Below are 220,435 nucleotides of genomic sequence, written 5' to 3'. Positions count from 1 at the left end.
GTCGCTTGTCGGACATGGTGCCTGGGTCTAAAGCGGCGACTGTTCCGTGGCAGATGGCCCGCTGGATTCGGCGGCAGAAGCTGCCAAAAACGGCGGCAAACTAGCCGTCTCTTAGTTTAAGGTAGTAAATAAAGGCTATACTAAATAAGTAATTCCTAGATATTTAGTAATAACTTTATATTTATTATATTAATTTTAATATTATACTTAGGGCTAAGTAAAAACAAATTAAGGACCGTAGTTATAATAATAATAATAATAAGTTTAATAACGAGGAATATTAGTTATTAATATAAGTAATAACTATACTAAGTAATAAGGATAAGGCTTATATTAATATGCTTATTAATAAGCCCCCTTTTTATATATATTATAGGGTCTTTATAATATAAAAGCTTATTATTTTCGTTAAGACTAAGTATATTTTTAAAAAAGCTTAGATTAAGCTTTATAAAGAGTTTAATAACTAATACCTAATCTTTTAGTACTTTTACGTAATATATTTATTTTTAAAAGTATAATAAGCCCGTTATTTTATTTAAAAATACTAAAACTTTAGTACTCGCGTTATTTTTAATACTAAGTTAAGTAATAATAATATTAAGGGTTATTTTTTAAATAGTTTTAGTTACTTATATTAGCTTATCGATGTTATATAAAATATAATTAGTAATTAAAAGCTACGCTTTTACTAAGCCTATATAAAAAACGAGGTATTTATAAGCCGGGAGTATATAAGTACTCGTTTTAAATACCTAAATAAACTTTAAATAATACTTTTTTTAAAGTATTTTACTTTAATTAAGACGTAAGGCCGGTTTATAAAAAAAGTAATATTATTTAGTAAGAGGCTATTTTTAGAACCCCTCGGATCTTATAATCTAGACTATATTATTTTAATTAAGCTAAGTATTTTATATTATTATAAAATTTATTTTAAAATATTAAATTTAGTTATTTTTAGTAAATAAGAAGTATACTTTTAGTAGCGTTTTTAAAAAACGTCTTTTTTAAATCTATATTACTAAATTTTTAACCTTAAGATTATTATATCCCTTTATAATAAGTTAAAGAATATAATATAGCCTATTTTATTATAATTAACCTTATTTAAAAAAAGCTAGTTAGTTAGTTAAACTTATATTATTTATAGTAACTAAGGTACTAATAATAAGAAATAAAGCTACTTATTTAAAAATAAAAATAAGTTAATACTAGCTAAGTTTATAAAAAAGATAAATTAGTTAAATTAAAACTAAATATCGAGCTTATTTTAATAATAAATAAGGAGCTAATTTAGCGTTTTTAATAAGGAGAGGATAACGGGGAATTATATAAATAGACGGCTAATATAGCTTAGTATTTAAAAAAAACGGAGCTAATAAAAAGTAGTTTATAATAATAATAAATTATTATAACTATATTAAAAAAAGTAATTAAATAAATATTATTATAATTTACTTTTTATATATTTTAAGTATATAATAAGAAAAAGCCTTACTTATTTAAGATTTATAAAAGCTTAGATTATTAGCTTATTTAAAATTTATAAATTTTAAATAAGTAATATAGCGGTTCTAAACGAGTACGTAGGTTATAATAGCATTTTTATTTTTAGAAATCTTAAACTAGAGCTTAGGTTAAAGAGGATAATAAGAATAGTTATATTAATATAGTTACCCTTATTACTTTTATAGGGAGGTATTATTTTTTTAAACTAATTAAAAAGTAGAATAGCGACGTCTATATAAGAGCGACGCCCGTATATTAATTTACGATGCCCGTATATTAATTCCCTTTTTTAAATATAATATTATTATTAGAATTTTTTTATTATAAATAGTATAATTAAACTCTGCGCTACTTATTATTTTTAAATAAAAAGCTACTAAGTATTATAACCTATTATCTTTTTATTATTATAATAGCGCCCTAGTATATACTAAGTTAAAAGCGTTTATTCTTAATTATATTAATAGTTTTAACTTAAAATAATAAAGGATAGGTACTAACGTTAATACTAGCTTTATAATTTTAAAAGCTATTTTATAGTTAATACTAAAGTTAAAAAAAACTCCCTTACTTATTAACTTTATAAGGGGCCTAGCTAAGTAACTATAATTTTTTATAAACTTTTTATAAAAGTTATAAAACCTAAAAAAGGACTAAATACCCTTAAGTAATATAAATAGTTTTTAATCTCTAACTATAAAAACTTTCTCTTTATCTAGCTATATACTTTTTATTAAAATTACAAAGCCTAAGTACTTTATAAAAGTAATACTAAATTTATACTTTTTAATATCTACTTATAAACCTACTTTTTATAAGTAGTTTAGTACTTTAATAACGTACTCTTAGTACTAGAGGGGGTTATTAAAAAAAATTAGGATATTATTTATATATATTATATAGAAATTATCTAAGTACTTTATTAATATCTCGTTTATATATTATTAATACGTAGTAAGCTTATTATAGAGCTTAAAAGGTATTATTTTATATTTATATACCCTATAATAGGTCCTAAACGTCGTTAAGTCCTTAAAAGCTAGATTAAGTTAAATATAATAAAAAGCCTATTTAATATTTAGCTTAGTAAATACTTTTATCCTATTTAGCTACGTAAAGGTTTTATTAATAAGTAGTAATAAGTAGCGGTCTTTTTTTATAACTTTATTAAATTTATAAAAATTAATATAAAAGCGTAGGTTATTATTATATTTTTTTATAAATAATATTAATAACGCGAAAAGAGTATTACTTAGTTCGATAAATCCTTTTTATAAGTACTTTAGTAAATAGGCTTTTATAACCTTTAGCTCGGGTACTAACTATTTATATAAAGGGTAATAAGTTAGCTTCTCCTTATTACTTTTTAAGAGCTCGATTTTATAGTTATATAGCTTATAAAGCGTTAGTATATTATTAATAACCTTATTAAAAACGTCGGTTTAGGGCCGTAAATATTTTAATAAGTTCGTTATTATAAAGTTATAAGTAACCTAGTTATTATTATATAAAGGGTCTATTTTTTTTTTTTTTTTATAATATAGTTAAGTTTATAAAGTAATATAGAGCTTATTTTAATATCGTTTCGTTTTAAGTTTTTTTTAAAAGCGGGAGCGTTAATAAAAATAATATTTATTTATACTATTATTAAGTATAGTTTTTATTACTTAGCCCTTTTTATAAGAGTAATACTAGTATTATTAAGGGCGCGTTCTATTTTTTTCTTATTTTTAACCTTATTTAACTATTATATTTAACGGGCTATTATTTTTAATAAGTATAGTAATATTTTAATCGGTATACCCTTTACTCGCTACTATTAAAGCTTTTAGTTATAGCGGGTTATATTTATTTTAAATAGGTCTTATTAATAATTAGTATTGATTTAGTATTATATATTAATAACTTCCGGAATATATAAGTTTTTAATATTTCTAATAATAATAGAGAGCGTTTTTTATAATAATAGGTCCTTAAGCTATATTAAATATTAATAGTAAATATTAGGGTTTACCTCGTAGTATTCGAACTACTTTTACCCTAGGATTAAGTTATAATAGCCCGTATTAAGCTAAAAGAGGGGTATTTTTAAAAGGACTTATTAATTAATATATAAGTTAGTAGTTTATACTACGCTAGTATTATTTAATTACTTTTTATTAAATCCGGTAGTAGGGATTAGGTATTATAATTTATAAAATAGGGCTATATAGAACCGTTATAATAAAAGGGTTATATAGTTATTTATAAATCCGTATTTATTAGCTCTTATATTAAGTAAGGTTTTTAAATAAATTTTATATTTATTAAATACTAATATAAGCTTTATTTTAAAGAGCTAGCCCCCTATAAGATCCTATAGGTTTACTAAATTAATTATTAATTCTTTATCCTTTTTATATATATCCCCTAATTAAGAGTTTACTTTTACTAAGGGTTCTAGTTTTCTAAACTTAACTCTATTTTAATAAGGCCCTTGGTAGTATTAATAATAATTATAATAATTTTTAGTTTTTTAAAATAGTCCTTAGAAATATATTTAGTATTATTATAAACGAAATAAGCGTTACTATTCTTAAGCTTTTAATATAGGGCTTTAGTGATTATTTTATAAGTAGAAGTACGACCTTAGTCTTATTTAGTACTTTTAGTACTTTTATTATTTTTATTATTTTTATTATTTTTATTTAAAGTTTAGTAAGTTTAATTAGAAGCCTTAGCTAAGTAGTCCTCTATAAAAAGGGGCTATATTATATTAATTAACTAGGTAATATACTTAATATATTTTTAAAAAATAGCTATATTATTTAAGTACTTTAATATAATTTAGTTATAAAAATATATAAGTAGCTTATTATAAAAATAGCGCTTTTATTAAGACTTTAAAAGCTTATTAATATACATAAGCTTAGTAAATATAGAGCGCTTTTAATAAACGTTTTTAAGTATAATTATAAGTATATTTAGTTTATAACTAGCGTTATTTATAATAATCGGGCTAGTATAAGCCGATTTAAGCTTATAAAGTAGCTATTTAACTATAATAATCTCGTTAAAAGTTAGTATTAAGTATATAAACTCCGTAGTACTATTTTTAATTTTATTAATAATATATTTTAAATAGTACTTATTCGTATTATAATTAGTATTTTTTAAGTACTTTATAATATGCTAGAGCTAGTAGTCGAACTTAAGGCTAGTATTATTACTTATAAAAATAAGTACGTTAAGTATTTTTTAAGAGCTATAAGTAACGGAATAGGACGAAGTTAAAGTAGTCTTATAGCTATTTTATATTTTTAAATATACTAGCTATTACTTTAATACGCTAAGGGTAGTAGTATTTTAAATAAAGCTAGCTTAAGAGCCGTTCTTTAATTACTTTAGTCTTTTAACTATAGCTATATTATTAATATAAGCTTAGGTAAGGGCTTTTTTTATAATATAGAGCTTTATAATAATAATATATATAAAATCGAGGTTTTTATAAGTTATTATATATAAGTACTTAGTACTATTACTTAGCTAGTTAATAATAAAAACTAGGACCTACTTTAATTAATACTAAATAATACGTATTTTTAGCTACTATTTAATTTACTTAAATAAGGTCTTTTTATTATTTTTAAAATATAGCTCTTAAATAAGGTCGAGGTTAATATATTACTTAGTATTTTTTTTTAAAAAAGATATTATTATAAATATAAATAAATAAAATAAGCTAATTAGCTACGTTACTAAAGTATACTAAGTAATTAGCCTAAGTAATAAAGGATAAAAAGCGCTTTACTAATTAGTTAAATAGCGCGACTTTAGAGTTAATAACTAAGAACTTAGCGCTTTTATTAGGGCTTATAACGCTTTATTAAGACTTATAAAAGCGGTAATTTTATTAAAAGCTATTAATACAAAGGGAGACCTAGCCTCTCTAACTATATTCTCTAACTATTATATTTAGTAAAGGGGGTATATATTTAAAAAATATCGATTATACTACTTATATATAATTAATTTAATTAGTTATTACTTAGCTCTTTTATACGCTTTTTTAGTAAGGGTAGTTAATTAGTATAATAAATAATTAATTAATTAAAATATTATCGTTCTATTTTTAAAAAAATAGTTAATTAAATAACGTTAAATAGTATTATAAAAGGGAATTCGAAGTAAGTTAAAACGCTACTATATTAACTTAATTAACTAAAAACTTAATATAAAGAGGGGAAAAATAGAATAGTAAATAAAAGCTAGCGAGCTAGCCCTTTAGACTTAGTAATTTAGCTCGTTATATAACTACTAAGAGCTTAGCCTCGTAGCTTAAGGCTAAGCTACGGGGCCCATAGGGGCCCTAATACCTACTGCCGTAATAATTAAATCTTTTCTAAAATATAATAAAATAAATCTTATTTATAGTAGATTATAAGGCGTTAAGAGTGCGAATAATACTATATTTATTAGTATATTTTAAAAAAATTCGGGTACTAGTTTTTTAACTACTAATTAAGTAATGGAGAAAATTACTGAAATTTTATAAAAATAATCTTTATATTATTTTAATAATAAAATATTTTTTAGAATTTTCTGAGATATACTTATTACTTAAATAGTAGAGATATTACTTATATTAGTATAATAAAGTTAGTGGGTTTACGCTGACGCACTGGGAGGTGTATTGAAACTAATGGGTCCTCACTGTATAACCCTTTACGGGTTGGTGATGTCTTGGATCGTTCAGCTCCGCCAGCCTATTGAGACATCAGCCCCAATGCATTCTCCATATGCTAGCGCATCTGTTCTCATAACTTTGTTGAAAGCAGGATATCACGCATAGATGCTGTCGATCGAACCGTGTCCTTGGCCTCTTAGATCTCTAGGTGCTTGTTCCGAGTTAGGCGTGTCTCGCTCCTGGGTCTCTTGTCTTACACTCTCAAACCCTCCGAATACCCGTCAGTTGGCCGCTATCCAACACATAATACATCGCGATTCCCTCAACAAATTCCGAGACACAATGCACAAATAAGTACGTCATGTCCTAAATAGAAGACGCCAGGTGAGGCTCCCACATGCCGCGACAGAGCGCCTTCATGACATCAACTTCAGTAGCTATTCACATGAAATAGACAGCTGGAGATTAGAATGGCAGAACAGTCAGTCAACACTAACACAAGGGCGTTCGCGCTTCGCTGAGACGTGGGTGCCTGACTTGGCTTTTCGCCCTTGTGCCTTGGAAAACCCATTTTTGGCCGACCTTTGTAACGTCTCAAGCCTGAGAATGGTCCATTTCACTCCTGCGGATATTATGTTGCATATCAACTACGCCAATGCAAGTTCTGCCGACCATTCATCCCACTGTAAGTACCTCATATGTGGCCTCAAGACGGGTCAACGAAGCGCGATGCTGGGTTTTGATGATTTCAGCTTCCTGTATGCCAGTAGTGGCTTGTTCGAAGTAGCTAATATTAGAAGCATTGTGAGAATACATGTGTACTTCATAATGCTTGAGGAGATCATTGAAGACTTCAACATCTGAGTAGGTGGGTTCAACAGCACCATCTGGATATCTTAGTGCGGACTAAATTGGGTACATCACGGTCCATCGCGGATGAACTTGCCAGGCTCTAGATCTCCACCGCTGCTCAATTTCTCGCTAGCCATCTCTCTCTCTCTACCCCCTGCCAACCTCCACCGCTTCCCGCCAGTATCCCAACAAGATAGCTTTCACGATGGCCTGTCCTATCATAGCACCTTGACCCCAAACAAACGCTACCAGTCTAAAGAAGCTGTGGTCCAATGCAATCTTAATTCATCTTGGTTGCCTTCAAGGGATCCAGCGAGCTGGTGAAGTCGGCCGCCTTGGTGGCCATATCAGTGGGAAAGCTCAAATGCTCGTGAATCCACTTCCACTGCCCCTCTGTGTTCTTCCGCGCGATTCCCGTCCTTCTAAAAGCTGTGTCAAATGGCACACCGCCAGCTGTTCCCCAGGTATGCTGTATCATGGTGGAGTAGGCATACTCTTTGGACAGAGCCGTGATTTCAATATCCTTGAACTCCATGTTGCCGTCATTCCAATACGGAAAGATGGAGTCAAAGTGCTCTTTGAAGCTGCCACGGATGGTGTTGCCGAACATGTCGTAGCTGAGCATGTCATCAAAATCATAGAATCGCCGAGCGCCCACCATTCCATTGTGGTAGTCTTCGCGCGACTCCTTGTTCCAGTAGTGCAACCAGCCACGGTAAAGCTGGTCCATAACTTCTTGCTCTTCTATCGCTAATTCTTCTTTGTGATACTTTAGTGTAAAGGTCAGCCTAGGCCTTGTCTATAGAATTACAATGATATGGTATCACTAACTTTGCTGGCTGGCATGTGGAGAAAGTCAATCTGCTTCCGAACGTCGGCATAATTGCTCTTTTACCAGTCAGATTCATCTGCTCGCATGGAAATTGTTGATACTGACAGCATCTTCGACAAAGCCCTTATCGTTCATGTTGAGTGTGCTTATAGAGTAATCAAGATATTGTGTCTATCCTGTGGACGGTTCAGCATTCAGTGGGAAAGAAAGTTACGGCAGAGAGCAGTGTCTCCATATTTAGACTTCGCTATGAGCCTGAAAATCGCCGCAGTTGGCCATGCGGCCCGCGCAGTCGCGGACAAATTCTAGCCATGAATTAGTCCGTCCGAACAATCATTCGCAAGTTTCGTAGCCCCTTGCGAACTTGAGGAATGCCGGAGCCAATTACACAATGATGGTCGAGAGAGCAGAGGTAAATGAACCAAATAGGCCCGCCAATCCAGAAAACCTGCGGAAGTTTGCCCGCACCTACGTGAGCTCGTGGGGCGATGAGCTCTCACATTCGGCGCCATGCTTCAACTGCATCATAAAGGTGCATGCGGTTCTTCCTCATATCTCTATTTTCAGTCAGTTGCATGATCATTGGTCTCATTAGCTAGACTTCCTACCCTACCTACCGAGTTCCTGCTTAAGTTTGTTTATAATTTCTTCCCAGCAAGATGGGCTCTCTGTCCTCTCCCGAATACGATGTTATCATCGTTGGTGGTGGCTTCGCCGGATGTTACACCCTTGACCAGCTCCGAAAGGCTGGATTCAAGACCCTTGTGATCGACGACGCAGCCGATCTTGGCGGTGTCTGGTACTGGAACTGCTACGCTGGAGCACGTGTCGATACACCCGTGCCTCTCTATGAGTTCTCTGAAGAAGAGATATGGAGGCCATGGACCTGGTCCGAGAAGTATCCCGGAAGAGAAGAGATCCGAAACTACTTCCAGCATGTCGAGTCCAAGCTACACCTCAAGAAGGACGTTATGTTCAACACCCGCGTTGTCAGTGCTGACTTCGACAAAATCGGTTTCCACTGGACCATCACCACTGGCGACAAGTCCATCTTGACCGCCCGATACTTCATTCTCTGTACTGGCTTCGCTGCGAAACCAAACATCCCAGACTTCAAGGGCCTTGATTGCTTTACTGGCGTCTCGTGTCACACCTCGAAGTGGCCTCAGGAGGGTATTGACTTCAAGGGAAAGCGAGTTGGTGTCGTCGGTAACGGCTCAAGCGGTCTTCAAGTCATACAGGAGATTGCCCCCGAAGTTGGACACCTGACAGTATTCCAACGCAGCCCAACCTACGCCCTGCCCATGCGACAAGTTCCCCTTTCTATTGAGGACCAGAAAAAAGAGACATACAAGGAGCTTTACGAGCTTCGTAAGAACACTTTTGCTGGCCTGGACTTCGAATTCAATCCTCAGGCTTGTGCCAAGACAACCGCAAAGGAGCGCCAGGCATTTTTTGAGGAGATTTGGGCAAAGGGCGGACTATCTTTCTGGTTGGGGACATATCAAGATGTCATCCGGAACAGAGAAGCCAACCAACACGCATACGAATTCTGGCGCAGCAAGGTCCTGGAGCGCGTCCATAAGCCCGCGATGCAGGAGCTTCTTGCCCCGGAGAAGCCGCCATACTACTTCGGAACCAAGCGAGCTACTCTCGAGCAGAGATACTACGAGGTCTACAACCGTGACAACGTGGCTCTGATTGACACCAAGGCCAATGCCATCGCGGAGGTTGTCCCCGACGGTGTCTTCACCGCCGATGGCGAGCTGCACAAGTTTGACGTTCTCATTCTTGCTACTGGCTTTGACTCAGTGACGGGAGGTATCTTGGCGATCGATATTAAAGGCGAGAATGGGCAGTCATTGAAAGAGAAGTGGGCGAAGGGCACAACGACGCACCTTGGAATGATGACTGCTGGGTTCCCCAATGCACTGTTCGTCTACGGGCCTCAAGGTCCGACATCGTTCTGCAACGGACCTACGTGTGCTGAGCTCCAGGGCGGTTGGATCCGCGACACACTTGTTCACTTGCGAAAGAACGGCAAACGCTACATTAACCCTCGTCCGGATGTTGAGCAACAGTGGCGAGAACTTGTCAACCGTATTGGAGACGAGACTCTGCTGCCCCAGACAAAGTCTGAGTACATGGGGACCAATATTCCAGGGAAGCCTAAAGGTAAGAAGTCATCCTACCGCCCCTTTTTGCTCAATACTCAAGGAAAATCGCTGACTTCATAGCAGAGATGCTCAACTTCCTTGGCGGCGTCGTCGAGTATACTCGACGCATCAATGACTCGCTCAACACGGGCCTCCAGGATTTCACCGTCCAGTAAGAAGGGATGGAAAGTGTTTATTAGGGGAAACTGTGCGGGGTTTTGCTTGCTCGTGAGTCGAACATAAAAATATACCATCTGTTCTTTCCTGTTGCGGAAGCTCGGCGCCGACCCGGCGTTGTTCCCGGTTTCACGGCGCGGCAGCGTGCATATTGTATTTCTCGGCGGTGCCACATCGGGTTCGCGGCCAAGAGCAAACCCCGATGCGGGGTGCGGTCTCCTCCATGCGAGCATCCATCAGCCACTTGCAGGCTACGGACCGTTCCGTAGTGTCTTCCAGCCCTGGTCCGGCAGCCGTTGAGCAAGGATGGGCACATCCGTTACGGGGGAGAGGCGGAATCAAACGTGACGTTGTGCAACGGAACAAATCATGCGATAACGTCGCTATCTTACCAAGCGACAGCTATATGCCAAGAAACTGAGTAATGGAGTGGAGTCATGATGTTACAGATGTGATGGCGGCTTTATGGGCGTCAGTCAAGAGGGCTTCTGCGGTAGCACCTTGCGGACATAAAGACGTTCAGTTCCAGCGTTGGACTTGGCGTCGATTGGGTCGTGGACTTAACCAAGACCGGCAGCTCAGTCCATATCATTACAATGGCTTTGAGCTCCTTTTTATTGTTGAGAACTCAGCCGCTGGCTCACATTGCTTTAGTGGCACTCGGTTCTTGCCTGCTCTTTTATCTAGCTCGAGGCATTTATCAAGCGTATTTCTCGCGGTTGAGTCACATTCCAGGCCCCAAGTCATGGACCATATTCCCATTCATTCCCAAATTCAAGATACTGTTCGGCACCATCGACCAAGATATCCGCGAGTTTCACAGGAAATACGGCAATGTTGTACGTTATTCGCCAGATGCGGTGACATTTACGACAAGCCAGGCCTGGAAGACTATCTACGGCCATGGGCACGGGCAGTTTCCAAAGTACAGTGCCTCCAAGCAACTCGACCCTGACTCCAACATCCTCGACGCCGATGATGTCAACCATGCTCGGATTCGCCGAGGAGTAGCCCACGCTTTTTCGCCACGGTCTCTGGCTGACCAAGAGCCGATCATTCACGACTATGTCGATAAGCTCGTACGAAGGTTATCAGATGTGGCTGAGTCCCGAATGCCGACAGAGATGGGGAGATGGTTCCATATCGCTTCCTTCGACATTATCGGCGACTTGACGTTCGGAGAGTCTTTGGGTGGTCTCGACAATAACGAGTTCCATCATGTGGTAAGCTCTGTCCTCATGTTTATCGAGCGAGCTAGAAAGCTCTTCGAACTTAACACACTACTTGGCCCGCTATCGTGGATCGTCTTGCCGATTTTAGCGCGGGATGTTCAGAAGGGCTTTATGGACCAGTTTGACTACACCAGAAAAGCCGTAAACAAGCGATTGGGGAATGACTCTGAAATCATCCGCAAAGACTTTATGCAAGGTTTGCTCCGTGGGAGAGACGAGAAGAGTATTAATTCCATCGAAGAGATTGTCACAAACTCGAATACCCTCTTCGTCGCCGGTAGTGATACCACGGCCACTTTGATGACGGCTTGCACTTTCTACCTCTTATCGACGCCTCATGCACACAGAAGAGCAGTTGAAGAAGTCAGAGCTGCTTTTAAGTCACCCGGCGAAATCAACTTTACGGATGCTACGGCACGTCTGCCTTACCTCCTCGCTGTGCTCAACGAGACCTTCAGACTCTATCCACCCGTGCCGACTTCGCTTGAGAGAATTGTTCCAGACACAAAAGAACCAGCGTACATTGAAGGAATGTTTCTCCCTCCAGGGGTAAGTGCTTCACAGTCTTTGACCCTCTCCTCGTCCAAGCTTGAAAATTTGCTAACAGAGACGTGTTAAAGACTCGTGTTGGGGTTCATCACTCCGCTGCCGGTCTATCAACTTCCAACTTCGCTGAGCCAGAGAGCTTTGCTCCTGAACGATGGCTTCCCAGTGTTGCTCAAGACCCTAAGTCTCCATTTTATGCGGACAAGCGGGACGCTATCCAGCCATTCTCGTATGGCCCTCGCAATTGCATCGGGAAACACTTGGCATACAATGAGATGCGCGTCATCATTTCGCGACTGCTATGGGAATACGATATGAAGCTCGATTCGTCTTCGACCAATTGGACACAGCCATATTCTAAGCACAAAGCCTGGTCCATCTGGAAGAAACCACCTCTGTTGGTGCACATCAAGAGACGTCCTCTGGCAATCTAGAACCTGACCGAAAGTGGGAATAAACAATCTTTCAACGCAGGCCACGAGGATCCTTGCATTTACAACAGTCTTAGCCGATTGGTATTCAAATGAAAAGCATGATGGGCTTCAATGCCATTACCTGCCAGAACAAATTTACCTTATGGACCCAGGCCTCCCATAATTTTCAAAATCTTGCTTATCGGGCTCTTGAGCTTGTCTGCCTTCTTCCAGTATCCTGCAGCCGCCAAACCGGTGACTACCACAAAGTCCATGTCCAGCGTTTGAGGGGGAACGAATAGTTCAAAAACCGGACTTGGATCGCCCCCTCGACCTTCGGGCTTTCCTGACCATCTTGCTAAAATTCGATTCCCATCGGTCTTCAGGTAAAGCGTGTTCGTCGACATGGTATTTTTGGACATAACCCATCGGTAGTTGCAGCCGTTGAAGTTGATTTCGTGTCCATGGCTGTAGTCCGTAAGCCCCAGACTGAGTTCTGATCTGCGTAGGGTGATTTGTGTTCTTGAGGACATGGTGTGGTATTTGATGATACCAACGGCATTGCCTGCGGGGACCTGTGCTCTGGGGTCGGCGGAGACAATCGCAAGTACGCCGCTTTCAATGTTCTCGTTGACAGTCCACACTGGAAACTGTCGTCCGCTCTGATCAACGCGGTATATGGTTCTTTGGGTTCCGCCGTAAACATCTCTGAGTTGGAGAGTTTCGCATACTGGGATGTTGATCTTCGAGTCTTTGATATAGTCGTCGGTGATTTCATACCAGCCCATACTGAAAATGGATCGCAGTGCGTGAGAAATTTGGATTTGTATTGCTCAAGTCTTTGTGCGTTAGATAGAGGTCAAGCGATATGTTATAGCACCAAATGAAAGCGGAGACTGATAGCTCTGTGGATGGCTTTGCAGCTATTTAAAGTCCGAGAATTGAGCAGGAGGATCCTCTTAGCATTGCCAGAAGACAAGACAGACCACATGATGTGTAAATGCACTTCGCCGCAAACCTATGCAGAAGAATGATATCATTGGATCTTTTCCGGCTCATTGAGACAAACTTGCCCGAACTGGGAAGTAAAAAGTCCTCTGTACGTGCAAGGCAGCAAGGTTGTTCCGCTAGGTCTTACTTCTCTGACCAGTGCCAAGGGTGGCTCATCATCGCAAGCGAGCTTAACAGGGGTTGACTAACCTGTCGCGACTCCCCAGGCTAAGGTAGGTAACGTTGTTAAAGAGCTCAAGATGGGAACGGAGACTCCAATTGTTTTAGTTTCTTCTTCGTGGTGACCTTATAAATTTACTTTATCTGGTCGTGTTCAACACCACTGGATGTAAATCCCATCTTCGCCAGACTTCATCATTTGGGTTTGCATTGACCTTATCTATTTCGGTGTTCCCATATTATTGCGTTACCTTTTCGGAATCGTTGAACTCGAAGGGAAAATGCTGTCAGCAGTGTATTCCAGAACCCATGTACCGGCTTCCCAGGTTTCCCAGTCCTCCTCCTTCGCCGCATCTCCAAGCATCTTCAGGGCCTTGACGCGCCAGATGTAAGTACCAGCCGGCACGGGAGCTTTGTTATCGTCGGATCCATCCCAATACCAAGTGGAACCGTTCCATGGGACCTCTGACGTACTCTGGTAGGAGTTGACCACTACATTTCCAGTCTTTGCGTCTACCATGTGAATGCTCATGTTGCGCGACTGCAAGAAGAGGAAGACCTCGATGCCGGGAAACTCATTGCCTGGGAACGAAGCTGGAACATCTGCGGTGATGTTCAACGTGCAGGTATAAACGCGGCCTGGTTCGGCATGCGATGCCTTGCCGGCAGTTACATTGTATGACGACAGATAAGATTTGTCCCGGTTGATGCTGTGTAAGGTAGTCAATGGCGCGCCGAAGCCGGTGTAGGGTAGCGAGAGTTTGTTGATGTCAGCTGCACCATTGGCTTCAATGTTGATGTAGCCTCCAAAATAGGACACACGAGTTGAAGCTTCCGACAAAGCAGGCTCTTTTGAGACCGAAACCGAAACAGTGGCTGTCTTCCCTGGCTCAACTGAGAGAGTTGTAGGGTTGATGCTGACTTCGGCGTACACTGGATACACCACGGCCTCAGTGAGTTGGTAGCTATCCACCTTCTCAAGCACATAGCCAGAGCTGGCTCCAACATGACTCAGATCGTAGGTGGTAGTCTTCAACCCGGTGTTCTTGATTGTGAAGGTTAACTCTTTGGGGCGGTTGGCCGTGTCATTGAATGAAAGGGCAGAGGCGCTGAGTAATGTGGTCGAGTGAACTGCTCCCCACGCGTCGACAAGGCCAGACCCTTGTTGGAAGACGGGTGCCAGGAAGTCTCCAGTGTTTCCTTTTCCATCGTACCACTTGACAGGCCGTGATGTGGCCGCGATGACATTCCGGATATCTTCAGAGCTGTAATCTGGATGCTGCTGTTTGACAAGCGCAGCGATGCCGGCGACAAACGGGGTGGCCTGGCTAGTGCCTAACGTAACACACCTATCAATGACAGTGCTCGCATAGCTCGCGGATAGAGGTTCAACTTACCACTGACCACTCCATAGCCTCCAAGCCATCCAGGGAAAGTACTCAAGATATTTCCTCCGGGGGCATGGAATGCGGGCATGGATCCTGCTCGAAGAGTTGGGCCCCAGCTGGTGAATACGGAGCTCATGAGACCAGAGCGGTTATTGGCCTTATAAGTGAGATTAACATCTGCAACAGAGACCTCGTTGGCAAGGAACACCTGAACGGAACCGTGCTTTGCCTTGGCATCCAGTAGTTGCTTTGCTGTTTCATAGTCAACCGTGACAGCCCCTTTCTGGTTTGCTGCGGAGACCTTGAGGAATAGCGGGCCTTCAGAGACCGTGTAATTGCTCCAGCTGTAGTACATGACATAAGGGATGCCAAACTCTTTCGTGAGTGAGACTGTAGAGTTATCGGCTGCCATCCAGCATTGGTCAAACTGGGAGAGGAAAATGACTTTGGACAAGTCGGCCGGCAAACTAGACTTATCAGGGAGCAGCTGGCAACCATTGGTGTTGGGTGTGTCTGAAGTCCAGACTGTCAGCCCTTCTTTTGATGGGAAGTCGAACGGCATGCCAGGGACAAAGCGAAGCGATCCACCTTCACCTCCCGCGGTCCAATTGCCTCCCCAGTTGTAGTAAGGAGTTTGCGAGTTGTCGGTAGACCCAACGGCGGCGACAGCATCTGCACCCCCAGGGCTGGCGCCTGTGAAGATGCCAGGGCCACCGTTTCCGGCTACAAGGGAGATATAGGTGCCGTTGTTAAACAGTCGTGTGGCTACGATAGACCAGGGGTCTTGAACCTGTCAGTACTTCCCCTTCTTTGAGTTTAGAACTTAGAATCGGGCCGAATTACCTTCAGGGAAAGTAAGTGCACCCCCATATGAACATGATATAACGTCGACGCCTCTTTCTGCAGCTTCGAGGAACGAGTTGATGATCGCGTCATCCGTAGTTCCTGAAGTACAACCTGTGATGCGGTAAAGCTCGTATGTGGCATCAGGGGCCACGCCAACGACACCAAACCTCCCCTCATCACCCTTGGCTCCTACAATACCCAGAACATGAGTGCCATGGAAGGAACAGTTGTCACGAACATCATTGTCGCCGTCTGTCATGTCGTGAGCATAGACAATGTTGGTCTTGCTGAGGCCCGGAGTATCGATGTCGAAACCGCTGTCAATGACTGCCACACGGATGCCTTTACCAGTGATATTGCTGGCGTGTAGCTTCGACACCCCAGTATCAACATGCGTCGGCAAGGTATCGGCTGCGATATTGTCTCTTGCTTGGAGAGCCAAGACCTGAGACAAGTCGCGCTTGGACGAACCATGAGTGCTGCTTCCCCAATCGCCGTCAGAAATACCTGGAATTCTCGGCATGTGGACGGCTGGTGCTGCTGAAGTTACAGGCCAGGCCTTCTGAATGCCATCAATCGACTGTATGGTCGACAGCACCGCCTTCTGAGAAACTCCATTGTTGGTGCAGTCGACGTTGAAAGATCCGCCTTGAAATACAGCGTGAGTGAAATGATATCGCGAAGATGCAGTGCAGTCTAAGCCAGAAACTGCCAAAGATGCCTGAGTCCGGCTGATGAGATCTGCTGGGCTCTGTTGCTAGGTTAGTGGCATCTACGCTACCGGGACACACTTGGGTGGCTTTACCAATTGCACTGATGAATCGAACTCAACAACAAACGCGTCATTGTAATCAGCCACAACCAAGCATGGGAGGCAAGCTGCGAAGGCAGCCTGCTTAATGAATGACTTCATGATGGTCCGGCGGACAGCTGAGTAAACCAGAATAATTTCAACCGTGATCCTTCGACCACGATCAATAATCGCCTCAATCCTTATAAAAGATCTGAAGTTCCTGGGAAAGACCCCTGACTCGCGCAGACCATCGCTTGGCCCCTACTGTAAAGTGCAATACGGGCTTTCGCTTTCGGTGCAAGCCGAATTGTCAGTGGCCGAACTCTAACAAATTGAGCGCAATTACCGACTTCTCCGTACACCTCACTGTACGATCCTCGACGAGCTTCTTGCGCCTTGCCGCAGAAATAGCATAAAGGGGTCGGCCCTGGATGTCCGTTCTGTCCACTCATCCTTTGGCCTAGTGACAGCTTGAACTCTGAGCGTGCAGTACGCACAGTGTCATTGTAGTTCTTAGATTCTTGCACCTGGACTGCACGTGGCAAGATCATGCTTCCAAGTCTCTTAACAAGGCATTGATTTGGGAAACTGAGCTTGAATTTCTGCTTGAGCAAACTTTCCGTGCGATGAGCTGACACCCACAAGATTCCAGAGAGTGATGCGACAAACTGATAATGACCCCCCCTAGTTGAGGTGAGAGTACCGTGCACGGCTCTAGCCTAATATAGTTAAAGTATATAGTTGAGATGAGAGTACCGTGCATAATCTAAGCCTATAACGGCTAGGGTTAGAGGTTAGGGTAGGGCTTAGGTTCGGGTCATTAGCTAGGATTAGGGTTATGGGTAGTCTTCGGGTCTATGGAGTATGTATTTTTCCGTTACGTTCAGGCAAAGTGCACGGGACTCCCACCTCAACTAGGGGGTCATTATCAGTTTATGTGTAGACTCGATTCCAGACTGGTTCCCACTTTGGAGACAGGCAACCAGACCATACATGCCCGTACCTGCTCCGGTTTGGCCGCGCCGAGACGTCCGTATTTGTTCGTTCGAACAGCCATAGGAGGGGAGCATCTCTCGTTGGCCCGCTAGACCGGGGGTCGAAAGTCAAACGGCTCATAGGCCAGCCCTCGTAGTCAAACGCCTTCGGCTAAAACCCTTTGGAGCACGCGCTTCTTCTGATACAAGTTTGGATACTCCGTACTGTTTAGACCTGATGCTGCACAATTGTGCTATCGTTTGCCGCGGTCATTAATGGTATTGGCTTATGCGCTATTCTCACGATCTGTGAATTTTGTTCATCACGCCCCCGTGCAGCAACCCAAAATTGATTTCGTGACTCCTATCGTCTGTCAGTGCACCAGGCACCTCATCAAGTGAATTGGTCGGAGATAGTCGAAGGTTGCGCAGTCTCGCTAGGCGAGCTTTTCTAATATCAGACTACCTTGGATACCTGAGAACTTACACGTAGTCAAGTGTCCAAGCCACATTCGTCGCCCGGCGCCATTAAGTATAGGCACTCCGGGATATGCAGGACGTACATTACGACCATAGAGTGCGTTTTCAACCTACATACATGCAATTTCAACGCCTCATGTAGTAATATCAATCTCTGCCAACAGCCCATTTGGTGGCATCCCTCAACCAAGAAAAGACCATGTCCGTTCCCTTTGACCCGTTTCTGGCAACAAGGCCCCTCTTTGGGTCGGGGTCTGGACCCGGCGCGTTGAAAGCTTCGACCAAGCGCGTGTTGTCTTTGCCAACTTCCAAAATTGATCCTCCGACAAGAGCTTCCTCCTCGACGCATCGTAGCATTGCCTCAGCAACCTCTCGCGGGGTGACCCAACCATCCTGCGCTTCGTCCAGATTGACCAGCTTCTCCGGATGCTCAGTCCAGAGCGGCGTCCGTACGACACCCGGTGCAACAGCGTTAACGCGGACCCCATTTGTCTCTTCCAAGCGAGCGAGACTGCGGACGAATCCAGTGATAGCGAATTTGGAAGCTGCGTAGAGAGGAGCATTGATGTTTGCAACCTGTCCAGCCACTGATGAAATGTGAACTATGCGCTTTGGGTTTTCGGGCGAAGCTTCGATAGAAGGTGGCAAGGCGGCGTTCGTGGCCTCCTTGGGATGAAGCCAGTACGAGATGGCCAGCTGCGTAGAACGGATGGGATGGGTGATGTTGATATCAAGCAGAGCATATTTCCCTCCTTCTACACTGTCCTTGCTCTCGGATGACCCAGGAGGGTGCCAGAAGTTGGACCAGTGCGGCTCATAGACACCCGCTCCGGGACAGAAGATGTCGAAGCTCCCAAATTCCTCCATGGCGACCTTGAACATGTTGGATAGTGCCGGCCATGATGTCACATCGGTCTTGACGAAGGCTGCGCGTGGCCTGGCGTTCGACTTGTCTTGGTAGCTCGAAACGAGCTGCTCCGCCTCCGGCCGAAGAGCCAGGTCAGCAATGACGACATTGCAACCACGCTGAAGGAGCAGCTCAGCAAAGGAAAAGTTGATACCTGGGATTAATGAAATTACTAAATATTTTCTAATGCGGTGGTGACAGGTCCGCTTGGTTGATACCTGAGCCAGCCCCTGTGATAATGGCCGTCTTTCCGACCACGCTATAAGGTGCGATTGATTTCTTGGTGGGGTCCGTCATCTCGCCGAATATGTTGGAAGTATGGAAAGACCAGCTGCTAATCGATAGAAACTTGATTGCCGGCGTTCGCAGTTCACGAAGGCAATACTTTGAAGTAATGTACCACGGTGTTATGAGGGTGCTACGGGAGACGATTTTGTGATCTGAATGATGTTAATCTTGGGGCAATTGAGTAGGGGTAAGTAGCACATCGAGAACTTTGGCGAGGGGTGAGAGCATGGATCGGCTTGTACACGCTCACGAGGCCGACGATCGGACCCTGAGCTATGTCGATTGAGACGAACTGGCAAAAGACAGGTCCACGCAGTCTGTAACGCCATGTATGGCTTCTCCACGGGGCGTGCTCCGTTTACCCCGCAGAGGAACTCGTTGAGACGAGTGGAGGCATGGCTAACCTCATCCAGGCGCTTAGACTTGCCTCAAGTAGGTACTGTGATGCCACTACATTTTTGCCCACCAATGCCGATTGGAAGAGAGCAAGATCAACGAGTGGCTGGTTCACTAGAGACAATAGAATCCTACAGAGTCGTAGAGCAAGTATCGGATGGAGGACTGCTGATATTCGAAATGTACCAGCATTCTGATATGCTATTCAAATGAAAGCATGTAAAAATCAATCGTCCGTAAATCTTTACTACAACTAGGTGACTGAAGGCCATCGGAATTTCAACACCTGCCCATCAGAAAGACGAGAAAGGGCATAAAAAGACGTACCATACCAAGACAAACTCGCCAGGGAACCTGAAGCTTAATCTATTGAAGGGTATTGAAATTGTAAATCAGAAACTACCTTAGTTAATAGCTTTTCAACCATCATTCTTGAGTACCTTTTGCACTGAGTCCACCACGGAGCTGAATTTCCCCAGAGTCATGAGTGGTGAATTGATTGTCATCCGAGCGAAGAAACCGAGCGTTGAAACCAGATATCTGAAGATCGTGGCCCGCTCATTCGCCCTTGAGATGAAAGTCGCAACGAGGCAGAACGAACTGACGGCAATGCGCACCAAATTCCTGGAAGAGTGTTAGGTTAGTGCTAAGAGCGAAGAAGACAACGCGACGGAGACATACTGATCTGTACCCGCCTTGGTGGGATCGACCTCGACGAGTAATTTCAAGATATCAATAGCAGACTCAAGAACCCTTTGTTCAATCTTATCAGTGCTTGAGTCACCCAAAGAACTAGCTGAAAAACGTCCACAGACGCACAACACTAGCTCGAAGTAGAGTAGGCTTGCTGAGATATCCCCCTCTGAAGGTGTCATACACGGACTATTCGGTGAGGCGATTCTCGGATCCCACGTCATAGCTAATGCGGGCTGATGCCGTGTCGTGAAGACGTCAACTTTCAACTGTTGAAGCTGTTCTAACCAGTTGTCTAGATTCTCTGATGTGAAGACCATAGACTGTGAAAGAGCTTCCTGACTGTCAAAGTCGCTTGCTATCCTGGCACAACATTGAGCTAGACGGTAATGAACCCCAAAGGTTTGCATCAACGGCTTTCTAGCTTCGATCCCGGAAGACATCGGCTCGTGGTCGATGTAGGCATCATTCAAAGCCTAGGCAAGAGTATATAGGTTAGTGTATGACTGATATGGCTAATGCATAGAGTCGGCAGGCTTACCGAAGCTTGTCCGTTTCGCAATCGATACGGCTTTTCGATGGTGTACAGCAGCCAGAACGCGTGCTTTAATGATTCGACCTCTTCGTTCGTTTGACAAACTGTCTTCAAGCATGCTAGATTGTTTAGTTTAAGGGATTGGGCGCAGGAGACTGCAACTCCTAGCAACCAATCCGTGTCCGCTGGTTTCCACAAGGCTGAGGCAACGAGCTTTGCGAATGGTGTCAGCTATAAATGAGAATTTCACATACTAGTCTTTAGAAGACTTTCAAATCGACTCCTATACTTACAAGTGTAATAAGCGCCTAAATAGTTCAGTCAGAATGGCTCGCTGTACTCAAGTAGCGTGGTGTGTAGAGGTACCTTAAAGCTCAGAGCTGTTGATGGGCACATGTGTATTTTCTCGATGTGCACCATTGCGTTGCTATATAAGCATCTCATGTGCGATTCTGTCTCTTGTGACACTCCGGATCGCCTCATCGAGGTCAAACAACCGATAGAAAGGGCCGCGTACACGATCGAACTATTGACATGGTCCGACATCCCCTTCATAACCACATCTTCGAAGAGTCGTGAAATCTCAGTCTCTCCTATGTATCTCGACCCACTACGAGAGATTGTTAGAGAACAATCGATCTGTCAGAATCGTATGCTATAATTTCGAATGACTCACAGATATGGTTCAGATGCGGTGAAAGCTAAGGGTCAAAGTTAGCCCCTATCTTCATATCTATCTAGACTGCTCTTGGAACTGATAGCAGTGTACCATGAAGAAACTCAACTAGTGTTTCAAGGCTGGGCTGAACCCTTTGATAAGTGTTCTCCGGAAGCTTCGGGCTGTAACAGCAGGTGGTAGATTCGTCTACAAGATCCATGAGGTTCTGTCCGAACTGTTTAGAATTGCAAGAACTTCGATCCCGTCCTATGAGGAGCTTCACCATATCGGTTGTTGAGTACGCAGAGGTTACTCATCATCTTGTCAGCTAAGCTCAGGTGTTCCAAAATCATGAAACGTAGTCATACCACGAACAGGATGGTCGACAGTGCTCTCGTCGTTGGCTGTCTGCAGATTTGAAAGATTCCAGCCGGCTGTTACCAGACCGTCAAAATCCTGTGGACCAGAAACGCTATGTCCATTGGACAAAAGCTGTGTGCTCCAACAATACTCCAATGCCGAAGAGACTGGACTGGCGATGATCTCCGTGCTTTGTGTTCCTAGAGCTTCAGGCGAGTTCAATAGACCACTTGACAACGGTCCCCAGTGTTCTTCGAGGGATTCAGTTGTCATAGCGGTCGGGAATTGCCCAAGATCCAAGAGTCTGTTCACTCCAGAGAGTGACGACTGAGTTGATGATGGCCCAAAGTAGCGTAAGTGGTCTGTTGGTGATGGGGGTGATGTGGACTGCTGTGACGCATAGCTGAAGTCTTCGAATGAAGCAATCTGTCTGGTTGTTGCGTTCAAGCCTGAGAGGTTGTGCTTAGTTGCTGTATGGCAATCAACGCAGTCTGTTTGGATCTCCCTACTGTTTTGGCTGGATCTTCCTCTCTTTTTCGGTGTGACATAGAAGCAGAAGGAGGCGGATGACTGCAGATCATGAGAATCTAGTGGTACTATCGAGGCACCAGTACACTTACGAGGCACTTATCACAGCTCGGCCTGCCACCATCGCCTAAAAATTGTCAGGTTGTCATTGTGAAGATTTGTTTGAGCATCCCAACCCACATTTTCGCTTTCGTACTTTGCAAGTCTCGCAAGCGCCAGGTCGACGTTTGTATACTCTCCCGCCAACGTCCGTGGTGTTTACTGAAGTCGGCGAAGACATCGCATGAAATAGCTTGGAATGGAATATGATGGATGGGATGGCAGAGGAAACAGACACAAGAGAGCTTATATCGTCGGGGTCAAGGTGTGTTGTGGGGGTCTTGGAATATGTAAACCATCCCCGCTTCATGTTCATCACAGCTGTGCGTAGTTCAAAGCACTGATAGACCCCGGGCCGTGATTTCCGAGTCGAGATGCAGGAGATCGTCCCACGAGGACCATCCAAGGTAAGGTAGGCTGGTAGCCCGATCCCTGTCCAATGAGTCCTGAAAGATCTAGCCGGCCATGGTTCTTGGCCTACATGTAACAAATATCATGTCTCTCGAGGACGCTACTGAACCTTGAACAGGCAATGCTTGAGTCTCGCAATCATCCAGACGCCTCGTGGAATGGATTCTGCTGGACTTCTGGCCGAACTTTGATGGCTTGACCCCCCTCCCCTCCCTACCTTTCAGCTCAGGTCCCCATTGTTTCTAGGCCCGTTCCTATTCCTTGGATAGTAGTAGCTTGGGTGCATATCGAGAGAGACACATGTCTGGAGGTCAAGGCCTCCGTTCCCCCTCTTTGGAGTCGGCCCCACCCGCCGCATCGTTCACTTCGTGTTCCTATCTAAAAGCTCAGTGCGACAGCCACGGAGTTCCATTGGAGAAAGAGTTGTGATGATCTGTTTCAGAAGATTCGTTTATCCGAAGAAGGCTTCCTTGACTATTCCAGATGGTGAGCATTACCCGCAGGTCTGAGAGAGACTTGTGGATCAACTTCGGATTTCCCTCTCAAACCTTGAGGTCATACAATCAAGAGCTTCGCTTTACTAGGTTGATATCTGTTCATCTTATAGTAGAGTAGCTTGCTGAATTCACAAGATGATCACCCACTCGTGTTTTATTTTGCGGCGGCCTGCTTCTTTTCGTCGCCTCTTTCTCTTTCTCACTCTGGTATAAATCATCACTTCATATGTACTCCTGGGTCTGGGCGTTGTTCCCCCCCGCTGCGTTGGACAGCTTTCTGGTCCGGAATGATGTCCGAACTAGTGGCTGAGGCGAGTGACTGACGACAGATATGTTCATTGTTATCATCGCCATCGCAACTTGCATCGATGATCGCCATGGGAAATGGTATCAGCGCTGCCAGCCGGATTACTTCACCAGGGCTAGGAACTCAAACGGTGCACAAATGGCCTGACTTTGACTTGCCGTGATGTTATCCGAATGAATGTTGGACAAGATTAGACCTCCCGCTAGGGTCACAACTCAGGTGTCGAGGAACATATGCATGCGTTGACTCGGGTGCAGGTGCGCGAACTCTACTTACGACCCAATTCGTGGTTTGAAAGCAGGCTAAACCCTTGCTCGTAGTCTCCTGGAGTCGAAACTAGCGAAGCTTGGTAAATCTTCGGTAATGTTAAACTCCTTCGATTGCATCGTTTGCCACAACCAACTACCATCGTGGCCTGATTCCAGACTAAGCCCATGCCAGCTAGAACGGGCTTGGCCCTGTTCTGCCCGCTTTCGTACTTGGTCGTATTGTCCTCAGCCCTATCCGACGGCCTGGGTGCTAGCCTCTCCAACCAGCAATCCCCAACCACATATGACTGGGCGTAGAAAGTTTATTGCAAACCCCAATTGGGCGAGCTGACGCAAACAAAAACTCAGTGCCTCACGACTTCGCCAAGGTCGCGCGGGGAACTGTCAGTCCCGCGGGGTACTGGTTCGCCTCATTAAAGTTCTAGGTGCAAGTGGCCGGCAGGCAAAAGTCCACGGTCCCCATCCATAGCCACCTTATCTTGCATTGGCTACCTTACATGAAGAATAGCTTATGCTGCTCCTAGCGTACTTACTGTGTGCCAGAGCTTCTCGTCTGAAGTCTGGGTGATATCAAGCATTCTGGAGTTGCCTACAGCAGCATAGCGTCAACGTTTCTAGTTCGAATGGGCACCTCCGAAAACGCTTCATATGCCATGAACATGGCCAATGGGACGTGGCTGAGTCCACTCAGATGAGCATAGTCATTACAATGAGGAATCAACTGGTTGCTCCATGTGTTTTCGCATACGTTTTTCTGTACTGCATATTTCACTAGCCTTGATATCCCATTTCGCCCAGAAAGGAATTCGAGGGCCTTGTCATGTCGGGTCGTTTCATATCTCCGACATTGACTATGTTGAGCCAATCCGTCATGTCATAATACTCACGCGTTCTTTGCAGGGAGAGGCCGAACCTGACCGGATATCCCGAGAGGACAAAACTCGCCGGGCTTACACACAACCGGGAGCAGCCGTGGCGTTATTCTCATGCTGGGGTCGGGTGTGCGGTGGGGGGCAGGAATCTCCAGTTTCACACAAAACCCCCATCGTTCTGTCGTCTGAAGCTTTACTCTTTTCTCAAGATGACTTTTACTGTAAATTGAGTTGATGGGAAAGTCCAACCAGTCGCAACCTCTGCCGCCCCACGCCTCCCAATGCCTCCCCACGGCTTATTACCCACCGCGGCTATCTGGGGACGCTGGCAGTTACGGCTATATTCTGACTTCGGGCCATTGGGAGTAGCGATGCTTTCTTTGATAGCCACATTTGGATGCAACTAGACCCCGTTGTTCTCGAAGAAGACTCATGATGGCGATCATTGTCGGGAGGTCGGGCCTTGCCCCGTTAGAAGTGTGAGTTTCCGACCGGTGTTCATTGCACGCTAGGTGAGGCTGTGCCTGTGCCGAGATCCGACCACGTCTCATGAACAGGTGAGGAAATAAGTCTAAATAAATCGCTCATGACGTTGGAGAATTCCTGATCAGCTATGACTGGGCAGATAAAAGTCGAAATGATGCTCCTGCCTCCCATCCTGCAGATATGGATAAGGCCGCCACAGCAGGCCGTGAGCGGCAGGATTTTTCTTTCCAATGGCATTTGCACTGCAGAACCACAGACCACTAGACTAGCCGTAGATAGATGAACAGAAAGGCACAGAGCAGCCCATCGTCGATGCATTCAGAGCTTATACCAGCTATGAATTTGACCCAATCAAAGGATCCCTCACACGATGAAAAGCGATGGCCACGCTTTGCCTGACTCAGGAATCCGTTGGCAGTAGTTTGGAGAGCCACACAGATGCACCGACATCTAACATTGACCACAGTTAGCAGCAGATTCCTCCACATGCTCTAGGACGTTGAGCGTTCAGCTGCATATATGATCTGGATGGAGCCATGCCAAGAATCACGGACCAGGAGTGTCCGAATCGAGTCACTCAGTAGCTTATCGTCATTCACTTTCGTCTTCTTCTGGGAAGAGATCGTTCACTCACTAAGTGGACTAGCTCGATTAGGCGACAACACCCGCAAGCCAGATGCCATGGTGCCTCCACCGCAGGAAAGCCCTGCTTCCTTGTCCTCACAGATCACTCTCGAAGTCTTCAGCACGGGGTCTATGAGAAACATTGAGTCGGACGTTGAGTAGATACTGCTTGATGTTGAGTCATTTCGCCGAGATTTGCGGCTGACATGATAATCGGCGCATCAAGAAAGTACCAGGGCAGTAGCGCTACCAGCTCGCCCAAGAAAATAAGGCGAAATTTGCTTTCCTCATAATCCTGTCACCGCTCACATATGCTGCACTTAGTCAAGCTTAGAGTCGGCTAAATGGACCTTTCCCGCGCGTTACACCGTAGAGCCATTGAACCTTTTCTGCTATATTATGACTCAGTGAGAACTCACTAGCGATAGTAATGTAGTAACTACATGTTGAATTGAGACAAGAGCCACGATGAGGTCCAGCTTCTGGAGGTCTTGTACTCGATAAGCAGACTTGACAGCCCTGACAGCCCTGACATCGGCTTTTCCGCGGCGCTTCGGCCCGAATTTGCCATGATCATGTACCTCAAGCACAATATGGATCATTGACCCATCTTGCGTAGAGAATACATGGAGACAGATCACTGGCAGTGATCAGATCCTACCAAACCCGGGACAATAGGAGTAAAGACCGATAGGAATAGCTGCACATACTAAAGCTGAGAAGTAGACAATTGAGCTTATTGGAGAAATGTCTATGATATAGGAAGTAGCAATTTCATGCAGTCTCAGAAATACAGCTCTTGTTTGAACTTCAGGATATTGCCATCAATGTTGGCTGCTCTCTTAAAACCTTGCTGAGATTTTCCACCCCACGGCAAACACCCTGACCGCGGCGTAGCAAATGAAAGCAAGAAAGTAAGAGACACCGGAAAACAAGATCAGGCCCTTCCAATTTTGACCTCCTTCCTTTGCCTCGAGGATGGCACCAGCAATTGGCAAACTGCTCAGAGTGCCGAAGCTGGCCATCATCATCGCCGTAGATAAATACCGCCCATATTGCCTCGCGTCACATAATTGGCCTAGACAGACCGGGACCAGGCCCAAGTTACTTCCGCTTGCGAAACCGAATATAGCCACAAAAGCTAAGAGCATTGGTTGAGAGTTGCCCGAGGGCAGCCAAAGACCGAGGACTGTGATGAAGCACAGGGCGATGGTGATGAGAATGACGTTGAATCTTCCGTACTTGTCTGCAGCTAAGCCCGGCAAAAACCTCCCCACTGCTGATGTTGCGTTGAGGATGGAGAGAATTGTATACGAATGAACGTTGCTGCCGGGCAGAGTCGCGGCATAGGAGATAATGTAGGTTATGGGAACGAAGAGACCCCATTCCATGAAGAAGATCCCGACTGCCGATAGGGTAAACTTGAGATTTTTGAAGACGGTGAAGTCAGGCCAGATGGATCCGGGTCCTTCCTTCTTTGGCAGCCGAGAACGAATAAAGAGAGTTGCTGGTACTGTGAGTCCTAGGAGAATGAAGCCAAGAATCCGTGCTGTCGGACCAAACCCCAGGGTCGGAAACAGGTTCTGAAGCAAGATGGGATACACTATTCCACCTATCGAACCAGCTGTGGCTGCTATGCCCGTGGCAAAGCCTCGGCGCGAGTCAAAGAAGTGAGCAATAGCGCCATAAGAGGGTGAGTTTAGCAGAGCACCACCCAAGCCACCTAGAATCGAGTACGCCAGAAGGATTTGATAGTACTCTGTGTGACATCCGTTAGGAAAAATGACGAGTTTAGCCGTGAGAAGGGGCAAACCTTTGCATAAGCTCAATAAGAGAAGGCTTGCAGACATGCAAAGGCCACCAGCGACAACGAGGCCGCGGGGACCATACTGGTCAAATAGGGGACCAACTTGAATGCCAATAAAGAAGACAATAAAAAGGTACAGGCTGAATATCCATCCAATTTCGGATGAAGAATGATCAGCGAGTTGGTTTTCAGAGAAGTATGACTCAAAGACGGCAGCCGAGTTGATGAGGCCGAAAACCGAAAGCATTGCACAAAATGATCCAAAGACCACCAGCCACGCCTGCCAGCCGCCCTCAGGAAAGGTCAATTCGTTGAGACTTGCGACATCACGTTCAACATAGCAGGATCTCTCTCTTGACCTTGATCTCTCTTCGTCGTCGTGAAAGTCTGTAGATGGTGAAGATGCTATAGGGCCGTGAATGTTTCTCAACTGTATGGACGATGTTTTTACAGCCGTTTGCGACATCTTCCGTGCAGGTCCTGTCAATTGCACGTAAAGGCGAATATTCAATGCACCACTTCTTTGCCTCGAGTTGGCTGGGCTTTTGTTAACGGAGCTGTTGAAGAAGGCCAGTCTCCTCTATTGCAGTGGTGGTGAGTAGACAAAGTTGAGGCACTGTTAATGAAAGAAGATATGTTTGACTCAAAATCCATTTTCGAGTTCTATGCCAGCAAGAAAATACTTGGATCCACATGCACGTGTTGCGCCCTTTTGGCCCCATCTGGTTACTGGGAAGTATCTTTCTCTGCTTTGAATTAACAGTTGAGCACTTTAGTACGTCGCCAATCTAGCACTAAGGCCGAAGATGGCTAATACCTCGCTCATCAGTGCTGTCGTAACGACGTACCTAGCTAGAACAAGGACGATACCCCGATACCATAGACCAACAGCGCATCTAATCAGGGCCCGACCCCATGGCCCCCTGCTCAACTTATGCTCACCTTTTTGAAAAACAATCCTTTGAATATTTCACAAGGCGAAGATTCCCATAGACATAAGAATAATTGAAAGCAACTCTGATCAAGTGTGAGTTTGCTCATTTAGAGATAGAAAAAAAAAAGACAAGAAAGGAAAAGACAACCAATGCGCAGCAGGGTTTAGCAGCTCAGCAGCCCTTGCTTGGAGGGATCGACCCTGGCGACCGTTCTCCGCCGCTCTCCACCGTTGACCGCTGTCTCTCTTCCCGGGTAATTATTACTCAATCTAGACACTTGACCTAATCACCTTATGAGAACTTCCCCGAATAGGCTCAGTTTATCGGGCTTAAGGTGAGAGTTTCCGAATGATTGACACCCGTAGGGTTTCAAGTGAAGCGACTCGGCCGATTGAGGTAGACAAACTATTCCATGCAATTTATGATTCTCCCAGAAATCAAGTACTGTCCTCACTAGGTAAACCGTGTAGGGCAAACTTGCATAAACACTTGAGGTAGAGACTCTCGGAATGAAAACGTGCCTCTTCCTTCCGATGACAAGGTTCGTTTACGCATTTTCGGTTAATTGTGGTGAAGCCGCCACATAGGTACAGCACCCTAAGACGTAGGTCGTGGTCTATCGGGTGCCTAACGCTGTAAGGCTTGGTGAGCCATCCTGTACCAGAGAACTGACACACAAACTATGTACTGAATGGCTGTAAATAACAAACACAGTGGAAATGAGCCCACCCCTTCACTCAACGCAACCAAGGTAAATCCGGCCTTCCAATTCCAAGACACTTCACCGCTATAGTTCGCATAAGGATCTGCGTTTTGAGTTCAAACGTAGGTTTGCATAGGTGATACATCCTGCAAAATCTTCGCAAGAGCTGTGTTCGGGCATGGAATGGGGATGGGCCCAATTATTTTTGACTTAAGTAAGGTAATTAATGTTGTAGTAGTAATACAAGAGTACCTAGTGAGAAAGAATACACAACTAAGGCCATTATCAGTTGCAACGAGGTCCAGGAATCAACCTAATAGTCTATAAGACGACTTTGGTTAGATGTAAGGGGTCTTCGCAGATTTAGAGGCAAAAACCACCTTCCCTCTCGTTGTCTTGGACGATTGTAGGTTTGATGATGAGGAAAAGTCGGCTATCAAGCGTACACAATAAAACTTGACCAAGCCGAACAAATACAACAAAATCTACTTGATCAAGCCTTCTGGTCTATAAGCCTCTGGAGAATCTGCTTGCTGGTCAGATAGTCGGAAGTGCCGTTCTCCGGATCAGCGTCCGTGGCGTTCTGAGCACCGCAGACAGATCCAGCACTGTATTTGCCTGCAGGACCATCTACACCGGCAAAATCCCTCTTTGAATTTGCAAGTAACATGTTCTCGGCAGCTTCAGGAAGCCATCCATTGATGAAGTCGCCGTGGGTGCAATAGGCGGGGCCGCAAGCCAGTTCCAGAGGGGCGGTTCCCTCCCAGCCGTCAGGCAAAGCCTTGCGAAGATCATAGCGGATGCTGAAGCGCAGTTGGGGCATCCTCTTCATATCAAGAGGGCAGCGGTTGGCAGGCTTGCTGGTGGCGGTCCAGTGTTGGGTTCCAGAGTATGTGGATTCGAGTGTCTCTTGGTTGACACAGTCGTGGAACAGGAGGATCGTCTGCAGATGGGTGTTGCAGGTCTTGGACGGAAAACCATTGACGTCCTTCCCTGCGCTGGGGCCACCCTCGCAGAACCATTGGATGCCTGCTAGAGGCTCGGTATCAGCTTCGGACTTTGCGGAGGCGTTGCCGACGACAGCCTTGTAGTCTTGTGGAATGGCGACTTCTGCCTTTTCGATTGCAACGTAGTAGGCACTGAATCGACTGATGGGAACTGGGGCAGTGGCGGTTTCGTTTTTGTAAAAAAGGGTAGGAACCCCTAATTTCGGATTAACAAGCAGACTTTCCTATCTTGATAGAGATTATCTCTTTGACAGAGCTTGACTTACAGTAAGACGAGTAGTCGTTGGGGTTGACCGCTGTGGCACAGCCCGCTTGCAACTCTTTGGAGGTGGTTGTGTTCAATGTCACAGCATCAGAACCGAAAAATGTGTGCATGTGGCTAGCATACTGGCCGGGTATAACCACAGGATCGATATTCTTGTACATGAATTTGTCAACGATGGTGACGGTGTAGGCACCAGCTGCACCGGCAACTGCCAAGATATTCGCGAACTTCATGTTGCTAAGGTAGAGGAGGATTGGCTCAAGTCGGTTCTCAAATGAGCGAGTAAGATGCAGGCAGGCTGGTATGAAAGGCGACGACACTGAAGAGTGTATGATCAAGAGCGAAAGCAAAAGGTGAAGACAATAATCAAGCTGGACTACTGGCTATTACCTCAAGGCTCAATATGTTTCCCTGGCAATTCTTAAGACTTCTCCGCTCGATATCCCTTTGATGCCCTCGTGCGGGTTTGACGGAGCAGTCCGCATGTTGAGATGTGGGCACGCTTCTTAACGCAGGGGTTTGAGTCTGATTAAGGTATAGCTATCTCCACGCCAAGAGCCCAGGTGGGAATCCGATGGATGACAGTCACGTTTTCAGAAGTTTAGCGTATTGGTGAAACCCATCAGAATGCAGTGGACAGGCGTTACGCCGATCCTGAAATTTTCATTCCTGCGCGCTTACACGCTGACAGTTGGAGCACGGGTGTAACTTTAGACTTGGTCCTAGCCTACTGCCACGAGGACGCCATGCTTTGATGATCGAACCTGATCTTTCTTTCATCCTTATTCGTGAAACCTCTTTACGGCAGATGCGTTCAATTAGATGTGGTTTTAGTTAAAATACGTCTTCATCGCTTCGTATCTGCCTTGGACCTACTCCATTGTTCATGTCCCCATGTGGAATAAAGGCCTAAGAACGTATGTTACCTCGACCTACCTACTCCTATGTCTTCTCCAGATGAGAAGATCATTGTAGTGAAGATTTTCCTGGCTTGAGTGAATCTGACTAGCCAGAAACGGATGAATCCCTCAAATGCTCCGTAGTTCACCTTTTCGCTTGCCGGCAGGGCGAAGCAGCAAAGCTCCATACCTTTACTATATCCACACTTCAGATTATTGACAGTCGTGTATTCCACGAAAAAGTTTCAATCTCATCTTTGTAATGTGGAATATCAGTTCATGGAGGTGGCTTTGTTGGGAGACAATCTTCCAGGCCAGGACCCTCGTCATGGATAAACTGCACGTATCGGACATCTCGTCCGGAATGTGAAATTTATTTTTCCAACCTGGTCCTGGAATCCGACAGACTTGCCCCGTCAGTCCGGCAGATCTGGACGCGCAGACGACGATCACTACGGCTCACCTGAAAACACCCACACTAGGTGGCTAGGAACCTGGTATGGTTGAACGGAGCGACCCGCATTAGCCCGAAGACAGCATCTACAGGGATGTAGTTCAATATATGTATGCTACTTCGGGGCAATGATTGTGCGGGTGTCTCTTCCAATCAGCGGGCAACTCCAATTTCTTACAAATGCTGCAATAAAGGGTTGGCACGAATGTTTTGCCCGGATATGCGTTGATCGTGGACGCCAAAGTTTCCTTTGCTCCGAGAAAAACGAAATATGCCGGCAAGTTCACCATGGGGCCCCGCGTCTACGCGCAATAATGTACATGAGATGGCATCAGTTCAGCTCGACATGTCGTCTCGGTCGAAAGGTTGAGACTCAACTGGTGGACTCAGCCATCATATGGTCCGTGACCATCATGGGAGTCCTCAAAGATGAGAGGTTGTATGCTCATGAGAGACGTATGAGGGGGCTATCAAAGCTATAAATATAGAAAGTCAGATCGAAGAACTCTCAGAATCCCGAGAGGTCATCAAGCTTGATGAACCAAGTGCATTCAGGCATCGTCAACAAAATCACAAACTAGCTTTCCAGCTTACAAACTTCGCGTAATGAGATCCACCGTCTTTACATCAATTCTCGCATTGGCGGCGACGATGGCCATGGGGTCGGCCGTGGCTCGAGCCAAGAAGCCGCCGTTTTTCTTTCTCATCGGCGATTCCACCGTGGCGGTCAATGGAGGTTGGGGTGACGGCTTCCTGTCTTACCTCAAAGACCCCGCAAAGGGCGAGAACAGGGGCAAAAGTGGTTCTACCACCGTCTCCTGGAAGTCAAACGGCCGCTGGGCTTCACTCTTGCAGGGTATCAACGACACTAGGGCAGACTACGAGCCAGTTGTCACTATCCAGTTTGGCCACAATGACCAGAAGAGTCTTACTTTGGATGAGTTCAGGGCCAATCTGGTTAATATCGCGACCGAGCTCAAGGACGCCGGGGCGACTCCGGTGGGTTCGCACTTCATTTGCAGTGTACCAAATCTGGCGACTAATACCATGCCTAGATCTTCATCACGTCTCTTACTCGCCGTCGCTTCGAAGATGGCGAAGTGGTTCGAGATCTTGCTGAATGGAGGGGCAAAACGATCGCAGCGGCAAAGGCCAGCAGCGTTAGGTGGCTTGATCTCAACCTTGCGAGTACCGACTATGTCAACGCCATAGGGGAGGAAAACGCCCAGTACTATAACCTGGCTAGCACCGATAGAACCCACTTGGGGGAAGCTGGCGAGATCGTTTTTGGCCGCATGGTAGTTGACCTCTTGTTAGAGAAACGCAGCGATCTAGACGTCTACTTCAGCGCTGACGAAGAGATCACTGACGCTATCGCGAACGGCGAATTCACTACAGGAGGCAAGTGAGGGAAGCTGGACAGACGACAACCTCCCAAAGTTCTCACAGAGCAGAAGGGACTTGGTACTCGATGATATCTGGTGCATGTGTACATACCTACCATCAATTGAGGGGTGACTGTGGTAGTTGAGAATCAACAAGGCCGTGGTTGAATTTTTTACTACGCACACATTTCTGGAGCTTGCACAATGATGCTTGAGTATCTAGCCGAGGCCAATGAGTGAAAAAACGATGAGAAAGAATTGCAAAGCACCACCCAAATCAAGTATTCTGGACACACATTGTAAGCTAGGAATAAGTGCATCGAGGACACGAGCGATCGTGTTTCTATGATGACAGATCCCAGGACCATGGCACTGGTGAGTGGGTCCGGATGAAGAAATATCGCCAGACGATGTGGCCCAAATTGGAAGGTCGTCATTGATCTGCAAAAAGGATGTTGAGATGGCAATCACCGAAATGAGGAGGCTGGTATACCACAAACCAACCCGAACCCCGCCTTGACAAGTATACGCACTTTAGGTACAGACCCAATTCTCTTGAACGATCCCCTCTTCTTACCCCTATCAAACTGATGAATCCCAACTCTATACTGCCATGATGAGGCGCCTTCTTGCACTCATCTCAACTCTTGTCGCGAGCGCGTCCCCTCTTGCAGTGACTCGAGGTGTCCATGGGCGGAACATGAACCTGACTCTAAAATGGGACATTCTACCGGTCAACAGTCAACAACAATTCCGAGGATTGTCACCTGTGTCGGACCAAATAGCCTGGGTGTCTGGTACAGGAGGAACGGTTCTTCGCACCACCGACGGCGGTGCTTCGTGGCAATCAGTTGGTCCCGAACTGTCGACCGAAGACGCCGACCTGCAGTTCCGTGACGTGCAGGCCTTCTCGGCCGAAAAGGCAATCATCCTATCTATTGGCGAAGGAGCGGACTCGCGCATTTACATCACGAAGAATGGAGGAGAGTCTTGGACGCAGAGTTTCGCCAATGAGGAGGCATCGGCGTTTTTCAACTGCGTCGACTTTGAAGACGATGAGAGGGGCATTGCCGTGAGCGACCCAGTCGATGGCAAGTTTCGATTGATTGAGACGCTCGATGGGGGTAACACCTGGACCATCGTGGACCCCAGCGGCATGCCCTCTACTTTAGAGGGCGAATTCGGATTCGCAGCCAGCGGGACTTGCATCTCTACCGCAGCGGGTCGTTGGTATCTTGCATCGGGTGGCATTGATCCCGGCAGGATCTTCCAGAGCGCAAACGGTTATGAGTGGGATGTCTCGAGCAGTACGATTGCGGGTGGTGCCTCGGCTGGGGTGTTCTCGGTACGATTCAGAGACGCGCAAAACGGAATTGCTACTGGAGGCGACTTCAACGTGGTCAATGGTTCACTCCATACATCAGCATGGTCCGAGGATGGCGGAGAGACCTGGACCGCGTCGGAGGTGTTTCCGGGCGGATACCGATCGGGCTCATCATGGGCCCCGGGGCTGTGTGGGGTGGCTGTTGCAGTTGGACCATCTGGCTCCGACATCACGCTTGATGCTGGAAAGACTTGGGTTACATTTGACACAGGCTCGTTTGACGCTGTCGAGTGCGTTTACGGCCGAGTCTGCTGGGCGTCCGGCTCAGCCGGAAGGGTGGGCAAGCTTTCATTGAGATGACAACGGATGGCCACATGCAGAAATGATGAAGGCCTTCACTGCTCTCAAGGAGAATCCATGGAGGGCTGGAAGTTTCCAACTCAATTCTTCAGAAGCTCACCAACGACTCCCCTGTGCTGCACGGGAGACAGGCATTGAGTAAAATAAACTCGTTTTCGTTCGATATTCAACAGCTCTCGGTTTGTGTGAAGGATGACCTTATGTCTTTTCCGCTTCTTTGCCCTTGAGAAACACGGCCAATACGAGTGGGATGGCGGAGACTACCCCGATACACCTAGCCTTTCTAAGCAAGGTTCGAGACAAGAGGAAGCGATACCCTGCATATGCTATTCCACCCCTCCACGAACCTGCACTAACATGATCTGCAAGTGAATCCGGTGCCATCGTGTTAGGTTACCTCGCGACCCAGAGCAAAGATGAGACGGCACGTACCTGAAACAGGTCACAGCGTGCCTCGCTTAAGCAGGCAGGATTCGACAGACATGCTCCCAAAGTTCCAATCAAGAGCTCTTGTGGGGAGCAAACGGTGCCCAGCGAGGGGCATAATTAGGAACTTTGGAGGGGATGTTGTTCGTTGTCAGAGACTATTGGAGGCAGCTGAAAAAGAAATGTAGCTACCTGATTAAAGTAGAGCTGTAGGTATCCGCCGGCAGCTCAAGTCCCGTCCAAATGACAGGCTCTAGCCTAGCCGCCAATGCAGCCAGCGCGTCATGACCTAAAGCCCAAACCGGCATTACCAATCGTCGACTCCTGAGCGGTCTGTTGTTAAGGTCCGAAATTCCACCTACACATCTCCGTCTCACTCCTACACTCTGGGTTGATCTCAGTCCCTTTTCTCTGCAAGCTAGAGACGACGATGCTCAGAGAACGATAGCTCTGCTGTACACTACGTCACCATGGCGGGCAGTCTTCACGCCCAAATCACCGAGTCGCTGACGCCTGGGCGCGTCTTCAGCTCCCTCTTTATCGTCTTTGTTGGTTTGCTCATCCTCGATCACACATGGAAGCCCACATACCCAGAGAACATTCCCGTTGTGGGCTATGGGAAGGGCACCGTCGCACGCTTCAAGAACTTCTACTACTACATGTTTCGCTACCGAGACTGGGTCATTGAGGGCTATAAGAAGGTATGCTATCATTCCCGGCGCGAGCGACTTGGTCAGGCCAGAAGAGACACTGACTTTGTATGCGACAATGTAGTACAACAAGCAGAACCGCGCATTCGTAGTCCCCGCTGCTGCTAGTAGAGCGCCCGACATCATCCTCCCGCAGTCCCTCACGAAATGGCTCCTCGAGTACCCTGACTCAGTCGTTTCCGCCCATGAAGCGCATAACGATGTCCTCTACAGCGACTACAACTTCCTTGGAAAGGTTTACGCCGATGATGTGTGGCATACTCTGGTAATCCACAAGAGTCTGGCCCGCCACCTGAGCACACTGATTCCCGCGATTGAAGAAGAGGTCTCCGTCGCTGTCGACGAGGCCTTTGGCACGAATACCGAGGACTGGAAGACTCTTAACCTCTGGGACGCCTGGCTGACGATCGTGCCGCCCGTGACGAATCGCATGCTCGTGGGAGAGGGCGTATGCCGCACCAAGGAGTTCTGCAAGGCCATGGTTTCGTTCGTCGACCAGGTCATTCTCAACTGTTTTGCGCTGCACATGGTTCCCCAGACCATCCTGCCCATCCTCGGACCCTTGATCGCATTACCCAATTGGTGGCTTTGGCGCAAAGCCTCGAAGCACAGCCTACCGGTAATTAGGAAACGACTCGACGATATGGCAAAGAAGGAGGCGGGGGATCCGGCCTACGAGAGCTGGGTTGCGCCCGAAGACTTCATCACCTGGGATATACGCATGGCAAAGGCTGAGAAGAAATTCTTCGAACTTGACCCCTACGTTATTTCGAAGCGACTGTTGCCGATCCAGTTCGCCGCGATCCACACGACCGTCATTACCGGCCACAGCATTGTCCTAGACTTGTTGAGCTCCGACCCAGCGAAGGGCTATATCGAGGGTATACGGGAAGAGGCAGAACGCGTTCTTCGCGAGGAGGGCGGCAGCTGGACAAAGAATGGACTATCGCGGCTGTATCGCCTTGACAGCGCAATCCGTGAAAGCCAAAGGCTCAGCAACTTTAGCTGTACCCTGATGGAGCGTAAGGTTATTGCCAAGGAGGGCATCACCAACGAGCAAGAGGGGTGGCATCTGCCAAGAGGCACGTTTCTCACCGTTAACCTCGAAGGCCTCCACCACGACGACGAACTGAACCCCAACGCGAGGGAGTACGACGCCTTCCGGACGAGCAGGAAGAGGGAGGAGTACGAGGCGAAACCGCAGTCTGACCGCAACTTGGACGAGGGGCTTAGGTTGAAGAACCTTGGGATGGTCACAACGAGTGATGCTCATCTGCCATTCGGCCACGGACGACACGCTTGGTAAGCCGTTCTCTCTCTCTCTCTCTCTCTCTTATATAGCCGCCATCGTCTAAGAACTAACGATATGCAGCCCTGGCCGCTTCTTCGTCGCCCACGAGCTGAAGATGGTAGTTGCCAACTTGTTCCTCAATTATGACGTTAAGCCGCTGGCCGAGAGGCCCAAACACCAGTGGGTCGGCGTCACTGTTGTCCCTCCTGTTGACGCAAAGATCGAGCTGAAGCGCAGGAAAGGCACTGTATAGATAGGATGGTGACAGCGATTTGATGGTAACGAATATCATGATTGACTGGCGTATTTGGACAGGAATGGATTACAGAACTCGACATACTTAATCGTGCACAAGATATCAATATAGCGTAGTTTTACCCTCATTGTCCCTGGTATCTAGCATTTTCTAAGCCGCGCCTTCCTGTTTTCTTACATGATCTATGGATGTGGCTCTCGTCCAACCACTCCGAATCTCAAACTAAGAAGTTCGCTAGATAATCTTGCTCTTTGTAGCGGACTAGTCATCGTCTTGGGTTGGATTCGGCCGCTTAGTGATGTGGATTGATGTTCCCTCACAGCGCTCGGCGATGCTCCCTCAGACGTGCGTAGACAGCTTCGCCTCCAACATTATCCCAGCTGGGCAACTCCGACTCTGTGGACGCCTGAGAGCGTCCACTTTCTTGTTCCTTGAATATCTGAACAGGCACCAACAGGGGAAGCTCAGCTCCTCCCGCCGTGACCTTGATCTCAAGAGTATACGTCCGCGAAATCAAGCAGGAGTGGAATGTAGGCGGAAAAACGTGGCTTGAGGTTGGCAGTCCGAAATCGACTTGCGTCGAACACGTATATGTAATTGGTACCCCGTCATCCTGGGTGCTGCTGTTGCGTATCACCGTGATGTCTCTCGATCCTCGATTACCTCCCTTAGTTCTTCCTGATTTCCCATCCTCCAGAATGTGAACATGTTGAACCCACGGTGTTATGTTTGTGGCGTTGACGATGGTAGGGGTAGATAGTGTTGTTGGCTCTCGATTTACGCCAACGTTGGGAAAGCTTTGTACCGGTCGCGTAGAAGCCCAATTTTGCGCCAATATACTCGTAGACTTGATCTTGACCTGCGGCGGTAGCATATCTGGCGCCGTGGGCCAGAAAGCAATGTCTATGTAGGCTGACGAACTGGATGCCGCGTGTCCATCAGAGCTCACCCGGATAGCTTGGGGTTGGGATGTCTTGGCCGTGATCTGGCCTGTAGGTACAGAGAATATGTTCTTTCTGACAGGTTTGGTACTCTCGAGAACGTAATGAAGGTCGTGCTTGTCGAGGACTAGGGGCGGATCTTCCGGGGATGGCGCGAGGATGCTAATCGGATGCTCAGACTCAAGAATCGGTGCCGGTAGTTGTGCGGTACTACCATCGTCGATATTGAAAACCCTGGCCCTCACACTGTATTGTATCTTTGCCATACTTGTTGCTAAATCATCCTTCTCAAATCCGGTCAATGAAGACGGCAGGCGGAGATGATGGTGCCGCACTGCTTCTGTTTGGACTTCGTATTGGCATACGTTGCTGGTGAGTTGATGCGGAATGATGAAGCTGAAGGGTATTGAGTAAGTGTGTCCACGTCTGAATAACCTCGTTGAAGGGTAAGCCGATTCGGGTACAGGCATGTACAGCTTTAAGAGTGTCTGTATCGTTTCGGTCATGACGTGGACATCTTCCCGTCGAACAATGGCTTTTCCCAGGAGATTAATCTCGACGAACCCGAAAGCTGTATCCTGTTGCGTGTTTACTTTGACGGTGCCGGAAACCTGGGATCCTGCGGAGTATATCTTCGACGTGTAATGATGGTCGACATGAACTTCCACGTCACTTCTCGTTGGCATGCCGATCAGTTTTGTCATCGACATCATTTTATTTCCGATTGCTCGCATGGTTCCCTTCTCATTGAAGATTCCGCCTGACAGTGCGGCAGAAGCACTGGACCTGAAAGCTGAAGCTGACGGCTTGGATCGGTGATTGGAGCCAGCTTGGTTGGCTGTCATGTTGAAGCACGAGATTCTGCAACATTTCGGAGTTCATGAAATTGGACAAAAACTGAAGCACATGGCCTTTTCAAAGTAATTATGAATACTGTGAGAATAAGACTTCTATTCTCGGATAGGTTAGCTAGTTCATGTTTACATGTGTGCAAGCCTACAAAGACTTCGCTACTTGCGTGCTTGACTCTACGCCGATTACGCCGACTACTCCGCAGCAATATCATAATCCATTCCGTTGGTGAGCTGAGAAAGTCCGAATTCTCAAATCCGCATGCTCACCCTACTTTTCTTACCAATCAGCGAAGAACAATTTAAATATTTCTCATGGATGGTAGTCATAGTTGACTCCCAACTCCAAGGCTATTGCTCACCCTGTTCCATACGTGGGCCACTTGGCGCCCCAGTCACCGAAACGCGTGCACTCTTGACAAGGTCCCCATATGACATTCTGCGCCCTTCACTAGTTCAAAACAGCCAGGTTTCTGTGCTGGCTAAGCTCCCTAAAGTTCGCAGATTCCGATGTCGGCATTTTGACCCGGCCAGTTTCCAACCTGCCGTCAATCTAGCCAAAGCCTCAAATTTTGGCCTTTTCGAACTTTCCATGCCTTCCCGCTCCCTTGGAAAATTCCGTTGCACCCCGAACACTCTCCATGTTGATCACTTTGATTCCCTGGTCGAATTCGTTGCTCAGAGCATCCTCGAATGAGCTAGCGTTGTAAGTCGAGTAGTAACAGCTCGTTCTGTCAGTGTTCATGCAGGCCTGTGGGAACGCCAGCAATTGTCGAGCAATACTTGTTGCTTCTGCCAGAGCCTGGCCCTTGGGCACAACCCGATTAGCCAGGCCCATCTGCAACGCTTCTTCTGCGGATACTCCGCGGCCGGTGAGTATCATATCGAGGGCTCGCCCGAGACCCACGATGGCTTGTAAGCGAACAGTGCCGCCGTCAATGAGAGGGACGCCGAACCGTCGGCAAAAGACTCCAAAGACCGCATCGTCTTCAGCAACACGGATGTCTCCGAGGAGAGAAAGTTCCAAACCTCCGGCAACAGCATACCCTGATACTGCACTGATGACTGGCTTCTTAATTTGCATTCGTGATGGGCCGATGGGCCCGATATTGCGGCTTTGAACTCGATGACTGTGTTCGATGATGGGCCCATTGTAGCCTCCTTTCTCAGACCCAGGCCCATACTTTGCGACCTCATGGAGGTCGAAGCCAGCACAGAAAGTGCCATTTGCTCCATTGAAGACACAAACCTTCTGGACAGGGTCGTTTTCGAAAGCTAAGAAGGCGTCGGTGAGTTTGTGAGCGGTCGGTCCATCGATTGCATTCCTTCGGTGCTCTCGGTTGATGGTTATGGTGGTAATACCATCGGATGACTTGGTCACTTGAACTGCTTGTGGTTCGTTCTGTGCCATCTTAAAGTAAGTTAATTGCGCTACAGTACTTATTGTTTGATGTCAGAGTGAAATTTTAATTTCTTCAAACCTGCAAAGAGAATGGTCAGGTTCATACATGATTACCGCTTCCACGGTTCCATCTACGTCATCTTGACCGGTCTTGCTGCAGCTTCCCCGCTATGATCATGGCCGAAAACCTTGAGCTGTCTTGTGACTATGCCGGTCTCCAAATATCCAGATTCATCCACTTGGGTATGTGGCATTCGGACTACTCCGTTGATAGCTGAGCCGACGGCAACCGAGTATCGTTCATTCTTGACATTCATCGCACGGGTTGATCCAGAGTTCATCGAAATGTAAATAGGTCCAGGAAAGTGACCTGCTTGTTAAGCTAGCTGCAAAATTCGTTTTCTCGCCGGAAGACCAGTTCGTAGATCTTCCCTGGGCACTCCGCCAAGCGTCAGCCACGAGAATGGCCCTCTCACCCAAGCTCGAGCTCTGGGATTTGGACCGCTGTCCAAGCCCCCGAATATGAAGGTTACACACCATAAGCAGTCTTAATCAACGCGGAATCCGACAGACGGTCTAGTTGGCTTATGGTTTTCTTCCATATACGATTGTCCTACAGAAATTTAGGCAGCTCATGGGGTTCAAGCCTGAATCACTAGACACTTAGACTTCGGACCAATGGCAGTTGGATTTCTTTCGGGACTCCTTACGCATCTCTGCTATCATATCAATGCGTCGACATCTTTGCGTGTCAATCTCAGAACTTGTGTAAGAAGATACATGCCAAAAATAGAAAGACTTCCCTGGAATGCAAGCTGGAATAAGTCCCTAGCTTCCTCTAGCTTTGGGTCGCTGGGCCACTCGTACGTAGGTGGTGCCTTCGTTTTTGGTTCCACAATGTGAACGACTCCAGTCTCTTGTAAGAGATTCTTGATGTTGCGTCCCTGGCAAGTAGTAAGTATTCGACCTATTTTCTCACCGGCCAAGTCCAATTCAAAGTGCAATCGTCAAGGATAAATTCGATGTTCGATAGTACTAAGCCAGGTTGGATTGACCTTGGACTTCGGGTACTGGTCCCCAAAGTCAATGGCCCAAATTCCGGTTCCCATTCCAACATCGAGGACTCATCCAGGCCCATCGTCTCCCTTAACGGGAATGAAAGATAAGCGGGTATCCAGAAGTATCAAAAGAGCAGGGTGAATAAGATCGAGTCCCTCATTCTGTTTCTGGTCGTTCGGAGCCCAGTACCCTCCGCTTTTGCTATTTTGATATGTTCTACCGTATAGTTGGCGGTGTTCCAGACTAGGTACTCGAGGAGACTGAGGTCGTAGATGAGTAGATTTTTGATGGGCTTGGTCTTCTCTATCAAGGACAGTCGCTGCCTTGCTATGTGTGTCCGACGTCATACTGGCGGTTTCTCGGTATTGTCCCCACCCGTTATTCGGGCTTCTCGAGGGTAGAGGCTCGTTCAAGAAGCTCCAGAATTTTGTGGGCTCCATAGACCGAGCAACGCTCCCTTTGTCTGAGCGATCTCAGGTATTCCTTGCATTTGTTCCTAGAGTGGGGTTGGCTGAAAGACTTTGTACACCGCAATCATATCCTCCTCGCCCAGGCCGGCATCGCTCGCCTGGCCGTAGATCGAACGACACAACTCTGCCAGAGGCGACTGTACGTTCGCCCGCGTCGTGGCTTCGGTGATGAGTTGCATGCTATTGTAGCAATCCTTCATAGATGCTTGTGGATCCCAATCCCCATTGACAACTTTGGCGACCTTGATCTTCGAATATGCGGAAGCCATGGGACCGGCGTCGAGTACCTGTCCGAAAGCATCGAGATCGAGGCCCTGCGCCCGAGCGAGACTGAACGACTCTGCAAGAGCGACCGTCATGGTGTTGAGGTAGAGATTGACCGCGTACTTGGTCTTTAGGCCTGAGCCGATGGGCCCGCAATATACGGCAGCGGTGGTAAGCGGCTCCACCACCGCCCGCATGCTCTCCGCCACGGCCGGATCGCCGGCCATGAGACCCACTAATTTACCCTGCTCCGCCGGGATTTTGCTGCCGCTGACCGGCATTTCGAGGAAGTTGCCTCCCGCTTTGTGAACATGATCCGCTACCTGTCTGCTGACTTCCAACGGAATCGAGCTCGTGTTTATCAAAGTTTTGCCGCGGAGTGCCGATTTAAAGTCGCTGTTGAAAATCGAGATTAACGCTGGGCCGTCGAAGAGCATAGTGAAGATCACATCAGCTTGATGGGCCACCGCCGCCGGTGTATCGCCGATCTTAGCACCAACTTTTGTGAGCGCTGGGTATTTGGAAGCAGTCCGGTTCCACACGGTCAGTGGAAATTTGTGAGCGAGGTTCAGGGCCATCGGGGTGCCCATGAACCCCAAACCCAGAAAACCAACACGCATTGTCCAAAGCCTGGTCTTCGAAGTTTTGTGAATGGTTGTCGAAAACGCGATAGGGAGGAATGAACACGTATGAAGATAAGCACCGGAACCTTCGAATCTTACACTACCCTGCGTGAGATGGATAACACGTTGGCTTTGAAAAATCGGGAAAACGTCTTCCCATTGAAAGATATTCATGGATACGGTAAAGACAAATGTTTCGCTTTAATACTACACACACGACTAGTACCTTTCGAAATCTCTAAATTTATTCGATGAGGGTGGATGAATCAGTGGTTTTAGCGAGATAGACTCACGCCCTAGGGCGGCAATTCTATCAATGGGACAGGTTACGGAGTAGTCCCTGCGGATAAGCCCCATAAAACCCATGTCAACTGCTCCCTACGCCCTACTTGTGATCCAAATGCGCAGGGCGCGTGTGGATTTGGCCGGTATCGCTGCGATGTGAGCGAGAACATTATTTGTACCAAGGTCTCTCGAGTCATCATCTCTAAGGACTTCAATGGTGGATTCCTGTTCTAGAATACAGAGATTGACAGGGTTAAATGCTACGCCTTTCGCGTGGAGTCTAACGCATGGGGGCTGAGAAGCTATGCACCTTGAACCATGGGCAGTCCAACGAATTGATAGCCCAGTCTCTTGCAGCCACATTGGAGGCAAAAAATCTTGTTCACGAAGGACTCAATCCTGGGTCATCGTCAAGAATGCCCATCTCCCGCTTGAAGTCTCGAAGCCAGTCTGGGTTGTCCGCTGGAGTCTGATTCCATGGATCGTCACTAAGCTATCGTTAGCTCTGAGTTATCATAGGTAATGTTCAAGAGGTATTACTCTTCGAAGGAAATCCACCTCGCCTGATGTTGTAGTTCGGCATCGGTGGGAATTCGCCTGTTCGGATTGCGTGGCGACGTCGTGATGGTCACGAAACGAGTGAGCTCTTTCATGAGCTTCCTATAGCAATTGTCGTCATTGACGAAGAACGAGGAGGTCGAGTACACCTTGCTGATGTCGCCCGTCTTACCGCCGCTAGCATTCACCTGTGTCGGATCAGGTGTACTACCTGAAGAAAGATTCGCCCCCGAAAACTCAAGGCCGGCCTCAGCTGCTATGGAGCCTAGAAGGCCTTCGGATACGCTGGAGGGAGGAACAGCATTCGAAGCCTCCGACGGCGAGAGTCCAGTCCGATGACGGAATGCGGCAAGCCAGTGAGGAGATCCATTGATGAGACTAAACAAAAAGTTTGTGAAGAATTCCGACGGATTGAGCGAAGAGGCCTCGATTCTTTCGACGATGTTGCAGGCCTCTCGTTGCAACTCGTCGTCGGAAATTTGTGGCTCAATCAACTTGGATATCTCCACGTAGCTCTGCAGTTGCTCTTCCAAACCGCAGGCCTCAAAGATGCACGCTTTACCGTTTATGCTAAGATACGTGAATCGTGACCTTGCGTTATTCTTCATCGGTCGGACCCGCGCCTGCTGTACGATGGATTCGGATGACATGAGCAGATCTCGCAGCCAGCTCTGGGTTGACGTTGCAGGTCTCTTGGAAAATGAAATTGAGTCGCATCCAAAAATGACGCAGCAGCTCTCGTATAAAAGTTCTGCATTCGTAGGCATCTCGTCCTTGGTGTTTTGGTGCTCGGCGGAAAAGTGTTCAAGCTCTAGCTTGATCAGCTCGTAGGCATTGGGCGGTGTCTCTGGAACACCTTGCTTCGTTGTAAAAGGCCATGGCGAGTTGCGTTCCATGTGAATCAAGTCTGGGCAGCACCGATTAGATCTTGCATGCTTGAGTTCTCTAACGACACAGCGGCACTTACAAGGCTGCACCGAGTTCTCGACCATGTTCAAGACATTGTCGTCGAATCCCCAATCACCGTGCCAATCTGCCATCGTCTTTCCGTCTTTGAAGTGCTCGGCCAGATGATCTATCCGGTCGGTCCACGAAGACATTGTGTGACCGCAAAAGCCGCACCGGGAACGTATAATCTCGCTTTCGTATTTCCAATCTCCCATAGGCCACCTCAAGAATTTGGCATCATGAACCAGCTTCAAGTGTTGCTGCAGGTGATCTTTCCGATAAAATGTCCGGTCCTCAGGCTGACGGTCCCTACATGCTTGATAATTATGCTTCTCTAAATGTTCCTTATTCGGGTTCGCTTCGCTGCAAAAGATGCAAACCGGCTGCCCGATGGCGTCAGGGACAGTCGCGCCGGTTGGAGCGCATTCCCAGCGCTCGAGAGAGAGATGCAACGACTTTTCGTGACGCTGCCAGTTGTGTTTGGTCTTGAACGTCTCTGTACAGAACGTGCACTGATATGTGTTGCTGGTCTGCCAAAGGGTTCCTGTGCCCTTGGCCTCAGGGCGTTTCGCCAGCGCTCGACGCCGCCTCCGCTTGACTGCACTTTTCCCAAGGGGTTCGAGAGACCTCAGAGACGTGTGAGAGTTGTGTGAATATGCTGAGTTGGCCGAGCTTCTACTGGAGTGAGACGTTCCTGCACTGCTTGCCGAAGACTGCCCGTACAAGGACCGCGTCGGAATGGTGTCTGTCAAGGATCGGTCGCCCAAGTCTTCCCCTTCTGACGAAAATCCAGACACAGCGTTGGCAATAGCCGATACGGACGCAGGTTCATGCTCTGGAGGTGAAACCTGCCATCTCTGGAGAGGGTTCAAATGTTGGAAGGTGTCGGAAAGGCTGGAGCCTGCAGGAATGTCGATGGGCATGGTTCTTGAAGAGGTAATCGCCGGAGAAGGCGGACGTTTTGGCGGCACTTTGAAGCGCGTCCGTCTGCGGGTGTTGGCCAGCCAATTGGTAATCTGCTGTCTGCTGAGGCCAGTCTGCCGCTGCAATATTTCCATGTCCTCGGTGGTTGGGTACGGGTGATGGTTATTGTTGGCCAGCCATGTCTTCAGAATGCGGAGGGACTTGGATGAGAAGCGAGTTCCGATCTTCGGCGGCGTTGTGGTATCTGAAGGCTGGAGTGATGGTATGATATTCCCTTCGTTGCCGAATAGGTGCCCCATAGGCTCTCCGTCGCCCAAGGCTTCTGAGAACATAAACACGCCAGGCTCGTCAAATTGATTGGCGTTGTTCACCGGTTGCCTCTCGACAAAGTCCATGCTGACATGTTGGCTACCAAGAGCGGTTGGGGCGGGGCCAATCGCAAATGCATCTTGTTGATGAGATGACTCAACACCAAGAACACTGAGAGGTTCAATAGAACCAATGCCCTGTAAATTCTGTGAAGTTTCGTCTTGTCCAGTTCCAAAGCTGGTAATGTCGAGTTGCTGATTGTTGACAAAGTTCGACGTAATGAAGTCCAACTCAAGCGCGGCGGTGAAGTCGTCGATGCTGAGAGCTTGCGTATCATTGGCTGCACCCGGTCCCTTGTCCATCGTTGTGCGAGTTGTGTAAATGCTTGAGGATGCAGCTTGTCAACGTCGGAGGAGTGGCATCTGTTAGTGCTGTCCAAGAGCAGATAGGATGAAAGTTTCCCCGAATAAACTCTCTGCTTCCAGATGGTCAGGGAGGGCAGTCATATTGTGCCCGCACCCCGCAGTGAATCTTGTTCCTTTGCTCGGGTCATCATCAGCCCGGCTATCGGCACACCTCTCAATTACTCTGTATCGCTCTTCGTCAATCTCCTCCCATAAGGTGAGAGTTGCGGGCTAACTTCCAAATCACAGCTCTGGAGAAGCTTAATTGACGTTGATGTGCTGTGGATGAACCCCGTAGAGCTCTTGTATTTGCGACAGGTTATGCGATATTTTTTCTCGCTTTTCTTTTTGGATATCTACACATGCGACTTTGAGGAATAGCAAGTGATCGGCTGCCTTCCACGCACCACTCTGCTACCACACTCCCTTTAAGTTTGCGGATACAGATGCGGCTCAACCACACAATGTCTTTCGTACCTCTGTTTCAAGATACGATTCCGTACCACTGGAGCCGAGTCCGGCACAGGACAACAGGTCGACAGGTCCGTTGACACCACGCGACACCAAATCCGGCTGAGCATTCGGCGACCGAGCCGTTTGTTCTGAGCCGGCCGATTTCGGAGCTCTGGGTACCACACAAAAGATCCGTAAGAACACAAACATTGCCGCGCTGGTTTCGATCTCGGTCAACCCCACCCATTTGGCCTCGATTGCTCGCCCCGGGGTGAGCCCGTCGGGAGATGTCCGTTGCGGCTAACCCCCGCGCCCCAACAATGCTACCTTGAATTCAGCAAGGCGGTGTCTGATTCGTGGGGACGCAGTGATGGCTTCTGTTTGAAGCAATTCATCTACCAATTTTGCGGGGACAACTGGGCTATTCCGAGGGATGATCTATCAGTCCAGTCACCGAGGTCGGAAAAGTCAGCCAGGTGCAATGTGGTAGACGTTTCCGCCGGGTGGATTCTTCGCAATGCCGTCGGTCAACGTCCTTTCTTTGCCGAGTTTTTCGGGCAGCTAGCTCTGAAAAACTTGGATTTCCCATTCATTTTGGCGCAATGGCAGTGCTATGTGGTCGCCAAGTCACGGTCTTTTCTCAGATTCATCCCCGCATGGTCGAACGGAGAAAGCCAAGCCAGGTCTCTAGTCCCACATCGGCAGCCCGCAAACATGTCCCATGACGAAGTCGAACAGTCTGAGAAGCCGGAGCCGAGCAGCGACGGCCGGCCCGAAACCCCGGACTTGGCACCGACAACTTCCAATGCGGAGAAGAGTGGCAGTATTGTGCCGGCCGTGGACGTGAACGATGCTAGTCTAAGCCGCCAAGACACCGAGGCTGTTTACAACAGGTTCGCGCCAGCCAAGAAGAGGCTCGTAACAGCCGTTGTAGCATGCGGCGGGATTGCGTCGACGGTCTCTTCCTTGTTGCTTCTAGCTGCCATCCCCGAAATCGCTGCCGATCTCAACACAACTGGAACTACCATCAACGTCAGCAACGCCATCTATGTTCTATTCATGGGCATATGCACCCTCTTCTGGGGCCCTATCAGTCAAGTTTACGGTCGAAAATGGGTAGGTTGACAAGTTTCGGTTCAATATCTCGGCACGAGCTCACAGAAAACACGCAGCCCTGCATTGTCTCGGCATGTACCTTCTTTGCCTTCAATGTAGGAACGGCCTTGTCGCCAAACCTTGCAGCCTTCTTCGTCTTCCGTATGTTTTCGGCGTTCACGGGAACAGCATATTTGGTGCTCGGCTCCAGTTGCATCGGCGACATCTACAAGCCCACGGAACGAGGCACCGCGCTTGCATTTTTCCTCAATGGCACTCTCATCGGTCAGAGCTTTGGCCCATTTATCGGTGGCGTTATGGTGAACTTCCATAGCTGGAGATCATTGTTTTGGTTCCAGTCTGCTCTCGCCGGGCTCACGGCAATCCTTGCGGTGGCATTCCTCCCAGAAACCAGCCACCGACTGCGCTCAGACGAGTTAAAGGGATTGAGCACCAAGGCAAAGGTAGCTCAGGTCTGGGACTGGGCAAACCCGTTCCGTGTACTGGCTCTCTTGCTGATACCTAAACTCTTCGTGGCTGTAAGCTACACTCGGAAGTTATTCTATATCATTCACCGTTCTAATCATGCGACTTAGGGAATGGCTGCCTCGGCCTTAGTGTGGAACATGCAAGCATTGCTCACCCCTATCCGATACGTCATTAACCCTAGGTTTCACTTGACGTCGCCTCTCGAATCAGGGCTCTTCTTCCTCGCACCAGGGTGTGGCTTCTTCTTTGGCACGTATGCCGGAGGACGCTGGGCCGACCGAACTGTCAAGCAATGGATCAAGATCAGGGGTCGTAGAGTCCCCGAGGACCGTCTGAGGAGCTCATTCGTGGCAATGGGAGCTGTGATCCCTATCTGCATCATTATTTACGGCTGGTCCATTGAGAAGGCGGTCGGCGGGATCCCACTTCCGGTGATCTGCATGTTTATCCAGGGCTTCGCCCAGGTAATCGCATTTCCCAGCATCAACACGTATTGCTTGGATGTGTTCAAAGGCCGGAGCGCCGAAGTCATAGGTTCGTCCCTCTTCTACACACTACAGCTTGCCTTATACATCAAAATAACAACAACTTTTGTGTTCATCCAGCGGGAAACTACTTCTTCCGATACGCTATCGCAGCTGTCGGTACTGCTTCATGTTTGCCTGCAATTCAAAGCATTGGCGTCGGCTGGTTCAGTACAATCACTGCCTTATTTGTGTTCTTCGCCGCGGTTGCTGTATACTGCGTCGTCATAATTGCCTCAAAGGAAGATGCCAAAGTCAATGAAGCGGTCTGAAGTAGAATCGCAGCTAGATCTAATGGTCCCACGTGGCTTTGGATGGGATGATAATTCTTGGCTCATCTTGTCTCAAGACTACCTCCGCATTGAGTTTCACTAAGCCGGCTCATCTTTATCCATTCACATACCGCTGTCGCGTAGCGCTATTGAATGCTCAATAGTCGATGATTCGGCTTCCGGGCCTGGAAGTGATTCCGAGTAAGTATTATGCATATAATGTCCAATCTGATACAGCGAAGCTCAGCTAAGGCGAGGAAAGGTTTGGCAATGATCGCCAAGTGAACCAAGCAGCTACTCAACAGCGAACCAAAACCCAATACTAGCAATCGCAGCGAACTTTGGGGGAGTATGATGAAACTTGACGTAAAAGGAAGCGAGAATCATGGCAGGATGGCATACTTGGCTTGATAGGGAGCGCGATTTCTCTCGCTCGGTCCCTTTATTATTGTCTGCACGGATAGCAAGACGAACTGAGACCTTTGTGAAGTGGCAGAGACCGAGAGTGCGATCCCGAGTGTACCTACAAGCTATCTTGGCAAAACGGTCAGATGTTTCAATGACTCGATCGGGCGAACCTTGCTATTGCGAGAAGGTCGGGGGCAGCCGAGTCTTCCCCCATGATAGCATTCCGTGAAACACATCAAAACCATCTCGGTCCGGCCACTAATCACGTCCTCTTTCTCGGACTTTATCGGCCCCGCTTGCTCCAGTTATCTCTATTGGGCTTACACCTAACTTCACGATATTACAGGGTCAAAACAAGAATCATTCATCGATCTGTGTACGAGCTTGAGCAAAGAAAGCGGCCTCTCTGGCCCCCTCGCCCCGAGATATGGCGCAGGTCAAGGGGGCGATAGGTCAGAACCTGTCAACTGAGGAGGCAATCGCGATTACGTGCCTAGCGACGGCTGGTATCTATAACGCCCTCGAGTTATACGTCCTAATCTTTGCGAGATTTCGCCGACGAAGCGGACGATACTTCTGGAGCATGCTAGTTGCCAACACCGGCATCCTGCTTCATGCGTGTGGCGGCCTGGGTCGGTTTATGCAGCCGACGAAAACGGTGATACCGGGGATATTCGCCCATATTGGCTGGTACTGCATGGTCACGGGCCAGTCCGTCGTATTGTGGTCACGATTGCATCTCGTCGTTTACAATCGCATCACTATCCGGTTGGTGTTAGCGTTGATAATAACGTCCTTCTTCTGCGTTCACATTCCGCAGACGGTCCTCTTCGCTGGAGTCTGGGCAGGCAATAGCCCAGTCTGGGACACCCGCTTCAAGATATTCGAAAAGGCATCTTTGATGGTGTTTACTCTGCAGGAAATGATCATCACCGGAATCTTCGTCAGGGCCGGATTTCGAAACTTCAAAAGCCTCTTCGAGTTCAAGGCGCAGGAGGCAAAGGTCCTGCTCAGCTTCCTCATCAGTATGTTCGTGTTGGTGTTCCTCCTCGACACCGGGCTCGTCATTCTGGAGTACACGGGCTATTTCGTCTTTCAGACAACTAGCAAACCCATCGTCTACAGCATCAAGTTGAAAGTTGAATTCGCGGTTCTGGAAAAGCTTCTGGCATTCACACGGATGAAGCAGTGCGACTGCCATCAGCTGGAGGACATCCCGAAGGATGCAACCAAGTCTTTCGCCAACAATGCTACACTCGCTACCACGATGAACACGATACCTTGAGGGCAACGCACTAAATACAGAACATCAACATCAAGTCTTGGGCCGAGAAGAATATGGTATGACAGCCAGGTGCCATCGCGACGCTTAGACAGAAACCAGTGGAGAAGCCAGGGCCGTCCGACGTCTTGGGTTGCCACCAAGGAGAATGACTATAACCATCAAGACTCTCTAGGCGCCGATCCATCGTTAGTGAAGCCCCTAGCTAATAGAATAGACATTCGGAAAGCTACCATGGGTGAGTGCAGAAACATTCTGCAACTGATTTGGGTCTCAATGCGGTGTATCATTACTGATTCCGAGTCACAGAGTTTCAAAGAGTCTCTTGACTAAACTGTGGAACCAACATCGACTCTGCACCTAGTTGACTCGTCCCAAGGTTTCACCTGTGCAACAATTCGAAGACAATGACAGCATCTTAATGTAACTACAGACAGTGGAAGAGGTCTGGTAAGCTGCGAGACGAGATTGTATATGAAAAGAAACATGTGTCCCAAGGGACGTACTATTAGGCGGCGAAGATACATTCGTCAATAATGTTCAGCTTATAACTCATATCTAAACTCTTTATTCTCGAGATCCGTCAAATCCCAGAACTCGTGGTTCTCCTCCACTTTATAAGCATCTCCTAAAGCCGCCTTTTCAGCATCACGCTTTTGGTTCCTTCTCTCCAACACCCAGCGCATCAAGAATAAGTCGACTGTAACCAAGAAGTAAATAATGCAGATGGATATCTTTGCAGGGAGATACCTAGGCGCATCCCGGGCCTGGAAGGTCTGAGGAGATATGATGTTACCAATGGTGTATGCGATGGTCCCAATGCATGCGACGGTGACTTTCTTGGTGGAACCTGCAACATTGGTGCTCTGCAGTCCCAGAATCGTCGTCCATCCGATTGGGATACCTCCTGAAGTGTAGTACCCGATCAAGGCTGGGACCTTCGAAGTTGTAGCCATGAGAATAGCACCGATAATGGCAGGAATGTGACCGGCAATGCACCAGTAGAGTCGTTGTCTCGTCTTCATTGCTAGCCAAGTCAGGCCGACCAACGCCACGATCTCGTAAGCCCCGAGCGGCGTGACGAGAAGAAGAGACTCCTCACTCGTGTATCCCATGCCTCGCACTAAGATGTTGCCAAAGCTGGTTGCAATAGAGTTGGGGATGTTGGCCGCGAAGATCCAAAAAGCATAAAGCCAAGTCATAACGTCGAGCAATGCCTCCTTGACGTGCTTCCATTTGAACTCCTGCGAGCCAATACCTTGCTCATTATCCCGGATTCGCTCAAGGTGAGTCGCCTTTTCTTCCTGAGAAAGAAATCTGGCAGTGGCCGGCGAGTCAGGCATGATGAAGAAGAACGCGATACCAACGAGTGCGGTCAGCAGACCAAGGAACAAGAAGATCACTTGCCAACCCCTCAAAGCTGCGTTGGGGTCTTTTCCAACGTGTGTTGCGACGCCATATGCGAAGAAGCCACCAAACATTTGAGCTGCACCACAGACAGAGAACCATATTCCGACGCGGAATGCCTGTTCCTGCTTGGTGTACCACTGCGAGGTGAAGAGAACCCATGCAGGCACTACAGCCGCTTCGAACGCACCAAGGAGAAAACGGCAGACAAGCAGGGCAGCGTAGTTCTTGCATGCGGCGAGGCAAGCCAGGACGACGCCCCATAGAATGATATTGATGGAGGTGTATTTCGCAAGAGGAAACATTTGGATGAGTCGGATGGTTGGGAACTCGAAAGCGAGCTGACCAAAGAAGAAGATGGAAGCAACCCAGTTGAATTGGTTCCCGTGGAGACCAGTGGATTGCTGAATGCCCGTGACGCTGGCATACGAGATGGCTGTCTTGTCGATATATTGCAAGAAGTATACGATGCAGATCAGCGGCATGATGTGAGTATCGATGCGGTGCTTGAGCCTTCTATTCAGCTCTGGGTCAATAGTGCGGGCTAGAGGGCCAGTTTCGTTGAGAAGTTGGAGGGCAGCATCAGCGCCAGTCTTCGGAAGGCTCTTGGCAGCTTGCTCCGGGCTCTTTGCTCCCGTCGCCGCCGAGTTCGACGCCACGGATGCGGAGCGCTCGTCTGAATTGGAAATATCATCTGTAGCAGATGGCTCTGCCACTCCCTTGATGTCGTGGTCGGCCATAGTCTGTACTGTCGAGTTACGAGACGACAATGCAACTAGTCTTTGTCAATCAGTGATCAGGCAGCATTAAGTTTGACAAAGAATGTCCGCAAGAAGTAATCCGTAGTAAAGTTGCAAGGAAAGATGCTTGCTCTTATCACTTGCATCTGCAGCATCACAGCAGCGTTTAGAGCACACCATCAGCAACGCCTCGTTACTCATGGCTGGGCAAATCCATACGCAAGGTGCAAATACCAAAAGTTTTCACTGACGACATCCACATAATTCCGATAAGAGACGACGCATCCACCAGAAACCGACGTATCAAGACAAATGTCAGACGACTTTTGATCATTCGTGTTACTCTGACAAGCACGTCATCGCGAACCCGATGGTGCAAGCCTTCAAAAGTTGCCTATTGAAGATTTTGTACCCCACCTGCTCGGCTCACCAGCGTGATGGCTCGACTCGGAGAATCACGCCACGGCCAACCAGAGCGGTGAAAACCATGAAATGGCGGCTTGAGTCGGTTCTGGAAGCTATACTCCGTAAAAGTGACTTCAATACTCTGCTGACGCTTTCAATAGTATATCTCTCTCAGTGGGCTCTTATCTGAGTACATCCCTGGGTTCTCTGGGTTCCGCCATTATGGTTTAGCTCAACCCTCGAGGTCCCGTCATGCGGGCAAGACGATGGACTCGCATGAACGCCTTTCCCAATTGATGAGACTAGCAAGGCAACTTCCAGAAACATGCAATGGCGTAGACACGTGAAATGCGTAGTCATTTCATGAGAACGTGAATCTCATAAGATTGGGACAGCTTCGATGGTGGATTCTGTCTTTTGCGACCCTTCCTGCAATTGGTTAATATTCCTTATCGTTCCAGTCGCGGTATTGATGAGATTTTCAAAAGCGCTCAAATGATTGTATTCCGCTATTCTGAGAAGGGATCCCGGGGGGGCGTAGGTTTTCCCGTCTAGTTTCTGAATCTACTTCGTCCAAGCTGGACCGCTGAAGAGCATCGCAGGTCATTGAAAGATGACGACATAGGATAACAAGCCAATCGGCAGTCTGTAAGTTACCAGCTTGGTATAATTATAGTTTATCATTGCTATTAAATGCTGCTGCAGCCTTCAAGTTTGGTAATCGTTTTACCTCCCTCCAGGTTCCTCTCAAGTCCAGTATGGTGTAACTACATAATGGGACGGCCCACGTGTGTGCGCGATGGAAGAACCCGTACGCTTTTCAGGTGGCGTGTTTGCCCAGTCTTCAAGCTGTACCAAATATTAGGAGATGTTCTTGGCTGCGACTAGTGCAATTCACATTCGAACAGTCTCGTCGCACGAGTGAGCCACAGTCATGCCCCAAAGGCTGCGGCGAACAGACTTGGAGTACTGAGCAATCTTGAACTCAACACCCCACCTCCTAGCTATTGACGCTGTTGCCAAAGGTTTCCAGCCCTTAGCCGGCGTTATCGGGCGCAAGTACGGAGTCTCTGGATAATTACCGCTCAGTAAATCTGTCAACGATGACGATTCTGGGAGAACATGGCTGTCGTGCGATACTCCGCGCATCTGGCATCAGACCCGCGGAGAATCAACCAGTCAGATGACAACGCATGGCTCACTAAAGAGGCTTCCCGATATTCCGCACCCAAATCGCGGTTGGCTGTAAACGCGCCTTACAGACGCCCTAGATCGACGCAGGCCCCCGGCGACTGCGGGGTCGATATTCGCCGACACTTTGAAGACTCTCCGCTTTCGGGGTGGTTGATCGGGATCCGGCTGGCCGTGCCGTTATCAAATGCTGCAAGCTGATGCGGGGAATCTGCTGACAGCTTATCCAAGCTTGAACCATTCATTACACGTACGATGTCAAGGTCGTGGAGTAGAGATCGTTCATCATATAAATCACTCGCCTGCTGCAGCTTGCAGCATAATTACTTCCAAGTCTTTGACGTTAAAGAAAGCCATTATGTCACCCAATACATTCAACATCTCCTGCCTTTGCGGCGGCGTCTCGCAGCAGGTTCAGTCTGTCGTTGCTCACGGAGAGACTCTCAAGTTGTCCATCAACCATGGCGACGTTGATCGACACGCCACAGGCATTCTCTGCGCCTCTTACTACCCCATTCATGAACCTCATCAAACGGATGATACGACTGCGTTTCATGGCGTTGACGGGTGGACAAGATACTTTTGCAGCACGTGCGGATGCCATGTCCTGAGACGCAGAGATATTGATGGAGTGACTGTGTGGGAAGCAGCCACTGGCGTCCTACTGCATAACACGGCCGACGACGTTGGCGCGGACGCGCGTTTTGCAAGGCACACCGGCGTTTCCGATACCAAAGACGGCGGGATCTCGATATGGCTGTCCGAGATTGATGGACAGCGGCTAGAATCGACCACAACGCCGGTCACTCCATCATCACAGTCCACGACGAAGCTTCCTCCCACGCCAGCTGGCTTCTCAAAAGACTCTCTGCACGCCTCATGCGCCTGTGGCAGGGTGAGCTACCACATCACACGGCCAACCGAAGAAAGCTATCTACCGCACTCCGGCTTCCCCGACCTACAATATGCTCAAGTCGAACATTCCGCCGAGTTTATGAAGAACCCCGACACCGTCAAGTGGTGGATTCGAAGCAACGGCACAAAGTACTTGGCTGGAACCTGTGCTTGCCGGTCTTGCCGCCTCATCTCCGGATTTGAGGTTCAGACCTGGGCATTCGTCCCCCGATGCAACATCTTCTTTCACATCCCCGGACCAGACGACGGCCAGTCCGGAATCCTCCCTCTCAACTTCGCAGACTTGCCCGCCGGGGTCGTGAAGACATACGAATCCTCACCTGGTGTCTTTCGTGAATTCTGTGGTAACTGCGGTGCAACGATATTCTGGCGCGACAGTTGGCGACCAGATGTCATCGACGTCAGCGTAGGGCTTCTTCGGGCAGACGAGGGTGCGCGGGCCGAGACGTGGCTAGACTGGTGGACGGAGCGATGCAGCTTCGAGGAAGAGACGGAAAGGGGTCGATCAGGGGAGCCCGCGCGCATTGCCAGGAGGCTCATTGACGGCCTTGAACGAGGCTTGCGCTCAGGGGCCCAGTCAAAGTGATGCAGCTTGGTGCTACGGCAATAGTCATAGGTGATTCAATCAGAAACAAATCGTTCACCGTGAAGCTCTTTGCAGGTCGCTAGCAGGCCTATAATAGGCAATTTGCAGAATCACGTTCTTCTTGGCGAACAAGACAACAAATCATTTTTGCTACGGGCTATAGAAAGATGGATCGATCCGGCAATCTGAAATCTGGATTCTATTTTCTTACCCCTGAGATTAGCCAAGGATACCCGAGTCATCCCATGTCCGTTCCAAGTTTCGCAATGATTGCACTGCTTTCCAATTCGGATGAAACAAGCGGGTTTCTATATCAATCCAGAAAACATGAAAACAGTGCCCGTGAACTTATCAAGCATTGTTTAAGGGGCTATTTCGGCCGGCTTCCCAGTGGGATAGACTTGGCCTATGACTCGGGGATCCCTTTCGGGCCTGCCAAGCGCGCCGGGCCGGGCGGGGCCCCCTTAACGGACGGACACGGACTCTGTCAAAGGTCGGGCCCGCGGCGCCGGGTCATGTGGAGGGACACGTGGGATATTGGCAGTATACTGGATTCATGGGACCGGAGTTGGTGGGATACCGGGCAGGCTCATACTTACCGACTTCTCCAGGTCGTCAAGCTGAACTCACCGTTGTCTGACCGAGCGGTTAGTTTACTTGGCATGCTTATGTGCCTTGGTGACAGCTACTCGGATCGATTCCAAGCCCCGCAATCCTTTGGGTGCTGACAGCTTACTGCTGCGCCTCGGGGTAAGGGTAGCATCACAGAAACTCTCACTTGCAGGCCATCCTGTATCGTTGCACAGGGAACGTCTGTCCGTATCTTCACAAGAGGTCTAGTTTATTGATGCACATCGTTGTTCGGGATGAGTCTAAAGCGAGTATCGCGCCACTTCTCACTTTCAAAGGATGTAATACCGACTAGACCAAGGAGCGCTGACGAACCGAGCCTCCTTTATTGGTAGCTGAAAATAGAAGAGAGCATCACCCGCTTATGCAGTGTGATGGAGTTGGGCCCTCAAGCTTGGCATGCACAGCTCAACCTAGTCCGCATCGCGTCGTTGGTTTGAGTTGCGACATCAGGTCGACGACATGTCTGCTTTCTTTGAGTATCTTGGTGCTGTGAGCTATTTTCATCTTCGTCTGTACTGGCAGAGGAACGTGGGCATCTGATTTGTACGTCTTGTCTTACAATTTCCAGACAAGGCGGTAATCTTTCTGGTTTCTGACTTTGGAGTACAATTACAACGAATGTTAGTAAGGGCTCGCTCGATATGGGACACAAGTGTTCACGACTTGAAGAACATCTAGTCAATTGCTCTCGGATGTAAACATGTCCGCGACGGAGTTTCCCTCACGAAGCCAATGCCATTTGAATCCGATACAAGCCCATGATCAAACGCCGAGACGGGCATAGCTTCCTGAGCGGGAATCGGTTCACTTACACTTCCTTGAGCTTACAAACATTGTTGGATATCACTCGTGACTACGAAATCATGTTGCATGAACTCGGCAGTGAGGTAGTTGGATGCCAAATAGTAAACTTCTATGATGAATTATGCTGACCCTTGAAGTTGGTTCATCGCCGAAGAGGAATAATATTGAGTAGTATTAAGTCCGATGAAAATTGACTTAGTAGCTCAGGTCTGTGAGTTGGGAAACTTTTGACTTTGCATGCAACTCCAAGGGAAGCTGGCAGAATTGATCACATGGATCACGGGTTGCATTTGCCTGTCCTTCCCAAATGGAAATGTCGTCCGCCTCGGCATCCTAGAGCAAAGTCAATTGAAGACAATGGTAAGTTGAACGGAGTGAAGAACGTGTCTATTATCACTGTGATCCTTGACGGCTTTGACCGGCGTCCTATAGAATTGAGGCAGTTTATAATCACAATAGGGTGCAGCCGAGTCGATCAAGGTTTCCAAGTTTACTTTTGGTATAGTGGGAGGGGGAAAAGCGATATGATTCATCATTGGTAAGTTTGCGCGCGTGGAAGGGTGTGAGATGAACCCCGAAAAACAAATCTCCCAGTTCTTGAATTGCCCGTGCTCCCCTCCCCCCTATGCTATGTGGCGTTCCCCGAGATGATATCGCAAAAGTAAACTTTCCGTGCCCCCTCAATACTGCATCCTTCGTATAGGTAACTATAGCTGGTCGTGCACGTGTTGGGGTGGACATGGACAGTGGTCTGTGGAGGAAAAAGATTATAGCATGCCACGGACACCGCGGACGCATACTTGGTACGGCAGAGACGAAAGAGGGTAATGTTTCCGGCAACTAAGTGTGCAGTGCCCAGCCAATGTGGTTCGACACATTTCTAGTACAGGCTCATGACCCGTCGGCAAGTGGGTGTCGGCCGAGTAGCAAAACCAGTGTACAGGGATAAACGTGATTCAGAGAGTTGCACGCTACGGTAGTTGACAGGGCGGCAATCTCATTCTCATCTCAGCCACTCCCAGCGTCAGATTCTACCTCTGCTGTCGCCGTGCTTCCCAGTGCGGCTTACCCCATCAAACTCCCAAGGGCCTCCGGGTTCGCAGTTCCAAGCCAAGGGAATGGTGTTGCGTGTCCAAGGCCCAAGGGGACTCTGCATGTGATGAGAAGCCACCTCGCCAAGCATCTTGGCAGAACAGGTGGACGGGGTGACTGATGTGGCTATACAGTATTACTCGGGGGCAATCTTTTGGCACGGGCACAGCCGGGGTCGCAGGATTTTCGGCCGACAGCTCTCTTACTGTAAGGTGCATGCACGAATACTCGCGTACCTCAAATCTAGCCTTCCTGTTCAGGATGGTGGTGCTGGCTGGGTTGGCCCGGCCTGTCGAGGGTTTCTTTCGTGCTTGCAGCTGGCGTGCTGATCTGCCACGCCGCCTGGCTGCATCCCATCCCGCCCGCATGTCTGTGTGGGTGGTGTCACCTTGCAGTGTGTCTATGGACTGTGGTTCCGAGTGTTTCTGTGCCGTGCGTTCCAGTCGAGGCCGTTGAAGGCCGCCATCAACGGCCGGCCGGCGCGCGGGGATGGATCGTCGAGGAGGGTCGTCTAGGAGGGGGGAGGCGTTCGGGTTCCAGATCCTCCCCTCCAGAGGCTTGCTTTTGCTTCCTTCCACGCCCAAATACTTGCCCGCCGCCAGAGGGAGGTAGGGCTGAGTCAATGCACGATTGATGAAAAGCTTCCTTCATCCCATGTTGGGTGGTCGCGATTTGGGCCAAAACCTTGTGCGACTCTTTAGAGTCTAGACCTGTAATGGCAGGTTGTCTACAGCTAGGTTGTCTAGTCTCCCACCCGGCATTGCATTCGGGGGGTTTTGCTGGGACATGGATTCTCGAGACTCTCTAGGAGCTTCGCTAGGAACAAAGTCGCAAGTCCGCAGAAGCCAGATGAATGACGGAGGCATCAATTAGCCCGTTGCGCGCGGGCAGCTCCGTACATGCTAAGTGTATATGCAGTCCTAACTTCTAAGTGGTGTTTACAGACAGGGTACAGCAGGATATAGCAGGGAGAGGGCGGGTTGATATGATCCGATTTGTTGCTCTTCGGAGTTTAGGGGGCGAAGTCTATTAGATTCAAAAGTGGCTCCCGCAGCTTGGAAACTGTCATCGCACAATTGGTCGCGGTTGGTGTGAATTATTGCAGGCTTTACAGAAATACTACCTTACTCTTCCAGTCACCCAGTAACTTGGCACCGGCCCGCATCATACTGTTGACTGTTGACCATCGGAGCAGGGAGCACAGCTCGTCAGCTCCCCGGATTCCCTAGCTTATGCCTGGCTATGGATCAACATCTGAACTCATAATCCCGGCCACGCCAACTCCATCCTGGTGTGTTCTCCTCCTTGGGCCCCATGTCTTCTCCATACAAGTTGCCGTAAGTTTCACCCATATGGACATCGCTTAGGACACAATCCCCGCCCAAAAGTGTGAAAAGCGGACCAGACCACACCAAAGAGCCATCTGCCAATCTGCGTATGTTCACGCCCATCCTAATCAAACAAGATTGTTATTCCAGGCGCTTATTCTGGATCGCAAACCTTGCCATGGGGCATCTTAGTGCGCAATACCGACTCGACTGCCGTTGTAGGAAGCTTATTACCAAGGCCCCCGTCAGCGATGCCTTGCGCAGCATTGGGGACGCCGGGCTTGGAAGCGGCCTTCGCAGGTCTTGGTATTGTTACTAATCATGGAGTTCTGGAATCAAATTATTCCCACATGGAGATGCTCCATCGTGGCTCGTGGTACCTGCCCAGAAACCGTGTCATTGCTCGTGAGTCGTAGGTCGTCACAGTTTATTACTTATGTCCTGGGGTTCGTCCCATCTTGGGGTAAAGATCTGTTTCCTCTTCTTCAGGAACACACTCATCTCTCACCCGTTGAGTCTGCTACCCCCCGGTCTCACTCTCACCTAGTCATTCCTTCTTTGAACGTCCTCTGGATCAACCTGTCTTGTCAACATGCACGCCAAACTTTCAAGCTGCCTTTTGGCAGCTTCTGCTCTTCTGCCCGCCGTCACGGCTGAGGGTTGCCCTTTCGCCAAACGCGATGGTTCCGTCACCAGCGAGCTCCCCAAGAGAGACACGGCCGAGGGCTTCGGCCGATGCTCGAGAATCAGCAACCAGGCTGGCGGCGGCACCCGCAGCCACGACTGGTGGCCTTGCCAGCTTAGACTCGATACTCTTCGCCAATTCCAGCCCGCGACCAACCCGTACGGAGGCGATTTCGATTACACTGCGGCTTTCAACTCTCTGGATTGTGAGTAGATTCTATTGGGAGGGGGAAGAATAAACGATGTGTGGGAGGATCCTCACTAACACCCCACGACAGATGAGGCTCTGAAGAAGGACCTCCACGCCCTGATGACGGAGTCCCAGGAATGGTGGCCCGCCGACTTTGGCCACTATGGCGGTCTCTTCATCCGCATGGCCTGGCATAGCGCCGGCACTTATCGCGCCATTGACGGCCGAGGTGGCGGTGGAATGGTGAGCCGTTTTTTCTTCACTGCACCTCTTGGCTTATGTTTTACTCTCTTCTCTTTGGCTATGCTATCCCGAAAGTCCTCCCCCCCCCCCCCCCGCTCTCCCGGTCTTCCTAGTGCTTTCCCACTTGGCACGAGGTAGCTGGAAGAAACACCGCGTTGTAACCCCCCCTCCATTTTAGCATATTTCTTATTCCTTGCCTACCGTTGCACTTGATCATCTCTTCGCGGTCCTATTCGTCTCGCGTTGGAAGATCAATTGGTTAGACGGAGGTTTTTGTCCTATCCCGGATCAAAGCCAAGAGGTGCTAAAGCATCTCCGTCGGCTTTTTCTCCACTCGCACCGCGTCACGAAATATGGACCTGGGCTGTTTGCATCTTATCACATCTCTGCATCAGTTTGATTCTTCTTGAGGACTGGCGTTTACTAATATTGGACTGCTGCAGGGCCAACAACGTTTCGCTCCGCTTAACAGCTGGCCTGACAACCAGAACCTCGACAAGGCTCGCCGCCTGCTGTGTAAGATTTCCCATCCTTATGCGCTCTTTTGTGATTCGGCCCACCCATGTTCGACTTGCATCATCGACTCGGTAGCGATATCCACTTGGCTCGATGGCGCGAATAGAGCGATGTTGTGGGGCTCTTGAGAGATAGAGAGAGAGAAGAAACGTTTGCTAATCCTACCTCTTCCATGTTTTACAGGGCCTATCAAGCAAAAGTACGGCAACAAGATCTCATGGGCCGACTTGTACTTGCTCACTGGCAACGTCGCCCTCGAGTCCATGGGCTTCACCCCCCTTGGCTTCGCCGCTGGCCGTCCCGATACCTGGCAATCCGATGAGTCCGTCTACTGGGGTGGCGAGACGACTTTCGTCCCCAAGGGCAACGATGTCCGCTACAATGGCAGCACCGACATCAACGAGCGCGCCGACAAGCTTGAGAAGCCCCTGGGTGCTACCCACATGGGTCTCATCTACGTCAACCCGGAGGGCCCCGATGCCAGCTCCGACCCCGCCGCTTCGGCCAAGGACATCCGCGTCGCTTTCGATCGCATGGGAATGAACGATGAGGAGACTGTCGCTTTGATCGCCGGTGGACACGCCTTCGGCAAGACGCACGGTGCTGTGCCTGCAAGTGAGTTGCACCTCATTCACGCGTGCTCTCTTCACCATTTCGGTGCTAGTCGGACGAACGCGCAATAATAGAGCGTCTCCGGAGAGAGCTCCGGCTCACCCCCGGGAACACACGATTTTCACCGCCACTTTTGGAGCATGCAAATGCTAACCGGCGTCTCTCACAGGCAACATTGGAGGCGAGCCCGAGGCCGCTGACCTTGGCGAGATGGGTCTCGGATGGCACAACAGCGTTGGCGATGGCAACGGTGTCAACCAGATGACCAGTGGTCTTGAGGTTGTCTGGACCAAGACCCCTACCAAGTAAGTCATGATTGTGATGAGTCTATTTCCGTTTGCATATGATTTGCGCCCCTCAGGGTCTTGGCACTCCAGTCACTCCCATTTCCCCTCTTCTCACTCACTCTTGAGAGGTCTTGTATCTCTCATTTGCCGAATACTCGCCTTTGAGAGAAAGAGAAGGTCATGGGAGAAATGATGAGGCGACAAACGATGAGGCCAAGAAAAGCTATTTATACACCAACCACACCGGGTGATTATGCAGTGACACACCGACGCTAATCCTTGTACCTGCAGATGGAGCAACGGCTACTTGGAGTCTCTCATTCACAACAAATGGACCCTCGTCACCAGCCCTGCTGGCGCTCACCAGTGGGAGGCTGTCAACGGCACCCTCGACTACCCCGACCCCTTTGACAGCACCAAGTTCCGCAAGGCCACCATGCTCACCAGTGACTTGGCTCTCATCAACGACCCGTCCTACCTCAACATCACCACCCGCTGGCTCGACCACCCCCAGGAGCTCGCCGACGCCTTCGCCAAGGCTTGGTTCAAGCTTCTCCACCGTGACTTGGGTCCCGTCGCCCGCTACCTCGGTCCTGAGATCCCCAAGGAGACTTTCGGCTGGCAGGATCCCCTTCCCGCTAGGGAGGGTGAGCTTATTGACGATGCTGATGTGACCAAGCTCAAGTCTGACATTCTTGGCACCGCCGGTCTCGACGTCTCCAAGCTCGCCTCCGTCGCCTGGGCCTCCGCCTCGACCTTCCGTCACTCCGACAAGCGTGGTGGTGCCAACGGTGCCCGTATCGCCCTCGAGCCCCAGAACAAGTGGGTTTCCAACAACCCTACCGTCCTCGCCGAGGTTATCGACGCCCTGAAGAAGATCCAGACCAGCTTCAACACCGGTGCCAAGAAGGTCTCCCTCGCCGACTTGATCGTTCTTGGTGGTGCCGCCGCCGTCGAGAAGGCCGCTTCTGACGCTGGTGTCGCCGTCACCGTCCCCTTCACTGCCGGCCGTGTCGACGCCACCCAGGAGCAGACCGACGTCCGCGCCTTCAACTACCTCGAGCCCCAGGCCGACGGTTTCCGCAACTATGGCAAGGGCACCGCCCGCGCTCGCACTGAGGAGATCCTCGTCGACAAGGCCTCGCAGCTTACCCTCTCCGCCCCCGAGCTGACTGTTCTCGTCGGTGGTCTCCGCGCCCTCGGCGCCACTTTCGACCAATCCAACACTGGTGTTCTTACCGCCAAGAAGGGCCAGTTGACCAACGACTGGTTCATCAACTTGCTCGACATCTCCACCGTCTGGTCCAAGACCGACACCGAGGGCGAGACCTGGACCGGTGTCGACCGCAAGACCAAGGCCGAGAAGTGGACCGCCACCCGCGCCGATCTCGTGTTCGGATCCCACGCCGAGCTCCGTGCCATCTCTGAGGTCTACGCCAGCTCTGACGCTAACGAGAAGTTCGTCAAGGACTTCGTCGCTGCTTGGGACAAGGTCATGAACCTTGACCGCTTCGACTTGAAGAAGTACTAAAGTGCTATCCGCACTAACACAACTGTTTCTATGTTAAGGATTTAAGGTGTTGGCGGTTATTCTTGTATCTACTTTATACCTCATATATTCTTTCGCCTGTACTCTGTCTCCCCTAGAGCTCATGATCGCCGTGACTCATAATTCAGTTTGGTCGGTCGGCATAAGAAGTCAAGTACCTGCCCTTGAAACCATTTCCAATGCCGAGACACGCAACAGTACTCTGAAAGACTATTCAATTACTGGAATGTCTGGAGAAATTTCTATGAACTTGTATTGGGCTGACCTGACTTTCTCGGCTTCGGCTTGATGAATATCGCAGCTAGAAGCATGCAACCAGAAACGCCAGTAAAGAATGCCCACATCACACGCAAAGCAGACATGTAGATAGCCTTGCTAGCCCCTGAAGTTCCATCGTTCCCATTTTCAGAACCAAGCTTCCCTGCCGTCAGCTCTCCACCACCGAGGTTATGCTGCAACAACACTGTCCCGATAACAATGGACATCGAAGAAAAGAGAGACCTCACAAAATTGAAGGCCGACATAGCAGCCGCCATATCCTTTTGCTCCGTGTGAGTCTGAATTGAGATCATGGGACTTTGGAAGAGCACACCGGCACCGAACCCAGTGATCATTTGAAATGCCACAATCTTGGCCCATTCCGTGCTGATGCCAAAGCTGATGAACAGGCCATTCCCGAGAGTCATGAGCGCCGAACCAAAGAAGATGGGGATAATGTAGTTACCAGTCTTCCGGGTGAACAGCCCCCCGAGCATTGTCATGACCGTGAGCGGAATGAGTAGAGGAAACAGCGTAATTCCGGCGATGATCGGTTTGAAACCAAGGACAACTTGGAAGTACAGCGGGAGGAAATAGTCGTATGCAATGAATACGAAGCTGTGGATGCAAGCAAGGGTGAAAGAGGCAATATTGGTGACCTTTTGGAAGATTCGGAATGGAATAACGGGGTTCTTCGCGAAGCGAGCCTCCCATACAATGAAGAGCGCGAGAATGAGGCCCCCAAACAGGATGAGGCAGATGACCAAAGCAGAGTTCCAGGGTACGATGCCACCAGCACCTGTTTCGAGGCCGTAGAGGAAGCAGATTGTGCCACCTATGATTAGAAGGAACCCAATCCAATCGAGGTCCCGAAGACCGGCAATGAATGACTCTTTGGGGGTTTCAACCTTGAGGGTGAAGAATAACACCACCAGGGCAACGCCGTCGAACGGCAAGTTGATGAAGACTATCAAATGTCAGTTCCATGCCACTCCGTATTGTATTTGGGGGTTCCTTCTCACAACACCATCTCCATCCAATCGTCTGTGTAAAGACACCTCCAAGTACTGGGCCGACCGCACTCGCAATCCCATAGACGATGCCAGTCATGCCATAGTATTTGGCCCGATCCTCCAACTTGAAAATATCGCCAATCACAATCGTGACTAGGACCAACGATCCACCTCCTCCGAGCCCCTGTACAGTCCTCCCAGCGATGAGAGCTTGAATGTTCCCAGCCAAGGCCGCGATCAGGCTTCCCGCCATGAACGTTGCTGCCGCAGTCATAGTTGTGAGCTTCCGGCCGAATATGTCGGACATCTTAGCCCAGACCGGTGTGGATGCCGTGCTGGACAAGGTGTACGCGCTTCCCACCCACGCGTACTCCGATGCCGTGGCCTGAAGAGTTGCTGCGATGGTGGGTAAGGCCGTGGCGATGATGGTGATGTCCAGGGCGCTAAGTAGAAGAGTCAGGCAGAGGGCACACATGACGGCGCGGCGACGGATCGGGCTCATTTCAGGAGGAACATAAGATGCGGCTGTGATCACGCGATCCAGAGCACTCTGGGTGTTTCCATACTGCTCTGAGTTCGTCTCTTGGGGCTTTTCGGCCGATGTTGCTGCAGGTGAATCACCCATGATAATCCTGCTAAAGCGACTGACGCCCTGGTGGTCCTTTGTTCCAGGAATCGAATAGAATGAAACGATGCAGAGCGTCCATGGAACACACGATGACATTGCTGTTAGTATAATCATTGGCAAGCAGTTCCTTCGAGGATTCTTTTCGTTCCTTGCGATCACCATGTGGCTCGGTTCGGTTCGGTTCGGGGATCTGGGGTGATGCAGGTCGACGGGGTCAGACTAAACGATCACTTGCAGCCAATTGGCCGATCTTTGCATATCAAGTCTCTGGAATTCGCTTTTGATTCATTACTCAGGTTCATTGCATGTCTTTGAGCCCCAGACTGAAATGCAACAAGACTTTCCTCCACCCACCCAACCAAGTCGAATATGCTTGAATATCTCGCTCGGCCGGAACAATCGCCGGGTCCGGTGTTTCCTACCACTTGATGATATAGTACGCTACTTCGGTATACCAATCAGTCAATGGTTTCCACATGCCCCTTGAGTTCCTTTTGGATCCAACCGTAAATGCTCTCCTGAAGTTTGCGGTCCTGGCTGAGCTTCGAACCAGATTCCGCCTTAGCAGTAGGACCGTAGTATTGCCCGCTCTTGGCGTCAGGGCTCACAGCTGCCCAGATCTGCGATAAGGCACCCTTCTCCACAGGCGTGGCGAAGAAGATGGCTGCATACAGGAAAGGTTTGAGAAACATGCCGGTGGAAGCATGGTGAAGATTGGTCGCAACCATCCCCGGGTGGACAGGAACGATCTTGACTTGTTTCTCTCGCTTTGCCAAAGCCTTGGCGTAATGGAGGTCAGCAAGCTTCGACATGGTGTATCGTTGGGTAGTAGCTCGGTTAGGCATTGTTGTTCGGATTTCTTCGAACTTGTAGATATCATTCGGGGCTAGGGCGTGAGCACTCGAAGACAGCATGACGACACGCGTCTCGGGGTTCGTCTTGGCCGTTTCTCGTATGACCGGTAGCAGAAGCTGGGTAAACAGCGCTGGACCCATCACGTTGGTTCCGAACTGGATCTCATACCCTTCCTTGGTAAGGCCCTCGGGGGTCATCATGATGCCAGCGTTGTTGACGAGTATGTCCAATCTAGATTCTTTCTTGAGGAATTCGACCGCGGCAGCCTTGACGCTGTTAAAAGATGCTAGATCAAGTTCGAGGAAGATGATGTTTGTTGTTTTGGGGTTCTGTTGTTGGAGTTCTTGGATAGCCTTTTCGGCTTTGTCTCGGGACCTGGCTGCAAGATAAATTCGGGCTGGGTTGTGTTTGCTGAGCTGCCGTATCGTCTCGAAGCCAAGACCGACGTTTCCTCCAGTAACAATAATCACCTGATCGCGAAGATCGGGGATGTTATCGGCGGTGAAGGATGGCATCTTGGGGCGGAGCGTGCAAATGGCTCGACTATGGGGTTTGAACCGTGGCAGGTAGAGAGACTTCCTGATATTAGCAAACGTCAAGATGTTGATAAAAGGGGAAGAGGCGATTTAATACATTGGTCAGAAGTGAGCTTGAATGTGAAGAACAGGGGTCTGATGGGCGGCTGAAGGTGCCACGCGGGAACTTCGACGAGCCCGAGGGTACAATGCTTGATGAGCCAGTCCAACGAGCCGATCTGGGGCGTAAGCAAGCCATTGAAAGCGGAAGATTCGGAATCAAGGAGGACAACAGAACGGAGCTGGCTGGGATTTTCTTCGGGAACTTCCAGTCTCGGCGGCTCTCGATTGCCAGCCATAAATTCTATCAGAGGCTCCGGCATTCTCAATGAGCCAACTCGCGACTTCCTTGTTGCTTACACCCTTGTCGGGCAGGTCCGGCCTGGACTCTGAATTTGGTAACGCTCCTTCCCTTCAATGGGATAAAGTACCTAGATACCTGTACCGGGCCGTCATGGAAGGACGGGAGCTACGTAGCCGGGAGCTCGGCGTTTGTGTGGGCCGGGACAACGTGCCCGTACCACTCCTTAGATCTCGGTGACGTCCCGACGGTTCCCTGGGCATCTCGCAGCGGATGCTGTCGGCTCGAAACTCACGGAGTCATCCTCGGGGTGTCAATTCTGAGGCTTAGACAAGCATCTACGGACAGCAATTTCTTATCCAGAACGACTCGATCTTCATGGTGATTCGACTCCTACCATTACGCGGTGCATAGATACCCCGTTCTGTAGTGGAGCGCGCTGTGTGGTTGTCTCTAACAATCATGCGAGCCTTGCTTGATGTTTGGACATCAACTGACGACAGACTCGCTACTTCGGGGTTGCGTCAGACGCGTAGAGTTACCTATGGCTGGCGGGGTTTCTGTCGAGGAAATCACCACAGATTATTGTACGAGGTCGCCAGTTCGTAGTGCCCGGCGATCGACAGTATTGTCAAATATGGCGGCGAACCCCCGTTCCGTTGCATCCAGCTCGCGGTGGATGACTCGTGAGTTCTTTGGCTTTAAACAGAACATACGCAGTAAAGGCTCAAAGGAGTATTTCCGGTTCGTCATCGACCGAACAGACCAACCTCGAACCAGCCTAGAACAAGTCTGAAGATTCCTTTTTTGCCCCCAACACTCAAGATGGGCGAATGGCAAGCTGCCCATGCAAGCCCCATCGACAGGGGAGTAAGCAATCTATTTCTGCGACACAGCACGTCCCACTGGACCTTTGGGCGTAGTAGGTTCATCCCAGCCAACAAGGGAGTAAGCAACCTATTAATCCCCCATAGGAACACAATTCTGAAAGAACATCGCCCACAGCATGCTCGATAATCAACGCGGAAAGATATCGAAAACATCATTCTCGAGATGGAGCCGAAGCAAGTAGAGGCACTAGACGATGAAGACGATTGGACGGGCGTTGCGAGCGCCGCCGAAAGACGAAGACGGCAGAACAGGGTTCACCAAAGAGCCTACCGTAGGTCCATTCCACAACCCCGCTGTCAAACATGCTATCCCGTTGGCGAGGAAGGCTGATATTGCAATCCAACCAGGGCAGAAGAGACACCTGAAGCGTATTGCACTCAACAGTACTACAGCTTCAGCTTCAGCAGAGCCTCAAGCCGAGATGTGCCTGATCCCCGCTGCTGCGCCTAATGCACGTAGACCCATGACTTCGTCCCAAATGCAAGAGATGCTTGGGATTTACTATTTGCTCAGATGCGCCGGCATACGCAAAAATGTCGCCGAATTCCTGCAGAGAGCCTCTTCGAACTGGACCCTACAGCTCCCTACCCCGCGGGACCTTCCCGCTCTCACGAGACTCAACGCGTTCGACGCGCTAGCAAGAAATGCGCTGGTGTTAGGCATCCCGGTAGAATTGATCGAGAGCGACGATGGCAACTCTCTCTTCATACATCAAGGCCCCGAGCGGCCCGGATCCAGCGAGGTCCTGCCGCCTCATCTCTCACCAACGGCTCTACAGAGGACTGTCAAGCATCATCCATGGCTGGACCTATTCCCAATACCGAAGATGAGGGATAACATTCTTCGTGGTATTCAGTCAGGCGAGGTAGACGAAGATGAGCTGTGCAACGCTTTAGTCTGCGACCTCTTGGACTTGGACTCCCCCTCCAAATCATCGCTTGTCATATGGGGAGACGCCTGGGACTTGAATGGTTGGGAGCTGGGTCCTGAATTCTTCAGGAGATGGGGCGGGCTAGTGCAGGGCTGCCCCGAAGTGCTGACAGCTACCAACTACTGGCGACAAAAAAGAGGTGTAGGGAAAATAAGAGAGATCAACTCGGGCGGCTCGCTGGCATTAGATATCACATAGTGATTGAAAGTTGTGTTTTCGGCTATTTCAGTTGCAACTCCCAAGTCTCTCCCACTCGCTTCTCTCCCCAGGCTTGATGTTCTTCGGTGGCTTTCAACTCGAACCCGGACTTTGCATACAATCGCCGCGCCCCGATCAAGTGGTTATCAGTTGATAAACCAACGCTCTCGAATCCAACCTCCCTTGCAAACTCAACACAAAGTCGTATCAACTCCGTTCCCAAGCCGGACCCTCTTGCTTCCTTTTCTACAAGGAAGCATCTCAACTTCGCTCTGCCTGCTATTTCGCGGTCCTCGATGAGCATGATGGAGCCCAAAAACTTGTCTTCTCTCTCTGCGATCCAGCATCGTTCTTTGGCTGGGTCGAACTTGAGGAGGAAGTCTGCCGTGATTTGGCTGACCATGGCCTCGAATAGCGCACCGTAGTTGTATTCCTTGGAGTAGATTGCGCCGTGTCGGTGGGTGATGTAGCCCATGTCACCCGGGCGGTGGTTCCGGAATGTGATGGAATTGAGAGCATTGGAGCCGTTGGTTGACGCCATCTTGGCGAATCGACGATGTGCTGCAGGCTGGACGAGTACTTGTCCCTTGAGTTCTCAAAGACAATGCAGCGACTGGAAGACTGCAATAGCTAATGATCCGATTGCAAAACTTTGAACCGTCGCCAATCGGATTCTCTTATCACTTGTGGGAGGGGGCCTCTCTTGATCAGCGGTGAGCTTGTTCCTGGCCTCGGGCCTCTGGTGGGGAATGTCAAAGTCATGTCATCCAAGGGCGCACTGTACTTAAGCGCCACGCTGCATGTCATGTTTAGTGTCACTGGCAGACACCAGTGACCTCAGAGAGTCAGCTTGGAGGCTTCTAGAGGCTTCTGAATTGGCTCGCGCTCAGCAAAGATACCACTGGCTCATAAGATTTCAGTAGTGTCAAGCTATCATCAGAACTTGGGAATCGTAATGCAATCCTCTGACAGGAGAACCTAGAACTCGAAGCTCAGATACAGTCGCTTGACCGTATATCGAAAAGATTCTGAAAAGGGCATGACTCAGAGCAGTGTGACTAGTCAAGTCTGGTTCTTCGCAGCAAATGACTGACATTTAAGAAACGGGTGAAAGTTCTATACTGCAGCTTTTGTCACTCTCAAATCTAAGAAACCATACTGGGGTTGCTGTACAAGGATGGCCCGACAAGCCCGACTACTACAATGTCATCTCTAGACAGATAGGACTTCAGCGACATGTACCGGCGAAGCACTTGATGGCTGGCGTAACACGTCGTTCAACTCCTCCGAACTGCTAACCCCCTCCGCAAGACATCTCAGAACCTCAGTCAACTTCGCCAGGCTCACCCGCACGTATGGCATGTTAAATTTTATGATAGCCAGACGATGTTCCGGATTTAGATAAAGTCAGACTGCCAGCTCCCACGGCGATGCACCCAAAATGTCACCAAGCATTTCCCACCCCTCCAGTCCAACCATATCATGACACTGAAGGACACCAATAAACCAAACATGATGCACCCAAGAGCCGTAGATCCTTGGGATAACCAACAGACAAAATGCAGCCACCCTTCCTCATCAAACTTTGGTATGTCCATGACTCCACACGCCCATATCTGTGCCGCAAAGCGGTTTTTGTCGTATAATATCCCATCTGGAAACGGCAGAGAATTTGCGTAATCGAGATCGAAGTGCGAGGATTGTCCAAGACCGGCGAGCGTAAATGCCATGGACATCAATGCGAGAGAATGACGCTGATGATTAGCATGAGAAACAGGCTGAATCGCGCCCACTGCACCATCTAAGATAAATTGTCAGCAGGCGTTGTCGGCGGTAGCTGCGACCATGATCCCCCTGTTCCACACTCCTGGTTCCCAGATAAGCCTGAACAGAGAACTTCACGATTCGAGTCGAAGCTAGAATTTGCTGTCACTTGGTCCTACGGAGCTGAAATCTCTCGGATGTCCACCGCCCCATAGACATCACCGGTGTTGGTCTCAGTGCCGTGTTTTCACGACGCCATCGGAAACAGACCCCCCTCGCGAGCCGATTCGGCCAGCACAGATTCGCTGGGTTCCCGTATGGACACGTTCTCGTTGACTCAATGGATGAACAAGTATACGAGCGTTACCGAGCAGTCTACAAAAAGAGATCAGTGGACGCGTTCAAAAACATCTGTTCTTTTTTTGAGCATGAAGAGCATGGATATCATATGCTGAATGGTGTGATTCGGCCCCATTACGAATGGGGAAACCTGGAGATCGTCAAGCACCTACTTGAATCCAGCGGTGGACTGTCATCAACTAGATTCAACTTTTATGGCATCAATTCTTCGGGGGACAATTGTCTCACCGGGGCTGCCCGTAGATGGCGGGAGGACGTCCTTGACTATTTGCTCGAGTCCGGCATGGACCCCAAAGGGGTCATGGGCGACATTCCCCCCCTTGCCGCGGCAGCACGTGCTGGAAGTATTTTCATGGTACGGAAGCTTGTCAACCATGGCGCGAGTCCTCATGCTTGGCACGGAAGAAGCCTGTTTCAGTATGGCCTATGTCTTGAACATACAGCAATACTTGAGTTCCTCCTAGATAGAGATGTATCATACAGCGACGGTAGAAAGAGTGGAACGCGAAGGACGAGATGAATACATGTGCTACATAGTGGAGGTGTTCTTGCTGACACCTACGTCCGACCATTGTCAGATCAACCTATCATATTTTCCTTAGTCCGCAGCAAAAATGAACAACCAACCAGGTCTTGTTTCCAGCGGGCCATGGATGCTTGACACTGCAATCAACGCACAGGTCAAAGCTTGCATATAAAGGCCAGCATCATTGTTCCTCTTTGACTCTAAGCCAGCAAGACCTCTTCAACATTTTGCTGGTCTTTGGATTGGTAGCAATCCTTCGTGCAGAAGCAGATGCCTTTGGTGCTGAAAGATCCGGAGGGCGATGACAAGTTGGGCATTGACATCAATGATGCTTTTCTGCTGTGGTAAAGAAAAGCTCGACAGTCTCCTGTTCTGCCATGTGAAGATTAGGGAGCTCAAGGCATGGAATTAGAAGGCTGTCACAGATTCGAAAATGAACATCCAGAGTGCGTTTAATGATTATCACACAAGCCGTCAGGTGAAATCACGTGTCTCAGGAGTATATCTTCCGGGTATGGCCTCACCGAGCTGCCCTGGGCGCCTGAGGCGCAGCCCTCTCGGTGAGGTCTTCAGATCACCAAATCACGTGTTGAAGAGGCATCAACATACACGCTCCTTCCTCTCTTCTAGATGAGAAGAATTTTAAGCGAGGCACTAGTGAGGTTGTGTGCCTCACTGCTTCTTCGTCAGCCGCCCACACGACTTCTCCTCCTGTCAGCATCACGATCTCGACTTTCCCTTCCACCAACCTTCTCCCCCACAACAACCTCATCCAAACAAATCCACCCCGAGCGCACGTCGCCGCTAGATTCCCTTTTTCGCGCCAGTCACGGCGTGGAGTTGATGCCTTCTCCCTCACCTTCACTTGTTTTCCCCCTACAGGCTACATCTTACCCCTGATCGTACACCTCGATACAGCGGCCAAGATGGCGGCGCACAGCCAGCTGTCTCTTCGATCCTGTGCTTCTCTAGTCTTCTGGACTGCACTGGCTCTTGTTCAGGTTCCCCTTGCTTTGTGTGGTTCTGTCCACATTCACGATGCTTCGCCACGAGCTGCCTTTGTCTCGCTGGTCTCGGAGCAGCAAAAGGAGCAGATGGTAGCCTCTGTTGCTCAGCTCGAGCAGCGATTCAACCACAAGTACCGCTACGACTGGGTATTCTTCAGCCATGAGGAGCTTAGCGAAGAGTTCAAGGACGCTACCTCCAACGCTACTGCCTCGACTGTCACCTATAACCTGATCCCCCAGCAGCATTGGACTATCCCGAGCTCTGTTGACCCCGGTCGCTTCGAGGCTGGTCTGGTGCGCACTTAGGGAGTGAACGCCGACAAGGCCCTCATCAAGACTGCCCATCACAGACGTCGCTGGTCTGCTGGACTCTTTGCCCGAGAGAAGCGTCTTCAGGCCTACGATTGGTTTTGGATGGTCGAACCTGGCGTAAGTAGGCATCGTTCTTTCTTCCCTTTCCTCCTTTGCTTTGTCTTGGCTAACAAGGCTCTTGTTCTAGACCAAGTTCCTCTGTGATATTACAGTCGATGTCTTCCGTCTCATGCGAGACCGCGGAATTGCCTATGGAGTCAATGAGGTTTCTTTCGAGGGTGCCGCTGACTCTGAGCTCCTCTGGAAGAGTACCAAGTCCTTCATGGATACGCATCCCGACATGGTTCGACCCACTGCCGATATCACCTGGATCCTAGGCAACAGTGCCAAAGCCAACAAGCCTACTCGTTCATCAGACTACTATGTGGATGAGGCTGACGATATGGAGAGCTTCGACCTGGGCTTGGAGTACGAGGGCTGCAGGGCCATCGGACAGGGAACTGAGTGTGACATGCCCCCCGGTGTTTTCCTTAAAGCTGATCCTCAGCAGTGCGAGCCAAACACTGTTGCCGATGCCTTTACCACTCGGCTTGCTGCGAGCTACGACCAGTGTGACATGGACACCCCTATTGAGATTGGCAACCTCAACCACTTCCGCGGACCTGAGCACCGCTCCTACTTTGACTATCTCGACAATGCCGGCGAGTTTTACTACGGAAACACCAGCAACGTTCCTGTCCACTCTCTGAGTGCCAGCATGTTCCTCCCACGCGACAAGTTCTGGCTCCTCGGTGACATGGTTTGCGAGATGCATGGCCTCCACAGCTGCCCCCCGATGCCTCACCCGACCTACAACTCCAACCTGCAGACCAAGACTAGTCCCAACTATCTGGCCGATGTAGTAGAAGCTTCTTGGTTTGGCGCCTATAAGGACAACCAAGTCTTGCTCATCCACCTCGTCTGGGAGAGAATGGCGTCCGATATGGCCCGCCAGAGAGGTATCCCAGCAGCCCAGCTCGGACACACTGCCCTCGATGAGCGTAACTTCAAGCTCTACAAGCCCGAGAGATACCCAGTCGATGTCACGCTGACTTGGTACTCGCTGGAGGATAGCTGGCGTTCCTGGTCTTGCGATCGCCTCAAGTGGTTCCTTGGGGTGTTGGGATGGTAATCTTTTGACCTGGAAATCGGAATTAGCCCCTGGGGTTCGGGTGTGTATGGAGAGCCAAAGACGGCGCTTCCAAGCAGCAGGGCAAGGGGGTTCAGACTTGGGATTTCACTTGTTTCGCGGTACAATTTAACCTACACAGCTTCTATCAGCACCAGGTAGCCATCCTCAAAGAATGACTGATGATTCATACCTAACATTTCGCCTGACCTGCCTGGGGTACCCACTTCACCTAGGTTCAGTGAATCGTAGACTAGTCCGATCAATACGACTGTGAACATGGCGCCAGGCAAGACTGTGATTTCACCACACGGGCGTGTTTTGAGAATCATCCATGAATACAGTAAACTCATTGAGCTAATCAAACTTGTACATTGAATGCTACGGCAAAGTCAAACACGTTCCCTCGTACCTCAACCTCAGCATCGCATAACGAACCCATTTTGCCAGTAATAATGCCAATCTCCCCCGTACCCTTAGTGGTCGTGGTCGTCATTGCGATAAGGCCAATCCGAGTAGGCTTCATCATCTATGCTATCATCCGCGTCCTCTTCCATCTGTCTCTCTCGCCTCATGGAAGCCATGGCCCTACAAGCGACGCAATTGTCTACTGTCTCAATATAAGACGCCGGCCCTGCAACCGTATACTCGCTGATTTCCATGCTGAATAGTCTGTGGTAATCGTTGAAGTCCGCCGTGATGAGGAGCTGATGATCGCGAGGGCTGGAAAGGCCATGTTCATCGTCGAGTCTATACCATGCATGGCATGCCATGTGGCCTTGACCGTAGGTGCAAAGGAGTGGAACAAACTTCATACGGGGTTCAGCATTGTATTGGCTGGCGAAGTAGTCGCTGATTGCTTCTCTTCCTTCAAAGGTTGTTCCTTCGCAGCGTGGAAGATTGATGCTTGTCGTTAGAGTCGCGTCGTCGGTGAACCATTCCCAGCTGCTATGGAGACCTCCGGCGTTGATGTTGTCTATGAGGGGTTGGAGATGAGTATGTAGTATTTCTTCGAGCCAATATACGTTCTCGTCATTGCACCAGAAGTGGATGGCTTCCTGGACGGGGTCAATTTCGGGGGAACCATTCATGGTGAAGACCTGAAGTAATGTTTAGCAATGCAACAATGACCGCAAACTTTCTCTCCCTTGCAGCTTACGAAATCAATGGGGAGCCTCTGCCTGTATTCGGATAGATACCAGACAACGGAGAGACTCTGCGAGGTTATGGGATGATGGCAAAGAACCGCGAGCGCAGAGCGTAGATGGACGTCGTGTTGTTTTGGGTGGGGCGACAGAAGATCAGGAGGAATCATGGCAAGTGATGTTGACAGCCCCTTGGAGGCTCCTTCGCGTTCCCAGTGAGTAGGATAAGGAAGAGCGAGCTTGCCGGACATGCAGCTGGGGGATGTCGTTGAAGAAGTTGCGATGCCAAAACACCAGGAAGTCGTTCTTGAGAACGCTTGCCTGTCTGTGCAAAGCGGAGGCCACTTGCCGTTGAGTGCCTTCTAACGATGATAAGAAATGATTTTTTTTCCTTCTATTTTTTGTCAATCCATGCTAATGTCATATTCAAAAGTTAAGTTCCTCAATGTTTCCAATGACATATGATCGAGTTTGCGCCTTCCGAGTCCCGTCATTGCACCTTGTTTCTTGTGACAGCTGACTGCACAATGCCTCTGCTAATTATTACGCAGTTTCTTCGCTGACGCTTTCCAAGTGTAAATCAACTTTTTTAGCTCGTGTTGCCTCGACAAGCTGATTGAATGCACAGTCGAGCACCACAAATTCTGAGTACCTGAACTCCACTCTCTTGATCATGACATTTTTGTCGAGGCATATCACAAAGGCTGCCCCGAACTTGCCGACGTAGAAGTCCCCTTTCATATTTTCCTCCGCCCTAAGCGCCTCTATAGTCTTGCTCGCCTCCTTGGCCTTGTTCGCCCCCTTAGTCGTGCTATCCCGAATTAACCCTTCCCAGAAAGAGAAGATTTGTCCCTGTATGACAACTGTTGAGAGTGGGATAAATCTGTTGGTTCTGACTTGATATGCAGTTGGACTGTCGCTTTCAAGTGCTTTGATTATGTTGGACTTTCCATGGATGACGTAGTCTGAATGACTCTTTTTGTCGAGTGAAGGGTCGATCATGGTGCAGTCGTTGGCAAGCCATTCTAGGACACTTTTATCAACCGTCGCCAATCCGAGCATAAAATTTTCAGCTGCCTCTTCTAGCAAGCGGCGAACTTTCAAGTTGTTGTATTTGACCCCAGTGCCTTTCCCTTGCTCCTTCACTTCCTTGATAATGTCAAGGACAGGACGAACGGTTTTGCCAGAAGCAGCCACTACACACGATTTTAGATGGGTATCGCATCACGAAGGTATATCTTCCTTACTTTCTACAGATAAGTGGGCGAGCTTTTCTAGTGGTCGATGCAATGAAGCGTGTGATAAGGCTGTGTTCTCGGCGAGTCTTGGTCGATTGAATTCTGAAGATAATGTTCTGGTAGTCTTTTTTGTTGTCACGAAAATTCACTTGGCCACATTGGAAAGTTCAGATTGGCATTTAAGCATTATTTAGGAACATTTGATGTTGGGCCTCCTTAGTGGAGGATAGAACATGAGATACGATTACTTCCAGATTGGGAAAGCCGGGAGTCACGCCAAACAGGGTCGGTACATTGATGAACAGGACAACAAAGCGAGAACAAGGCCAAAAGCTGTGACGCCCGAGAGCGCAGATCATTTTGGCGGTAAAGTGATGAGTTGGGAGATGTGGCGGCGCAGGTAATCGGTAAAGGATGCAGCCCTCGCAAACCTACATTATCGCGTTAGCGGGTGTCGGGAAAGATGCCGGGACTGAACAGACGAGAGCTTGGTAGGTCGCACAAAGATTATGCTCCCTTCTTTGTATTATACCAGTCACTGTTCAGATTTGCGCCCTTCCTATTTACGATTTCAAGATCAGGATCGAGATGATGGACCTTACATCACGAAGGTTGAAATTGAGGCACAGGCACTGTGTGGCGTCACGACCTCGTGTTACCACTTCCCTTCAGGACTGAACAGAAAAATGGCAACTTCGCTTTGAGGGTGTGCTTCTAGGCTTGTTGAGGGACATTCAGAAGTCTGCTGACCATCAGGATGCCTCTGTTGGCCTCAGGTCTAGACCCCTTACAAGCTCAATCTTCTTCCTTCTGTCAATGTTCACAACCAGGACCCAAATCTATCTTCCTCGTACAACCACATGTGACCCAATTAGATGTAGCATGGTTAGTTTTCTAATCACGGTGCGAATGTTGGTGATGTGTCCGCGGTCGGAGATGTGTGGTTTCGATGCAGGTAGTGGTTCTGTTGAACTCGACAAACAGCCCCATCGCTACTTGCTTTAATACATGCCGGTTTCTGCCTTGTCTGTCTGCGTACGGCATGGCCATACACTCTCAACTCACCACTGATATAGCTTGATTTTTGGAGTATTCTCACACCATTTAAGGCCCAGATTTAAACAGGTAGCTCCGATAATATCGTGCCCTTGTGAGTTTAAGGGGGGTCAGCGGTGCGCTCGCGTCTATAGCTCTCGATATCTCCGTACTTCTGCATTAACAAAGGGAAGGAGTGCTTGGGTTGCCCTCACCAGACACTCGAGGTCGTCATGTATGGTGATCTCAGTGACTTTGATTTATTTGGATCTGGGGTATTTATATAGGTGAGATTCTTGATTTCCCGCGACTTCAAGGGATGATTGTACGAGACTCAGAGGCAAATATCGAATGATGCCATGATCCGGAAAAGTGAAGAGCAAAAGCATGAGCCGCTTGGCCTTCTGAGGAGGAGGCAACACATCAACATCCATCTGCTGCCTAATACCTGGCTCGCTCTCGTACTTCCTTCGCGATCTATCTAATTGGTCGATACCAGTGTCCCTCGGGACTCACCTACACAAAATCCAAGCATCTCAGCTAGCCGGCAAATCTCGCGACCAGTGTCACTAGCCTGCCATGTCAAACCTGATCCGAATCTTTTTCAAGGACTGCAACAAGCGCGGATGGCCCAATTTCGGAGTGGCGTTTGCTCAGGTTGCGACTCTTAACATGAGACTCAATGTTTCGGGTTGAATCTACAAGAATGATGACGAGATCGTCAAAGAACACAAGACCGACATTTCCGACATGGCGTCCAAGTACCGAGATTTGGAAGTCGCGCCCATACTCAATCTCTCCGGCCGCGGCCGCGTCACCTACCATGTGCACGAAGTAGCAGATGGAGTTTCTCGAGCAGGCTGGGTCATCATCAGTGAGTAGATTTTCATCCTCGATATCGACAACGCAACCCAAGTCCAAAAAGCGGAGTGTCGATCCATCGTAGGTGAAACACATCTGTTTATCAGCGATTACTTCAAGTTTCTCATGAGGGATGATGCATACACTGAATCCACCATCGAGCAATTCTATATGCCTAGGAAGGTGATGGCAGTCTTAGAGTCGAGGAAAGCATCTCACCTTGGGCGAGTGGCACTATGTTTTGATGCAATAGGATGAGACATTGAAGACTTTGGCGAGTTCAGTGCAAGAGTTTGGTTCACGCGACTGAATCTTGAATCGTCTCCCCACTGCTCCAACAGACCTGACACCAAGCTCGCTGTCAATGTGGAAAAAGGACGGCATTGTGAGTTGACTCTTATCAGTCCAGGTAGTCAGATTGCTGTAAATAACGAATGCCCACATGCTTGCTCGCAATGGCACGAAGATGACACGAAATCAAAACTAGAAAGAAAGCGTGCTTGGAAGCCTTTGCTGTGATTTACCGATGTTTTAATGTGCCTATCTGTTATCCTCAAGGATTTCGTGTAAGCTATGAGGCATGGCGCCCTCTCTGTGAAGCCCCTAGACCTTCTCTAAAACCCGAAATTCCCCTTCATGACCACGACGTCCTTCTTAGACTCCTTTGCAGCGTGTCTCAATCCTTTGAGGCCGCCGCCTGTGGTGATGGTCTCTTGATCTGTGTCTCGGAACTCGATACGTCTGATGAGGCACTTCTCGTCCACATCAAAGATGCAGACCATGCGTGCTCGCTCGAACTCCGATGCAGCCTTGGCTGCAACCTCATTTTCGCAAACTGTCTCAATCCAGAAAGCCTCCAGATAGCAAGTAGCTCTGCCCCTATCGACGACTAGGAGCTTGAAGACAGTGCTTTGGTATTCCTCTTGGTCATCCTGATAGTATTGGATGACCGAGTTCGCACCATTGTGGATAGCACCCGGGCTATCTAGACTCCATACGAGCTTGGCGTCCTCTCTCAGGTAACCCTTGGCCGCGACCCAGTCTCCTCTATCGATCGCGTTGTAGAAGCTTCGAATTCTGGTGTCAATGACACTACGCATGGGGCGATCTGACACCTCGTCATTCACCTCGGCGGTGAAATGCTCAAGGTCATCTCGGTCAGTGGACATCATGACGTTCTTGCCGTAAATTTGAAGTTAGCATCTGTCTAGGAAGGTGCAGAGAATATTCACGGGTATACCTGAGATTCCTAAGTCAAGAGTCTAGCCTGATTTTGAGTGGTTCGGAGGTGGCTTGGCCTGAAGGATAAGCGATGTTGAACAGCAGCGGTAGATGACTGTGTTTGCGCGGTGCCTCCAGCGATTCTCTCATGCCAAAGGAGATAAATAATTAGAGCAATGTTCTAATACGGTAAGGCGAAGCTGGGCATCAAATGCCCTGAGTTGTGGTTGTGGTGGTTGTGGCAACGTCCAGTGTGGGTGGAGGAGGGAGAAAGGGGAGATGGAGGGAGGGCTGGGAATTGTACGACCTTTTAATGGGGATTGAGATAGGCGGAGACCGGTAGAAGAAAGACGGAAGGTACGATTCTATTTCAAAGGGCAAGTACGTATTCAAGGCTTCTATTTTCTTCCGGCGTATTCGCGTTTACGAGGTCGTTCTATCGCAGGCAGCTGGATTCACGATTTTGACCCTAGCAACTGGGTAGGAGGAAGTCGCATACTTGAGTCGCTTGCTTTCTCTAAGACTCGGTCACTCTCTGAATCAAATTGGTTTTGAGAGCTAGGCCTCCCATTCATACTCAAGGTGATATCAAAGCCTACCCTCCTTCCTGAGAACAAAAGCTGAATGACTGTCCGCATCCTTGCTGATAGCCAGCAGAGCCCATCATGTCCTCGATCACTAGGATCTAGTCATCAAGCCCTGTAACGCTCTTGCAACTGCCAGCATTGTCACAATTTGGACCGACTTGCAACAATTATCGACAAGCTTCATTCTCTTCCCAGCCCTCGGGGCAGCAGCCCGAAACCCAAACAGTCTGCAGTACGATCTGCCTTTTGACCCGTATTCTCCGTGTGTCATTTGAGCTGTGTACTCGAATTTCATTCTTTTTTAGAGGCAATATCATGAGAATAAGAGAGTATGGAAGCATGAGGGCAGTAGTAATAGGGAAAGAGGTCACCGATGGGATGACCGGCATAGCAATGTACCCCACTTGAAGCCCGAAGGTCCCACAAAACTGCCCCCGCGACCGCGACGAGCAGCGGAGCGAAGGGACCCCACCCGGAGCGAGCTTACCGAGAGAGGTATAGCAGGGAACCCGGCAGATGGTCTAGGTACCCCACCTCACCGGCCCAAACTTGCATTCCCTTCACAGACGGGGGGTGGGTGGCTCGCAAAGTCCCAGTCCGGGCGGGCATGACGTGAGGTGACGGACATTTATTCGGAGGCGGGGGTTGAACTTCCCGCTCGATCCCCCTCTTCCGCATGCAGTCTCGAGCTCAACCCTCGTAGAGTTAGGTTTCGTACGGATCCGGGCACCACAGACCAAGGTGGGAGTTTCAAGTATCTTCCAACTACATCCTCTATTCATTCATTCATCTAGGCAGCGGGCTACGATGCCGAATCAGATATCTAAGCAGTGGTATAAGGACGAGTACCTCATCTCCACTGACCGGTCGCTAGTCGACCTCAACGCCGTGAACGATGCCTTTGATTCTGAGCTGCTGTGGTGGACGAAGCGCGTTCCGGAAGTAGCTCTGAAGAGGCTGATAGACAATTCGTTGTGTCTGGGGGTGTACAAACTCCCACAGTCTACCGCCGACATTGCAGGTATGTCGACAAGCCTTCCGTCGCCTTTTCCCTAGGTTCGTTGCCTAACCCTCTAGAAGGAAAGAAAGGCCCTGAACTGGTGGGCTTCGCCCGCATCGTGACGGATTACGCCACCATTGGGTATCTGGCGGACATCTACGTCCTCCCCACGCATCAAGGCAAGGGACTGGCGCCGTGGCTGATGCAGTGCTTGAACGAGATCTTGGACGAGTGGCCCGACTTGCGACGCTTTTTGCTTCTGACGTCCTCGCCGCAAGCGAGTAAGTTGTATGAGCAGGCCTTGGGGACAACGGAATGGGGCGTGTCACATTCAGGGAAGCTGTATCTGCTGGAGAAGCGCGGCCCTGCAATGCCCAACGGTCCGTCAGATGAGGAGGATGAGGATTGAGGGCGGACACCATGTTGGTATTGAAATGTTGTCGTAATCATCATGCCTTGATTGACGTCTTGCCGTATGCTCCGCCAGCGGCTTTTCTCAACTCAATTGCGCGCTTGTACGGGGGTGCCGTCGGTGGCTGGACGGGGTCCAAAGAGACGTGATCCTCGGGGAGTTGGTATGATGCGTCAGAGTCAAACGCCGACAGGTCACCACATGCGATGAAGGGTGCAATCCATCTAATGTGCTTATCATGATCCGTCGTCTCGTCCGTCTCGTCGTAGGCTTCCACCTCAACAACCTGGCCATCTCCCCTCGTCGCAGACGCCGTGGGAGCAGAGTCCCATTTCCCAGTCAGAGGGTTCTGCATAAGCGCATCAGCAATGACAGGCAGCTGGCTCCTCCTCTCCTCGACCATCTTGGGTAGCTCGTGGCCAACGCCAAGCGGGTTCTCAAGACTGGCCTGAAAACCAGCAGGGGGTTGGAAGTTGATGCAGACGATGAAGGCCTCCACACTGCTAGCACGAGAGGATCTCGGCTTCGCGACGATGACAGTCTCGAAGAAGATCTTGAGTTGCGCGTAGAGGAGATCGACATTGCGGCCGCGGAAGATCTTGGCGACGAACTTCCCACCGGGCTTCAGTACGCAAAGAGCGAGGTTGAGGGCGGCGAAGAGAAGCTGGGACTGGACGTAGATATCCAGGTCGTGGAGGCCCGTGACGTCCGGTGCACCGTCGCTGATGACGAGGTCGACGCGATGGCTGGCTTGCTGGCTCTTGGAGTTGGCGGCGTCATAGTCGGGATCCAAGGCCTTGAGGAGAAGGGGTACCGTGGCGGGGTGCGTGATGTCGGCACGCAGAGTAATGATGCCGGGGAGAGGGCTGATGGGTTGCAGGTCGATAGACACGATCTTGACATCCTTGCGAGGTTGTGTCTCTTCGGTAGCAGTCGCCATCTGTGTCTTCTGCCCTGCGACAACAGATTCAGGGGTAGCCGGGAAGACGCCCAGCATCTCCTGGCGGAACTTGGCCTCACGATCCTCCCATGCTGAACGACCGAACTTCTCTCCCTTGATGAGAACACGAGACAGCACCTGAGACCAACTACCAGGGGCGGCGCACAGGTCAACAACTCTTGTTACGTTGGCGAACAGGTCAAATTCTGGACCGTCGTTTAGCATTTATAGTCAAAATGTCACGGGATGGCGGGGTAGAATGAGTCACCTTCATCCAATTGCAGCAGCTTGAAGGCACTGCGTGCACGCCAGCCTTGCTCCTTTGCAAGACGGTAGTAAGCATCGCGCTTATCCTTGGAAGATTTGCCCATCTTGAAGTGATAGCGAGAGTCGGGAAGTGAACTATCGAGGGCTGATATGAGACGGAAATGGCGGGGGAGGGGAAAATTGCCAGCACTGTTTTTTTTGGAGGGGTCAACGCCCGCTATGGTCGCCAAAGAAAATTTGCTGCAGCGCTGTTCTCGTAGGGCTGAATTAAGGTGCGGTCTGTGCATTACCTGGCGCCTAGGAGCTGGTTCTTCCGGCTGAAGTATTTTCCGGGCCCGCCAAAAATTTCGAGCAGCGCAGCGGCGCCGGCGCTCAATTGCAGTGGACGAAATGCGCATCGACTTTTTTTTTTTTTTTTTTTTGGTTGATGTGAAGATTACTCGCGGGGCATTTTCTCATACCATTGCTTTTGCGCTCCTTGTATAGACAATACCAGTACCCTCGATATGCAACACAAGAGGAAGCAACAGCCTTCTGGGGCTGCCCAGAATCCCCAGAAGCGCCAAAAGTCTGCTGGCGGGAAGGCCGCGGCCCCGAAGAAACGCAAGGTCGCCGTCAGTGCGCTACCATGGAAGACGGTCGAGGTCCCCGAGATGTTCGACGATGCCGAGGGTTTCTACGGCTTGGAGGTTATCGAGGGTGTTGATGTCGTCAAACATGGGGATAACGTCGAGTTTGTATGTCTTCCAGCCTATGCTTCTCTTCCTCGCCCTCTCGAATACAATGCATGACTGACTACAATCTAGATCGCTGCTGTTCCCTCTGGCGACGAGAAGGAGAACGACGAAGACGAGTTCGAAGGCTTCAGCGACTCGGAGTCTGCCCCTACACAAACCGATACAATAATGGAGGAGGCGGAGGCAGCACCAAAGGCAGAGACCAAGAAGACCAAGAAGGAGAAGAAGGCTGCCGCCAAGGCAGAACACAAGGCACAACAAAAGGCACAAAAGGTGGAAAACACGAAGGGGGACAAGCCTGCAGACAAAGCCGATGAGACACACGCCGTTACACCTGCACCCGCAGCCGAACCCGAAGGCAAGAAGAAGAAGGAAAAGAAGCAAAAGAAAGCTCAGCCTAAGCCGGAGGACGCCAAGCTTGAGAGCAACGTTTTCAAGGCTCTCGAGGAAGCTGAAGAGGCCGAGGAGGATATCGACACGGCTCCCTGGGTGGACCTCGGTCTCTCCCCGGCGACTGTTGCGGCCATTGCTAAGCTCAAGTTCGCCAAGCCAACAAAGATCCAGAGCTCCTCGATACCCGAAATTCTCGCCGGTCACGACGTCATCGGCAAGGCCTCTACGGGTTCCGGTAAGACGCTTGCATTTTCGATTCCCATCGTGGAGGAATGGCTCGAGAAGTTTGAGGGAAAGGAGGACGAGAAGAAGCCGGATAATGCACCCTTTGCGCTCATTCTGTCGCCGACAAGAGAATTGGCACACCAAATCACCAACCACATCAAGAATCTTTGCGCCGGTCTGACCCACGCGCCCTTCGTTTGCTCGGTGACGGGAGGTCTGTCAGTCTTCAAACAGCAGAGACAACTAGCAAAGGCAGATATCGTTATTGGTACGCCAGGTCGTCTGTGGGAGGTCATCAGCTCCAGCACGGAGCTCCTAAAGGGGTTCCGGCAAATCAGGTACCTGGTTGTCGATGAGGCCGACAGGCTTCTGAGCGAGGGACACTTCAAGGAGGCGGGAGAGATCCTAGACGCCCTTGACCGTGAGGTTGTCGAAGAGGATGATGAGGATGAGAAGGAGCTCTCGGAGCGACAGACGCTGGTCTTCTCTGCGACGTTCCACCAGGGACTGCAGCAGAAGCTGGCTGGCAAGGGCAAATGGGGCCTCATGTCGGAGACGGAGAACATGGAGTATCTGCTGAAGAAGCTCAACTTCCGCGAGGAAAAGCCAAAGTTCATTGACGCCAACCCCGCCAAGCAGATGGCCGCCGGTCTCAAGGAGGGTCTCATCGAGTGCGGTGCCATGGAAAAGGTAAGAAAGAAGCGCTCGCCCAATCTATCATGATGATCTGATCTAACACGTTGCAGGATCTCTACCTCTACACAATCCTCCTGCTCAACCCGAACCGCCGAACTCTAGTCTTCACAAACTCCATCAGCGCCGTCCGTCGCCTGACCCCCATGCTCCAAAACCTCAACTTGAACGCCATGGGCCTCCACTCCCAAATGGCCCAAAAAGCCCGTCTCCGCTCCGTCGAAAAGTTCACGGCCACAAAAGCAAACACCACGTCCGTCCTCATCGCCACCGACGTCGCTGCCCGCGGTCTCGATATCCCCGGCATCGACCAGGTCGTCCACTACCATGTTCCCCGCGCCGCCGACATGTATGTCCACCGCTCCGGTCGTACCGCGCGTGCCGAGAAGACGGGTCTGAGTATCATCCTCTGCGGGCCGGAAGAGGTCGTGCCGACCCGCAGACTCGCGGCCAAGGTCCACGAGAAGCACTCGAGCAAGAAGAAGTACTTTATGCGCACCATCGATATAGATCGCCGCATCGCTTCCCGCCTCAAGCCGAGACTTGACCTGGCGAAGAAGCTCACTGACGCGACGCTCGCCAAGGAGAAGGGCAACAAGGACGAGGACTGGGTCAAGGCTGCTGCCGAGGAGCTCGGTGTAGAGTACGACAGCGACGAGCTGGAGAAGGCAGGGACGTGGACGGGTCGCGGAAGTCAGCGGAAGAAGAAGCAACAAGAGGACAAGAACATTAGCAAGGCGGAGATGGGAGCCATGAGGGCGCAGCTGCGCGAGTTGTTGTCGAAGCGCGTCAATGCCGGCGTCAGTGAAAAGTACATCACGTCGGGTAATCTCGACATCGAGGAGTTGTTACGAGGCGGCACGGGAGATTTCCTGGGCAAGGTTGACGGCTTGGACTTGGAAGATCTGTAGGATGGTAGCCTCACGCATTCACAAAAAGACAATACCATTTGATTTCAATCGTGCAATCAAAACTTTTCATTCCTGGTCCTCTTGAGCTACCCGTTCGGCTCGATACCACGACCAATTATTATATCCATAGCGGAATTCCGTAACTATAACCGTAACCGTAACCGTAACCGTAGACCATTTTCTTGATCGTGACCATCCTAGTATAAACGAAACCGAGCCGAAACCACGACCATGTCCGTATCCGTGTACTGGGCTCGCCGGCCCTCGTCACAGAAGTATAATACAACAAGAAAAAGATTTGGTCGCACTGAACAATAAAAAACCGAAGCTCGTGGCCTCGCTCATTCCTCCATCACCGACGAAGGACCCGCCTCACTCTTCGGAAGCTGTTCAGACCTTCTCTTATTCGGAAGTGGCTTCATCGGTCGCATCGTCTTCGCGCCTGAGCTTGACTGCGCGCGTTCAGGCTTCTTGTCCGGAGTTGAGGTGAGTGAGAGAAGGTGTTTGCCTTCTTCGATCTGCTGCAAGACCGTAGAAACACTTCCGGTCTGCAGGGCAGTGAGTCTGGGGCCGGACTTGGGGTTTTGAATCTGGTCCTCGAGATCTCTGACTCTCGAGGCCAAGAGTGTGAGGTCCTCGCGTCCCTTCTTCGTCTTGTCACGTAAGGTAAGCCTGCCCGTACAGCTCATGGAGTACTGAGACTCCAGCTTCGCAATTTTCTCGTCCTTCTTCGCAAGTTCGGCCTCCTTCTTCAAAAGTTCGTCCTCGTGGGTCTTCTTGATCAGGTCCAAGATTCCGTCTTTGTTGGACAACTCTTGCGTCTTGTTTCTTTTAGCCATGTTGGCCTTGAGGAGCTCTTCGTTGGCAAACTTCCTCATCCTCGCCGTCAGGTTGGTGTTTTCGTTGAGAAGGCGTTGCACCTCCACGTTCAGCCGTTCGGTTTCGGCGCAGAAATCATCATTGGCCACCTTCAGGTTGCCAATGGTGTGAATTGAAGCTCTCTCGGCCTCCAGTGATTTCCGAAGCTTCTCTTGCTCCTCTGCGAGCTCCTCAATGTATCCCTCGATCTCCTCCTCCGCCTTCTCCTTCTCGTCGCGGGCAGTGCGCAGGTCGATCTCCAACTTGGTGACTTGCAACGCCTTTACTTGCAAAATCTCCACTGCTTTTTGCTCTACCAGCTGGGCCTTTTGAATCGCAACGTCTCTCTCTTGCTGTAATGGAGCAATCTGGGTGGCCTGGTCCATCAATCGCTCCACTTGCTGCTGTAGGGTATCCCTTTCAACCCGTGTCTGCTCTGTCTCTTGTTGCAACATAGCAATCTGAGGGCTCAGGGCAACCATTTGCTCCATCTGCTGCTTGTAGCCATCTTTCTCGTCGCGCAGTTGCTCTGCTTCGCTTCGCAGATCAGCAACCACTCTCTCAGCTTCCGCTTTGAAGCTTGCGGCTTCTTGGATCTGGGCGCCTTGCGACTCAATGGTTGCCTTGGCTTCGGCCTTGACATTGGCTAACTCTGTCTGGAGCGCGAGAATATCTGCCGACGTTGATGCCTTGATATCTTGCTGAGTGACTTGCCACTCCGTGGCAGTAGTTGCTTGAGCTTGGGCCTTGGCCAATTCCCCGCGAAGGTCGACAATGACCTTCAACAAGTTGTGCTCTGTGTTCTGGCTATCAGCCTTGAGATCGTTCATCTGGGTCTTGCTGATGAAACGCCCGAACGTGGCCGAGGTCGCCAATGCCTGATTTACCGAAAGCCTGGCTTGGGTTATGGCGAGCTGTTCCTCGAGGTGCTGTTGGGCTGGCTTGGGAGCAGTCTCTACCGCCTCAGATTGGGTTCCTGTTGCCAACAGCTCTACCCGAGAGGGAGTGTCTTTCTGACGCTGCAGTGCCTTGATGTCGGTACGTAGCACGCCAATCTGGTCTTCCTTGCGCCGGGCATATTCTTGGAACTTCTCCTTCTGAGTGTCGATCTTCTTCTGGAGGTACTTCGCTTGTGAATTGGACGCCTCCCGACAGACATCGGCGTCGTGGGCCTGCGCTTTCTGGTACTCCAGCTCTGCCTCGAGTCTTGCGATGGTTGCTCCATCTGTCTCGTGTGCAAGGAGTCTCGCGTTTGCTTCCCGGAAACTGTGTTCGGCCTGTTGAGCACGGGATTGCTGCACATTGAAAGCGTGCTGAAGCTCCAACACCTTCGCCTCCATCTCGCTGACTTCCGATGCGTAGGAGTTGGACTGCCTCAAGGTCTTCGTCAGACGTTCCTCGGCATTGTCACACACCTCTCGTTGGCGGTAGCATCTTTCGAGGTCTTCTTGCGCGGGCGTAGGAACTGGTTGCTCAGTTGTTTGCTCCGGGAGCTGTCGGAGAGCAACTTGCTGCACGTCTGTATGCGAAGCCGGCTGGCGAGATGCAGAAGCTCGGCGAAGCGTATCAGACAGACTCATGACAGCAGTTTTGAGCCCCCGGATAGCCTCCAATATGACCGCGCCCACGCTGGATAAGACGCTAAGGGCGTGGTCTCCCGTCAGAGGATGAATAGAAGCCAGGATGAAGACGACGAAGATAAGACATCCGATGCTTTTGGGGTCGAGCAGGCCGTTCTCGCGAAAGAGCTGGTAGATCAGACTGCCCAGATAGCTGAGAGCCATCAAAATGGCAATTATGCCGGCAAAAGCGAGAGCGACGCTGAACGGGTCGATCATGATGTCGGTTCGGCGTTCGTTAGAGGGATGACACCGGTGGCGGATGAGACGAACCTAGGCGAGCGATGAATAGATGGATGAGAGAGGGATATGAGGCCTGGAGTGTATAAGGAAGAAATGCAATCTTCTGATGAAAATTGATTGTCTGAAGAAGGATCTCGTGGGCAAGCAGATGGAGGTTCTTGCGATAGTTGATTTCTTCGGCGTGAAGTTGAGAAGATGGCTCACGTAGGGGTTGAAGAAAAGAGAAAATTGGAGGGATGGACGAGTGAGATGAGGGTGTGAGTGAGAATCGAAGATGAAAATTCAGAGGGATGTAAAGATGAGGAAGGCGCTGTTGGGAAAAGCTGATGTTGAGGGAAGGTGCGTCGGGAGAAAGGCGCAAAGGTGAGGCAGGTGCGAACTGACAAAGCGACAGAATTTTTGCAGTGGGTAGGGCTTCTATGAGGTCCTCTTCATCTTTTACTCAATTATCTAAGGTGAGAAGTCGATCTCTTGGGTTTCACATGCTTCTTTATCGAGGGCAGCTGTCTTGTCCTGCATCTTCTCACCTATCCATACAATGAGTTGGGCATACAAAGGGGATGAGCTGAAAGAGAAATGAGCTCACTCTTTTCAAACCGAATTCCTTTAACACGAGCTGCTGTGTTTCAAAGCGGCTATCTTCTTTTGGCCTAAATTGATCAGAGGTAAAGACTTTCTAGGTCGAGGACGACGTTGATCGCGAAACCAACGCGATGTCATACAGTATAGAGTTCGTTGGCTCAGAACTTCCATCTCAAAGGTGTTAAAATGTATGGCTTAGCACATAAACCCGATTCTCTGATTCTCGATGTGAAAGATTCTCAAGATCGGTACATGTTGTGTGTGGTCGACCTTAGCTATTGTGGAACTCCGATCTCATGATGTTGGAAGTCACCTTGGCCTCACCGAGGTCCTACCTAGCTCTCACCGAGGTCCCTAATTTCAAATGCAAAGCGTCTATCTCCACGCTCCGCCAGGCTCGACAAGTATCAGGGTATTCCGGAATCATAAATAGGAATGATACATAGTGTCAAGTTTTCTGTTAGGCACCATATAGCGGCATGCAATTCTGGCTTTTGATTCCCACCGGTAGGCCAATAATGGAGAGCATTCGGTGAGCCGGTGACGGGTGACGAGTGACGACAAGGCCCCAAAGCCACAAGGCAGCATCGATTCTGGTAGCATCGATTCTGGCAGCATTCTGCAAATTCAGTGGCATCAGCGAAGTTAGAGAATATCATTCGCAGGTTTGCTCACACGATTGTTTCAAATCTCTCCCCAATCATTGTCGGCTCATCAGGCGCCCACGGGCATACGATTGCATGTTGACTACGAGTAGTTTATTTGATCGCCATATCCAATCAATCTCTATTCAAATCATTCATATCTGGTATCAAGTGGCGCTAACTTGTAATTATTATAGTGTAAACCTTCGTCCGAGTCCAGCCTGGGTGTTCATCAACTGTCGGTTTCATGATCTCATCTATGACCCTCCTTGAGCGAGTCGAGCTCAATTGAGCTTTCGCCTTCACTGAGTCCTGTTAATCTTTCATGCCGCACTCTCACTTCTTCGGTCTTGATGATCCCGTTCATGCCCGGGAGCGGCGATGCCTGGCCGCCCTCCGCCTCTTGGAGGGCTTCCTGCGATTCTTGCCATCCTCCGGTGGACATGACAACAACAGAATTCCGGCCGTATTGTGACCCCGGGCCATATCTCTTCGTTGATCTGACCTCCTTCCTCGTTCCTGTGTCGAGTGCATGCGATTGTGACTTGTTTCGTGCATAACTTCGTTGAGTTGACTTGAGCTCTCGGTACAACATTCTCCTACACGGTGTCAGAGGTGAAGAACCAATACGCTTGATGAGGGGGGAGACCACATACAAGACCGGGATAGACACTGCCATGATCGAGGCGGCAGGTTCTGTCAAAGTCCATATCGTAAGGTCAACGCGCTCGTAGGTGATGTCTGGACTCGTCATGTTGACCACCAGGACAGCTTTCACGATGCCGCATATTCCGGCACTGTCGTCGATGTTAGTTCACCGCAAAAGTGGCCAGGGTGGAATCCGAAAGTCTTACATAGCACCCAAGCTCATTGCTACGGCGACACCAAGCCTTTCGCGACGCCGCATCGTTGCGCCCATGAGAATTGGCCACGGCAGGAATGCCAAAACGAAATCGAGAATGGCGGAGTAATCTGCAAGCAAGTGAGCATGCAAGCCTCATGAGAACACCGTTTCGCGGCAGTCTTACAGGCAGCAAACAACTGGAATTTGACGAGCTTCTTCTTATCCCAGCAGCTCCCCGGCACGCTGCTGTCCCATACTCGTTGCAACGGTGTGCATTTGGCGAAGCCAAAGATCCATACCAAGTTCATCGAGATGTTGATGGAAACGATGATGAAGATGAGAAAGTATTTCAACCATTGGTTCGTGACGATGCGGTACAGTGTCAGGGCGAATGAGCTTTTGCTAGTCGTCGTTGCGATGATTCCGAACGTGGCGACGAGGATCGTATTGAGGTTGATGAGCTTGAGGTTATCGCTACTGATCGTATCGATATGGCGTCCAAATCCGAGAGAGACGATGTAGGAGTTTATCGAGATGGATATCACCAGTGACACCTGCAACTATGAGCTAGGGGGGGTAGGACAATGACGGCCATTCTTCACATACCATTGACGCAATCAAGAGATGGTCATCCCACCATAAACCACGTCCACGCCATAGCTTACAATAGATACGCAATGAAAGCAGCGTAGCGCTAGCGACACAGAGAGACCATGTTACGGCGAGGAGTCTGGTGCCTCTATCGTCGACCATCGTCAACCTCACGGCAGATGCACAGTGCCACGAGATATGATAGAAGACGTCGTAAGAAACAAGGACGGGAGTCAATCAGTGGATCCCCGGGAATTCTGCTCAAAGTCGGGCGAGGTCAGCGCACACGCGGAAAGTGCATCACTCCCTCATATTATACATTGGCATCGCACATGATGAAATCTAAGATCAGCGTCTTTAACAAGGGGGCCCCCAGGTACCAGAAAGCCTCCTACCCTCCATGAACAGTCCTTAGTTTCGGGGAGTGCAACCGACTTTTCACGCTATGTGCCCCCCCTCGAAACCGGCGAGAGTATTGCCTGTGTCGGCGATAGGATTCCCCCCCTCAAAGGGAGAAGCAGGGAGGGGAGGCGGAGTTCGGACGAAGTCCCGCCACCTGCCCCAAGGAACACCTCGTCACGGGCAGGCGAAAGACAGATCAGGCTTCGACCGGTGCACGACATATATCACGGCGGGCGGAAGCGGGAGATTTGGGTTCGTGGAAAAGTCGAGGCCGGCCGCCAACACGGCGGTGCTGGGACCAACGTATGATTTCTGCTACTACGGGCACTTACTTCAAACGGAACTGTTGGATCGCTGAGCCAAGTTTGTTTTGCGTCTGTAAATCCACCGGGAGGTACGGATGCAAGGGAACTAGCAGCCTCACAAGAGTCAACGGCTCACCACTGACGCTGTGGCTGTTTTGTTGCAACCACACTTGTCTTGGAATGATCTGATGGGAACAGGAAGTTGGTTACTTAAACAGTAAGGTAGGACTGGGACGTTCCCATGGGCTTTTGGCTCGGGGTCCATCTCAATCGGAGATCCAGCGCCATGCTCCAACAGCGTCTCCGCATACGGACCACGTTCTCCTCTACAGACGCATAAAGGGTCCACTGGCATCACGCAACTGTAATCAATGAGAATGTTAAGGTGTGTGTGGTCTCGTTAACGGATTCTGCTACCAAAGTTCCTTTAGCCCTGCCAGGCCGGCCCAACTATGCCGGGGCAGCTGAGGAATGTGGGAATGTGCCCACAAGATGGCTGGGGTACCGGTCTCTAGTGCCGAACTCTAATCCTGGGGCTTGAGCGGAGAGATCCCATTCGTGCGCCAGCGATTTTCCCCAGGATCATAGCCGATGGTCAATATTACATATCTCGTTTAAACAGTACCCATATGGAGTTTTCGGGGCTCTAGAAGACACTAAAAGAGTCTACTCACCAACACGAATATTGGCTGCGCCGTTACTGCGCAGTAGCGTGGTCTCACCATCGATTCTGCTAACCACAACGAGGTATGCTTCTCCGATGTTCTGCCAGGCCTTTGGGGGCAGCGGCAAAACGGACGGTTACCAACTACGGCACCAATCTGCGGGGGATGCTGGGCATCAGGCCACAACCCGTCGAACCCGTGATGGATGAATTCCTCGGCCGAGAGATCGATGGGGAAGCTTCGCCATGCTCTCGCCATGCGACACAAGGATGAACTTACGTAGTAGCATCTGATCGAGCCCCCTGAGCCGAAGCACGCAAATCGTGTTGGAGGGCTGCCAAGTGCCATCCGCAGGGGCAATGAGACGGTACGGACTTCTTGTATGTGTCATCGTAATCTAAGGTATGGACTAAGTCTGCTAGGGGTGATCGGCAGAGCCTTGGAAGAGCCGGTGATTATTTTCCAAAACGGCTCTTAGTCTAGAGTCGTCGTAACCCAATATTCCGGGCAGTGCAGGGACTAAGAGGCCGTCTTTACGGAAATTTCTTTTCACGGCAGCGGACGTTGAGGCAATTTCTAGACGATATGTCATGATTGGTTCCCGAGTAGCGTCGACGGGCTTGATCAAAATCTCCCTACCTGAACCTCTGTGCGACTGACATGAGACACACGCAGGTGTTAGCCTCCCTTTCCTTCTACACCGCATTCTAGAAGCTGCACTTCTTCGCCCGTTGAGCCTTGCCCACCATGCGTTCCCACGCGTTTAGAGTTCTTCTGGCGTTTTCGTCGTGCTTGGGCGTGTCCGAGTCCTCCTCGCCCGCCTATTGGGGTCCTCGTCCCAAGCCCACGCCGCCTGGACCTCCTGCGGTGCACCTCTCAGACGGGACCTACGTCGGAGTGCGGAACCAGCAGTATGCGCAGGACCTCTTCCTTGGTATCCCGTATGCACAACCCCCCGTTGGCCCTCTCCGGTTCGCTGCTCCTCAACCGCTCAACGAGACGTTCGAGGGGACTCGATCAGCTTCCGAATATGGCTGGATGTGCATAGGGTATGGCTCCGATACTGCCAACTTGGGAAACCCCGTTTCGGAGGACTGCTTGACCATCAACGTCGTGCGTCCGGCCGGTGTCCCGCCAGGAGATGATCTGCCTGTTGGCGTTTGGGTTCACGGCGGCGTAAGTTTCTGCCAAGTGTAAGACAACCTTTACGTGGTACTTTTGCTGACTTTGTCGAAACAGAGTTATGTAAACGGAGGCTCGCGCGACCCGAGGTACAACCTCAGCTACATTGTCGACCAATCCGTCAAGGAGGGAAAGCCTATTGTGGCTGCATCCATCAACTACCGTGTTTCGTATTGGGGCTTCCTCTTTAGCAACGAGCTGCAAAACGCCGGTGCTGGCAACATTGGTCTCCGCGACCAGCGCCTCTCGTTGGAATGGCTCCAGCAGAACATTGGCGCCTTTGGCGGTAGCCCTGACAAAGTCACCATCTGGGGAGAGTCTGCGGGTGCTCGTTCCTTGGGCATGCAGCTCGTCGCCTACGATGGTCAATACAACAGCCTGTTCCGCAGCGCCATCCTCGAGAGTGGCAGTCCCATCGCGAGGTTTGCCGACGCCGACGACTGGCAGCCGTGGTTCAATGCTCTCGTCGACAAGACGGGTTGTACCGATGCCGCTGACAAGCTGAGCTGCTTGCGAGGCCTTCCCTGGCAGACTATCAACGCCATCTACAACGGCACCAACCCCTTGAGCGTAACGCCGCCTACCATCAGCGCTGTGGTTGACGGCGACTTCATCACTGCCCAGGGATCCGAGCTCTTGGCTGCGGACAAGTTCGCACATGTTCCTCTTTTGCTCGGCAACAACTTCGATGAGGGCACCGCGTATGCAAAGCAGGGCATCAACACCACTGAGCAGTTCCAGGCCTGGCTTACTGCCCTTCAGCTGGACAGCGAACAGGTGGCCGCCATCTCGGAGCTTTACCCCGACGATCCCGATGTTGGAATCCCCGTCTCTCAGGTTGGCCGACCTGCGGCGTACCCATTCGGCCTTCAGTGGAAGCGGGCAGCTGCCTTTGCCGGCGACTACCAACAGCACAGCGGCCGCAGGCTCCTGGCCAGCACCTACGCTGGCGCCGGACTGTCCGTTTACTCTTACCTGTGGAACGTCTATGTCAACGGCATCGCGGCCGTCTACGGAGCGACCCATTTCCAAGAGGTCGCGTTCGTGTTCAACAACGTGAACGGAGTGGGATATGCTACCAACCCCTTTGCAGGAAAGCCAGAGACCTTTGTCGAGCTGGCGGACCTCATGAGTAAGATGTGGGTTGCGTTCATCCACGACACCGACCCCAATGTCTGCAGCGGCCCCAAGACAGGTCCTACGTGGCCATTGTACACGGTGGATGAGCCTAACAACATCGTCTTTGATGTAAACCGTACGGGTCTGGCCTTTGTTGAAGAGGACAACTACAGGGCGACAGAGATCGAGTATCTCTTGGAAAACGTCTTTGTGTAATGCTGACGCTTCAGCGCCCATCAAAGTCACCTCCAAATCATGTCTTGCCTCAATTGCCTAGATTAATAATACCTGATTAATCATTCTATCATAGCCTTTGTAATAGAAACACTTCATCCCGTTGAGCTTGCTTTCCACAGGCCATCCAGGCCTTCTCTAATAGCATCGTTTCAAGCTCGAAGCAACACCTAATTGAAGGATCTTCCACTCCTACTGAAGGGCCCGCTTGTACATAGAGGAGTAATCAAGAAAATGCTCGGGATAATTCGGAGAGTTTCTATAAGCGAGTCCAAACCGGTTGTGTTTGGCGGCAATTCAGAGTATTTAGAGTTCATCGATATTAATATCTGCCCTTTGATCAATGCAAACCCAGCCGTTGCTCTGCAGGCTGTGGGTTACTGAATGCTTGTGCCAAGACCTCAACCCGCTTCTCGTTACAATCCCGGTGTTGATCTCGCCGGCCTATCAGTTACCCCGATCGTGAACCAAAAAATGCCACAATACCAGCCACACCATCGCGGGGTGGCGGGGTAATGCAAACATATGCTCACAAGGAATCGCCAATGATGACTAGGCATCTCCACGAGATGGATGAGCTAGTTGCAGGATATATAGAACTCATGAACATCGTTATGAGATTGTTAAGCACTACTTACCGTGAGAACGGCACTCCTATCAACGGTAGCAACCCTGCGTCAACGACACATCAAGTTAATCGGGTCAAATGAGAGCAGTCGCCAAGCAGGTATTAGGGACGAGAATAGCTGCTGAGGCTACATTATCATCGCAATCCTCCAAGGACCCTGTTGACTCATTGATCTCTATAGCTATCTACTGGACTACCTTGTGTGGCGAGGGCTGATAGATCTAGCCGTCTTCTGCCGCAATCTTCATAAATGAAGTGTCTCTCTGGAACATCCGAGGAACGTGATCAAGGCCTCGAACAAGATGTTGCAAATCATCTGAGCACAAATCCCACAGCAGCTTCTCATTCTCACGTCTTGACCGACGTCGTTCATTTAGCGTCAAGGAGATGGAGGTCGGACCGGTCAAGGTCCTCACTTTGAATAAGAATAAGCCTTGCGCCTCATCAGCCTAGACCTAGTCGATGGCTCGCAAGGTTTCCTGCTTCCGTCGTCAGCCTCGACCATGAGGATATGGAGATCTAATATGACATGATCTAGTGGCGTGGTGACCCCGACAAACTCAAGTCTGATGTGAGCCGTTTGGAGACCTCTATGGGCGAGAAACTATAACACTGCTATGAGTATCTATGTATTTAAACCCAGACTCATGTGGTTTCGGGCAAGCCAAGTCGTCAAAGGAAGGAGCAAGCATAACAACTTTGAACATGTACGGCATTCAATCAACAGTCTTCGGGAGGTCGCGAGATTCTTCCCCAAGCAAGATTCCATTGGCGAGGAAATCGGTTGGGCTCGAGAGGAGAATGAGCTGCTTCTCCGCCAGCAATATCAGCAAAGCCGCCCCTTTTATGATGGCGTTGGATAAGCAGCTATACCAGCCCTACAGTCCACGAACGCCTCTGATCATGACGCCTATACAGAAAGACGAGGTGGCCAGCTCAGCTCGGCGACAGCACCATGGCGGCCCCTCCGACGAGTCTAGCGTCGACAATTACTTCGAAATCCCCTACGATGCTGACGAAACCCGAGCCGCGCAATCCCCAGAGACAGTGGAGGAAGAGAATATCGAACAGGAGATGACACAACACGAAAGGGACGTCGCAGAGGCATCCGCCTTTCTGGAAGGCTTTATCATGGAACGATGGGAAACGCAATTGCAGGCGGGATACATCAAGATTGTCTGCAACTTGACCTTGGACGAGATCAGAGAGCTTGGTAGACTACGTATGGCAGATGGCACAAGAGAATGTCGAAAGCTCATCACGGCTCCGGTACTTCACGATGCCATCGGCCATGCTCTCTGGCTTGAGATGGCAAATGAGATTGGCCGGCACAAGATGACCACACAGTTCGCCAACACGAGCCTGGCTGCAGTGGCCGAGAAGGAGGAGACACCAAGACCTTCTGTCGTCAAGTGGTCCGTCGAGAAAGAGGTGGCCGAACGCAGAGCAAGATCGATGAGGAGGCGGGCTACAGAGGGCGATGCCTTCACTGAACCAACGCCGTCCTTGAACCACTCGGCTCCGCCCACCGCAGATCGTACAAGGCGAAAGAGCGAGATGCCGACCCTTCGACCCAATCAGATCATGTGCACAACATGCGGAAGCCGTGCGATGCCCGACTACAAATCTGCCGAAGAGCAAAGCCAAACCGATGAGGACGAGAACTGCGATGTGGACATAAGCACCATGCGAGAGAATGGCGACGTTGAGGTACTGGAGGCGAGAGACAGCATGGAAAGGCAAGTGAAAAAGCGGAGCAGCATTTCGAGGCGGCTGTCCCTCAAGGTGAACCAGACTCTAACAAAGTTCGGTGAGGGTCTCGCGCCTGGCTACATGTACGGTGGTGGCGCGGGCGGCCGGGTGCTGAGTTGAGTGGCGAGCCGCAAGGGGAGGCTCTGCCATCCTGAGAGTGTTTGGCCGGGCCTCTCAATGTTCAATAGGGACCTCTCGTTCCGGAACAAGGTGGCAGAAGTCAGTTGACATGGATCGATGCCATCGATGAGTACCGTTTGTACAGATCATGGCTCGGGAAGTAATGTAGGTGGAGGAGGATGCCCAGAATGATACCATCATGGTGAGAATGAGAGACTCCTGTATTCAGGAACCTGGATAGTCTGTGGAAGGTTGATCCATTTGGTTGCAGTTCTGCACCACTGACTCCGTTGATCCTTAAGTTCTACTCTGAATACGGTGATTATTAGCGACATTTTGGTTATGCCACGGACAAACCGCGCCGAGCTCGGCCGGGTGATGACCCGGTTGCCGTCAGTTATTGACTTGCCTTCTGTAAGCTGAAATTGTCCTACTCTTGCCCTGGTGCCTGTGCTCCATCTTTGATAGACCCTCCTCTCAGTCAGCACCTAATTATGAACCCAGACACCCACGATACACAGTCAATCAAGGCTGCTGTGCTTCTTTCAACTTCACGCCAACAAATTATGTTGGCCTGCCACAATATTCAAGGCTAGCTCTGAACGGAATGTCTCATCTGGGCACGCCAATCGCGTCTACCGGTTTCTGTCGCCCCTGGATTGTGGCGCCTGCCGGCTCCTGAGTCATTTCTGCCGCCAGCAAAGGTCAAAGGCACGTAGGTTATCATCATATTACCATCCTGACGCCATCACGATGGGTCTGGAAAGTACCGACAGATCGAACAACCAGTGTTGTCTTCTTTTTTGGATCACTTTTCGACTTTCCGAAGCGATGTTTTCCCCGCCAGCGAGGCAAATGAGTTGTGACTTGCTGCGAGTGCGAGGTCCATGGCTGTACACTACCAAATCATCAACTTGGCTTGCCTAGCTTGCTTGGCCTGGGCTGAACCAGTGTTTGATTAAACAACGCCATCGCGGCTGCAGCTAAGCTGTCTTGTGGACACCTCCAACGTTGCTTTTATTTCCGCGAGGGAAGGATGTTAAGAGGCTCGTTGAAACGTGCGAAAGCTCTTCACCTGTTCATGCTGTTCAACTTGGGCATTGTCACAGAAAATGATGAGGCTTGATATCTCCAGGGTAGCGAAGACTCCGCCAGACTCCGCGATGAGTCGGCTTTTTCGTGTTTTTCCGGACAAATGACGCGGAACATGAAATCTCCACTGCGGAACCGCAGAGGCGATCACGTTGAAGCTATCCCTGGCTCAGCCCTTCAGCTGTCAAGGGGGTGGTGCAACTTTAGCGCCATAGTGACAGGGGTCAGTGACCGTCGTGGTGATGATTGACCATCAAAACACCAAGTCAGCCTAAGCCGAAGTAGAGAAACTGGGTAAGCTTTCACGCTTTTCACGGGTACACGGGCTCAACGGTGGACTTCATTACCCCTTGCAGCGAGTTAGAAACTGTCTCTCCCCCGCGCTTAGCTTCCCATGCCTAGCCAGTCACTCTAGGCAGAGACATTGCCATTTGGCCCCCTCGTCCTCTTCACATCATGCTTCGTGAAAGGCTCCTCCTGTCTTTTCTGACTCTGTTGACCGTTGTCGACGTTCCGTTCCTTGATATCCTTTGATTGCTGTTGTGGTTTGCCTGGGAGAGATGTCGCGGATATCAGCCCAGCTATGGCTGTCTCTCTTCCTCATCGGCCTTGGGAGAGCCGCAAGTATCGTTTATGTCACTGATCTTTCCATTTACACCTTGTTGGTATGTCCAAAACCTTTGCCAAAAAGGTGATTAAACGATACTGACCCATATCAGGCGCCGTGTGTTCAGACTGCCGTGTCGTACAATATCTTCTCCCAGACCTACTCGGCGTGCGGTGAAGCACCGACAGATTTGCAGTCATGCATATGCACAAAGAACAACAACCTCGCCGCCATCTCAACATCCATCGCCAGGTCAATCAGCTACAGCTGTGGCTCAACCGCATCCGATGACCAGACCAGCGCCGCGGCAGTCATCAGCCAGTACTGTAACCCCGATACGACAGTCAACTTTCCGACGCCTACGACCAACATCGTTACCAAGTATGCCACCGATATCGCCGAGTTCGCCAACATGGCTCCGTGTGCCCAGTCTGGCGTGTCGTACGCCATCAGCTCAATGTCAACGTATTGCCCTGAAGCCGCAAGTTTGATGGCGCCCTGCATCTGCTCGAAGAACGACAACTCAGCACGAGTCAGCCGGTCCATCGCATCGCTTGTACGGTACTCATGCTCCAACGCCGCCGACGTGACTTCGGGTCTCGCTTTCTACGATGCGTACTGTGCCATGAATAAGGGCACTACATCGTTCCCGCAGCCTTCGCCGCCTCCAGGAGATATGACCTACTACATGACGGCGCTCTCACAATACAGCTCGCTGGCCGCATGCGCACAGTCAGGGTTTTCGGATGCTATCTACTCGCTTACGAGATACCAGTGCCCGACGGGGCCTCAGGCCTTGGCATCTTGTATGTGCTTGAAAGATGGAGTGACTAACATCGTCATGAGCACGGTGACATCGGATATCAAGTGGTATTGCTCATCTACGGCTACGGATGATGTATCTTCTGCAGTTGCCGTGTTGGATTACTATTGCAAGGCAGCTAGAAACGAGGTGGTGGCCACTGTCGCTGAATCAAGTGAGTAGATCATGCGCCATGATCGCATCGGCTTTGACTAACCAAGCGATAGTTGCTCAGACTTATCCAACAGCACAGGCCGGCACGGGGTCAGGGACTTCGGGCGCCGAAGCTACTGCTACTGCTACTGGCTCTTCGGGTACTTCTGGCGACGGTACGAATACCAATGGCAAATCGAAGTCCAGCATTCCAAGCCTTGCAGCCATCATCGGAGGTGTTATTGCTGTCGTTGGTGCCTTGTCGATTGCCGCTCTCATCGCGTTCATCATCTACCGCCGTCGGAAGAAGAACGAGGCTGGGTTCCCGCTTCCAGGTGCCGCCGGCCCTCCTGAAATGGCGGGCAAACCTGAACTAGGCGGCACGATGCTGTCCGAGCTGCCACCCAAAAGCCCTCAGATGAGTGTCTCTTACACGACTGGTTCTCCACATCCGGACACCATATCGCCCGCGTCAAATGCTAGTGGTGTATGGGCCCAATCCCCCCCCGGCGTGGAACTCCACGGCCAGACGAGATTGCCGTCCGAGATGCCAGCCAACACCAACGGCCAGCTGCAGCCTGCCGGACAATATCTGCCTTCAGAGCTCCAGGGACAGCATGGCCAACCGGCATATCCGCAACAGCAACCATATGGCCAGAGCCTGCCTCTCCCACCCGAGCTTCAGAACAGCTACAACCAGCCACATGTGCAGAATACCTTAGCAGAGGCTCATGGGCAACCGATTCATCAGAGTCCGAGTGGGCCATCGGCGGTATATCAAGGGCAGGGACGAGACAGGGCGGAGCTTCAAGGGATGGGATGGCATGCAGGCCCAACACCAGGTTACTCTGAGATGGATGGGGGCCAGCAGCGACAACAATGATGGCACCGATAACGGCTGGGCTGGTGGTGGATTACTGGGAAGGGAGTTGAGGCCTAATGAAGACGACAGGAAGATACTTATGCTTGTTGAATCTTTAGCTTAGTTTAACGACGTAAGAAGAGATATACCCATTTTTACATACCAAGGGGACTAGAGTTTAAGCATCGGTGCGAGAAACTAGCTACATGCGCCTTTGAAGGAAAAAGAGTGTCGAGGGAGGGAAAAAGCTAAGAATCAAGAAGAGCCATAAGATAGAGGACAATATTGGAGCCTGTTTGAGGGTCAAAGTTGGGGATGCATCTGGTTAGTCTGGAGCTCACCCTTCGATAACTTGGGGTTTCGGTGAAGTCTTACCGAGCAAAGACAGAGGTGAAGATCGGCGTTCTCGGTCAGGAAGCTTTGACTTCATCAACTCACCGAGAGAGGGCCCCACCAGGATTGAGCGAAGCTGTTGATGACTCAGCCGGATGATCCTCGGGTGTCAATACAGCTTCCTTCTGCAAGGCCCTCTGATTGGCCTAACGAGTACCTTTGTCGCCCGTGGTTGCAGGCAGCTCCCCCCAGCCTTGTACCTGCACTGTGCGTTGGCCAGAAAACATTCGCCTGGTCGCGCTCTTCCCAAAATCTTGCGATCTGCCAATTAGCCGCCAAATCCCACCCAATTCCTTGTCGCTTGGAATCAACTCTTGACCGCCTCTACCAAAATTGGCGGCTCTCGAGAGACTTCTCATCTTCTTCCGTGGGGCTATCCTCCCTGCTTCTGTTTCCATCACAGCAACACCTACCTCAGCCTTCCCGACCGGTGGGGTGTTTGACGCGCGACGCAGCGAGCCCATCGCCAAACAAACCTACTTACATTCCGACCACAAACGACCTCGCAATCCTCTTTCGATGTCCATGACTAGACCCTGAGCTTACAACAACATGGCAGCGGCGGTGGATGTAGGCTATGTGGCCGGCCACCTAGGGCTGTCCGAGTCGACGGTCTCGACAGCCACAACCGACCCGACCCCCGAGCTCGTCGCGAGCCTCCTCGAAGCCGTCATTGCGAAGGCACGCGAGTACGATGAGTTATATGCTCAGAAGCTTCAGGTCGACATCGAGCTCGAAAGCGCACACCACAGCGCCGAATCAAGATGCCAGACATTCAAGGCGACAGCCGACAAGGCCCTGAAGGATGTCGAGGAGATTCGCCAGAAGCTCAAAGAAGAAGGTTTGTACAATGACGAGATTGTTCGATTGGGGTATCAATTTCTAGGTGACTAACTTGACCATGACAGAAACAAAGCGACAAACGGTCGAGAACGAGCTCCAGTCGCTCAAGTCCCGCGGATCCGATCACGACTCCGAGATCACTACTCTCCGCGACCGCGTCGAGTCCCTACAATCTTCCAATCGCGCGAATATGGCTTTGCTTGAGTCTCGAAACGCCCGCGATTCAGAGCTGTCTGAAGAGTTGGCGAAGCAGCACCAGAAGAACGTCCAGCTCCAAAAGGAGATCACGGCTCTGCAGCAGTCGGTCCAGGCTGCTCAGGCCGCTGTGAGTAGCGCAAAGTACCGAGAGGAGTCACTACAACAACAACTCGATCTTGCTCGACGCAATGGCGAATGGTTCGAGACCGAGCTCAAGACCAAGAGCGAAGAAGCTCTCAAGTACCGCCGCGAGAAGGGCGCTCGGATCGCCGAATTACAACGACAAAACGAAGACGCGAAATCTAGTATCGAATCCCTGAAGCGGGGTGAACAACAGCTCCGAGATCGCCTCGACGCAGCTCAAGCCAAGGCGGAAGAGGCCCTCACCAAGGTCCAGCAACAACAGGAAGCATTCGCCCGCAGCGAGGAGAGCTACAAGCACGAGATCGAGAGCAAGCAGCGCGTCGTTGATATGACCAACCAACTTGCCGACAGTCACAAGGCCCGTGTGCAGACCCTGGAGGGCGAGAAGGAAGCCTTGAAGGAGAAGCATGCAAACGAAGTCCGTCGCATACAGCACGAGCTCGAACGCGAGAGGGAGACTTGCCGTGCCCTGGAGGAACGGGTGACTCAGCTTGAGGGCGAGGTCGACGAGCTTCACGCCCGCATTGAACAAGGACCCCCACCGGGATCTGCACCTCAGACACCCCGTATGAATGGATCCCTTCTCGGAAGGCCTGCCTCGCCTTTTGCTACTCCTGCTTCTGCGCGAAACAAGTCCGCCATCACCGCAACACAGGCTATCGACGAATTGTACAAGGTCAAGGGGCAGCTGGCCGGAGAGAAGCGCCGTAATCAACAACTCGCCGAGGAGCTCGACAATATGATTGCTCTGTTGGAAGCCAAGACACCCGAGATCGAGGAGCTCCAGAATGAGGCCGATACCCTGAGGTCCGAAATTACTAGGATGTCCGAACTATCTCAGTCAAGCTTCGAAGAGCGCGACGCAGCAAAGAAGAGCGCGCGAAAGGCTGAGAGTGCCTTGGCCAACGCTCAGGCCGAGTCCAAGATCCTCCGCACACAACTTCGTGACCTCAGTACACAGATCCAGATGTTGGTCTTCAACATGCATGCCCGCGAAAAGGGCTTGGAGCAGCTGACTCGCGAGGAGACGGTCCGCCTGGAGCAACTTTCCCGTGGAGAAATCGCCGAGGGCGCTCTCAACGACATGTCGGATACCCACCAGTTCATTACCCAGAAGTTCGTCGTCTTCAAGGACATTCAGGAGCTGCAAGCCAAGAATCAAGAGCTTCTGAGGGTAACCCGCGAGCTGGCAGAGCAGATGGAGAGCGAAGAGGCTGTTGCCGCCAAGAGCCAGGCTGTGGAAGATCACCAATCGGTTGAGCGACTGCAACAAGAGCTCGCCAACATGATTGAAGAGACCAAGTCCCTGAGATCAACAATGGAGAGCTTCAAGTCCGAGCGTGACATGTTCAGACGTCTCCTTCAGCAAAAGGCCTCTGCCGGCGAGCTCGCTTCTATCCTTGGCTCCGACGACGGCCAGCGCCTCCCCCTCACTAGTATCGAGACTGAGGAAGGTGACGGCCTGTCCCCACAAGCTGCGCTGCGTAATCTGCAAGTCGAATTCGACACTTACCGAAACGACGAGGAATCCGTCCGTCGCTCCTTGCGGGAGCAGATTGACAGGCTTTCAAGCGAGAAGAATTCCCTCCAGGGCGAGGTTGCAAAGATCACCAGCCAGATTACCCTTGCCTCCGAGAGATACGAGATGCTCCACTCCAATTTTGTTGCGCTGCAGAGCGAGAACAAGGAGATTCAGAAGCGCAACCAGACGCTCTCAGAAGACTCCATCAAGCACGAAATCCGAACCCAGCAAGTTGCCGAAGAACTCATCGATGCCAAGGGCTTGCTCGAGAGCGTTCGGAACGAGGCGGCCAACCTCAAGGCAGAGAAGAAGTTATGGAAGGACATCCAGGATCGTCTCAATCAAGACAACGAGAGTCTTGTGCAGGAGAAGACGAGACTCAACAATCTTTTGGCAAGCCAGCAATCCATGCAGAACGAGCGAGACATTTCTGAGTCTGAGTACAGGCGGAAAGCTCAGTCCAAGATCGACAATCTTGAACAAGAGCTGAACAGCACGAAGCGCAAGCTGTCTGATGAAATGGAAGAAGGCAAGAAGCTTCAGCTCAGGAAGGAGTTCGATGCTCGCGAAGCCCAGAAGCGCATCGATGAGCTCTCTACCAGTCTGAGCCAGATTCGCGAGGAGCACGTCGCTGTTAAGACCAGCCGCGACCACCTGCAAGCTCGCGTTGATGAGCTCACCATCGAACTTCGCAATGCGGAAGACAGAGCTGGTCGCCTGGCGCCCCGGCCAACGCCAAGGCCCGGCACGATGGCACCTCCTACCCAGACTGACCAAGACAGCGAGGCCGAGGTTCGCGAGTTAATCAATGAGGTTTCCGACCTCAAGAGGGAGCTTGACATCGCCAAGTCTCAGCTCGAGAATGCCAGGGAACAGACAGAGCAATACAAGCAACTCAGCGAACAAAATGAAGAAGCTCTTACCGAATTCACAACCACCACAGAGCAATTCAGGGAGGAGATGGATGCTGCGTTCGCGGCCAAGGATGCCAAGATTAAGGAGTTGGAGCAGCGTGTTGAAGATCTGTCATCGGAACTCGCTAGCTCCAACAAGGAACTGTCCCACCTCCGCGACTCCCAAGCCGAAGTTGCCCGCAAGTACGAGGATGAGAAGACGATTCTGGACGAGGAAGTGAAGCGTTTGAAGGAAGAAGCGGACCGCCACTCAGAAGCCGCCAAGTTCCACCAACAGGACCTTCGTGCTCAGTCAGAGATCACCGCCAAGGCTCAACAGGACTACGAACACGAACTCGTCAAGCACGCCGAGGCTGCGAAGCTCGTCCAACAGTTGCGCACCGAGTACAACGAGCTCAAGAGCCAGACGGCGACTCTGAGAGCCGAGGCGGAGTCGGCCAAAGTTGCCCTGTCTCAAAGTGAAAGTTCCTGGGAAGAGAGGAAACAACGAATCGAGCAGGAAATGTCAGAAATCAAGGCTCGCCGCGATGATGTCAACGCACAGAACAAGCTTCTGCACGAGCAGCTGGAGAGCATCACGAAGCAATTCTCTGCGCTCAAGGAGGGTCGCAATGCGGCGGCCGGGGACGGCAACGATAGCGCGGAAACTAGCAGCGACGGTGCAGCCGACGGTCTTCGGGAACTCAACAATTATCTAAGACGGGAGAAGGAGATCTTGGAGGTGCAGTACGACCTCAAGGTGCAGGAATCCAAACGCCTGCAGCAACAGCTCGAGTACTCCCAATCCCAGCTCGATGAGGCTCGGTTGAAGCTCGACCAGGAGAGACGCTCACACGCTGAGAGCGGCCAAGCCTCCGTTGCCCACAAGGATCTGATGGATAAACTCAACGAGCTCAACCTTTACCGTGAGAGCAGTGCCACCCTCCGCAACGAGCTCGCCCACGCCCGGACGCAAATCTCCGAGAAGAACACCAGGATCGAGGAATTGGAAGGCAAGGTACAGCCTCTGGAGGCTAGGATCGAGGAGCTCCAGACTCAAAAGGGCTTCCTCGAGGAAGAAATCAAGCAAGTTCAGGAGGACCGCGACAGGTGGCAGAAGCGAACCGAGGGCATCCTTACAAAGTACGGCCGCGTTGATCCCGCCGAGATGGAGCAACTCAAGCAGACCATCAATGATCTGCAGGCCGAGCGCGACGCTCTCAAGGAGTCTGAAGGCCCTCTTCGAGCAGAGTTCGAGGAGATCAAGCAGACATTGGAGACGGAGAGGACCAATTGGGCGAACGCTCGCCAACGCATGACCGATCAGTTCAAAGAGCGGTCACGTAAGATCACTGGCGAGAAGAATGAGGCAATTGGTGCACGGAACGAGGCGGTCACGGAGAAGGACGCTGCGATTGCTGAGCGTGAACAACTGCAGCAGCAACTCAACTCTATGAACACCGAGCTCGAGACAACAAGACAGAATTTGCAGACGACAACACAGCAGCGTGCGGAGTTTGAGCAGCAAGTCAAGAACTTCCAGCAACAGGTACAAAGGCTACAGCAGGATGCTCAAGCCAACCAATCTAGCGCGCCACCTCCTGCCGCTCAACCCACGACAGACGGGTCTCCACCAGTATCTTCGGAAGTAGTCGCCCAGTTGGAGCAGCAACTCGCCGAGATGCGAACCCAATTGGAAGCCATCTCAGCCCAAAAGACGACCGCCGAGCAGGAGCTTGAGGCCCTGCGATCGCAACTGCAGACAGCCGTCTCCGAGAGAGACCAGGCTGTCGAGGCTGCACAGCAGGCTGCCCAGGCGCAGCTTCAGCCCGCCGCCCAGTCGACGGCGGAGCCTGTTGCCACAAACGGCGCGAGTGGCTTATCCGACACTGAGCGGAAGGCTTTGGAGGAGAAGATTGCTACCGCCGAAGCCAAGGCTACAGAGGCTGACCGCAAGGCGAAGGAGCTCGAAGAGAACATCACCCAGACCATCAAGGAGCGGTCTGATAAGATGCGCAACGCACTCAATGAGAAGCTACGCCAGTCTCGCGAGAAGATGGAAGCCGAGTTCGCCACGAGGGTAGAGCAAGAAAAGGTCATTTGGAAGGCTGAGCAGCAAGGCGCCGCACCTGCTAAGCCTGCGGGAGAACAACCGGCTGTGCCTGCGACGCCCATCAAGCAGCAAGACCCGGACGCAGCTCCGGCAACGCCAATGACCGGTACACCTGCTGGTGCTGCGGATCTATCTCAACTCCCCGATGCCGAGATTCGGAAGTTCCTTTCTACCAATGCTACCGTGCGGAACATTATGTCGGGAAATCTTAGAAAGAAACTCGAGGAACAGACTGCCAAGGTTAAGAACGAGACAGAGACGAGTATGAGAGCCGAGTTCGAGCAGAGAATCGCAAACGCTCGCGAGGAAGGTCAGCTGCTGGCACAGAAGAAGTCTGCGCTGCAGATCAACATGAAGGACAATCAGCTCAGAGGTGCCAACGCCAAGATCGAAGTCGTGTCCACGGCCGCAACAAAGACACCTCAAAGACCCGTTGGGGAAGTTTGGGAGGAAGCTAAAGTTGCCAAACCAGCTCCCGCCGCGCCGCAGCAAAGCCCGGCGAAGCTCGCTGGCAACGCACAACCCGCCGCACCCCGTCCTTCGATCTCGGCGCCCTCAGCTGCCACACCAGCCCAAGCTGCTGCCCCGACACCTGGTGAGTTTATCCAAATGAACGTGCAACACTCTACTCTTTCTAACCGTCCTCAAGCCCCACCAGCCTCAACCAACCAAGCACAACCATCAACCGGGGCTGCTACTAGCGGAATCCCTGCGCCGGGCAGTAGCATCCCTCAGAAGAGACAAATACCTACTCCTGGGGATACCAAGCCGGCAGGCAACAATGCTGCAGCGAACCCGTTCGCGGCCGGTGCTGCTAATGGCACTCCGGCCCAGGCCAACCCGTTCTCACAGAGTACACAAGGACAGCAGCAGCAGCAAACACCACAACAGCAACAGAACCCCTTCGCTTCCAGTACACAAGGGGCACCGGCGGGTCAGACCGCACCGCAAGGTCATGGGCTACCGCAACCACCGGCTCAGGCTGCTCCAGGCCAAAGGAGTGGCATCCCTCTTCCAGGACGAGGCGGTGCAGCTGGTCGTGGTCGGGGTGGCGCTTACGCTGCCGGAAATAGGGTGTCAAGCGGAGGTGCAGAGAGAGGTGGTCTAGCAGGACGTGGCGGACGTGGTGGTGGCCGAGGAGGACAAAATGCCGGCTCGTTGAACCCTGGTGCCAACGATTTCCAGCCTGGTAACAAGCGGCCTAGAGGAGATTCCGAGGCCGGCGGAAATGCTGGTGCGAAGCGAGCCAGAGGAGGTGGACACTGAGTCTCGACTGGAGACACGAGCTCATGGGCGATGTGGTAATAGCGGTGGTTATTGCTTTCCAGCTTTCAATCTGTATCGGTATGCAAAAGGGGTGCAAGGTGGTTCAAGGAATGGATGAAAACGGGCAGGCCACAACGGTCTGCGAGTGTGTATAACCAGCATATACTCTACAAAATGAATTTTCCTATGTTGAGCAGATGCGTTTTTGTTGCCAGTTGTGTGCTGCTGCAGTTTCACCCTCTTTCATTCTTACGTAAGGACGGCCAAATCCGAACAACACGGCGATATGCCTCATCGATTCGATCGGATACAATGAGCCATCGCATCTGTCGTGGTTCATCAAATTTCCAGAGCCCATGAGTTGAGATACTCCATCATCCCTACCTCACCTACCAGGTAAAAGCAACTTACTTCTACCCATGAGGCAACTCAAAGAGCTCTGGCACAACGAGCTACTCGAATGTATCCTACTCGGACGTATTTTCCTTGTTATTCCAGGATTTGTAATGTGTTCCGTCAGATAGTCATACAATCTGTCAGTCTGTCAGTCTGAAACGGAAAAGAAGGCTAAGCTGGCACGTTTTGCATACCGGACCGTCCACCAACCCCGGTTGAGAGCACATCGGCCTGGAAACTGACTACTCGACTCGCGCAAAGGTAAAAAGCTGGTGTCATGGCAGATCTCTTGATCCCGGGACTTCGTCCGGCCCCTCTCAAATAATCTCCAGGACCCGCACCGGAGTCCATAGCAAACAAGCCCTACCCTCCGGAAACGCGGTAACCCTGTCAAAAGACACAACACGTCTAGAGATGGGCCGTGAAAATTATATACACCACCCCGTCCGGTCCAATCCACCAAAGGCTCCATGGACTGATTCCGGCTTGCTCACGACAACACACCAAGCCATTGGATTCTATCCGCCCGGCTAGCTCAATCGGTAGAGCGTGAGACTCTTAATCTCAAGGTTGTGGGTTCGACCCGTAAGTTATAGCTGAATACCACATGATGATCATGGAACATCATCACTGACTCTGCCTAGCCACGTCGGGCTCAATTCCCGTCAGCGATTGACGCAATCTCTTTTTGCTTTTCTCGACACTTTTGTCCACCTTGTGGTTGAGTAAATTTTGAATCGTTTCTGCTCATTCATGTCTTGCTTCTCGTGTGTTGTCTCTCTCTCACAGCTCAATCTCTGGGGTCCTCGCCCTGCACCCAATAACCGTCCTGGGATCCGGCACAAAGCGACTGACGAACATGCTTGCCGGGGGCTTTCCTTCCACAATCCTCCAATCGTAGTTCATGATTAGATGCGCCAACACAATCTTCATCTCGTTGCTGGCAAAGAATCGTCCCGGGCACGCGTGCGTTCCATGGCCAAAGGCGAGGAACTCTGGACTCGTCGAGACAAACTGCCACCGGTTCTCCTGCCCCGGCTCTTCACGCATACGCAGGAACCTGTGGCCGTCGAACTTTTCGGGCTCGGGTCCCCAGAGTGCTGTATCGCGGGTGTTGTGTGTGGCTACGGTGATCAAGGTGCCCTTTGGGAGGTGGGTTCCGTCAGAGAGGGTCATGGCCTCTTCGACTCTGCGGTTCATGATATCTAGAGGGCGTGTTAGCAGGTCGTCGGCCCAAGATCCTCGCGGTAGGGCCCGAATGTGCTTACGAGGACCCAATATGTGCAATCGCTGGCTCTCTTTCATACAGCTGTCCATCAACTTCAACTTGAACAGACTGTTCTTGCTCCAACCCCTATCCTCGGTAAACACCTTGACAATCTCTTCTCTCAGCAGAGTGAAATACTCTGGATACGCCAGTAAATCATACAATATGGCGGTCACCACAGAAGACGTCGTGTGAATCGCCGCAAATGTGAGAAATAGCTGCCCAGCGACGACATCAAACTCTCGTCCGCGCCGAACATCGTCAATCCACGACAATGAATCCATAGGTCTTTCTTTCTTATCCCTCGCGAGCCTTCGCGCCGCAAGCTCCGGCTCCATAATCTTTCGTGCCTGCGTGATTTGACTTCGCAGGTAGTTCAGCGTCGGCACGAAGCGATGCACCAGTGGGCGGAGAAGAACAGGCCAGGCGCGCAGAGCTCGGCCTGCGCGGAGAATGACACCGGTGAAGTTGATGGAAACTGCTATCCACTCTTTGTCGCGACAGAGACGATCCCCGAGGAGGATCTTTGCAGATAAGCGTGCAGCAAGTTGAGTGGCCACGGGAAAGAATCTGACTTCTTGCCATTCTTTGCTTGACGGGAGTTGTTCTCTGAGGATGAGAGACGCCTCTTCGCGGAGTCGCTCCGTCAAGTACACTGAGATACCGATCAGCATTGGCGCTTTTGATGTCTTCGCCTGTCTCGCTGTTTCGAGGAGCTCACTTACTCAGTTCTTGGTTGAGGTTCTTCCGCATGGCTTCTTGTATGATTTCTCCCCTAAGCCCATCTTGCAGGATATCCAAGCCGGGATACCGCGTGAGCCATTGCTATGACCGCCGAGGTTAGAAGAATCTTGCTCATAGGCCCTGACCTTTGGTCATTTCAAAGTTCCCTATTCTACAGACTTACTCGGTCGATGAATCCGGTGAATGTTAAGCGTTTGTCATTCCGAACTTCGTCGCATAGACTCGGAGGCAGCATCACCAAGGGACCAAACGGGGATATCACCTGAAATGGCCGGCCGTGTGTCTACGAATTCAGGTCAATATCGTGAATTCTCAAAGATTGAAGTCAATTTCAGCATACTTCTTTGAATCCTGCCCGCAAGAGCTCGAAGGCGTTGTTGTTCCATCTTTCTCTCGCCTTCTCATATGACCATTCTCCTCGTTCTTTGCCGATCAATTTGAAGCCCGCGTACGGCTTATCTTCGCGGAAATGCCAAGCCAAAAGTCCTACAGCACCGAGAGAAGCGAGTAACAGTGTCGTCAAGGTTCCAAGCTGGTTCCATGGATGGTAGTCAACGAGAGGTTGTAGGAGGATGCCCATGTTGTTCCGGAGATTTGGAAGCCCTGCGATGGTGATCCTAGTCTTGACCGTCTTAGCGTAGCCTGGTAATGCGGGGAAGCTCGGCAGTTGTGCCTCGATGTCAATGAGGATCTTGTGGCTTCAGGTTGCTCTTAGTTCTCTGCCCAAAGTAACTAGTTGTCTGAAGTCAGAAATGGATGGGCGTGCAGCGTTTTTTCTTTCCTGCGTGCCGCTGGATGAAGAACACGATGGGGAGATATCAGACCTTGGGATGAAGTGGGATTTCTGTCCTTTATCCTGAATTGCATGCTACATTACTCGGTGTAACAGAATTTTGACTTTGCCATGGTTCGGCCTTTCGAATCCAGCGAGGCCGTGCTGATACACGCTGTGAACTCTATTTTAAGCTGCAGCGGGGGATGAAATCGGATCAGCTGCACGAAACCACAGACCCAGGCGTTCGTTGGAGACTGAAGCTCTTCACGGTGAGATATACCGAGAAGTGAACAAGGACTCCTGATTCACAATGAGTACTGACTAGGCCGGAAAGTGTGCCTCGAAAGAGATGTCTGATTACCAGTAACATGCTACGTAGTCCGGGTCTCTGAGTAGTTGATGCTAGATATTAAAGCAATATTGCGATTCCGGCTATATGGTACTCATTAGATACATCTCGCACATGCTTGACCAAAAACACCAACATGATGTATCAAACACTTGTATGAGCTACCTTACACACTGAAAGCCAACTACTAACAGAGATTGTCGCAAGTACTATCCTCATCAGCCAGCAGCCTGCAGACAAAAAGGAGGATAATTATCCAACGTAAGATAATGCACAATCAATGGGCGAAGCAAAAGATAATGTTGAAAGGGACGAGACTCGAACTCGCGCGGGTTGCCCCACCAGGAAACAGATGTTAAGCTGACCTTAACCTGGCGCCATAACCAACTCGGCCACCCTTCCAGGAGCCCAGATTCCACTGGAGCTGTTGTGGATGCGGATAAGTGGCAGGGAAAGCATCTATAATCTCGAGGCATGGGATATTTCTGCTTGTTGTGGAGCGTTGAGGAGTGCGGCAATCGAATGAGCTTCAATACGACTTAGTGCGGTGGAGTTGGGGTTGAGTGTGGTCTTTCGAGTGATCTAAGCCTATCACGACCCACAAGTAAAAACCGGGACTGGGCAAGAGGTTCCCGTGGAGTACTATAGATCATGATTAGGGATTCATCATGAATGGTGCTCACGAACGGGAGTCTTGAAATGCGAAGATCTAATTCTGGCTCTGGTCTGACAGCAGCAGAGAAGTTACAGCCCGTGACGGCAACTTTATCGCTCTAGGTTGGGTCCATATCATGCACGCCGCCTAGTCCTCTTGAACCCATATCCTCGATGTAAATGTTGACGTCCAAGGCACTCTAGTATGTGTTTTCCGAATAGATCACCTCGCAGCGCAATCGGTTGTAAAACCTGGGAAACCGTGCACTGGTTGCACTCGGTACAGTCAGGATCATTCTCTACCCATACCACAGATATATCAGGCCCTCATGCCAATCTCTTTGGGTTTCTTGGCTATCTTAACCTCCTCTCCAACCAGGTGGTTGTTCTGTCCCACCGGTCCGGCTGTGGAATAGCTCAGATGCAGTGGTAATTACCTCCCTGACGCTAACGGAGTTATCATCCTTGCTTCCAACCAACTTCCTCTCCACCATACTTCCGTCCCCGAATTCAGGCTCGCAAAGTACATGCATCAGGACAGCAGCGCATTGCTGTGGAGTGGGAGTCAGATCATCCGGACGCACTCCGTCACGGCAATACTCGGGATGAAAGATGAGACTCTGCGGACAGCCAGTTCGTTATCGGTATGAGTGAGGGGAAACGAGAGGAAATTGACGTGGTGTGATGTAGGCTCTGTTTTACTCACATAGACTGCTCTAGGACGAACCGCAGCGTTGCGGAAACCTGGCGCCTTTCTGAGGCCACCAAGGCTTATAACCATGCTTAAGATTGCAGCGTTGTAGCTTTGCTGGAAAAGCACATCGGCGTGTGCGTTGACTGCACATAATTCTGAGCTGAAACTCAATCTAAGGCTTTCTATCCTTTCTTTCTTCCTTCCTTCTATCTTTTTTAAAAAAAACTCAAAAAAAACTTGATACTGCAACGTAACTATATATACCTTGAGGTAAAGCAAGATCAAATTCAGTACTTACAGTGGATCAGTAATGAGCCAATGAAGAATAATAAGAATGAGGGGAAAAGTAGAGACTAAAGCCAGGGCTCAAGACAGGGACCACGTGAGAGAATGAGTTCTGAGGTGCTCAAGGAAGAGGGGAGAAATGAGGGAAGCCACGCAGCTGCCAAGAACGACGTCAAATTAACCAGACTCCTTAAAGTCGGCATCGGTGCCAGGATGGTACCGATCGGGTGTTTTGACCACCGCAACGGCGAGCTCCGATTTGCAAAACACAGCCTCACGGGCATCAAGTCAAGTAACTTGGCTCTGGGAGCATAAGTATATATATACGACTCTAATCAAAGGTTTGTAATGAAGACATATCACTCCACAGCAAACCTCTTCTTCTTCTCCGGTTACAACATGATCAACCTCTATTTTCTACTCCTTACTGGATTCTCATTTGCCCATTATCAGGCTCGAAATCTTGACATTTCCCGTTGCTCCCTCGAATCGATCACAGAGGTTTTACCTCCTGGTGTATCCATCAACTATGTCAACTTTGTCGCCGAGAATGGTACTTTTGGCGACAAAGCAGCCGTTGGAAATGCTACTGCGTTGCCACAAGGATGCGCAGTCGGTGTCAATCTCATCTCATCTGCTACTTCCTCCTACAACTTCGCCCTTTACATGCCCACCAATTGGAACTCACGATTCATGGCCACTGGTAACGGCGGCTTTGGCGGGTTTACCAACTGGGCATACATGGGAATGTTCTCTCAGTACGGGTTTGCATCCATGTCAACCGATACAGGACACATCTCTGGGTTCGGTGACACCTCTTGGGCCCTGAACAATCCAGAGGCCATGATCGACTGGGGATATCGTGCAATGCACGGCTCAGTTGTTGTGGCCAAGGCGGTCCTAACTGCGTACTATGGATCTGTACCGGATTATTCCTATTACGTTGCCTGCTCAACTGGAGGCCGCCAAGGTCTTAAGGAGGTGCAGGAATTTCCCGAGGACTTTGACGGCGTTCTTGTGAACGCGCCAGCTTGGTGGACAACCCGCCTTGGTGCAGCAGGCGTGCAGAGAGGCATTCTCAACTTGCCATCTGATGATCCGAAGCACATTCCAGTCTCTCTGCTGCAGCTCATCTTGACTGAGATGATCAAGCAATGTGATCCACAGGACGGGATCACGGACTCCATCGTTATGGATCCTTACGCCTGCGACTTCCGCCCTGAAGCCATGCTCTGCACCTCAACAAACAACAACGCCTCAAGCTGCTTGACGCCGCAGCAGATCAATACTCTCCGCCAGTTGACAAGCGATTATGTCGACGTTGATCAAACTTTTGTATTTCCCAAGCCATCACTGGGGTCAAGTCTTGCGTTTGTAGCGAGCGGCACGGAGGAGCCATCTGCGATCGGCTTACAATACGTCATCAACATGGTGGTGAACGACACAGACTGGGACTGGCGAAGTTTCGACTTCGACACCGTGAAGCTGATTGATACCATTGACCCCGGCAACTCGACTGCCGATAAATACGATCTATCTGCTTTCAAGAACCGCGGTGGCAAGCTGATCCATCTTCATGGCCTTGCAGATGACACAATCAGCAGCGGGGCAAGCATATACTTTTACGAGGAAGTTTACAAAGCTATGCAGATCAGTCTTGACGACTTTTACCGTATGTTTCTGGTTCCGGGTCTTTTTCATTGTACTGGTAGCACCGCCGCGCCCTGGTACACCGGTATTTCGACGATTGGCGGAGCTACCCATGGCGTGCCGGGCAGCGACGATGCCGACCATAACGGAATTTATGCCATCATGCGATGGGTTGAAGAGGGTATTGCACCTCAGAAGTTGGTGGCTACAAAATACCATGAAGACAATGTCCTTCGAGGAATAGCCAGACAGAGACCTATTTGTCCTTACCCTCTCAAGGCTCGTTACGTTACCGGCGAAATTGATTTGGCAGACAGCTGGGGGTGCGCCTAGAAAGGATCGTTGGATTTCACAGACGGCGATATCAACAACACGGAGATGCGTTTTCTTTCTCTTTTTTTTTTTTGGATGGTATCGCATGGGACCTAATCATTTACAGTCCGAAAATATTCGTGGTATTTTGGCGGATCCGGAATTTGGACACCACTTCTGTATTGGACTAAAGGTAATTGGACGTAAATTAGAGGCGAGGTCACTGTTTATTAGTGCTGCTACCTTCGAATTGGTTATCGTGGGTGGACGCCAATAATGGACATATCTTTGTCTGGTACACCTGCAGCAGTAAGCGGAGAAGCACGTTATTGAATCAATATAGCCAAGGATTCCCCCAGGCGACTACACCGAGGGGCCATCGCTATCATTACGTATGGTCAGCTCGCTAAATGGGGAGGTAGATGTAACTCCATGTTCTCAAGAAACATGGCCTCTCATCTAGGTATCCTACCTGAATAAGCCTGCAGCATCCTTTGTGGTTTTCGCTAGGCCGCGACTCCGACTTCCGCATGCACTGCGGTGAATAGCTCAACAATCGAAGCATTCATTGGGCCATGTCACACAGTCACGCAGCACACCACCAGCGGATCCACACACAGGGTAGGTAGGTGGCTTCAGACCACCTGCGTTGCAACACTCCCCCACGCCTATTGATGTCTATTGATTCTTGATGCCCAAGGTGGCCACCAATGTATCAGCGTCCTATCACCTTCTAGAAGATCACAGGTTCACCTGCAGGAGGGCAGAGGAAGGTTTTGTACTTTGCAGTGGATGGAGACAAAATCCATTACACCAGGCATTGACGAATGATCGATGTTGCCAGCGAAGAAATAAATAACGACTGCTCCTATCAGCTACCCACACCTTTCAATAGTCTGAGTAGAATGCCACTCGCTTAGGGTCAGCTTTCATGTGGAGCTGAAACTTGAGTACAGCGATGTTCCCTCAACATTTGGCTTTTCATCGCGAGGTTGTGTGGACTTCCGAAAAGCACGAGTACGCGAAAAGTCACAGCCGAAAATACGAAACTCTGAGCCTTTGAACAATCACCAGCATCGTTGTACCTAGCAGCCTGCCGATGTGATTTCCTATTGTAATCGATGTGGCTGGATAAGAAGGTGTGTGATTGTCAGCACTTATGCGACCGTATCGTCTGATCCACTTGACAAGCGATGCCATCTAAAGCAGCATCGTGGCGCCCCAATTTCTACATTTACGGAAGGTGTCCAACTTGACAGCAATTGCATCTCAGAAATTTTGATTGGTACATGCAGAGGGAAGACCCATCTGACCTCAGCTGTGCTTGTTACATGATGTGTCTAGAGTATTTACATTAAATAGGCCTCTCGTGCCCCTCCTCCAGACTACGCTCGCAAGACTTTTGCATCACTGACTTTGAACTCTTGTCATCCTGCCCGTCATGAACATTGATTCATCAAGGCTATTGACGCTCTTCGTGTGTTTAGGGTTGGCAATATGCGTTGAGTCTCTATCTGCGACGTGTCAACAGCTATCCGCATCGACGAAGATCCAACAATACCAGGGGATTGAGATAGAGTACACCCAGGAACAACAAAACTATTGGTAGGCTCATTGATCCAGCGCTGAATTATTTTAACCGCCAGTAGGTCGACTGCTTGCAGCAACCTGAAGCCAGACTGTATCCTGGTTCCAACGAGTGCTACAGAAGTTTCAGCTATTGTCACTGCCCTGCTTGATAACAAAGAGCAGTTTGCTGTTAAGTCGGGAGGACACAACCCGAACAATTACTTTGCAAGCGTGCAAGGTGGCCCTTTGATCTCTACAAAAGGGCTAAAGGAAGTCGTGTACCACAAGGAGAATAATACGGTCAGCGTCGGTCCCGGAAACAAATGGGAAGAGGTTCACGAAGCTCTCGAGGGAACTGGAGTGACTGTCGTTGGGGGCCGCATCGGGAATGTCGGCGTGGGTGGCTATCTTCTAGGAGGTATCTTGATGTTCAACTTCGGCGCCTGCATGGAATGAGGTATCTAACGTTCTTCAAAGGGGGGCTCAGTTTTCTCAGCACCCAATACGGCTGGGCATCGAACAACATAGTGTCAGCGGAGATGGTACTTGCAAATGGATCGGTAGTGACCGCTTCCAATACTTCCAATCCGGACCTTCTTGCTACCATAAAAGGAGGTGGCAATGCGTACGGAATCGTAACAAGGTATAACTTGCAAGCGCATGCAATAGGACAGGTAAGTGCTGTGGTCCCTCAACCAGCGACTTCCCATTGGCGACAGAATCTGCTAATACAAGGGGCAGATATGGGGCGGAAACTTGGTATTTGGCGGCGACAAAACAGATGAGATACTCGCGGCGATTCGAAACTTTACTGAGAATTATCATGATCCAAAGGCAGCCATCATCGCAACTTCAGAGTTGACTGTATTGAACAGCGTCAACATCTGGATCTTCTTTCTGTTCTACGACGGACCACAGCCTCCATCTGGAGTATTTGACGAATTCTTGGATATCCAATCGTCGCTCAACACTTGTAAGACGAGGTCCTACACCGACTTGCTCAAAGCGAACAACGTCTTCGTCTTGAAAGGTAGTGTTTACACTATCGCTACGGAGACGACACCTCTTCCGCCAGCTGCAGCAGGCGCAAAGGTGATGCGATCTTACTATGACCATTGGTACAACACGTCAGCTGTAAAGTCAGGAGTAGCTGGGATCATTGCCTCGATGGCTTTTCAGCCCATACCGAAGTCACTAGCCCGGGTCAGCCGAGAGAGAGGTGGCGATCTGCTGGATCTTGATGATGGGTTCGACAGAATCATCTTCGAGTTTGATTACTCCTACTTGTTTCAACTGGATGACGCTGCAGTTGATGATACCATGGTCAAATTGTATACTGGTATGAAGTCTCGTGTTGATGGATTTGTCCAAGACGGCACTCTTCCAGACGCCTACAGGCCCCTGTTCATGAACGATGGATACTTTCGACAAGACTACTGGGGAAGATTGAAGCCAGAGAAGAGAGAGTTGGCGGAAAGAGTGCGGGCTTCGGTTGATCCAGAGGGCCTGTTCCATAACAGGACCGGGGGATTCAAACTCTAAGTCCAAACCATCCATATTCCAAGTATACAGGATTCAACCCGCGTATTTTCGTGGTTAGCTTTGGTAATTGATTAAATTGCGTGATGTTAGGCCGAACTTATGTACTCACACCCAGCTTCTCATGAGCGAATCATTGACACCTCATCGCCTCGGATTCTCTTGAGTCTTGGCATCTACCAAAAGGCCAATATAAAGTATAGATCAAATGACCTTTCCAGAAGACGTTGGGCAGGCTAGGAAGTTACGTAAGAGCTCGTCGTATTACGACACAAACTTCCTCCTGTGAAAGCTCTGGCTTAAAGTAAATGCGTATGCAGAAGGCTGCTTGATATTCAAAGGTTCTCTGCAAACTCTGCATGTAAATTTCCAAACGCAGATATACCTCCAGAGCCTCGTGCCGTCGTCTTAACTACATCAGTCATTGTCAAGATAAAGATAACCTCAAAGGGTGTATCTAAACTCCTTGTTCATACGATCAGTCATATCGCTGAACTCGACATCCTTCAAGTGGCTAAGCTCTCCTGCTTGAACAAATTTATCCCGTCGCTTATTTTCCCATATGTAATAGTACCTTAGCATCAACGTGAACATCATCGCCAACCCGCAGGTTACGATGATTGCTGTTTTGGCTGGGAGGTATCCTGGCGCAGACTCAGCCGTGAATGTCAAGGGTCCGATAATGTTACCAACACAGAAACAGATGAGCAAAGTGGCGTTCATGGTGACCTACGCTCTCCCGCATTAGTTCTGGATTAACAGAAAGACTGTCGAGAAAAAGTCCCACGTACCTTCTTGGTGTGACCGGCGTAGTTGGCACCAACAAGAGAATATAACAAAGGCAAAGTTGCCCCAATGCAATTCGTCATATAGTTTCCAATCAGTTTACCAGCTTTACTGTCCTCTGGTAGGAAAGCCATCAGCGCAGCTCCGATGACACCGGGTATCAGAAGGCAAATAATGTTGATAGCTCTTTGATTGAATCTCCCTGCCACGTTGGTAGCCGCTAGAATCGAGACGATACTGACTGCACCTGAAGGGATAGATAGAAGTGCAGTCTCCTTAGATGTGTACCCAAACCCCTTGATAATGGTGGCCTGAAACGAGGAGACGGCTCCATTGGGCACATTTGAAGCAATGGTGATGAGCGCCAAAAGATAGGTTTGTGGGTCTGTGAAACACTCGATCGCCTGCTCGCGCTTGAATCGCTTGTTTTCGATGCCAGTCTGGTTGCTTCTTAATCGCTCGATAGACCAAATTTTCTCCTCGCGGGAGAGGAAGCGTGCGCTCATCGGATTATCCGGAAGAATCAGAATTACCGTGATACCGATAGCAATGGTGATCAAGCCGCAGATGAGAAACATGATCTGCCATGAGGTAAAGCCGGAGCTGTGGTAGTGCTGAAAACCGAAAGAAATGAGGGAGCCGACGATGGTGCCGCCACCAGTGCCGAGATACCAGATGCCCATCCTAGGAGGCTGTTCTTGACGTTTGTACCACTGTAGACGAAACATTAGGAGCATTCAAGGACGTGAACATACGACGAAAACTGACCATGGTCGTAATGACGATGAGTGAAGGGGCAACAGCACTCTCAAAAACGCCTAGAAGGACTCTCGTCACAACTAGCCCGGCCCAGTTGTGGCAGGCTGATGTAGTTGCCAACACCGTACCCCACATGCAGACCATAATCCCAATGTATTTTGCCGTTGGGAATCTCTGCATGCCCCAAGCGTGAGGGAACTCGAATGCTAGATAGCTGACGTAGAATATCATGGCCAGTTGGGAGTATTGATCGCCAGTGATATTCGTGTCGCTCTGCAGCCCCATGACGTTCGCGTAGTTGATCAAGGTTTTGTCAAGATACTGGAGAATGTAACACGCAAACATGAGGGGAACGATTCGCCAGTCAATCTTGCGCTTTAAGAGGCGCTCATCCTCCGCTGTCATAGGTGTGACATCCCCGCCGTCTCGAAGAAATTCCAGCGCAGCATCAGCGTTCTTGATGTCCCTGACCTCTCCGACCAATACTTCAGACTGACCACCACCAAAGCGTGTGGCCTTTTCGACATCGATCTTTCCGTCGGAGCTCATGGTGATGGCGTGAGGAGACGCGGCTGGAACTTCTGGCTGTAGCAATAGTAGAGACGAGTGGCTCTGCCATCGTTATATGGGACTGCCCGTCGGAGCGCCTCTACTGATATCACGGCTGTCTATGACGCACCTATATCTAATGGGGTGTAAGGATCGCGTGGAGATGTTAAGCATGTTGGAGAACATCCCCATTCGCGCCCTCGATAAGTATGTGGCGATCGTCAGGCCGTTGCTGTTCAGACGAATCAAATGCTGCGTTGCGCCGAGAACCATGCCATTGCAGGAAGGTGACTGGGGTGTTGGTTGGGCCCGGTAGTCGTTATCTCTCAGTCCGGAAAAAAAGGACCCGAAGATATCATCTTATTCCCGATCGTGGTGCGGCAAAACACGTCTGAATGCCGGTACAGCCATCCTATCATTATCTTGTTCAGCTGATAGCGCAGCGCTGCAGTTGAGGGGTTGCGGGGAATGCTCGGTGTCGGCACTGAAGACCTGAAGCAGGAAGAGTTGTTCGCTAGGCGTCGTACTGGAGCTAGCCGATGGCGGAACAACACAGTTGCTTGTGAGATGTCTTAAGCTTACTTGTGTCCATACTAGGAACAGGCGACCAAGTCATGTTATCAAACAAGTATTGGCGCAGAGTTGTTCTGCATGATAGTGATATCTTGAGATATGTTATCAGGCTGCAGATGTAAGTATCCAAGAGGCGGCAGCCCACTTCGTGCTGATAAATGCTCACTTAGCTTCACTCGAGAGTTAGTTAGTAATATTTTGTAATGGACACTACTCCACGTTGGTCCATGACACTACGTTCTATACATCCGTCACGCTTCTTGGTCCTGCTGATCATAAGTAATGAAGGCATCGGATCTCAACTGAAGTATCGAGCGTGCGGTTTTGGTACATGGGAGTGGGGCGAATTCCTCAAGCGAGGCCATGACAACCGACACGTAGTCCAAGCCTTATAGATAGGTGCTTGAGTGAAAAGTTTCAATTACATTATGGAACGTTTTCTGCCCTCTCTGCCCGTTGTATTATGGACCTTTATGACCCTTGAGCACGCATAATCATTCGATATTACTAGCCTCAAGCCTTAGACACCGGAATCATATTGATTCAAGTCAGACTGGACTACGTAGTTCATCCAGTTGGTGCAGGTCTGGTTCAGCACATCCGTGTCATAGGTGATTTCCGACTCTCGCTCAACGATTTGCACGGCAAAACCCTCCGAGGTGTGCCAAGCAATGTGGCAGTGCATCAACCAAGCCTAAATCGGACGGCAGTCAGTGGTCTGAAGATCTGGAGGCAATTTAATGTGATCGAAGAGGTACTTACACCAGGGTTATTCGTCTTGAATGCGATGACCAAATATCCACTGCCTGGCATCATAGCTACGTCTCTTCTGGGAGCGTTTACCAAGGTCAGACGATCGGTCTGAGTGCTGTCAAAGTTACCGTAACCAGAGTCGAGAACCCAGAAGTCGTGGCCGTGAAGGTGCATGGGATGGTCCTGAGCAAAAGGCGAGTGAATGACCATGTACACCCACTTGTCAGCGTCAGGCAGGTGGATAACGTTTTGCTTGGTGAGCCAAGTAGAGTTCTTTTGCGAGATTTGCATGGCGGTGGGGTACTCCCATTGGGTATGCATGGAAGTCTTGTTCATGGTCCACAGGAGGGCGTTGTCTGTGACTTCAACGGCAACCTTCTCATCTGCGCTGATGTAAGTGTCAGACGCGTTGATGGCGAGATAAGGCACAAGGTTGGAGGATGCCTCATCCAAGCATGAGTCAGTGTAACTGTAAGCCGAGGTCGTGGGATCCGAGGTGGAAGAGTTGGAGTAACGAATGATACCCTTGACATCGTCAACAGCATCAGACTCGGAGCAGGACTCTTGTGCAATGGATCGCAGCCAGAAGTCGCCGTCGGTCAGGTCCTTAGCCTCCACAATGATGTCGTAGCGCTGGCCCATACCAATGCTCAATTGCGTGGCGTTGTACGGGACGATGGGGACAAAATCTGTTGCGATAATCTCCATGGTATGATTGTCGATCATGAAACGGAAGTGATTATCTGCGGCGGCGTTGACTAGGCGAAGGCGGTACCTAGTTCCGGGTTCGAAAATTGTTTCGAATCTAGAGCCCATGGTGTCGTTGAAGGTGTTGGTGCCGTTGATCAGACCGTTGACTGCTGTGGGGGGACCTCCCGTAGCAGCTTTGGTAACGAGTTCATCTGCCGTTTGCTGGATGGAAAAGTCAATCAAAAGTTCTTGAGTTCTTGCCAAACAGTCCAAGCATTCAACTCACGTGATACCAGTCGTTGAGGAAGAGATGACCTAAGTCGACGTCGTAATTTGCCGAAGCCGGTCCGTTGATAGTGATGCCACCAAAGACTCCATCCCATGCTTGAACGTAGAAGTGAGAGTGATACCAACCGGTGCCGTACTCAACAGCTCGCCATTTGTAGGTGTAAGTGTCGTTGGGGGCAATGGGGCACTGGGTGATACTAGGAACACCATCCATTTGATCCGTCCAATTCTGTCTGATGCCATGGAAGTGAAGACCGGTACCGTTTGTCTGAAGCGAGTTTTTCAGGTGGACAACTGTCAAAATTCAGTGTTAGCCCCTCGAACCAAGATCAGGCTTGTGTCCCTGTATGTGATTACGTACCAACAGTGTCACCCCAGTCAGCAATAATGGTTGGGCCGGGGAAGGATCCGTTGATGAGCTGAACTGGCATCTCGTATCCATCTGGAGCGGCTGTGCCATTCTCAACATTGAACCAATATTCTCTCACTACGCCTGTATCCGGGACCTCATCGTAGTAGTTTGTAGATAGGTCGAAACCTTCAGTCCAGCAAGCTCTGTTCGAAGGACTGTTGACGCACGTGGCACCGGAGCCAGGCGAACCAGACGAGGCAGATGAACTAGGCGAGCTTGAACTGGCAACAGCCTCGATGACTGGGGATACGTCAGCAGAATCACCGGCGGTCTGGTGTCTGTTTGATGTACAAGCCGCAGTGGCACCAGTAACGACAGCTACTGCCCAAGTGGCGAGAAGCTTCCCGCAAACCATTGTGATATCAAGTAAGAAACAACGAAAGACTATTAACCCACAGCCGAAACAGTGAGAAACGAGTGTTGAAGTCAACGATTAAAGAAAAGAAGTGGTTGAGAAAACACAACGAAATCTGCCCCGTCTGCTGGTCTCATTTATATCCTTTTAGGTTTCGATGGTCACTGAGAAGTTGGGGACAACTCTAAATATTTGATGTCTCCATCCCTCTCTTCGCAATTCTTTGGACAATTGAACCACTCCGCCTTTCATGATGCGGGATGTGGGCTTTGGTGATGAACAACAAAAAACGGATTTTGCCGTCGGTTTGGGCGTCTTGCGGAGCAAGATGACTGTCGTCTTGTGGGTGCAAACAGAGTTTCTGCCTCGCAGAGACTAAGTTGTCCCACATAGTACGGTGATTCCGCACCGGGATAACCTCCTCAGCCCAGCAGGCCGCGATAGATTACACGTCGACTACACGTCAAACCTGCCAGTGAAGTGAGAAGAAAGCCTGCATCGGTGGGGCTGTGAGGACGGGTCAGATGGGGATATCTATTTCCAGAGTGGCCGTGGGCATTATGGTTGATTCACCGTTAAATGAGATGCGGGTGGTGATGGATCTAGCCACTCACCTTAAGCCATGCAATAAGGCTGACCTGCACCCGCAACGTTGGAAGAATGACAGCCGCAACAGAACTTCAGATGGAGGATCCCGGAACGGCCCCATTTCTCCAGGGGTAAAAACATCAGAGCCTTCCTAGTCAGGAATAAACCCACAACTTTGACAACTCTGACTTGTTTATTTTGCTGTCTGTGCTTCCCGAGGGTGGGCTTCGATTGCGTTTACGAGCTCGGAACTGCCCCTCTTTGCCAAAAGAACCAACGACGATCACCGGGCAAGCGGCATCTCAAAATCGGCAATGTGGGGGGCAATGCTTAGCATCTCCTTGTGGGTTGGGTGTAAGTGGTAAACTCCGCGGTCTTTAAGGATTACGCCAACCTGGAAAGTCTCTGTTGTGTGAATCGACATCTATGTGCTCCGCGTTCTTCGTTGCTGGATTTCTGACTTAACCCGGCCGCATTCCTGTCCCCTCAGCCCCGATCTTGCCAAAGGCTCTTACCTTTAGTTCAGTCGTTACCAAAATGCATTTGTCCAAGGTCGGAGTTCTCGCTCTCCTGCAGGCCGGTCTCATCTGTGCCTCAGCCATCTCTCCCTCGTGGAACGTCAATGTCAAGCGAAAGGCCGAAACAAACGCAACACTTTACGCTTACGGAACGAACTCATCTTCATGGCCTATTGCTTATGGATTGGATGACGGTATGTATTCCAGTCATCCGTATAAATCAAGTTTTGGGTAACAACAAGCGTTGCTGACTTCACCACACAGGATATCTGTACATCACTCAGACCCCTGACGATGCCAATGCCAACCTAGTCCCGATCACTTGGGATCTTCCGTCCATCACGGGTGAGAACTGGAAGGTCAATGGCACGTTCGTGAACGGAACATCTGCTGGCTCTTTGACCATCACCGACAGCGAAGATAATGCAATGGGTCTTACTCAAATCCCTCAGGCAGTCACTGTTAACCAAACTACCTATGGGTGGGCGCTTTTTGCGACACAGCTGGTGTACAACAATAACTCACAGCTGGAAGCGCAATTCTGGGCGAAGCCATCTGAATGGGAAGACACCTATCTTCTGTTCTGGAACGCAGACGACCTCGTTTCCACCGGAAGTTTCCCTGTGGTCGTCAAAGGGGTCGAAAATTCCTAGAGTACGCATCGTCTGTTATTTGTTAGCGAAGGCTATCCAAATTCGCTATAATGCGTCTTTTCTCAAGATGGTGTAGGGCAAGTTGGTTGATGGACTTAATTTTCGTGCTGTGAAAAGTCGTAATTACATCAACTATTTTCAGAGAAAGGAGCTAGAATATCTATTTCCGTCCAGAAATATATTGTCATCAGTTGGAGTTGAGTCTACCTAGGTGCAAAGACACTATGTGAGCACCTCATGCATTGTTAAACGAGGATGCTAAACCTTCGAAGATACCAATTCCTACATTCAGAACTTGAAACGATTGAGACTCCAATTGGTAACAATATGCACTCTTGGTGGTAACAGGCGAAATTTTACTATTTCTTCTTTTACGATTACTTATATGTAGCGACAGTCTTTTCAGTCGTTGTATGTTCCAAATATCCAACGTGAAGTGAGTCTCCCATCCGAGGATCAGACTCCATGAGAAAGACACCTTGAAGGATGCCACGAAAATACCGCCCAAACATTCCATGCAAATCAATAAACGTCGCCTCTGTGATAGAGGTCTTTCCGTGCCTTACTCTACCATGCCATGCCATGCCACTTCCCGCTTATGGGGGTTTCATCAAAGTTGCTGCCCCTTTTCCTCGGGTGGGGCGACAATAATGGTAGCAGGTACTTCCTCATCTGATGCGGTAGCATCTCGTTGCTTTCGCTTGAACAATCGGCCAACAGGCGCAAACATTCTCCCGAGGAATCTGTACACCAGTACAAAAGGCTTTCCGACGAAAACAGCCACTCTTTCAAACCAGACATCCGGAAAAATACGGACCAGCACACCCCATGGCAAAGACATGAGGGCGATCACGACGGAGATGGCCCACTGGGTTCCGTTGAGGCCACCCTCCTTGATCTCAAACACGCGACCGCCAATGAAAACGATCCCCACCTGAAGACCAACCATCAGGAGGTTGATGAAAATAAAAAATTGATTGCGGTGGACACCCTCGAGCACGTTGAACTTGTTATCGAGGCGTCGATTGTTGAATTCGTTGAAGATTTGCATCCAGACAAAGGTGTTGAAAATGACCGTATCGAGTTGCAGCATTTGATCCTCGCTATTTCTGTCGTAGTTGAGAATCTCGGGGCCGGCGAAGTAAAGGGTGAGTGTAATGATGAGCTGGAAAATAGCTTGTCCAATAATCATCTTCCACATCTAAAGTTGGCTGTCAGCTGTGTTTGCAGGATTCAGCAACGGAGAAAGGCTTACGTTGATCGTGATAAGTGGTGCATCCTTTCTTTGAGGGGGCCGGTCGAGAATCTTGTCGGTCGGAGGATCCGTTGCCAGTGCGAGCGCAGCAAATGTGTCCATGATGAGGTTGACCCAAAGCAATTGAACAGCTTTCAGCACCGGCTCCATATGAGGGTCATACATGGCTGTGATAAACGCCAAGAGGACAGCAGTGATGTTAACGGTAATTTGAAACTATATCGTGAACATTTAGCAACCTGGTGATGCGTATTTGAGTGACTGGGGGCAACAGCCAGGTGACTAGTCGCCTCAATCGATTAGGAACTTACTTGAAGAAACTTTTGAACGGCATCATTGACTGCGCGACCCCACTTGAGTGCAGTCACGATCGATGCGAAGTTATCATCCATGAGAACAATTGCGGAAGCCTCCTTGGCCACTTCGGTACCTGAGATGCCCATCGAAAAGCCAACATCTGCGGCCTTGAGTGCGGGAGCATCGTTCGTACCATCACCTGTGACAGCGACCGTCTCTCCGAGAGCCTTCAATCTCGTCACGAGAATCCGCTTGTCTTCAGGAGACGAACGAGCCAATACCTGTAGCTTGGGAAGAATGTTATTCATGTCCTCATCAGAAAGTTTCCTGAAAGCTGGTCCTTCCATAATCACTCCCTGAGAGCCGGTGAAGATCCCGCACTCTGTGGCGATAGCTTGAGCGGTGACGATGTTGTCGCCAGTGACCATACGGACTGTGACGCCAGCATGCTGCGCAAGCCTGACCGCCTCGGGAACACCCTCTCGGACGGGATCTTGAATTCCAACAATGCCGAGGAACACTAGGTCAGAAGGCGTCAGTAGACACTCAAGCTTGACGTGTCCATCTTCTGAAGGCATGTTTGTAGGCGGCCACTGGGGGTAGTCCTTGTACACGATGCCAATGGTCCGAAGGGATCGTCGAGCGTATTCGTTGATGGTTGATTCGAGAGATTGTCGCTTGGTGAACGTCATGGGCTCTTCAGTCAAAGTCTCCAGCTGAGTCTTAGATGAACAGTACCCAAGCATAATTTCAGAGGCACCCTTGACCAGCACACGATATCCCTTCGAGGTGTCGCGAAGTTTGATGACCGCGGCCATACACTTCCTTCCGGAATCAAAGGGAAGCATCTGCACGACTTGCTCATTGGCACGGGCCTCAGCAAGTGACTGAAGACCAAGGTGATCTTTCGCCAACTGTAAGAGTGCTGTCTCGGTCTTAGATCCGATGAAAGTTGCCTGACCATCCTCTTGACCCTCAAAGGCTGTGGAGTTCACAGCAACCGACTGAACGATAAGTTCCTTGGTTCCTGTAGGCAAGCCAGCGGCCCATGTAGTGACGTGAGGTGTCCCCGATGTCTTCTCATTGTCGGACTGGGACAATGCAGTGAAGCTAGTGGTGGAGAAGGTGCCGGCCACGACCGTCATCTTGTTTGTTGTCTGTACACTGTCAGTTGCTGCTCGGTTCATATCAGGAAGAACGAATCATACCAGAGTGCCTGTCTTATCCGAGCAGATTGTCGTTGCGTTACCCATGGTTTCGCAAGATCGAAGTACGCGAACGAGGTTATTCTCCTTGAGAAGCTTCGTTGTCGCGAACGCGAGGGCAAGAGTGACGGCCAGCGGCAAGCCTTCAGGTACAGCTACAGCAATGATAGCAATAGCAACGACAAGCAAGTCCATGAAAGTCGATGCCTTGTCAGCAGGCAGTCGGTCATCACCAGGAAGACTGGCAACGAATCTGAAAAGCAGGATGAAGAACATCAGAGCCGATGCACCTCCGCCGAGCTTGGCGATGGCGATGGCAAGGCGTTCAAGTTTCTTTTGTAGAGGTGTAGCTTCGATATCGTACCGTACAGACATCATGATCTTGCCGAAGCTGCTGTGGACACCAACAGAGGTGCAAATGTAGGTTCCCATACCTGCAATCTATCAGCTTATAAGTTTGAAGGATAGGCGGTAAAGATCGTACCTTCGAGAACTTTGGATCCTGAGATGATAAAGGGGTCCAGGTCGTCATGATTGTTGTGTTTAGAGTCCAGAAGCTTCATGACTTGGTCGCCAGCAGTCTTCTTGAGAACATCGGATTCACCAGTAGCCGAAGACTCGTCGCACTTGACTTCGTGTCCTTCAATCAAGATTCCATCGGCAGGGACCATATCGCCAGGCTCCAGATGGAGCACTTCGCCTACCAGGATCTCGTTGACATTGATCATGACTGATTTCCCGGAACGAATGACCTTGACTTGACGGTCATCCTTCTTTGTGTTCAGCCTGACGAATGCCTTCTCCTTCTGCCAATCGTTGTGGGATCCGACGAGTACGACAATGATGACCGCAGCGCAGATGGCGACGCCTTCGACCCAGTCGACAGAAGCCGGTGCGCCTGCAGGCCTTTCAACGCCGAGTGTCTCGTATAGTCCGAGGGCCAAAGAGATGACTCCGGCAACCGTCAAGAGAATAAGTACCGTTTCATTGAACGCGATCCACATCAGTTTCCAGATCGACTTGGGCTTCTTTGGCGGCAGTACGTTGCGACCGTAAACACGGGTACGGTCCACGAACGGTGCCCCGGAAGACGGCACATGCTTCTCTGTCGTTGGGGAAACCGGTTTGCTATCGTTGTGGTTGTCGACTGCTTCATTAAAACTGATTCTTGATCTGACGCCTGCTTCGTCGACACTGAGACCACTGCGTACATCGGTCTGAACGCCACGAGCAATACCTCGGAGCCCGCCGAGCGCCCTGAATGCTGAGAGGGACTTGGGGTTCAGCAATTTGTTGAGTTGGCCGGGGGAAAACGCGAATGGGTTGTTCTCCACGTGAAAGTCGCGCTCCGTGCCTGGGTCAGGCCTCAAAGACGATTCAATATCTTCAAGATCGAGGCTCGCACCGGCGGTACTGGGGGCAGCGGTGGTCCCGGACGGCGTGAGAAACGGATTGGACCCGTCCGGGGCAATAGTGTCGGCATCACTCGTGGCCCGCGAACGGGAGTCCGCATGTGGGGGGTTGGGGCTGAGAAACTTATCAGCCATCATGAAGGGATGTCATGTATAGCCCGGTAGAAAAAGAGAAAGTGCTGTCGAGCTCGAAAGCAAGACGTGCCGAACAAGCGGCGCCCAGAGAATATGAATACTCTTCCAAGGGCAGCTTTCGCCGGGCTACCTCTTTCAAGCTTAGCCATCCAACCTCACCTTCATCATAGCTCTCCACTTTCCGACAGAACGGCAAAAGCAAAAGAACTCAAACCCCGGCCGAATCAGCACTGCCACACTTCAAGAGACTTATTACTGAGGAACCAATATTCCTGATCCCATCTGATAAGCCCGAATTAGGTAGATTGGGGCCGGGAAATCGTTCTGACAAGCTTAAAGAAGCAGGCATAGCACCGTGTGTGTGGAGAGATGACCCGCCGGAATGCGGCCCAGGTCAGCCTCAGAAACCAACGAACAGCACATGATGCAGGCTTGGCAGTTTAAGAGAGCATTCACAGGAGCTCTGGTTGATGATCAAAAGTAGCTAGAGGTGTGAAGCTTGCAGAAAACGGGAAGGAGGAGGCGAGAAAGGCGAAGACTAGCTTGGGGATTGACAGAAATCTTAGCAGAGACAGGGGTGAACGAGGGATTTTCGAGCAAAGAATAAGCGAGATGATGGTAGGATCAGACGAGTTTGCGAGAAGAGGGGAAGGTTTAGCCGTACATGACAGACAAGAGTCTAGATGGCACGGATTTTGCTTCTGTTCCTCGCACTGGAGACAGGCCAAGAGTCAGGCAAAAAGAGGGGTTTCAAATCCTATTTGGCAACGGAAAAACAAAAGGTTCTCCAATATGTCGTCGGTGGCATGTCAAGAGCTTCAATGGAAGGTCAGGCGGAGCACGTGTGCGGTTGATACGACCTCGGCAAATCTTTCCCTGTCAACATCTCTCGTCACCTCCAGCGACATCCTGCTGGCAATCACTTGGGGCGGGGGCAACCCCACCCGATCAACAAGTGCTTCCAGCTTCCTGTAGGTTGCTCATCGGTGTTCGGGCGGAGTAAGCTCCAGTTCATCATCCGTACTGTTTCCCGCGCGCGCTTTGACTCAGGGGCGGGATCATGTTGCAAAGCTGTTGAATCGTGTGGCACTTTGTTCCTTGGCTAAAAGAGCTGTCGTTTCCGCTGGGGAATTTTCCTTTTGTCAATATTTCATGGCGCCATGTTATGACCATTGTCAAAACAGAGTCATCGCATTGAAGGACGTTCTCTAACATGCACAGCCCAGCCAAGAGTCTCGAAGAGCCTCACAGAGTCTGAAGTTGGCACGGAAATCTGATCTCCACGGAGTACGAGACCGGTCATGTCGAGCCGAAAGCCCCTCACCCGCTGATCACACCTACTACTGCATCGCAATAGAAAGCCAAGAGTTTGCTGACTACTTAGCTTCGCCATCTCGTTTTCAAAACTTGAGTCCAACTCTCAGCATGCACATATTGCCGTTGAATTGATGCGACTCTGAGCTCGGAAGTCACTGTAGCCGATGCGAGCTATCCAAGAAGTCCGGTCGGCAATAATTACTGGCGCAAGCCGGCGAGCGCTTACGTTGGTCGCCGGCGGGAGGTCGCAATCGACCATGCGGGGAAATTCCAGCCTACAATTGACTCGCGCTCGCGTTCGCTTCAACATGCACATCAATTTTGACCGCCAATTCAATCGGTGGTATTCTACGGTAGACAGTGTCAACGCCAACTGCAGACATGCCAATCCAGTTTGCTGTACGGCGCGGGATCTTTGTCGCCTCAATTGCGGCTCTCTGTCTCAACCTACTCTAGGTAGTATTATACGCTGCTGCCTATCGCATGTAGAGACGAGTTCAGAATTTCTTGAATGTAGGGGCCCTTACCATCCGTTTTGAACTGTGTTTCCTCGGCCTTAAGCACGACCATCGATGACAAGCTTTTTCATTTTGAGCCTTAGCGTAACTCAGGTCTTAACAACACGCACTCAGAAGACATTCGAAATCATGGCATTAGCAGCAGTATCAACGACAGCTTTTCGTTGAAGCATTTAGAACTGCTCTTCAAGGGCTCAGAACCAGTTCAATCATCAATGCGGGCCGATCAACGAGGTATAACGATGACCAACAACTTCTGGAGCTCTAATATTGTTTCGTTGTCTCGTCCATCGCTCGGTATAGTAACAGGATGAGCAGGACGTTGGACTTGGCCTCGACAGCAGCTTTAATTGGATTGCCATTGCTTTAGGCGACTGCTGTCTGTCTTCATGTTAGCATCCGGTCGGCCCGTTCACCTACGCTAGACTCACCAACGCACGACAAATAAATTGATACTATCGTGATCAATAGAGAAACTCCTGATTGAACGATTTCCAAAAATCCCTAAGCTCTGAGGGATGCTTACTTCTACAGCAGGCAAAAGCTGTTCTCGAATCAAGTTGCAGTAAGGCCCTGAGAATAAATAGCTACAGGTACCAACATGCTTCTAATCAAAGGAACAAATTTCGGGGTTGAATGAATAGGGAATCATGAGCGTGAACACATGAATTGATCGTGGGGAAGTAAGGTATCGAGCGATACGACTTGAATGGCGTCATACGGGACATGCGTTGGGCACTCATGTGGCGGTGGAGAAGGGAGTTTGAACTTAATCAAGGCAGGTGAACAACACACAAGTGAAGGAGTGGCCTCAATTCTTTGGTACAAGTGTGATTAGTATGAATTAGAAGCTATCAGTCGGTTCTTAAATTGAAGACAATATTTCAGCTGCCTTACCATAGACAAGTCTTGCATGTGCAGCAGTCATCTTTACTTAAGGTACCTACTCACCTACCTTGCCTGACACATATGTAGATGCGAATTTTCGATTTTGTCAGCGGGAGCCGCTGGTAATCGCAGTTTGAGCGTGTAGAGTTTTGTATTTTAAATTTCAGGGAGAGTACGTTTGTCTCAATATGTGTGGATATTTTCCGCAAGGCTGGATACTTCAACCGAGCTTTCCAAACCTCAAAAAACGCCTTTTTGGTCAAGTACTAATCTTAACTCGAATATTGCTTATACCACCCAAGACAATTAAATTGTCTCGAATCGCGTGATCGGCGGCCCGCCGGTCCTTTCTTGAGAACGAGTTCCAACGCGCAATCAAGAGCCGACTAGACTGGACAAATTGGGTACTTGTTTTTCTGTATCGGGCATAACGGATTAGGCACTGATCATATGAAAATTTCTCTTGTCTAATAGGTCCCTGAATAGCCACGCATCGAGATTGTGGAGGGAAAGGCTAGTGGACTGGCTACAAGCTTCAAAGTTGGAACGAAAACATTTCCTGGGCTATTGAGACAAGCGGGGAGTAGGGTAGCAACGATTCAATGGCATTCAATGGCATTTCGCTCGGCAGACAACGACTTAAGCACATTCCATTTCCGTCAAAAATTGCAGTCAAGTCTCATCATCTTGGTGCTGGTCTTCTTGAGGCATATCTCCTTCCCGAACCTCCTCAGTCTGTTTAGTTGGGCCATGATATGTACCATGGTGCTCCTTAGAGACGCTTGCTATCTTAAAACATACGATTTCAAAAGCTAAGAAGTGAAGTCAATACTAAGGTAGTTAGGCTTCATGAGACCCTTCACCTCGTCCTACCCATCGACGCTTCGTCGCAGGGGTCTAGCGCTTCTTCGCTGAAGAACGTGATTCGACCACTCGCACTCTCTCTGTAACTCCACAGTTCGAACCCCGCGGCCCGGACCAGGCAACGGGCGACTAGGGTTCGAATCCGACAGCTCGGTCCAAGGTCTGCTGTAGGCAGTATTGTCCGGTAAACACTCAAGACTCGGGGTCTAGACCATCAGGCTCTAGCCAAGTGTCATGGCCATCTACGCCGTCATAAATAAGCGACATACGCTCCGTCAGGCTCTTTGATCCCAACTCTTCTCTTCGCTCTCCAGTCCCTGTTCATCAAGATCCCAACCTCCCGCTGACAACAAGTTACTGGCTGGCATATCATTCGATCAGGTCTTTCCCAACTATGGAGCCTTCCAGCAAATATGTTGCGCTGGTCTTCGGGGCTAGTGGGATCTCCGGATGGGCCGTCACAAACAATCTGTTCATTTATCCCACAGCATCCACATTTTGCCGCATTATTGGTCTAACAAACCGACCGATGGACCTGTCAGGAAGCCAGCTTCCCAAGAATGATCCTCGTTTGGAGATTTACTCTGGCATCAACTTACGTGAGGACATCGAGACTATCAAGGAGCAAATGAAAATCAAGATCCCCGACATGCAGGACATCACGCATGTGTACTACTGTGGTCAGTATTGCAGCCGTTGACGAGATATGGTATGTGAACTGAGACGGAAAGAGCCTACTCAAATGCGACAGCATATTCAGTCGACGTCATGGAGATTCGTAATATCAACGTCACCATGACTCGAAACGCTGTCAAGGCGGTTGATGAGATCTGCTCAAGTCTGAAATTTCTGAGTTTGCAGACTGGCACCAACGTTAGTAATCTGCCATCTGCTACTCTGCTGTGTTCATTGTATGCCACTACCTTACTTACGATACTGAAATAGAGCTACGGAGTGGCTGTCTTCCAACATCAGGACAAGATTGAGATACATCCTCCATTGAAAGAGTCTCAGCCGCGAATTCCGTCTCCATACGGAGATGAAATCTTCTACTACGGGCAAGTAGATGCTATCGAGGAGCTACAGAAGGGCAAATCCTGGAGATGGTGTGAAGTTCGCCCCGATGCAATTGTCGGCTTCGTTCCTGGTACGACTTCAATCATGACGTTTCTTGAGCCGACCGCTCTTTTCCTTGCGCTCTGGCGTTATGTCCATGGGCCCGGAGCCGAAATCAAGTTCATTGGTACAGCTACGAACTACACCCACACCAACACAGACTCATCGCAGGATATTATTGCAAAGTCTCATATTTATTTATCGACCGTGAAGCCAGAAGAATCGAACGGGGAAGCTTTCAATACTGCTGATAATGCAACTCCAGTTTCCTGGGTGGAGCGATGGCCTGTCATGGTCGATTATTTCGGGCTGCAGGGAACGCCTCCAGTTGATGGAGCCCAGAGTGAGTCTCTATACCGCTGCCATTCCTCTTTGATATATCTTAACATATTTTTCAGCAACGTTTCCGGTTGAAAAGTGGTGGGAAGAACACCAAGGTGACTACAAGAGGATGTGTGCCGAGTATGGCTTGAAGCACCGTGATATACCAGCTGCGTCTTGGATATTCACGATGGGGGTCGGCTTTTCTCTCTTACAGAGAAATCGGGCAATGTGTCTGGATAAGATCCGGTCTGTTGGGTTTAAGGAAGAGTTGGGCATGACCGAAGGCTATCTCATCGCCTTTGATCGCATGGTTGCTGCTAACATTCTTCCCCCGCGGAAATTGATATAGACTTGGTAGGTTCAAGACCGCCACCAACTGGTGATCTTCGCCTACTATGGTACAAAATTAGACAACAGCTGGTGATTCAGTGGTAACGACAGTACAGTGGAACTCTGATATCTCCAGTGAAGCGCTTGGCGTCGCAGAAGATACGCCGGCTGAATGTAACCCTGTTTTGTGCACACACAGAGCTGCATAAACTCCAACCTCCTGTATCATTCACTACGAATGGAGCCCGAGTCTATATGTGTGCAGCGGGGCTTCCTGGTAAACCCCTCATAAGTCAGCTGCTCATTTTCTCATTTCGACCTTCATCGGAACACGTTGACGCCCAGAAGCCCTCGACCATGTCTCTTTGTCAAAATTGCCGTCAGCTTGATCTTGCTGACCTAGTTGATGAGGAATACGAAGTTCAAGACATTATTCTTCATTCTTCAATCGCTGATCTCGAGAGAAATGTTTCTGCGTGCGATTTGTGTCAACTCTTCCACACATCTATCACCGAAAAGCTCCGGGTCGAGGGAGTCAGTGTTGACCAAGAGGCTTGGTATGACACAGACTCGCCGGTTATCTTGCGGGGCACTCAGTACAAAGATGAGAAGTACGAGTCTCGGGGACTCTTTTGGGTCAAGGTCCGCTGCGATCGCCTGAGCCCGAGGGCATACTGCTATTTCAGCTTCTATCCCAAAGACGAGACGACCCGGCTAGAGAACTCCATCCTAGGCAGACCCATCAAACCTCCCGCTAAGCAACTCAGTCTTGTGAAAGACTGGGTGCGCGAGTGTGAAGACCACCACCAGAGTTGCCATTCAGCCCCTGCTACTCTGCCCACACGAGTTGTAGATGTTGGTGTCGAAGGAGTGAGGGAGCCTCGGCTCGTTGTGACGAGTGGAGAAGTCGGCCGATACATGACATTAAGTCACTGTTGGGGCTTACATCCTGTTATTCGCACCACTAGCGAGACAATTAATGGCCACATCAAGTCGTTGCCAATGTCCAAGTTACCTCCGACGTTCAGAGACGCAGTCTTGATAACGAGGTCACTTGGCGTTCAGTATCTATGGATCGACTCCCTCTGCATCGTACAGGACTCAAAAGAGGACTGGGAACTCGAGAGTGTGAAGATGGGCACTATCTACGCCTCTTCATGTCTGACTATGGCTGCCTCAGCGTCCGCAGACTCCACAGGGGGTTGCTTCTTACCGCGTTCAACTTCAAATCACGTTCAAGTTAAGTGTACTCGGAAGACGAACGATGAATCGGTGTCTATTCCCGTATTCTTACGACCTAGACCTCGTGACTTCAGTCACCTACCACAAAGCATCCTACATTCACGTGCGTGGGTAACGCAAGAGCGCCTGCTATCTGCCCGAATGGTACACTACGACTCTGATCAACTTCTTTGGGAATGTCGTGAATCTCGTCTGGCAGAAGATGGGGTACCGACGGATGCATTCGCAGTGCAAAAGTTAGTGTGGGACGAACGACTTCACCTTTCATACCCTTTTGCGCAAGGACGTCTATCTACATCAGAATTCGTGTGGGACTGGTACGATATGGTATCGGCATATAGTAGAAGAGGCATCACCAAGTCCTACGATCGGCTACCAGCGCTTTCCGGTCTCGCCAAGGTGATGGAGGAATGCACCGGGCAGCGATACCTTGCCGGGTTGTGGAAGTACAACCTGCATTATGGGTTGCTTTGGAGGAGAAGCGAGAATTGGCTTGAAACCCCGTCAGATGGCTTTCGCGCCCCAAGTTGGAGTTGGGCGTCTTTGGAAGGCGCTGTCATGATGCCCGAGATCGGAAACATTCTGCCCTCGGGAAACGAGATGGAGGTGGTGGTGAGGATTACTCAAGCAGAGACAACGCCACTCGGCTTGGACCCGAGGGGTATGTTGAAATCGGGATATCTGCAGCTAGAAGGAAAGCTCAGACTAGCCGATCCAAGAGAAAACCCAGAATCCCCGGGTTATCAGAGGTTCTCGACCTATCGGAAAGAGTTAGCAATTGATTTGCTCAAGGAGAATGGGATCATGGTCGGATTAGCAGTGTTCGACAAGGATTACTGCGGAAGTAACATCCTTCTCTACTACTTACAGGTGTCGAGAAGAGTCAAAGAGCCAAGCCGTTGGTACGGGCTCCTGCTAGAGGCAACAAGCCAGCCGCAAGAGTTCCGTCGTGTTGGCTTCTGTCGCACGGAAGAATATCCACTTCGAGACTGGTTCGCGCATGTCGCTGAAGAGATGATCACGATAGTTTGAGTATTTGTTTCAGCCTCCATACTTGGGGGGGGACCACATCCAGTCTCCAGTTAATACTGATTCCAAGAAATTATTATACGCTTCTCAGACACCTGACCTTAATGTGAATAACAAATGTCTTTGGCCGGAATCAGGTACCGTGGGTACCGCTGGTCACAGCATATATCATTGTGCCGAATTCGTCTAGGTCCTCCAGCCATGCTTTTACTCTTGTACGCCTGTGGATAACTTCAGTCTCGCTGAAATTTCCAGGCACAGGCCATAATTCGTCGATAGCCAGCCAACTATCTGGCCATTCTGCTCGCTGAAGGTCATATACACCTCTCCAGTCGCGCCTCGTTCGAGTCTCCCACAACGCCTTGGACGCCGGCGCTGATAACCCGCGTAACTCGGTGGCAAGATGAGTTGAGAGGCCGTCATGTGTCATCAGGGCGCTATCGAAGAGGCACATCGTGAACAGAGTTCTTCGTTTAGCCTCGGCGGCAATCCAGCACTCCCACCTGGGACGGGGCTCATCTCCGGAAACGCACGTGAGTCCTTTCTTCGCCACCGCACATGCGAGGTCCTGGGTACTCATCATGGCCTCCCGTAGAAATGGGTGATAAGCTTTCCCGAATTTGAAAAAGATGACCATGGCGTAAATAAGATGCGTTTGAAATGCTGCGAGAAGTGCCATATCATCGTAGGAGGCGTGTTGGCTGTAAAGCCTCGCCATCTCTACCTTGAGTTCGTTGGCTACGGCCTCGGCGCCTGCCACATCGGGCCCACCAAAGCTTCGAATGGCCCTAAGACAATTTGACAAGGGTTGGCTGGATGGCAGAGTTATCTGGGACCAATGTACAAAAGGAGGAACCTTGCGCCCGCGGATGGAACAATCTACGTAGGATTCCAGAATCCTCTGGATGAAAGCCGATATACTCGGCGAGTAGTTCTTTGCCAATTGTCCCGGTATTGGGACGAAGTTATTCAGCCATCGATTGGCAATGTCATCAGCGTTGATGGTGCAGACAAGGCTCATGTCCGAGAAGTCGAACACATCAGGCTTGAGGACGTCTGATCGATCGGTGTCTGTGGCCAGCAGTTCGCCCGCCCGGAAGGAAGCGCTCGTCTCGTTTGACGGAATGATTCGAAACGGCGAGAACTCCGCGTTCGCTTCCACAGTCGCGGATATCGTGGTTGCTACGCGGTCCGTATCGACCTCGGCTTCAGCCTCTGAATGCAGACCGGCAGCACCCGGCGCGGATGAAGGGATCGTCCGAGTCTGTGGATAGAGACATGGGAGGCCCCGCTGGTGGCACCGGGAACATGTCACAGCTTTCCGGTCACATTTGGCTTTGGCGGTCGCGCATGGCTGGCATGCCTTTTGTCGTGAGGTCGAATACCTGGCGGGCCGCATTGCTAGGCCAGCACGGCTATAGTAAATGATCGCGTGAGTTTGGAGAATTTGAGCATCTTAGACCCGGTGGGATAAGCCGGTTTCGCAACGAGAGCCGCGCCAAGTGAGTTGAAGTTGCATCTAGAACACGAATCTGCATGGACACCTTGGAGAGTTGGAGACGAGCGAACTTCCCCGCAAGTCCAAGCGAGGCGGGGAAAATGAGCTTTACGTAATTGAGAGACGACGGTGTCAGTTCATGTACTAAATGTTATGGGGCTTGGAATAGGCGCTGTAATGACACCGTAGATCGAAAACTGAGTAAGTAGAATAAGCAAAAATGATATTCGGCTCTGGGTATGATTTGAACACACGACCTGCAGGACCGCGGTGAACGGCACCTGCCGCTCTCCCTGCTGAGCTACCAGAACGTTATGTCGGCAATCATGTCCTTCAAAGAACGAGCGAGCGACTTGATGCAGTCAGATGGAAGGACGCAGCGTAGTTCCAGGGATTGTGTCGGTTGCATTGGCTCTAATGGGAGCACAAGCTGGCCGGGGTTAACGTATCTGGATGTGAGTCAACAGCTGTAAGCAAGCAGTGGTTCGCTGATGTAGCCTATATCTCTGAGTCCAAGTGGTTGAGCTTAGTTAAACATTACCAAGTTGGAGCAAGTTGTTCAACGAAGCCCAGACGTCAAGAAAGAATGATAGTCGCACGTTTGACAGAATGTTATAGTCATTGAAACATCAAATAATTATCGTTATGCTACCAGCAACTTTTACCACATCTTTTCCCAGGTTCTCCTAACGAAAGACATCTCAGCCAGTCTCGCTCTCTCCACCTCCTCGATGCCACCCTCCTCCCAATGACGGCACTCGGCATCAACCTCTGCCTTTCCGCTGATGAGATCTGCCTCCTTGGGGTGAACGAAGCGGGTCCTCTTCAGAACCTTCCAGATGAGAAAGGTGACGACACCAAAGATGAGGCCAAAGTAGGAGGTGATGAAGCCTCTCACGCTGAAGGGATAGAAGTTGTCAAAACCGACAAAGATGAGAGCCAGGATGCCCAAAAGCAGAGCCAGACCGGGGAAGTACGGGGTCCAGGGAGACAGGTAGGGGAGCGTCTCGGGAGGGAAGTTCTGGGCCATGCGGGCGCGGTAGAAGCCCATGTAGGTGATGAGCATGAAGGTGTAGGTCATGATCAGGGCGGTGGTGGTCAAGTCGACGAACCAGAAGAAGACATCGACGGCGCTGTTTGACGAGACAAGGAAGGTGATGCAGGAGATGACAGTGACGACAAGGACGGAGTAGATGGGAACACCGGCCTTGGTGCACTTGAGGAGGAACTTGGGGGCCTGTCCGTCGCGAGCGAGACCATAGAGAGTGCGGGAAGTCGAGTAGAGGTAAGCGTTACCGCAGGACCTTGAAAGCTGTTAGCATGATTCGAGAGTAAGCATCACGTACCAAGGGTACTCACCATCCAGAGAGGAGAATGAAGGCATTGATGATATCGGGAAGAGCCTTGATGTGGAGGTTCTTGATACCAACGACCCAAGGGGAAGCACCAGCACCGGGCTCGCCGCTCTCAATGGCGCCGAGCAAGCCAGGGTCGCGGGAGCTGCAGATGATGCCGACGCACAGAACACCGACAACGTAGAAACCGACAAGGCGGTAGAAGATGAGCTTGGCGACGCGGGGGATGGTGCGGCGGGGGTTTTGGATCTCACCAGCGGCGAGGGCGATCATGTCGGGACCGGCAATGGTGAAGGCAGCGTAGATGACAACCTTCCAGAATCCCAAGAACCTCCCAGTCGACCCGTCGGTGAAGTAGGCGTGGATGTAGTTGCCGTCGCCCCAGTTACGGAATCCATAGGCGTCGTTCATAGGGTTGCCGCCGGACATGGTGATGAGGGTGATAAGGCACAGGCCGATCAGCAGTATGACCTTTGTCGAAGCCATGATGAACTCAGATTCTCCGTAGTACTTGACTGCAACCAAGTTGACCGCCACACAGGAGACCATGGCCACGGCAATCCAGGCAGCCGGGTTGATATCCGCGTTCCAGTATTGAATGACCGTTGCGACAGCGCTGTATTCCGTACAAACCAACATGAGACCGGCGAAGAAGTAAGTCCATCCCATGGCGAAACCGAGAGCAGGGTCAACAAAGCGAGAGGCGAGTTCGAAGATGGTTCCGCGAATGGGCAGGTAGGCGCACATTTCGGCGACAGACAAGTTGAGCGGCCAGATGAAGAGGAGACCCCAGAAAGTGTAACCGAGAACGAGACTGAGAGGGCCGGCCTTGGACAAGACACCGCCAATACCGACCTGTCAAGACGGATTAGAATCTCGAGATAGCTGCGCTGCGAATCGCAATCATCGTAAGGCTATGTGAAGACCTACCCAAAGACCGGTACCAATAGAACCTCCGATAGCCATCAGCTGGACATGGCGAGGGCTGAGACCACGCTGGGTCTCGCCATACTGTTGAGCAACAGCAGCATTGGTGCCAGACATGACAGTCCCGAGCTTGTTGCTGTTGGTGCTGTCGGCACGGCTGAGGCCGACAGTCTTTTCTTCCATCCCTGAAGCCATGTTGGGCGGGTGACGGTAAGATCTGTTTTTTTTCTTCGGTGATCCGACGTCCGACTGTCTAAAAACACAAGTCGTCTAGGTATAGGTAACTGCTGGCTGAGGTCGGGTATTACCACTCGCAGAGACGCCGAGCAGATCGAATGGGATGCGACTGAAACACAACTCAACAACCTGGACGAGTGAGGAGGGCAGTTATTCTATATAGATGAGTTGGTTGTGTGCCCCTGGCCCGACGCTACCTTGCGTCCGGCGGCCCCCCTTCCCCTCCATGGCTAGCTTGCTAACCTTCATCTGACGTCTCCCGGTTCCTGGGAGAGAGACAAGCCAATACGGAGCGTTACGGAGGTATTACCACTGGGTATGTGTGTAAGTATGCGACTTACTCGGGTCGTGATAGACAAGACCAACGGACGGGCCCAAGTGCCCCATCTAATAGGAGCCCCGCAGAGATAAGCAAACCGCGCCAGGGGATGGTTGGCAACTGGCTGGGGCGATCAGAAGTGTGGGCGCGGGGGGAGGAGACTTGAGGAGAGCGAGGAGGAAGCATCCCTGCTTGGGGGTAAGGGAGGCAACGTCAGAACGGGCGATACCGACGACAACGGAGAGAAAGTCACCTCGTTGAGGGTATCTTGACGCGTTTCTTTGATCCATTCCCGATGAAGATGCCCCCATTCCCACGTTTACGATTAGCCGTCCAAGGGTTCCACTGGCGTACACATCCGAATTCCGCGCCTGGTCGAAGCATTGCAGCAACAGGCCAACGGCAGGCCATGAGCTGAGAATCACCTCAAGCATTGGGGTAAGAGGAAATCTGAATGTGATGCCGACGATAGCCACTGATCCGAAAGAGGAGACTTGGTGGAACAGATGGTACTGGGTAGAACAAGGGGCCCAGAAAATCCCCGGCAGTCGTCGATTGGGCGGCCCACGCATCAAGCATTTGCTGAGACTTTTCACGCCTTTCGCTCCCTTCAGTTCTTCCTGGTTGGCGTCGGGCTGACGTGTGCTCCAGGTTCTGAGCTTGTCTCCAAGTCTCTCCAGAATCCAAGGCCTCAAGCCGCAAGCCTTTGGTCTTGAGCCAGACCATTTCCTAATATCTTGGCAATGGGTCGAGCGACATCCGACGTCGGATTCAGCCATGAGAACCAGGAAGAAGCCCCCCCATTATCCGATAGACGTCGAGTTGATGGTTGGCTGAAGCACCTAAAAGACCGAAAAGACCCTTGGAGAAGCGCGGGTGAGAGGCGAAAACTTGGGGCTTAGCTCCAATTACTGCCGACAAACGACCGCGTTCTGACAAGACTGACGGCTCTGTACTGCTTGTGTCTGCCGGCGGCCACGCCGAAAAGGTGTGTTGCTTCCTCGAGGAACGCGGCAGCAGAAGCCCTGGAGGCCCTGCTTAGCTCCGGGCTGGCATGTCCATGTTCCGTACCTTTCCCATCAAACAAGGAGCATGGCGGGATGATTTGCGGTGCCATTGCAGGAGAAGATGCACAGAAAGCGGGTAGAACCCCGACAAAGAACCCAGCCCCGGGTCCAAGACGCCCAACCTGAACGCAGGCACGCAGGCTACACAGCGCGGTCTGCCATCGTCCCAATCACGGCTTGCGGGAACGTTCGGGGCCTGACTCGCTCGTCTGCAGAGTGCAGAGTGCAGACAGCAGGATTCGGAATCCCGTACCTAGTTTGTCTGTAGGGCGCGCGTTTGTCTAGGTTTGGCCGGCCTTGGTCCCAGTAAATTGTCTTGGCTTTCTCAAAGTCTCAACTCTACGCCGTACGGTCTGTGTATTCGTGCCGGTAACCCATCACCAGAACGCGGCGTTCGAGACGAGGCAGAGAGACCTGATAGTAATTAGATGACAGTGGAGTGGCGTCAGGCACTAACGCATCCCCGTCTTGTCGTCCGGGGAAATTCACTATCACCGCGCGAACCCTCTTTTTCAAAGTGTTTTATTACGTACATTTGGTTGTATTAAATGGGTCGATGCGCCCCAAGATAGGATCCAGACCGAGAGGGGCGCCGACGCTTGACCGATCAAACTGGGACCAATTCGGCTCAAGGGAAGATAATGACAGACCGGTATGCTGTTTGCAAAATATATGATCAAGACCGGGAGCAATAAAACACGGGGAAGTGGCTCGCATGCGTGGGGTTTCTGAGATGCGGCGATGTGGTGCCCTCCATTGCGTGAAGTGCTCGCAATGTGCCCACCGAGACAGGTACAAGTTTGGTACAAGTTTTTGCCATTGCAATATCAATATGAACAGTAGGTCATGGAGGAGCTTCGTTATATGCTTCTTCACCCTTCAAGGGCGCGCGTTTGACAACCCAACAGCCAGGGGATCTAATCGGATCGCCCCAAAGCGCATTCCCGGCTGTAAGGTCAATACAGCGGCCGGCGCAGAGCCAGGCCCGGTCCCAAACTCTCGGGGCGGCGCCATCTGAAAGTGAGACTAGGTATGAGAGCCTAAGAATGGGAAGTGTGGTGGTGTGAGCCGGGAACACGTCCCGGTCCTCTTCAGCCGAAGAACCGGCTACGTCCCGGCCGCCATCCTGCAACGCCCGCCCCTTTGATCAATATTCGCCGTAATTATTCACGTCGTACACTCACAGTCTGCAGTCTGCAGACCGCAGATACAATTGCATACAAAATCAAATGTGGTAAGATGAAGGGCTAAAACAAAGTATCGGGTCTTGACGGCGGATCCCGCCAAGCCCATGAAGATGCATGAAATCTCGCAAAGTTTCGTCTACCAGTTGTTCCTGTCCTCAATCGCGGTCCGACAGTCAGTCGTACTGGATATTGACAGGTCTTCCTTCATTCCTCGATCCTGAACTCGATCGTCATCTACACGCGTAATATGTGCTTTCTAGCGTCGTTGAAGGGGCGGCCTTCCCATTCTCTCTGTCCCACCCTCACACACTCTCTCTCACACTCGGACAGTCTCTTCCTCTATCATCCAGTCCTCCGTCGACGAGTCGCCCGATTGCAGGGTATCACGGTAAGAAAAACAGCAATCTAGACTTCCGCCGCGGTGACTGTAACTGTGATGGTTCCCTCACTCATCCCCTTGGAGGTCACAGTCTCGACGATGGTCTCCGGTTCCTCGTAGTCCTCATCCTCTTCCTCCACAATCTCTCTACCCGAGGAGTCTACCTGTCGCCGATCGCCGCGCCGCCATCGCCCCTTCAACCAACGCCGTCAGCTCTTGCTGCCGTTCTTACTGCCGTTCACCACCGTCTTTGGCGGTCCTGCAGTCGCGCGAGGAGTGCGATCGCCGCTGCCTCGGGTGCCATTTGTAGGAATATAGAAATCGTAGCGGCTCGGGAAGAGAATGATGTTTGCCAGCCGCAAGAGTTCCGTCTCCGCTTCCGTCTTTGTCTTGTTCCTGATGCCCTCCTCATCGTCAATATCCATGGCATCCGCATGCTTGGGCGGGATGACACCCGCTGGTTCGACATCGTAGGGTGCCAATCCCATTGCGCGGAGGCCGTCGACTCCGCCGTACTCCTCGACCTCCTTGGCACCGGGACGATCCTGATGCGAGGCTTCGCTTCCCAGCCCACCCAGCGTGTCAAAGTCCGGTCCCGGTTGACCGGTCTGGAATGCCTTTCTCTGGCGAGCGAGGAACAGGGCATTTGTCTGCGTTAGGGGGCAAACGGGGGTGTACGTGAGCAGGGAAAGCTCATTTGACTCGTTTTGCAACGACGGCGGGACGCCTAACCTGGTGCCGCCCGTGATGATGGAGTAGGCCTGGTCGCAATGCCAGATGACGTAGTCACCGGCCTGTAGGCTAGGCATAGAGACCAGACTCCTGCGCAGATGCAGATGCGGGTGCCAGCGTTCCGTGAGACGCTGAGCATGACCCGGGACGGCTCCGTGGATAATGGTATTTGGCTCCAGGTCAAGCGTCCAGTTGGACGCATCAAGATACGCAGCCCACTGGTCCGCCTTGCCGCCATCCGGCTGCTCTGGCGGCCCACGCTTCGGCGAGAAGAACGGCCGCAAGAGGAAGTACGCAGCCACCAGCTTGGGCGACGGCAACACGCGCACCATGCCCTGCTCAACCTCGGTGAGCGCGAGAATACCCTGGAACATGCGGAAGATGCTGCAGGCGCCCGCGCCGTTGTACAGATCCGTCGTGGCACCGACTCGACCGGCCGGATCCCAGGGATCGTAGGACTCCCAGTCGCCGCGGAAGACGGCCTCGTAGGTGCCGCCACGGCCGTAACCGTCCGGTTCCCAGCGTTCTAGACTGCCGCTGTCGATTTGCGCGATAACGGTTGATGAGGCAGTGGTGCTAAGAGAGTCTGCGGCCGAGTTTCCGGTGGGTTGACCGACGGCGCCGAGCTTGTCGTTGTGAATACGAAGACGATCGGCATAGCTCACAGGTGCCCGGGTGATGTGCACGTCGTCTGTCGATTCCCAAAAGGACATTGCGAACTTTTGCGCGCGCAGCATGTTGGGATGCGCGCGAGCACGCACCTGAACGGGCGTCCAGAAGAGATCAATGCAAGTAGGGTCGTGAAGAGCGGGTGGCTTGAACTCGCGGTTCTTGTCGAGATACTCGTGAGTTTCGTGCACCCATTTCTGAGCATCGTTGGGCGGCACAACGCCGCGTATGACAGCTACACCATACCGGCGCAGCCTGTGCGCAAAGGCTTCGACGCGGACAGGGTCATTGATGTCGGTGAAGTTGATGGACGGGATCAGCTCCGATCCACGAGTGGAGATATCTGTAATCTCGGTCCTCAGAGCATTGATGAGACGGTGCCACGAAGCCTCAACGGCAGCTTCGTGGCCGGCGATGAGCCGCTTCTTGACGCCAGCGAAGCGCGATGGCAACGGGATGGGCTCGGCCCCGTAAAAAGAGACGACGGGGGGCTCCATACTTTTGGGGAAGACCTTGCGGCTTGCAGCGGCTGCAGCAGCGGCGGCACCGGCCACTGCAGCAGTGGGAGTCGAGGTGGGCGAGCGCGTCGTCGCGGCAGAGGTTGCAGCTGTGATGGCCGCAGACGAAGGGGGCGAGGTGAGGAGAGTAGAGGTAGGGGAGACGGAGGTGGCCCGGGACACGGCGGTAGACGACGGCGGGGTCGTCTTAATAATTCTGGAAGAGGTCCTGCGTCTTCCTCCTCCTCCTCCTCCTTGCCCTCCTCCTGATGGTTGTCCGGGTCCTCCTACTCCTAGTATCCCTCCTCCTAATAACGGTATCCCTCCTCCGATGCTCCCACCGCTTCCGCTCCCGCTGCTGCTGCTTGACCCTGTACGTGTACCTGACCCAAGCCCCCTGCGAGTAGTAGCAGACTTCTTCCCCAGTCGTGATTTGGGGGACTTGACAGACGAGGAGGGTGCTGCGGGAGCTGGTGTTGTGCTTCCTGAGCTCGTATTACTACTGGTCGTCTCGGTCAGGATCGCTGTGTTGCCGGCATCTCCAATTCCCCCAACTGCTGCTCCTCCTTCTCCTTCATCTCCATCTTCTCCTCCTCCTTTCCCCCCCTCCTCATTTGCGGGGGGCGCCTCAGTGGGGCCAGCGGCCCAGCGGGCCAAGATCATCCGAGCTGCCGTCGTCCAGAGATCGAAAGGGGGGTGGTGTGGTGGGGGAGACTTTAGCAACTCTTATTACTCGAGACCTCGAGTCGAGAGCAGCGTGCGTAGTGTGTTTGGATGCACACACTCACACTGATACACGCCTATGCGCGAGTCCTGCAGCCGACTCACGGGTCAAAGTAAGTACTGATACCAAAGGGTTTCCAGCTGCTCAGTAAAGCTCAGTCCTGCTCAACAGAATCTTTCGCTAGCCAACAGATGCGATTCCCGATGGATGATCAATATTGTGTATGGGCCGGTCTAGTTCCCGGGTAGAGCAGAAAAAAGAGACACTTCATGTGCTCAAGTGACTCTCAGACTGATGCGTTGTGTTGTTGAGAATCATGAGAAGTGAGATCGAATATTGTATCCGGCTGGCCGAGGTGAGATTGAAGCTGTCAGTTGATCCGATCGTTGCCTCCAAAGCAAGGCCTTTCAAATGAGCGAACGAAACGCAACGCGTAAACCCAGCTCTCAATAGTCTTCTTTTTATATATTCCGAAATGTCTCGTGACGGCGCAAACCACACCACAATGTCGTGGGCTGTCAGCGCCTGTTATTCCCAAGTGGTGGAAACCGGACACAACTCCTGTCCTGCAGAGGTAATGATCCAAAAACCCGGACAGACAGCGGGCGGCGGCGCAGGAACAGAGTAAGTTCTGGGCCTAGTGTCGCTCGGGGTTTTCTTGACAGCAGTTCCGAATCGAGTGAAGAATGACACCTCGTGACCGTCCCAAAAGGGGTTGCAAATAGTGGCGGACCAAGACGGCCGAAATGGTAAGAAACGGTAGTTGACCTCGTCGTTTGTATCGTGGCCAGAAGAAGACAGACTCAAATATTGGCATGAGTGTTAGTGTGGCTGAAATTCACAGAACCACAGAAAACCCCTTTTCAAATCAAAGTAAATAAAACAACGCGTGTACTCTTGGGGCATCACGAAGACTTTATCATCAAGGGATTCAAGGTCGCGGCCCGCACTACAAGGCAGAATGTGTCCACAATTCCCATCTCTACCTTCGCGTCAGCATGGCCATAGGAACAACAGGATGCAGAGCCGAGAAGCTGGTCCGGCCGTTCTGGGCTTGGCCTGGAGGGGGTAACCATCCATCTGCGACGAGATAAATTGCTTCAAAAACCTCACTTTGCACCAAAACCGTCTTCTTCCGGGTGAAAAAGATAGGGCGGGAGGGGGCGCCGCGGAGCTTACGGGCAGATCGAGCGCTCGTGGCCCCATCACGACCTCCGTCTGCGCTGCCCGCCGGGCCGCGAACCCGCGTAGCAGCGCCACGGCTAAAATGCGGAATGTCGCTCTGAGCGTGGGTTGGTCAGAGCCTGGAACGGCCTCCTCCTCCAGAGTCTCCCATAGTCTCTCAGATGAGAGTCTCCCCGGCCCAAGAGGCCGCTTCTTCCTCGAGCGGCATCCTTGTCATGGCCTACAGTTCTGTCCAATCAATCCCCGGTCCCATGAGTGCGTGCGATGGACAGAATCGTACAAGCCTCCTGTACGACGGATACAGACAGTGGTAGGTCCCGTGAAAGCCGCCCGCCCCCATGTTTGTGGGAAAACCTGGGCGAAGAACCGTTGGGATTTGGGACTTGTTGGTCGCTTTGTACATGGGATTTCAGCGGAGGGATACCAGTCGGCTTTGCTTGATTCTCCCTGGAGGCATTTCTTAGTATCATACGGACATCCCACTGGCTAAATTCCGGAGTCTCTATCTTTCTCTCTTCGTCCCCATCGGTAATGTGTCTGTATTGAAAATCGCTGTTCGGGGACCAAAAGACGGCCTGCAGCCTACCACCCAGATCCTGACCCTCGGGGCACATTGCGCCGCAGCTAAAAGGGTGATAAGACGTACAGAACTTAAACTGAGTCGCGCTCGACATGCGACTTCATGCCAAAAAGAGATCAATCACGCTGCGGAATCAGGAGCATGTGAATGGTGATGGATAGCAGTTGCAAAACACTTGTCAATAAGCCCATAAGGTTCTCCTCCTGTTTCTCCTGCATTGATAATGGTCATGTACTATCGCCATGTTGTGCGCGTTTTCGGATACGAATGTGACTGGCAGCTTTTACGTACTTCTGAGACGCGGACCCGAAGAGCTTCGTGAGGGCCGAAAGGATGGATGGCCGAAGGACAACTCCGTTCCTGATGGACACTTACTCTCCAAAGAGTTTGCAACGTTGCTGCAGTTCATTGGGTCGAACTGCTGACTGGACAGACTCAACTATTCCAGACGAAGGGGGTGACGACGCCAGAGAAGGGAATTGTCCATCTGGATTTTGAAGTCATGTTTGAGGGGGCAGAAGGACGAACGGCGTGTGTGAGTCTTCGCTCACTCCTCAAGGTGAGCTAGGTATCAGAGCGTAGCAACAGCGAAAGCGACCTGAAGGCTCGCGACCGATGGCGATGTGAGCCTCCAATGGCGTCTTTGCTTGACACAGAGGGGCGGCCCAGACTGGACGGTCAGTTGGCGGTGGGAGGATGTGAATCGACCTCGATCGAGATTTGCCTTTGGGCTCCTGGTTTCATTGCCAGTGTTTCGTGCGCATCAACACACACCACCTGTTCGTTGCAGAAGGTCCATCGGGACCAATCTCTACCACTTCAAGAAGCAGTTCAACCAGTCAGCCCAAGGTATGTCTACGGATATGGGGGGCCGCAACCTGGAAGCATCCCACGAAAAGACTCCGGCGGCCCAGCAGTGCAGCACCAAGAACACCAAGCTGGCTGTTGGCCCCCAAATGTCGGGCAAACGCAGAGGCTCCGTCTGCCCCGATTCCCCGAGAACCATTATGATTGCGGGGGTACGGAGTATCCGTAATGTGCTAACTAATAAGCAAGGCTTGCCAGGGCTTCTTCCAGCCGCCGACATTGCAGGAAGGGTCTCCCGTTTGCCGTCTCGCGTGGATTGGACTGTGGGACGAACTGACTGGGGCCAGAACTTCACGCGCACTTCCCACTAATCCAAATATCCGTGAATTACTACGGATACTGCCTGCTTGGTCATCAGTAACCGAAGATTCTGCCCCGATCCACCGACCCGAATGGAGGCATACGACGGACCCTTGAATCTTGATGCTTGAGTTACGTTAAGTACAGTGCTCCTTAGGATCCCGAGGGGGAAAAGTCCACACACACGGCACACGCCGCCGTTGGATGGCACGTTGCCCGCATTCTGCACGTCTTGCAGACTGTCAGACAGGAAAGGATCCGGCAATACGACGAACCATGGACTACGACGAACGAAATGTCCTGAAACCCGATGACCCTCCGATGCTCTCGGCCGCCGGGGGCTACCTTAGTTGGTTTAATGTTGCTTACCACGTCTGTAACTGTCTGGCCAACCAGTCGCGTGCTCTCACGACTTGGAATTCTCTAGTGAGGAGATATGACTTGGAAAGTTGGAATAAGAATTCAGTTAAGGATTCAAACGGACGAGCGGTGCATATGAGACGTTGGTTCTCGGACTGGGTCCTATCATCAACCAGTTTGGATAAGGGGTCGCGAGAAGGTGTACTGGGTGTTATGTGTATGCATGGAGTCTTCCAATGCAGATACTCCGTCTGATTTCTGGCATGGCAAACTCGTTTTTCCGCATGCTTCTCTCGCAGCATCCTTTCTCTCACAAAGTCACAAGCTCACATCTAGCACAAGATGTCTGTCTTCTTCTGCAGAATTCCAAGCTACCCACAGCAGCTGTTAAATCGGCGGCTCGGCCGAAACTCATATTGCTCCAAACGACGCCGATTGGGACCGTTGCACGGATGGTGCCGACAGGCAGATCCCAAGCCCAGAGTTGAACGCAAGGCTATGTAATAAGCACCCAATTTCACAATCTCGTCTGGCGGCCAGCCCCTCCCGAGATTTGACTTGGAGAGTCCTCATCTCCATCACGATCAGACTTTCTGCCCAGTAAATAGCGTAGCACGCAGAACGACCCCTCCACTGTCCAGTGCCCAACCCAAGCCCGCCAAACCTGTCAATAAACTTCCGCTTGAAACGGTTTTGGGCGAGTCGCCCGTGATAGCCCAGGGGTACCTGTCGACATCGACTTGCCTATTGCCTTCTAAGCGACTAAGCCTCCCGAGCCTCTCCATAGCCTGCCAAGATTGACGATTTAAACTTTAGGCACGAACCTTGTTGCTGTGAGTCGGACGGAGTTTGCATTTTTTTGCTGCTCACACACGCACACTCTGCTTCACCGCTTGGCTTCGTCTTCGTCTGTTCTTTTGCAGTCGGACAACGATTCCGTACCACAACTGTCCTCCAACATGTTTGCGATGAAGCGATGAAGGGAAACCAAACAGGCTTGAACCCCGCCGACCCCGCGACTGGGAACGGGCCCAATCCATCACATCCAGACTCCCCAGCCGTCCTTCTCTACACCATCTTCCGCCGTTGTTGATACACCACTTGCGCCCGCCAGGGAAAAGTTGGTGCACGATCACATCGTACCTTGCCTACCTACGGATACACCACTTTATCCACCCCTTGCTACCTCACAAGCAGCAAGCCTCGAGAGTCCAGGGGCCATGGCGTTGGGTTTCAGATGGCGGTTAGCACGCTCAAGAGAGCAGAAGAGGGAGAGAAGAATCAGCCTTACTCTACAAAGGGTACTCCGTACACAAGCTACCTCGAGGTCTGCTGGTCTTGGCCCGTCGTAGCTTGTAATTAACTCGAATAAACTTTTTGTGATGCCTTCCCAAATCGTCAAAAGATTGTCGCAGTCGACGACCGAACATGCCGTACGCTTTTTCCTCCCAACTTTTTGGCTTTGGCACGCCGTTGCCCTACTCCAGTGTCTCTCTACTCTATCGAACCCAGGGCCCAACGTGGTCTCTTTTCTCCACGCACCACATGTCAAGAGAAACTCTCGAGAATTCCATGTTCTTCATATTAAGGGACCTGGTCTCCCGTTCCCGTCAACCTTAGTTTGTTGTCGTCTCCATCGGGTTGTTCTGGCAGCACACCGGCCGTCGTTAATTTGACATTTTGGTCCAATTTTGCAATAATCGTGTCCGCTCACTATTACACGAGTATCTCTCCCTTTCTCTCTAGCTCTGTCTCCCCTCTTTCTCTTTTGTTTTGCTACCCGTTTTGCCTCTTTCAAAGTCAAGATGAGCCGCGCCAGCAGTCGATCGTCAGACCGGCCGGCCTCGGCCGACCTCTCTGGCAGCATCTACCTCATCACCTCTGATGGCAAGACGCTCAAGCTTCCCATGCCGAGTAACTCGCCCTATGACCCGTTGAACTGGAGTTTGCCGAAGCGACTAGTCGCCATGGGAGTACTCATACTATACTCGATTGTTTCCATGCTGGAGACGCAAGCTGCCAGTTTAATGTACAAATCTCTTGCTGTCGAGTTCAACGGACAGGTATGATCTTCTGCTACTATCAGGCGGCGATGCCTCAAACCCAGCCGACCAGGTGCTAACATATTTCTCAGCAAGCCGACAAGTTTCCACTGAATATTCTCGTTTCAACACCGAGCACAATATTTCTCGGCCTCGGAGCATTTCTCTGGATACCCCTGTCGGTAGCCATCGGGAGACGGCCAGTCTTTTTGCTAGCTTCGTGTTTTATGACAATCGCTACGGCCCTGGCTGCGAATGCCTCGGGTTTCTACCAGCTCCTCGGGGCTTTGAGTTTGCAGGGGTTCTCGGCCGGGTTGAGCCTGAGTGCGGTATGTGACGGCCCTTCTTTCTCCGTCCTTCTTCCCGGTGCTCGACTAACCTAACTTGTGTGTTCTGCAGTCCATCTTGATTGTCATTGACTTGACCTTCATCGACGAGCGCCCTAATGCTCTAGGCATGTTCTGGAGTATCGGGTGCGGCGGTGGCCTTGTGTCCCTCCGCATCGTCCCGGCACTCGCGGCCCCGGGATGGAGAAGCTTCTATACCGCTTGGCTCGTCCCTTGTCTCGCCGTATTCGTTTGCGCCTTCTTCTTCCTGCCCGAGACATACTTCGTCCGCCCAGCCGTTGCCTTTGACGGCCACATCCTCGTCCAGGGTGGTTCGGAAAAGGTCAAGATGTACGACGACTGGGAAGAGCTGCCAGGCGGAAAGACCAGCGAGGTAATCCAGCCCGAGGCTGTACCCGAGACGGTCTGGCAAGGCATGGTACGGCGATGGGGAGTGCGCAAAAGTGGTGCAGGGTTCCGGGAGATGTGGACATGCTATGTGCAGACGATGCTCTGCGCGTGCAATCCCCTCGTTTTCTGGGTCGCGATCCTTAACGCCCTCAACTTTGGCGCAATGATCTTCATTGGCGAAACGTACGCGGTGGTCATGTCCCAGCCGCCGTATAACCTCCCCGAGCGTGTCATCTCCATGGTCAACCCTGTCTCGGCGATCGGTTCCCTTCTCGCCTGGCCCGTGTCGACCATCCTGACTTCGCGTGTTGCCCGCCGTTTGACACTCCGTAACGGCGGGATCCGAGATGCGGAACACTACCTCATCGCCTTTCTCCCGGCCGTCCTGGCTGGTGCGGGCAGTATCTTCTTGTACGGCTTCACCGTGCACTACAAATGGAGCTTCATCTGGATCTTCGTCTCCTACCTCATCAACGCCTTCAGCGCGGCTGCGTACGGCATCGCTTCAACGCTCTGGGTAACGGAAGCCTTTCCTCGGTGGGCGGCGCCAGCTATGGTCATCGTCGGCGGAGCGGGGTACATGTTGAGCTTTGCGACGAGCTACGCTGTTACACCATGGCTCAGGTCACAGGGCTACCTGGGTGCCAACTTCGAATTGGGCGCTATCCTCCTCGTCGTGGGTGGTGTTGCTGTGCCCCTTGCTTTCTGGGGAAAGAGTTTGCGACAGTACATTGATGGCCGGTGGGGTGTTTCGGAAGCTGGAGCGTTGCGTCCACAATAGGAATCGCGGCAAACAGAACGTGAATGGAGTTTGCGTGTACCCATGTATGGCCCAGTCACTATCATGGGAGGTTGGTTATATTACAGCGTTGAGGCCCTATTTCCTTGGTTCGCGTAGCTCGTCAACGAGCAAAACCCGATCGTCAATGATAATCATAGTCACTAAGACTGAGTGTGGACCCAATCCTTGCCTTGTGATGCCCTGCTATATAGCTCTTGAGACATTGGTCAAGCTCAAACCATTCCAAGATCCTTATCTGGAGTAGTATGGTGATCAATAGTAGAGAGGAGGCTAATCGGCGTCCACTCCCCGCCAAGGAGATTTTGCTCCATGGCAAAATACGCATCTGCCCGAATGCGAGAAACACCGGCAGATGCTATGAGCGAAACCGACTCAGTGGGCGGGATCGGAGTATCTAGAGTGTGCTTTGAGTTTCCGCCCCGGCAGAAGAAGTCACGTTGCTTCCGTGTGGGGAGCTGTGTCTCAACGGACCCGGGGTTGCTATCGAGCCCCAGCACAAGTGTCTCCTCTATTTCAACGGCGGAAGGATCGGATGCGATGCTTTCGCAACTATGGGATGAGTGTAATGCCGTAGTGTGTGCCTCAGTGGCCGGCAATTGACTATTGCCAAGACCTTTGGATAACGGTTGCTGGAGGATTCTCAGACTCTCGGCGAGTTTCTTCATCTCCATGTCGTGGGCGAAGGTATCGCCAGAGCAGAGATTACCAAACAGGTATCGTATACTCGTGGTGTTTCTGAGCCAGTCGACAGGATTCACTGTGCAAGGCCACACATCCTTGGGGCGAAAGATTCGAACCAGGTCACATAGCTCTTGATAAGACGAATGCCGGGAGTAGGGAAACGTGATTACTCTCGGCAGTTTCCCGCTTAGCCCGTCTATTGCTGGTTGCGTGATTTGTGTGGATTGCTCCCCCAGGTGCTTCTTTCGACCAACTGCTTGGAAGGCGTCCATGATGGCCGCCTGATTCTTCTCTCCAAATGACGCAATATCGAGATCCAGAGAAAGGCTTCGCCCCGTTTTGGCACCCGTTTCGAGGAACTCGGAAAGACGAAGCTTTGCCTCTGGGGAAATCTCCGCATCTTCGATGAGCTTCGAGACTGCCGTGATGTCTTCCGTTGACAGAGGGTCGAGCTCAGCGTCACGTTCTAGATCATCTCCGCCGCCGCCAACACCCACTTCAGCAATGTCAGCACCGCTCCTCAGATGCGCGATGATTGGCTGAATTGACACCACTTTTGAGTTTTTCACCGTGTTGCAGAGGTTTCCCCTCTCGCAACTATGAAGTCGAACATTCTCATCCCGGGTGAGGCACCCGGGGTGGGGTGTATTCCCACATACGTAGCCTGCCAGAGCAGGAGCTTCTGGACATAGATGAACGGAAGAGCTGAAGCGATCATTCGATACCTTGCTAGTGAGAGACGAAAAGATGCGCATCTTGTAGTCGTCGACATGAATGCGGGAATTGAGAGCTTTGGCCAGAGCTATCCAGACGTGTTCGTATCCATAAGTCCATGCTTGGATGTGGAAGACGGTGTTATCTGGGTATTGCGCTATTTTGCGGAGTAATTCTGCAATGCCTTCGGCCTTGGTCTGGAAGGGTATGTCCTTGATGAAGGAGGTGTCAAGGTAGATTTTATCGAGCGTCTTCATGCCAGAGGTGTACTCGATCACGGCTGGGTTCCTTGCAATCGTATTCACAAACCATGGCTCGCTCCGGATGTCGCCCGTGTAGAGTATGGCGCGATACGAATCCTCAATGAGGAACATAACAGCACCAGGGCAATGGTTTGCATCGAATAGCGTGACCCGAATGTGACTGCCTGGCGACAGCTCCAACGTGGTTGGGGTCTCCAGGGGTAACGGCTTGAGCAGATTCTTCAGATGCTTGTACGTCTGCACGCGTGCCTCGAGGATTCCTTTGGCGTGATTGATGCGACAAGGGTATCGCTCGAGACGGAGGAGCATCTCCCGAGTGGCTGCGGAGCAGTAGACGAAAGGAGACCGTAGGGAGTCAAGCCCAGCCAAGTGGTCACTGTGTATATGGCTCAGGAAACACGCGAGAGGCGGACGACGGTCTGGATGCTTCCGAAAGAAGTCAACTGTAGAATGGTAAGTGATATGCCGCGATACAGATATGCCTGGTTGTGCGAGGTGAATCCTGTGAGGCAGCAGGCTGATCGCTGTGTGCATTATTGGGCAGGGGATTTACCTCGTATGTCAGGGAACTCCGCGACGAGTCCGTTGAATGTCGACATGATTCCGGTCCTTCATTATTCAGGCGGTGGTAACACGAATAGCAATCATGCGATGCTGTTGAGAAGTAAGGTTGAAGTCGCGTCGGGGAAAGAAGGTGAAGTCACCTGAAAGATGAGCACACAACTCGGGAAGGAAGCTCCGATCTACTTCTGGAAGCTGCCAGCTGGTGGCAGCCGCTGGAAGTGGAGTCAGACGAGCCGGACGGCCCAGTCGGAAATAGTGGGTCGTCGCTCCGGCTCCGAACTCACAGATCCGGAGATCTTTGTACCTGAGTCTCGGTCTCGTGCTCATCCGCAGGAATTGCCTACTTTCTCCCTGATAAAGGCCCTTAGAAGCTAATACCATATTCTGTTGAGTACATCAGATCAATAAGCGCATTTGGAGCCCGCAGGAGCGGGTGTGGATGCAAGACTCAGGCCAGGGTGCTCATTGTTGCACTTGGACGATGGGGCAAAGTCTCAACTCCGAAATAGTGGGGCTCAACTCCGGAAGCCGTTCGTCACGGTCAAGTTTACGAGACATCGACATCGACTGCAGCCGTATTTAGACCAACGCCTCCTTCTTCCGGTCTAAAGAGCAAGGAATTACTTCAAACTCTTCTCAAAATCGTCAACCTCACTTAAGAAGACCAAAGCCAAAGATGACCCCTCCAAGTGCAGAAAGAACACTCAACGCCGATAATACGGAGACGCACTCCTCATCTGATCAACCTCACGAACCATACACCATCTTCGATAAACACCAGAAAAGAGTCATTATATCTCTAGTATCGATTGCAGCCACTTGTAGATCAATCCAGCTATTCCGAAGACATTGGCTTCTCTGCTGACCTAGACCGCAGTCTCAGGCTTCGCCTCAAACATCTACTTCCCAGCCCTCCCCACCGTCGCCGACGACCTAAGCGTCTCAGTAGAGCTCGCCAACCTCACAGTAACCACCTACCTCATATTCCAAGGTCTAGCACCAAGTCTATGGGGTCCAATCTCCGACGTCAAAGGCCGACGAGTCGCCTACTGCTGCACCTTTGTCGTATTTCTCGGCGCGTGCATCGGTCTCGCAGAAACCCAAAACTACGCAACGTTGATCATCCTCAGATGTTTACAGAGCACCGGTAGCGCGAGCACAATTGCTGTAGGCTCTGGGGTCATTAGCGATATTACGACGCGGCAAGAGAGGGGCGGGTACATGGGCGTCTTCCAGGCCGGCTTGCTTGTTCCAGTTGCCGTTGGGCCCGTCATTGGAGGTGCTTTGGCCGGATCTTTTGGATGGAGGAGCATCTTTTGGTTCCTTGCAATCTACTGTGCTGTATTCCTCACATTGCTGTTACTTCTACTTCCAGAGACTCTCAGGTCTGTCGTCGGCAATGGTACCAGAACACCAAAGGGTTGTCTGGGAAAGTATCCCTTGATCATCTACCAACGGACCTCGGAGATATCATGGCATGCCAACAGAGCAACTTCAAATAAGGCACTTGTCAAGCACGTCGACATCACCGGACCCCTCCGGATCCTCTTCAACAGATGCGCTGCCCCTATCGTGTTCTTTCTCGCCGTCTACTACGCGGTATGGCAGATGAGCATCACAGCCATGTCAAGTCTTTTCAAGTCACGCTACGGCCTATCAGAAATCCACATTGGCCTGACGTTCATCGCAAACGGCGTGGGCTCCATGATCGGCACGCTAGTCACGGGCAAGCTTCTCGACCTTGACTATCAGCGGGTCAAGGCAAAGTATGACGAGAGCAACGACCAAGAAAGCAGCACCCTTACGGGCTCGGACACCAATGCGGGGTTTCCAATCGAAAAGGCGCGTCTTCGTCTCATACCAATCTTCGCACTTCTCCAATCCGTCTCCATTGCAGTCTTTGGATGGACGATCAACTTCCCTCGCCAGGTACATATCGCAGTGCCCATCATCTCGACCTTCATCACGGGCTGGACCGCCGTTTCGACGCAGTCTCTGGTCATGACGTACCTCATCGACATCTTCCCCGACCGCAGCGCTGCAGCTAGCGCTAGCGTCAACCTCGCCAGGTGTCTTTTCGCCGCTGGCGGCACGAGTTTTGTGATGCCCATGGTGAGCGGGATCGGGGTGGGGTGGGCTTTTACTTTGTGTGTTGGGGCTCAGCTGGTTGCACTCATAGGTGCGGGGGTGCAGTGGAAGTTTGCCGCGCGGTGGAGGGGGGACATGGGCAATAGCTGATCAAGATCTTGAAGAAGGTACGACACATATGAAGTGTCTGGACAAGTTGTTGACACAATCCAAGGTTGAGTAAAGCGTCCCTGAATCAGAGTAAACAAAAGAAAATGATATTTCCCCCCTTTATGGACAGCCCATGTAGCAACCTGAAGATATCATCTTGGTCAGCTGTCTCTCTCGGAAAAACAAATTATGAAGTCTCGCTGGAGGGACCGTAGCGTGAATCTGAAAGTCTCTCCAAGTAAAGGGACGTAGGAATTCAAGTGACTCATTGGTAGTAATGCGGAGAAGACCCGGAGGGTGTGACTTCAACTTGTTGGCCCCGTTGCCCCTCAGCCTGACATCGATGCATGGTGAACTCTCCAACTCTTATCAATCTATCATTACACAGTCCAAAGAGCTTTGATATCGAATAGCCAGGTGATCGAGTCACTTCATGAGAAGTCAGCGGCAAGATCATTCTAATGCCCCATGATCAGTCTTCAATTAGGCATCTTCAAACCGCCATCCCTATCACTGATTACTTCTCTCTTGTAGTCGTAAACTTTCCCAACTCTAGGCACTGCTAGGATACTATACAACGACTCCCTTCATTTCCGCCTTTGTTTAAGTGTAAATCTGTTCGAAAGAGATTGAAGATACAGCGCGGTCTCGAAAGCACATCGACCATCCTCCACCGAAGAACGTCTTCTACTATAAGCTCAGCTCGTGGAGTCTTGGAAAGATGTAGAACTCTTCGAGCTTCGGTCTTGTGCTTGGGAGAGAGTGTAAAACTGTTGAACGCCCTATTCTGAATCCAATTTCAAATATATCGAGTCATGCGTATCGCCGTCTGACATGGAAAACTTTGCAAAGTGTTTAATATTGACTCAGCTTGAGCACTGTTAATCACAGCTGGAGGCCTCTCTAATCGACGAGTGACTTCGCTATCGCCTCTGGAGATATCGAAAAGGTCGTGGACTCCATCAAGAAATTCACTCGTAGCTCCACCAAGGTCTTGTCACGAGTCGTAAGAGAGTGAAGTCATGAGAAAGATCTTAGTCGCAAAAAGCACGATAATCGGCAGTCGATTGCACGACACAATTGACTCATGATGGATAAGGAAGAAACAGCCGGCAATGGTATTCAATGAATAGTCCACAACAGGTTGCCGAAGAATTAGAATCTCCACTCCGCGATGGGGCCGCGAAATCTGCAAAGACTTAAAAGCCACCCTCCGCTGTTTTCAGGACCATCATGATCAGGGTTCAATTGTGAGTCAAGTAGGCTGTGATATTTACGGCGTCAGGGTGGTGGCGTCAGGGTGGTGTAACTTGCGTGGCTGCGGAGAGAGTTTTCGGGTTGACGAAGACGTCAGCCAAAGTTGTCTTCCCTCAAGGCTCAAGGCCTCAAGGACCTGATAGCTTTCGACTTGTGAGAAAATGTCGCCGGCTCGTGAAGCCATCTTCGCCGAACCCAGCAAAACGCACATGAAATATGTAAGCCACCGAGAGTTACAAATGGAATTACCCGCAATCAAGGACCTCAGGGTCGCCGAGCAGTCGGGGCCTGGCCTACCAAGGTGGTGCCACGCTCGTAAGGGTACGTGCCTCTTCAGCATATGAGCCCGTGAGGATGCTCGTATTTCGAGATTCTGATACCAAGCTTACTGTCTCTCTCATAATGATGCCGATTTCGATCAACATTGCCGTCCAGAAGCCGCTCCCCGGGGTCGAGCCTGACACGACCAGCACCAAGACGGTTCAGCGGCAGTCCATGCAACAGCCGGCAAATCGGCTCAGGTTCGACCTGAAATGCCGCTACTACGCAACTCGAGATGATATTCCCCAGTGCTTGACATCATTGTGGAGGTATCTGCTTCTCCCAAAGCACCAAAAACAACTGGCAGGATGGGAGTTGCTGGGGAGAAGGTTGAGACGTGGGCAAAATATCGAGGACAAGACGCCGAAGATTGTATTTTTGGAAGTGAGTCAACTGGTTTCCCAAGCACGAACGCCCGTTCTCAGACATCACTGACATAAAATAGATGAGGTTTGCTCATATTTGGCTGACCTACGACCAAATGGGCGTTGCGAGACGTGCGTTTCTGGATACTATGGAAGCCCTTAGAGACATCATGTCAGGGTTGGCAAGGGCGAATGCCGACGAGCGAGGCACTCTTGATTGGAGGAAGGTTTTTTCGTTTGCCTGTCATCCTCGCATTGCCAGTGACTGTAAAAGGCCGTGGGGCATCGAGCCAGCAGGATATTACTGTCACCCTCTCGAACAGGGTGGGCCAAGTGGTAGTGCGCAGAAGGCAACCCAGGAGCTTCTCCTCAAGTACATGGAGGTATGCTTCAAACCCGGCCGAGTCTTGACTATGTGCGGAACGCTGAAAGAGCATGCTCAGGTGACAGATCCCGTTTGTGGAATGAAATTGGCAACGACCTCGAGTTCCGTCGCCCTTCGAGAGGCTCGCAGGCGAGTTGACCGGAGCGACGACAACACACAACCTCTCTGGAATGCCATTATGTTTTCTTCGGTTCTCGGGCCCAACCCTCTTCAGCTCGATGTTGACTTGGCCGTCTTCACAACAAAGAAGGTCGTCAAGTGGTACGACGAGCTTCTTTCCTTGTGTAAGGTTGCTGTGCAATCTCAAGGCATTGAGAGTCGAGTGGACATTGCGGTCACCCTTGCCAAAAAACTGCAAGTAGCGTCTGAACGGGGGGACGCCGCATCAGATAGAGTGTCGGTCACATCCGAGTCCGCGTCTGAGAAGACTCTCTGTGGTGAGAAAGATTGGGGTTTAGGCAAGGTGACTGTTGTTGAAATCGAGGATGTCAGGGATTCGGCGAGGTACGAGGATCGAGAGGAGCTGGCTCAGCCCAGAAAGGCAAGATGGTGGAGAAGAGCGCTGGCATCTTTCGTCACCAAAGTCCGGGCCTCGCATCGCCAACGGCAACAGGAGGAGGCAAGCAAGCTCGTTCGTCGTTCATTGGAGATCAGCCGCAAAAGAACCGAGCTGAGCAAACGTGTTGTTGAGTGCAAGCCTTTTCCCGAATTCTACTTGAAAAGTCATCCAGGTAACTGACACCTATTGTAACCTACAGTCAGCGCCGAAGTCGAGCAACTACGTCTTACATCCAGGGGATTCATTCTGCAGCTGAAACTACAGACAAAATGGCGTCATGTCCAGGCAGTGGCGCAACGACCCGGAGTTACCATGGTCGAGGTTAGCAAAGTGACGACTGTCAATATTGACCACTTGTCGTGTGAGCGACGGCGGACACAGGCGATCCGCGAGAAAGTGGGCAAATTGAACCGGGCAGACGATGCCATGATGCAGGGAGTAAGAGATATTTTGGAGCGCAGCAAGAAACTCAACAAGGAGCTCAAAAGCTTGCAAAAGGACCTGATGAAGTACGCCTATCGGTATGAACCCAGAGCAAGCTTGGGACGGCGGGGGACACTTGTATGTTGCGGGTGATGGCCAGAACGAGGGGCTGCATTTGGTGGAAAGGATTCGTGCATATATGTGAACCATCAAATTGAACTCTTCTTCCGACTTTGGATTTTGAATAGTGACAACCAAACGGGTGTGTCACATCTGTAAATGCTGAGCATAGATTCATGGCTATGGGCTTTCTGACTTCTGAGTTGCTTCGAAAATAGTCGCTCGCGTGGGGGTATGTCCTTGTGGGCTCCTGAAGAAGCGCGTTTGCGGGGCTCAACGTTCTGGCAGCAGCAGCAGGGACAGCACGGACAGACCCTTGATGCAGACAGCGCGGCGGGAAGGCCTTGGGGCGCGCCGTTGGACGATCATCGCTGTGGCCACGATACCCTGCAGCCTAGGGCGTTTTCTCTGTCTGCCATTCTTTGCACAAGGCGACGTGCGCAGGCCATGGAGACAGGAAATGGCGAAATAACCGGCTTGTCCATTTGGCGTCGTCACAGTTTCCTATTTCGTGGAATGCTCTTGATAATTCTTGTTTTCCACGTTCGATACCTCAATATTCGGGGATGTGCGCCCCTGAGATGAAGAGCTCGCCATGTGAAGCAGGAACAGCACGGTGAAGGGGTACAAGAGCGGGCGTGGCGTTTGCTGTGGTCATGGGACACGCTTGCGCTGCACGGTTCAGGCGGACGTTGCCGCTGAAGAAGGATGAAGATTCGATCTTGACATAGAGTAACCGTCGACGGTGGTTTAGACTGTAGACACGGTACAGGGGAATGTCGGGGAAGGCGCCTGTTATCCATCATCGGTGAAGAACAAGATAGACCGTAAGCCATCTGATCCGTAGCCATGAATGAGCACGGGAACGGGAGCCCAGAGCGTTAGACTCCAGAGTCCAGACACCGGGCAGTTGGGCGCCAGACGTCGCGTGCCGGGGTCGTTTCGGTCGGTCTAGAACTGGCGCGTCCTTCGCTTGGGTCCATCATGTGCTTGGTCTATCGGGGCCATCTAACGAAATTGCCGTAGCCGCATTTTGCTCGAAACTTGGTTCGATGGCCACTGTATACATGCCGACGAGCGCTCGAAAACGTAGCTACATCATGAGAAATGTAGACAAAGAAGACGAAGAGAGGTATCAACGTAGGCCGAACCCCACGCCGAGTCCGAGGAGGCTGGAAGTGGGAGGGAGATAAGAAGGGCGCAGGCTCATTAACAAGGTCGGGCACCGCTGAATTGCCGGGTCTGCGCTAAGGCGGGGAAATTAAGGGAGAAAATCATAGTGAAATGCGGAATAGAGCAGAGAGGCAAAAAGAGGGGAAAGGTAAAGGTTTACGAGAGAGAGAGGTTCAAATCAGAGGGTCGACATGGGCAGAATGGGGGGAAGAAGTGGAAGATGCAAGAGAAATAAATGGAGGAGGACAGTGACAGCCAAGGGAAAGGGGGGGGGACACTGGCGACTGCCAACTTTGAGCTTAAGGTACCTTAGGTAGGTACCCTAGGTGTGGTGAAGAATGGATGAAAGTGGCAAGGGGCGCAATATCAGGCCGTCTTGCCGTGTTTGATTCTTGATAAGACGCCCAAAAATCCCGGGGGGGGGGGGGGGGGATCAAAACAAATTGTCTAGGCCAAAGAGCAGGAAGGACTTGGACCGTGTAGTCAGATTAGAAGGTAACTGAAAGTACCTTCCTTACCTTAAGGAAGGGAAGGAAAGGAAAGGAAAGAAACAGTATCAGACGCAGCTGTCTAACTCTTGTGCCTTCCTTCCCTCCAACTTGGAAGTTCAATCACTGGCTGTCCCGCTCTTTCCTGTCTCTCTCCCTCTGCCTCTGCCTCTTTCCTTCCCGTCCCTCCATCTTGCCATCGCAGGTGAACAATGTGCTCCTTCCATTCTATCCTCTCGCAAATTCATCAAAAAAGAAGGCACGGCTTGACTCCATTCATTTGAAAGATAATTTAGTTAGCCGAAAGAAAATCAACAATACGAGAATCAATTCCCTTCACATCGCCCATGATGATCCAATATCCTAAACATGTGTTCCGACACCGCTCCTCCCGTGCAAAAGGTGTGTGTGTGTGTGTGTGTGAAGACGTATGTGTGTGGTGTGTGCCCCTTGTGACCGTCCACCACCAGCACCACCGACCGCCAGCACTCAATCAGCCATATCCGCAGTCCTCCCCCTCTCCCCTCCCCTCGCGCCGCAACACGAAACCACGTCACCTCCCATCTTCTCTTTTCTCACAACAACACCTCGCCATTCCACCACTCTTCGTCGAAAACTTACCATTTTCCATCGTCCTTTGGATTAACCCAATTCTGCAGCTTCAGAAAGCTTTAACGCGTCACTTTTCCATCGTCTTTATCCAACCGTGAGTCTTTCAAAAAGTACCAACTTTGGCCCGTTTTTCCCGCCCATCGCGCCATCCGCCATTCGCCTTCAGGTTTCCCCTCCTCCCACGGATACTCTCTCTTTCTTCACGTCACTTTCTCACGAGCGCTATCACAACCACAACCTCTTCTTCTCGTCGCATTACATCTATCGCAATCGCGTCAATCTCGTAATCGTAAAGCAATAACTAACATTCCATCGCGACACCAGACCAAACGTCAAAATGGCACGTGAAGGAACCCGCTCCCAGACCGGCAACTCCAAGCCGCGTCTCTTCCCAGTCGTCGACACCGCTCCTGTTCGCAAGCAGAACACCACGACCACCACGACCGCAAAGAAGCCCAAGACTACTTCTACTGCTGCCAAGGCCGCGAAGCCTGTCGGCGTCACCAAGAAGAAGGCCACCACCGCCAAGAAGGGCCCTTCTGTCGCTACCAAGGTATGTCCATGAGACATTGTACATAACACGTGTGGGAGGCGCGCAACTCTCTCTCTCTCTCCTCCAGAACCACCTTGTAATTTCTCTGCTTCTTCTGGCGAGAATCTTGTTTTGGATTCGGTCCCATCATGTTGTGTTCTTGTCCAGCAAACCTGGGTGTCCAAGTCGCGCTTGCCACAAGAGATCAATTATTCTACCCCATTCCTACCATACAGACCTTTTTCTTGATAACTCTTCTTGCCATTGCTTGATGACTGAGCTTCATCACTAACACACCTTGCGCAGGCCAAGTCGGTAGCCAAGAAGGCAGAAACCAAGGTGGCCGCGGCCACCAAGGCAGGGAAGAAGGAGACCAAGCCCAAGACCACAAAGGCAAAGGCGACCCCCGCCGTCGCAGCCTAAGTGTTTATCTTGACTGCTTCTCTCTTCGAAGCATGCCTGACGCATGAATGAGTCTCTCTCCAATCTTCAGTACGGCCGTGGCTTGCCAGTGTCTTTTCTCCTCCAAGATACCACCTTGATTGTTGTTGAGCGAGCGGACTTTTTGGACTTGCTATTTGTGACTTTGGGTTCTTGGGCGGGCGTCTTGTCTATCGGATAACTGCCTGTCTATGCGCGCCTCGTCCGCATGTTATTTTCGGGAGGCTAGCTTCTCGTTATCCCTCTCTTTAGTGTCACGTTTGGGTTTCTTTCGGTCCATGGGGTGGGAATGCAAATAGGTAACTTACTTGTTGTGCTTAGGTCTGGGTCTCTGGGTTTGGGTCTGGGCTTGTCTGGTTTACTTCGCGTTTAGTTACTGCACTGCAGCTAGGACCGAACAGGGGTCCAATGGGGAACAGCCAATCATGGATGAAGTCGGTGTTCGTTGACATCTTTGGTCTCAAGCCTGTGTTGAAAAGTGTCCACGACGTGTGGTTCTCGGCCTCACTGGCGCAAAAGATCGGTGTTGAGTGATTCGGACTCTTATGAGTGACAGCGTGTTCGAGCACGTTACTTGTCTTACCTCACAACGTAGCATAAGGAAGGCGTCTGGCATAGTCACACACTCATCCAATATAAACTGGCCTGACGCCATGGGCTTTTCTTACCAAGCGTGGTCGATAGCCAATGATCAAGGGGTAGTAGCAGCGGCCACCGAGAGGAATCGTTGGTAGTAGTATATTCAAAAGTATAACGAAAGTGGTATCAAGGTGCACAAAGTGTGCCAGTACGTCTATGACACTTTTCCAAAAACCCCATTGCCCCTTTTCGCGCCCCCCCCCCCCCCCCCCCTTTTTTTGGGTGGCATACAGCCTTGGGACCCAACAACCCTCCTCCCCGTATCGAACCATCGTCGTTATGCCCAATAGGTTTATCCATCCAATGCCGCCGAACAAAAGTAATGCTGATGCTCCATAGTTTAACCAACCACAAGCGCCGTGTCCCCCATTACACCGACCAGTACAAGCTCCGTCAAAATCGAGAATGAAATCAGATGGGGAAGTTCAACTGCTGTTCCGCCCATGGGATGTTATAGTGGTTCTCCCAGTTGCGTCCGTTGCGCGGGCCCTCCTTGATGAGCTGCATCTCCCGGACTCCGCAAAACATGCCGTTGCGCCCCGTTCGCTCAACCATCTTCCACCCTTCCCGGCGTTGGTAAATCTCTTCCATGAAGCGTTGCCCTTCGACAACCTCTCTGTGAGGGTTCGGGGTCGGGAACCGTGAAAAGTAGGTAATGATCTCCTGCGGCAGGGCCATGAGCCGTTCCCAATGGCGAATAACACGCTCGAGGCGTTGTGTTCTCTTGCGATAGGCCACGCGCACGTATGGGTTCACAAAGACGCCCATGTCTGGCTCTCCGGCCTTGTCTGCGACACTCGTAACATCGGCAAGGAACAGACAGCATTCGCAGGCGTCAAAGTAGACCTCGGGTTCGTAGCGGAATCGGACTGGTGTCGTGGTGTTGTGAGGGTGGTCTGGGTTAATGACGTGGTGCGCAATAGCTTGCCAGTCTTTCGTCGGCAGCTTCTTATCCAGGTTCTGGATGTACTTGGCTTGCATGGCCACCATTCCACCCCAGCAGCTCTTGACGGGGACCGCATCTGTCTGCGAGAGCATGGCCTTGCGTGAGATTGCCTGGCCCTTGTTGGTGAAGTAGGGGAAGATCGGGATGCCGTTGGAGTACCCTTCAGCATCGCGCTGCGCATAAAGGTCATACTCGAGGAAAGGGTTCCAGTCATAGTCCAAGGAACATGCCGACAGGTAGTGAGCTTTGCCGTCTTCGCCCGCATTCGTGTTGAACAGTAGATGAGCGGCGTCTACCGGCGCAAAGAGCGCGTCGTTGAGGAACAAGATCTTGTCATACTTGACAATCCCTGCATCCGTGTCGTACTGGTCCAATGGGTAGAGCGCGCGGTTGCGCATCTCGGACAGATACGCCAAGCGTTTCAACCTCTGTGTTCCATCAGGCATGGTGACATGCGGGAAGACGTTGTAGTCGACCTGACCCTCGCTGACGATCTTGTGCTTGCATGGCACATTTTTCTTAAACTCCTCCAGAGCAGCAGTACCCAAGTCACCACTGTCATTTTCGTAGATGCTAAGGAATGTGTTCTCCTCGCCAATCATGTGGATTAGGTCCAGTACATTCTTGGCCCATTCTCCCCCTGCAATCTTGCCCTCTGGGTCAAACAAACTGACGGCAATGAATACCTTTTCGTTTTGCATATTGGCGCAGCCAGAAAGGCTGTCGGACACCAGACATCTTTTTCTCAAATTTTTGTAGTGCTTCGGATGGCGCGTGTACGACGGGAAGAATATCGGTGTTGTAACGATGATGAAGAGTATGAACATGAACGTATATCGGAGTAGGAGTCGCGGGAGGGATCGAGGTTGTCGACGGAACTTTCTCAACAATGACTTTGGCCGTCCTTTAAGCCATGCAAGCAGTGTTCCTCGTTGCCTCCGGCGCGAGATCGAGGTCGAGCCGGGCAGCAATGGTTCCTTGTGTTCGTCATCGAGGTCAAAATCTTCTACGGATGATGAAGACCGCTCTTCAGCGAAGGCAAATTCCCCTGATTTCGGCATTGCGGTACTTTTGTTCGTGCCAATGAAACAAGGCTCGGTTCGAAGGGATTGTGGTCGTATCCGTCGTCTTCGTCGTTGTCGGCTCCGTTATACAAATATGTTTCTATATGTAGGTTCTAAAGGGCATCACTGTGTAAGTCTATGCAAAAGTCGTATGCCAAGACAAAACTCACGATGATATTAAAAGTCCAAAAAAGATTCCCGTTGGCCGTGATCGAAAATGGATGTTGCAGCAGCTACGCAGAAGCAAGGTGTCAAGTCTGGCCGTTTTCGAGTTTTGTTTGGAACATGCGCGGTCAGAGGATCCAAGATCGGACGACGATTGCAGGGCTTGGACCGAAGACGAGCTGACGTTGTCTGAGCAGGGGAACAGGCCCAACGGGTCTCCTTGGCAGAGATGGGGAGGGGGGGACTCGGGGGCAAGTCGAGGAAACTGAGGATTAAACTAAGGTAATAAGGTAGACCAGGAGAAGAAAGAAGATGGGGGGATAAGCATTACAAGAATGGTAGCGGGTTCTTGACGAAGCACAGGAAGGGAAAGGCGCGGAGGCGTGTAGGTCTGGAACGACGGCGAGGAGGAACCAGGACGAAAAAGGCTTCGAGGAATGGGCTTAGAGTTTGGGATCGAGTTTGGGGGCAGACCAAACATCAGTCCGGCCCTGCCCCAAAGGCAGCCACAATTCCATAGCAGACGACCCACGGTCCATGATCCACGACGGCCCACGGCCCACGGCGATGACGGCCACCGCTAGAGGTTGGCCGGGGACACGACACTTCCGAATTGGGAGCAGCATTGTGCGATTAGGGATGGTCCATGAGGTAGCTCATGGGGCCAGTGACAAGACCTGATGGCCCATGGATGGATGGACCATGGGAGTGAGAGAGACGGGGACCTGAGCTACACAATGTAGATTGACCCATGATCTTTCTGCTCCGTAGTTGTACAAATGGTCTGTACACTCTGTACAGATCTGTATTTGTACAGTCGTTGCGTAGAGGCGTAGAGGCGTAGCGTGCGGGTGGAGAGTGTATCCTAGGCGTGAACGTGGGAATGGCTGGCGAGGTATGCGCAGCCGCAGATGCTAGGGCAGACGCAACATGGCGACAGCTTGACTCGAGGGCGGCATGGGTTGGGTCGGTGCCATCGGCGGTAGACAAAGGGGCGCGCCGCGCGCAGTGTTTGCGTGGTTGCCAACTTGCTTGCTTGGTGCCCTGTTGAGCGGGAGTGGGTGCAGGGGAAGGGGAAGCAAGCGCAGGACGCATGTCGCAGGGCAGCGTGGGGACGCAAACCCTCGACGGGCTTCGAAACTATGTTTCTGTTCCGGCAATGCGGCGCCATCCTGGTCTGGACCTCATACACTACATATTTTGTACGCAGTGGTAGTGGTGGTGGTGGTGGACTGCTGGTGGTGGACTGCTGGTGGTGGACTGCTGGTGGGGCCACGCAGAGAGCAGCTTTGCAGCTTTGGTTTGCTTCATCCATCGTTTTCATGCAGAAGCGTCGATGGGAAGACGTGCGCCATTGGCCACGAGGAAGCGGTGGTGGTGAACCGTTGGGGTATGGCGGATTTGCCCTCAATCGTTCAGGCGTACGGAGTACTAAGGTAAGGTAGGATGGCTTTGGGCCGACATTTTGCAGGAAGACTGGAAGTGATGCCGCTGGGAAAGAGACTCAATGGATGACGATGGCCAGGTTGGGCGAGTGAGACATTGATGCCGATTTCCAAGTGTTGCAGCTTTCAGGTTGAGGTTGGGGGAATATCAAAGACAAGCGCCAAATGGGAGGGAACTGGAAAGAAGTTCCGCATCCAGTATCAGATGCCAGGGCAAGAACGTGCTCGGTCGAGGTCGAAGAAGAAGGTCCGGCTGGGCAAGCGGCAGACATGGGTAGCTCCGGCACCTGCCAGCTGTGCCTCTCCCTCCTTACTTGTACCTTTACCTTGGGAAGGACCTTGGCATGCAGCTACCTACCTTACCTTACCTTACTCCGTACCTTACCCAACGTGCCTGATTGTAAGGCAAGGGTACTTGGGGAGTTGGGGTGAGCAGTGGAAACAACGACCATGACAGCAACACACAAGCAGGTTGTAGATAAAGTGCAAACAAACATCACTTGAATTATTTTGATATATGTGTCGTTTGCACGGCCAAACATTGATGATCAGATTGTTATGGGCCGCGTACAGGGTCCCGGTGGTGCCAGTTGCTAATTGCAGAAAGACAAGGAGGCAAGGGGGACGGAGTACCTAGCGGGCCCCGTCTCTCAAGCATCGAAGATCGCAAGGTGCAGTCACAGTAAATGCCAAGGCCCAAATGGAAGGAGGTTTTAGAGCTCCCAGCCGTGACAGTCACTGTGGCACTAGACCAGATGTGGATTAACGCCATGTTCCCCTGCTCATGATCAGGAAATTCAGAATCACCACTACCGGATGCACGGCCCATTTCTCATCTCGTTTTGGCCGACCTTTTTTTTTTTTTCTTAGTTCCTTCCTTCCCAAATTTCTACTAGGCGGCAAGCAAGCAAGCAAGCAGACACAACAAAAACAAGCTACCTTTGGTATCCGTAGGTACGGAGTATCTAGGTTCCATTTAATTTTCCCACTTAAATTCCTTTTACGCTGCGTGCTTACCTAAGTCTAAAGGCATGGACACCTCTTTTTTTTTTTTTTTTTTTTTTCTCCTGACTCCCCGAGACAGGTCTTCGAGGTTTCTCATCCTTCCCGTTGATTCCTTCCGCGGCCCCTCTCTCAATGGAGCACCTCAGCTCTTGGCAAGAAATATCTGCCATTCCAAATAAACTTCCATTGTTGACAACCTCCAAATTGATGCATGATGGAATGCATGGAATGATGCACATTGCACTCAGGAATAGATGCTCAACTTCGTACTGTTCACGTCACCACATCTTCCCTCATCATCCCACACACGCGCACACACAAACAAGGCATCGTTCCACTGTTCACGGCACGCCGCACCACCCACCTTCCGTCCTATTATGATGCACTGCGGTCTGCCACCCACTGCCAAACTCCACGTTGCATCCCTGCCGTTGTACCGATTGGATCCGCACCACTGGGAAGTTCCCCTATTGCTGACTTGCTGTCTATTATTTCTGCTACGCACCCAGAGTTTTTTGCAAAGGTCAAGTCAGAAAAAGGGTCAAATTTTGGAGATTAAGAATAGCTCGCTACAATATCTGAAGACTTACCTACCTACCTTGCTGAGTATCCAACGACCCATGTCGCACTGCCCATAGGCATCAGACAAGCAACAATAACTGGCTGTTTAGTCCTTGGATTCACCAAGCATTAACTCTGCCTCGGTACTTCCGTCCATGCAGCAGCTTGCAGGCGTTGGTTGGCGACTTGGCGCACGCCATCAGCCACAATTCGTCGAGTCCCCTTACGCAATCCACTTGATAACGCGCTTTAGTCAGCGGCCATCTCTCACTCAAATCTCCGTTGCTCACTCACTTCCATGTCACTCACTCATTCACTCACTCACTCACTATCCAGACTTTCATGAGCATAACGGGAGAGGAGGATTACATTGAACAGTGTAGTAGCAATCCCTACTTCCGACTATGTACGGATACAAACGCGCATCAAGTGACGCTTCTCCGAGGTATGGAAATGTGTCTTTGGACCATCACGATCCTCACTGGTCGCAATTTTCCCCTTTGCAGGCCATCATTCAACTCCCTCACGCGCCAGCTCCACCCTCATTTCGGCTCCGCGGCATCGTCAACAGGCCTGTACGAGTGAGGGGCCGCGATTCGCGGCCTCCGATCGGCGTCTGTCAGCACCATCTCCAATCCCTCCCACACGGCCACGCCTCTTTACATCTCTTCATCTGGCTTAGTGCAGGTAGATGCAAGACGTCCAAGACTCACGCTATTGCTTTCCTAACCTAACAGTTGAACTTTAGCTTCAGCTGGTCATGACACTGCGTAAATGGCAGCCTAGAAATACGAGCTGTTTAGATAACAACAAGCATTCTTACTGAGCATGGAGGTCTGCGGACCGTTCCTCTTCTCTTTACGGCTCAAGATGTGGGGTGTATAAGATTTTGAACATTGAAGCATCCGTACTTAATGCTCAGACGCCAGTCAATTCCACTCCTTTGAACACTACGGATATGGATACAAATAGGGTTTCTGACTATCTTATTCGCACCGTTCCTGGATTTACACATGTAACTCTTGCATTTGTTACTGTATGATCTGAAGAGGATTGAAACCCCTGTAGACTGGATAACCAATATGAACCTTACCTTCCTCTTGGTGATCCTTGCTCCAACAACACGACTCACGACATGATTGATTTGCCTACATTTTCACCGTGGACTAAATAGACTAGGTAAAGTATCTGGTATCATTATTATCAAGAGAAATGGATGACAAGCTTCTGTACGTCCGATGAAAAGCCTCTGCCTTTGCGCATCAAGTGTCACTCGTCAGGCCGGAGCCTCGCCTAAGCTTTTTGTTGGTAGTAGGAGAATGCAAACGATTTCTGTCCTCTCCATGTCCTGGGGCAAAGGGGCCATTGAGACCCAAAGACTCAATAATAGAAAACCGTACTAGATGTACACTTATTTTCCTTTTCCCTGCTTAAGTCTCGCTGAACTATCCATAAAGGTGGCGTTCAAATAAAAATTACGTGAGTGAGTAGTTGAACGTGCGGTAACCGCCAAAGCTAAAGCCTCTAGAATAATAGGGTGAAAACTTCATCATTTACACGCCAGTGAGTATGAAGCAAAGTAGCTCATAATATCCACGCCGACTTCTGTTAACCTTGGATCTCAGTGATATATCACTGCCTGTGTACCTACATCATTGAACGCCCACAATATCCAGTCGAAAATTCCTACAGTGGTGGCCGCCTCTCCAGATGAAACCAGGATTCGCCCTAAACAAGTCCCTTGCCTCATCTCAGTCAAACAGAGTGACCCCCCTCTCTAAACATACTCGAATGTGTCATGTCTTTGCGGTGAATTGAAGTAGTTGTCCGACTTATCCGCCATAGCCTTCTCTCGCCGTGTCCCCAGGAACCATGCAGCAAGGGTGAGCAGTGTGAGGCCAACTGCAAGGACTGCGAATAGCCAAATGTGTTTCGATACCATAGACTGACCTTCAACTGCCTCCCAGTTGAACATATCCATAGAGAATATAGCCTATGGTTGTCCTCAATTAGTACTTACCGACGAACTCATGGAAAGAAGTCTCAGCAAATTGCAATAAATGGCTTACCGCAACACTAGATAGGGGGAGATATATCATTGTTAGAAGCGCGATTGTCCTCATCTGAGCGCTCTCGACCTTTGTTTGTACGGCAATGGCAGCATTTGCTTTTGACATCTTGGTGTTGGTCTTTGAGTCTTGCCTTGCAATGTGGTTCCAGACCTGCCGATGTCATTACTACCTTTGACTCTTGGAGTCAAGTCTCGCGTCTGAAAGATGACTTACTGTTTGCATTGCCAATGATGTGTTGCAAATCATCATCTGGCACTCATCAATCTTATCGTCGTATTCTATCATGATGTCGTCCACCCTATTCTTCATCTTTGTCCCTACTTTCGCCATCTTTGTTGCTCTTGGCTCACTCTTGTGAATGTACTCAACCCCGCTGAGAGACTCGAGCTCTGTCGTTATGATGTCAATCTCTTTTGAGAACTTTGTCAATTGTCGTTTTGCCATACGAATTTGGTCCATCAAACTCTGGCTTTTAACACAGAGAGATAAATGCTGTTGCGCCTTTGAGCCGTCCGTATCTGCGTCTGGACTCCAGGGATGTGTCTCAAGCTTCTCTGATCGAAGTGTGAAATCATCCAACAGATCTTCGACTCTCTCAACCAACCTCGCTCTCTCTAGCTCTTCGAATATCCCTGGCATCATGAGTGGGTGGAAGGCTTGTTTGCCTGCTCTTCGCACTTTTGACTCAATGCTTCTCATCTGGTCATCGTTACAACCATACACCACAGCGAACGTGGTCCCGGTATTCGGTATGTAAGTGGCAGACATTGCCAGATCGTCCGGCAGACTTGAAGACATGCGCGCAGAAAAGGCTATAGTACGTGTCAGACTCTTGAGGTAGACAGTAGCGAAGGAGGAACGAACACATCTTGAGATGACCTGACGTCGCGTCATCTTCACGGGCGGAAGAGAAGCACGGGACCAGTCTTGCTATCGTTCGTTTAATATTTCGAGATACGTGAAACTCTCTAGTGATTCTTTCCCAAGTGTTTCCTGTAAACGGGAGGTATTGTATTCTGCCGGGTGCTTCGGACATCGGAGGAGCCCTGCTACACAGGCTATTCGGAATCAGTATATCATGCCATAGTAGCATTGCCTGCTTGTGATGTAGAATAGAACGTTTGGATGCCCAGTATCTGAGAACTTTCGACTAACATCACACGCAGTCCTGGCTTCAAGTCCCTCCAGTCAGGAGAGCTACTTTGTGACTGTTGGCACTTGTAATCAGCATTGCTGCTTGGCTGGTGGAGAATGCTTCAAACTTACAGAGCTAAACCATCGCTCCCAGTCTTCTTTGGTATAAAGGACTTGGCTTGTAGGCTATGGAGTGTTAGCCACCCCGAGAGCTTTATGTAACAGGTCGCCACAAACCTCCTCACCGTCTAGGGATGTGAGCACCACAGCCTTTCGCTCGGAGTATCCAAAGAAACCAAGATCTGACGCCGACCATGTCATTGTCTCAATTGGTAAATCCATTCTTTTCACTTGATGTGTCAGTGAGTATTGATTCAAGAAGACTTTCAAGCTCCTGGGTTCTCAACTCCGCGAGTATTGAGATGCGTGGTCCGTCAGAGGTAAGGACCTTCTTGATGGTGTCGAACGACGGTTTCTTTGACAGCGTCGATAGTATTCCCTGTGTATGTCGACTCCCTTGAGAGATACATGTATAAGTATGCGAGAGTCGGCTCAAGAAGGAAGCTGTTTCCGTAGCGTCGTTCATAGTTTCTACACTTCCAAACCTCTCTCGACATCCTGCTCTCTAGCCTGCCTCGCAGGACGCCTTTGGCCGGTTTAGTATGCCTCCATGCCCCCTGCCCACACTACGCTGGCCGGGACCAAGACCAGTCAGTATTATGTAGGCTTACTCGCATTGCAGCAACCGAAAAGCCTCTTTGCCTAGTGTAGCTATGCAGGCAGATTCGAGGTGGAGCGATGGGCAGTGTTCATGTATGTGTTGTCGGGCCGCCATTGGGTTCTTCTCATGCATCATGCAAGACAGGGCGGGCGGACATCGAAATCAGGATTGGATACCTGCACGCATGATCCTATCCTCTCTAGACAGAGAGACTCGCCAGTGAAGCCAGCTCGGATGCCGCCCCCGCCGTTTTTGCCTTTTGAGGTCTCCAACCACTTCTTCCCTCGCCTCAATCTGGACACCGAAAACCAACAAGCCTCTCATCCAAATTGCTGTGAAGCACACCTTTTCGGCACTTGAGGAAGAATACATCATAAAGCACCGAGAGCCTGGGATGTCTTTCTTCCGCAAGAGCTGGGGCCGCGGTGATAAATCAGAACCGAAGGCAGAACCTGAAAAGAGTAGTACGCAAGTGACACAAGCGACAACGAAACCCGGGCCGGGATCAGAATTCCCGTTCGAGGAGAGGATGAGAGCGAGATATCATGATTCTGCAAAATTGAAAACATCGCTGGATTCGATCTATGGCCAAGGGAATTATAAAGTCAAGGTATACTGCTGTTACTACAAGACACGCTCATTTACGGCCGGTACATGATTTACTGACGAAAGCTTCAAACAGGAAAGAGCCAACAGATTCATCCTCATGCTGCCCAAGCCACTTGAAAAGGTCTGATATACCCCCTGGTAAATCCACAAGTTGAACTAAACGAACTAACGTATTCGGGTTTGGAGGGCGAGCTAGCAGTGATCGAACAGCGCATTAGAGTCCACTACAGCGATTGAGTTAGTAGTTGGCTTTCAGGCTCGGGATATGGAAATTCTGACCTTTCGAACTGAAACGTTGTCTTAAGGTCGGACATGTGTGGACGCCCCGACCTTTCTTCTTTGAATCGTGTAATTGATGAAATCTAAAGTTCGTGGTCTGACGCGGGCTCAATGATAGCTCATGCTACTTGGTTTGAGCTTGAGCATGAAAAGATTTGATCCATTCACCTTCCCGGGTCTTAGGAAAGTTGCCTGGGCTTCTCAGCCATCTCTTTCGCGAATCTTAGCTTTTGGGCTTGAGATAGTAATCGGGGTCGACGGTGCAAGCCTTCAAAAGTTCATTCATCCTTTTGCTCAATAAGCTTGATGGGATTCTCGTCGTGGACTCGGGATCTAGCATGCGGTCTCGAATGACGTCAAGCAAGTCCGAAAGGTACCAGGAACAGTCGCGGTGGTTCTTGAGTTTCGTTATCCATTTGGTAACCGAAGACTTGAGATAAGCCTTCTTGTCTTTGATTGAGAAAAAGACATCAGAGTCGAAACCATGTTTATCTTGTTCCAGTCTGAAATCGGGAAAGGTTTTTTCCACGTCTTCGAGCCCGAGCAAAAACCAGGTGACATATTCGAGGAACACACATCCTAGGCTGAAGATATCCGACCTTGGTGACACGAGACCAAATTCCAGGTCAAATTCGGGGCAGCGATACGTTGCCGTTCTTTCCAGGCTGTTGGGGTCTTGTTTTGAGCGGGAAACTTGAGTGTGCAGTCGCCCGAGACCGAAGTCCGCTAAGGCCAAAAGACCAGGAAAGCTATCCGATTTGAACCAAAGGAAATTTCCTGGGGGAGAGTCTTTCAGTAAGTCGTGTATGAAATGGGATAAGAGTAGTCAATTTACCTGGCTTGATGTCCCCATGGCGTCCATACAGTTGCTTGTTGGAGTCTCGGTCTTCTAGATATCGTACAGTTGGTTCGCGATCGTTGTGAACATAGCGAAGAGCTTCGGAAACTTCATAAAATTGAGTCGCCATCCACTTGCAATGCCGTTTATCTCTCACTAGAGCTTCATTGCTCTGCCAAAACTTGTTCAGTGTTCCATCGGCCCAGTCAAACAAGAGATAGAATGTTGATTCTCTTGTCGCTGCATTCTTAACCTCGAATGTGGCCAGGAGCTGTATGATGTGTTTCTTTTGATAGTTCTGGGCAGTGGAAACTAGTGACGACAACTCGAGATTGAAACTGTCGCGACTATGCGATGTGAGTTTCTTCAGCGCAAAGTAGCCTTGTGGATGCCGAATCTAGATGGGTGAAACTGTTAATTAATTTGATCCCTGCCCAGGCCCTTCTCAAGATCTGCTCTACAATGTAACTTACCCCATGTACTCCAAAGTCAGAATGACCTTCGTGAATCTTTACTTTGTATACCTCGCTGAAGCCCCCGTATGAATTCCCACCAGAATCTGATTTTCTTTCTTCTTCCTCAACCTTAGCCATAACCTCCATGGGGAAGACGTCTCCCGTATCTAGAAGGTAATGTTGATGTGTTCCATGCTCCCATTTGATGAAGGGAGAGCACATGGAGTAGGTCCATTGGGAAAATCTATTACGATCTTCCGGTCGACGATAGCTATTGAGTAGGCGATGTTCCTTGTGCTTCCTGCACTGAAGCGTTCGACGTCTGTCGTTGGGTACCTTTCGAAGGGGCAGACAGCTATCCCTCAGCTCATCAGTCCACATGTGTTTTGACATATCCTCGGCTTTGTCAATTCCAATCAAAATTGCGAGTAGCTTGACACAGGGCGACTTGGAGCCATCTGCGCTACCATACTGGATTTCTCTGGCGAGCTGATCTTTGTCCTGTATGCCTTTGAAGCACTTGAGCACATGAACAGCAGATAAGACTCGGCTGTGTGTCATGATCTGTTCAAATGTGCGCCTTGGTATAAAGTCCTTGTCCGGTTCAAGAAGGTCAGGCACCATGGCAGCCGCTTCGTCGAGTTCTTCGGCAATGATTCTGATAACATCGTGTTCGAAACGAAACTCTTCTGGTCGCCTGGAAGCCCCAATGGATCCTCGGCTTGCTGGATTTCGTTGTTCGCTCTTTAGTCGAAAGGACTCGCCTCTGTCATGGATGTGTGTGACTTTCTGCGGATTATCCAATACAAGCTTTCCTTGTTGGAACAGCAGCCTAAAAACCTCTTGAGGTTTGGTTGCCATGATGCAAGTAATACGTAGTCTGACCTATGCAATGTTAGGGAGTCCAGCTCTTAGCCAAAACCCACCGGTCAGTGAACTTACCAATGATGTCCGACTGGTACCTTTGCTAGATGGTGGCTCAGTGACGGACCTCAGAGCTGGTTCTCGCAACTTATAACCACTGCCTATCGATTAAATGTGATGCGCAAAGACGTCGCGCCAGCGTAGAGGAATTCCACGAGGCGACGCTACGTGAAGAAGTGCGAAATCCACATGCACGCAAGATGGAGAAATGGGGCCGGGATGGAGCAGATCTTAAAGCCAATCGTACACAGAGAATGGGCTGTGAGAGTTGAAGTACCTTTCTCAGAGTCTATATCCCCAGTTGATGGAGTGGTGCCTCGGACCATGATTTGCTGGCCTTGCCATCTTCTTGCCAGTCTCTGTCACACATCCTTGGCCTTATTAGGAAAGCCTCGTTGACGGGCCTTGCATCTAATGTAGAATTCGGTCAGCGAAACGGCCGGAGAGCACATGGCGATGGCATCTTGATAAGGTAGAAGCAGTAAGGCACTGGGGCGCGCACCAGGATCTCAACAAGCCGCAGCAAGATGAGGGCAGTATCGTGATTGGTCTGGTTATTGTGTCTTGCACTTAACCGCAGTTCGCATTCCACACGTGCCGTCAGAAAGCCTGCTTATCCCATCCGAGAGAGCCCGACGAAGCGTATGCCTAAGGAGGCCTCGGCCCACCACCCACCTTCATCCCTCACGCCGAGCAACAGCCCCCACAGGCTGCCTCAACATCGCTTGCAAGGAAGCAATACGGCAGGAAGGTACGAGATTTCCAGCCTGTCAAGAGAGCAGTGACTCTCGTGTCTATATATTCTGGATGGGCGGAGCACCTAGATCTTTGGAAGTGTCTGGGAGAGCTTAGAGGGGCCAGACGGGCTAGTCTTCTGGACTGGCATTGATGCTTTTGGGGATTCAATCGAGATGAAAGGAAGCATTAGAGCAATCAATGAGAATAGACTTTGAAAGATTATTCATATTATCCGACTCCTACCATGAGAATAGTCGAAAGGTTTGAGTTTCCGATGCTCCAGATAAGCCTGTTGAGAACGCGCTGCGCAAGGTGCTCCAACGAGCAACACTGCACTGTCTTGGCAAGACACGGGATTCGATGGCTTGCAGCACCGATAATCAGCCCACTTGATGAAATGTGATATGGCAGCGAAGTTCGAATAAACCAGATTATATGTAAGGAGCGCACCCATGACAGTGAGGGATTGCAAACCTTGCTTTTATTGCCTGCAGTGTAACCAACATGCGTTGGCAACACGCTAATACTGCGGCTCAGTCGGTCAAAGCCTCAAGGCGAGGGGCTGGGTCGCCTGTGGTCCGCCTCGACCCTTGTCTCATACCCAATCAACAAGCCAAGGTTGTCTGCGTTGATGGCCGGGAATCTGATGGGACAACATGACCGGTGAGACCCGTGTGACAATGATGTGGCGGTCAGGGACTAGACGACCACATCCTCATAAGTTGAGTAGGTCCTCGATGAGGAGCTCATGGGAACGACTCTTGACCTCACAATTAGGAGACTAATCACTATTCATTGGTAGCAATGTGCCGACTCTTGCCACTCTGATCACGCGGTCGACTTTTTCCCCCGCGGGTCATTTCCAGGTTGAAATAGGAGTTTCGCTTCCGACGACTGTAGCGCAAGGCGTCTGGCTGCCTGCTTTCTCCATCGCGCCCTACTAGTTCCCCGAATAATCAACTTGTCGATTTCGTACCTCAAATTTGAGTAAGCGTCATGGCCTGGCAGCAAAGACATACACCTTCCGGCAAGGTTCAATGGCAATGTAATCAGGATGGCACCCAAAATGCCATTATTTCTGCATCTCAAGTCAGCTCCAGCCAGCTCAAGGAATACCTGGACACGAATTATCCGGGACAGTACTCAGTACAGGTAAGTTCTATCCGCCGCTTTTGCATTTTACCTACCGTGAGGAAACTAATCATGGCCTAGCTGAAACGGGATAAATTCCGAATCACAGTCGGGTCACGCGTCCGCTAGCTGCATCGTAAGTCTTGCTTAAAGAATAGCGACACGAGCAGTGACTGATATCGAGATACTAGTAGAACTTCGCGCCCGTATTGTGACCGACCCTCGCCGCAATGGGCTTGAATCTAGAGCAATTGTACCATAATGCTACATGTACAGAAGGAGTGACAAAGCTTACGCGTCCAGTGCGCTGGGATACTTCACAAGGCATTGACTCGGTAAAAATAGCATAGCTAGCAATAGCACAAAAACAACCATAAGAGATTCTCAAAGAAGACGAGCTGGAGTAAACGCAAAAACCAGGCAAGGCCAGAACTTCAAAAAGGTTCAATGAGGCACGCAACTAGGCAAACAGGAGGCTAAATCTAGTCGCTAGTGTTGAGATATAGCGCAACATAGCTGAAGGCGATATGGCTGACAATCAATTCGGCATGATAGAAGGCGTGCTAATTGCTGTTATTGAGAAGAGAGGAGGAGTTTGCGGACAGTGTAATAGATTGTATCAAGTGGAGGGGATCTTTGTTCTGAATGGTAAAGCTGAGAAAGTCACGTTGTACACCGGTTGACTCCTTCGGGCCTCACAATGTGAGTGCACGAACCTTTCTTTCCACCGCTGCTAATGCATCCATGCCATCATTCTCATGTTTTAGCTTCATTGCCGCCTTTTTGAACTCGGTATCTTGGAAGATACGGTCAACTCCATGCCTGATTTGATCTGTCGAAGGCCTCTGGGTCGATAGACTGACGCCAAGGCCAGCGTAAACTGCCCGCATAGTAACTTCAATCTTCTCCTCGCTTTCTCCTGCTAGTACAATGGGAACACCATTTCTCACAGCATGTGTTAAGGCGCCATATCCCCCGTTGGAGACAAATACATCGGTACACTCAAGTATAATGTCGTAAGGCATATAGTCCACGACCCTAGCGTTCGAGGGAACGACAAAGCCATGCGGGAGTTGAGCGCCACGGCCACCCAAGGTTGCAACAACGAGGATGTCTTCAGTTTGAGAGAAGGCTTCGATTGTTGGAAGAACGAGTTCGGAGTAATCCATATTGACGGTCCCTTGGGAGACGAAGACCACATGCCGGTATTGATTGTCTTTCTGAGCTCTCTCGACCTCTGACCACCATGAAGGATACTGAAAGCTTGGAGCAGCGGACTTCCGAGGCAAGACACCTGCGAATTCCACAGATGGTGGTAAGTCCGAAATGTTGTATTCAAGGCTGGGAGAGCAAAGCTGTAACGTATAGTCATGCGCCGTGTAGCACGAACGGAAAATGTTTGTCTCTAGGATGGCCGTACACCCAGTATCCTTCATGGCCTGCTGCCACGCATCGATCATAGGTTTCATTGGGCCTCGCTCAACCAACTGTTGGAGAACCGCATTGCGCTGACGACCTGAGTCAGTGGCGTCAGCGGGCAAGCCAAGCGAGACTGGTCCCGTGTCTTGACTTTCCATCATAAAAGCTGCCACACCGATGCCAATAGACTTAGGCGCCGTGTTGAAGCCTTGAGGCAGAGGACGGCCATGTCTGAAAGGAAAGAGCGACCAGTTGAAAATGTCTTCGACAACAATGATCTGGCGGACTGGATTCCGTGCTTGTAATTGGGAAAGAACCTCTTCCATCTTTAGCGTTCGTGGAGGAAGTGTCTCCAAGAAAACAGCTTTGATCTGCGCAGCGAACCGCTCCGGACCAATCGGCAAAGAAGCTGCTTCGCGGAGGGCTTGGTAGGTCGTGTTGGTCAAAGGGTTGTTGGTAGGAACCCACTCAGCGCCCGCCTCTTCGACTTTGTTTCGGAAGTCTTCAGTTGTGACAAACACAACTTCGTAACCCTTCTTGACGAGGTATGCTGCGATGACAAGGAGCGGGTTGGTATGACCTTCTCCGGGGAAGGCCGCCATGAGAATGAGAGGATTGCTTTCTGAAGCATGTTGAGTGACTTTTGATTTGTTGACCGTCATCGCGTAAAATGTGATTGAGCACTTGTGTTTGGAAAATCTTCGCAACCAGGAACAGATGGCTCTTGGGCCTCTTATAAATACGTGCTCATAAGTCTATGATCATTCGCGATGTCACCATTTGCTTATGAAGCATGAATGGAAACCATGCATCGTGTAGTAACAAATATGGACCATTCGCAACGCGTGGGGATGGACTGAACGACGATTGAAGATTTTGGTTGGTTGTTGAAAGCACGTATGGATACATTTGCTGACCAGGCTTGGCGACCGAGCAAAGACACGGTGTGATTGTTCATGGTTGAAGGCGTATTCCCCCGACTGAGACACTCGTCGTGAAGTGCCAGAACAGCCGCTACGTGGAACCGAGGGGCCCCTTGCAACTTGATATAACGATTGGGCAACTAAGCATCCAATCAGAAGCTTAAAAGTGCGTATGGCTAATTGATATTCCAGTTGAGCCGCTGCGCGTAGCGTTGTCCAACTTGCACATGAGGTGTCATCCGGGTACCAAAGCTCGCGTATTGGTGGGAAAGACGCAAGGCGACAATGCTTACAGATATCAGTAGCCCATCTTGGACATGAAGACTAAGATCTTGGCACTGGTGATCTTTCGGGCTTGCGCTCGGGATACTTTGAGCTCCTTTGGCAACTCGGTGTTACGAACGGCGCTGTGAGTAATCTTCCTACGTAATACGCCACCGAACCCTTGATACCTGCTTCTACCCTGAAAAGGGCGTTGCGATATACGGACAGCTTGTTCCTAGTGTTCATGCTACATTGACAAAGTTCTCGCTAGTGACGCGGCTGCTCCCGCATCTCAAAGCGGACGCTCTTACTTGATACTCCATAGCTTTGAATCAGAAGCACATTCTCTTCAGAAAACCGTCACTTGACACCTGCAGCAGTGTGATTTTCGCTTTCACGCCAATACAGCGGGTCTCTGCATCTTTGCGTAGTATTCCTCCCGAACTGTGAGGTGGCGAGGCGCTAACGTCGTGTTCTCGGACTCATTGCACTAAACGCGAGGCGCGAGCGCCTGAACGGCACTATTCACAGTACTTCATTACTAAGCGGCTGCCAAACTGTCTAGGTATTGCCTGAACAGATCTGAGATCTTGAGATCGATAAATTCTCACCGCCTTCGCTTTAAGAAACATAGGCGAGCTAAAATCCATCTTCCAGCCCATATTTATTACATAAGCCTCACTATTGAGAATACTGTCAAAGTCCTGTCATTAATTTATTGTGGGCTTACAACCGCACTCTTAGCGTTTAAGACCAAAAGACCGCAGACGTTGAGACCAGCTAACACGTACGGAGACATTGCTCACTGCTCAGTCAACTTGTGCAGGCTGATATACGTCTGCAAGTGTGGCAGTATAAACAAAATACTGCCACATTCTAACATGTCATCATTGGTTCTTGTAAATACGTCTTCATGTAAAGCTTTCTATCAGCCAACTCCATTGTACTATACTAAAGCAGATTCCTGAGAGGTTATGTGACTGAAGTAGCGTAGTTGTCTATTTAACAATGGTCACAGACCCTTTCTGTCTCCAATTAACCTTCTAGCATTATTGAAACTTCCCACATCCGAGAGTTCATGAATGGGATCGGCCTCTTCTAACCAAAATGTGCGTGCTTTTCAAGTTAAATTCCTGAGCCATATGGTAATCTATTAAGTACTTGCGAGGATGATCTGTTGCATACATATTTGTGTAATTCGAGATCCAAGTGCGTCATGAATCGCTTTCCGATGTGTAGAGTCCCGTTGACAAGGTCATTAGGTTGGCTGGATCCCTCAAGCCCCAATTAGGCGACCTTGACTCAACAGGAAACCAACACATATTGCATCAAATTGTGGATTAAAATGACGCTTTCAGTCTTGAACCGTGAAACCTTCTGATAGCCGGCTGCTATTTGGTAACATCACTTTTCCATCGAGCAGGCTCGGTAACCCTTTGCATAGATTTGTGGTGCCAGCTACTTATTTAAGAACCGGGGGTTTGGGAAGGGTTAGTGAAATTGAGGCATTCCTGTTATCAGGAATGCATGCATGCCGTATTCTCACCTCTTCCTCGAAGTTGTCTTCAGTCAACTAAGTGTGGAAGTGGCCGCTTTGCAGCTGTCCATTTTGTCCTCTTTGTCAATTCTCCCCTCTTGACAGGCAATTCGAAGTACATGGCAAGGTGTAAACCCTCGATCAAGAAGGATCCGTGATTTGGCTCGTCGAAGTTATCCCTGATCGAATGGAATTCCCTAATGTTCTCGATGAGTTTCATCGTATTAGGCAAGATTGATTCCGGGTGGCTTGTAATGTTGTTGGAGTCTCCGCGCTCACTCGAGTCAGATGAAAGTATGGCCAACTGCATATTCCCGTAAATATTCAGAATTATCCACCTCAATCCAGAGCCAGAGACGCTAGGTGCTTTCCAGCGTCGGCGAAGGCGATGTGTCAAAATGATCATCGACTTTTGTCGGATTATGACAGAGGTTAGCAGGCGAGCATGACTCTTGATATGTGACTTTTTGGTACTCTTCATTTGAACCCAATCTGGGGTCGGCCTACGCCGTAGTCGAATCAAACCTTATAGGGCTTGTTGAATTCCTTTGGCGTGCAGTTGTAGGTGAGCTGGCCTGCTAGGGCGGACGCTAATCTAATAAGCGCCCGCAGATCTCAAGAGACCCTTGACTTCAAGTCCGAGAACTCCGGACACGAGGTGGCCGAATGCAGAACATAGCTTCGAGACGGACTTTCGGGAACAACCATCAAACAAAGAAACAGGCTTAATTGGAATTTGAAATAAGTACAAGGATCAACCAAAGTCTATTCCAAAGCCAACAACGCTACTCAAGCCCACTCTCTTCGCATTCGCAGCACTAGGGAGTTCCGATTGGAAACAATCACATTTTAGGTTTGCATCGCGGGGCTAAACCGGCACAGGGCCGCTTGACCTGCAGTGCCGGCAACGTGTGCGTGTACCGCCGACGAGGAACGAAGCCAACGCTTCGGCGGGTGAACGCAACGGTAACTTTATTAGTGGAATGAACGAAGAGGGGCTACGAATGCCCACGGTGATGTTGGAATGGGTAGCGCAGAAGGCTAACTCAATGATGGCATTCCCTCATCTTTGCTCTGAGACAGGGCGCCGAGTAAGGGGGTTCGTGAGCATACATCTAAAGTGAGGCCCTTTGCCAGATTCTGCTCGACGTACTCGGCTCCCACACCCTCCTCTTTCCTCTGTGCGTTCATTGACCATGATGCAGTCGTTCGTTTCGGTACTTTGTTTCTTTGCCCTGCTTACGCAGGTCTCTGCTTGGGGCCCGCGCAAGTCGGATCACGGGCCCCCAGGTCACTATGGAGGTCGACAGAAGCATGGTGCCAGCTTTACACCGGACTTTGTGTTGAAAATGACCTACGAAAACGTCTCAATTGGTTGCCAGACAAGAATGTCGGCCCTGATCAATGGCACATTGTTCGGGCCGACGCTCAGACTGAAGCCTGGGCGAAGAAGTTGGATCAGAGTCTACAATGATATGCCAGACCACAATGCAACCATCCACTGGCATGGTTTGAGCATGCGCATGGCACCTTTCTCTGATGGTAGCCCATCGGCCACCCAGTGGCCTATTCCACCTGATCATTTCTTCGACTACGAGGTCTACCCCCTACGATCCGAATCCGGTACCTACTTCTACCATTCTCATGTCGGCTTCCAGGCTATGACAGCTTCTGGCCCACTGATCATTGAGGACAAGGCCGAGCCCCCCTATGCATACGATGAGGAGAGGATTGTCTTCCTCACCGACTACTTCAACAAAACGGACACCGTTATCGAGAAGGGCCTCGTGGCAACGCCTTTCACCTGGTCTGGCGAAACGAATGCGGTCCTCATCAACGGCGTCGGAGTCTCTGTTGGGGAGACTGCCGGAAATGGAAACTGCAAGCTACCAGTCATCGACGTGGAGCCTGGAAAAACTTATCGCATGCGCTTCATTGGTGCTACGGCATTGTCCATGGTGCAAGTAGGCATCGTGGATCATGACAACTTTACCATCATCGAAGCTGATGGTCACTATACCAAACCTCACACTGAGAAGTTCATGCAATTGACTTCGGGTCAGCGTTTTGATGTCATCTTCAAGACTAAGACTGAGGCAGAGTTAAACGGGAAAACCGACTACCTTATTCAGTTGGAAACCAAAGACCGTCCGAAGGTGTACCAGGGCTATGGCGTACTACGATACTCCAAGGCACAACCGCAGATTACAACAGCTCCAGTCACTCCTCCTCTGACACTTTCCAACAAGACGTATGAATGGGCAGAGTATGCCTTGGAACCGTTGGTACCAAACAATTTCCCCCAGGCTAGCGAAGTAACTCGGCAAATTCACATCGATAATCGTCAACTCGCGACCCAGACTACCCTTTGGCAGCTCAACGGACTGCAATGGAACGAAACTTCGACTCCTTATGCGGGAGATCAGCCCTACCTGATCAACATCTACGAGAACGGGCCGTCTGCCATTCCGAACTACACTGCCGCCATGAACAACAACGGCTGGGATCCGACTACGTTGACATGGCCGGCAAAGATGGGCGAGGTGAGTGTTTGATGCTGTTCTGTTTCACTCAATAGAATATTGAACTGACATGATCCAAGGTTCTCGAGATTATTTGGCACAACACTGGATCACTGGTCAATGGCAATGGTGGCCTCGACTTCCATCCCTTTCATGCTCATGGCGGACATTACTGGGACATTGGCAGTGGCAATGGAACTTACAATAGCACCGAGAACGAGGAGCGGCTGAAGAACTACAATCCAGTCAAGCGAGACACAACAAACCTTTATCGATATGGCGAGAAGACAAAGTCTGGCGATGTTTCCGGGTGGAGAGGCTGGCGTCTGCGTGTGGAGGACGCCGGTGTATGGATGGTAAGTCTGCTTCATTTCCACAAGACTTGCTAGACATGAGCTGACCAAAGCCTAGATTCACTGTCATATTTTGCAACACATGGTTATGGGCATGCAGAGTGTTTGGGTCATGGGAGATTACCAAGACATTACCGGCATTCCCGCTGTTGATGCGGCTGGATATTTGCAGTACGGAGGAAACGTTAATGGCAACGCCACTTTCGCACCATCAGTCGTGCACTTCTTTGAGGAAGATGAGGGAAAATGATACCCATAGACTGAGATAATTGTTAGATTTAATGTATTGCAATTGTTGTGTCCGTAATCGTCACCAAAACCACAATACAGCCAATAGTTGCGGACCCACTGCAGGGATGATTATGGTTTATGCAATGAATCAAAACCCAGGAGCCGCCCACGTTCTACAAGGCAGCCTCACTGTTCGTTCAGCTGAAAGCGTCTCCTGACTCATGATGTACCATAACAGCTTTTTGATGGTGAGACTAAAAAGCATTCCTGTGCCACAAGTTTTGGCAATGCCAAGGGACTATTGCATTCAGTGTCAGTTAACATTGGTTCTCAACTGAAAGGGAGATCTCTCTTCCTCTACGACAGAAAGCCTTCATGCAATTAATCCACGGTTACAATGCGCTCTGCGCTTCCCATATGGGGCTGGTACTACTCCTTATTAGTTTTTTTGTTAGTTGATCAGGACTTCTACTGCTGCATTCTTGCATTTGTTGACAGTGCGTAGTTTTCTGCTTTTGTTGCATCTCGAACCATCTATAACATTTATTTCCATCCTTTAAGCCGCTACCCTGGGCCTCGACTTTGGGCCGCTTCTCGACTACCATGGAACATTGTCAACCTTCAAGGCAACCTCGCTTGGAAAATCCGCGAGCTCCACGAAAAGTATGGCTCAGTTGTCAGAATTGCACCTGATGAGCTGTCTTACACGAGTTCTACGGCCTGGAAAAAGATATATGGTCAGAGGTCACCAGAGTTTGCGAAATGTTTTGACGGAAGGGGGATCGCTGGGCCTAGTGTGACTAACCCAGCGATTCGCAATGGCGGCATCGTGACGGCCGAGCAGGAGCCTCACTCTCGACTTCGTAAGGCAGTTTTGCCAGCCTTCAGCGACCGTGCACTAAGAGAGCAGGAGGATATCCTCCAGCTTTACGCAGGGAAATTGATGAAACAACTACGATTATCTAGCGAGAACGGAGCTCCTCAGGACATGGTCAAATGGTTTAGCCTTGCTGCCTTTGACATCATTAGCGACCTGGCATTTGGACAGGCGGCTGGGTGTCTAGATGATGCATTCCAACCATGGTTGCAAGTCATTGGTGCTCGAGCGCAGGGAATTGTCCGATACCAGTTCGCTATCTACTATGGACTTGAAGCCTGGCTAGAATGGCTCGCCACAAAGGCCCAAAAGCTGGCTCTGAAGAGACATGGCGAGTTGACTGCCGGCAAAGTCAAACGCCGACTTCAACAATCCGAGAATAAGAGAGATTTTATGAGTTACATCTTAGAAAACCCACAAGCTGACCTCAGCAATGCCGATTTGGTCAGGATGGCGTCAGCTTTCATTGTCGCCGGCAGTGGCACGACAGCCACTGCACTTTCTGGCATCACCTTCTACTTGTGTAGCAATCCAAAGACGTACACGGCACTATCGGAAGAGATCAGAACCGCATTTCAGACCGAAGATGAGATCTCAATGGCATCGACAGGGGAGTTGAAGTATCTTAAGGCAGTCATCGAAGAAGGGCTGAGGATATATCCCCCCAGCCCAAGCGCTCTGCCGAGATTTGTGCCTGGAAGCGGTGAGGAGATTGATGGGAAATGGGTTCCTGGGGGCGTGAGTCTGATCCGCGACGAATTGTCACTGAAGGCGATAGAAGCAAGCCGCTAACATTCTTATCGTAGACGGCAGTTGGCGTTCATCAGCTTTCCGCTGGTCACTCGGAACAGAATTGGACTAATCCAAGGGAGTTCATTCCAGAGCGATGGCTAGAAAAGAGCGACATATGTATGTTTGCCAACGACGATAAGTCTGCGAGTCAGCCGTTTTCTTATGGTCCTAGAAACTGTATAGGCAAGAGGTAAGACAGCATTACTTTCGTCCCATGTGCTTTCTAACCATGTTCCCTAGCATGGCCTATGCAGAGCTGCGCATAATATTGGCCAAGTTGATTTGGAATTTTGATCTAGAACTGACGGAGGAGTCAAAGAAATGGACTTTGAGACAAAAGACGTACCTGATCTGGCAGAAAGTGCCTTTACTGGTTAGGTGCAAGGATAGACAATAGCACATAGTCATTGACCGTGGCTTGACGACTTGGCAGAAATAGAGAGGAGAAGGGAGCGAAGTATTGCATCAGTCACTCATTTGTCGTGTGTGCTATTATTAGCATTGGACCCGTGAATATCTTGGTATTTGAGGTCAAACGTCATGCAAAGCTATCTCTCGGCGAAACTCTTGTGACATATGTAAGTGTGGCAACCACGTCCTCTTCTTACATAACGTAAGGATTATACACGCTTCCGTTGCGAACGGCCTCCCGGTGCAATCTCTGATTCGCTTTGTAAAGGTAGAACTTCAGGCCCATGGCACTCGTACACGCAATCAGGCCCATAACCATCATCATGATGAAGGCAAGCCGGTAGCGCGGCTCATCCGAGTCAACGAAGAAGTAGGGAGCGATCAGGTTACCAATCTGACCAAGCACGTTGACTAGTGCGACGGAGATGGCTCGCTTCTCTGGCGTCCTACCCATGGTGTTGGATGTCCATGTTGATATGAGGGGGTTTGCAAAGTACATGCCCCCAACATACACAAAAGAAGCAGCGTATCGTGCTGTCTTGCTCTCAGTAGCCAGGCATATGATGTAGCCGATACAACCAAAAGCTATGGGGCCGGCAAAATGGTACCCGCGCTCCTTCTGCCGATCAGAGTGCCATGCGTTCACGAGAGAACCAAGAGCCGCAAAGATGTAAGGCGGAGCAGTAAGAACGAGAGTGATGGTGTTGTTGTAGCCAAATCCCCGTACGATTGATGGGAAGAAGTTTGAGAAACCATATGCAGCTGAGATTCCGATGTTCATGCCGACAAGCAGCCACATTTTATAGTCGAAAATGCTCATCTTCAGACCAGCCCAAACGCCAGCTTTGGCTTCCGAAGTTGACACACGATCGGCCAGGATGCGAGCAGCAGCCAATTTGCGCATGTCCTCCGTCATAGACCAGCGGGCGCTACCAGTATTGGAATCGGGGTAATCTGGGAGAATGAAGAGAGCAATCATGGCAAGGCCTGCACCTGTTGACGCCAAAACGATGAACAGCCATTGCCAGCCTGCCAAGCCATACTTGCCTTCCAAGGTTCCAAATACGGCCGCTGCAATGAGACCAGCGGTGCAGAAAGCGAGTGTTTGGCCAGTGTATAATAGTGCGCAGCGCAACGCCATTTCCTTGCGGGTGTACCAGCAAGACATGACGTAGATAGCCTGGAGAGCTGTTAGGAGAATGCTTGACGGACGAAGGTGGACGGATTTTGGATTCTAATAACGTACACCTGGGAACAGAGGTGCTTCGACCACGCCGAGGAAGAATCTGACGGCAATGAGGCCCTGGTAATTCTTGACACCACAGGTTGCTGCCGAGACACTAGACCAGACCAAAGCCATACAGCAAAGATAGAGACTGGGTCGCACTTTTCCAATGATCATATTGGATGGTATTTGACCGAGGACGTATCTTTCATTCCAAAGTCAGAGGTCGACATGAACGAAAGTAGATTTGGTGGTTGATTCGCTCACCCGACACTGAGAATCGATACTGCAGTCCCGTACTGGTAGCCTTCAAGATTGAGATCTTCATCCAGGCTACTAAGGCGAGCTTGTCTGAAGCGGTTACGTTGAATCAGCAAAAGTACAGACTGGCCTTTCTCATCTCATTTAGGCAGTGACTTACGCAATGGAAGCTCGGTCTAGATAGTTGAATAGATAGAGTACCCATAAGCATGGCATGAGGGTCATGTCAAGACGCTTGACGACCTGCTTTTCGAGATCACGCCAGTTGGTGATACCAAGAGCCTCGATCTGTTCTTCAGGGGTAGGTAGAAGGTTGCCTTTATCATTGGCTTCGTTAGCCTCCATCAGAGAGGGGTTCTTGGTGACATGATCCGTAGCGGCGTTGTCGTTTCCAATGGGAGGGGGCGTGCCGATGCCTGACTGGGCTGTGGACCTCTCTTCATTGGCCATGATTATGAATGATCTCGACAAGTAACAGCTGTATAGCGGAGACAGTATCAATGGAAGATGGAAACATGATAGTAAATGAAAGGTATGGGAGACGCGTCTCTTTATATTTTGGAGTCCCTCACACTGTTCGATTCATACTCTTTGAGCTGCCGTAATCTGGTTCTTAGGGCCTATTTCCGATGTCCATATTGTGCTTCACTTCCCCATGCTTCTCCGCCATCCAGAATGGAACTTCCCCAGACCCCGCCTCCATACTCCAGTCAAGCTGATTCCTGGTGGGTCTCCCCCGGGTCCAGAGAACCCATAGGTGAACGTTCAGGCATGGGACTCGATTTGCCCCCACCCCCCTCTCAACGAAATTACAGATGTCTGTGTGTTATTATCATCCAAATCTGTGTCCCGGAGGCCCACGGCAATGATTGCTATCAACAAGAAGCAGGTAGGGGATCATGCAAGATAGCGGCTTATCACGGTGGAGTCTCCGCGGTGAAGTCGAAATAGGCTTGGCCACTCGGCATGCATCTCTCACGAAGTCCCCAAGATCAGTATGAAGGTCCTTAGTTCTCGATACGTGAGCCGGCCTCCGGCTGAACTTTCTTGGCCCCGAGATATTTCGGGAAGATTCGGGTAATGTGACAAGGTCTGATGCTAAACGAAGACGAGAAACTGGCAAGTGATGGGCCTACTGTGGGGTGTATAGACATGTTTTCACGATATTGGCTTGATGAGAGGACTGGGTTGGTTTGGCAAGCCAAGATGTCCAAGAAACCAAGACCTCTTGGTAGTCGGGAGTTGACCGAACCGCCTGATTTGGGCGAGAATCTGGCTGAAGCTCGACTTGGCTGCTGTATGATGACTACGCCCAGTAGAGCCGCAGTCCAAACCCTCATGGATCTAGATCCTGATCTCCACTCATTTACACGAGAGATGTTTTGACCAAGAACATCGCAATCGACTCGGACCGCACTTGAAAACCCGACAGGATACGTTGTTTTCGCCAATGCCTTGGCGGGAGGAGATGCCATTAGTAGCAAAGATGCATGCTTGATCTATACGTTTCTAAATTCGAATAGGTAGGGTTCTTTTGCTTTCTCTCCTGCAACGAAAGAGTTGCAAGAATTATTCTTGGCGACTGATCTGCCGGTAAACATCAAATCTGGCCGTGTTTGCCGTCATCGATGGCATTCAGCCTCTGTCTGATGTACTCTAACTCGCTTTGAAAGACCTTGGAAGAGAAGCTCAAAGCTCCTCTGACCACTGAACCGATAAAGGAGGGACCGATAACTCATTCCTTGAGATCGTTATTTCCCGAGTCTGCCCGAGGACCTTGTCCCTGTCACTGAGAGCTTGAGCGAAAACCAACGAGTCTTCTTCATCACCAACCCTCGAGAATTGAAAGTGTGTTTCAAAGCCGTCTCGTTTGGTTTCTCCTAGTAGGCGAAGGCTCTTCTTCGCCGCACTCCTAGAGGAGAATCGCCACGATGCTGCTTCAGTATCTCCATTCCACGACACGTATACGTTGACGACAGAGCCCTTACCTCTAAAGGCAACTATAGCCGGCTCCTCTGTGGGCGTGCCCGTCCAATTGAATCGGAATCCGCGATAACTTTGGACCAAGTGACCCTCGGGATTTGAGTCGAGGTAGGCGTGAAATAAGACGTCACCATCATTGCTGTACTCCGTTGCCGCGCCCGCTTGGCCCCAGTTGATGAAAGCATTTCCATTGGAAAGCAACTGTAAGTTTCCTTGGGTACGGGCCGATAATCCATCCGGAGCGTCGCATGTTTTCAGAGCTTTAGCTGTGCCGTCGGTGTGGTTGAGTTGGTAGATCCGGCCGCGCGAGAACGGGTTTGTCTTGACCGATGCAGAGTGTGCGCCGTTGTCAAAGAGCGAAATTACCTCGATAGTTCCATCAGCCGAGCGACTGCGGAACCGTGCGTGATGCTGGTAGCCAAAGACATCTTCCTTGGGAAGGGTAAAGGAAGAACCTCCGTGGAACCCCCCAAGTTGCCAGATGATTTCGCCGTTTGTGCCATTGATCTTGAAAACGGCCGCGGTGTTACGTGCTGAGACAAGGTAGTTGCCCTCATCATCTTTGTCAACACTGTTGACGTGGAAGTAGTTCCAACCATCAGCCTCGGTTTTACCGCCTCCTGGGAGGCCTTCGCCAAAGCCAAGCGGGAATGCGCTGTCTATGAGGCGTTAAATGGGAATTTTCGCAAGATTCATGCTGTCTGTCTGATGACTTACACTTCGGGTCAACGTGGTCAAGACTTTCCCATTCGAATACGACCTCGCCCGTCTCAATGTCAACCTCTGTCATCCCAGTCAGCCTTCGAACACCTCCGCCGAGTCCGAGAACACATGAGTAACATACCTTGAAATCCACCCGAAATGATCCAGTTCTGTTCTTGACTTCCTCCCCATGGCTTGAGAGATACGGGCCTAGGGATAGGTGTCTCTATCAAAGCCGTCTTACCATCGACCAGGCGGAACTCATGGGCCGAAACCAACTTGTGCGACCCGACTCGCACCACCTTGGCAACTTCGTAATCAGAACCTAAAAGAGTATGATATCCAAACATGCGGCCGTGATGCCCATCAAGGAGGCCTTGGAAACCGCGTAGATATTGTTTCCCGTTCCAAGTATCAGGGCGAAAGTTGGCAACCCAGCCGGCGTAGTAGCCAATACTAGACCATACGAGTTCCCCGTCATCACGGAAGATGTAAGCTCCAGGTTGATTCGGTCCGCTGTTGCCATCCTCAAAGCCGGCATAGGGGGCGACGAAAATGTACCCCTCTTCTACCGAGTCTCGAGCTGGGATGGTGATGTTAAGCCTCGGAGGAGCGAGGTCAGGTCGGGAGCGAAATTGCCAGTCAGCTGCTATTGATGGCACAAGACCACTTACGGCCATAAATGTAGTGAACGCTTTCATACTGGGACGAGGAATCTTTAGCAGGCTGCAGTAGTCGGCAAGGAGTTATTTTCCAGCTTCAATGTCACGAAGCAACGCATCAGCATTGAATATCTTGTGCCTTCGTACACTTAGATGTTTCCGACAAGGCAAGTACCCTCTCTCTGGTCCCAATTGCGCCAGAACCCCTCCACGTCAAACGCAAAAGATAGTTCAGATGGCGCAATGCATTCGACGTGCCATTGTCCTGTGTCGTCTCCGTCTTATCCCCGCAGGCTGTAGTCTAGACTCATCCGATGTGAATCCCCAGCAAACCCGATGAACAGCTACCAAGAAGTATGAAGAACGATATTAAGATGTTTACATGTGTCGTGCAGCGATGGTGCTCTCAAGGAATTGACTGCATGTGATCCTGAGCTCGCGGCCTCTGTGTCGATATAACCCCTCCTCGATGCGTTGATGACAGGCCTTGGCACCGTCTAGTTGTCCACAGCATGTGGCTCTAGGTAAAGTAGGTGAAGGTATTAGCACCGAACTTCAAATCTACAACGGCCGGAATCGCTTTCTGAAAGCCCAGTTCAGCTCTTCCGTTCAGCGCTTGATGTTAGAGTGCCCTGGTTGAACCCTCAAGTAAATTCCCTGACTGTAGTGAAGACCGCCAGTACACATGTGTACAGCAGCTAACTCCCTGGCACTGGGACGATGAACCACGAGTTCACAAGTTCCGAACCCTCGAATGCAGGCATTTATTGACAATCGACTCGCTATAATGACGCTAGGCAATGCTAGATGACTCAAAATGACCAAATGATTCCGCCTCACACCACCTAGGCCTCGCAAGCCTCCCCAGTAGACTGAACCGTGCCCAACTTATCATCACACGCAATATCGAACCTCGACTTAACGAGAGCGTTGGACTGGTCAAAACAACAAATCTTTTGCCTCGTCAGTACGTCATTATCCCTTGAGAGAAGTTCATGGTATCTTTAGGGTCAACTTACTCCCTTGCCAAGAGGAGCGCCTCCGGCCGTAGAACATACTCCATTGTCCTCAATCACCTTGTTGCCTACGTCTCGGCAAAGGGAGGTCGTCTTGGCGCTCAGACCCATGGTCACGAAGAGAACGAGTGTTGCGACTGTGGTCTTCATCTTGGCAGTTTCGTTTGGTGGGATGAATGGGTATGTAGTGTTCTTGATAGGCTTACGGCTGGATGGTATGGTGAAGTTTATACGTTGCACAAGCTGTGATGATTTAACAATTAAGACGAACAAAGCCAGAACATGACAATGTGGTTCGTCCAGTTTATATACACCTTTCCATGCCACAAAAAGGTCAAGGCAATGTAAGGCGACTAGCTGACTAGCTGAAGTCAAGCCCAGGCCTGACCTCGAGTCAGTCATGCGCGAGGACGGTGAACCGCCCCATCGGGACGTCTCAGATGTCAGGGCCTGAGACTCCGAAACGGCGACAGCGAGCATCCTGTCCCTGCTACCGCGCGCCATTCCTCATATCGCAATGCTGAAGAACGATTTAGGTTCTACAATTAAGACCCTTGGAACAAGGCGTGTCAGAGTGTTCCAGAACGCCGCGTCGCTTAGGCTGAGTTCGTCGCATTAAACGTGCTCGAAATAAAGTTTAGTCTCCCGACAGATGTCGTGACTCGAGGCATTCGTACACGGTATCCAGCTGGTGAAGGCCCTGCGACACGACTGCAAAAGCTCTCACTGAAGCAACTCATTGAATAGCTTCCGAAGCCAAACAGGTCGAGGTAGTCAGTATGTACGATCAAAGGATGGATGTGAACTACAAAAGTCTACAAGCACACTGTTTATCCTAGGCCCGTCTATCAGGGCCATGCAATCCCGCTTCCCTGGGTGGATATCATTCCGTCACCATGCCTTTTATGATTGCCCATGTCCTAAACTGAACCAACACACGCATGCACGTTGCATACTTGAGCCATGTCGCGACGACTATGCGAAATAGCTCTTCCAAAGCACACCTTCCAAATCCTCAAGCTGTTCTGATGTGAAGTACTGTTGAAATGTGAGCCGATGTCCAACACGAGGAACGGGGTAAAATGATGGACTGTACCTTTTGATCCACACTCCAGCTATCTTGTCTTGTCTTCTTGAAGTCGGATAGGATTGATTTGGTAGCCTTACCAACCACGCCAGGGTCACTGGCAGCACGGGTAGCAAGGATTTGGAGCACCTCCGGCATCCAGGACGGCGGCGGCGTCGCGTAGGGGAAGGCCTCGATGAGGGCACCGAGACCCAGTACAGCGGCGTGACGACGCACAATCTGCTTGTTGTTGTCGACGGGGGTCTCCGTTCCCGGGAGCTTCCTCTTGGGCATCGGATTGAGCCGAAGATCGTTTTCGAAGCGTTTCTTGAGGAGATCAATGGTGGGATCGCGAATTTGCTTTGGCGAGCATCGAATCATGCCGGCCAAGGTGGCCGAGGCACAAGACCGGACTTCGAGTTGAGGGTCGGCGAGCATATCGCTGACGGCGTTGAACAGGATGTCCCGTTGCTTCTTTTCGATAAGGAATAGGCGACGGAAGTAAATCACTTGCATGTTGACCATGGATCGCAACCGCTGGTGCCAGCTCGTGGCAGACTTGCCGATGCGGACCAGTGCATCAATGAAAGCCCCATCTTCACCAATTCTGAAAGGAATGTTCGGTAGATGACGGTAAACGTGGTAGGCGAGCCTCATAAGCTCGGGATCCTCCTTGACGTCCATCATGTGTAGAAGCTGTTCCATGAAAGGTTCGGGGAAGAACGGCATCAACTGGGTGCATTCCTGTGATGACAACGTACTGTCAAGCCATGTCAAGACAGTCTTTGAACCACTGGTGTAGGACGAAGGTGTCTGTTGACCGGGAGTACGCTCATGCCGCCACTTCTCGAGACGATCGAAGATCTCGAGCACAGTCTCAGAAAACTCCTTGCTTGCCTCGTATGGGCGAAGACCGAGAGATGAAGCCGACTTATTGGCTTCTAGCAACTTGTCGACATTCTCGAAAGATTCGTGATAGCGGGTGCGATAGATGGTGGCAATGACACGGCCCATGGCTTCTCTCACTGTCTTGTAGGGGTGATCAATGTGCGCGAGGAAATCTGCGAGGATAGGTTTCTCGTGGCGGAAATGCCAGCCTGAGTCCGTGATGATGAATTCTAGTACCTGGACCTTGCTTGACTCCTTGAAGGCAGCATTGGAAGACATGTCCAGCCGGAAAGAACTCAGTGCATCAACAAGCTCGTGCGACCTACGCGGATCTTTCGGGTCAACCGTAAGATGCAAGCATGAGACCCAGTACTGCAAGTTCTCGGGTGTAAGGTCCTCGTTAAGTACCTTCAGCATCAGAGGCGCGGCAAATCCCCATACTTTATCGCGGAACTCGGGCGGATCATCGCTCGATCCGCAGAGAAGCGCCGCAATGATCTCTGCCGTAGCACGGTGCTGGTGCTTGTCGCTACCATCGCCATAGACTTCAATGGTGAGTTCTTTGACGTCATCGAGCTTGATCGCTGTGCCCCCATAGTGCATGAGATCAAACACGTGCATCAGCATGTACACATTGCCCATACGGAATCTGTCAGCGTTCGCATCGCGAGGTTCCTGCTTGAGGTACTCAAAACAGGTCTTCAGCCACTCCTTCGTGATCAGTTGGCCGATCTGCTTTCGGACAGCTGTCTCCGTATCGTCGTAGTCGGTGAAAGGCATGGGTTTCGCACGGGATGCGAGGAACTTCTTGCCCCAAACCAACCATCCAGGATGATCGGAATCGACCATGTACTCTGCGGTCTCGGGACTGCCCGCAAAGGCGTCCAGGTACTTCTGCGTGAAAGCTGCATCGCCTTTGGGGACCTCAATCATGATCTTGTTCCGGTCCTTTTCCTTCTCAAGCAGGTAATTGCGGTAGGTGTGGTCATAAGCTGCACGCATCTCTACAGCTTCGAAAACGCTGGTAAATGCAGCCATGTAGCTGGACCGCAAGCCAGGATGAGTGTCGTTGATACCCTCCGTCACCAAAGCGATGAACTCAGGGGGCGCGACCGTATCGAAGCGCAAGCACATGTTGCTGGCAAAGATTGCGCATCGAGACGCAATCTTCCAGTGAGCTGCTCTGGCCATTTCGGTCAACTCCAAGCCTAGCGCAAGCTTCTTCTTCTCGACACGCTCTCGACGTTGAACAATGAAGTTGTGACGGCTATCGATAGCTTTGGAGCAGTCGTCTGAAGGTCGAATCTTCTCGACAAAGTCTTGGTTGACGATGATCATACGCTCAAAGGGCTTGCCAAAGTCCAGCAGAGGGAAGAGAGCCGTCGCGTTGAGTTGCTGGATGCTGGGCTTATCGATGTTCCCGGCACGAAGGTATAGCTTGAGCGCGTCCGGAGCGAATCTCCAGTCCTTGACCATCGTCCTCAATAAGCTGGTGAAGAATAGGGTATACATGGCGCCCTTGATGCGATCGTGATCAACATCGTCCAAAGCCACCCGGAGTCTGTCCAGAAGAATTGGAATCACAAGAGGCCGACCGCCAATCAAGGCCTTGAGAGATGAGTCGAGGGCGCTTTGTGCGACACGCCTGACATCAGCGTAAGGCGAAACAGACGACTGGGCGAGATTAAGCAAGAGTTGTTTATCCAGGTCGCTCTTCTGTCGCGCCGATGCGTTGTGTTTGACACGTAGAAGTTGATATGCATCCGCTCGCTTGATCAGCAACGGTCTTGGGTAAACCTTGCGAAGGCCACTGATCTTAAATGCAGAGATGTCGGACTTGTAGAGGCGAAGGTGTCTTTCGAGTGGATGGGCTGACCGCTCGATGCCGACGTCGGTAATCCAGGTTCGATAGGCCGCATATAGCGTCGTGAAGCAAGAGACATCGTCTTCTTGGTTTTGGTTGAGGAATTCGTGACTCCGGCATAGCAGCTGTCCGACGTCTTCTCTTAGCTCATGCAGCTTGTGGTAGGCAGGATCTTCGACAGTGAGGAGATATCCAGCATCATAGCGGTATTGAGGTCGCGTTTCCTCGTCCTCGGCCGCCTCGGCAAGAGGATCATCGTCGTTCATTTCCGTGTCGCCTTCGCCGTCGACACTGGAATGACCATTCGGGATCTCACCGGAGGCGCGATGCGCATCGAACAATGTTGCCACTCCCGAGATCACCAACCTGATTTGTTGGAACAATCGGGAGACCTCATCGGACCACTCCTTGTTCTTTCCCGTTCGGCTAACTGGGGGCTTTTCGCTCATCAAGAGATCCAGCTTCTTTGTAGCTGCTTTGGTCTGAGAATCGAACAGCTCCAGGGCAAACTGTACTTCTCCGGCCGAAGGACGATGCCACTTGATTGTGAGGTCGGCCGGAGAGGTTGTCTTTCCCCAGTCGGTGACGTCGAGTCCGCGCTTAATGATGTCGGGCTCATACAAAGCGGTGTCAATGGGATAGGTGTGTGTCAAGTTCAATAGCAGGTGGTGAATGTAGTTGGAAATGTGAATGGTGGGCAAACCACGGCACTTCTCTTGCATGTATTTGGCGATGTCATGGAGCTCGGTCTGATACTTCAAAACCTCATTACCAACATGCACAACAGCCATACCCAGCATGCTTACGTGCCAAACGAGAGCGCGATCTCTCGGCAAGTAGTCAGTACCGCTGCTTCGGTCTGATGCAGCGTGATTGAAGTCAATCTCATTTCGAATATTGACAATGAGCATGGGAATGAAGACCTTGAGAGTCTTTTCCGGGTTCACCTTGCAGAGGGCGTTGAGAATCCAGGCCATGGCGTCTCTGGCCTGATGGACGACATGGGTCGAAACGAAGGAGGCGAGCTTCTCGAGGGCCGTGTCGAAAAGCTCAGGGGACAGCGATGCGAAGAGAGGTGAGAGAGCTGCCGGCAACGCGTTAATAACATTGTCTTCCGGCGTGCCCCCCCGGATATGGGACGCATCGGGCAGATTCTCCAACAGTGTAAAGACTTTGCCCAAGAGGGCGATGACGAACTCGCCGAGTCCCGCTGTTGATGATCTAAGGATGTTTGCTTCATCCTCATCGGTAAGTTCAGTTTCGTAGTCCAGTTTGATATCCTGGCCCTCACGCTCCATGCGCTCCATCTCACCCTGAACCCATTGCATGGCCAGGCTGGTGTCGTGGACATAATCGCCGTCCTTGACGAGAGGCACCATGGGAATGCTATAGGCGACACTTTGGAAGAAGTTCAATGTGTACTGTGTCTTGCCCAAGTCGTTGGCATCAATACCAGGAAGGGCAAGAGCCAGAAGAGCAGTAATGTGGCAACGGAAGCCTTTGGTCTTGGACATGACGTTGGCAATCATTTGCAGGCCGTTCAGACTTGACGTTGTCCGGTGTACTTCAACGAGACCCTGCAAACTTGGGTAAAATCGCTGCAAAGCTCCAGGTAGGATGAGATTGGGCTCGAGGTATGCCAATCCCTGAAGCGACGCGTAATAGTAATGCGCAACTCTGTTACTCTTGGAGAACAGTCCCATGTATGTGACCTCCTTGAGCGCAGACACAAATCGTTGCTTCAAGGCGGGAGTGATCTTGCGATCCTCTGGCGTATCCAGTTCGCCGCTCTTTTCGCGGTTCCAACGAGACACAAAGATATCTGTTAGGTATACTGTAAACTGTCCCAAAAAGGTGGTCCATGATCCCACGTTGGAGGGGTGGTAGAAGGTGTCGATGGCTTCTAAAAGGCCCTCGAGACTCGCCAGAATGGAGCTTTCTTGCTCCAAGCACTTGGGCGACAAGGAGTAGACAATCCACCGGGCAATCATGTAAGCCGTGGGGTATTTCTTCTTGTCCTTCTCGAGATACAGGCCCAAGCCTGACGAGTAGTCGAGAGTCGAGTATGGTGAGTTGGACTGGCCGACCGGAATCTCTGTCAAGCGAAGAATAGCCGTAAAAATCCAATCAGACTGTTCCCTGGTAAAGATGCCGTGGGCATCGAATGACGTATTGGAGGCTTGCAAAAAGTCTCTTGCCATGCGAGAGTAGAGGTCAATGAAGAAGACATCGAAGCTCTTGGATCTCGAGATCAAAGACCACAGGTGGAATAGTGTGGGCATGAACTCTTGCGGCTGGGAGCATGGCACGTTTTCGGGGGCAGCATCGGTGGGAAGTAGCGCGTTGATGGTTCCGACGACGATATAGGCGTTGGAGACATCTGAGGTGCTAAAGTAGGGCAGGAACTCGTCGAGCATTTCTTTGCGGTCCTTGGGGTCGAAGTATGTCTGAGCATGGAGGCATAGCTTCCACAGCTGCTTTTGGGAGCGGCGCCTGTTTGTCTGGTGTGAAGCCACCTCTGAGGGGAGCACCAGGGCCTTGATCTCGCGCCATAAGGGGCGCCAATCGAGTAGGAGGTCATCGACGGGTTTGAGGTAGTGGTACTTTCTGTACGAGAGAAGTAATGGTCAGCGGCTAGTCTGGTAGGACGAAGAAGAAGCAGGGTTGATTGAGAGGAAGGGTAGGGAGCAGCAGCGCACCTCGTCAAGATGACAACCATGCGCAAGAAGCGGTCGGCAGTACTTGGCTCAAGGCCTGGGGCGAGGCACAGGTGATAGTAGAGCTTGGCCAAGGTTGAGCGAAGCTCTCGCGTCATCTCGAACTTGAGATTCAGCCACCCTGTGAGCTCTCTCGTCCAGTGCAAAGCACCGGGGCTAAAGTCTTCAGCCTTGATGGCGATGTATAGGTGCTTGAGAATACCGGCCAGAGCAGCATCGCGCTGTGATTCCTCTTCGACAGGAAATGGCAGATGATTGAAGTAGCTAAATGTGCGGGGGCGGTATCGCTTCTTGTCGTCCTCGTCGTTCTTTGTGTAGGGCGGACCGGGGGAGTTTGATCTTGAGATTGTATCGACGGAGGCGAAGTGGCTGGACAGGTAGTGTGCGGTAGAGGCAGCAGACAAGGCAGCTGCATGGTTGGAGGGCTGCGGCCCCGGTGTCTCGTCCATGGCGGCGATGGCGTCGTGTCGAGGACACTGGACGTTGGGAAGATGGGTGGGAGGTGTTTTGCGACTCTATCGATGAGCGACCGAGCGGAGGGGTAGCAACGATGGGGATGGTCGCACAGGTGCAGCAGGAATCAAGCTCTCCCGCTCCCACACCACAGGCAGGCGAGATGCAATGCAGCTGGGGGCGTCAGCGGACGGGAGGTCGGGTGGTGTCGTCGGTCGCGGGGCGTGCGTTGATCCGGGGGGGTACAGTACAGCACGAGATTGGAGGCGAGGCGACGGTTGAAGGTGGACGGATGGGCGGATCCGCGGGTGGATTGGTAGTACGGAGAGGACGTCAGGAAGAAGTCGTAGAGGAGGGGGATTGTCGCGGACAGCTAGGGCAAATGTCTGATGGCCGCTGGGTATGGTTGTTGTCTATCAATGGTGGTCAATTGCGTCGTTGTGTTGGAAGTCGAACCAATGATGAATAATGGACGATGATGCTGTCTGGGTCGTGTGTCTCCGCAGAACCCCCGTTTGGCTGTCCCAGCCCAGTCTTGGGCGCGTGGGGATATGAGCACCGAAAAGGATACCTGGGACAAGGGGAAACTTGACTAGGGCAAGAAGAAGAAGAAGAAGCACGACAAGAACAACAACAAAAGGGCGTTGGATGGTAATGCAATCTTCTATTTCCCCATTTCCAAGCAGCCTGGAGAGGAGAAGGAGCAGGAAGAGGAAGAGGAAGAGGAAGAAGGAGAAGGGAAATAAGAAAATAAAAAAAAGAGACAGATGCAGACGCAGACAGGATGCAGGTGCAGCGGGTGCAGTTGTGGTCGGAGCGGGAGAGGCAACAGAGGCGGGCACGTACTTCACCGGGGAACGGGTGACGGTATGCGGCCGGCGGCCTTGCAGCATTTGCAGTCAAGCAGTGAGGAAAACTACCTACCTACCTTGATGTGCCAGGTTGGTGTACCTTACCTACTCGTACCTAAGGTAAGGTAAGGTAGGTACGCAGGTAATAATGGACGCAGCGGGAGGGAGTGATGATGCAGCAGAGCAGCAGCCTGGGCCTCACCTTTGCTGGGGAGAGCCGGCGAGGAGACCTCAGCCTGGAAGGTGAGCTCTCAAGTATCTCTCGTGCCAAAGCTGGTGTGGAGATACATCTGATGTCAGAAGACCTGCTCCAGGACCTCATTACGCACCCTTGGCAGCCTTGCCTTGCCTCGCTGTTCCTGGTGCCTTAGGTAAGCTTGAGGTCCCCACCTTAGGTTGGCTTCCTCTCTCGGTGACAGCTGCATCCCAGCGCTTGCCGCGATTTCCTTAGTTACTTACCTTGCCTAAAGTGCACTGCGTGACTGCGAAGAGGGCCATCTGAGCGGGGAAAAGGACCCCGAATGGCCCCTCTTTCAGCCTCCAAGTCTCGACATGTATCTCGTCTGCTAACTCAAGCCTGGAACTACTTCTCGAAACCTGCCGTGAGTAAGGTACTGAATGAGACGGGAAGATGGACCATAAGGGCACAATCCACGCAACTTCAACCATCACCAAACGGACTTCTCTTACCAACACAATCGCGACGCCTCAAGTCCATCTCATCCACTTACGTATACAGACTGTGACGCAGCATGTCCAGTCGAGACTCACTGGTGGACTCGATATTGCGTCGCTGCACTTGCGTTGCTTCAGAGGAGAAAACAGACGCACAACCCGATTGCTCACATGTCACAGCATCACGTTTACGGAGCACCTCACCTACTTCAAGACCTTATTACAGCTCCTCAATATTTAATCTGTACTCCGTACATCTATTCCAACTCAAGTATCCGCACTCTGCCATCTCCCATCATGCTCATCGGTCTCTCCAACACAGTTCATCATAGTCAACCTCACCAACGCCAACACGTCGCCTTCATCTTTCTCGCGTTACGGATACGGCTGCGACCCTGCAAAAAAGCACAAACCACGCGTTCCAACATGCTGCCATCGTGACGGCAACCTGCATTGCTACCCATGTCTACGTGACTATCCTCGTCGAAATTCACCTGCACCAATCGGTAGGCAAGCATCGACCAACCTGACATGCCCATAGATATACCGAGTATTGGCACCGGTTCGCGGCCAACAGCCTGGAACTGAGGAGGAGCCAAGCACCACTCACCAACTTCTCGCATGCCCATCCGCTCATTAGTCATGCTCAGACAGACAATATCTGCCCACAGACGGGCACGGCGGGGAACCGGCCGAGTGTTACCGGCCCGAACTAGGCCTGTCCGTCTGCAGGCCACTCGCGCCACATCTATCCGTCCTCGCTGCCCTCCTGGCGTGAACATAGGTAAACTAACCTATGGCCCCCCCGGTTACCTAACCTAATTATAAAAAAAAGGACGTAACCTAACTAATTTTCTAATTAGCTAGTTTAATTACTATAGGACTAATTAAGCGGATTTTTAATTAATTAGAAAATCCTTAGCTAAGTATAGACTACTTTTACTAATTATAACCCATATTACTAATTATATACCTCTTACCTTACTATATAAGTAGCCCCTATTATACCCCTATTAGCTTCGTATCCTATTTATTACTTATCTATATTAAGCCCTTTATAAAGAGGGTTATTAATCTACCTTTTCGCTCCCTAATTAATTTATAACTAGTTCTAAATTAATTCTACCTATTATAATCTCCTATAAGTATTTAGTAAGTTATATTTTTTAGAAGTATTTTATAATTATTTTTAAACTAATTCGGAACTAATTCTAAATAAAAAGCGTACTAGGACTACTATTTAAGTATTCCTAGCCCTAAGAGTAATCCTATCCGCTATAAGAACTTACCCCTTTTTAAATATAATAAGGTATATAATTAAGAACTAGTTTAGAACTAGTTTAGAACTAATTTAAAATTATTTAAAATAATAAGATTAAGCTTATACTTAGTAAAGTATATTATAGATTTTTAGTTAATAATAAAAAGGTTACTTATATAACTATAAGTAATTCCTAAGTAATTTAAAACTAATCCTAAACTAATTCTAAATTCCTAAAAAACTTAATTTATTTTTAAAAATAATCTTTATACTTATATCTATAAGTATAAGGTTAATAATATCTTAATATATATTAAGAACTATAAAATAGGTACTAACTTTATTAATATAAATAATAAAGCCTTAAGTAAGTAATTTAGAACTATTTTAGAACTAATTAAAAACTAGTTTAGAACTAGTTAATTAATTATTTATTTAGCTTTTTATAATAAATTAGAAAAGGTCTATAAAAACCGTAAAGTCTACGGCCCCCTCTTTACTCTTTTTAAAAAAAAAAGGCTAGATCTCCTACTCCCCTCTTAAAAGTCTTTATATATAATAAAGGAGGTAAAGAAGTTATAAATAATTCTAAAGTAATTCCTAGCTTATTTTAAACTAATTTTTACTTTTTACTTAGCTTAATATAGTTACTATACGTCATATTATTAATATAAATACTAAGTTTAAATATACTTCTTATAGTTTTTAAAAAAAGTATAAGTTATTTTAAAACTAGTTTAAAACTAATTATAAACTAATTCTAAACTATCTAGCCTATCCCCCCTCTTAGCCTAATAGTTTTTACTAGCTTTAATAAAAGTTCTCCTAAGTTAAGAAAGAAATAGAAAAAGAGGAAGTTATTACCTCTTTTTTTAAAAATATTTCTACTTAAGAGAATCTTATTATAATCGATTCTAATAATACTATAAATAAAAATAATAATAATAATATAAGAGATTAGGCTATAAGTACTTAACTAGCGAGGCTATAATATAAATATAAGTATATTATAAAACTAAAGCTTATAGAGTCTTTTATAAAGGCTCTGCTTCTTAAAAAGTTCTTTTATAATACGAACTATATATTAGTTACTAAGTTATTAGTATCTTATTACCGGCCGTATCCTAAATTTATTATAATTACTCCCCCTTTACGTAACTTTAGTCCTTAAAATTATTATATAATATTTTTTTTTAATATTAATAATAAAACTATTAACGTCGTTATTTATAATAAATTCTATAAAGCGTTAATAATATCCTTTTTTATTTAAAAATAAGGTATTACTCTTATCCCCTTATCTAACGAATACCTTATTATTATTATTTAGTAATAGCGCGCCGACTAGTTACTAAGTTAGTAATATATATTCGTAATAAAGTATTCTAATTATTATAATATATAAGAGCCTACCTAGCCTCGCGGTTATTATTATTATTAAGTTATTAAGTATAATAAAAGATTTTTTTTTTATTATTAGTTACGTATTTACTTTTTTTTTCCCCTTTTTATTTAGTAACCGTTTTACGAATTTTTTTTTATATAACTATACTTTTTTTTTTATAATATTTTAACTCCGTATCGTTTCTTAATTATAACTCTCTTGCTATATTATTACTAAGTATTTATTAAAATATTTACTATTTTATATATCTAAAATATACTTAATATAAAATATAATTTTAAAAAGGGCTTCCGCAGTCTCTATAGTAGTACTCTTTATATACGCTACTTAGCTAGTATATATCGTAATATTAATAAGCTCGTTTATATTACTAATACTTACGTTATTAAGTATATTATTTATTAGATTAATAAAAAGAAATATTCCACTATAAGTCATCGAGTCCTCGCTAATCCGTTATTAAAATATTAACTAATAATATTTCTTAAGTTCTTAAGGAGCTATATAGCGCCGCTTAGTTTATTTAAAATACCCTTATAAAGTTCCGTAATACTGAGGAATAAGGTAGCCTTAATTTTTATAAACGTAGTTACGTTTTTTATATTTTTAGCTATATTATTAGTATATAAGAAAAAGTCGCTACTTATATTGCTAACCCGTTAGTAAGTAATAAAATAAAAAAAGTTTATTTTAAATAGGCTACTTTTTAAAAGCTCGTTACTAACTATAAGTATTTAAACTTATTAATCTTAATTACGGTAAGTCGTTAGCGATCGTTTAGTAAATTTTCTTTTTACTAACTTAGATTTCTCTTTTTAAGCTAGTATTTTTAATATTAATAATAAGACTAAGATTATTTTTTATTTTAGTTACTTCTAGCTAACTTACTTTTATAATAATAGCTATATAACCGCTTTATAAAATAACCTTAACGCTCTAGCTTAGTATTATAAAGAGATTCCTAAGGGCGTTACTATTATATATATTTAAGAGTTTCTTATTTTTTTTACTTTTTATAAATATATTACTAAGTTCTTAGTAAATAAGGTACTTATTTATACTATTACTATATATAGCGCTACTCCTATTTCTTATAGTCCTAAGACTCGAACTCTTATTAAGAAGCGTACTTTTATTACTAACTATATTTTTAATAATAATAATAAGTAGGACGATTTTAAGTTTAAATTTAATAAGCCTTAATACGAAGATACCGAATTTAAAGAGCTCGGTAATAACTTAGAGAATTCTTTTTTTTAACGTTATAATAAGCGCTATTACTTTAATATTAATAACTTATTAATACTTACTTATAACGCTCTCTTTAGTATAAACGAGGGTACCCTAGCCCTTAGTTATATTATTTTAAATCTTAATAAAGCTAATATTATACTCCTCTCGCTCTAAATAAAAGCTTTATAATAGCTTAACGAGGCTATTATTCGTACTAAGGTTAAAGCTACGGGTCGTAATAAGTAGTTCGATATTAATATATTCTTTATAAATATTAATATTACTAAGGCCCCTTAGTTTAATTAGGACTACGAGAGCGTTATTTTAGATAACGTCCCCTTTTCCTAACCCGTTATTAATAATAATAGCGTTATACCCCTTACTTCGCTTCTTATTCTTATTATACCTCTTATTATAGCTCCTATTATACCTCTTATTATAGCTCCTATTATACTTCTTATTATAGCTCTTATTATACCTCTTATTATAGCTCTTATTATACTTCTTATTATAATTTCTAATAGTAACTAAGCGGCGAACGCTTTATAAACCGCTATTATTAATATATATAATACTCTATATAACTTTAACTACCTCCCTTTTATTTATTATAGTATTAATAAAGTTAACGGCCTTATTCTAAATAATTAGCCGAGTATGCGCATAAAGCCTCTTTATTTCTTATTTACTAAGTAGATTATTATTATTAATTATTAAGTTTTAGAAGTATATACTAAAGCCGCTACTATTATTATTAATATTACGTAAGTTACTCTCCCTATATAATTAGATCTTAGTAATTTCTTAATAATGTATTACTAAGGGTTATAATACTATATTTTTTTTTTAAAAAATTATACTAAGCTAGATAAAAAGGGTTCTATAAAGTATTATTAATTAACTTATTTTTAATAACTTTTTATTACGAACTTAACGTTTATTATCCTATTTTATATATACTCTTTTTTTATAGTATTCGAATTTTTTAATTATTTTTATTACTTTTTTAAGATATTTAATAAGCTCTTATATATTATACTTAGTAAACTACTTAGCTTATTTAACAAAATATCGTAAGTTTCTTTCCTCGCTTTATATCGTAATAATTTTTTTAATTTTTTAAACGTCTTACTCGTTCTCTAATTCTAAGAGATTCGCTATTTAGTTACTAACTATTTAGTAATTTCCTTATAGTTTAAGCTAAGAAACTAAGAAAATATTATATATTTTCTGATATTACTTTAGTAGATATACTTAGTAAGCCTATTTTTTTACCCTTTTAGCTATTATTATTTTAATATATCTTAGCGCTAGTTTATTATTTTTAAATCGTATATTCTTTATTAATAAGCTAACGACCTCTTTATAATTAAACTCTTTTAGAATATATTTTTTATTATAATAAGCTACTTAGCTCTTAGAAGCTTATACTTATGCTTACGTAGCTTAGGCCCTAATCTCCTTAATTTTTTAAACCCTTTTTTAAACCCCCTAAACTATAGTTTTATAATTAAATATATATTTAACGTACTTAGGGTAATAGCCGTATAGTACTATATACGGGGATATTTTTATAATAGAGTATTAGTTATTATTATATATAAACTCGGCCTCTTTTAACTATATTACTTACTTATTTAGTAAGCCCTTAGTATAGATCCTTAAATACTTTTTTAATATTTAATAGGTCCGCTCTATTTAGCCGTCCGTTTATAAATAATACGTAGTAAATAATTAGTAACATATCGCCCGTTCCTTAGCAAACTCTTTTTAAAATACGCTTATAAAGAGCTTATTTTTATTTATAATAATATTTTTTAGTATACCGAACTTATATTCGACCTCCCGGTATAGGATATTTATTATTTATATTACGTTAAGTATTTTAATAATAAGTAAGAACTTTGCGAACTTTATTATATAATAAATAATAATTAAGATATTATTATACTCTACGCCGTTATTATGAGCGCTTAATAATAGCCCCGTAATAAAGTTTATAAATATTTTTTAAAATAAATATAAGAATAGTAATAGTAATTATAATTACTTATACGGCTTATATCTTAAGGTTATAACTCTTAAATAATATTTATAGTTCTTAACGTATTTTTAGATATCTCGTTAAATATTTTTTTAATAAAACTTTTTTTAAATTAACTCGAGAGTTTTCGTAGCTCTTATATAACTTACCCTATAATCGTCGTAATATTAATAAAAAATCTCTATCTAAAAAGACTTTATTTAAAGAATAACGAGTCTTTTTTTAAAAAATAGTATACCCTATTTATTAAGTAAATATATTCTTAGTTTACTAATTATAGCGCGAACTCTTATTAATTATAATATATAAAACTCGTTTTTAGTTTATAGTTTTTTAACGAGCTCCTTAGTTTTTAATAAGAAATAGAAAGCGAATACCGTTTTATTTTTTATAAGTTTTTTTATAATAAGACGTAGGATATACTATTTTAGTATAATAACCCTAGCTCTATCTAACTTTTCTTTATTTTTATAAGACTATTAACGAGCGTTTACTAATAACTCTCTTATTTTTTTATTTTAAGTCGTTACGGTAGTAACTATTACTATTTTATTAATATATTTTATAGTACGTTATTAATATAAAAAAAATAGTTTTTTATTTTTAAAGCTAGTTAATATCTAGCTAGGATTATAAAGGGAGGCTTTAACTACTTAAACGTATATTTTAGTAATATTATTTTATTTTTTTAAGCTAATTATTTTTTATTAAATATTGGGTAGTAGTTTGTTAATAAGACGTAGTTTCTAAGTTAGTATAGGGAGGACGTCCTTATAAAGTACTTCCCCCTTTATATAGTCTAGCTTTTTAAATAGACCGTCCGCTAGGTTTATTTTCCTTAGCTAGTATTCTAAATTAAAATTAAATATTAATAATTTATATACTTACCTCGCAAGCCTTTTTTAAAGGTCCCGCGCTAGTATACTAATTACTTTTTTAAGTATTTAGTAGTCCGTTAGAACTATAAACTTTTATAAAAGGCCCTAGAAATAGTAAGCCTAGTATTCTAGCCTTTTTATTATAATAAGTAGTTCTTATTAGCCTATAGCTTATTATTACTCCGTATCTAAAAGCTTTTATAATTAATAAGTAACGGGTTACTATTTTTTATTAATTTATTATAATAAAATTATTATAATAGCTTTAACTAAAGCGTCGGTTTTTACTTATATAATACGTTATAAGTTTTAGTACGTAAGTACGGTTACTAAGGTAAAAGCGACCTTTAGCTAATTAAACGCCTCGTTTACTTCCTTAGTTTATTAAAAATCCTTTATTTACCCCTTTTTTATTTTTAATAATATTATTATCGGTATAACGATACTTAAGTATTTAATAATAAACTTCTAATAGAAGTTATAAAACCCTAAGAATACTTAAATATCCTTAATAAACTCTAGCGCCTTTTAATTAGTAATCGTTCGTACTCGTAACGAGTTAATCTCGATTCTTTTTAGTATAATAATATACCTTAAGAACTCGACCCTCTTTTAATAAAACAAGTATTTTAATAATTTAGTAAAAAGCCTATATAATTATAAACGTCGGAGGACCTTTTTAATATCCTTTATATACTACTCCTTTATTATTAAATAAATTATTAAATCGTCTATATATATTATATAATAAGTATTTAAAAAATTAGCGAGCGCTTAGTAAATATATACTTAGAACGTCGTAAGTATATTCGTTAATTTAAAAAGTATAATAGTATACTTAAAGTAACTATATTAGCTTTTAAACGCTATTTTTTATTAGTTTTTTTTTTTTAATTCGGATATAGTAATAAGTATTTTTAATATCTATTTTTAAAATCTATTTTGCTTTACAAAACCTATTTAAGAACTTATTAATAAGCGGTAGTAAGTATTAATTCTTTATAATTATTTTATTTAGCCTATAGTAGTTTATATAAAGGTATAGCGTACCGTCCTTTTTTAATACGAAAAGGATCGGTACCCTAGCCTTACTAACTAAAAGTATAATATAACCGTTCGTTAAGTTCTTAGTAATATATGCGCAAAGCTTATTAAGTTATTTCTTATTTAATAGATAAATAGGACTATATAGTAGTTTAGTACCTAGAACTAAGTTAATTAAGTATTCTATCCCGCTATATAGCTACGGTTCTTTTATTAACTACTCGTTAAACGTTTTTATTTCTAATTAAAGTTCTAATAATAAACCCCCTTATAGTTTAGTCTCTATTACCCTTACGATACTTTTTATAATAGCGATATATAATACGTACGTTTTTTTATAATTCTTAACGATATTATAAACTATTACCTCTAGTTTAATAACTAAAATAAGCTCGTATAATTATATATTCGTTATTATATTAATACGAATGCCCTCTTAGCTTATTAATAATTATAATAGTAAGAGGTTTACTATTCTTTTATTTTTATTAATTACGGTAAATAGTTACTAAATCTTCCTTAGCTACTTATAGTAGTTAATAAAGAAGAGCGTTAATTAATAAGCTTTTCCTTAGCTTATAGTTTTACCCTAAAAGTTCCTTAATAAAGGAGCTATAGTAATAACCGGGGTTAACCCTAAGTAAGTTACGAGCTTAGTATTAATAATATTTATTTTAGAGTATATATTTATATTAACTTCTACTAGCTTTTTAATAACCCCTTATAGAACTATTGCCCTACCCTTTGTAATTATTCTTATTAATACCCTCTTAATACTTAGTATAAGCGTATTAGGTATATTACTTATACTTACTCGTTTTTTAATAAGTCGACTTTTATAACTCTCGGCTTAATAATAACCCGTTAAATAATTACTAACGTTAGCTTCGATCGGGGGTACGTTAGCTTATTATCGCCCCTATTTCCTAACTTATTCTTTTAGTACTTATTAAATATATAGCCTATTTTATTATACGTAAAGTACTTAATATCGTTATTATAACGCTTTTATAATAGCTCGGTGCGAGTACTTTTATTATATAACTTTTATAATATTACTCTTAATAAGTCCCTAGAGCCTAGCCCTTTAGAGCTCTCCTTATTCTTTTTTTTATAAAAAGGGGATATTTAATATAATTACTTTAATAATAAATATAACCTCTTTTTATTATTTTTTTATAACTAGTTACTACCCTTTTACTAATTTAATAACTATAATTTATTAGCTTCGTAAGCTATATTACGTACTCTCTTAATTAAAACCCTATAACGAATTAAATCGTCCTATAGCTAAGATAGTAATTTAAAAAAGAACTAATATACCTCTACCTTCGAATTTTTTATATTTTTTATACTTAGGTTATAATAAATTACTAATTATTTAGCGAGGAACTAAATAGGAGTCTAGCCCTTTTTTAGCCTCTTTATCCTTAGCTCTTTATAATATTTCCGTTCCTAAGTCTTAGGGTCTACGTATTATTAATAAATAAACGCTAAGAAGTCGTTTTAAAAGAGGGGATCCTAAAAGCTTTTTTTATAATTACGCTATTATATTTATAATAATAAGGATATTTTAAATAGGGCCTATTTAATATACTATTTTATAGTACTTTTTACACAAAGCTTATTACTTATTTTTATAATAATAATTTAGTTTATTACCTAAGTACTCGTAAACTCTTTTTTAATTAGTTTATAGTTATAAAAAAGAGGCTTTTCGTATTCTCGTTAACTTAGATACGTCGCTAGCTACTTAGTAAGTTATTAAATAAGCTCCTTATATTAACGCCGTTCTTAGTTTCGATCTTTAACTATTATTTTTATTATTTTATAAAAATAAGTTATTATTAAGCTTATAGGGTCTACTAAACTAGCTATTTTAGTACTATTTGCGCCTTTATACGCGCCTTAACCTCGTACGTTTAGTAATTAGTTATTAATAAACGCCCCGTTTATAATAAATAAAGTCCTCGAGGTATTAATAAGGTAACTAGCTTATAAAAATAATCTACCCTAATTATCTTTTTTATTTAGCTCTTTTATAAATACTAATATTTAGATAGGACTTACCCTATAATAAGCTCGTTCTTTTAGATAGAATAGGGTTAAGTAGTCGACTCTAAATAGCTATAGCTTATTAATATTAATAGCTCTTTATTAATAACTAAGTATCGTTTCGTTAACGTTCCGTTTATTTCCGTAATTTATTATTATTTATACTAATTATTTTATAGAAGTAAAAGCTTTAGAATTATAAAAAATTAGGCTATAAGTATTTAATTAGCGAGGTTATAATATAAATATAAATATATTATAAGACTAAAGCTTATAGAGTCCTTCGTAAGGGCTCTGCTTTTTAAAAAGTTTTTTTATAATACGAACCGTATACCGATTACTAAGTTATTAGCGTCTTATTACCGGCCGTATCCCGAATTTATTATAAATAATACGAAAAATACTAAAGTTAAGGATAATATTAAAGCTAAAAATAAAAATAATAATAAGTAATTTAAAACCGGTTCGGTATCGTTTTAAGAATAGTTCGGAATTAGTTTAGTAATTTATATTTTTATCTTTTTAAAAAATACTTATTATAAGTAGTTTCTTAGTATTAATTTAGAACTAATATAGAACGGATTTAAAACTACTTCTATATTTTATTATTATATTATAAAATTAAAGTTTTAATATATAACTAATATTAGTTTACTTTCTATTTTATTTTAATTAAAATATAAACTTTATATATAATATATATATTTATAATATTTATTTTAATTAACTAAGTTTTAAAATAAGACTAATATAATAAAGAATATTTTAATAATAAGTAATATTTATATATCTATTTATATTATTATTAAAGAATGATATATTATTCTATAGAAGATTATTATTATTTAACTCTTTATTAATATTATTAAATATAGAAGTCTTATGTTAAAATATAGGTATTATTTATAGTTATATTATTATTAAATTTATATTTACTTATTTTAAAGTAGTATTATTTCCTTTAGCTTTTAGAATATCTTACGAAATATAATATAATTAAAATTATAATTATTATATTTATTATTTATATTTTTATGATTATATATATTTATATATATATACTACTTTTATTAACTACTCGGGTAGGTCTTAATATCGATTATATAGTATTAATATATATATATATATATATATATTTATCTATTTTTATTATTATTATAAAACCTATTTATTATTATAAGTAATTATATATTATTTATATAATACTGTTTACTTTATATTAAATAATACTTAATAATATAAGTAATTAAAATAATAAAAATAAAAATATAATAATATATAGGTCTTCATTTTTTTATAATATTATAAACTAAATAGTTTTAAATAATAATATTAGAATATTATTTAAATCGTAATAGAGAAGTCGCTGCTTCCGCTCCAAGTCTGGCGGCACACCTGTTTGGGTATAGCGTCCTCGCCGCTCTACACTTGCATGCCACCGAATTGCGCTTATAAATACTTCATCACGCCAGCTTGTAGAAATGCTGCCTCGTACCGTCTACAACTTCTTCCACTACACCGCTGCTTCTTGGCCTCTCCGTCCACCTTCTATTTGGAACACGGATGCCGGCATGACAAACCGACTATCTTCATTGCTTGACCTCGTCTCGTCGCTCCTCATTTCCCCTCCCGCCATGGACATGTCTTGGAGTATGGCCAAACTGGGCATACCCTCTTTGCCTTGACTCGTCCAGATTCGCTGCATACGTCCAATGATCAAGACCACATACTGAGCGTGTACAGAGAATGGTAAGCAAGCATTCGGCAAGCATACAGCAATATCTCAATAACTCGGTGTCCTGAATAAGCCAATGACATCCGTGTCAACCCGAACACCTATTACATGACGATGCAAATGATCGAACATGAAGCCTCCCGATACTGCTCAGGCAGCCGTGATTGCCGCCCCTATTCGGCTGCCAGCACGCCCTGCCCAACCTTTGTCAACCCTTTCGAATGCATCTCCTGTTCGGTACAATATGCCAATCACGGGTCTTGGGGATGTATTGATAACCGCATGTTGTACATGTCCGGTTCCTCGACGCTTTGGGCTTTCCTTGCGTACACCTCATACTATACTTCGGCCACTATATCTTTTCGGGTATGCCGCTTGAATTAAAAGGAGTACGGCCCATGCGGAGATGCCCCCTTTTTGGATCTTCACACTTGCCTCTCTCGCTAAGCGAGAGTCGTGTGATCATGCCGCCAGTCGGCGACTCCGAGTCTCACGAAGGATTGCAAGGGGAAGCTTGAACTTCGGATCACATTTTCATACTCAGTACTCTCGGCAAGTGGGCTAGGGAATGATGAGCTGAAGTCAAGAGGGGCCGAAGAAGCGGTGAGCACGACCTCGGATCCCCTTTACGGAATCGCAGAAGATCATCGGCACTCCGACGGATAGGCCAACTTTGCTAAAGTAGACAACCCTACACACCGGCCAGGATATACAAATATATTGTGAGGAGAAGACGTCTTCAAATTCCGCTCTGAGCATACTCTTTATTCTACTGTCTACACTTGCAATCTGCCAAATTCTCTCCAGTCATGTCAGTCAACTTGGACAACATCTGCTTCTATCAACCACCGACGCCGGTAGTCAATCACCGAGCATCCAAAAACAAAGAAAACCGAAGCATTAGCAAACGTCTCTCTGTTATGGGGGAAGTCCCGATACAATTTGCGACTGCATCCAGCACGTTCCATGGAGTGACAAGCCCTACCATCGACCCTGTTGATCTTACTTCCGAAGTCCGTGTAGGACCAGTCGGTAACATCCTTGAAAACAGAGACAGCACTTCCAGCAGCATTGTCGGCGACGTCGGACTTGATAGACTTTCTTCTGTCCCGGTCAATGAGCCCACAACATCAGACACGATGGTTGAGAGCATGGCGGCTGGGACATCAGTGGCCCACTCTCTAATCAGAGTGCCAAATGTCACAGCTTTTCAACCCCTTGTGCTCACTGAAGCTTCAGACAACTTGTTGCCAGAGTCAGGCTTTACCGGTGAAATTGAACCCTACATGGCTGGCTCCGGGCAAATTGATGATCACGCCGCATTTACACCAGAGACAACCTTGGAGACGCAGAGCGAGAACGCCACCTCCCCTTCTAGGCGGGAGCAGCAAATCGATCTATCAAGCGGTCCACCGAGGAGCGCCCTTCCAGCCTGGCTGGAATCTTGTCGGTCGCCCAGGACTAGCAACAAGCAAACCCCACAGGGCTCCGGCAATGTCATGGCTGCTTCTAGAATGTCTGGCTTTATAATGCAGTCCACTGAAGATGGCTCGATATTTCGGGCATTGTCACCGTCTACCTCAACACCATCCAGGCAGAGAAGATATAGCGTTACGCTTGCTGATATCGGTCGACCCGTCCCCGGCCAAACCACCCCTGAAACCATAGGAGTCTCCGTTGTCGACCAACATTTGGGCAGCTCAACAGCCGAGGCTGAGCCTGAGTCCGCTGCTGAACCCTCCTCGACCAGTCGGGCATCGTCAACTGCGCCTCAAGGGGTCGACGATTTTGAAGACGCAGCTCTAATCTCCCCGACGGCTCCTCCATCTCCAACCCCTTCGACCTCATCTTTTCCATCTCCGGCTCGCTCAACTCCTGCTCTTCGCCGGTCCTGCAGGGTCAAGGCTCCTATTGGTGGCTATGCGGAGATTGAGTCCGACGCAGAAAGTAACGTCAATGAACGCCCAGACATGTCTCCAGATGAAGACAGACCATTCGGCAGGCGGAACCATCACTCAGACTCGTCCGGCCAGCTCGGTCACAAACGACGCAATACCTGCTTGCATGAGGATTCCGTCCGGGACACAAGAGCATCCAAACGGTTTCGCAGATCACAGAGAACATCGAATCATACACCAAAATCCAAAAGACAGTCACAGCAAATTGCAGAGTACATGAAGGAGATTGGTGGCGTGAGCCCTCCGCAGTCAGAGAACGCATCGCATGAGAATATTCTCGCAACCTTCGACGAATTTTCCGTACCCGACGCACCGTTGGCCAACCTTGTCTTTAAGCGCGTTGTCGAGGCTGAAAAAGTGACTATCTCGATGCAATTTGAGGACGCGAGTATTTGCCATCGATGCCGAAACCCACTACAGGTTCTCCAGCCTTCGAGTCCTTCGTTGCCTGAAGCGGGCCTTTCACGGTCACCGAGGAGGCGTAAACCGCGCTTCTCAGAAGCCGAAGATCGACTTTTGCGCCACTTAAAAAAGGAAGAAAACCTTTCGTGGAAGGGTATTCACCGCGAGTTTTCTCGCCGATTCCAGGGTCGAAGTATGCAAACATTACAAGTTCATTACAGTACGAAGCTAAATCATTGAATTGAATCTGGGTTTTGCCTCTTCATCATTCTTCCAGGTGTTCTAAAACTCTTGTGATGTCCGCCCGCTGTGATTCGTGAACGTCATTATAGGCAGTAAATGGCGTGCGCTGTATCCAAAGTAATTCACAATTGAGCTGAGAGTCTCCAAGAATAGTCGTCTACATTTACCAGCCAGTGTTGAGACTAAATGAGTGTGCCATCAAATAAGCTTGCGAAAGCTTTAAGATACGAAAGAATCGACAAGGATATTAAGACGCACCGCCTGCCGTAACTGGAATGCCCATGTTTGTTTTCGACAGCAACCGTCTGACCGCCTACCGGATCTTGTGCTTGCGAAAAGACAATTCACAGCTTGTCTCACCGCCTGCTCAAATAGTATCCGCTCCATCACCCAGTACTTCTCTTTGGGCTTGCTCACCGCCTGCCGACCAGAGTGGTGAACGCCAGGGATCTTTTACACCGCTTGCCAACTTTGCAGCGTCGCCATGAGCTTCACTCCACCATAGTACCTAACGGCTCTGCTATCATGCCAAGAGGCTCGACCGCCAATACTAAACCTTGTTTCATCCATGTACATGTGCTGCTCAGTCCACCATCGTCTTCCAAGGTCGACGAAAAGCTAGAGTGAACAATTTCTGGGTTATCACTATGGACAGGCAGAAGAAAGTACTTTTCGGGGTTCGAAGATGTCAGACTGCCCCAGGACATTCGTTACGGTACTTGTTTCGCCCCAAGCGATCTGACTCATGCTTCACCAGAAGTATGATTAAGGCTAGCAAGGGTATCCTTATACAAGGGGATCATACACTCACTATATAGATATGGGGTTTCTTCCCATAGCCATTCATTCGTCATACTCATCAATATACACAGAATGACCCCTGCCTGTCTAACTGCTGCTCGATAGAAGCTATGATGAGGTTAATCAGTCTTTGCGAGGTTCGAGCAAGGCACGCCACGTGTTTAAAGACTGGTTTATCTGATCAGCCGCCTTTATGTCAGCAGCTACCCCCGAATAGCGGGGTTCGGCCAGCCACCGACGCGCTCCGGCTGTTAATCCGTAGCACCCGGAGCCCCCAATACAAAGCCTTGACCAGCTGTCTCCAAAGTTCCCATATTGCTCTCTAGCCTCATCTATCCCTGGCAGCCACCAAGTCTATTTGGCGGCTCTCTGCTCATTTATACACGGATACGTTTAGACCCTTTTGATGTCTGGTTCCTTGTGTGACAGTTCCAACTACCTCAGTCTCCCCTAATGCTCAGCTTTGTGCGGTTGTCACTCGATCACATGCTGCCTCAGGGTGTCGGTCTGTTTGGATCGGACTGTCTTGCTGACTGCTTTGCGCTTGTTCAGTATGATCCGGAAGATGTGTCTTCCTGGAAGCGCTTCGATTCTCTGGCGCTGGAGCC

The 220,435-nt window shown here is 49.4% G+C and overlaps 71 protein-coding genes across 71 annotated transcripts, besides 1 other annotated feature; 32 read left to right on the top strand and 39 right to left on the bottom strand.

Moving 5' to 3' along the window:
• Positions 1-7,310: 7,310 nt before the first annotated feature.
• On the bottom strand, positions 7,311-7,997 carry CABS01_15152 (uncharacterized protein; the record flags this gene model as incomplete). Its single annotated transcript, XM_060548489.1, has 3 exons — positions 7,311-7,799; positions 7,862-7,918; positions 7,968-7,997. The coding sequence occupies 3 exons, from the start codon at positions 7,995-7,997 to the stop codon at positions 7,311-7,313; spliced, it is 576 nt and encodes a 191-aa protein (XP_060392168.1).
• A 524-nt stretch (positions 7,998-8,521) lies between these two features.
• CABS01_15151 (uncharacterized protein) lies at positions 8,522-10,194 on the top strand (the record flags this gene model as incomplete). Its single annotated transcript, XM_060548488.1, has 2 exons — positions 8,522-10,037; positions 10,103-10,194. The coding sequence occupies 2 exons, from the start codon at positions 8,522-8,524 to the stop codon at positions 10,192-10,194; spliced, it is 1,608 nt and encodes a 535-aa protein (XP_060392167.1).
• Positions 10,195-10,791: 597 nt separating this feature from the next.
• Positions 10,792-12,407, top strand: CABS01_15150 (benzoate 4-monooxygenase cytochrome P450; the record flags this gene model as incomplete). The annotated part of the gene is made up of 2 exons (XM_060548487.1): positions 10,792-11,976; positions 12,048-12,407. The coding sequence occupies 2 exons, from the start codon at positions 10,792-10,794 to the stop codon at positions 12,405-12,407; spliced, it is 1,545 nt and encodes a 514-aa protein (XP_060392166.1).
• Positions 12,408-12,547: 140 nt separating this feature from the next.
• CABS01_15149 (uncharacterized protein) lies at positions 12,548-13,174 on the bottom strand (the record flags this gene model as incomplete). The annotated part of the gene is made up of 1 exon (XM_060548486.1): positions 12,548-13,174. The coding sequence occupies one exon, from the start codon at positions 13,172-13,174 to the stop codon at positions 12,548-12,550; it is 627 nt and encodes a 208-aa protein (XP_060392165.1).
• Positions 13,175-13,803: 629 nt separating this feature from the next.
• On the bottom strand, positions 13,804-16,703 carry CABS01_15148 (serine endopeptidase; the record flags this gene model as incomplete). Its single annotated transcript, XM_060548485.1, has 4 exons — positions 13,804-14,891; positions 14,954-15,727; positions 15,788-16,541; positions 16,596-16,703. 4 exons carry the CDS (start codon positions 16,701-16,703, stop codon positions 13,804-13,806), a joined length of 2,724 nt encoding a protein of 907 aa, XP_060392164.1.
• A 1,481-nt stretch (positions 16,704-18,184) lies between these two features.
• CABS01_15147 (short chain dehydrogenase) lies at positions 18,185-19,241 on the bottom strand (the record flags this gene model as incomplete). Its single annotated transcript, XM_060548484.1, has 2 exons — positions 18,185-19,098; positions 19,163-19,241. The coding sequence occupies 2 exons, from the start codon at positions 19,239-19,241 to the stop codon at positions 18,185-18,187; spliced, it is 993 nt and encodes a 330-aa protein (XP_060392163.1).
• Positions 19,242-20,047: 806 nt separating this feature from the next.
• Positions 20,048-22,682, bottom strand: CABS01_15146 (uncharacterized protein; the record flags this gene model as incomplete). Its single annotated transcript, XM_060548483.1, has 9 exons — positions 20,048-20,252; positions 20,310-20,797; positions 20,863-20,925; positions 21,150-21,164; positions 21,415-21,466; positions 21,533-21,557; positions 21,883-21,970; positions 22,495-22,529; positions 22,583-22,682. 9 exons carry the CDS (start codon positions 22,680-22,682, stop codon positions 20,048-20,050), a joined length of 1,071 nt encoding a protein of 356 aa, XP_060392162.1.
• A 2,921-nt stretch (positions 22,683-25,603) lies between these two features.
• CABS01_15145 (uncharacterized protein) lies at positions 25,604-25,831 on the bottom strand (the record flags this gene model as incomplete). Its single annotated transcript, XM_060548482.1, has 1 exon — positions 25,604-25,831. One exon carries the CDS (start codon positions 25,829-25,831, stop codon positions 25,604-25,606), a length of 228 nt encoding a protein of 75 aa, XP_060392161.1.
• Positions 25,832-26,809: 978 nt separating this feature from the next.
• On the bottom strand, positions 26,810-28,240 carry CABS01_15144 (riboflavin transporter MCH5; the record flags this gene model as incomplete). The annotated part of the gene is made up of 1 exon (XM_060548481.1): positions 26,810-28,240. The coding sequence occupies one exon, from the start codon at positions 28,238-28,240 to the stop codon at positions 26,810-26,812; it is 1,431 nt and encodes a 476-aa protein (XP_060392160.1).
• Positions 28,241-29,905: 1,665 nt separating this feature from the next.
• Positions 29,906-30,917, bottom strand: CABS01_15143 (uncharacterized protein; the record flags this gene model as incomplete). The annotated part of the gene is made up of 2 exons (XM_060548480.1): positions 29,906-30,615; positions 30,686-30,917. The coding sequence occupies 2 exons, from the start codon at positions 30,915-30,917 to the stop codon at positions 29,906-29,908; spliced, it is 942 nt and encodes a 313-aa protein (XP_060392159.1).
• A 1,726-nt stretch (positions 30,918-32,643) lies between these two features.
• CABS01_15142 (uncharacterized protein) lies at positions 32,644-33,446 on the top strand (the record flags this gene model as incomplete). Its single annotated transcript, XM_060548479.1, has 2 exons — positions 32,644-33,036; positions 33,093-33,446. 2 exons carry the CDS (start codon positions 32,644-32,646, stop codon positions 33,444-33,446), a joined length of 747 nt encoding a protein of 248 aa, XP_060392158.1.
• A 592-nt stretch (positions 33,447-34,038) lies between these two features.
• CABS01_15141 (oxidoreductase) lies at positions 34,039-35,106 on the top strand (the record flags this gene model as incomplete). The annotated part of the gene is made up of 1 exon (XM_060548478.1): positions 34,039-35,106. One exon carries the CDS (start codon positions 34,039-34,041, stop codon positions 35,104-35,106), a length of 1,068 nt encoding a protein of 355 aa, XP_060392157.1.
• An 896-nt stretch (positions 35,107-36,002) lies between these two features.
• Positions 36,003-37,786, top strand: CABS01_15140 (cytochrome P450; the record flags this gene model as incomplete). Its single annotated transcript, XM_060548477.1, has 3 exons — positions 36,003-36,233; positions 36,307-37,544; positions 37,615-37,786. 3 exons carry the CDS (start codon positions 36,003-36,005, stop codon positions 37,784-37,786), a joined length of 1,641 nt encoding a protein of 546 aa, XP_060392156.1.
• Positions 37,787-38,105: 319 nt separating this feature from the next.
• On the bottom strand, positions 38,106-39,575 carry CABS01_15139 (arrestin; the record flags this gene model as incomplete). Its single annotated transcript, XM_060548476.1, has 1 exon — positions 38,106-39,575. The coding sequence occupies one exon, from the start codon at positions 39,573-39,575 to the stop codon at positions 38,106-38,108; it is 1,470 nt and encodes a 489-aa protein (XP_060392155.1).
• Positions 39,576-40,146: 571 nt separating this feature from the next.
• CABS01_15138 (enoyl-CoA hydratase) lies at positions 40,147-40,992 on the bottom strand (the record flags this gene model as incomplete). The annotated part of the gene is made up of 1 exon (XM_060548475.1): positions 40,147-40,992. The coding sequence occupies one exon, from the start codon at positions 40,990-40,992 to the stop codon at positions 40,147-40,149; it is 846 nt and encodes a 281-aa protein (XP_060392154.1).
• Positions 40,993-41,950: 958 nt separating this feature from the next.
• CABS01_15137 (uncharacterized protein) lies at positions 41,951-42,121 on the bottom strand (the record flags this gene model as incomplete). Its single annotated transcript, XM_060548474.1, has 1 exon — positions 41,951-42,121. The coding sequence occupies one exon, from the start codon at positions 42,119-42,121 to the stop codon at positions 41,951-41,953; it is 171 nt and encodes a 56-aa protein (XP_060392153.1).
• Positions 42,122-42,538: 417 nt separating this feature from the next.
• CABS01_15136 (uncharacterized protein) lies at positions 42,539-43,396 on the bottom strand (the record flags this gene model as incomplete). Its single annotated transcript, XM_060548473.1, has 1 exon — positions 42,539-43,396. One exon carries the CDS (start codon positions 43,394-43,396, stop codon positions 42,539-42,541), a length of 858 nt encoding a protein of 285 aa, XP_060392152.1.
• Positions 43,397-44,066: 670 nt separating this feature from the next.
• CABS01_15135 (homeobox and C2H2 transcription factor) lies at positions 44,067-46,785 on the bottom strand (the record flags this gene model as incomplete). Its single annotated transcript, XM_060548472.1, has 3 exons — positions 44,067-44,172; positions 44,225-45,149; positions 45,210-46,785. 3 exons carry the CDS (start codon positions 46,783-46,785, stop codon positions 44,067-44,069), a joined length of 2,607 nt encoding a protein of 868 aa, XP_060392151.1.
• Positions 46,786-47,994: 1,209 nt separating this feature from the next.
• CABS01_15134 (major facilitator superfamily transporter) lies at positions 47,995-49,660 on the top strand (the record flags this gene model as incomplete). Its single annotated transcript, XM_060548471.1, has 4 exons — positions 47,995-48,396; positions 48,453-48,914; positions 48,972-49,398; positions 49,470-49,660. The coding sequence occupies 4 exons, from the start codon at positions 47,995-47,997 to the stop codon at positions 49,658-49,660; spliced, it is 1,482 nt and encodes a 493-aa protein (XP_060392150.1).
• An 835-nt stretch (positions 49,661-50,495) lies between these two features.
• CABS01_15133 (uncharacterized protein) lies at positions 50,496-51,353 on the top strand (the record flags this gene model as incomplete). Its single annotated transcript, XM_060548470.1, has 1 exon — positions 50,496-51,353. The coding sequence occupies one exon, from the start codon at positions 50,496-50,498 to the stop codon at positions 51,351-51,353; it is 858 nt and encodes a 285-aa protein (XP_060392149.1).
• A 542-nt stretch (positions 51,354-51,895) lies between these two features.
• CABS01_15132 (major facilitator superfamily transporter) lies at positions 51,896-53,497 on the bottom strand (the record flags this gene model as incomplete). Its single annotated transcript, XM_060548469.1, has 1 exon — positions 51,896-53,497. The coding sequence occupies one exon, from the start codon at positions 53,495-53,497 to the stop codon at positions 51,896-51,898; it is 1,602 nt and encodes a 533-aa protein (XP_060392148.1).
• Positions 53,498-55,451: 1,954 nt separating this feature from the next.
• CABS01_15131 (glutathione-dependent formaldehyde-activating enzyme) lies at positions 55,452-56,594 on the top strand (the record flags this gene model as incomplete). Its single annotated transcript, XM_060548468.1, has 1 exon — positions 55,452-56,594. One exon carries the CDS (start codon positions 55,452-55,454, stop codon positions 56,592-56,594), a length of 1,143 nt encoding a protein of 380 aa, XP_060392147.1.
• A 1,887-nt stretch (positions 56,595-58,481) lies between these two features.
• On the bottom strand, positions 58,482-58,829 carry CABS01_15130 (uncharacterized protein; the record flags this gene model as incomplete). The annotated part of the gene is made up of 1 exon (XM_060548467.1): positions 58,482-58,829. One exon carries the CDS (start codon positions 58,827-58,829, stop codon positions 58,482-58,484), a length of 348 nt encoding a protein of 115 aa, XP_060392146.1.
• Positions 58,830-59,384: 555 nt separating this feature from the next.
• On the top strand, positions 59,385-59,579 carry CABS01_15129 (uncharacterized protein; the record flags this gene model as incomplete). Its single annotated transcript, XM_060548466.1, has 1 exon — positions 59,385-59,579. One exon carries the CDS (start codon positions 59,385-59,387, stop codon positions 59,577-59,579), a length of 195 nt encoding a protein of 64 aa, XP_060392145.1.
• A 1,464-nt stretch (positions 59,580-61,043) lies between these two features.
• On the top strand, positions 61,044-64,514 carry CABS01_15128 (catalase/peroxidase HPI; the record flags this gene model as incomplete). The annotated part of the gene is made up of 6 exons (XM_060548465.1): positions 61,044-61,341; positions 61,414-61,568; positions 62,012-62,084; positions 62,268-62,699; positions 62,866-63,001; positions 63,275-64,514. The coding sequence occupies 6 exons, from the start codon at positions 61,044-61,046 to the stop codon at positions 64,512-64,514; spliced, it is 2,334 nt and encodes a 777-aa protein (XP_060392144.1).
• Positions 64,515-64,774: 260 nt separating this feature from the next.
• On the bottom strand, positions 64,775-66,527 carry CABS01_15127 (major facilitator superfamily transporter; the record flags this gene model as incomplete). The annotated part of the gene is made up of 2 exons (XM_060548464.1): positions 64,775-65,757; positions 65,813-66,527. The coding sequence occupies 2 exons, from the start codon at positions 66,525-66,527 to the stop codon at positions 64,775-64,777; spliced, it is 1,698 nt and encodes a 565-aa protein (XP_060392143.1).
• A 362-nt stretch (positions 66,528-66,889) lies between these two features.
• CABS01_15126 (uncharacterized protein) lies at positions 66,890-67,801 on the bottom strand (the record flags this gene model as incomplete). The annotated part of the gene is made up of 1 exon (XM_060548463.1): positions 66,890-67,801. One exon carries the CDS (start codon positions 67,799-67,801, stop codon positions 66,890-66,892), a length of 912 nt encoding a protein of 303 aa, XP_060392142.1.
• Positions 67,802-68,315: 514 nt separating this feature from the next.
• Positions 68,316-68,402: a sequence feature (Short protein (CABS01_15125, KAK1477084.1) was converted to a misc_feature.).
• Positions 68,403-69,215: 813 nt separating this feature from the next.
• On the top strand, positions 69,216-70,182 carry CABS01_15124 (uncharacterized protein; the record flags this gene model as incomplete). The annotated part of the gene is made up of 2 exons (XM_060548462.1): positions 69,216-69,324; positions 69,401-70,182. 2 exons carry the CDS (start codon positions 69,216-69,218, stop codon positions 70,180-70,182), a joined length of 891 nt encoding a protein of 296 aa, XP_060392141.1.
• Positions 70,183-70,204: 22 nt separating this feature from the next.
• CABS01_15123 (MarR-family transcriptional regulator) lies at positions 70,205-70,723 on the bottom strand (the record flags this gene model as incomplete). The annotated part of the gene is made up of 1 exon (XM_060548461.1): positions 70,205-70,723. One exon carries the CDS (start codon positions 70,721-70,723, stop codon positions 70,205-70,207), a length of 519 nt encoding a protein of 172 aa, XP_060392140.1.
• Positions 70,724-73,265: 2,542 nt separating this feature from the next.
• On the top strand, positions 73,266-75,322 carry CABS01_15122 (glycolipid 2-alpha-mannosyltransferase; the record flags this gene model as incomplete). Its single annotated transcript, XM_060548460.1, has 3 exons — positions 73,266-73,278; positions 73,715-74,133; positions 74,339-75,322. The coding sequence occupies 3 exons, from the start codon at positions 73,266-73,268 to the stop codon at positions 75,320-75,322; spliced, it is 1,416 nt and encodes a 471-aa protein (XP_060392139.1).
• Positions 75,323-75,795: 473 nt separating this feature from the next.
• On the bottom strand, positions 75,796-77,466 carry CABS01_15121 (uncharacterized protein; the record flags this gene model as incomplete). The annotated part of the gene is made up of 3 exons (XM_060548459.1): positions 75,796-76,419; positions 76,479-76,719; positions 77,117-77,466. 3 exons carry the CDS (start codon positions 77,464-77,466, stop codon positions 75,796-75,798), a joined length of 1,215 nt encoding a protein of 404 aa, XP_060392138.1.
• A 2,746-nt stretch (positions 77,467-80,212) lies between these two features.
• On the bottom strand, positions 80,213-80,770 carry CABS01_15120 (uncharacterized protein; the record flags this gene model as incomplete). The annotated part of the gene is made up of 1 exon (XM_060548458.1): positions 80,213-80,770. One exon carries the CDS (start codon positions 80,768-80,770, stop codon positions 80,213-80,215), a length of 558 nt encoding a protein of 185 aa, XP_060392137.1.
• A 1,443-nt stretch (positions 80,771-82,213) lies between these two features.
• CABS01_15119 (acetyltransferase) lies at positions 82,214-82,815 on the top strand (the record flags this gene model as incomplete). Its single annotated transcript, XM_060548457.1, has 2 exons — positions 82,214-82,427; positions 82,487-82,815. 2 exons carry the CDS (start codon positions 82,214-82,216, stop codon positions 82,813-82,815), a joined length of 543 nt encoding a protein of 180 aa, XP_060392136.1.
• Positions 82,816-82,855: 40 nt separating this feature from the next.
• Positions 82,856-84,129, bottom strand: CABS01_15118 (FtsJ-like methyltransferase; the record flags this gene model as incomplete). The annotated part of the gene is made up of 2 exons (XM_060548456.1): positions 82,856-83,964; positions 84,027-84,129. The coding sequence occupies 2 exons, from the start codon at positions 84,127-84,129 to the stop codon at positions 82,856-82,858; spliced, it is 1,212 nt and encodes a 403-aa protein (XP_060392135.1).
• A 402-nt stretch (positions 84,130-84,531) lies between these two features.
• On the top strand, positions 84,532-86,984 carry CABS01_15117 (DEAD/DEAH box helicase; the record flags this gene model as incomplete). The annotated part of the gene is made up of 3 exons (XM_060548455.1): positions 84,532-84,762; positions 84,832-86,070; positions 86,127-86,984. 3 exons carry the CDS (start codon positions 84,532-84,534, stop codon positions 86,982-86,984), a joined length of 2,328 nt encoding a protein of 775 aa, XP_060392134.1.
• A 341-nt stretch (positions 86,985-87,325) lies between these two features.
• Positions 87,326-89,680, bottom strand: CABS01_15116 (uncharacterized protein; the record flags this gene model as incomplete). Its single annotated transcript, XM_060548454.1, has 1 exon — positions 87,326-89,680. One exon carries the CDS (start codon positions 89,678-89,680, stop codon positions 87,326-87,328), a length of 2,355 nt encoding a protein of 784 aa, XP_060392133.1.
• A 1,503-nt stretch (positions 89,681-91,183) lies between these two features.
• On the bottom strand, positions 91,184-92,527 carry CABS01_15115 (uncharacterized protein; the record flags this gene model as incomplete). Its single annotated transcript, XM_060548453.1, has 5 exons — positions 91,184-91,529; positions 91,587-91,727; positions 91,785-91,902; positions 91,959-92,328; positions 92,381-92,527. 5 exons carry the CDS (start codon positions 92,525-92,527, stop codon positions 91,184-91,186), a joined length of 1,122 nt encoding a protein of 373 aa, XP_060392132.1.
• A 1,957-nt stretch (positions 92,528-94,484) lies between these two features.
• Positions 94,485-96,254, top strand: CABS01_15114 (carboxylesterase; the record flags this gene model as incomplete). The annotated part of the gene is made up of 2 exons (XM_060548452.1): positions 94,485-94,913; positions 94,977-96,254. The coding sequence occupies 2 exons, from the start codon at positions 94,485-94,487 to the stop codon at positions 96,252-96,254; spliced, it is 1,707 nt and encodes a 568-aa protein (XP_060392131.1).
• A 1,351-nt stretch (positions 96,255-97,605) lies between these two features.
• Positions 97,606-98,772, top strand: CABS01_15113 (uncharacterized protein; the record flags this gene model as incomplete). The annotated part of the gene is made up of 1 exon (XM_060548451.1): positions 97,606-98,772. The coding sequence occupies one exon, from the start codon at positions 97,606-97,608 to the stop codon at positions 98,770-98,772; it is 1,167 nt and encodes a 388-aa protein (XP_060392130.1).
• Positions 98,773-100,424: 1,652 nt separating this feature from the next.
• On the top strand, positions 100,425-102,309 carry CABS01_15112 (uncharacterized protein; the record flags this gene model as incomplete). The annotated part of the gene is made up of 3 exons (XM_060548450.1): positions 100,425-100,529; positions 100,584-101,448; positions 101,501-102,309. 3 exons carry the CDS (start codon positions 100,425-100,427, stop codon positions 102,307-102,309), a joined length of 1,779 nt encoding a protein of 592 aa, XP_060392129.1.
• A 924-nt stretch (positions 102,310-103,233) lies between these two features.
• CABS01_15111 (TPR/MLP1/MLP2-like protein) lies at positions 103,234-109,660 on the top strand (the record flags this gene model as incomplete). The annotated part of the gene is made up of 2 exons (XM_060548449.1): positions 103,234-103,522; positions 103,590-109,660. The coding sequence occupies 2 exons, from the start codon at positions 103,234-103,236 to the stop codon at positions 109,658-109,660; spliced, it is 6,360 nt and encodes a 2,119-aa protein (XP_060392128.1).
• A 1,179-nt stretch (positions 109,661-110,839) lies between these two features.
• Positions 110,840-112,647, bottom strand: CABS01_15110 (P450 monooxygenase; the record flags this gene model as incomplete). The annotated part of the gene is made up of 5 exons (XM_060548448.1): positions 110,840-111,261; positions 111,325-111,978; positions 112,049-112,148; positions 112,231-112,350; positions 112,408-112,647. The coding sequence occupies 5 exons, from the start codon at positions 112,645-112,647 to the stop codon at positions 110,840-110,842; spliced, it is 1,536 nt and encodes a 511-aa protein (XP_060392127.1).
• A 1,398-nt stretch (positions 112,648-114,045) lies between these two features.
• Positions 114,046-114,626, bottom strand: CABS01_15109 (uncharacterized protein; the record flags this gene model as incomplete). The annotated part of the gene is made up of 3 exons (XM_060548447.1): positions 114,046-114,144; positions 114,283-114,465; positions 114,573-114,626. The coding sequence occupies 3 exons, from the start codon at positions 114,624-114,626 to the stop codon at positions 114,046-114,048; spliced, it is 336 nt and encodes a 111-aa protein (XP_060392126.1).
• A 546-nt stretch (positions 114,627-115,172) lies between these two features.
• On the top strand, positions 115,173-116,807 carry CABS01_15108 (tannase and feruloyl esterase; the record flags this gene model as incomplete). Its single annotated transcript, XM_060548446.1, has 1 exon — positions 115,173-116,807. One exon carries the CDS (start codon positions 115,173-115,175, stop codon positions 116,805-116,807), a length of 1,635 nt encoding a protein of 544 aa, XP_060392125.1.
• A 1,420-nt stretch (positions 116,808-118,227) lies between these two features.
• CABS01_15107 (FAD binding domain-containing protein) lies at positions 118,228-119,897 on the top strand (the record flags this gene model as incomplete). The annotated part of the gene is made up of 4 exons (XM_060548445.1): positions 118,228-118,391; positions 118,436-118,773; positions 118,833-119,029; positions 119,097-119,897. The coding sequence occupies 4 exons, from the start codon at positions 118,228-118,230 to the stop codon at positions 119,895-119,897; spliced, it is 1,500 nt and encodes a 499-aa protein (XP_060392124.1).
• A 441-nt stretch (positions 119,898-120,338) lies between these two features.
• Positions 120,339-121,988, bottom strand: CABS01_15106 (major facilitator superfamily transporter; the record flags this gene model as incomplete). The annotated part of the gene is made up of 3 exons (XM_060548444.1): positions 120,339-120,623; positions 120,686-121,393; positions 121,449-121,988. The coding sequence occupies 3 exons, from the start codon at positions 121,986-121,988 to the stop codon at positions 120,339-120,341; spliced, it is 1,533 nt and encodes a 510-aa protein (XP_060392123.1).
• Positions 121,989-123,081: 1,093 nt separating this feature from the next.
• CABS01_15105 (multicopper oxidase) lies at positions 123,082-125,059 on the bottom strand (the record flags this gene model as incomplete). The annotated part of the gene is made up of 4 exons (XM_060548443.1): positions 123,082-123,255; positions 123,324-124,226; positions 124,291-124,586; positions 124,654-125,059. 4 exons carry the CDS (start codon positions 125,057-125,059, stop codon positions 123,082-123,084), a joined length of 1,779 nt encoding a protein of 592 aa, XP_060392122.1.
• Positions 125,060-126,184: 1,125 nt separating this feature from the next.
• CABS01_15104 (uncharacterized protein) lies at positions 126,185-126,818 on the top strand (the record flags this gene model as incomplete). Its single annotated transcript, XM_060548442.1, has 2 exons — positions 126,185-126,359; positions 126,430-126,818. The coding sequence occupies 2 exons, from the start codon at positions 126,185-126,187 to the stop codon at positions 126,816-126,818; spliced, it is 564 nt and encodes a 187-aa protein (XP_060392121.1).
• Positions 126,819-127,428: 610 nt separating this feature from the next.
• Positions 127,429-131,122, bottom strand: CABS01_15103 (calcium-translocating P-type ATPase; the record flags this gene model as incomplete). Its single annotated transcript, XM_060548441.1, has 5 exons — positions 127,429-128,019; positions 128,074-128,289; positions 128,385-129,527; positions 129,579-130,009; positions 130,060-131,122. 5 exons carry the CDS (start codon positions 131,120-131,122, stop codon positions 127,429-127,431), a joined length of 3,444 nt encoding a protein of 1,147 aa, XP_060392120.1.
• A 3,981-nt stretch (positions 131,123-135,103) lies between these two features.
• CABS01_15102 (uncharacterized protein) lies at positions 135,104-136,498 on the top strand (the record flags this gene model as incomplete). Its single annotated transcript, XM_060548440.1, has 4 exons — positions 135,104-135,389; positions 135,461-135,582; positions 135,655-136,168; positions 136,224-136,498. The coding sequence occupies 4 exons, from the start codon at positions 135,104-135,106 to the stop codon at positions 136,496-136,498; spliced, it is 1,197 nt and encodes a 398-aa protein (XP_060392119.1).
• Positions 136,499-136,836: 338 nt separating this feature from the next.
• CABS01_15101 (heterokaryon incompatibility protein) lies at positions 136,837-138,753 on the top strand (the record flags this gene model as incomplete). Its single annotated transcript, XM_060548439.1, has 1 exon — positions 136,837-138,753. One exon carries the CDS (start codon positions 136,837-136,839, stop codon positions 138,751-138,753), a length of 1,917 nt encoding a protein of 638 aa, XP_060392118.1.
• Positions 138,754-138,883: 130 nt separating this feature from the next.
• CABS01_15100 (amino acid permease) lies at positions 138,884-142,725 on the bottom strand (the record flags this gene model as incomplete). The annotated part of the gene is made up of 4 exons (XM_060548438.1): positions 138,884-140,014; positions 140,973-141,552; positions 141,608-142,458; positions 142,534-142,725. The coding sequence occupies 4 exons, from the start codon at positions 142,723-142,725 to the stop codon at positions 138,884-138,886; spliced, it is 2,754 nt and encodes a 917-aa protein (XP_060392117.1).
• A 3,020-nt stretch (positions 142,726-145,745) lies between these two features.
• On the bottom strand, positions 145,746-148,280 carry CABS01_15099 (uncharacterized protein; the record flags this gene model as incomplete). The annotated part of the gene is made up of 2 exons (XM_060548437.1): positions 145,746-145,879; positions 145,952-148,280. The coding sequence occupies 2 exons, from the start codon at positions 148,278-148,280 to the stop codon at positions 145,746-145,748; spliced, it is 2,463 nt and encodes an 820-aa protein (XP_060392116.1).
• A 5,158-nt stretch (positions 148,281-153,438) lies between these two features.
• On the top strand, positions 153,439-155,193 carry CABS01_15098 (major facilitator superfamily transporter; the record flags this gene model as incomplete). Its single annotated transcript, XM_060548436.1, has 3 exons — positions 153,439-153,696; positions 153,768-154,004; positions 154,075-155,193. The coding sequence occupies 3 exons, from the start codon at positions 153,439-153,441 to the stop codon at positions 155,191-155,193; spliced, it is 1,614 nt and encodes a 537-aa protein (XP_060392115.1).
• A 393-nt stretch (positions 155,194-155,586) lies between these two features.
• On the bottom strand, positions 155,587-157,471 carry CABS01_15097 (artemis protein; the record flags this gene model as incomplete). Its single annotated transcript, XM_060548435.1, has 3 exons — positions 155,587-155,608; positions 155,686-157,315; positions 157,426-157,471. The coding sequence occupies 3 exons, from the start codon at positions 157,469-157,471 to the stop codon at positions 155,587-155,589; spliced, it is 1,698 nt and encodes a 565-aa protein (XP_060392114.1).
• A 641-nt stretch (positions 157,472-158,112) lies between these two features.
• On the top strand, positions 158,113-159,674 carry CABS01_15096 (major facilitator superfamily transporter; the record flags this gene model as incomplete). The annotated part of the gene is made up of 2 exons (XM_060548434.1): positions 158,113-158,257; positions 158,314-159,674. The coding sequence occupies 2 exons, from the start codon at positions 158,113-158,115 to the stop codon at positions 159,672-159,674; spliced, it is 1,506 nt and encodes a 501-aa protein (XP_060392113.1).
• A 1,659-nt stretch (positions 159,675-161,333) lies between these two features.
• Positions 161,334-163,502, top strand: CABS01_15095 (uncharacterized protein; the record flags this gene model as incomplete). The annotated part of the gene is made up of 6 exons (XM_060548433.1): positions 161,334-161,636; positions 161,941-162,000; positions 162,495-162,633; positions 162,761-163,082; positions 163,323-163,336; positions 163,498-163,502. The coding sequence occupies 6 exons, from the start codon at positions 161,334-161,336 to the stop codon at positions 163,500-163,502; spliced, it is 843 nt and encodes a 280-aa protein (XP_060392112.1).
• A 2,212-nt stretch (positions 163,503-165,714) lies between these two features.
• CABS01_15094 (uncharacterized protein) lies at positions 165,715-166,332 on the top strand (the record flags this gene model as incomplete). The annotated part of the gene is made up of 2 exons (XM_060548432.1): positions 165,715-165,930; positions 166,216-166,332. 2 exons carry the CDS (start codon positions 165,715-165,717, stop codon positions 166,330-166,332), a joined length of 333 nt encoding a protein of 110 aa, XP_060392111.1.
• Positions 166,333-167,400: 1,068 nt separating this feature from the next.
• On the bottom strand, positions 167,401-168,996 carry CABS01_15093 (uncharacterized protein; the record flags this gene model as incomplete). Its single annotated transcript, XM_060548431.1, has 1 exon — positions 167,401-168,996. The coding sequence occupies one exon, from the start codon at positions 168,994-168,996 to the stop codon at positions 167,401-167,403; it is 1,596 nt and encodes a 531-aa protein (XP_060392110.1).
• Positions 168,997-173,952: 4,956 nt separating this feature from the next.
• On the bottom strand, positions 173,953-175,723 carry CABS01_15092 (uncharacterized protein; the record flags this gene model as incomplete). The annotated part of the gene is made up of 7 exons (XM_060548430.1): positions 173,953-174,168; positions 174,245-174,397; positions 174,461-175,059; positions 175,112-175,343; positions 175,408-175,455; positions 175,514-175,567; positions 175,619-175,723. The coding sequence occupies 7 exons, from the start codon at positions 175,721-175,723 to the stop codon at positions 173,953-173,955; spliced, it is 1,407 nt and encodes a 468-aa protein (XP_060392109.1).
• A 773-nt stretch (positions 175,724-176,496) lies between these two features.
• Positions 176,497-176,948, top strand: CABS01_15091 (uncharacterized protein; the record flags this gene model as incomplete). Its single annotated transcript, XM_060548429.1, has 3 exons — positions 176,497-176,712; positions 176,785-176,832; positions 176,898-176,948. 3 exons carry the CDS (start codon positions 176,497-176,499, stop codon positions 176,946-176,948), a joined length of 315 nt encoding a protein of 104 aa, XP_060392108.1.
• Positions 176,949-177,213: 265 nt separating this feature from the next.
• Positions 177,214-179,144, bottom strand: CABS01_15090 (protein kinase; the record flags this gene model as incomplete). The annotated part of the gene is made up of 3 exons (XM_060548428.1): positions 177,214-177,767; positions 177,826-178,225; positions 178,302-179,144. The coding sequence occupies 3 exons, from the start codon at positions 179,142-179,144 to the stop codon at positions 177,214-177,216; spliced, it is 1,797 nt and encodes a 598-aa protein (XP_060392107.1).
• Positions 179,145-180,941: 1,797 nt separating this feature from the next.
• Positions 180,942-181,205, top strand: CABS01_15089 (uncharacterized protein; the record flags this gene model as incomplete). The annotated part of the gene is made up of 2 exons (XM_060548427.1): positions 180,942-181,097; positions 181,158-181,205. The coding sequence occupies 2 exons, from the start codon at positions 180,942-180,944 to the stop codon at positions 181,203-181,205; spliced, it is 204 nt and encodes a 67-aa protein (XP_060392106.1).
• Positions 181,206-181,771: 566 nt separating this feature from the next.
• CABS01_15088 (uncharacterized protein) lies at positions 181,772-183,097 on the bottom strand (the record flags this gene model as incomplete). The annotated part of the gene is made up of 1 exon (XM_060548426.1): positions 181,772-183,097. The coding sequence occupies one exon, from the start codon at positions 183,095-183,097 to the stop codon at positions 181,772-181,774; it is 1,326 nt and encodes a 441-aa protein (XP_060392105.1).
• Positions 183,098-186,607: 3,510 nt separating this feature from the next.
• CABS01_15087 (L-ascorbate oxidase) lies at positions 186,608-190,391 on the top strand (the record flags this gene model as incomplete). The annotated part of the gene is made up of 6 exons (XM_060548425.1): positions 186,608-187,762; positions 187,822-188,097; positions 188,153-188,311; positions 188,831-189,940; positions 190,009-190,184; positions 190,235-190,391. The coding sequence occupies 6 exons, from the start codon at positions 186,608-186,610 to the stop codon at positions 190,389-190,391; spliced, it is 3,033 nt and encodes a 1,010-aa protein (XP_060392104.1).
• A 207-nt stretch (positions 190,392-190,598) lies between these two features.
• On the bottom strand, positions 190,599-192,341 carry CABS01_15086 (uncharacterized protein; the record flags this gene model as incomplete). Its single annotated transcript, XM_060548424.1, has 4 exons — positions 190,599-191,585; positions 191,652-191,835; positions 191,898-191,981; positions 192,052-192,341. 4 exons carry the CDS (start codon positions 192,339-192,341, stop codon positions 190,599-190,601), a joined length of 1,545 nt encoding a protein of 514 aa, XP_060392103.1.
• Positions 192,342-193,580: 1,239 nt separating this feature from the next.
• CABS01_15085 (uncharacterized protein) lies at positions 193,581-195,277 on the bottom strand (the record flags this gene model as incomplete). The annotated part of the gene is made up of 3 exons (XM_060548423.1): positions 193,581-194,533; positions 194,592-194,657; positions 194,719-195,277. 3 exons carry the CDS (start codon positions 195,275-195,277, stop codon positions 193,581-193,583), a joined length of 1,578 nt encoding a protein of 525 aa, XP_060392102.1.
• Positions 195,278-196,083: 806 nt separating this feature from the next.
• Positions 196,084-196,404, bottom strand: CABS01_15084 (uncharacterized protein; the record flags this gene model as incomplete). The annotated part of the gene is made up of 2 exons (XM_060548422.1): positions 196,084-196,191; positions 196,258-196,404. 2 exons carry the CDS (start codon positions 196,402-196,404, stop codon positions 196,084-196,086), a joined length of 255 nt encoding a protein of 84 aa, XP_060392101.1.
• An 825-nt stretch (positions 196,405-197,229) lies between these two features.
• CABS01_15083 (GPI mannosyltransferase) lies at positions 197,230-203,238 on the bottom strand (the record flags this gene model as incomplete). Its single annotated transcript, XM_060548421.1, has 3 exons — positions 197,230-197,292; positions 197,351-202,679; positions 202,772-203,238. The coding sequence occupies 3 exons, from the start codon at positions 203,236-203,238 to the stop codon at positions 197,230-197,232; spliced, it is 5,859 nt and encodes a 1,952-aa protein (XP_060392100.1).
• A 2,151-nt stretch (positions 203,239-205,389) lies between these two features.
• On the top strand, positions 205,390-205,590 carry CABS01_15082 (uncharacterized protein; the record flags this gene model as incomplete). Its single annotated transcript, XM_060548420.1, has 1 exon — positions 205,390-205,590. One exon carries the CDS (start codon positions 205,390-205,392, stop codon positions 205,588-205,590), a length of 201 nt encoding a protein of 66 aa, XP_060392099.1.
• Positions 205,591-217,232: 11,642 nt separating this feature from the next.
• CABS01_15081 (uncharacterized protein) lies at positions 217,233-219,023 on the top strand (the record flags this gene model as incomplete). Its single annotated transcript, XM_060548419.1, has 1 exon — positions 217,233-219,023. One exon carries the CDS (start codon positions 217,233-217,235, stop codon positions 219,021-219,023), a length of 1,791 nt encoding a protein of 596 aa, XP_060392098.1.
• Between the last annotated feature and the right edge of the window lie 1,412 nt (positions 219,024-220,435).

This window comes from Colletotrichum abscissum, assembly GCF_030869225.1.
Source record: "Colletotrichum abscissum strain IMI 504890 chromosome Unknown Scaffold_62.1, whole genome shotgun sequence".
In the NCBI taxonomy this organism is placed as follows: Eukaryota; Fungi; Ascomycota; class Sordariomycetes; order Glomerellales; family Glomerellaceae; genus Colletotrichum; species Colletotrichum abscissum.
The sequence above is the reverse complement of the archived record's forward strand: the minus strand, read 5'-3'. Positions and strand labels throughout refer to the sequence as shown.